The sequence below is a fragment of the Salvelinus alpinus genome, chromosome 14, assembly GCF_045679555.1.
Source record: "Salvelinus alpinus chromosome 14, SLU_Salpinus.1, whole genome shotgun sequence".
In the NCBI taxonomy this organism is placed as follows: Eukaryota; Metazoa; Chordata; class Actinopteri; order Salmoniformes; family Salmonidae; genus Salvelinus; species Salvelinus alpinus.
The window spans coordinates 11,966,242-12,254,599 of record NC_092099.1 but is presented as its reverse complement, the minus strand read 5'-3'; the positions used below and the strand labels follow the sequence as shown (position 1 = coordinate 12,254,599).

Sequence of the window (288,358 nt, the reverse complement as noted above, 5' to 3'; positions counted from 1 at the left end):
TGATTAGGGCTCTTTGCAGCAAAATCTATAGAGCTGAGATTGTTGTATGCCCCATATATATCATTCTGTTGGTTACAATAATTTTGAATAACAATTTTTAAAAACTCGAAGTGTTGAATCAAGTGTTGTTTTTTATATCCGTTCGTATACCAGATCAAATCAAATCAAATGTTATTTTTCACATACACATGGTTAGCAGATGTTAATGCGAGTGTAGCGAAATGCTTGTACTTCTAGTTCCGACAATGCAGTAATAACCAACGAGTAATCTAACCTAACAATTTCACAACAGCTACCTTATACACACAAGTGTAAAGGGATGAAGAATATGTACATAAAAATATATGAATGAGTGATGGTACAGAACAGCATAGGCAAGATGCAGTAGATGGTATCGAGTACAGTATATACATATGAGATGAGTAATGTAGGGTATGTAAACATTATATAAGTGGCATTGTTTAAAGTGGCTAGTGATACATTTTTACATACATTTTTCCATTATTAAAGTGTCTGGAGTTGAGTCAGTATGTTGGCAGCAGCCACTCAATGTTAGTGGTGGCTGTTTAACAGTCTGATGGCCTTGAGATAGAAGCTGTTTTTCAGTCTCTCGGTCCCTGCTTTGATGCACCTGTACTGACCTCGCCTTCTGGATGATAGCGGGGTGATCAGGCAGTGGTTCGGGTGGTTGTTGTCCTTGATGATCTTTATGGCCTTCCTGTGACATCGGGTGGTGTAGGTGTCCTGGAGGGCAGGTAGTTTGCCCCCGGTGATGCGTTGTGCAGACCTCACTACCCTCTGGAGAGCCTTCCGGTTGTGGGCGGAGCAGTTGCCGTACCAGGCGGTGATACAGCCCGACAGGATGCTCTCGATTGTGCATCTGTAAAAGTTTGTGAGTGCTTTTGGTGACAAGCCGGATTTCTTCAGCCTCCTGAGGTTGAAGAGGCGCTGCTGCGCCTTCTTCACCACACTGTCTGTGTGGGTGGACCAATTCAGTTTGTCCGTGATGTGTACGCCGAGGAACTTAAAACTTACTACCCTCTCCACTACTGTCCCGTCGATGTGGATAGGGGGGTGCTCCCTCTGCTGTTTCCTGAAGTCCACGATCATCTCCTTTGTTTTGTTAACGTTGAGTGTGAGGTTATTTTCCTGACACCACACTCCGAGGGCCCTCACCTCCTCCCTGTAGGCCGTCTCGTCGTTGTTGGTAATCAAGCCTACCACTGTAGTGTCGTCTGCAAACTTGATGATTGAGTTGGAGGCGTGCATGGCCACGCAGTCGTGGGTGAACAGGGAGTACAGGAGAGGGCTCAGAAAGCACCCTTGTGGGGCCCCAGTGTTGAGGATCAGCGGAGTGGAGATGTTGTTACCTACCCTCAACACCTGGGGGTGGCCCGTCAGGAAGTCCAGTACCCAGTTGCACAGGGCGGGGTCGAGACCCAGGTCTCGAGCTTGATGACGAGTTTGGAGGGTACTATGGTGTTAAATGCTGAGCTGTAGTCGATGAACAGCATTCTCACATAGGTTTTCCTCTTGTCCAGATGGGTTAGGGCAGTGTGCAGTGTGGTTGCGATTGCGTCGTCTGTGGACCTATTGGGGAGGTAAGCAAATTGGAGTGGGTCTAGGGTGTCAGGTAGGGTGGAGGTGATATGGTCCTTGACTAGTCTCTCAAAGCACTTCATGATGACGGAAGTGAGTGCTACGGGGCGGTAGTCGTTTAGCTCAGTTACCTTAGCTTTCTTGGGAACAGGAACAATGGTGGCCCTCTTGAAGCATGTGGGAACAGCAGACTGGGATAAGGATTGATTGAATATGTCCGTAAACACACCAGCCAGCTGTTCTGCGTATGCTCTGAGGATGCGGCTGGGGATGCCGTCTGGGCCTGCAGCCTTGCGAGGGTTAACACATTTAAATGTTTTACTCACGTCGGCTGCAGTGAAGGAGAGTCCACAGGTTTTGGTAGCGGGCCATGTCAGTATTTTGTCCTCAATTCGAGCAAAGAAGTTGTTTAGTCTGTCTGGCAGCAAGACATCCTGGTCCGCGACGGGGCTGGTTTTCTTTTTGTAATACGTGATTGACAGTAGACCCTGCCACATACCTCTTGTGTCTGAGCCGTTGAATTGCGACTCTACTTTGTCTCTATACTGACGCTTAGCTTGTTTGATTGCCTTGCGGAGGGAATAGCTACACTGTTTGTATTCGGTCATGTTTCCGGTCACCTTGCCCTGGTTAAAAGCAGTGGTTCGCGCAAATACTGCCATCAATTCACAGTTTCTGGTTTGGGAATGTTTTAATAGTTGCTGTGGGTACGACATCGCCGATGCACTTGCTAATAAACTCGCTCACCGAATCAGCGTATTCGTCAATGTTGTTGTTTGACGCAGTGCGGAACATATCCCAATCCACGTGATCGAAGCAATCTTGAAGCGTGGAATCAGATTGGTCGGACCAGTGTTGAACAGACCTGAGAGCGGGAGCTACCTGTTTTAGTCTCTGTCTATAGGCTGGGAGCAACAAAATGGAGTCCATGTGCCAAGGAATCAGTACATTGAAAATCTCTTCCCAATTCATTTTTCAACCTGTATGGCACAGCTGTCAACATTTTTCTCCTCAAATGAAACTAGTATATTTTTCTATTTATGCCAATCCTTTTCAGCTAATTTGTATCTTTTATATATGGCAGACAAAGAAGTTCTCTACTTTCTCCCTCTTCCACTTGTCTCCTCCATTTTTGCAGTAATACTGCACTCAGTTGGTTGTAAGTTTGGATTGAATAGACATTCCCATATATTTTCAATAGCTGCATATGTGACATAACTCCCCCATTTCTAATCATAATATCATTCATAAATATATATATTTTTTAATCAGAAATAAAGTTTTTTTATTCATCAGTATATTTGAGTTTAACCATAATATTTGTTGTAATATTTGTTCTCTCTTTTCTGGAGAATAACGTTTTAATTGTGACCAGCTTTGTATGGCTTGTTTAAGAAAGTGCGATATTTTAAACAAAGTTTCATTTTCAATCAGTTGGAAATGAGAAGGTGTAATCTGTATAAAGGCAAAAAGGCCATTTTTGAACAAAGGATGAGCCTTTCTTAATAACCTACTGAGAAGCAGTTTGGATTTAAGTATAACTTACTGTGTGTATGAGTGAAGCTTTTAGTGAGGTGTTTCATGCATTAATATTTAATCATTTTAGCTCCCAAACTCATATTCCTTATATAAATAGGCACGTTTAATTTTGTCTGGCTTAGCGTTCCAAATAAAGTGAAATAGGCAGTGCCATTAGTAAGAGTAGGCAGCACCATTAGTAAGTAAGTAAACTGTGATAGGACCAAAGAATTCCTCCATGTGATTTTTCCATAAATAGACAAGAACTTACCTCTCCATGGTTGCAGAATCTTATCTATTTTTGCAAACTTTCTATTGAAATTGGTTGTGATAAGTTAATACGTATTTTTTTTAGATATGAATACCAAGTACACTACCGGTCAGAAGTTTTTTTTTTTTACTATTTTCTACATTGTATAATAATAGTGAAGACATCAAAACGATGAAATAACACATATGGAATCATGTAGTAACCAAAAAAGTGTTAAACAAATCAAAATATATTTTATATTTGACATTCTTCAAATAGCCACGCTTTGCATTGATGACAGCGTCGCACTCTCTTGCATTCTCTCAACCAGCTTCACCTGGAATGCTTTTCCCACAGTCTTGAATGAGTTTCCACATATGCTGAGCCCTTGTTGGCTGCTTTTCCTTACAATACATCCTTACAGTTAACATCATTCAGTGGAAATGGAGGAAACTGAAAAGAAAACATGCTTAAAATATTATTCTTCCTTATTCAAAATATAATTTGGTGAATCATGGATGACTTCGTCATTAGTAACGAGTTCCTGTAAATCATTGTAGTAGTATTCCTCGTGTTATTACTTTTCTATTATTTTGTTTCCGAAGCATGTGACAAATAACATTTAATTTTGATTTGAAATCCCCAGCCTAAATGCTGTAAGCCGTGCCCCATTAGAATGGTCTGAAGGAAATGTAGATTATCATTATTAGACCTAGTACTCAGTCCTCATATTCTATTTCTTTACATGTAATTGCTCTGCCCCTCTGCTCAATGAGCTCCGAACACTTTGAGTGTACCGCAGTCTCAAACAGCCACAGCACACATTTCAGCAAATAATCACCTGTTCCCACTAATTGAAGTTTTAGGGTAATACAGTGCCTTAGCTACATATTGTCCTCGGAACTGTATTCCAATAACATCATATAACAATACATGACTCTGCGGAATGATTGTCCTCTAACCAAACTTGTTGACATTGGTACAGGGAGGAAAGGCATCACAGTGCAGTGCTCGGGATTTGCCTCACACCGGATCACATTCACACTACTTTCCCCAAATTAGTAATGGTGTCCTGGGACGGGCCAGAATACATACAGGGATGTGATTACTATATCAATATGCAGTATGGGACCTGAGATATGGCTATATAGTGGAAGATAGGAAACATTCATACAAATATGAAAATCAATACTGTTACCCTATTCCCTCTGTAAGCAGTCCTCTGTAGGGGAAGATATGGCTGGCGTTCTCCATTCTGCAGATATAGGGAGCGCAGCGGCATTAAGAAATCACCCTGAATGTGCCCGGGGAAGATAACTACACATGTTGGGTGTCTACAGGAGATTATTTACACAAAACAGGGAGCAGATAGGGTATATTTAATTGACTAGGGACAGTTTTCAGGGGTTTGGATGGCGCTCTCGGAAGTTATCTGGATGAGGTGCTTACGGCAGACTACAAAGGGACCAGCGGAGTGGCTCGCAGAGCTCGCAGAGCTACATATTGATGCTGACGTCTCTGCCACACCAATTACAGCCCGCTGCTTCATTGGGGAGGAATCCCCACCATTATCTCTTTTGGCGACCTAGCACAAACTCGGTGTGTCAGAGGTCAGCCAGGGGAGGAGAGGCTCTGGCTGGGACCTCCCAGTGGGGGCCACTCCTACAAACCTGGTGCTTCAGGCTCCCCCGTGGAGTGAGGTGCAACAGAGAGGTCCACAGCACAGCCCTGTCACTCAGTGGGCTCTCCAAGCTCTGCACAATAGGAAGAAGGATCAGTCCAGAGACTATAGTTAGAACACTGGCATTTTCCCTCCTCGTTCTCTACTGCTCAGCCACATCTCAAAATCTCTCTCCTCGACACTCCTTCGACACTTTTGTGCTGCAGCTTTTAAAACGATAATGCATCCTTAGTACAAATGTCAGGTTGCAACAAAGAGATTGTACAGTAGTGTATTTAGCCTTATGCTGCAACGATGATCCTCTCCAGAAGATGCTATTGATGCTCTCATAACAATGAGATCTTCCGGGGATTATTTTAAAGTATCATAACCTCCTCATATCCCATACTACTGTGTAGTGCCTTCGCACCTAATGCAAAGAACAGTGCAGTACAAAATCATTGCAACAGTACAGGCTATTTCCTACACATCAGACAATTATTATTTTTAAACTTTATTTAACTAGGCAAGTCAGTTAAGAAGAAATTCTTATTTACAATGACGACCTACCAGGGAACAGTGGGTTAACAGCCTTGTTCAGGGCAGAACGACAGATTTTTACCTTGTCAGCTCAGGGATTCAATCCAGCAACCTTTCAGTTACTAGCCCAACACTCTAACCACTAGGCTACCTGCCGACAATGCAGTAGTTCCAGAATATTTCCAGTTCTCAACTAACATGTCCACATGGTCGTGGCGTGCAGTTGGAGCGCCGGGAGCCACGAGGCCGGAGCGGCAGGAAGCCATCACATTGAGTTATCAGCTACATCCCTGCGTCCGGGAAGGCAGTGTCCAGCCAAGCACCAGTCAAAGCCCCTCATAGCCCCCACCGCAACACACACAGATCCCCGTCCCAAACGGTTGGGGGGCCGACAGGATTCATTAGAGATCCAGGTCCTCTGATACCACAAACAAACAACACCTCCACCTACAGCCAGGGTCCCCACAAAGCAGAGCTCTTTGACCATGCAGCCAACAGCCACACGCCTCACACCACTGTCTGTGTCAGTACTTGATATAATTACTAACAGATACAGTACATTTTTCTTTTTACGTCAGTGTTAGGGATTAGGTTCAAATTGTTGAAAGTGTAGTTTTCCAGTATGTTGTCTGATACGGAATGATAATAAAAAGCATGAAGGTGCTATTTAAAAAAAAAAAATCATTACAGTGATAGATCCACTGTGCACTGGCTCACAGTATTCAAAGGCTTGTTGCTTGTTCATCCTACCATGATCTGGGTAAGAGACGAAGCACAGCGAGCCGGCTCCAAGACAAACAGTCTCCTAACGGCACAACTCAACATAAAGCAACGCTGCACAGGTACAGTCGTATCATAAGCCTATTAACTTTAATTAGATAAAATGTGATGCTCACCTTTCTACCGCGACAATAAATTAATGACTACCCAAAGAGAATAAAAAGAGTGGTAAGTGAAATGGGTTCTCGCCCATATTTCAAGGCATTTATAATGGCTCCTGAGCACACCTAAAAGCTCCTGGGAGTTTAGATCAAACCCCTCCTGTGCGGAGCGGAGGGAGACCAGCCATAAATTGCTAATAGACTAAATGGAACGAGGTAGGAGGCTCCTGCAATGCAGCAATTACCCCTCAGATGTGGCCATTCATATCCCTGCATGTCTCATTTCATTAAGAGATTGCCAGCACTTTGTCAGGCCCTGGCATCACAGCTCGGTGAGTTAGGCAGGCAGGGGGAAGCTCTAGATCTGGGGAAACATTTGAAACAACAAAGTCAGGTTTGACTGCCCGGCCGACAGTCCACAGGAGCACCGGTGTGCCTCCTCTTCCTGGCTTTGATGTGTTCCAAGGATTTATTGAATCAATTATTAATCAAAGTTGCGTTTTGAAACTCAAAGACACTTCTACCACTCTTAAGTATTTTTTTTAAAGGATATGTTGCCACGTTTCATATGACTTCATTTGCGATGCTGTTATGTTGTTCTAATGGGGCACTTTCAGGTACAAGAACTCACAAGGTACACCTCTCTTTGTTATTTTAAGCCATACTTGACAAAGGACATGCATTATTACCGTGGATTACTACCGCGTAAATGAGTCAATCACAATCCCCTACATCCACAGTGAGTAGAGCAGGACTCTAGAGAGAATCAAAGCCTCGGAGAATCTACTGCCTAGGGAACTAAGCACTGGCCAGACACTTCTGCTCACTAACTAAATCATACTTGTTGTGTGCGAAATGAAAGATGGATAGAAATGTTAAAGATAAATCTATCAAAATATATTTAACATCATAAATATATACTGTACTTTATGGGTATTCAATGTCATGGTTTTGATATCATGGAATACATATGTATAGGAAAAGGCATAAAATAGGCCCCCAAACAATTGTAACTATTGGTATCAGCTGTGGAATAGAAATAGCAGCCACTTGAATGCAAGATATTGTCATCTCTCGCCTCACGGACATATGAGGTGGCCAAGGACCAGTCACTGTTCAACGGAATCTCTCAATTCAATTTATAAATAAAAATAGTGCCATACACTTGCAACTCAATTCACGCATTCAATAAAAAATTCATACATTCTATGGATGAAAATCCCACTACTCTGTCCCCTTTTATTGTTAGACAAATTGAAGTGTGCACTCGGTAGGGAGGCCAACGGTAAACAGAATCCATTTACCCATTCCATGGTGTGGTTGAGAGGAGGACCCCAGCGTTGAAAGGCAGGAGCCACAATGTGAGTGACATCAGGTCATCCTGCTTCCTCACAGTCACCTGCCTGATAGAATTGTTCTCTGTCCAGATAAGAGGCTCTCTGAAGCAGCAGCTTTTTTTGTCATTGCCGTATCTTATGATTGATGGCCTCATAGCCACAGCGAATCTGCCCTTTTTAAATAATTTATATTGCCATCGCTATGGACAACTAGCTTATAACCGGGTTGTTATTTTTCCATTGACTGGGTGGGATCAATACTTTAAAGACTTGAGATACCCACTAATGAACTACTTAACTGGATCTCTGGGGTGCAAAACAATTGCACTATTTACTCAAAGCCAAGAAAAAGGTGACAATATAAAGTGCTTCTTTTCGGGATTTTGCCAAGAATTGGAAGGAGGAAAACAGAGTAGGAAGTCAAGGGAGTTCAATCGTTAGGTGAACGTGGTCCAACAACAGAAACATACGTTTATAATGTTAGTCAATGCACGACAAGTGTTCAAAGTCTACTCTCTCTGCCCATGTGCCGTGAGTTTGCTTACTCATCTTTATCGTCGCTTATAATGTGTATAGTGAACTACACAAGGTCTCCAAAACAGCATTGTAGTTCTTGTAGTGAGTTGTAAGTCAAAAGCCCCTCGATTCATTCCTGCTCCAACAAAGTGACAAATTAGCCAAACAACTTCCTATTAAAGTTGATTAATTCATATCATTAGTTAATCACACAACAGCTCATAAAATATAGTACATGAATTTCTTTAGTGTGATTAATTTGCAAAACACTTGAATCAACATCAATAAATCAATTTGTGAATCAATTACATTATCATTTTTAAATACAGAACTAATAGTATACATTAACTATTGAGCCAGAAGTGATCATCTATCACTTCACGTTACGAGGAGGAAGAGCACGAGAGCAATCAGAAATGATCAATGATCAAAGGGATCTGACACTGCTCTTAATAGGTCCCAACACATTTGCATGACTTTAGTGCTGCTGCTGATTGAGAGAATATTTTCGACCACAAGAGTTCACTAAAAGTCATATTTCCTCTGATCCCAGAATTATGGGCCTGGTTATCAAGAGATAAATTCATATTACACCAAACATAAGGGCTAGGAATTGCCAGAGACCTAACAATAGGATGTTATCACGATACTCAGGTGCCGATACGATATGTATTGCAATTATATTTGTATCACGATTGATAACAATTCTATATGTATTGCGATTCAATTCTGAGATTTTAATACAATTCGATGTTCCAAACATATTGCTCACAATATGTCTGCTTCAGAAAGACACGAGAGAGAGCCACGAGAAAAAGAGTTTTGATCAGATATGGAAACAAAAGTGCAGAAAACTAAAAATAATTTTGAGGCCAAGCTATAAAAGGATAAATACCGGAGTTTTGGCACAGGTACAGCCGACTGGCGCTAGCTAACATTAACTACCTAGCAAAATAAAAAATTCATACTTGGAGTCATAGAATCGACATAATATTGTCCAAAATACTTAAATAAAAATACTTTAAAGTACTACTTAAGTAGTTTTTGGGGGTGGCTGTACTTTACTTTACTATTTATATTTTTGCCAACTTTGACTTCACTACATTCCTAAAGAAAATAATGTACTTTTTATTCCATACATTTTCCCTGACACCCAAAAATACTTTTTTTACATTTTGACATGAAAATTGCCAAATTCACAAGTTTATCAAGAGAATGTTCCTGGTCATCCTTACTGCCTCTGATCTGGCGGACTCACTAAACCCAAATGATTCATTTGTAAATGATGTCTGAGTGTTGGAGTGTGCCTCTGCCTATCCATCAATAAAAAAATGTAAATGATGCCGTTTGGTTTGCTTAATATAAGGAATTTTAAATGGTTTATACTTTTACTTTTGATACTTAAGTACATTTGAGCAATTCCATTTACTTTTGATACTTAAGTATATTTAAAGCCAAATACTTTTAGATTTTTACTCAAGTAGTATTTTACTGGGTGACTTTCACTTTTACTTGAGTCATTTTCTATTATCTTTACTTTTACTCAAGTATGACAATTGAGTACTTTTTCTACCAATGTTCCTTCATCTCTCCTGCATATAGCAGCAGCGAGGACACATCATGCGATTTTGTACTTGGAAATGTGCTTGTATAGATGACTGGCTCCTACTTCAGTATGAAACGTGTGTCAAGGCTTTCTTCCTGGTTGTTAGGAAGTGCTACAGTAGTCATCAGTCCTTTACAGCGCTGCGGCTGAGGGGAAGTACTGTGGAAGAGGTCCACTCAACCAGCGTTGAGTAGATAAGCCAACACTGTTAATGTGACATAGTGTGTAGAGAATTACACAGCCACTACAATGAGCTTTGGGCCTATGGTCTCGTTAATAATCCTGCTCCTTGTAACAGCTGTCTGATCGCTCAAATGGAAGTACAGCGGCAAAAAGAGGGAAGAAAGGAAGAGGAAATGTCATCTGACGAGTAAAGAAATGTACCTCCAATTTTGTTTAAGGTTCAGGTAAGTCTGATTGAGCCTGATAGGTCTTGGTGTTTGTGTCAATTCTTGTTACACTGTATAGGTCTAAGAACTGACTGCTGAATTCATGATCATGTGCACAAGACTGATTCCGCAACCTGGTCTCAGAGCAAAACGTATTATATTGTACAAAAACATCTGGGCCAATCCATTTAGTATGATATTGTTACTTTACGTTAGGTTACATTAGATTGACCTACCAACATAAAAGCGGGCGTACAATATAATACAAATTGTATCCTACGTCTTGATCGTTTAATATGATATATTACGTTCAACTGCTTTAGCATGATATGCTACTGTATGTTCGACTGCTTTATATTTTTATTTATTTATTTTATTTTATTTTACCGTTATTTTACCACGTAAGTTGACTGAGAACACGTTCTCATTTGCAGCAACGACCTGGGGAATAGTTACAGGGGAGAGGAGGGGGATGAATGAGCCAATTGTAAACTGGGGATTATTAGGTGACCGTGATGGTTGAGGGCCAGATTGGGAATTTAGCCAGGACACCAGGGTTAACACCCCTACTCTTACGATAAGTGCCATGGGATCTTTTAATGACCTCAGAGAGTCAGGACACCCGTTTAACGTCCCATCCGAAAGACGGCACCCTACACAGAGCAGTGTCCCCAATCACTGCCCTGGGGCATTGGGATCTTTGTTTAGACCAGAGGAAAGAGTGCCTCCTACTGGCCCTCCAACACCACTTCCAGCGGCACCTGGTCTCCCATCCAGGGACTGACCAGGACCAACCCTGCTTAGCTTCAGAAGCAAGTCAGCAGTGGTATGCAGGGTGGTATGCTGCTGGCCCTGCATGCTATATGCTACATTAGGTTAGGAGTTAAGGTTATGAGTTAGGTTAACAAGTCAAGGTTTCCTGGATGGGTTAGCAACATGCTAAGTAGTTGCAAAGTAGCTAAAATGCTGAAGTTGTCCATTATGATATTTGAACATACAACTTTTGCGTTGCTAGATGTTAGAGTTATACGTCTACCCATCCACCCCAACCAACCACCTTCCTATCACTTTTGCCTTGAGTAACCTACTCTCATACCAAACGTAACATATCACACTAATTTCAGTGTCCTGAATTTACTTAGGCCAATGTAATGTAACCTAACTAAAGTAACATCTCACGCTAAATGGGGAGCACAGATTTTAGTAAAATATAATACGTTTTGCTCTGAGACCAGGCTGGATTCCTTGAAGTGTCAGCACATACTCAACTTGCATACCTGAAATTACATGTAATGTATTCTTTTTTACGGCAAAAGCTTCCAATACATTGCCCTGAAATCTAATCCCAACTAAATCCATTCTCACCCTACCGTAAGTAAAAGTAAGTAAAAATCCGGACAGACCAACACATTTGACCTTGTGGTTTTCAATCTTGAAAGATTGTGGTTAGAGGCCACTATCTTAGTGACACCATAACTTTTTCTAGTGGCCTGTATATGACAGGGGTTAACTCATTATGAACTTGTATCATTCTGTCCAGATATTCCAACTTGGATGTATATAGTTTACATAATATTCTGTGACAATGATACACGGTTTCAGAATTTCACTAAATTGTGACAGTGGGGTCTAAAAGCAGCCTGGTAGATTTTTTTCAGCCTAGTCTCACAGACTAGACCTAACATAGTAAATGCATATCCGGGACACTCAAATTAGTATGATTTGTTACATTTGGTATGGTTACATAAAACATAAGGTTTCTTAAGGCAAAAACAAAAGTATGGAGGTTGGTCGGGTGGATGGGTAGACAGACATAAAACACAAACATCCAGTTGTGTGTTCGAATCTCATTGCGGAATCTCCGAATCTCATCTCATTTAGCTAATTAGAAACTTTGCAACGATTTACTACTTTTTAGCTACTCTGCAACTACTGAGCATGTTAGCTAACCCTTCACCAACCCCAACCTTAACCCTTTAACCTAACTCCTAACCCTAACCCTAACCTTTACCCTAACCTTAAGCCTAACCTTAACCAACGTTAGCCACCTAGCTAACGATAGAGACAACACATTGGAATTCGTAACATATCATGTTTTGCAAATTCATAACATATTGTATGAATTACAATTCGTAATATATCATACGAAATGGATGATGGACATCCACAAATTAATACATAACATACAAAACATAACATATCATACTAATTGGAGTGTCCTGGATTTATGTTTACTATGTCCAGGTTTCATTTGATTTATTTAACCAGGAAGTCCCATTAAGGTCAGAAGACCTTTTTTACTAGGGAGACCTGAAAACAAGTATTGTCCTCTTACAATACACAAGTGAAATAGTCTTCAGTTTAGGTGTCCCTTGACAACAGCCCTATTGTGTTATGCTGCACCCTGCCAATTCAAATGCCACAACCACTAACCCAAAGTCCTCTCTTTAACCCAGTTTAGATGTAACAACAAGCGGATGTTGAACATACACACTGATTTACTTTATCACATTCTAAAGGACATACTTACAAATGCATTACAGGATTCAAACGCTTACCAACTTGAAACAATCCATTATTATCAACAGTTTGAATTCATTCCTTTCACCAACAATCGCATGACGCTTCAGAAGATTATTTGCCATGTAATTCTTTTCAGTCCCAGAGAAGGCAGCATACAGTACTACATAGTACTGTTTTATTCAACCCTCATAACAACCATTAATTCATCAAGAGTAAATAAAATGTTTAGTTGAGAGGGGACATTAATTATCACGTTCATCTGGCTGTTTCTAAAATGGGAATAATTAAATGAGCTGTAACAAGAGATTGCTCTCGGGGAGCCCGGCCTTTTATGAATCGCTAGAGGTGCAGGCAAGCCGCCTTCCCCCTCGAGAGATAGAATTTATGCTGAACACCCCGCTGATTGTTGAGAAGGTAAAGAACCAATAGCAGCATGTTCAGAGGTTTAATTTAAAGTGTGTTTCTCACTAGGCTGCTCACAACACTTAATTAAACTCCGCTGTTTTGGCAATGACAAATGTTGTGGTGTATGAGAAAGCTGGGCTGCTGTGACTGAGAGGCTTTTGTAATTTCTTTCATGTGCAGTGACGGCGTGATCCAGGTCAGAAAGTGGAGAATTAAAGAACTCAACAAGATTTAGGCACAGGGAGAGTTTGGTTCCAGAGAGTTCTTTCACATGAATACACTGTCCCTCTCTTTTTTTGTATTCTCACTCATTCACAGTTTTTTTTGTAATAGATTTATGGGGGTTGAGATGATGTTCCACTTTCACTGAACTGTCTTCGCTTCATTGTATTTACACTTTTGTTTCCCATTTACAATATGGAATTTCCACGAAAAAATGTGTTTGCTGCTAAACAAAGTGTGTGCGCGTGTGTGTACGTGTGTGTGTGTGCGCTTGTCCATATACGATGCACACAATAAGAGGTAGCATTGATTAACATGTCAATCCCTTAACATGATTCTTGGTACACAAATGTGACATTGACTGGTATGCAAGCACAGTACAGAGGGAGGGAACTTCAGTAGCACACATAAGAAATGCCTCCAACTCTGAGCAGTCAACAAACAGAGTGTGACTAATGGCTTGCTCCGAGTGGAAATCCATTTCAGACCGAACAAAATCGTATTTTGTTTCAGTAATAGTATGACTGTATTATTGTGCATTTCATAAGATCCACTTTCAAAGGTGGAGTCAGCCTAGCACAGCACATACCCACTCAGACGCCGTGCCTGCTGCTACAGAGAAATGAAGTCACATTGCTCCAGCAATACTACTAGGAAATAAACACAAAGATGCCTGCGAGGCAGAAATATGAGCTGGAGCATTTCATTCAATAATGTAATCCAGACTTTTAAGTAACAGGCCTCAATACTTGTGTCCTTTTTATTACTTGAGTGAATGATACCGGGTAAAGACATTATTCCTATCTGACATGGCAATCTTTTCACTGGGAACTCTATCAAAACAGTATAAATAAGTAGTGTTTTTACTTGATATGGCACCAGGTAAACAGAAATAACAATGGAAAAACATGGGGGGAAAAAAACTTCCTTAGATTAGAAGACTACAACAACAAAAAGCTTATCTGGTACAGTATTTCGCCATATCCACTGGAGCAATTCCAAGATCTACATTTAATCTAATCTAATAAAGGTTGCTATCATACCTCCAATTTTCAACATTGCCAGTTGTCACAGGGAAGAGATCATAACTATCACACCATTATTATTGGAATAACAAATCTGAAAGCACCACCAGTCATATAATTGTGATAATCATCATTTAATTAAGGTGCCACAGCTTGTGAATTGCACTAAAGCAGAATAGTGGGATTTGATCAATGCTACTGCATTAACATATTGTACATAAAGATACTGCTATATCTGCTTCATTGCCATGTGAAAAATACCATATGTAAGTCAATTCATTTAGACATTTAGCATAAATGTCTCCACATGAAAAGATCTGTTTCAGCCAACATTAGTCAGCAAAATTTGTGGGAAAAAAATAGAGGGGGGGGGGGGGAGATAATACTTGTCGCAGACTGATAATGACAAAAATATATATACAAATGTATTTAAATATAGAAAGGAAAAAACAGCCCACGTGAATTTGTTTTTTTTGTAAATGCCAGTGAGATGCAGCAGCATCTGTTAGAGTTAACGGTGCAGCACTTTTGTGTTCACTAGCACAAATCATTAATCATGAGCCCGGCCATATTCTTGTAGTGCCTGTGCTTTCATTACTGGGCCTAATTAAACAGTTCTGTGAACTGGAATCTGAGATTCCTCTGTTACAGATTATCATTAATTATGGTGAAAGTGCTCAGAGATGTTGGACTCAATTATATTCTGCTCAACCCTGGCAGAGGGTGATTCATTGCACCGAGCACTCCACAGACGTACTGTCTCTGCTTATCACGAACCTCCACTTTTGTAAATTGGGCTCTGCCAGCCAACAAACTAAGAATTATGTGCTGCTTTTTTCATTACAAACATGTTGGAGGAGCACAGACCAATTAAGGCTGGGGGTATTTTGTGTGGAGTGATGAGGCACTGCCTGGTGCAGGGGGGGAGGCCAGGGGAATGAGCTCACCATGCACACGTTGTGGCTTTATTACCCTGTGTGGTGCAGACAGCCTACAACCCTGGTGAGGATGGGGATAGTAGTGACTGATCATGCACATAGGTTTTTGATTTTTTTCCTTTCCAATATTATGGCCTACATTATTATTTTGACAGAAATTTGGAGCAAATGATATGAAATTGACATTCACGTATGGTACACAGATTTTCAATGTATTGGAAGGTGTTTAACTTTCGATATGTATTCTATTGTGTCAGCTGTAAGCGTGCATGGCTCAGAGGAAACCACCAACTTTTCATAATGTATTTTGTATACCATGAAACTTTTGGTGCGGTTGAACAATGTCAATATCATTCCTCTGGTCTTCTGCAGGGTACCTGAGGGTCTTCGGTTGAATCACTGAGTGAATAAGATTATTGGCCGTCTTATTTGAGGGTCACAGAACCTAGAAGGGAATGGGAATCAAAGAAGAGCAGGAGTTCTAACAGTAAGCCCATGCCTTAGCAGTTTGCACAATTTCATATGCCGCAGTAGGTGGTGATTTTAATATATATGAAAATCAGCCTTTATGTGCATACTGTGTATACCTATGTGTCTCCCTATGACAACACCAGGAGATATTCTACTGTAGCTCGGAAACAAAAATGTTTGTTTTTCCAGGCACAATGCTTATATCAATCTTGATAAAATATTTGCTCGTGGGTTGTCTCGTCTCAAATTATTTAACATTGGAAAACCACCAGGGTAAGTTATAAGTGACGATAAAATAATTGTTCAAAAACGAAGGCGATACACAATTCCATTACATTATTCGATTTTTGATGTGAACTAATGTATGATTAATCACATAATTCCATTAGCTAGACAAAGAGGGGGAGGATTAGAAAAAGCAGGAAGTGAGTGGGGATCTTGGCTACCAGTGGCAGAGATACAGCTCATTGAAAATGTAATACACTGCTGCCCAAGTACAGGTCAGCTGGCAATCAGAATTTTAAAAGGAATATGAATAATATTCTGTTTTATTTTAAAAATGAACTGTGTGCCCTCCATCATGAATCCAATATATGTCTTAATCTTCTGGGCTCTTGAAGCTGCCGGCTCCAGGAGGCCTTTGACTCCTGAACCTAATAAGGAAATCACTTGTTTTCACATCCTTCTTCTCATTTTTATAGGGGCTGACACAAAAAAGTCCTTATTTTGAAAATAATTCACAAAGCATGAAAATGTGTGTTATATAATTTTGTTTTTTCTAGCTATATCAAGGTTTTCCCCATTTTCCACTTATGATTATGATGTTGCATTGAACTGGTACAATAGGAAAAATAAACAGAAATCACAAAATCCATCCTTCCTGTTCTTAACCATGCGACATCAAAAAGACAATCTGATTTGAGAAATTCTGATATTGCAAATATATTCAATTAATTATATCATGTTAATGAGAATGGGGCGGCAGGTAGTCTAATGGTTAGAGCATTGGACTAGTAACCAAAAGGTTGCAAGATCAAATCCCTGAGCTGACAAGGTCAAAATCTGTTGTTCTGCCCCTGAACAAGGCAATTAACCCACTGTTCCTAGGCCGTCATTGAATATAAGAATATGTTATCAACTGACTTGCCTAGTTAAATAAATGAAGAAATGTTTTTGGCGTAATCCAAGGCATTTGTAACTAAAAGAGGCTCAAATGACTTCAGTGTCATAGTGCTAAAAAAGACTACTGTAGAGATAACTTAACACTGGTCTGTGACCACCACTATGGCACCCATTATATAGTACAGCTCAACTGTAGAGCATCTATTGTCTTTCAGTTGTAACACGGTCGTGTGCAGCATGGCCTAGATACTGGCATTGTAGCTACGTGCTAATTTTACACTAACCTTTTCAAAATGGATATTTAGACATGCTGCTTCATAAGACACTTAATGCTGAGGAAATGAAAACATCCAACAGAAATCAGCATCTTCCCACATTAGCATAGCCTTCTAAAGTCCATTGGTGAAAACATGGCATTGGAATCCACTCCTATTTATCTTAAAACAGCCACTTAGCTTTGACTGACACTAATTTTTACTACATGAAACTGTAGAAACCCCTTCATTTCCCCCTTCTGTCTCTGTCAGAAAATTACACAAGACAGAGTTTGTGATGTCCCCAGCGCCAGATCCTTTATTCTGTCAGATTACAACATTTGATATGGCGTAGCTGTGCTGCCCTGGCCTCACATGCCAGCCAGAGGAAAGGGGGACCTGTCAGCGCCAGTGGAGAACACCGAGGATCATCACTTTGACTGATCCACAGGCCCCCAGACTGTCATTTCCTCCGACTGCACAAGTCAACACAAATAAAAGTGAGGAGGCAAAAGCCATAAGGAAGGGGAGAGATCCAGGCTCATTGTGGCTATTACTTTTATTCAAACCTTACAGATGACATGATGTGAAAAATGAGCCTGTGTCTAGTCGGGTGCCCATTAGTGAGTGAGCACATTATCTCTCCTTTTTCACATTGAATCTCCTCCATACACGCAGTGGCAGATGCTCCTGTGGAGTCACTCACTTTTATAGGCTTTTGACTGCCGTACTCTTTTAAATACAGGGGCCTGCACCATGCAAAAAAATGACGTATGGCTGTCAGTGCTCTTTACCCCACAGACAGATGCCTTCAGTGGATTTCAGTGGAAACCGTCTGTTTGATTTTAAGGGGGACCGTTAACCCCTTCCCTCACAGACCAGACAGGCATGTAAAAACGGAATTAGAGAACACTCCAAAGATATTGTGGAGGTATAGCCGTACTCTATCTAGACCCTTTGCTGTCATACTGAATTGGTTTGTTTTGAGATTACATTATATTTCACATTGAGTTTTCTGTGTGCATATCAAAATATGGAAATAATATATACTGAACAAAAATGCAAAATGCAAACATGCAACAATTTCAAAGATTTTACTTAGTTACAGATCATAGATGGAAATCAGTAAATTGAAATAAATAAATTAGGCCCTAATTTATGGATTTCACATGACTGGCCAGGGGCACTGCCATGGGTGGGCATGGGAGGGAAATGGCCCACCCACTGGGGAGCCAGGCCCAGCCAATCTGAATGAGTTTTCTCCCACAAAAGGACTTCATTACAGACAGAAATAGTCCTCTTTGTACACTATAGTTCAGCAACAAATTTCACCTTGCATTTGTTATTTTTTCTGCAGCTTTTATATTCATCAAAAATTTAAGCCAGGCCATTTTTCTCACACTCTTAATGGTTGATAAAGCACTCATTGCATCTGATGAAGATAAATCAATTAGTTTCTCAAATCACCATGTTAGTGTCACATTGCTTTGGCTGGCATTGACACAATGAATGGACAAGTGTTTATTTTGGACTGTGTCTTCCTCTAGCCAGACTGACACACGTTAGCGTCTTCAAATCAACTGGAGAGAAAACACTTTTCACACTGTCTCACTTTCTCCAACACTTTCTCACGTACAGTGCCTTCAGAAAGTATTCACACCCCTTGGACTTTTCCACATTTTGTTGTTACAGCCTGAATTCAAAATGGATTCAATTTAGATTGTTTTGTCACTGGCCTACACACAATACCCCATAATGTCAGAGTGGAATTACGTTTTTCATTTTCTTTCTGAAATTAATTAGAAATGAAAATCTGAAAAGTCTTGAATTAGTATTCAACCCCTTTGTTATGGCAAGCCTAAATAAGTTCAGAAGTAGACATTTGCTAAACAAGTCACATAATAAGTTGCATGGACTCACTCTGTGTGCAATAATAGTTTATATGATTTTTGAATGACTACCTCATCTTTGTACCCCACACATACAATTATTTGTAAGGTCCCTCAATCGAGCAGTAGATTTCAAACACAGACTCAACCATAAAGACCAGGGAGGTTTTCCAATGCCTCGCAAAGAAGGGCACCTATTGGTAGATGGGTAAAAAAGCAGATATTGAAAATCCCTTTGAGCATGGTGAAGTTATTAATTACACTTTGGATGGTGTATACACTCAGTCCCTACAAAGATACAGGCGTCTTTCCTTTCCTAACTCAGTTGCCAGAGAAGAAGGAAACCGCTCAGGGATTTCACCACGAGGCCAATAGTTACTTTAAATAAAATATTTCTGTATTTCATTTTTTTGACATTTGGAAAAACTTCTAAAAACATGTTTTCACTTCGTCTTTATGGGGTATTGTGTGTAGATGGGTGAGAGAGAAAAAAGATACAGGCATCTTTCCTTTCCTAACTCAGTTGCCAGAGAAGAAGGAAACCGCTCAGGGATTTCACCACGAGGCCAATAGTTACTTTAAAACGGTTACAGAGTTTAATGGCTGTGATAGGAGAAAACTGATGATGGATCAACAACATTGTAGTTACTCCACAATACTAACCTAATTGACAGAGTGAAAAGAAGGAAGCCTGTACAGAATTTAAAAAAATCCTAAACATGAATCCTGTTTGTAACAAGGCACGAAAATAATACTGCAAAAAAATGTGGCAAAGCAATTAACTTTTGTCCTGAATATAAAGTGTTATGTTTGGGGCAAAATCAATACAACACATTACTGGGTACCACTCCGCATTTTCAAGCATAGTGGTGGCTGCATCATATTATGGGTATGCTTGTAATCGTTAAGGGCTGCGGAGTTTTTCAGGATAAAAAATAAATGGAATGGAGCTAAGCACAAGCAAATTCCTAGAGGAAAACTTGGTTCAGTCTGCTTTCCACCAGACACTGGTAGATGAATTCACCTTTCAACAGGACAATAACCTAAAACACAAGGCCAAATCTACACTGGAGTTGCTTACCAAGAAGACAGTGAAAGTTCCTAAGTGGCCGAGTTATAGTTTTGACTTAAGTCTTCTTGAAAATCAATGGCAAGACCTGAAAATGCTTGTCTAGCAATGATCAACAACCAATTTGATAGAGCTTGAAGAGTTTTGAATAGAATAATGGGCAAATCCAGGTGTGGAAAGCTCTTAGGGACTTAATCAGAAAGACTCACAGCTGTAATCGCTGCCAAAGGTGCTTCTATAAAATATTGCTTCAGGGACGTGAATACTTATGTAAATAAAATATTTCTGTATTTCATTTTTTTGACATTTGCAAAAACTTCTTAAAACATGTTTTCACTTCGTCTTTATGGGGTATTGTGTGTAGATGGGTGAGAGAAAAAAAAATGTAATCCATTTTTTATTCAGGCTGTAAAACAAGAAAATGTGGAGTAAGTCAAGGGGTATGAACATTTTCTGAAGGCACTGTAAATGAGGGACGTCTAATTTGAAACCCCTTCATTTTCCAAGCTGTCATCACCATTTAATGAAATGTAAAGTCCCATGTTTTGGGTTCTGGTACCGGTTCCGACATTTTCCCTTAAAGATCAATATGTGGACAACATTTTTTGCATTGAGCTGTAGTCCTGATTGGACATACTCGTCTTGGACACAGGAGTATGTGTCTTCTGCCTGTGCCAAGCAGGATGTGAATCTGACACCCCTTGAAGATGGGATGTCCTTCCTATCGTTTCATTCACTCTTCAGACTAGAGAGACTTGTTTCGTCGCTGTAGCACATTCAGAGATCGATCTATAGACAGTAATCTAAAATAATTAATAGATTTTAAACACAGTACGCTTTCTGTTTGTCATATATACCGACAATATTAATATGAGATGCAAGGCGAGTACTTAACGAGCTCAGGAAGCCAAGCTAGAGCTCTGTGAGAAATTCACAGCGATGGGGGCAGACGTTTTGATCAAGAGAGACCTTTACAAAATATGCATATTTTCTCTAACACTAAATATAGAAATACGTATTTTACAGTTATAAGAAAGATGAAATCTAGGTGAAGTTCGTCGTTTTTTTATATATATTATTCATACAGTTTTGTTGAATAGGAAATGCATAATATAAAATATTTCATATTTTCATATTTTTATCATATTTGTACTGTGTTCTCTAAAGTGACTACACCTCAGCAAAGTATAAAACATTTTTTACCAAAAAGGTGAGATTGAAACCTTTCCTGGAGTATGCAGCATTACTAGTTATTGTTTATGGCCCTCTCATGATAAATAGCTACTTTTGGGGATCATGTAGATTACATTTTTGATTACGTTTAGTTGCATTTAAGAGGTTCTTAATAAACACCTCTGGTGAAGTATACTGTGCAACCATCTGGAAACTATGACAGAGCTTCGACTGTAGCCTGTGTGTTTCACATCAGTTTATAATTGTTATTTTCATGAACGAATCAAAAGAGTTTTTCAAGGTCTCCACACGTGTTAAAACGTGTGAGCTACTCTTACCCTATATACATTGGCCAAAGTCAAATGAACAGTCCTCTGTCTACCCTGGGACAATGTGCTCGCTCTGTGCAGTATATGTTTTTAATGACTGGTGCCAGGGGAAGATAATCACAGATGCCCACTATGCAGAAATCAGTGCACTTGGTGGACCAATTAACTGCAGCAGAGGAAACCCTGGTGGATGGTTAAAAAAATACATTTCAGATGATTGTGAAGGCTAACTGTTTGCACCCATTCCAATTAGGTTGATGTGTTTTTAACATAATAAAATCGATCATTTAAGTCATGGTCAACCATGATCAATTCTGTGCGGAATCTCCCAGCACAAATTAAAAGTAACTGTCTTAGAAACTCTGGTCAGTGATAGAGTACAACACAACCTTCCCCCCGTACAGGCATCTCTGTATGAACCAGAACCCCTCGGTTCAATCTAATCTCTGACATGAAACAACAAGCCTTAGGGACACCATCCCAGTCCACATCTCAGCAGCACAACATCACAAGAAGCACAACATAGGGGGGGTTTGATCAAGCTGTCAGGGGAGAGGTATGTTTCCATTTTACAACTTCACTGGTGGACTAGTCCTTATGAATGCTCCACCACTCCCTCTCTCTCTCTCTTCTCTGAGTTCCACTTGTGTCAATTTTCCTTCAGTGCAGGTCCCCCCATGGGCTCTGTCCCATTACCGTCCTATGACTTGCAGCCCCGCAATCCCACATGATCCCCCAAACAATCCCACCAGTGTGGAGGAAATGCTAGAATAAGGGGCCTACAGGAGAACAGTCAGAGTGGTTCCTATGACCTACGTCAGCCATACCTTCCCCAACTCACTGTCATCTCCTCTGCGGTGGAACAGACCTTGACAAAATATGAGGGCTGTATATTGTCAATATTTGCCCATTTAAAACACTGTTCCCTAAATCTCATGAAGGATCCCTTATAAACTGGTATAACAACCACATTAGCTGCTATGCTTGATTCCCCCACGATGCGGAACTGTTGTTCCTGTTCATTCTTGAGCAAATGAAGTGCAGCTTTTGCAATATGTTTGCTTTGAGTCGTCCGAAAAGTAAGGCATGTGTCAACAAGGAATGAACGCTGCGGCAAGATGCCACCAGCTGTACATGGCAGGTATCAGTGAGAGTTGAATTAATGGTTTATTTACAAGGGGGTCTATCAGAAGCCCTTCATGGAGTGTTTTCACAGGGGTTTCAGTTTTTTCCCCTTTCTATATCGTCTAACTTTTAACATGCATGGTCTGTCTGTCTGTCTGTCTGTCTGTCTGTCTGTCTGTCTGTCTGTCTGTCTGTCTGTCTGTCTGTCTGTCTGTCTGTCTGTCTGTCTGTCTGTCTGTCTGTCTGTCTGTCTGTCTGTCTGTCTGTCTGTCTGTCTGTCTGTCTGTCTGTCTGTCTGTCTGTCTGTCTGTCTGTCTGTCTGTCTGTCTGTCTGTCTGTCTGTCTGTCTGTCTGTCTGTTCTGTCTACATGGAAGCATTAATAAAAAACTGACATGCCAGGACTGAAAGATTAATGGTGCTTGTCCAAGCGTTCTGAACTGCTTGGCTTTAATCTTATTGCATATGAATAGCTGCACATTTGCTGCTGCGAGAGACATGAATTGACCCAACGACTGCCCAAGACATAGCCAACTAATGAAATGGGATCCAAATAATAACAATAGGACTAAACATCTGCGCTGCCAACCCTACACTATTTGTGCATCACTTAGATACACATCCCCCGCTCCACCACAATGCTGTGTGTGCTTCCTGGCTGCAAAACAAACAGCAGCAGGCCCAGCTGCAGGGTCAATAAGAGCCAAAATACCTTTTTATTTCCCTAGCCGCCCATGTGGTTAGATCCAGCAGTTTGTCCAGAAAACTTACTGATGCCTTCAATAGCCCTTTTGGTCCTTCATTGTTTTCCTTTTGGATGTGTGGGACCATGTCGGGGATGTGCCCGATTTAATTTAATGACGTTCGCTGATAGAAAAGACAATAGAGAACTTTTTCAAAGGTCTTTAGTCAAATAGATTTTATAATGATTTTACAGCCAAAGTGGTTCATTATCATAGCTAATAACGAGGATTGCTATCAAAATGCTTAATTATCAGTTTGTGTACATATTTGCCAGCTGTGACTAACATGCCAGATGTTGTATGGAAGGAAACATACAAATCGTTCTATAAACAGCAATAAAGGGATACATGTACTATGGTATACATAGGAATAAATCAATGTTGAGCTGCTCAAAACTTATAACTGATATACAAAAGAGTTAAGTTACATTTTCTGTAGCTAGTGTATACTAAAGCATTATATTGCAAGAAACCTCTATCTGGGCTCCTACATAACTAAGAGGACACTCCAGACAAGCTCAACCAGAGGATCCTCCATCTTCCAGATATTAGCTACCTGGGTCAGCTCTGTAATGTCATTCTTCCCCTCACACCCAGGGAGGCAAAGAAACCTCACTAAGGTTGCACAATTCAGGTAACTTTTCCCAAAATCCTAGGTTTTTCAGAAATCCCAGTTGGAAGATTTCTGGAAAACCTGGGAATTTTGGGAAAGTTTGCAGAATTTTGGTACCCTCAACCTCATCTAACCACGCCATATATACAGAACTGCCAAAGCCCTAAGTTCAACTGGAACATGCCATTACGATATACTGAAAACAAAACTCCTTGAGGAAGCTTGCCTGAGACCTAATGCCTAGGCTTTAGCTCAGCGGGCTAGCTTGGACGACCTAGGTTTGATACCTGGTCAGAAACATAAGCATGAGGGTCATTTCCATTTGGAAGAGTGTACTATAACAGGGGTTGCCTGAGGGGGTTGTTATTTTTTTTATTGTACCGCGACTGAATAAATCTGAATGAAGGGTGAATAGATCAGTTACAAACTCAGTCACACTCATAAAGTACGTTACAACCAAATTATTTCCTACACAGCTTGTACACAATATGCGATTCAAAGAAGCCTGGCAATATTCAACTGATATACAATGGTGTTTAGTTTTAATAGAAGCCCTCAGCTGAAATACGAGCTGACAAACATGGCAAGACAAACATGGTCTCTCTCCGGCAAGGAAATATACACTCTCAAATAGACCTGTACCTCTTTGAATCCTCTGTGTGGGTGAAACCAAAGCGCAGAACAAACAGCGTTCTGATATGGCTTTGAACGTGATAACAGCCTCTGACAGGGAGGAGGGGAGGATTGGGCTCGCTGCGAAAACACAGGCCGTGATTGACACAATTCCCTGGCCTTGGAGAAGTTTACCTTTTATTAGGAGCTCAGAGAGAGAGCGTCTCGACGACGACGACCTGGCCCAGGTTTCCACCGACAGACAGGAGGGGACGGCTGGGGAGGAGTGTGTGTGTCTGAGGCGGCGGTGTCCACTTGTAGCAGATTTCAATCAAGGACTGCAGCCATTCCCCGAATATCCCCTTCTCTTTTTCGGAGTCGAGCTGGATGGCTGCTTGAAGAAAATGAGTGAATTCAGGATCAAGAGCCTTTCCAGAGGAATTTAAGTCTGTTTGAGGATTATGACTTCTTCATCCAGTACAAAGCCAGCAGAGAAAGTGTTGTAATGCTGGCCCTTGGAAGCATGGCTTAGCCATGCTTTCCAGATGATGATATAGCACTGATAAAAACTCTGTCAAGTAACTACACTTATGGAGACACATCTTCAAAACATTAATAAAGTTGAAGAAAGTTGGAACACTCAAGCTCTAATTCAAAAGTCAGAGAAAAGAAATGTGCAAGCCCCACACGGAAAATCCCGGTCACCTGCAGCAACTCTTTAAACTCAATTTTAATTTTGTCACTCTGACACTACATTCATAATTCTCCCTCCTGTTATTCACACATTATATCCTATTTGCGTGCATGTTTGACTATCAGAAAGTAAGAGCCTTTGCTAATCATCCCCAGCCCCATTTGTGCACACCCTCTTCAGCTAACATACTGCATAACTGCTGGTCTGCTTATTAGTGTATCAGGTCCTTTCTGCTCTCCCTCTCAGCCTCCTATCGCTGCCACCACTCATATTCACAGTGCTGGCTAACGGCTGTATAAACTGCTACACCTAAACTCGTCTACTTCATAAACAGTTAGCACAGTTAGTACACCTACACACCTCTCCTGTCAGCACTCATCACCATTCACTTCAACGCATTTCCTCTGTGCTTCACTAGCAGTGTGCTGCCTGGTTTCTATTTCTGAGATGATGCGTACTGCAACTTTGTCCAGGAAAAAAACACTGAGGAGGCTATAATCATTTCCCAAGCGCTCGCTAGCTTCTGATGCATACAGCTGCTATGCATACAGTATCGGGAAAGTGTAGAGTTTGAAGGCTTAAATCTAAACATATGTCTCCGTGTGGACTCCGACTCAAATCTGTAATTATTTACCCTGTTTACAGCATAACTTGAAAACAAAACAAGTAATCAATACGGAATGGGGACAGATTACTGTATGTGCCAATATTTCAGACAGCTTTGATAAAGGGCTCTGGGCTTCTAATAGATTCTTTAGGGAATACACTCCATTTACCTTCAACTTGAAGAGGGGGATGTTTGCCAATTGCAAATAGGACCATTAATTAGCTCTTAATTAAACAATTTAGTCTCCTAAAAACCCAACTTTTAAAGGTACATGGATGTTGACCATAATATAACTCTCCCAAAGCGTATTTCTATGTCTATCCTATTGTATTGAAGGAAAGTAAAAGTGTGTCCCATGTCAACAATTGCGAAAGCCACTTTGTAAACCCTGCAATCCATAAATAATCTACATGGGTTTAGAACCACTTGTTGGAAAGCAAGAAGGACTGGACCATATCTGCAGCCCACCACACAGCACGTCATGGGCATTTACCCTTTATTACCAAAGCCTTGCATTGTCTGATCATTTTTTTTTCACTAAAATAACTCCACCTGCTTTTAGCTGAATATTTGACAATACTACTTTCAGAATAATACATTCTTAGCCCACTAGTATCCAGTGGATAGTCAGGGGCTAACACATGCAATGGCCAACCAAACCACCAATCCAGAACAGACAAGAGAGAAGAGAGGAAACTCCAGCTTTAGACAGCCTCTAACAGTAAGAAGTATCACGAGTCTGTGACAGAGCTTTGAGGAAACTGAAGGCTCTCTTTGACCCCAGAGCAGAGGTCTGTTAGCCACAGTGAGGTTCTACTTTACACTTTTAAAGTGTTTATTTTATCCCGTGTTAAACACACCCTCACACATTAAAAAAAGAGGACGGTTAGACGAACACAGTGAGCCAAGCCTCTTGAGCAATGGGAGTCTTGAGCGAGGAGGAGAGGGACGAAGGTACTCCTACAGACAGCCGCAGCGGGGGGGGGGGGGACCATAGGCACATCAATGACTAACACTCACAGCAAGGCCACCTCCCCTCACTTTGAAAATAAAATAAATTAAACAACAGAGGGACACTGACATTCACTGCTGCCTTTTACTTTGTTGCTCCAACTAACAGCTTGTACCATGACCATCACATGCGTATGCAATAGGTACTGTATTTCCGAGCTTTATACACAAAAGGTATATTGTTGTTTGAGACTACCTATCAAAACAACTATGATAGTTTCAAACATTGATAAATAGATGAGACAAACAAAAAAGTTACCTGATGCTCTGGCCTGGCCATCCAACGGGAGTGAGGAAAACCCCATATCTCCATGCTTCTTCCTGCGATGCATTACACACACAATCAATAATGGAAAAATATACACTGCGAAAGGCCTTAGCCGCCGACGAGAGGCATTGATAAATGATTTCCTGCCAGTTATAACAGCAAGGTGCGCCCAGTGAAGTGAGTGGAAGGCCTTTTTAATAGTACAAGGAGAGAATGAAAATCAACCCCAAGAGGGCCTCCGCTGGAAAGAGGGGATGGTGCATCTCTCAGCTCTAAATCACAACTCTACTTCAGACCCATGCCTTCGTTTTCCCCATTTTTCGACATCATCCAAGGAAACTTGTCTCTGCCTGCTGTTGAGAAGGTTTCCAGGTTATGATTTATCAAAGAGAAGAACCTCTATCAACACCTGTGCGAAAATATATACACAACAATCCCTGCATTTTAGGCACAGACAGAAGTTGTCCACTGCTTTGCTGCTATGAAAAGTGTTCAATATGATTCTGATGTTACTGAATCATGTCATGTTGAAAAACAAATGTTGAATTTCGTCACAAACAAAGTCCTTGTGAAAAATCATAACTATAGTTTAAAATTGTGGCCTGTTACAATGGCCAGTAGAAATGGTACGTGCATTACATAAGTCAGCAATGTAAAATACTGTAATGGGCAATACATTGCTAGCGTGCCTTTATTATCTCCAAGGTAGAAAAAAAAAAGAATGCTTAAAAGGAGTGAAAAGTTTTCAAAGGTCAAGAATGAATCAAACTCATTACCTGTGGAAAAGAGGGATTATTGCCGGGTTCCTGCTAAGTGCTTTTGCCCAGTTTTAACCTGTTTTCCTTTCAAAGCGCCACAGATTCCCAAAGGGGCAGGTGTCCACAAATACTACTTTAAAATGGGAAAAGTGAATTATAAGGGTCCTTCTGGGCCTGTAGGAAACAGATTAGAATATTTTCTAAAAAGCAGGTGAAATACAAACAGAAATAAACAGATAGTATGTAGCAGACATTTGGTCTTGATACTGGAATAAACAATTTTGCCTGTTTATTAATTGTTGGGGTTGCTGTGTTCAGTAAAGCCTGATGACAACCCAATTCTTTGTCATGCACTAGAAACAGTCAAAGCCATGCTAGCTGGGGAGAGAAAATCCTGCTTACTGGCCATGAGGGCCAGTAGCTACCACTTGATCCGGTAAATACTGCAGATGAAAGAGGGAGAGAAAGGGAGTGAGGGAGAGGGGTGTGGGAGTGATGGTTTATAGGCCCATGAACCCAGTGTGATGGGCACTCCGGTCCACTTTCCTCTCTCAGCGCTCAGATTCCAGAAGTTTCCGAGAGCTTCAAGCACTTATCATAGAGGGTTTAAATCTACAGCAGGCAGCTCACAGACAGAGCAGAAGCAGACAGACAAGACAAGCCTGAATGGACACAGACCTTTTACTTATTGGAAAAATATTAGCCAGTCGTTACAGCAAATGTCTTTCTAAATAATTTGGATGTCAATGCAAAACAACAGGGGGATAGTTAAATGTTTCTGAACGGATATGGATGTTGTGAAATAATAGCAAAGCCGATGTATATTAATGCTACATCCATATCCTCTCTGAGGAGTAAACAAACCTCTGTTTAGAGATGCAAGACGTAGGACCTAATGTCGTATAGCCTACCTACTGGTATAAGACATTACATGCTTTGTATTCTTTTCTTGATGCAGTGAACTGGTTGAAATGGCAATATTAACATATAGCATATTTTCAACATTCATTTTGTTCATATGAAATCTTTTTTTACCTCATATTTTTCTGACATATGTTAATGTTTGCCATTTTGATAGCACATTGTCTAAAATGGACAATTTGCTGTCTTATCCTTAGATAATGAATCTGAGTGTGCACAAAATGGTGTTGCATAATGCCCTTGAATAAATACATGATTATGTTGTTGCAGCCAGAAACAACACTGCGTTAAGGCAAAAAGGGGATTAAGATATCCGTTCTTTTTTCATACGCAACTAACTATGAGCCTAATTCAGGCTAATTATGTTGTAGCCCTACATAAAGAAACAATGCACTGTGCTCTATTTCCTGCCGTGTGGCCAGTGCCAGGCTTTAAAGCACTATTGTGCTCATATGAAAACATGCAGATTGGTACAGCCTCCTCTTGGCAACACTGGGCACTGTAATTTCAAACTCCAGACCGCAAATAGAATTCGTTTGATCAAATATCTATTTTTTAAATGCATGAATTATTCCCAAATATACATTCCCAATGAGTACAGTCATCATTCATATCATCAGGCTGTTATCTAGTATGGGACATATGACCACATTTAGGTTCATTCATTGTTGAAAGGGTCATGATGAATGAAAACTGCACTTCATGGCTAAACCCAAGTACAATCTTCAATCTTCTCTTTCGTGTGTTCTCCTTATTGTTTTATCTAATTTTATGGTTATAAAGCTCTCACACACATGGAATTTAAAAAAAGAAATATTAAACGCTCTAAGGGAAGTCCGGCTTGTAAATGTGCACAATATTCCACATTATATAGCCTACATGTCATTTCGGAGTACGGTCAGAGTGACACAGTGTCAAATCTGTGTGACAGATTTAGGTGAAAGCTGGTGAGGGGAGCATGCATGGTGAGATCGGCTTAGGGCTGAATAAGACACTCTCTAGCAGAAAGGAGCCCTACTCACCACTGAGCTCAGCCTGGGCCACTACGGCCCACCAGCACACACAAACAAGCCCCTGACACCATTGCCATCTCCTGACCATGTCAACACACCACACGGCTTCCTTCTCAGCTTTTGTTTCGGGGGCCTCTCTTTAAGTTAAGACAACGTCCGTTTTGAAACAGGAGATCGATTAAGCCTGACTTGAAAACGTAAAAACAAGGCATCGAGAGGCAAACGCGCAGGATACATGTCCTGTTAACTTCAACAGGGATGTACGAAGCACAATAATACATTTGAGAACGAATCTAGTGAAATACTCCTTGGAGCGTTCCCAAGTGTACAAATGACTGTAATAGGACCATAGAGAGTTGGTGAACTATGGTAAGAACCACAGGGGAGTTTCTTCTTTAGGCCATATTCTTTATGTAATGTCTCCCTCTTTTGGCTATATTGGGAAATTGAATAGATGTGTTTCCAAATAGGCACACGTGCCAAAACGACACATTGTCATTGTATCCAACAATAGAACAATATGCTATGTGCAGTGTTGGGGAGTAGTGAACCACTGTATACGTAGATTGACTAATTCAATTACATTTCGCAGTAGCTTGGTGGTAGTTGAACTAAATTCAAATCTTGCAGGTGTTTTCACTATGTAATCATTACTGTTTTGAACATTTTAGAAACTACTACACTGTTGGAGCTAGGAACACAAGCATTTGGCTCCACCCGCAATAACATCTGCTAAATATGTGTGTGTGACCAATAACATCTGCTAAATATGTGTGTGTGACCAATAACATCTGCAAAATATGTGTGTGTGACCAATAACATCTGCTAAATATGTGTGTGTGACCAATAACATCTGCTAAATATGTGTGTGTGACCAATAACATCTGCTAAATATGTGTGTGTGACCAATAACATCTGCTAAATATGTGTGTGTGACCAATAACATCTGCTAAATATGTGTATGTGACCAATAACGTTTGATTTGATTTTGATTTGATTTAGATATTAGAATTTTTCACGAAGTAGTTTGGAAGTAACTTTAGTTAAGTAAACTCTATTTTCTTATTAAGAATAGCTATAGTGTAGCTTAACTTTGTCCAGGGTGAAGTAACTGGCAGCTTGGTAAACTACATTTTCAGAGTAGCTTCCCTAACACTGGCATTGTGTAAAGCACGTGGAAGTGTAGCTAGCTAGCTAGGCTATGCTGTTACAAGTGGAAATATATTTATTTTAAAAATTGGTATTTAAATGGTAGCCTGCATAGGATGGATTTTAAAATAACGCTATTAATGAAAAATGACTAATAATAGACCTTCCTTCTTATGATGTTTTGATCTTGGTAGTGACTGATAACAATCTGCATGTCACAAAACAACTATTAACACTGGTCTTATGGGGCAGGGTAGCTTTTAATCAACCAAACTGAGGACAGCCTGACATCTAGTGGACAAAGAATAAACTGCTTCTAATCAAAAATCGAATAAAATCTAATTTTATTGGTCACATACCCGTGTTAAGCAGATGTTATTGCGGGTGTAGCGAAATGCTTGTGTTTCTAGCTCCAACAGTGCAGTAATATCTAACAATTTCACAACAATACAAACAATACACACACATCTAAAGTAAAGGAATGGAATTAAGAATATATAAGTATTTGGACGAGCAATGTCTTGGATATACTTGGATATTGGTTAGATCTTTACATTTACATTTGAGTAATTTAGCAGACACTGTTCTCCAGAGTGACTTACAGTCAGTCGATTCAACTAAGGTATAAGAGAAGCACATATCCCAGTAATTGCAAGTAAAAAGATTTCCTCAATAAAACAGCTATCAACAAAGTCAGTGTCAGTAAGAAAAGACAGTAACACTTTATTTTAAGGTGCACATATTAGCCACTACTTTGTAGTTTATAAGTGTGTATACTAGTAGCTAATAAGGCCTTTATGTCTTATTAGCCATAATTGCTGCCCTTGCTGTCTCTGCCAGGCCGGTTCCCCTCTCTCCACTGGGATTCTCTGCCTCTAACCCTGTTACAGGGGCTGAGTCACTGGCTTGCTGGTGCTCTTTCATGCCGTCCCTAGGAGGGGTGCGTCACTTGAGTGGGTTGAGTTACTGACGTGATCTTCCTGTCTGGGTTGGCGCCCCCCCTTGGTTTGTGCTGTGGTGGAGACCTTTGTGGGTTATACTCGGCCTTGTCTCAGGATTGTAATGTTGGTGGTTGAGGATTTCCCTCTAGTGGTGCGGGGGCTGTGCTTTGGCAAAGTGGGTGGGGTTATATCCTTCCTGTTTGGCCCTGTCCGGGGGTTTCTTCGGATGGGGCCACAGTGTCTCCTGACCGCTCCTGTCTCAGCCTCCAGTATTTATGCTGCAGTAGTTTATGTGTCGGGGGGCTAGGGTCAGTTGGTTACCTGGAGTACTTCTCCTGTCTTATCCAGTGTCCTGTGTGAATTTAAGTATGCTCTCTCTAATTCTCTCGTTCTCTCTTTCTCTCTGAGAACCTGAGCCCTAGGACCATACGTCAGGACTACCGGGCATGATGACACCTTGCTGTCCCCAGTCCGCCTGGCCTTGCTGCTATTCCAGTTTCAACTGTTCTGCCTGCGGTTACGGAACCCCTACCTGTCCCAGACCTGCTGTTTTCAACTCTTAATGATCGGCTATGAAAAGCCAACTGAGATTTATTCCTGATTATTATTTGACCATGCTTGTCATTTATGAACATTTTGAAAATCTTGGCGCTCTCTAATTTTCTCCTTCTCTCTTTCTTTCTCTCGGAGGACCTGAGCCCTAGGACCATACGTCGGGACTACCGGCCGTGGTGACTCCTTGCTGTCCCCAGTCCGCCTGGCCTTGCTGCTATTCCAGTTTCAACTGTTCTGCCTGCGGTTATGGAACCCCTACCTGTCCCAGACCTGCTGTTTTCAACTCTTAATGATCGGCTATGAAAAGCCAACTGAGATTTATTCCTGATTATTATTTGACCATGCTTGTCATTTATGAACATTTTGAAAATCTTGGCTCTCTCTAATTTTCTCCTTCTCTCTTTCTTTCTCTTGGAGGTGTCACGATCGTGTGGCGGATTGACGGACCAAAACGCAGCAGTAGGAAAATAAGCCATCTCCTTTATTTGATGAAGAAGGCAAAACGAAACAAACACACTTACGAACTAATCAAACCAATAAACGATCGTGAAGCTACAAACGTTGTGCACAAACATACAGGCTACTAACGTTCTTACATAGACAATTACCCACAACCAATGAGAGCCTATGGCTACCCTAAATAAGGCTCCCAATCAGAGACAACCGAAATCAGCTGTCTCTAATTGGGAACTCATTCAGGTAACCATAGACTCTCCTAGACAACTAAACATACATAGACAACGCTAGACATCTACACTCAACACAAACCCATATACTACACCCCATAACCCCTTTACCATATAAACACCCAAAACTAACAAAACATAAACATTCCCCATGTCACACCCTGACCTAACTAAAATAATAAAGAAAACAAAGAATACTAAGGCCAGGGCGTGACATAACCCCCCCCTTGAGGCGCGAACTCCGGGCGCACCATACACAGTCTAGGGGAGGGTCTGGGTGGGCTTCCATCCACGGTGGCGGCTCCGGCTCTGGTCGCGGTCCCCACGTCACCACAGTACCTAAACACCTCCTAGGCTTCCTCCAAACGACCCCCCTCCACCTTAACCCCATTGCATTCAGGGGCAGTTCCGGACTAAGGGGCAGTACCAGGGTAAGAGGCAGTACCAGGGTCAGGGGCAGTACTAGGGTCAGGGACAGTACCAGGGTCAGGGGCAGTACCAGGGTAAGGGGCAGCACCAGGGTAAGGGGCAGCACCAGGGTAAGGGGCAGCTCCGGACTGAAGAATGGCAGCTCCGGACTGAGGGACTGCAGCTCCGGACTGAAGGACTGCAGCTCCGGACTGAGGGATGGCCCATGGCTGGCTGACGGATCTGGCTGCTCATGGCTAGCTGACGGATCTGGCTGCTCATGGCTAGCTGACGGATCTGGCTGCTCATGGCTAGCTGACGGATCTGGCTGCTCATGGCTAGCTGACGGATCTGGCTGCTCATGGCTAGCTGACGGATCTGGCTGCTCATGGCTAGCTGACGGATCTGGCTGCTCATGGCTGGCTGACGGATCTGGCTGCTCATGGCTAGCTGACGGATCTGGCTGCTCATGGCTAGCTGACGGATCTGGCTGCTCCTGTCTGGTTGGCGGCTCTGGCAGATCCTGTCTGGTTGGCGGCTCTGGCAGATCCTGTCTGGTTGGCGGCTCTGGCAGATCCTGTCTGACGGACGGCTCTAGCGGCTCCTGTCTGGCTGGCGGCTCTAGCGGCTCCTGTCTGGCGGACGGCTCAGTGGGCTCATGGCAGACGGGCGGCTTTGCAGGCTCATGGCAGACGGGCGGCTTTGCAGGCTCATTGCAGACGGATGGCTCAGATGGCGCTGGGGAGACGGATGGCTCAGATGGCGCTGGGGAGACGGATGGCTCAGATGGCGCTGGGGAGACGAGCAGTTCAGTCATCGCTGTGCAGACGGCAGACTCCTGCCGGCTGAGGCGCACTGTAGGCCTGGTGCGTGGTGCCGGGACTGGTGGCACCGGGCTGGGGACACGCATCTCAGGGCTAGTGCGGGGAGCAGGAACAGGGCATACTGGACCCTGGGGACGCACATTAGGCCTAGTGCGTGGGGCCGGAACTGGTGGTACCGGACTGGGGACACGCATCTCAGGGCTAATGCGGGGAGCAGCAACAGGATGCACAGGACTCTGGAGACGCACAAAAGGCTTAGTGCGTGGTGCCGGAATTGGTGATACCGGGCTGGAGACACGCACCATAGGACGAGTGCGTGGAGGAGGAACAGGGCTCTGGAGACACACTGGAAGCCTGTTACGTGGTGTAGGCACTGGTGGCACTGAACTGGGGCGGGGAGGTGGCGCCGGAAATACCGGACCGTGCAGGCGTATTGGCTCCCTTGAGCATTGAGCCTGACCAACCTTACCTGGTTGAATGCTCCCCGTTGCCCGACCAGTGCGGGGAGGTGGAATAACCCGCACCGGGCTATGTAGGCGAACCGGGGACACCATGCGTAAGGCTGGTGCCATGTAAACCGGCCCGAGGAGACGCACTGGTGGCCAGATATGTAGGGCCGGCTTCATGACATCCGGCTCAATACTCAATCTAGCCCTGCCAGTGCGGGGAGGTGGAATAACCCGCACCGGGCTATGCACACGTACAGGAGACACCGTGCGCTCTACTGCGTAACACGGTGTCTGCCCGTACTCTCGCTCTCCACGGTAATTACAGGGAGTAGGCGCAGGTTTCCTACCTGACCTCGCCACTCTCCCTTTAAGCCCCCCCTTGAGAAATTTTTTGGGTTTTCCCACAGGCTTCCTACCGCTTCGTCGTGCTGCCTCCATTCGCCGGTATCCCTCCTCGCACTGCGCCAGAGAATCCCAGGCGGGCTCCGGCACTCTCCCTGGGTTGATCGCCCACCTGTCGATCTCCTCCCACGTAGTGTAACCCAGATCCTTTGTAGGTTCTTTTTCCTGCCTCCGAGCTAGCTCCTCATATCGCCGCCTCTCTGCTTTCGCTGCCTCCAGCTCAGCTTTGGGGCGGTTATATTCTCCTGGTACCTCCCGGTCTAAAATTTCCTCCCATGTCCATAAATCCTTGTATTGCTCCTGTTGCCGCTGGTCATGCTGCTTGGTCCTATGGTGGGTAATTCTGTCACGATCGTGTGGCGGATTGACGGACCAAAACGCAGCAGTAGGAAAATAAGCCATCTCCTTTATTTGATGAAGAAGGCAAAACGAAACAAACACACTTACGAACTAATCAAACCAATAAACGATCGTGAAGCTACAAACGTTGTGCACAAACATACAGGCTACTAACGTTCTTACATAGACAATTACCCACAACCAATGAGAGCCTATGGCTACCCTAAATAAGGCTCCCAATCAGAGACAACCGAAATCAGCTGTCTCTAATTGGGAACTCATTCAGGTAACCATAGACTCTCCTAGACAACTAAACATACATAGACAACGCTAGACATCTACACTCAACACAAACCCATATACTACACCCCATAACCCCTTTACCATATAAACACCCAAAACTAACAAAACATAAACATTCCCCATGTCACACCCTGACCTAACTAAAATAATAAAGAAAACAAAGAATACTAAGGCCAGGGCGTGACAGGAGGACCTGGGCCCTAGGACCATGCGTCGGGACTGCCGCCCGTGGTGACTCCTTGCTGTCCCCAGTCCGCCTGGCCTTGCTGCTATTCCAGTTTCAGCTGTTCTGCCTGCGGTTATGGAACCGCCACCTGTCCCAGACCTGTTGTTTTTCAACTCTTGATGATCGGCTATGAAAAGCCAACTGAAAATTATTCATGATTATTATTTGACCATGCTTGTCACTTATGAACATTTTTGAACATCTTGGCATAGTTCTGTTATAATCTCCACCCGGCACAGCCAGAAGAGGACTGGCCACCCCTCATAGCCTGGTTCCTCTCTAGGTTTCTTCCTAGGTTTTGGCCTTTCTAGGGAGTTTTTCCTAGCCACCGTGCTTCTACACCTGCATTACTAGCTGTTTGGGGTTTTAGGCTGGGTGTCTGTACAGCACTTCGAGATATTAGCTGATGTACGAAGGGCTATATAAAATAAAATTGATTGATTGATTGATTAGCCATAATTAGGCTTTAATTAAGTGTTATCTTATTCAAAGATACAAGTCATGTATTACTGGACAATCCTTAATAACCTTATTGTTAGTCAAAGTAGTATGGTTACACTTAAGTGATAATGCCCGGGAAGCCGATGTTTGGAGGATATATTGGCACGGGTGTTGTCGGCAAACTGTGCCAATAGTTCCTCTAAACACCGGCTTCGAGGGCATTATCATTTAACAACATATTCAAATTATGATTTTTTATTTTGATTCATTTATTCATACTACTTCATCCTTCCACAAGATATAGTCCCGACATAAATCTAGGGTTGCTACCCAAGCCTGCTGTTTGTTCGTTTTATTGGTTCGGTTGCCAGAGACGCAACTCAGTCGTTCATTTTTTTTGCTCTGTATCTATGGATGTGACCCAGTCATCGTTATAAATGTTCCATTGCCATAATGGTAACGTTCTTATCCCTTGCTTGCTTGCTAGCCAACTACGGCTAACTTACAGTCTCGTCAAACAGTGCAGACAGAATAACAGCAAAGTAGCTGCATTTGCGTTTGTTTAAGCTGTTTTCTAGTGACATTTATTTGGAAACATCCATAACAATGGTGCATCTGAAGATGCACGATTTTGCCTGGCGTAGAAAATGTGCTCTCTCATCAGGACACTTGTTCAGAGGAGCTAGCCAACAACACAGCTAACAACACAGCCAACAACACAGCCAACACAATCACTTCAAACTGAAGCTGGAAAGACAGCAAACAAGCTGCACTTTGTTTCGTTTGTTCTATTTTCCATTGATAGTTCTTTGTATATAACCATAAACATTATGCTGATTCATGATTTCGACTGACTGAGAAAAGCTGCTTGTCTGTATGTCTCATCCCGACTCCCGACATGTTCATTACTATGGGACAGCTGGAGATTTAATTTGTATTTTGAAACAATGTTGCAAATGTCAGAGAGACAGACAGCAAGGTTTATACAAATCTCCACTGTAAAAAAACAAAATGTTAGTCTGAAAGGAATGTGAGATAATGTCTAGATGCTTTTTATAGTGGATATTTTATACATTTCCTGGCTGGGCTGATGAGAGTGGATTGCCCAGTCAGATGGAACAGAGTAAATAGGCATTTTAACATCATAGGTTTAGCCGGTGGTAACTTGTGGAATAGACACCATCTGGAATGCCCTTCTAACCAATCAGCATTCAAGATTAAACCAATCCGTTGTATAATTTAGAATAGGGAACACATTTGAAGGTACTATGTCCTTATTAGTCCCACATTGAGGCAACTTACTGTGAGCAAAAGCATATAATGTTAGCCTGAAACAAAGGAATTTTGTAGTTTCATGAGATATTAACTTCCATTGTTTATCTTTAAATTAGAATAACCATTGTGTATTAGGACTTGCTGAAAGTATATAGTGTTCTCTAGATTTGCTTTTGATTAGCCTGTGATTCAGTGAGGGACAGTTTCCTCTTGTAGATTTTGATGAGTTGTTTGTGTTTGTACAGGGGGTAATTTCATACAGCTAGCACTTTCATGAATCTGGTCTTCTGTAGCCCAAATGGATTTTGTAGTTCTGACAATATGGCTGTGAGTTCTTTTTAAGAGGGCCCACGGACCTGCACAGACCTTTGGATGGTCAGGTGCTGTAAGTCAAAAAGAGCCCCCCTGCCCTCTCAAAAAAAACAACAACAAACAAACATCAACTTCCCCTTAAATTCCTTATATTTTCCCACACAATGTAATTGCAATATAAAACAGCTTGTGACTGGAGTTTCCCACTAGGGTAGAGTTTTTCCTGGTCAGTTAATGATGTTTGTTTCTTATCAACTCTTAAATCTGATGTTTACACTGTGTGACCCTGTACAGTCCAGTGGGCTGTTAAATCAGGAAACTGTAAACTGTAGGAAAACATTTAATGAAAAAAATCTGTTCCCTTCCGAAGTTCTGTTTTGGCCAAGAGAAGAGAGTTTTTCATTTATTAAATGCTACAATTACTGTACATCTTTGAAACTGCTACAGCCGTCACATGTTTATAATGCCACCAGACACTCGAATATGGAAAATATTTCCTCCAACCAACAAACTACATTCTGTTCCAGTCTCTCCTGTTTTATTCATGATCAGCAGGCAGGCGAACTTACAGGAAATATGAGGTAACTACATCCTTACTGAACCAGATCCCAGAGCCCATATCATATGTTTTTCTTCTTAAAACCTTTACTTAATACCCATCCCGGATCCGGGAGCATCCTCATCAAAAAAGCTGACTAGCATAGCCTAGCCTAACGGGACAGGGATATCATATAATATAATTTTCATGAAATCACAAGTCCAATACAGCAAATGAAAGATAAACATCTTGTGAATCCAGCAATCATTTCCGATTTTTAAAATGTTTTACCACGAAAACACAATATGTATTTATATTAGCTAACCACAATAGCCAAACACACAACGGCATTTTTTCACCATGTTTCCACCGCATAGGTAGCTTTCACAAAACCCACAAATAGAGATAAAATTAATCACTAACCTTGAACAACTTCATCAGATGACAGTCTTATAACATCATGTTATACAATACATTTATGTTTTGTTCGAAAATGTGCATATTTATAGCTACAAATCCTGGTTTTACATTGCAGCCACCATCACAAATTGCACCAAAGCAGCCAGAATAATTACAGAGAGCAACGTGAAATACATAAATTCTCATCATAAAACATTTATGAAAAATACATGGTGTACAGCAAATGAAAGATAAACATCTTGTGAATCCAGCCAATATTTCCAATTTTTTAAGTGTTTTACAGCGAAAACACAATATATATTTATATTAGCTCACTACAATAGCCAAACACACAATGCCATTTACTCCCCGCCAAAATAGCTTTCACAAAACCGACAAAATAGAGATAAAATTAATCACTAACCTTGAACAACTTCATCAGATGACAGTCTTATAACATCATGTTATACAATACATTTATGTTTTGTTCGAAAATGTGCATATTTAGAGCTGCAAATCGTGGTTATACATTGTGAATACGTAGCAACAATTCACCAAAATCCCCGGAGATATTTTGGACAGTCACCTAATCTAATCAAAGAACTCATCATAAACTTTACTAAAAAATACATGTTGTACAGCAAATGAAAGATACACTGGTTCTTAATGCAACCGCTGTGTTAGATTTTTTAAAATAACTTTACTACAACATACAAAATGCATTATTGTGAGACAGCGCTCACCTATTCTCCGCCGAGTTGGAGTCAACATATTACACAGAATTACGAAACAATCATAAATTGTGTCTTACTTTTGCTGAGCTTCCATCAGAATGTTGTGCAAGGAGTCCTATTTCCAGAATAAATCGTTGTTTGGTTTTAGAATGTCCATTTCTTCTGTCGAATTAGCAACTTTGGCTAGCATTGTGGCGCGAACATGCCCATCATCTCTTGGCGCAAAGAACGGAAAATTCCAAAAGTCCCAATAAACGTTGAATAAACTGATCAAACTCGGTTGAAAAATCCTACTTTATGATGTTTTTCTCATATGTATCAAATAAAATCAGAGCCGGAGCAATTCGCCGTGTATACCGAACGCTTTTCAGAAGACAATGTCGAGGTCCCCCGCGCGCCGTCGAAGACAAACAAAATACCGGACCTGCCACTCCAAAAGCTCTTATTCGGCCTCAGATCAAGCTAGACACCCCATTCAACCTTCCACTGCCTGTTGACATCTAGTGGAAGGCGTATGAAGTGCATACATATCGATAAATAAAAGCCAGTTGAATAGGCATGCCCTGAAACAGAGCCTCGTTTTCAGATTTTTCACTTCCTGTATGGAAGTTTGCTGCCAAATGAGTTCTGTTTTACTCACAGATATAATTCAAACAGTTTTAGAAACTTCAGAGTGTTTTCTATCCAATAGTAATAATAATATGCATATTGTATGATCTAGAACAGAGTACGAGGCCGTTTAATTTGGGCACGATTTTTCCAAAGTGAAAACAGCGCCCCCCTATTCACAAGAAATTAAGTTCCTCTCATCATATAAGCACAGACAATGATGATGATGATGATGATGATGGTGATGATTATTAAGATGATTACATGCATGGGTTGCATAGGGAAAAGGGAAGGTGAGTTTAAATGAATAGCCCTGCTCTCTCCAGAGCTTCATTTACATTTGGCACAAGTTGTCTCTCATAGTCCCAGACCCTCTTGTCTTCATGCAGCTCTTCCTTGGTCAGTCCTCCTCGTAGGGGAACTCTGACATGGATATTATGACACAACTTAGGAGGAACCTTCACTGTCTGCATGAAGTTACGCAGTGCAGAATGGTCCGAGGTCTGCTCCACTGCTCTAAGGTCAGAGACACAGAGGAGTTAGACAGAGGTTCTATTCTATTCTAACCTGGGTCATACTATCATTTTATAGGGGTGGTAGATTCTAATCTGGGCCGTACTATCATCTTGGAGGGGTGGTAGATTCTAACCTGGGCCGTACTATCATCTTAGAGGGATGGTAGATGCGATAGTCTGGCTCCTCTCTGTAAATGCGCTCCATGATGTTGATCCCTGGTATATCCCTCCAGCGGGGCCGTTTAACCCTTCCACTGGGCTCAAACTGGGATTTATGGAAGATGTGGTTCTCTATGAGGAACACTTCGGGCCTGGGGAGATGGAGGAAGAGAGGGAGAGAGGGACAGAGAAGTCGAGAGAGAGAGAGAGAGAGAGAGAGAGAGAAAGATGGACAGAGAAGGCAAGAGAGAGAGACAGAGAGAGAGAGATAATTACTTTTCTAGGGTTGGATACACAGCTATCCTAAGAATTATTTTCAAATTAATATCCAATCTTTTTTTCTGTCTGTCCACACTTTTATTACAATTTTTGTATATGTGACACATCAGATTTTCACATTCATACTTATGTCGCCTATGAAATAGCATGCCGATGCAATGCTCATTAATTTCCTGCACACTAACCAGGTTCATCCAACCTTTTTATGCGGGTAAAGTACATTGGATGAAATAATTTCACAACAGGCCTGATGGAAACAGCAAATTTGTCAGTAAACTTTCCATATGCCAACAAAACAAAATACGCTAGACAAGGTGGAATCTTTTTGTGTCGGGTAAATTTATTATGCGAGAAATGGCATTGGAAATGCCTTTATGCTCAAATATTGACATGAAACCATAATTTTGAAGTAAACTTGGAGTCAAGTGATGATCTGTTGTGTGGTCCTCTCACTACAACACGGGAAAGCATGCAGTTTATTAGGCTACAGATTAAAAGTCATGATGAACTTCACATGGTGGTGAAAGTGTATGGCCTGATTTTTTTACCCATTTTTCTCCCCAATTTTGTGATATCAAATTGGTAGTTACAGTCTTGTCCCATCGCTGCAACTCCTGTACGGACTCGGGAGTGGTGAAGGTCGAGAGCCATGCGTCCTCCGAAATACAAACCTGCCAAGCCACACTGCTTCTTGACACAATGCTCGCTTAACCCGGAAGCCAGCCGCACCAATGTGTAGGAGGAAACACCGTACAACTGTTGAGTGTGTCAGCGTGCATGCGCCCGGCCCACCACAGGAGTCGCTAGAGCGCGATGGGACAAGGAAATCCCGACCGGCCAAACCCTCCCCTAACCCGGACAACGCTGGGTCAATTGTGTGTTGCCTCATGGGTATCCCGGTCACGGCCGGCTGCGATACAGCCCGGGATTGAACCCGGATCTGTAGTGAAACCTCAAGCACTGCAGTGTCTTAGACCTCTGCGCCACTCGGGAGGCCGGCTGCCGTTCGACAAATAAATATTATCTTGCTATTTTGTCCATAATAATCTCATAATATTGGCTAGAGCGTACGTGCATAGACCGGAGTTGACACGCCCTGATCTGTTTCACCTGTCTTTGTGATTGTCTCCACCCACCTCCAGGTGTCTCCTGTTTCCCCATTAGTCCCTGGTGTATTTATCCCTGTATTTCCTGTCTCTCTGTGCCAGTTTGTCTTGTTTTGCCAAGTCAACCAGCGTTTCTCCTAGCTCCTATTTTTCCCAGTCTCTGTTTTTTCCTAGCCCTCCTGGTTTTGACCCTTGCCTGGATGACTTTCTTTCTGCAACCAGAAATCACATCAGTGTGACACGTCAGTGGAACGCAAGAGAAGTGACACAATTTCCCTAATTATAAGAAATTCATGTTAGCAGGCAATATTAACTAAATATGCAGGTTTAAAAATATATACTTGTGTATTGATTTTAAAGAAAGGCATTGATGTTTATGGTTAGGTACATTGGTGTAACGACCGTGCTTTTTTCGCAAATGCGCTTGTTAAATCATCACCGTTTGTCGAAGAAATTAACAGGCACCGCATCAATTATATGCAATGCAGGACACGCTAGATAAACTATTAATATCATCAACCATGAGTAGTTAACTAGTGATTATGTTAAGATTGATTGTTTTTTATAAGATAAGTTTAATGCTAGCTAGCAACTTACCTTGGCTTCTTGCTGCCCTCGCGTAACAGGTAGTCAGCCTGCCACGCAGGCTCCTCGTGGAGTGCAATGTAAGGCAGATGGTTAGAGCGTTGGTCTAGTAACTGGAAGATTGCAAAAAACGAATCCCCGAGCTGACAAGGTAAAAATCTGTCCTGAACAAGGCAGTTAACCCACCGTTCCTAGGCCGTCATTTCTTTTATAAAAAAAAAACTGAAAATCGGTGTCCAAAAATACAGATTACCGATTGTTATGAAAACTTGAAATCGGCCCTAATTAATCAGCCATTCCGATTAATCGGTCGACCTCTATTATAAACTCTCCTTCTGAACTACAGTATATCGTGTTATAAACTCTCCTTCTGAACTACAGTATATAGTGTTAAACTCTCCTTCTCAACTACATTATATAGTGTTATAAACTCTCCTTCTGAACTACAGTATATAGTGTTATAAACTCTCCTTCTCAACTACACTATATAGTGTTATAATCTCTCCTTCTGAACTACAGTATATAGTGTTATACATTTTCTTTCTCAACTGCAGTATATAGTGTTATAAACTCTCCTTCTGAACTACAGTATATAGTTTTATAACCTCTCCTTCTAAACTACAGTATATAGTGGACATCAGAACAGCGATTACTCACCTCAAATTGGACAGAGATTTTTTCTTTAATGAGTCCGACAAAAAGGATACACTGCTTTTGTAACGGCTTTCTTCCTGGGGTGAAGGAGAGGACCAAAGTGCAGCGCGGCTAGTGTTCAACATGTTTAATTAAAGAACAAGTGAAACACTACAAACAACATACAAAATAACAAATGTGAAAAAACCGAGACAGACCTATCTGGTGCAGACAAAACACAGAGACAGGAAACAACCCCCCACAAAATCCCAAAACAAAACAAGCCTCCTATATATGATTCTCAATCAGGGACAACGATTACCAGCTGCCTCTGATTGAGAACCATATTAGTCTGGCCACAGAAACAGACAAACTAGACACACAACATAGAATTCCCACCCAGCTCACGTCCTGACCAACACTAAACACATAATAACTCTGGTCAGGACGTTACAGCTTTGTCAAGACAAGGCCCAAATCTCTGTCATCAGCGTGAAAGAAAAGACAGAGAAAAAGGGGGAGGAGGGCAGGTTGCCTTGTAAGAATTCGCAGACTAGTAGGTAAACCACCACTACCCTCCAACGTGCAAACTGGACGATCTACGATTAAGACTATCCTACCAACGAGACATTAAAAACTGTAATATCTTATGTTTCACCGAGACGTGGCTGAACGTTAGCTAGCAAGATAACAGTACACTTTAACATGAAATTAAAACGACTTTCTGTAAAAATTAGAAATTTATCATATCTGAAAATGTAGCCAGCTAGACTATCTTACCCGTGCTCTGAAATCAGAGTAGATAGCCAGATCGAATTTACCAGCTACGTCTATCAACAGTTGTCACAGTGATATTCTATTGAAATGGATACTTGCATAGTGGAGTCTTTTGTTAAGACATGCAGCTAGCTAGCTAAACAATGAACCATAATCCCACGTTACTACAATGCATGAATCTTGCAGTAGCTAACCAATCAGGTTCAATGTTAGCTAGCTAACATTAGGCTATAACTAGACAAGCAAATGGCTCTGAGATAAGATCATAATAAGATCATACAGGTAACATTAGCTAGAGAGCCAGCTAACGTTAGCTAGCTAACAGTACACTTTAACTTGAAATCAAAATGACTTTGTCAAAATTTGAAATGTGTAATATCTGAAAATGTAGGTAGCTAGACTATCTACCCGTATACATCATGGTTGGATGCTTCTCCCTGTCACGCATGCCACGGTTGCCCTTAGTTTGAGGATGTAATCCGGAGACAGGTGTTATCTCCATCTCCTTAGCTATCATACTCTAATTCCACTGATTTCAAAACCTGGTCCTCCAGAAAGTGGAGAGCAACACTTATGCAGTTCTACTAAGCAATATATATATATTTTTAAATGCGTTAGACAGGATTATGTACACATACTAACCAGCTCAAATAGACAGAAGTGGCAGACCAATCCAAACTCATCTCTCGGCATGTCCAGTCCACTCATTATCTCAGCCAAACATGGCTAGCGGGAAGGTTGCTGTCGTTTTCTGTGGCTAAACCAACTAGACTCGTAATTTAACAATTTTATTTGTATTTACAGATGGCATACAAGTTTGTTATTAAGGCGCATGAAAGTTCACATGTTCCAGAAGGCATTTCTGCCAAAAACGCATTTTGATTGAAAAAAAAAAAGATTACGTTCAAATCGCTCGTGTGACATAGTGACCCGCGACATAGTTTCCTGAAACGGGACATGAATTGAGGTCAGGTGCATCCTGTTTCAATTGATTGGACATGATTCGGAAAGGCACACACGCGAGGGTCCCACACCTAAGAGTGCAGTTTGGCTGTCCGGCCAAACTGAGCAATCGGGGGAGAAGGGCCCTGGTCAGGGAGGTGACCAAGAACCAATGGACACTCTGACAGAGCTCCAGAGTTCCTCTGTGGAGATGGGAGAACCTTCCAGAAGGACAACCATCTCTGCAGCACTCTGACAATCAGGCCTTTATGGTAGAGTGTCCAGATGGAAGACACTCCTCAGTAAAAGGCTCATGACAGCCCGCTTGGAATTTGCCAAAAGACACCAAAAAGGCACCTCTCAGACCATGAAAAACCAAGTTTGAACTCTTTGCCCTGAATGCCAAGCATCACCTCTGAAGAAAACCTGGCACCATCCCTACGTTGAAGCATGGTGGTGGCAGCATCGTGCTGTGGGAGATGTTTTTCAGTGCCAGGGACTGGGAGACTAGTCAGGATTGAGGGAAAGATGAACGGAGCAAAGTACAGAGAGATCCTTAATGAAAATCTGCTCCAGAGTGCTCAGGACTTCAGACTGGGTACGAAGGTTCACCTTCCAACAGGACAACGACCCAAAGCATACATCCAAGAAAACGCAGAGTGGCTTCGGGACAAGTCTCTGAATATCCTTCAGTTGCCCTGCCAGAGCCCAGACTCTAACCCGATCTAAAATATCTTGACAGACCTGAAAATAGCTGTGCAACGACGCTCCCCATCCAACCTGACAGAGCTTGAGAGGATTTGCAGAGAAGATAAGTACCTCTGCTGCAGAAGATAAGTTCATTTGAATTACCAGCCTTAGAAATTGCAGCCCAAATAAATAAATGCAGGTGTGTCAGGGCAGGGCTAAAACCAAATACCAAATAGAAAATAGCAGGTATCAAAGTGGTCTAAATGCATCTGGACCTCAGCCTTCATTCCATTTGCCCAGTGAGTCCCACAGTAGAACACACAGTACAGAGGCTTGACAGAGTCTTGTTTGAAGATACTGATGATGCGTACGGAGCATCCCTTCACACGATGTTCGTTGTAGGCCCCCACCATGAAGTGTTTGGTGTCGTTGACAGGCGTGATGGATTGGTCAGATGTGGCGCAGATAGAGGTGAAGGTGGTGCTGGTGCTTGTCTGGCTGTGACCTAAGGAATCATGGCCAGATGTTGTGTATCTACAGCAGAATTGTGTGTCCAATAAAATTATTTTATTAAAGGTCAAAAGCAGGCATTTTTATCTCCATATCAAATCATTTCTGGGTAACAAAACTAGCTCCTTAGCAAAGAGGAATTTCTCAAGCAAGAATTTTGCTAGGACTGTCTGGGAGTGGTCTGAGTGTTGAGGGGAAAACTGAAAACTAGCTGAGATTTGGAACTCTTCCTTATTGGTCTATTAACTAATTTGTGATGTCACCAGGCCAAAACTCCATTCCACCAAAACAGGCTTAAATTTCAGCCGGTATATTCAAACAGCTCTAACACTAAAAGGGCATTATCATAATTTTCACAATATTATTCCAACCTCATAGTGTGGAAATATGAATAAAACACAGGCATATCAAGATTTTGACTGCCCTGGACCTTTACGTTTATTGACTGTTCAACATGGTCTCAGAGCATTTTGTATTATTCTGTACGTAAATCCGAGACAGTCCATTTAGTACGATATGTTATATTTTGTATGGTATGTCTTATTTGAGGATGTCCATCATTTATTTGGTATGATACAGTATGTTACAAATTGCTATTCGTAACATATCAATACGTGGCTAATGCTAACGTTAGCTAGACTAGGGGCTAGGGGTTAATGTTAAGGTTAAGGTTAGGTTTGGGAGTTAGGTTAAAGGGTTAGGGTAAGGGTTAGCATAAAGGGTTAAGGTTAGGGTTAGGGGAAGGGTTAGCTAGCATGCTAAGTAGTTGCAAAGTAGCAGAAAATGAGTAAGTCCTTGAAACATTGCTAATTAGCTAAAATGGTCCGTGATGAGATTTGAACACGCAACCTTAGGATTGTTAGACGTTCGCGTTATATGACCAACCAACCACCCTACTTTAGTTTTAAGTACCCTTCTATCTTATGTAACCACACTAAAGGTAACATATCATACTAATTTGAGTGTCCCGGATTTACATTTGGATCATACGGTAGAGGTTTCACGACACCTGGGCAACGTGATGATCTTGTAGACCACGAATGCCAGAGCTGAAGCTATCAGTAGTAGAAACGCCCTTCTAAACATACACCTCTTCTCAATCATGAGTCAGACTTGGGAAGATAGTTTAGGGAAGATAAAGAGTGAGGTGACCTTTCAAGAGAAGAGAAAGAAAATAATGTAGTCGCACTTGCTGAGTGGTTCTTAGAGTGAGATGGAGACATGTACAACATGCAGATATGTAATGAAACTGGGAAACTACCTTGAGGGGAAATGACAGGTGTATGCAGTTGTTGATTATATCCTTCTCCCCCATGTGGGCTCCGTTCGAGACTATCCTATCAACGGGACATTAAGAACTGCAATATACTATGCTTCATGGCTGAACAAGGACATGGATAACATACAGTTAGCTGGGGTTTGTGAGCATTGGCAGAACAGAATAGCAGCGTCCAGTAAACTCAGGGGGGAGGGGTATGCATTTTTGTTAACAACAGGATGTTCTAATATTCAGGAAGTCTCAAGGTTCTGTTTGTCTGAGTTAGAATACCTCATGAGCTGTAGACGATAATATTCACCAAGAGAGTTTTCATCTGTATTTTTTGAAGCTGTTTATTTACCACCGCAAACCGATGCTGGCACTAAGACCGCACTCAACAAATTATATAGGGCCATAAGAAAACAAGAAAATGCTAATCTAGAGGCGTTAGCCACCGAGTGGCCGGGGATTTGAATGCAAGAAAACAAAAATCAGTTTTACCTCATTTCTACCTGCATGTCACCTGTGCAACTAGAGGGAAAAAACTATAGATCACCTTTACTTCAGAGACGCATACAAAGCTCTCCCCCGCCCTCCATTTGGGAAATCTGACCATAACTCAATCCTCCTGATTCCTGCTTACAAGCAAAAACTCAAACAGGATGTACCAGTAACGTGCTAAATATGGAAGTGGTCTGATGAAACGGATGCTAAGCCACAGGACTGTTTCGCTAGCACAGACTGGAATATGATCTGAGATTCATCCAGTGGCATTGAGGAGTTTACCACATTAGTCACCGGTTTCATTAATAAGTGCATTGACGACGTCATCCCATAAGTGACCATAAGTACATATCCCAACCAGAAGCCATGGATTACAGGCAACATCTGCATTGAGCTAAAGGCTAGAGCTGCCGCTTTCAAGGAGCGGGACACCAATCCAGGCGCTTATGTACAGTATCTGACATGAGTCAGGCATGGTTGCTCATGGTCACGTGATGAGGTAGCCCTGCCTGCAAACTTCAAAAACCAATGTCTGGCCTCAGACCAAGGGGGAATTACCTCTTGGTCTAATGGTCTAAGACGTTGGTTGCTCCTGTGGGAGTTTATATCCTGCATGTTACATTGATGTCCAACGTGGGCCAGTCTCTCATGGGTGAGGAGGTTAAAAGGTGGGTGAATGGCATGGTTGATCATGGTCATGTGATGAGGTAGCACTGCCTGCGAACTTCAAAAACCACTGTGCCCTCAGACCAAGGGAGAAATTCCTCTTGGTTTAAGATGTTAGGTGTGCCAGTGGGAGACCCGGGTTCATATCCCGCGTGTTACACTTATAAGAAATCCCGCTACAAATGCCAACAAACCATCAAACAGGTAAAGCGTACTACACTGGCTCTGACACTTGTCGGATGTGGCAGGGCTTGCAAACTATCACTGATTACAAAGGAAAACAAGCTATGATGCCTACCAGACAAGCTATGCTCGCTTCAAGGCAAACAACACTGAACCATGCGTGAGAACACCAGCTGTTCCAGATGACTGTGTGATTACGCTCTCCGTAGTCGATGTGAGTAAGACCTTTAACTTCTTGCGGATCAGTGGGACGCTACCGTTCCACCTGGCCAACATCCGGTGAAATTGCAGAGCGCCAATTTCAAATTAAATTACTATAAACATTAAACTTTCATGAAATCACAAGTACAATACATCAAAATAAAGCTTAACTTGTTGTTAATCCAGCCGCCGTGTCAGATTTCAAAAAAGCTTTACGGCGAAAGCAAACCATGCAATTATCTGATGACAGCGCCCAGCACACAAATGCATTACAAATCATTTTCAACCACGGAGTTGCGACACGAAAGTCAGAAACAGCGATGTAATATATGCCTTACCTTTGAAGATCTTCTTCTGTTGGCACTCCAAAAGGTCCCAGTTGCATTACAAATGGTCCTTTTGTTCGATAAACTCCTTCTTTATATCCATAAAAACTCCATAAAAATTAGCTGGCGCGCTTCAGTCAATAATCCACTCATTTTCCCTCCTTCAAAATGTATACAAAATGATTCCCAAACGTTACCAATAAACTTATCCAAACAAGTCAATCAACGTTTATAATCAAACCTTAGGTACCTTAATACAAAAATAAACTATCAAATTTAAGACGGAGAATCGTTATTGTCTTTACCGGAGAAAAATACCAAAGAACGAGTTCTCATTCACGCGCTTGGAAACACTACAGCCAAAATGGGAGCCACTTAGAAAAACTACAATTTCTGGCTAATTCTTTCCAAAAACCAGCCTGAAACTCTTTCCAAAGACTGTTGACATCTAGTGGAAGCCCTAGGAACTGCAATTGGGCACGATTTCACCCTATTATAATAGTGCCAGCCATTAAAATCAGTGGTAGGATGAAATGTTTTTTTGGGGGGATGGTTTGTCCTCGGTGTTTGGCCTGCCATATCAGTTCTTATGTTAACAGTTTTAGAAACTTTAGAGTGTTTTCTATCCAAATTATATGCATATCCTAGCTTCTGGGCCTGAGTAGCAGGCAGTTTACTTTGGGCACGCTTTTCATCCGGACGTCAAAATACCGCCCCCTATCCCATAGAAGTTTTAAACAGGTTCAAATTCATAGGGCTGCTGGGTCAGATGGATGACCAGGATGTGTACTCAGAGCATGAGCTGACCAGCTGGCAAGTGTCTTCACTGACATTTTCAACCTTTCCCTGATCCAGTGTGTAATACCTACATGTTTCAAGAATGCCAAGGTAACCTGTCTGAATGACTACCGCCCTGTAGCACTCACATCTGCAGCCAATGCTTTGAAATGCTGTTCATGGCTCACATCAACACCATCATCCCATACACCCTGGACCTATTCCAATTTGCATACCACCCCAACAGATCCACAGATGACACAATCTCTATTGCACTCCACACTGCCCTTTCCCACCTGCACAAAAGGAACACCTACATGAGAATAATGTTCATTGACTACAGTTGAGCGTTCAACACAATAGTGCCCTCCAAGCTCATCACTAAGCTAAGGACCCTGGGTCTGAACACCTCCCTCTGCAACTGGCTCATGGACTTCCGGATGGGCTGCATGCTTAGTCCCCTCCTGTACTCGACACTACAAATAGTAGGCCTGATCACCAACGATAATGAGACAGCCTATAGGAAGGTCCGAGACCTGGTAATGTGGTGCTAGGACAACAACCTCTCCCTCAACGTGAGCAAGACAAAGGAGCTGACCGTGGACACACAGGAAACAGAGTTCTTAGTGGACAGGCCAGAACTGGAGTTCCAGAGCCTCAATGAGGAAAGCAAGAGCTCTGAAACACCTTCTCATTCCTGACAAGATAAACAACATGGTCAATTTCTAACAGACAATTGAGTACACACAGATATACACACAAAAAGACAAGACAAACCAGCCTACAAATAAACAAGTAGGTGGAACTATAACAAAAATAATGTGGTATTGCATTACAATCTTCCTTTGTACCAGAAAACTGTTACCGCAAATGCATCCAACAAGTTTGTAGAGTCACACGCTTGATATAGTCATTGTGTGCAAGGAATATTGTCAAAATAAAATACTTATGATTTCTCCAAATTCTGGGGTGACAAGATATATAAAGTGCTTTCATTTCTAAATGGTAAAACAGATACTGTACGTGTCACATCTACTCCCGTTCCCCCTCTCTGGTGTTCAACGTCACCGGTTTACTAATCACTAGCTCTCACAACCATCATTACACACACCTGGCACCATCATTACGCGCACCTGCCCCTCATGAGACACACCTAGACTCCATCATTTCACTGAATACCTCCCCTATATCTGTCACTCCCTTAGCGCCATTCCCCAAGCAGTATTGACTATGTGTTTCATGTCCCGATGCTATGCTTGTCTTGTTCCACGTTCATTATATTATTCAACTCACCGCCTGCTTCTCGACTCCCAGCGTCTCCGTTAGTATGAAAGTACCCTCAAATAAAAGCTGACATTCCTACAGTCTCCTAATATAAAACATATCTCAAATAATTTCAAAGGTTAACTTCCCTGTCCAAATACATATGGATGGGAGTGTATATCCCTCTCAAATAGTCAGGTCCAAAATTATGTGCACCCTTGATAAAGATTAGCAAAACATACTATAGGGAATACCGAGCTATATCGTATGATAATAAATTATATTATTTTATACTAGTACAATTGCTCAGACAGATTTTGTTTAACAAGTAATAAATAAATAAAATACTCAACAGATTATTGTCACCCCTCTGTTTTCAATACTCTTGCGAGGAGGACAAAATCTTCATTGGATTTTAATGGCACTGAGCCTTTTTTTCAAATGTTTTGAGCATGGAGAACACATTGGGAGGGATTTTAGACTAGTCCATACAAAATCTTTCTAGATCCTTGATATCCTTCGTCTGTGCTTGGTGACCCGAAGATTCAACCAAGTTCTGCAATTCTCCAACTTTGGCCCTTGGATTTTCCTTTGCCTCCGGAACTGGGGGCAAGTACACGTCCATTTCCAGGCATGTTTAATACTGTTTCAGTGGTTTTAATTGTTGCTCTAACAGTGGTATGTGGTATATTTAGAAGGAAAAAAATGTTGGTACCCATTGTCTGATTTAAGATCAACAACCATTTGTCTCTTTTCGTTTGAACTCTTTGCCTTTTCCCATGGTGATGGATGGCAAAGGGATTTTACATGCGTGTTACTTAATTTTTTATAACCCAGTGAAACAGGAAACCATGGAAGGCCACAATACAGTTCCTTAAAATGAGATTAACTTTAAAAGTAGAACGTTAATGCAGATTATGTTTTGTTTGATTTTATTTATAATAATCTTTAGGGGTGCCAATAATTTTGACACCTATCCTTTAGAGAAAAAAACATGACTTATCAAACAAAATCTCTTTCTCTCAGCAATTGTAAAATAATATATAATAGTTCAATTTTTTTAGCATACAATAAGCTCAGTATTTTAATTTTTTTTTTTATACAGTCTTTTTTGCTCATTTTTATCAAGGGTGCCAATAATTTAGGACCTGACTGTACAAAATCTCAACCAAACCATTCTCTTCAGGATACTGATACAATTCTGTTCTGCATCATTTTGTGATGCATTTATGCTGTGTTTCATATTGACCTACTGTGCTTTTACCATGTTGTACAGCACTTTGAGAAATGATCCTGCAAGCGCACATAAGAAATACAAAATTACATCAGATACAAGGAATAATTCATGTTTGCAAAAATGAAGACTGTATCCTCCAAAATGTTTGAGAAAAGTGCATTTTCATACGGCAAGTACAACCATCTTGTCATCACAGGCTACAGTAGGTGACATTTCAAAAGGCAGAACACATAAGAGTAGGCCTAAGTAGAATAGCCTTTCTTTGTTTTTTACTAATTTCAAGCAAGGGGCTAAATATAGCCAGCTACCTGCATGTAGTCTGATTAAACAGGTTGTAATACACAATTAATTTATATATACAGCCTGAGACATGTGTGTGCAAAATCATGTAAATGTTCCTTACAGCCAGAATGTTGAATAAAATTGCACTTACTCTACTGATTGTGCGGTTTGTCCTTCAGCGCTGCTTGAAATATGAGACGTGGTGAGATGTGTCGATCCTTTGGAATGTGATGATATGAGCGCTTATTTCAAAGAGCGCTCCGTGAGCCACGCCACAGTGGGCAGAGCTAAGCATGTTGCACTGGGAAACGTTATAACACAAAGAAAAGCCTCATTGTATGGGTCTGCCGTGGTTTTGTGTAGCCTAGTTATGCTATTAAATTTGAGACCAGTGTATTGCAGTTCATTTCGTTTTAGACGTAATAAGTAAAATATATTTGAGTAGTAAACAGGAAACAACAAAGAGTCCCACACATTTTGCAATAGAACATACCAGTCTATTGGTCTACCTAAATTATTGGGATTCGTCTGGTTACCCGTTTACCACCAGTGTTTGGAATACATTGAGCTCGTCGACAAAGCAGCAGTGGTGGATAAAGTACTCAATTGTCATACTTGAGTAAAAGTTTAAATACTTCAATAGAAAATTATTCAAGTAAAAGTGAAAGTCATCCAGTAAAATACTACTTGAGTATAAGTCTAAAAGTATTTGGTTTTAAATATCAAAAGTAAATGGAATTGCTAAAAAAAAATATATACAGAATATTTTTTTTCCCACATTTTTTTAACCAGGTAGGCCAGTTGAGAACAAGTTCTCATTTATAACTGCGACCTGGCCAAGATAAAGCAAAGCAGTGTGTCATAAACAACAACACTGAGTTACACATGGAATAAACAAACGTACAGTCAATAACACAACAGAAAAGTCTATATAGAGTGTGTGCAAATGAGGTAAGATTAGGGAGGTAAGGCAATAAATAGGCCATAGTGGCAAAATAATTACAATTTAGCAATTAAACACTGGAGTGATAGATGTGCAGAAGATGAATGTGCAAGTAGATTTAATTTTGGATTGGAGATGCTTAATGTGAGTCTGGAAGGAGAGTTTACAGTCTAACCACCTAGGTATTTGTAGTTGTCCACATATTCTAAGTCAGAACCGTCCAGAGTAGTGATGCTAGACGGGCGGGCAGGTGCGGGCAGCGATCGGTTGAAGAGCATGCATTTAGTTTTACTTGCTTTTAAGAGCAGTTGGAGGCCACGGAAGGAGAGTTGTAATGGCATTGAAGCTCGTCTGGAGGTTAGTTAACACAGTGTCCAAAGAAGGGCCAGAAGTATACAGAATGGTGTCGTCTGCGTAGAGATGGATCAAAGAATCACCAGCAGCAAGAGCGACATCATTGACGTTTACAGAGAAAGAATTTACTTATAAACCATTTCAAATTCCTTATATTAAGCGGATAGCCAGGGGCAACACTCAGACATAATTTACAAACAAAGCATTTTTTGTTTAGTGAGTCCGAAAGATCAGATTCAGTAGGGATAACCAGGGATGTTCTCTTGATAAGTGTGTGAATTTGGCAATTTTCCTGTCAAAATGTAACATGTACTTTTGGGTGTCAGGGAAAATGTATGGAGCAAAAAGTATATTCTTTTCTTTAGGAATGTAGTGGAGTAAAAGAAAAAGTTGGCAAAAATATAAATAGTAAAGTAAAGTACAGCCACCCCCAAAAACTACTTAATTCAAGTATTTTTCCTTAAGTACTTTACTCCACTACAAAGCAGACGGTGGGATGACTTTTCACACGAAGGTCCGCAGTGGGTCGGTGTAAATTATGCGATTATGTTGGTTTATAGCAGTGAAAGGTTTATAGCAGTGAATGTCATCTATTCATTTACTGTTATAGTACAGAATTTCTAAGTAGGAGCCATATCAGACAGGGAAACTAATTGTTATCACTTTATGATAGAACATTCCGATTTTTATGCCTGACTGCAGCGCTCTTTACCTGAATTATTAGGATTTTCTTATGATCACAATAAAACGACTTTGCTCAAATATAGAGAGAATTAAATTGTGTTTTCTTTGAAAAGATGACCCTGGCTGAGAATAGAACATTCCGTTTTCTGCCTGAGAGTGGAGCTGTTAACCTCAATTGTCTGGATTATCTTGTGACCAGAACAAAACAATTTATTTTACTCAACTAGAGATTCTTTAGAAAGATGGGCCTGGATGACATGGACTGTTTCCTCACCTTATTCTCCTTGTGGTTATCCATGGTAGTTGGTTATTTACCAGGTAACAAGAAGTAAAAACTATACAAAGACTGAAGCAATAGACTAATTACTTGACTCAACTAGAGATTGAAAAGATGGGCCTGGCTGACATGAAACATACATTAAGGGGAATGGATCCTCAGCCACAGAGGCTGATTATCGTTTTGTGCATCTCTTTATTTACAATGCTGGCTGCCATGGTTAACACAAACACAGGACATTGAATGCTACCTGAATTGACTCAGAATGAGTAGGCCTACAGTATCACAGCCAGGTCAAACAGGTGTGTCTGTGTGTGTTGGTCAGATTATCCCGTGTCCACAGAAACTATGGTCTTAGCCATGCTCTCAATAACCCTCATATTGTCTCTTTCTGTTTCTCTGTCACCCCTTCCAGAGGGCCTGAGGTTCTTGGACCGCGACTGAGGACACCCTGGCCTGACACCTGGACGTGCCTGGGTGACAGAGTCAGAGAAAAGATGAGGGAGAGCTTGGCTAAGTACACAACATGCACTGGGGGTAGAGAATAATCAATAGTGTTGCTGTGGACTCTGGATAATCTGACTAACACACACACACACACACACACGCACACACACACACACACACACACACACACACACACACACACACACACACACACACACACACACACACACACACACACACACACACACACACACACACACACACACACACACACACACACACACACACACACACACACACACACACACACACACACACACACACACACACACACACACACACACACACCTGTTTGACCTGGCTGTGATACTATAGGAGTAATTATGTTACTTTACTCTGTCAATTCAGGTAGCATTCAATGTCCTGTGTTTCTGTTAACCATGGCAGTTAGCATTTGCAAGCATTTCGCTACACCCACAATAACATCTGCTTATCATGTGTATGCGACCAATACAATTTGATTAGATTTTTGATTTGTAATTAAGAGATATGCAGAAATATAATCAGCCTCTGTGTCTGTGGATCCTTTTCCCTTAATGTATTTTTCATGCATTTTTTCAATCGCAGTACCCCCACCCCCCAAACTACTTCCCGGGGCTATGAATACACTGGTCTTAAATATATTAGCATACAGTAACTAGGCTACACAGAACCACGTATTGTAGGCTTTTATATGTTTAAAAACATGTCCCAGCGCAACATGCCTAGCTATGCCCACTGGGGCGCTCTTTGAAATAAGCGCTCACATAGCTGTATTCCAACGGATCGCATTATCTCACCACACCTGTGGGCAGGGGCTCAACTTTCACTGGGTACGGGTGGGGACATGTACCCCTCACATTCTGAAATGGCATTTTTGTCCCCCACAGTTTTATCGTTGGAATGTGATACAAAATGAGGCAACAGTGTGTTTTAGGACCGTGCAGATGCCTCCGAGCGGTCGGGTAAGCTGTTTTGAGTGTTTATCCGACAAAAAAAGTATTATTATTTTGTCCCCCCCACTTCTAAAACCAAAGTTGCGCCCCTGCCTGTGGGTATATAGTTCGGGTAAAGTTAGTTTTATATTGGATATTTGTTTTTCTCTCGTCAACAGCTATTGAACTAAGCATGCCGTGGTATGTTATTAATCAGGGGAGGATGGGAATTGTGTATTTAAAAAAATGTATTGTTCGGATTTCAATCTTGAAAAATAATCAACAATTCAAAAACATTAAGGTGTGGATTGTTCTTCATCCTTAAGTTCATTCTCGGCTCAAATGCATACATTTTTAACCTTTGTAGGCTATTTATTTTGTTCGGTCCCACCAAACTCTCTCCAGTGGACGTGCCTGGTCTGGTTCTCATATGAGGGAGCGCGGGAAGTTCTCGGCTTTTAGGCAAAGGTTGCGGGTGCCTGTCATCACCTTTTGCTTCAAGACACATTCAATGGGAGTTACGGGACAGTCAGGTGGTACGATCTTTTAATATAGATGGTAGCATCTTATTATAACAGTTTACTCTGTCATCACATTTTGCTTCTGAGAGACACCTGAAAGAGGACAGGTGGTAGCATTTCCCCCAAATGAAACCCTTTCAGTCAGAAAACATATGCTAAACTGTCCTTCTCATGAGGAGAGCTTCAAACAGACATAAGCCGTTCGAAATCCATGTCATTTAAAAAACAAACAATGTTCAAAACTATTTAGGCTTGCTGTTGGGAATCAGATTAAAGTCGTCACTTGTATATGCTTTAAAGGGGCAATCAACAGTTCCTATATCCAGTTTTGGACTTAAATAAATAATACATTAATTAATGAAATGTACCCATTGATTCTTGAAGAATATACGTTATAAATAATGTCTCATGAACTTAGTTCAACTGTTGTACCCCATCAGAACCGAAAATAGAATCTTGTTTTACTCCAATGTTTGTAAACAGCGTAAATGTAAACAAACACTATATAGCTTCAAAACATGGGTAGAACTATAATGTTGATATCTGTCTATGAATTTGAGAGAGGTTACATTTCTCCAGCCCCATCCCTCAGTTTCTCACCAAAACAGGGTCTGGAGAAATGCATTGTTATTGTTTCTACTGCTGATCGCCAATTTAAGCAGGGGGAACTAATCCAAATTGTTGCCTGGCACACATTGCATGTCAAGCCTTTTCACCGAGAGCCTCTTTATATAATTGCCTCTTGTTTGAAATACGAAGAAATACTGTATCTACGACATTTCCTGCTTTGAGCAGCAGAGGGCATAATATGCCTTGTAGTGTGATTTAGTCTATGTTGTGGCTCCAACTCAACCAGGATGCTATCTAGTTTAAGGGAGGATGGATGACACCAAGATGAATAACCCGTTAATAAAATATGGTTCCATATGTGGAATCGGAGCCAGAGGGTTTATCCTCCCCTTCTCCATCTAAAATGCCTCACAACATATATGTGAGTAATGTAGATAGTTGTTTAATGAACGGCAGATGATTTCCATGGTGGAGAGATTGATTGTCTGTGATTACTGTGCTGATGGATGCGTGAGCGGAGAATCCTCCTTGTCTTCGCTTTTCAATCTCCTAAAAAGGAATCATTAAGTCTGCTTAAAAAGTGGAAGTGTTGAAATACACAACAGCAACCACGTTCACTTTACATTAACCACGAGAAGTATAGGTAATCAGTGATGATTGATTACTCAAAGAAATATAATGCTTCCTCGTGTATGTCTTATGTACTGTAGGCCTTCCTATTTAAATGCCTAACATTGCTTGTTCTAAATGGAGTCATTGCAATATACTTTAACGTCGGACCCGTGGTCATTTGATGGGAGAGTCTTCTAGAAAGCCCTTTGATCTCACTTGTTTTAAAGCATCCTCCCTCCCAAGACAGGTGGTTTTGCATCAGTCACGTCCAGTTCATCATTTAGCACGTAACGGGACCTCCATTTTCAATTGGGGAAGACGGATGGTGTTAACAGGCTTATATCCTGCATGCACTTGATCATCCTTCACGGGGGAGGCAGAATTATCTTCCTTTTCACAGTTTACAGGCTCCACCAGCCTCTCACCGGCCTCCCTGTGGCATAGAAAGTAACTAAACAAACAGGGTCCTTACTGGGAGTGATATGAGCTCTACATTCAGAAGACCGGTTGGAATGATCTTAATTGCTCGATAATGTAAGTCAATGAAACGGTCAGAAGCACAAGGACTGTCGTACTGAGTCGGACAGACAGAAGAAAGACCATTATACAGGAAGTCATCATAAGCGTTGACACAGCGAGCGATAGGAGGCCAAATTGGACCCACATGCCTTCCTTTCCACACAGACACGCACATGCATGAACACACATATATGCACGCACACACACACGCACGCACGCACACACACCACTTTTGGCAGCCATAGCAACCAAGGCAATTAATGTGCTTAAACTCCTATGTGCTCCCTCAAGACATATTCCGAATGATATTAGTGCCTTTGCCTAATCCACACATCCCACTTCAAGCCCACCAGCAATTACAGTGGACACCTCAACATCTTCTAATACTGTATCACCTGGAAAGCCTTGAATGTGCAGGTGAGGTATTTACAGTTGAAGTCGGAGGTTTACATATACCTTAGCCAACCAAATACATTTGAACTCAGTTTTTCACAATTCCTGACATTTAATCCTAGTAAAAATTCCCTGTTTTAGGTCAGTTAGGATCACCACTTTATTTTAATAATGTGAAATGTCAGAATAATAGTAGAGAGAATAATCTATTTCAGCTTTTATTTCTTTCATCACATTCCCAGTGGGTCAGAAGTTTACAAACACTCAATTAGTATTTGGTAGCATTGTCTTTAAATTGTTTAACTTGAGTCAAACGTTACGGGAAGCCTTCCACAAGCTTCCCACAATAAGTTGGGTGAATTTTGGCCCATTCCTCCTGACAGAGCTGGTGTGAGTCAGGTTTGTAGGCCTCCTTGCTTGCACACGCATTTTCAGTTCTGCCCTCAAATATTCTATGGGATTGAGGTCAGGGCTTTGTGATGGCCACTCCAATACCTTGACTTCGTTGTCCTTAAGCCATTTTGCCACAACTTTGGAAGTATGCTTGGGGTCATTGTCCATTTGGAAGACCCATTTGCGACCAAGCTTTAACTTCCTGACTGATGTCTTGAGATCTTGCTTCAATATATCCACATAATTTCACTTCCTCGTGATGCCATCTATTAGGTGAAGTGCATCAGTCCTGCAGCAAAGCACCCCCACAACATGATGCTGCCACCCCCATGCTTCACGGCTGGGATGGTGTTCTTCGGCTTGCAAGCCTCCACCTTTAACCTCCGAACATAGCAATGGTCATTATGGCCAAACAGTTCTATTTTTGTTTCATCAGACCAGAGGACATTTCTCCAAAAAGTACGATCTTTGTCCCCATGTGCAGTTGCAAACCGTAGTCTGGAGTTTTTTATGGTGGTTTGGAGCAGTGGCTTCTTCCTTGCTGAGTGGCCTTTCAGGTTATGTTGTTGTAGGACTTGTTTTACTGTGGATATAGATACTTTTATACCTGTTTCCTCCAGCATCTTCACAAGGTCCTTTGCTGTTGTTCTGGGATTGATTTGTACTTTTTGCACCGAAGTATGTTAATCTCTAGGAGACAGAACGCATCTCCTTCCTGAGCGGTATGACGGCTGCGTGGTCCCATGGTGTTTATACTTGCGTACTATTGTTTGTACAGATGAACGTGGTACCTTCAGACATTTGGAAATTGCTCCCAGGGATAAACCAGACTTGTGGAGGTCTACAATAAAAAAAATTACTGAGGTCTTGGCTGATTTCTTTTGATTTTCACATGATGTCAATCATAGAGGCACTGAGTTTGTAGGCCTTGAAATACATCCACAGGTACACCTCCAATTGACTCAAATTATGTCAATTAGCCTATCAGAAGCTTCTAAAGCCATGACATAATTTTCTGGAATTTTCCAAGCTGTTTAAAGGCACAGTCAACTTAGTGTATGTAAACTTCTGACCCACTGGAATTGTGATACAGTGAATTAAAAGTGAAATAATCTGTCTGTAAACAATTGTTGGAAAAATTACATGTGTCATGCACAAAGTAGATGTCCTAATCGACTTGCCAAAACTATAGTTTGTTAACAAGAAATTTGTGGAGTGGTTGAAAAACAAGTTTTAATGACTCCAACCTAACATGCGGACCATACTGGACACCTCGCGTGCGCGAGCGTGCGCACCAACGAGCATCTGTGATGCCAAGGGCTAAAATAGAAGTCATTCATATTTCCTGCCTCTCCCATGTCCTGCCTCTCCCATCTCCTCATTGGTTTATAGAAGCAGGTACCCATGTGCCATCTCCTCATTGGTTATACCCACGTGGGTAATTGAAAGATTAAATGTTTTGCCGGTCGTCATGGTAATACTATGAAAGTGTAGATGCCAATCACCATATAAGTTCAAAGATGAAAAAGCCTGGAAGGAGGAGAGATGACTAGAAACGATTCAGTTGGCCGTTTTATGTGTGGATTAATTGTCGGAGTAGAGGACCTTGTGCATTCCAGGTAAAATAACAACTCAATGTTTATATCCCAGGACAAATTAGCTAGCAACAGCAAGCTAGCTAAATAGGACAAATTAGCTAGCAAGTGCAAGCTAACTAGCTAAATTGCCATGCATGTTTAATGCTTTTCGACCTGACCCCAAATTAATGTCATTGGTTCAGAGTTTGTTTTGATATTTTAACCTGCGTGTCGTGATCGTGTTTGGTGTAGGAGGACAATCACATTTATGAACGATAGCGCACGATGGCGCACGCGCGCGGCTGGTTTGGGTTCCATGTAAGTGTTTGTAAACTTACGAGTTCAACTGTACATACTGTATGTAGTAGCAGCGAGATGGTATGTTTACAGTGGGAGTGGATGAAGATTAATTAGTCATGCTACTCTGCCTATTCTCCTCTCCGACTCGATAAGTGTTCTGTTAGTATGCATCCCAATGCCCACTCTGCGGGAAGCCATTGATTAGTAAATAATGTTTCAGTCTGTATCTGAGAATAGGCTTGACGTATTTAAAGTCAGGCTCTCTTCACAGAGAGGATAGGTGTTACTGTTTCTTGTCTTTTCATGGTTACTAGTTGTCTGCACCACAAAATACAGCATATTAAAAACAATTAAAGCATCTGGGTTGTTCATATGGATTCACAAAACTGTCTTAAATGTGAGCTGTCATGATGATGTGTGCAGTAACAGAAATATGTTCAAGTTGAGACGTTCAGTCTCTGAATGCCAGCGTGTGGTGGAGGCCTTCTTGTGGTTGACAGGGAGGGGGAGTGGGAGGGGGGTGACCCCCTACAGAGAGAGGTGGAATATCTAGGTGGGGTATCATGTGCACCTGTCACATAGAGGAGGAACAGTTTCTCATTAAATGTGCCTCATTATCTGCTGTGTGTGTGTGTGTGTGTGTGTGTGTGTGTGTGTGTGTGTGTGTGTGTGTGTGTGTGTGTGTGTGTGTGTGTGTGTGTGTGTGTGTGTGTGTGTGTGTGTGTGTGTGTGTGTGTGTGTGTGTGTGTGTGTGTGTGTGTGTGTGTGTGTGTGTGTGTGTGTGTGTGTGTGTGTGTGTGCGTGTGTGTGCCTGTGTTTGTGCGTGAAATCAAGAAATACATTCTTTTAAGTGATTTTCCATTCTGAACAGACCAAACATTTGTAAAAACTCCAACATATAACATATGCACATTATGGTCTAGAGGAGAAAAGATACTGAGGCAAAATGTGGCTATCACATGATATGAATAAATCCTTCAATAACTGCTGTAATACTGCAACTATTCTGCATGTGATATGCATGTTTACGCCAACAAATCCTCTGCAAAACGTATACAAAACTCTGTCTGCAGCCCACAGCAGTTTCCTACCTAGGTACTGTACATAACTGCCACAGCTTGAGTCAGTATAATTATTTGGTGGAGTGATCATCTCTCTGATTAAAATAAAATGGAAGCTGTGGGTCTGTTGAAGAGCAGTGAGGATTATATGAATTAGCATATTTGCAATGACCATGTGGACTGAGATTATTGTGTGGCTGCTTGGCTGTCTGTGTTCCATTGTAGCCTCTGAGAGCCAGTGGATTGCTCATTGTTGTCCGGCAAACGGTACCGGAGCATCGGCTCTCGGACCAACAGGCTCCGACACAGCTTCTACCACCAAGCCATAAGACTGCTAAAAAGTTCATCAAATGGTTACCCAGGCTATCTCCATTGACCCTATCTTGCACTGACTACTGCTCACTCACAAGACTATGTACATACATACTCACTCTCACACACTATACTGACACTCTCATACAAAACCCACACTTATTCACATACACTACACCAATGTGGCTTATTTGGTAACTCAGTGCTGGTTAAATAGTGGACAGAACAAAAGCTGGGTATTTTGATCTGCCAGTTGGGTCGCGTGAATAACAGAACATGTTGGGTTGTTGGGATTAGCCAAAGATGGGTTAATTTAAACATCGGTTGTTGTTTTTTTAACCATCCATCTGGTTGACACAGCATATGGTTATTTTGTTATGTAATCCATAGGTTATTTTCAGGAGGCATAGCCAATTAGGGGATTGGCTTTCGCATAGTTGTTTGGCCACCCATGAGAGTAAATGGTATTGCTGTTCATAATCTTAAATGTGTACACTGCAAATTTCAATTTTCCATTAATATTTTGCACACTACATATTGTAGTATACAATTCAGAACATTATTATTTACATATCCCAACATCGAGATACAATGTTGGGATATATAACATTTGCGTATCCTAACATTGGGATGTGTATGGGCTCTTGAACCCCAACACTTGTGTACGCCTTTTTAAAGCTACAGAAGTGTCAGTGTCCTTAACATGGGGCAACAATACAACAGAACAGATGAACCGGAATGACATTTACTCTCATGGGTGGCCAAAAATAACTATATGTAAACAACATCCCTACTAAGCCACGCCTCCACGGTCATGCAAACAATCCAGCCTTTTTTAGAGTGTACACACATAACGCACACACACATAACACTCAAACACATACCGACACAACACATACACACGCACACACACATGCACTTTCACAGTTATCATATGTTGCTGCTACTCTGATCTTTATTTTTACTGTTATTATTACCTGATGCCTAGTCACTTTACTCTGCTTTCATGTACATACATTTGAAGTTGGAAGTATATATACACTCATGTTGGAGTCACTAAAACTCGTTTTTCAACCACTCCACACATTTCTTGTTAACAAACGTGTGCAAGCACAATACACAATCCTGTGTATTTTATTACTCTGCATCGTTGCGAAGTGCTCATAAGCAAGCATCTCACGTTAAAAACTACACCTGTTATATTCGGTGCATGTGACAAATAAAATTTGATTTGACTCACCCAGCAGTTGTGTCTCCTAGCAACACCTCTTGAATTTACTGTATTTCCACATCTCATTGGCGCCTTTAATAATCTGAATGTCTATTTCCATGTAATCTTTGTTAAGATATTCATAACTGCATTTCTGAATGCTGTTCTTTCACAATGGTTGCAGATGATAATGTTTATATACTCATACGAAGGGTATTCCCGTGTCCAGCAGAGAAATAAACCAAAATATGTTGTGAGAATTTAGGAAGTGCTGCTTCAAGGCTGCATTGTATGAATGCAAGGCTACAGGCTCAATTTAATCCGTATCGCTGAAGTTCAGCGCTATAACCTGATTTAAATTTAAAGGTCATTGCCGATTGAGCCGAGAATACAGCGTTTACCGTGAACATGGGAACGTTGCCTTTTAACTTCAATCGAGCTATAACTTCGATCTTCGGCGATACTTTGGCGATACGGACTGAGCCTAGCTCTAGGTCCCAATTATCTATTTTTACTTCGAAAGTAAACTTTCAGTTTGAATAGTGTTAAAACTGTAATATGTAACTTTTTGGGAGACCTGACAAAATTCATATAGAAATGTGAGTTATAGATACTGTATGTCATTGTCATTGAAACCAGGTCTAAGAAGCGGTAGATCTGTTATATGTGCGCTATTTCTACGCTTCCCATTCTTAAGTTATGTTTTTGCATCTTTACTTTCTGTTTTGTACACCAGCTTCAAACAGCTGAAAATACAATAATTTTGGTTTTATATATATATATATATATATATATATATATATATATATATATATATATATATATATACAGTATATATATACAGTGGGGAGAACAAGTATTTGATACACTGCCGATTTTGCAGGTTTTCCTACTTACAAAGCATGTAGAGGTCTGTCATTTTTATCATAGGTACACTTCAACTGTGAGAGACGGAATCTAAAACAAAAATCCAGAAAATCACATTGTATGATTTTTAAGTAATTAATTTGCATTTTATTGCATGACATAAGTATTTGATCACCTACCAACCAGTAAGAATTCCGGCTCTCACAGACCTGTTAGTTTTTCTTTAAGAAGCCCTCCTGTTCTCCACTCATTACCTGTATTAACTGCACCTGTTTGAACTCGTTACCTGTATAAAAGACACCTGTCCACACACTCAATCAAACAGACTCCAACCTCTCCACAATGGCCAAGACCAGAGAGCTGTGTAAGGACATCAGGGATAAATTGTAGACCTGTACAAGGCTGGGATGGGCTACAGGACAATAGCCAAGCAGCTTGGTGAGAAGGCAACAACTGTTGGCACAATTATTAGAAAATGGAAGAAGTTCAAGATGACGGTCAATCACCCTCGGTCTGGGGCTCCATGCAAGATCTCACCTCGTGGGGCATCAATGATCATGAGGAATGTGAGGGATCAGCCCAGAACTACACGGCAGGACCTGGTCAATGACCTGAAGAGAGCTGGGACCACAGTCTCAAAGAAAACCATTAGTAACACACTACGCCGTCATGGATTAAAATCCTGCAGCGCACGCAAGGTCCCCCTGCTCAAGCCAGCGCATGTCCAGGCCCGTCTGAAGTTTGCCAATGACCATCTGGATGATCCAGAGGAGGAATGGGAGAAGGTCATGTGGTCTGATGAGACAAAAATAGAGCTTTTTGCTCTAAACTCCACTCGCCGTGTTTGGAGGAATAGAAGGATGAGTACAACCCCAAGAACACCATCCCAACCGTGAAGCATGGAGGTGGAAACATCATTCTTTGGGGATGCTTTTCTGCAAAGGGGACAGGACGACTGCACCGTATTGAGGGGAGGATGGATGGGGCCATGTATCGCGAGATCTTGACCAACAACCTCCTTCCCTCAGTAAGAGCATTGAAGATGGGTCGTGGCTGGGTCTTCCAGCATGACAACGACCCGAAACACACAGCCAGGGCAACTAAGGAGTGGCTCCGTAAGAAGCATCTCAAGGTCCTGGAGTGGCCTAGCCAGTCTCCAGACCTGAACCCAATAGAAAATCTTTGGAGGGAGCCGAAAGTCCGTATTGCCCAGCGACAGCCCCGAAACCTGAAGGATCTGGAGAAGGTCTGTATGGAGGAGTGGGCCAAAATCCCTGCTGCAGTGTGTGCAAACCTGGTCAAGAACTACAGGAAACGTATGATCTCTGTAATTGCAAACTAAGGTTTCTGTACCAAATATTCAGTTCTGCTTTTCTGATGTATCAAATACTTATGTCATGCAATAAAATGCAAATTAATTACTTAAAAATCATACAATGTGATTTTCTGGATTTTTGTTTTAGATTCCGTCTCTCACAGTTGAAGTGTACCTATGATAAAAATTACAGACCTCTACATGCTTTGTAAGTAGGAAAACCTGCAAAATTGTCAGTGTATCAAATACTTGTTCTCCCCACTGTATATATATATAGAAATCTAGTGTAGTGTACAGAATCATTGTACCATCTATATATATTTCACAGCGGTTTAGATGGTACCATGATTCTGTACACTACACTCGATTTATTTTGTCACATGAACTGAAATTAGTCTAACTATTCGAATTTTTGCAACCAGGAAATGATGGAGCGATTTCTGCGTAGTGCACCTTTAAGACATGTGTCTGACCATGTGTGATAACAATGTACATTTGATGAATGGCTTTGACCATGGTGATTTCATTAGTAGTGGCATGCTCCAGGAGGACAGGTTGAATAAGTGCAGATAAATGCACGGATGTCCTTCTGGAACCTGACTGCCTCCGTGATACTTTGATCCATGGCCTACAGTACCATGACATCACACTCCCAAGGCAGCTAGCGCTGTCTTCACCTCAGCTGTGGATGTGATACTGATAGAAAACATATCAAATGATAGCATTAACAAATCAAATGATTCATGAAACAATCCTAAATTATAGTTTGGCTCTCTGGTCGTTCCACCTCAAAAAGCACAAGAGGATTTTGAGGATTGGTGTCGGGGTTATGGGAGTAGATTGTGATCATTTTATTGGATTCCTGATGTCTTATTCATTGTTAGGAAGATTTATGGTCCAAATCGGATGTTCGGCACTATATTTATTGAAGACTATGTGAATCATATATATTAAAAAGGCAAATTTGAGCTCAATCAATTTGTTTAATTTCAATAATCCAAATGAAATGTCAACAAAATAATGTTGCAGGAACGCTAATCTCATCGGTTTCTAATTACAGAAACGATTTCAGAACCGTCTGTGATTGTGGTTGTCATGGCTTTCTGAAATGACAAGGAATGACTCTCTCGAGTCAGTCTACACAGGAAACAGGCTGCATTCAGTTTGCATTCAGCTCATATTTACAAGGGGGTAAATTAAACAGCGATGTGTTGGTAGCAATAAGGAGTGAGAAAGGATGTCTGTGCGTAGGTGATGAATTCTGCTGTTGTGACATGTATTGTTGTTGCCAATGTCAAGGTGGGAAATGTATTGAGGATATAAAGCCTCCTCATCATGTTCCTGACAGACAATATACATTTTCCCTAGCAGGGCAGCATGACTGCTGCTGTTCTGGTACATTGCCTCTGAGATTTTTTAATCATCAGCCGTCAACTATTGTTTTTATGTGGATTTGTATTAATTCTTCATGGTGTAGGAGGAGATTTCATTGACTTATCCAGAGCAGTAAAATATGTCTGTTTTCTGTGTATATTTAATTCCCCTCCCTGTATAAGACTTTTGAAATTTCAGTGTTAATCAAGATCCTCAGCCTATCTGAGCCTGCACTGAGGTTGACTGATACGAATACCCCAGTGTTTTCCTCGGCATCTAAATCCCGTACAGTATCTGACTCAAACAAAAACAAACATGAGGGGAGCTGCTTACAAACCCACAGCATGCAGGCTACTCGGGATACTAAACATATTTCCCAACAACATCCTGCTCAGCTCCTTGACTCGACCACCTTTATGTCGCATATTGTTTTATTTATGCCTCATATCGAACTTCCTGTCTATTCCCCTCCTCTTTCAGGGAGCTAGCAGATGATAGCCGGATGCAGTGTCAAACTCCTAAATGTCTAGCCCACTTTATGCTTTTTACAATTCTGCCTCTTTTCACTCCTGCCCAGGTTCTTTTCCCTTGAGGTGAGAGAGATGTTGTCTCCCATCTGGCAAACTCCACGGCAGACAGTCTGTTTGCAACTCTCTTGTGACCTGCTGCTCTGTTGCCTACTCTCTTGTTCTTCCTACTACCAGAAGCTCACTCTGAATTAATTCATGACCATTTTACGTGATTTGATATTGCTTACTTAAATCCAAAGAACTGCAATTGTTTTCCTCATTGTATGAATTGATGTACAACAGTAAGCTACTGTGGATTTGTGATAATATGCTAATTCTATTCTAGGATAATACTGTAATGATCACCAACCACTGTTCGACAGAGAATTCATAATACTGTATGTAACAGAAAGCATAACAACAAAGGTAATTATGTGTGGAAGCTGTTTTGTTTTGCTTCTAGGGTAGTACACGGACAGGACTGACATTTTACATTTACATTTAAGTCATTTAGCAGACGCTCTTATCCAGAGCGACTTACAAATTGGTGCATTCACCTAATGACATCCAGTGGAACAGCCACTTTACAATAGTGCATCTAAATCTTTTAAGGGGGGGGGGGGGGGGGCAGAAGGATTGCTTTATCCTAGGTATTCCTTGAAGAGGTGGGGTTTCAGGTGTCTCCGGAAGGTGGTGATTGACTCCGCTGTCCTGGCGTCGTGAGGGAGTTTGTTCCACCATTGGGGTGCCAGAGCAGCGAACAGTTTTGACTGGGCTGAGCGGGAACTGTACTTCCTCAGTGGTAGGGAGGCGAGCAGGCCAGAGGTGGATGAACTGACTATACAGTATGGAAATTATTCAGGTTTGCTGTGTGGGAGAGAGCCATCCCAAATGCATAATCGCTCCTTAACGTCAAACTGCCGAAGGGGGAAATCTGACACTGAAACCACCCCACTGAGATAAGATTCTGTTTAGATCTGGGAACTATATTTAAATCTGTTGACCCTCTTCTTCCACAGCACAGTCCCTCTTCCCAGTTTCATGAAGGCCTCCGGATGATGGTGTTGGAGTCGTGCATGGCCACTCAGTCGTCGGTTAACAGGGAGTACAGGAGGGAACTAAGCATACACCCGTATTGAAGATCAGCGTAGCGGAGGGGATGTTGCCTAACCTCACCCCCTCGGGTCAGCCCATCAGGAAGTCCAGGATCCAGTTGCAGAGGGAGGTGTTCAGTCACAGGGTCCTAAGGTTGGTGATGAGCTTGGAGGGGGAAATGGTGTTGAACATTGAGCTATAGTCAATTAACAGAATTCTCACATATGTATTCCTCTTGTCTAGGTGGGTGAAGGCCATGTGGAGTGCAATTCAGATTGCATCATCTATGGATCTGTTGGGGCGGTATGCAAATTGGAGTGGGTATAGGTTGTCTGGGATGATGGAGTTGATGTGTGCCATAACCAGCCTCTCAAAGCACTTGATGATAACAGATGTGAGTGATACAGGGCAGTAGTCGTTGTGGCATGAAGGTGGTCATCTTAAAATGTGGGGATTACAGACTGGGACAAGGAGAGGTTCAAAATGACCATTAATATGCCTGCCAGCTGTTCTGCACATACTCTGAGAACGCACACTGGAATACAGTTGGGCTCCGCGACCTTGCAGGTGTTGACCTGATTAAAGACCTTACTCACGTCGTCCTCAGAGACCGAGATCACCCAGTCCTTTGGGTCGGTGACGGCCCTCACACCTGGCACAAAGTTGTTATTGTCAAAGCGTGCATCAAATGCATTGAGTTGGTCTGGTAGAGAGGCATCGTGGGGGAGATCAAGGCTGGGTCTTCCTTTGTAATCCGTAATGGTCACACGCGACAGGCGTAGGAGCCGGTGTAATATGATTCCACCTTATTCCTATATTGTCCTTTTGCTCATTTGATGACTCTGCGGCGGTCATAGCAGGACTTATTGTTCTTGTTCCTGTCCTCAGCTATAGCCTCAGAGTTGTCAGCGATAGCCCTGTGTGTGGTAGCCCTGTCCTTTAGTTTAGCACCAACCTCTGTGTTAATCCAGGGCTTTTGATTGGGAAAGCAGCAAACCTTCACTGTGGGGACAACGTCGCTGATGCACTTCCTAATGAAGGTGTTTTTATAAATAATTTATAATTGTTAGATGATTCTTACCCAGACACACTTGTCTAAATTGATGGGTCATGTGAAAGAAATGCCGTAATCACCCCCAGACACACCTGGCTAACTTGATGGGTCATGTAATCATCTGGCGAAGTGGAGTCTTCTGATTAGACATGTAGCTAGCTAGCTAGTTAGCTAAACAATTAACCATAATCGCAACCCATACAGTACAAACGGATTGTCATAGCTAGCCACCATGAAATGCGGTAGTATGAATCTCCAGGTAGCTAAAGCTAACCAACTAGGTTCAACGTTAGCTAGCCAGATAACATTAGGCTATAACTAGCAATGCAAATGGATTTCTGAGATATGAATAACATTACTACACGTAACATTAGCTAGCGAGACAGCAAGCTAACTTTCGCTAGCTGGCTAATAGTACGCTTTAACATGCAACGAAAATGACTTTCTGCCAAGATTAGAAACATATAATATCTGAAAGTGTATCTACACTTTTACCCGTATACATGGATGAACATTTCACGGTGGACTGGAACCATGTTAACTAAGTAAGACGTCTTGTGTCGTTTCCGTTATGTTTGAAGCTACAGCTTGTTTGGCCCATTGTATAAAGTCACTCCAGTTCACACTGTCCGTGTGCAGAAAGTAGTCCATCACAACTTTTTCCCACTGATCTTTGTCAATAGTGCCTGCTAAATGCAGGGCAGCAATGTTGTTGAGACAAGTAGCAACACTTTGCAGTTCTCCATGGCTAAAGTTATGTCTTTCAAAAAAAATATTTTTCTTTCAAAAGCTTATTTTATAGACAGAAGCACGCTACATGGCAGACCAATCCAAACTCATCTCTTGGCATGTCCAGCCCAGTCATCATATCAGTCAATTGTGGCTAGTGGGAAGGTTCCTGTCTTTTTCCGTGGATAAACCAACTAGGCTCGTAATTTAAATGTTTTATTCGTATTTCCAGATGGCATACAAGTTTGTTATTAAGGCACATGTTCACATGTTCCAGAAGGCATTTTGATCAAAAATAAAAAAAAATAACATTGAAATTCCTCTCCTGTGAAGTAGGGAAGTGTGACATATGCCTAGCTTTGTGAAACTGGTCACATTTTAGAAAAAAGGCTCCATGCTGTTATCCTCGGAAGGTGAGTTGTTGAAAGGTATTGAAAACAGGGGTGCAAACAATTTTGACCCCAATCTTTTTGAGAAAGAAAAACATTTTATTAAACAAATACATTTCTCTGAGTATTAGTTTCAAATAATAGAATTGTATAAAAAAAAATTGAGCATACAATATAACTCAGAAGTTGAATTCTTTATTTTATAGTCTTTTTTGCACATCTTTATCAAAGGACAAGGTTGCCAATATTTTTGGACCTGACTGTATATATTCAAATATGTTTTGATGAGAGTACAGATGTAGGTTCTTAATTTGATCCAGTTTGCTACAGCAGGAAAATAATCCTGTAACAACAGGAAATGTGAATTATTATGTGGGTTGTAATTAATGAACATATTTTGTAAGGGTTGATACATTTTTCATTAGGTCAAATCATGTCTGACATTTTAAAGTGTAAATTACAAACAATAGAAGTCTTTTTAAACCTTGAATAAACTACAAGTTGCATTTCCTGCTGTGCAGGAAAATTCTCAGCAACAAAAGAGTGATCAGATTAAGATCCTATAACTGTAGCAATCATTAGAAGATAAATTAAAAAGATTAGTTTGGCTCAGATTACTGGATTCATTTGAGTTTCAACATGCAGAGGGGTACCACTGAAATGAGGTGCGTGCAATTATATACAGACTATTGCTGTAGCTATTACAAACAATACTGTTGGGAGCGTATATTTCGCAATGTTTTATAATGAAATTATAGTGAGGATCTCCACTACTTGAGTTAGAACAGTGTGCTTCAATGTTACTGGAACTGCAGCAGTAGCTGTTCCAGCAATTTGAGTGTTTGCCAGTGTCGCAACTGGCACCCTATTCCCTTTATAGTGTACTGCTTTCGACTACCCACTACGTTGTCGGCTTACATTGAACTTTTGTATTGACCTCAAGCACTTTGCCAGGTGCGTAAATGTGATTTGGGCCCCTTATTCATTTCTTCCCCATGCAATTTCCACCTCTCTGTTTGGTGATGCCTATCTCCTGCTTCTAGTTTATAACTGATCACAGACAAAGATAACTCAGCTGTTCTTATATATGACGCAACGAGGAGTGCCTGGACACAGCCCTTGATATACTGGCCATATATCACAAACCCCTGAGGCGCCTTATTGCTATTATAAACTGGTTACCAATGTAATTAGAGCAGTAAAAATAAATGTTTTGTGATACCCCTGCTATACGGTCTGATATACCACAGCTGTCAACCAATCAGCATTCAGGGCTCAAACCACCCAGTTTATAATTAGTAACATGTCACTTACTCTGTTTCTGTGGGTGCCAGAGGCAGAATGTTGTTGAAACACAGCCTACTGTAAAAGTCCATCAGGATAATTTGGTCTGTGGCTGATTCATTCAAGTAGAGGTCTGTATGTGTGAGGGTGTACGTGCGTATTACATATTCCACTTCCATATGTTCTCCTCTCATTTGAATCCACTTTCCTCAGGGGAATAATCATATCAGAGTGAGTCACACTTGACTTCCCATACAGAAGATTTAAATGGAAAATAAATACTCCACTAATACAGTCAAATCATTGATGTGTGCTATGTACTGTATGCTTACTCAGTGTCATAGAGTGTCATGGTGACAATTATAGAGGAGGACACATTGAACAAATTAAGACAAAATTACCAAGGGACAATATTACACGTGTAGGATCTTAATTTGATCACTCTTTTGTTCCTGTACCGCAATAAATGCAGATGAGCTTCATGATTTACATACATTCACTGAAAACCTTCAGTAACAAACAGTTATATTAACAGCATTGCACATTTCATGTATTCTAATTTTGGCCAGCTAATAGCCTATCTCCAGATCAAGCAACATTATGGACTAAAAGTTTAGGAATATTTTGCCTGCGACAATACTGGTCAAATTAAGATCCTCTACATGTAGGAAATAATAGAAAATGTAGGAGTGAAATAATTATTCTGCTTTGCTAAACATGCAGACATCTATAAAAGAGCATCTAACAGGGCTAGGGAAGGAGGGGTCACCTCCATTGCCTTCACTGTTTGCCTGGTTTGCAGGGAGGCTTTTGTGTATGCTGATGATGTAATTAGCGCAGATAAATTAAACATGAGCTAAGGATTGGAGCACTGGATTAAAAGGGAACAGATGGTTAGCATATTTGGAGCAAAGTCAGACTGAATAATTTCAGCCTACAGAGGATACTGCTAAAATGGCCCCTACCACCACTTTTAATTGCTCATCACCACCAATGTTTGTCCGGCAGAGATGCAGTTGATGTTTTCAAGTCATCGTGATTTGGTTCTGGACTTCTGTCCCTTTGTCCAAATCTGTGTTGATGCTGTCTGTCTACCTCTATCAGCCGACGTGATATGATGGCAGCAGGATCAAATGCTAGGCTGAGATAACTGTGCTGCTCTTTTGTCCTTGAGGGGTTAGTTGTCCAAAGCCATATCTGTCATGTCAGGAAAGAAGAGAATAGATGATGCCCATTGTTGAATTGAAATCTTTCCTTTGTGCATTGATGGGTTTATTTATTTGGTTTATATCGTTGGCATCCATATTGGCAACAACAACCCAGACAAATTCATTTGAATCTCATGGGTACGAACTCTAATAGTGTTAAACTGTTTTCACACCGACAAGACTAGACTATACCTGAAAAATGTTGACCCGTGTGTTGATTCAGATGGCGAGTCAAGCTGCAGCCCTAAGGAGTTCATCATTCCTGTTACCGTAGAAAGTCAGGCTCACTGGAAGGCTCCTAGCTATCCGGTCTCCAACAGGCACCACCATTGCAGGTGTCCGGCCAGACATCGATATAGCCCACCGATCAATTAGATAATGTATGCAGTCAAATATCTGTGATTTTCTCAGTGACAGTCCCCTCTAGGTTTATCGTTAGCCACACCGTATTCAGATAATAATGGATGTTTGTAAATGCAAGGTGAAGATCTCTTTCAGGAACGTACCTTACTTTCTTTTCTTTTTGACAAATCAATCCATCAAAAGTCCGACTGTGCTGTTTTGTCTTATTCGTGATGGTAAAATAGAAAGTTAAACAAACCAAATCTAAATCTAAATGATTAGGACCAAAAAGAAATGGCATGGTATACATTTTCTTTTGGCTCGACGGTGTTGTACATTACAGATACAGAGTGATTCATTCCGTCTGACAAGTAGCCCCATAATTTAATGTAGCCGCCATTTGCCGTGATGAGAAGGCTGTCAGAGTCACCCACGTTCTAGTTCTCTTTCCGCCCTGTAAGCCAACCCCTGAACGCGCCAAGTTCCTACCCTAATTAAGATTATTTCACCATTCCACCACTTCCTTGCTTAAAAATAAAATCCAGGCAAGAAAAATAGGTCAGAGAGAGAAACCAAAAGAATGGTCCATTTTCAATTAAGCAGATTTACTGTGCAACACGACCACACTGCCCATCACAGGGTTTGTATAAACAGAAATAAAAAGACTCTTTCAGTCATTTTGTCAGCTAGGAGACAAACAAGTTCTACTTTTCTGATGGTTGATGAATCCAGGGGGTGTATATATTGAGCGCCTCAGAGTAGAAGTGCTGATCAAGGAACAGGTCTCCCCTGTCCATATACTTGTATTCATTATGATCTGAGGGGCAAAACTGATCCTAGATTGGACCAGCACTCCTACTCTGAGACGCTTTGTGAATACAGGCCCAGATGTTTGATTCATATATCGAGAATTGTTGGTACAGCATCATGATTGTCACATCTATTTTCTCAATATTTACATTCTCGTTTGACCTATAAGACCTTCCAGTTATAAGTACACCCACAAATGATTAAAATGTGACAGTGAAATATCTAAGAGACATCATTTTGTAATTAAGATTATGACCTACTGTACATCACAATACAAGTCACTGCAATTCATAGCTGATGTGTAGGCTACAGACAGAGCACAGGGTCAATAACAGTATCTTCTTAAAGTTCCCCATTTCTCAAAACAGCCAAAACAATATTGAGGGCTTCCCCTCATCAAAATATATGTATCTATATTGTCCAAGGTCCATTCATTTATTGACTCACTCCTAATCTTCTCCAGTGGATAGCCATTGCCCAAACAGAATAGTGATGAACAACGGTCAGTATTACTTTCCACAGTAGTAGAAAGCTACAATAACAGTAGGGTTTGTCCTTCTATTCTAAAACATTTATCTGCGTTCTAAACCGAACCCTATTTACTTTATAGTGTACTTCTTTTGACCAATGCCCTATATTTATTGAATTAGCTCCCTGTGGATAAAAGGTTAGAGAGGTTTAGGCTCCAGCAGTTAACCAAAGTGGACGCTGTGTGAATGCTGCTTCTTCTTTTTCATTTTATAGCGTAAAAAAAATGAATGTAGGTGAGGTGAATGAAGGTTTCTACACACGCAGTGCTAAGTCTATTTTAGAAGAGCTTTAGCCCAGAAGTGAAAGAAGCTACCCACTGCGCAAAAACTGGTTGAATCAACATTGTTTCCATGTTATTTCAAACAAAACATGTCATGTGATGATGTTGAATCAACGTGGAATCAACATGAATAAAGTCATCAACATAAGGAAATTTCATCTTTTAACCTAAATCCAGTGATATGGTGAATAGGGTTTTTTTTTCACGTTGAATTCATGTTAGTTGACAACTCTACCACATGTAAATCACAACTAGACGTCGAACTGACGTCCGTGCCCAGTGGATACCCCATCCTTCCATACCAGTATAGAACTGGACTAAACCATCAGTCATCTATTATTTATGAGGTACTTGTGTTGCGTGAACATCTTTTTGAGAGACAGAGGGCCTCAGGAGTCTGACTAGTCATGGCAAGGTGAACTCTATATGACAACAGTGCATGGACTGTCTGAAACCAACCGGGTTTAAACCAGGGTCTTCTCCTGGGCCTCAAGACTGTGTTAGCCCGCTGAGCTAAAGCCTAGGTACATTACTCACTGATTTTAACAAGAAGATCTGGTATTTTCTTGCACTGCATTATGTCTTAAGATGTAAATATATGCAATACTTGAAAGACAGTAGCAGATTGGGGAGTGACGGAGAGAGAGAGAGAGACATAGAAGAGACAGAGACAGAGCGAAATGTGCGATAACAGTATTAGTGAAAAGTGAAGAGCCCAGGAAAAATGTACTAAGCTGTGTGCAGTAGATGAGCAGTAGACTATTACAAGCATTTCGCTACACCCGCAATAATGTCTGCCAAACACGTGTATGTGACAAATAAAATTTGATTTGATGTAGAGCACATTACACCTTACAACCAGGGGATCTAATCAAGCACAATACAGAACAGGGACTCTTTAAATATGTATTATACATTAACAGCACAAGGGCAAAAACAGACCAAAAATGCCTCAACAGCATTTTACAGCAATGTCAGGCCATTTCATCCAGAGACAGAGAAAAGCGGGGAGAAATAGCAACAGATATCTTATTAAATGACTCTGTTCTACATGTAAATAGATCAATAAGAGTTCTATATGTAATTATATGGATATACCATCCTGCTTTAACATTCACCGGCTGAGATCAAGAGCACAATCAGGTAAACTCATAAAATATGTAAGTCAACATAATCATATTTCATGACAGGCAAAGTCAGTGTTTGCTCATATGAAATTAATAGCCATGTGCAGAGCCTGGGCTGCCCTACAGTGGTACTTGAATAAAGTGAATCGCTGTAGCAAGGAAAATGCCTAAGCTAAATGGAAATTAATATTTCTGTTCTTAAAACATTTACAATAACTGTTGAATTCAAATTGAGGCCTATAATTACAAGTCCTTGCATTACTTTGAGAACATAATTTAATTCAGATGCCGTTTGCAGTTGCTAGGTAGCAAGTATAGGAGGAAAATCCACATCGTGAAGTGTTTAGAATGCATCATTAATTATTCATTCTCAAACAAAACATTGAGCATTCCTCATCAATATTATATTCTGTAGGAAAGTAGTTGAACTTGTTTGCCTTAATTTCATCACATACATACATACGTGAAACATCCATGTTTCAAAAGAAATAGGATTGTTATTGTTACCGTATATATAATTTGCTTACAGTATGTAATTCTTCCTTGGATCATTGTATATTCCTGTGTATGTACAGTATGTGTAAATTACAATATATATGCATGTGCATGGAACATTAAAGAATATGACACATGCAACTAGGGACTGGCTTATGAAACCATGGTGCTTCCATAGCAGCAGAACAGAGAGCAGCCGAAGATGCAGTGGACTGAGTCCCACCCCCGTATGAAAAGGCGTATTTTTAGCAAGGATGGGTTATCTGAGAGCACTTGTTTTATTTCAGTCCTAGTGGCTCTGCTTCAAGCACCACAATTATTAGGATACTCTCAGTATGCACAAACTCAATTTCCCTCCCTTCAGTATCTTTCCAACAGATGGGTGGCTAAAGACTGATGTAATAAAATGGCGCCGGAGAAGAAGGCAGACGTTTTACGTGCCCCAAACCGATTGTGTTTTTTGTTTGTTTATTTGTGTTGTTTTTAACTTGTTTTTTAACTTATTTTGTACATAATGTTGCCGCTACCGTCTCTTATGACCAAAAATAACTTCTGGACATCAGGACTGCGATTACTCCCCACGGACTGACAGAATCCTTTTTTTTCTATAACGAGTTTGACGAGCCCGACGCGAACGATATACTGCTTTCTCGGGAACAGGCCCAGATCCACATGATTTGCGTGAAGAGGAGGCGGAGAAAAAGGGGACGGAGGGCGGGCTGCTTTCTAAGAATTCAAATAACCCCCCACTTCCTTCCATTCTGCTAGCAAACGTGCAATCTTTGGACAATAAAATAGATGACCCACGCGGAAGATTGAACTACCAACGGTACATTCAAAACTGTAATATCTTATGCTTCACGGAGTCTTGGCTGAACGATGACACTATCAACATACAGCTGGCTGGTTATACGCTGCACCGGCAGGCTAGAACAGCGGATTCTGGTAAGACAAGGGGCGGTGGACTATGTATTTTTGTAAATAACAGCTGGTGCATGATATCTAAGGAAGTCTTGAGCCATTGCTCGCTTGAGGTAGAGTATCTCATGATAAGCTATTTTTCGTAGCTGTTTACATACCACCACAGTCAGAGGCTGGCACTAAGACAGCATTGAATGAGCTGTATTCTGCCATAAGCAAACAAAAAAACACTCACCCAGAGGTGGCGCTTCTAGTAGCAGGGACTTTAATGCATGGAAACTTAAATACGTTTTACCAAATTTCTATCAGCATGTTAAATGTGCACCCAGAGTAAAAACAAAACTTTGGACCACCTTTACTCCACACACAAAGACGCATACAAAGCTCTCCCTTGCCCTCCATTTGGCAAATCTGACCATAATTCTATCATCCTGATTCCTGCTTACAAGCAAAAATTAAAGCAGGAAGCACCAGTGACTAGATCAACAAAAAAGTGATCGGATGAAGCAGATGCTAAGCTACAGGACTGTTTTGCTAACACAGACTGGAATATGTTCCGGGAATCCTCCGATGGCATTGAGGAGTACACCACATCAGTCACTGGCTTCATCAATAAGTGCATGGATGACATCGTCCCCACAGTGACCGTACGTTTATACCCCAACCAGAAGCAATGGATTACAGGCAACATCCACGCTGAGCTAAAGGCTAGAGCTGCCGCTTTCAAGGAGCGGGACTCTAACCCGGAAGGTTATAAGAAATCCCGCTATGTCCTCCCACAAACCATCAAACAGGCAAAGCGTCAATACAGGACTAAGATCGAATCGTACTACACCGGCTCTGATGCTCGTCGAATGTGGCAGGGCTTGCAAGCCATTACAGACTACAAAGGGAAGCACAGCCGAGAGCTGCCCAGTGACATGAGCCTACCAGACGAGCTAAACTACTTCTATGCTCGCTTTGAGGCAAATAACACTGAAACATGCATGAGAGCACCAGCTGTTCCGGAAGACTGTGTGATCACGCTCTCCGCAGCCGATGTGAGTAAGACCTTTAAACAGGTCAACATTCACAAGGCCGCAGGGCCAGACGGATTACCAGGACGTGTCCTGCGGGCATGCGCTGACCAACTGGCAAGTGTCTTCACTGACATTTTCAACCTCTCCCTGTCCGAGTCTGTAATACCAACATGTTTCAAGCAGACCACCATAGTGCCTGTGCCCAAGAACACTAAGGTAACCTGCCTAAATGACTAACGACCCGTAGCACTCACATTTGCAGCCATGAAGTGCTTTGAAAGGCTGGTCATGGCTCACATCAACACCATTATCCCAGAAACCCTAGACCCACTCCAATTTGCATACCGCCCCAACAGATCCACAGATTATGCAATCTCTATTGCACTCCACACTGCCCTTTCCCACCTGGACAAAAGGAACACTTATGTGAGAATGCTATTCATTGACTACAGCTCAGCGTTCAACACCATAGTGCACTCAAAGCTCATCGATAAGCTAAGGACCCTGGGATGAAACACCTCCCTCTGCAACTGGATCGTGGACTTCCTGACGGGCCCCTCCCCAGGTGGTAAGGGTAGGTAACAACACATCCGCCACGCTGATCCTCAACACAGGGGCCCCTCAGGGGTGTGTGCTCAGTCCCCTCCTCTACTTCCTGTTCACTCATGACTGCACGGCCAGGAACGACTCCAACACCATCATTAAGTTTGCCGATGACACAGCAGTGGTAGGCCTGATCACCGACAACAATACAGCCTATAGGGAGGAGGTCAGAGACCTGGCCGTGTGGTGCCAGGACAACAACCTCTCCCTCAATGTGATCAAGACAAAGGAGATGATTGTGGACTACAGGAAAAAGAGGACCGAGCACGTCCCCATTCTCACCGACGGGGCTGCAGTGGAGCAGGTTGAGAGCTTCAAGTTCCTTGGTGTCCACATCACCAGCAAACTAACATGGTCCAAGCACACCATGACAGTCGTGAAGAGGGCACAACAAAACCTATTCCCGCTCAGGAGACTGAAAAGATTTGGCATGGGTCCTCAGATCCTCAAAAGGTTCTACAGCTGCACCATTGAGAGCATCCTGACTGGTTGCATCACTGCCTGGTATGACAACTGCTCGGCCTCCGACCACCCAGTACATCACTGGGGCCAAGCTCCTGCCATCCAGGACCTCTATACCAGGCGGTGTAAGAGGAAGGCCCTAAAAATTGTCAAAGACTCCCGCCACCCTAGTCATAGACTGTTCTCTCTGCTACCCCATGGCAAGTGGTAGTGGAGCGCCAAGTCTAGGTCCAAGAGGCTTCTAAACAGCTTCTACCCTCAAGCCATAAGATTCCTGAACACCTAATCAAATGGCTACCCAGACTATTTTCCTTGCCCCCTCCCACTCTTTTACACCGTTGCTACTCTGTTGTTATCATCTCTGCATAGTCACTTTAATAACTCTACCTACATGTACATATTACCTCAACTAACCGGTGCCCCCTCACATTGACTCTGTACCGGTACCCCCCTGTATATAGTCTCGCTATTGTTATTTTACTGCTGCCCTTTAATTACTTGTTACTTTTATTTCTTATTCTTATCCGTATTTTTTTAAACTGCATTGTTGGTTAGGGGATCGTAAGTAAACATTTCACTGTAAGGTCTACACCTGTTGTATTCGGCGCATGTGACTAATAACATTTGATTTGATTTGATTGATTTGATGTATTGTTGCTCAAGCAGCCTGCAGAAGAAGATTCCTCATGGCGATGTATTTGTAAAGCATGTCCTGATTTAGCTTATTCTGAAAAAATCTCATCAGTGGCTTCTGTAATGGAAGGTAGTATGAGATTCCTTGGAAATGCAGCCCCAATTCGTAGAATTATTTTATAAAATTCAATTTCATTCAATTTATTCAATATACTCGTCCTTATGCTATTTCGTGACAGTATGAAGCTGCAGGAACACGAAGTAATAGTTAAAGCATCATCACAATACTACAGCCAAACGGTCAATCATTTTTAAATGTCTACAGTACATTCTTCAGTGGTAAATACTGTATGGCATGCAAGGGTTTCTGATGTTATTTATTTCCTTATTTTCCATCATCAGCTGTCATCGTCATCAGGTCTGCTGAGTGGAAATTTCTTGAATAGAACAACGATGATAAACAACTGTTTAGATCATCATCATCACCCATTTTTTATTAATGTACTCTATTATGATGTATTACTTTCAAGAACAAGTGTCTGTACCATTGGCGTAACGCAGTTTCTCTGGACCTCCGCAAGGTCAGAGTTCTCCCCCCTCCCTACATTTCAAAAAATATGTCAGCCAGACAGCAACTCACAAAGCATAGACTACCAATGTGTTGCTGAAATTGCGACATGTCTATGTGGCTGCAATCCTATCGAATCTATGATAGGCTCTCTGTGGTGTTAGGGCATGTAGAGCTTTGCTTTAACTATGGATACATGTTTATTGATAGGCCTATTTGGTCGTCATTTTTGGTCGTCTTGTTAAGCCTAACATTTCACGAAGCTATAAATGGTGTCGCAACGCTGACATTTTCAGACTGCTGGCTGGTGGCAATAATGTAATTACTTGTTCAGTAATTAAAGTTGGAAATTCAAACATTGCAGGTTGTAAAATAAATGTTAGATGCAACGTCATACTAATCAGCTACCAATAGATTTTTTGCGAATATGCAACTGTCGTGTATAAGCTACCTGAACATAACGTCCTCTGCTCTCTTTCAGCCTATTCATTTCAAATCATACAGTCAGTCCACCCTCAAAACACTAGCTTAATAGGGAATGTTTTATTATGCAGTGTAGTATCTATAGCTAGGATATACCGTATTTAGCTGCTATTTACCTGCTATTTATTTTTTTTAAGTATAAAAATGACATCAATTAGCCTAACAATGAGGAAAAAAGTAGTCGGCTTGAGGATAAATTCAGACAATATTTATTGTTGAACTTAGCGGGTTTTGTCTGGCTAATAGCCTATACAAACGTGCAAATATTCAAGGTACATTTAATCAAACTTGAGAGACTCCCCTGGTGTTCTTTTTTGTGTGCAAATGTTTTCACCACAGCCTGTAGGTCCAGGTTGCAGGTTCGACTGTTTTCTACACTGAGTAGACTATTGCCAACCCAGACAGTCTCCCCACTGGACACAGACGTCAATTCAACGTCTATCCCACGTTGGTTGTACGAAAGTTCATTGAAATGATGTGGAAACAACGTTGATTCAACAAGTGTGTGGCCAGTGGGTTTCCTGGGATGTTGTGCGTTATATGTCCACTATACACAACTCAAATGCCAAAATGGCAAACCGCTTTTTTTGTTCAAGCCTAAGAACTGTTGTCCGCTAAAGATGATAACCTGTTTGCATCTGCCAATTTATTGGCTGTCCAGTATCTAGGCGACCTGCCCCCAGAGATTTCTATACAGTTAATTTATTTCCGTAACGTGTTGAGGCCGGCAATTAATGAGAATGAGAGGCTCAATTAAATATGTTGATGTATTTGAAGCACCACTCCCTTCTGCCCAGTTTCCCTGATGTTTCTATGGCAATCAAGCTGTTTTTACCATCCTGTAACTGTCGCTTCTGTGGAGAGATCGTTTTTTAAACTAAAACTCATCAATCTACCTAAGCAGCATTAGGCTCTCGGCCTGATATGCACATTTAAATTCCTAAATTCCACTCATTTCACTGACGCTGTCGCAGCCTTGACCACAGCATGTGTTCACCCATATCCCCTTAAAGGCGCTACATGGTCTATCCGCCATCTGCATTGGCCGTGGAGCATTTACGGTGATACGGCCTCTGCATCAGTCAGGGCATTCATACTTCTTGCGCCTAGAGCAGCGCAGAGCTGTTGTGAAGGAAGTTGTCAAGGAAGTGAGTTTGTGTTTATACAGGACCCTCACCTACCGTCAACCAATCATGTCAATATATATGGAGCCCTCTGCATTGTTCCAAAATGTGAGATACACATGCTCAATTTGGCCTCCCAGTGGTGCCCTCGACAGCATATCTGCAGTGATGAGATTCTTCCCTGGCACATGGACCATGTGGTAATGCATGCTAGCTAAGTGGGGAGGAAGCCCAGCAGCATCATGGGTCTATAAGCTTACTGTGTCTTGGTTGCTAGGCAACGCCGGGCCCTCAAGAATAAGGAGACGGGACACCATAGCGTTAGCTTTGGGAACATGTTTAGTAAGATACAACTGGATATAGTTACAGAGCATTATAAGTACTGTAGTACACCATGCTACAGAGGAGGGCAATAGTTCTTACAGCAAACATGTAATGATGGGGGGAGAGAAAATAATGACAGCATCAATGGAGCAGTGAGACACAGGCTGTGTCCGAAATGACACCCTATTATATGCCATTTGCAGACAAAGTATTCCAGAGAGAGTGGGCTTGGTGTAATTCTCTTCTCTGCTCTTTTTCACCGCATTTGCTGCTGGCGACTCGAGCCGAGATGGATTCTGACTCAGGTGCAAAGCTGTTTTGCAGACGCCTACGCCAGAGTTTTCTTACAAATACAATACACCAGAGACGAGGCATCTGTTAGGCTGCATGTACATGCGTGCACATATGCGTGTGTGTGTGTGGAGGGAGTTCGGGGCACATGTTTGAGAGGTAGAGATTTTTTTTAAGATATGGAGAAAGAGTACAACTTGGGTGTGTGAGTGAGAGGTGAGGGGGGTAGGGATTAGTCTCTCTTATATTGATCCTCTGACCTGTGTGTCTAATTGTCTGCGTCTTTCACAAGGGTACATGAGATTTGTCTTACAATTGAGCCTATTTCCCCAGTCTCTGGCACAGCACCAAATGGCTCTCACACAGAGGTGGAAAAAATACTAAATTGTCATACTTGAGTAAAAGTAAAGATACCTTAATATAAAATGACTCAAGTAAAAGTGAAAGTAACCCAGTAAAATACTACTTGAGTAAAAGTCTAAAAGTATCATATTTTAAATGTACGTTAGTACAGTGGTGGAAAAAGTACTGAATTGTCGTACTTGAGTAAAAGTACAAAGTAAAAGTAAATGCTATACATCAAATTCCGTATATTTAGCAAACCAGATGGCACAATTTCCTTTTTTATAAAAAATAAATAAAATTACAGCTAGGGCCAACTACAACACAGCCATAATTTACAAAGGAAGCATTTATGTTTAGTGTGTCCACCAGATCAGAGGCAGTAGGGATGACAAGGGACATTCTCTTGATAAGTGTGTGAATTTTACCCTTTTCCTGTACCGCTAAGCATTCAAATTGTAACTAGTACTTTTTGGTGTCAGAGAAAATGTATGGAGTAAAAAGTACATAATTTTGTAGTGAAGTAAAAGTAGTCAAAAATATAAATAGTAACGTAAAATACAGATACCCCCAAAAAACTACTTAAATAGTACTTTAAAGTATTTTTCTTAAGTACTTTACACCACTAATCTTACAGTAGGTCTTAAAGGTCCAGTGCAGTCAAAAATCTGATTCCCCTGTGTTTTACAGTGCCTTCTGAAAATGTTAGCAAATCTATATAATATAAAAAACAGAAATACCTTATTTACATAAGTATTCAGACCCTTTGCTATGACACTAGAAATTGAGCTCAGGTGCATCCTGTTTCCATTGATCATCCTTGAGATGTATCTACAACTTGATTGGAGTCCACCTGTGGTAAACTCAATTGATTGGACATGATTTGGAAAGGCACACACCTGTCTATATAAGGTACCACAGTTTACAGTGCATGTCAGAGCAAAAACCCAGCCATGAGGTCAAAGGAATTGTCCGTAGAGCTCAGAGACAAGATTATGTCAAGGCACAGATCTTGGGAAGGGTACCAAAACATTTCTGCAGCATTGAAGGTCCCCAAGAACACAGTGGCCACCATCATTCTAAAATGGAAGAAGTTTGGAACCACCAAGACTCTTCCTAGAGCTTGAGCGATCGGGGGAGAAGGGCCTTGGTCAGGGAGGGGACCAAGGACCCAATGGTCACGCTTGTAATATTTGTGTTGTGGAGAAATGACCAGGCAGGAGACGGGAGTACAGTTAGTTTTCGTTTAGTCAAAACCTCTCCTGCTCTACAGTTTCCCGGGCACACTCGTGCGCATGTGCATTTCCTATTAGGTGTAGTAACGTACACTGTCGTAATACATCACTGCTTAGTAACAGCATAGTAACTAATATAAACAGATGTAGATCCCAGATACTACAACGCTGACAAAGCTCTAGAGTTCCTCTGTGGAGATGAGAGAACCTTCCAGAAGGACAATCATCTCCGTAGCACTCTACCAATCAGGCCTTTATGGTAGAGTGGCCAGACGGAAGCCACTCCTCAGTAAAAGGCACATGACAGCCCACTTGGAGTTTGCCAAAAGGCACCTAAAGGACTCTCAGACCATGAGAAACAAGATTCTCTGATCTGATTAAACCAAGATTTAACTCTTTGGCCTGAATGCCAAGCTTCATGTCTGGAGGAAACCTGGCACCATCCCTACAGTGAAGCATGGGGGTGGCAGCATTATGCTGTGGGGATGTTTTTCAGCAGCAAGGACTGGGAGACTAGTCAGGATTGAGGGAAAGATGAACGGAGCAAAGTACAGAGAGATCCTTGATTAAAACCTGCTCCAGAGCGCTCAGGAACTCAGACTGGAGTATTTGGTTGCGTTGACAAGCAAACACAATTCAATATCACTTTTGAAATACATTAAATAGCCTATTAACTTAACTACAAGTTAATTAACAAATGATATTTTTGATTCACATCTCCAATTCAACCCAAAATAAAAATGAAGGTATGGGATTAAGCCATAGTTTACATGGAACTATCCAAGCAGTAGATACATCTCCTTTAATAAATGTTGATATTTGTATGCATTGTCAACCAAGCACAATTCAAAATTACTTTGTAATACTGTAATAAGCCTAAAGTTAAGACTATCTTACAAACTAATGTAACATCCAACCTTAAAATGAGTAACACGTCCATGGTTCACATTTTGAGATTACTGTAACCATATAGTTCTTCTTATGTAATCATATCAAGTGTGCATGTTCAAGGTAGCATGCATAGGTTGTTTATCACGTCTCAGGATATGACGCAGATGCAGACACAGGAGGCAGATGGTTTGGTGCTCAGAATATTAATTATAGTAAAAGGGCAGGTCGAGGGCAGGTAGAGGTTCGTAGTCCAAGGCAGAGTCAAAAAGGGACAGAACGGCAGGCAAGCTCAGGGTCAGGGCAGGCAGAAAGGACAGAACCGGGAAGACTAGAAAACAAGAACTAGAGAAACAGGAAACACAGCAGGTATAAAAATACACAGGGGATAATGGGGAAAATAGGAGACACCTGGTGGGGGTGGAGACAAGCACAAGACAGGTGAAACAGATCAGGGTGTGACATCGTTGCAGGTCTGTGGAGATCTTCACAATTGCTGTAATAATCTGCACAGAATCTTGAACAGCATTGATCACTATGTACATTGATCTAGTACATTGATCACTATGTACTTTTAATGTAATCTCAACTGCAATCCAGGTCATTTGGTTCTGCTATGAGATGAAGCACAGTGATAACACATTAATTGTATAAATAAACAAAAGTATTCCCATTTGAACTTTTCTTAAATGGTTGAAAGCAGTGATAGACATTTGGGTGACAACTTAACCAAATATCAGACATTATTTTTCCATTGGAATTTTGTCGTGCTTTTAGATGGTTGAAAGCATAGTGATAAAACCATGGAATTTCAATAAACTTTTGGCTGTCTTTTTGAGTGGGTGAATATAGGTTGTAATCTCATTGATCAATGTCTCAACCAAATATTACCCAATCATCCATGATGAAATGACGTGGTTTCCCAGTAGAAACCTGTCTGCCAACAATAGCTCATTTTCGGTATTTGCCTCCTTACTCAAACCACTCCCAGACAGTCCTAGCAACAATTTTTTTTTTTTTTTAAATCACAGAATTGATTTGATATTGAATTAGAAATGGCTGCATTGGAACTTTAAGGTTTTGTTCATCAATAAACTTAAAATAGCAATTCAGCCTCGATGGCTTTGTTTGTGTTATGGGAATTTGGAGAAGTGTGAATCTGTGAAACAAGTCTTGACAGAATCAGACAAGAAGACAGGAAAGTCTCTCTCTCTCTCTCTCTTTCTCTCTCACAAAGGTAAAAAGAAATGTATCAGCTATGTACAGTGTTTTAGCAATGTGCAAATAGTTGTAGTACGAATACTAGGGGAAGATAAATAAACAGATAAATATTGGTGGTATTTAAAATGTGGTCATACATTTGTCAGGAGGATAGGAAGTGCAGCTCAGTTTCCACCTCATTTTGTGGGCAGTGTGCGCATAGCCTGTCTTCTCTCGGGAGCCAGGTCTGACTATGGCCGCCTGTCTCAATAGCAAGGCTATGCTCACTGATTTGGGGTCAGTAACAGTGGTTAGGTATTCTGCCGCTATGAACTCTATGTTTAGGGCCAGATGGCATTCCAATTTGCTCTGTTTTTTGGTTGATTCTTTCCAGTGGGTCAAATAGTTATCTTTTTTGCTTTCTCATAATTTGTTAGGGTCTAATTGTAGTGTTGTCCTGGGGCTCTGTGGGGTCTGTTTGTGTTTGTGAACAGAGCCCCAGAACCAGCTGGCTGAGGGTACTCTTCTCTAGGTTAATCTCTCTGTAGGTGAGGCCTTTGTGGTGGAATGTGTGGGCATCGCTTCCTTTTAGGAGGTTGTAGAATTGAACAGTTATTTTCTGGATATGGATATCTAGCGGGTATAGTCCTATTTCTGCTCTGCTTGCATTGTTTGGGCATTTGCATTGTATAGAAAGTATATTTTTGTGGAATTCTGCAGGCAGAATCTCTATTGGGTGTTTGTCACATTTTGTAAATTCTTGGGCAATGGGTTCTATAACTGATTGAAGTATTTTTTAGCCAGATCCTAGTTGGGATGTCGAGTTTTATGTTCATTTTGATGGCGTAGAAGGCCCTTCTTGCCTTGTCTCTTAAATTGTTTGCACCCTTATGGAGTTACCTGTGATGTTGATGTTTAGGCCGAGGTAGGTATAGTTTTTTGTGTCCTCTAGGGCAATGGTGTCTAGATAGAATTTCTATTTGTTGTCCTGTGTCACGAATATCACCGAAGGTGGCTCCCCTTCCCGTTTGGGTGGCGCTCGGCGGTCGTCGTTGCCGGTCTACTAGCTGCCACCGATCCCTCTTTTCCCTTTTCGTTTGGTTTTGTCTAATTGTTTTCACCTGTTCCTTGTTGGGGTTTTTGGGTTGGGGTTATTTAAGTTCGGTTAGCCCGCTTGTGTTTGTGCAGGCTTGTTACTGTTTGTGTTAGAGGTGTACTCTGATTATTGTTGGGTTTTCGCTGTCCGGATTTACCAGTTGCACTTGGGTTTGGTATGTTACGCCTGTGTTCAGCGTCACCCATTGTACGTGTTCCTGTTTTGGACATAAAAATAAAAAATCCCAGATACTTCTGCTCTCTGCGCCTGACTCCACACCCATCCTCTTCGAGCGTTACATCCTGGCTACTGGACCTTTTTTGGAACACCATTATTTTTGTCCTACTGAGATTCACTGTCAGGGCCAAAGTCTGAAAGAATCTGTGCAGAAGATCTAGGTGCTGCTGTAGGCCCTCCTTGGTGTCACGATCGTCTTGATAAGAGAGAGAGAGGACCAAGGCGCAGCGCGTGAAAAATACATCTTCTTTTAATGAAGGAAAAAACAAACACTTACAACATGAACAAAACAACAAACGATCGTGAAGCTAATGACGTAAGTGCACACACAAGCAACAAATGTTCAACATAGACAATTACCCACAAACGCATGATGCCTATGGCTGCCTTAAATATGGCTCCCAATCAGAGACAAATGAAAGACATCTGTCTCTGATTGAGAACCACTCAGGCAACCATAGACATACCTAGAAACATTCACTCAACACAAACCCATACACTAAACCCAACACCCCCTTTACCATATAACCACCCAAAACGAGACAAAACACAAACATTCCCCATGTCACACCCTGACCTAACTAAAATAATAAAGAAAACAAAGAATACTAAGGCCAGGGCGTGACACTTGGTTAGGGACAGAAGCACCAGATCCTCTGCAAACAGTAGACATTTGATTTGCGAGTCCAGCAGGGTGTACAGTGATTTTATAATGTCATATATTTTTCCCCCAACACCGCTTTCCATCAATTTGTATAGCAGACCCTGATGCCAAATTGAGTCAAAAGCTTTTTTTGAATCAACAAACCCTGAGAAGACTTTGCTTTTGTTCTGTTTTGTTTGTGTGTCAATAAAGGTGTGCAGGGTGTATACGTGGTCTGTCATACGATATTTTGGTAAGAAGACAATTTGATATTTGCTCAGGACATTGTTTTCACTGAGGAAATGTTGGAGTCGTGTGTGTGCCCCCCCCCCCTCCCTCTGTCTTTCTTCTCACACCCTCCAACCATTGTAATCTTTCCCTCACAATTATACCCTGCATTGCTAACTCCATTTGTATCACTTTGATCACTGACATTGCAAATTTACTGGATTATAGGGATTGTGACAAAAACATTATTCATCCTACACAACCGTTTATTCCTCGGCTTCCGCTGTCTGTAATGAAATTATTGTATCTCTCCTGTCGGTCTTGGCTTTTGTTGAATGAAGTCATATGGATTTAGAAGTGCAAGTCTGAGTTCAATCCAGAGGCAAGAAAACATCTATTTCAATTATGTAATTAAGACTTGATTGTCGTGACTGTCATGTTCCAGCAGCAGAATAAAATGGATGAAATTTGAATAAAATTGAAATCAAATTTTAGTTGTCACATGCGCCGAATACAACAAGGGTAGACTTTACCGTGAAATGCTTATTTACTCACACTAGCATTGCAGCAGATCAACATTGTTTTAGGTGTAGATGTACAATAGCATGAACCTGTATGCTATTCGGTGATGCCTTGATCACACCCACATGCTAGCTTTGTTGGCCCAACTACCACCTTTGTCTTCACATTCAGATATGATGAGTTAAGAGTCTAAATGCAGAGGTACTGCATAAATGTCAAAATGAATGGAAAAGTCCAGTAATATGTCCCTGGATAGAAGCAGGTCATGACCGTACATAGTGTGTGAATTATTCCAACTTCCAACTTCCCCTATTAGCCATACCATGTTGGTAAAGGTCGGTTTTGAGTTCTATGGCACCTCAGACTTACTTATTACAGATGTAACATAAATACAAGTATAGTACTACAATAGAATGTTTTCCTACAATAGTGGAACCCCATTAAATTATCGATCAGTGAATCGGAGAGTATCGTTCCAATAACATGACTGGCATTTCCATTCTGACCTCAAAGCATTCCATTACATGGGTCATGTATAAAAATGCTGGGCAGGCCATTATTTTGTCCATTATTTTGGATACCGTGGCTATGCCCCTATAGGATGACAATGCCTCCGTCCACAAAGCACGAGTGGCCACTGAATGGTTTATTAGCATGAAAATGATGTATTGTAAACCATATGCCATGGCTGCCTTAGTCACCAGATCTTAACCAAATTGAACACTTATGCGAAATTCTGGAGAGGCCCCTCAGACGGCGTTATCCACCACCATAAAAATAGAATTTATTGTGGAAGAATGGTGTCACATCCCTCCAATAGAGTTCCAGACACTTGTAGAATCTATGCCAAGGTGCATCGAAGCTGTTCTGGCTCGTGGTGGCCCATCGCCCGATTAAGACACTTTACAGTATGTTGGTGTTTCCTTTATTTTGGCAGTTACCTGTATGTACAGTGGGTTTAGAAATGATTGACACCATTGATGAAGATGAATGCTGAGCTATACTGTATACTCAAAAACATGGGGAAATTATTGTGCTGCCATCCTGTTAGAAGGTAACAGATCATTTTATTACAATGGTTAAAATGTATTTTCATTGTGTTCCACGGTGTTATTCGCCCCCTAGTGGAGCTTTCTAGTACTTAGAAAGACTGTATGCAAACAGGAAGTAGAGAATTTGTTCTGCACGCATAGAAGCAGCTAAAAACAACGCTACGGTGCAGTTCTTTCAGTGTAGTTATTTCTTGTCACGCTTCAGCCTCGGAAAATATTTGTTTGTAAGTTCGATTCAAGCATTTAGCTAGTGATGATAATCTTGTTATTGATAGAGTTGCTTACATATCAATGTTGGTTGGTTGCATTTGCTCACACAAATTGTCTTGCCTTTCATGTATGCAGTCAGCTGTATTACTTTGCTCGTGCGTCATGCAAACGAATTGTAAAATATACAATACTGTAGTTTTGTTACTGTTTTGTAGTGTAATATGCTTTGATATTCTACAGAGATGGTTGTACATTATTAGAGTAATGAAAGGAGTTAGCCAATTACCAAATGAGTAACAATTAGCTAAATGGTTTGCCATCATGCCAGATGCATGGTACCTTGGCACGTGCTTTGTATTTTCATGCCACTTCAACTTGAAAGGTATAATGTACAGCTACAATGTGTCGATTTGAATTGAATACAAAAAAATCAGCTGTTCGGGCACACAATAATTTTTCTAGAGGCAAACCTAAGCTCTGAGCCGCAGTCCAAGCCCCTTGTTGCTGATTGCTCAACAGTAGGGATTCTTCAATAAAGTCTTTGATGTCATTCAGCAAGGGACGACTCGTATTCATGCACATTTCTTCATTGCGAAATACTGTACCAAACATCTTAGTTAGAAGTAAAATTGTGTGACTAAGCTGTCTTCAGCAAAAATGTCAAAATTGATGAAAGATTTCTTGAGTTATCTTAGATCAGTGGTTCCCAAACCTTTTACAGTCTCGAACCCCTTCAAACATTCAACCTTCAGCTGCGTACCCCGTGGGAAGTGACAAAGAGCTCTTATAGGACCAGGGCACAAATAATAATATAATAATAATCAATAATTTTTCTCTTTATTTAGCCATCTTACATATAAAACCTTATTTGTTCATAAAAAATGGTGAATAACTGACCACAGGTTAATGAGAAGGGTGTGCTTGAAAGGATGCACATAACTCTGCAATGTTGGGTTGTATTGGAGAGAGTCTCAGTCTTAATAAATAATTTCCCACACACAGTCTGTGCCTGTATTTAGTTTTCATGCTAGTGAGGGCCGAGAATCCACTCTCACATAGGTAAGTGGTTGCAAAGGGCATCAGTGTCTTAACAGCGCGATTTGCCAAGGCAGGATACTCTGAGCTCAGTCCAATCCAGAAATCTGGCAGTAGCTTCTGATTAAATAACATTTTCACATAACCGCTTGTTTCAATTTTGATGAGGCTCTCTTGTTCAGATATCGGTAAGTGGACTGGAGGCAGGGCATGAAAGGGATAACGAATCCAGTTGTTTGTGTCATCCGTTTCGGGAAAGTACCTGCGTAATTGCGCACCCAACTCATTCAGGTGCTTCGCTATATCACATTTGACATTGTCCGTAAGCTTGAGTTCATTTGCACACAAAAAATCATACAATGATGGAAAGACCTGTGTGTTGTCCATGTTAATGCAGACAGAGAAGAGCTCCAACTTCTTAATCATAGTCTGAATTTTATCCTGCACGTTGAATATAGTTGCGGAGAGTCCCTGTAATCCTAGATTCGGATCATTCAGGTGAGAAAAAACATCACGCAGATAGGCCAGTCATGTGAGAAACTCGCCATCATGCAAGTGGTCAGACAAGTGAAAATTATGGTCAATAAAGAAAACTTTAAGCTTGTCTCTCAATTCAAAAAAACGTGTCAATACTTTGCCCCTTGATAACCAGCGCACTTCTGTATGTTGTAAAAGCGTTACATGGTCACTGCCTATATCATTGCATAATGCAGAAAATACACAAGAGTTCAGGGGCCTTGCTTTAACAAAGTTAACAATTTTCACTGTAGTGTCCAAAACACCTTTCAAGCTGTCAGGCATTCCCTTGGCAGCAAGAGCCTCTCGGTGGATGCTGCAGAGTACCCAAGTGGCGTCGGGAGCAACTGCTTGCACACGCGTTACCACTCCACTATGTCTCCCTGTCATGGCTTTTGCGTCATCAGTACAGATACCAACAATTCTTGACCACCAAAGTCCATTTGATGTTACAAAGCTGTCCAGTACTTAAAAAATATCCTCTCCTGTTGTCCTGGTTTCCAGTGGTTTGCAGAAGAGGATGTCTTCCTTAATTGACCCCCCATAAACGTAACAGACATATACCAGGAGCTGTGCCAGGCCCAACACGTCTGTTGACTCATCCAACTATAACGCATAGAATTCACTGGCTTGTATGTGAAGCAGTAATTGTTTCAAAACATCTCCTGCCATGTCACTTATGCGTCGTGAAACAGTGTTGATTGATGAAGGCATTGTCTGTATAGTTTTTTGGGCCTTTTCCCCCAGCATTGTCCCAGCCATATCCACGGCAGCAGGAAGAATAAAGTCCTCCACAATAGTATGGGGCTTGCCTGTCCTAGCCACTCGGTAGCTCACCATATAAGACGCTTCTAGCCCCTTCTTATTAATGGTATTTGTTCCTTTAATGCATGTCTTATTACTCGAAAGTTGTCTTAATTCTCACTCAAAAAACTCCTGTGGCTTATTTTTCAAATCGGCATGTTTTGTTTCTAAATGTCTGCTTAAGAGTGGAGGTTTCATCGAGTTGTGAGTACTTTTGCACATATAACACACTGTGGCTGAGGAAAGGCACTACTCCCAATATAAGTGAACCCCAAATCAATGTAGTTCTCATCATATTTGTGCCTCTTCGATGGTCCAACGTTCCTGTCTGTTGTTCGGTGCTTTCCCGGGTAAGGGGGCAGTATCTTTTCGGCTGCATCAGATTCACAACTGTCAGTGTCCATGCTAGCAACAACAAATGTAGAATGACTGACGCTAGCATTGGATGTGCTCATGGAAGCAGAACAACTTGTGTCGTCGACAGGTGCAGGTGTAGTACTGCTGGTAGTAGTGTGTCTCTATGGACGCAAGCCTTACTTTTTTTAACCATTAATCAATTTTCGAGCAAACAGAATGAGCAGCAGCTACGTTTGGCTACATACGGACCATTAGTGGGATTCCCCCGAGAGAATAACGGTTAATGTGATTGGATGTTAATTATTTGACTAGGCTACCTGTATTTGACATTGTGTTGTTATTTCGTTGAACACTAGATGGTTTAATTACATGTTTTGTCAGTGAAACGAGGCTACTCGGGCGAGAGAAAAAACTCACCCAAATGTATAGCCCCGTTGGAAAATCTAAATGGACTGTTTGAAAATGTGAAGAAAATAATTTCTTTATTTATATTTTTAAATGTGAACCACATTGTTTTGGAGCGTACCCCCGATGGCATTGCACGTCCCCCTGTCTTAGATTAATTCAGACTCTTTTGAGGAAGTGTCTCAAAATGGCAAAACTGTTGTCGCTTTTCTCGTTTTTCAAGGGATGGTCTTTTAAGGGAGTATGCAAGCACACTCGTTCGGTTCGCCTAGCCGACTTCAGCTAGCCACTAGTCGAACTGAAGCATGCTGACGCCTTAATACAGTGACAACTAAAAGACTACAACTAAAAGATTCCAAAAACAATTTAGTCCAATCAATGTATCATGTGGCTGTCCATGGTATTGATTTCTGTGTGTGTGTGTGTGTGTGTGTGTGTGTGTGTGTGTGTGTGTGTGTGTGTGTGTGTGTGTGTGTGTGTGTGTGTGTGTGTGTGTGTGTGTGTGTGTGTGTGTGTGTGTGTGTGTGTGTGTGTGTGTGTGTGTGTGTGTGTGTGCGTGTGTGTGTAAGTAGAAAAAACATGTTGACTCACCCAACTCACCCAATGCCATCCTCCTCTTTTTCATGTTGCCGAAACGATCTATGGCTCTGTCATACAGTACACGCTTTTAGATTTTGTTGTACTAGGCTACCAGGCTAAAATGCTTGCTCGATAGCCTAACTTCCTTTCATGGGCAACAACTAGCGGCTAGTTAACGTTAGCCTACTACGTCTAGCTACATATTGAACTTCCATTCTCTCAGTCCAGAGGCACAATGTATGAATTTATGGTTGAATCAGAATCGCCATTATAATCATTGGCCAGAACGGAGATTTAAGTAAATCTCTATCTCCATCCACGGCTAATTTATGGAAGGGACAGCTAGCCAGCCACCGGAGGACAACACAACAAGATGCAACAATTCCATTTTTTCTGTCAATGATGTTTGGCTTCATGTTATGTGATTGGTCTGAAGCCAAATCCAAACTGTCTTCCGTTGACACTTTTTTTGGTGCTCCGGGACCATTCACAGTTGAGCTAACTCAGTTTAGCTCAATGCTGATTGGCTATAATTGTAAAATAAAATATCAAGGGAGGCCAAATGCTCGCTGGCTTCCCTTGCATTCAATGCTACGGGCGGCAACGATATATCATAGTCTTTTTGACCAGACAGCATCAGTTAGCTGGGCTAAATACACAGAGACAGATGGGTGCTGTTTCGCTAACTCGGATGCTTTCTCCGGTGAGATACATTCAGCCTCTTGCAAATTGAAGGACAATTATTAAACACAGAAAGATGAAAGATATATTATTTTATATGTTTTTTATTTATCATTTTTTGGGGGAAGCATAGCTTCCCTTTGCCTCCATGAATACACGCCACTGGGAATAACATAACTATAGGGAAGCTGATTTACAGTACCAGTCAACAGCTTGGACACACCAACTCATTCAAGGGATTTTCTTTATTTTTACAATTTTCTACATTATAGAATAATAGTGAAGACCTCAAAACTATTAAATAACACATACATTTTAAGTCAGAAGTATACATACACCTTAGCCAAATACATTTAAACTCAGTCTTTCACAATTCCTGACAATTAATCAGAGTAAAAATTCCCTGTCTTAGGTCAGCTAGGATCACCACTTTATTTTAAGAATGTGAAATGTCAGAATAATAGTAGAGAGAATTATTTATTTCAGCTTTTATTTCTTTCATCACGTTCCCAGTGAGTCAGAAGTTTACATACACTCAATTAGTATTTGGTAGCATTGCCTTTAAATTGTTTAACTTGGGTCAAACGTTTGGGATAGGCTTCCAAAAACTTATTGTGGGTGAATTTTGGCCCATTCCTCCTGACAGAGCTGGTCAGGTTTGTAGACCTTCTTGCTCGCACACGCTTTTTCAGTTCTGCCCACAAATTTTCTATAGGATATAGGTCAGGGCTTTGTGATGGCCACTCCAATATCTTGACTTTGTTGTTCTTAAGCCATTTTGCCATAACTTTGGAAGTATGGTCATTGTCCACTTGGAAGACCCATTTACGATCAAGCTTTAACTTCCTGACTGATGTCTTGAGATGTTGCTTCAATATATCCACATAATTTTCCTGCCTCATGATGCCATCTATTTTGTGAAGTGCACCGGTCCCTCCTGCAGCAGAGCACCCCCACAACATGATGCTGCCACCCCTGTGCTTCACGGTTGGGATGGTGTTCTTCGGCTTGCAAGCCTCCCCCTTTTTCCTCCAAACATAACGATGGTCATTATGGCCAAACAGTTCTATTTTTATTTCATCAGACCAGAGGACATTTCTCCAAAAAGTACGATCTTTGTCCCCATGTGCAGTTGCAAACCGTAGTCTGGCTTTTTTATGGCGGTTTTGGAGCAGTGGCTTCTTCCTTGCTGAGCGGCCTTTCAGGATATGTCGATATAGGACTAGTTTTTCTGTGAATATAGATACTTTTGTACCTGTTTCCTCCAGCATCTTCACAAGGTCGTTTGCTGTTGTTCTGGGATTGTATTGCACTTTTCGCACCAAAGTACGTTCATCTCTAGAAGACAGAACGCATCTCCTTCCTGAGTAGTATGACGGCTGCGTGGTCCCATGGTGTTTATACTTGTGTACTATTGTTTGTATTGTTTGAACAAGGTACCTTCAGGCGTTTGGAAATTGCTCCCAAGGATGAACCAGACTTGTGGAGGTCTACATTTTTTTTTCTGAGGTTTTGGCTGATTTCTTTTGATTTCCCATGATGTCAAGCAAAGAGGCACTGAGTTTGAAGGTAGGCCTTGAAATACATCCACAGGTACACCTCCAATTGACTCAAATGATGTCAATTAGCCTATCTGAAGCTTCTAAAGCCATGACATCATTTTCTGGAATTTTCCAACCTGTTTAAAGGAACAGTCAACTTAGTGTATGTAAACTTCTGAATTGTGATACAGTAAATTATAAGTGAAATAATCTGTCTGTAAACAATTGTTGGAAAAATTACTTGGGTCATGCACAAAGTAGATGTCTTAACCGACTTGCCAAAACTATAGTTTGTTAACAAGAAATTTGTGGAGTGGTTGAAAAACGAGTTTTAATGACTCCAACTTATGTGTATGTAAACTTCTGTCTTCAACTTTATGGAATCAAGTAGTGAGAGTTCATTAGAGTTACCAGCCTCAGAAATTGCAGGCCAAATAAATTCTTCACAGAGTTCAAGTAATAGATATCAACTGTTCAGAGGAGACTGCGTGAATCAGGCCTTTATGGTCAAATTGCTGCAAAGAAACCACTACTAAAGGACACCAATAAGAAGAAGAGACTTGATTGGGCCAAGACACACGAGCAATGGACATTAGACCGGTGGAAATCTGTCCTTTGGTCTTGTCATGATGTCCTGTGAGGATCCAAATAGGTCAGATCAGGTTTGCAATGAATAACTTCAACCAGACCCCCTCTCACCCGTAGAAGGGGGGAGGAAAAAACTTGGAGGGATTAACAACTCAAGTACTGTTGTAAATCAAACGGAGAAGATTATGTTCTCCCTCTCCAAATTCACCAACGGAATGTGCTTTGTTTCAAGATACTTTTTCCCGCCGAAACTCTAACACGTTCAAAAGCGAATACTGGAACAATATTTCTAGCTCAGAACATGGGGAATAGTCAGAGGCGATCTATAGAACACTAATGTCATATTGTTTGTTATTTTGTGATGTCATAAAAATATTAGAAAGGAAATACTGTAACTTCAGAGAAGAACAACAGTAGAAGGCTTGTTGGAACCATTTTGGGACATTCAGAGCCTTACAAGCTTGCCGCGAAAAGGCCCAACCCCCTTTCCAAGGCCCTGTCCACCAAGAGAGATTTGGCATTTCACGTAAATACATTCATGATTTCTTACTCAAAGACGGCGGCGGTTCGTGTGCAAAGTATATGATTACTGTATGTGAGTAACAGCCATATTGTTGTCATTCCGCTAGGGACCTGTTTTTAACATAGTGTGTATGTTTATTCTGTGTTACCATTTAATTAGCTAGTAAATAAATAATTAAACCAATTTGTATAGTACTGAATCATAAGTATGGCTCGGGTTCCCACCATGAAGTATGGAGGAGGTGTGATGGTGTGGGGGTGCTTTGCTGGAGACACTGTCAGTGATTTATTTAGAATTCAAGGCACACTTAACCAGCATGGCTACCACAGCATTCTGCAGCGATACGCCATCCCATCTGGTTTGCGTTTAGTGGGACTATCATTTGTTTTTCAACAGGACAATGACCCAACACACCTCCAGGCTGTGTATGGGCTATCTGACCAAGAAGGAGAGTGATGGAGTGCTGCATCAGATGACCTGGCCTCCACAATCACCCGACCTCAACCCAATTGAGATGGTTTGGGATGAGTTGGACCGCAGAAGGAAGGAAAAGCAGCCAACAAGTGCTCAGCATATGTGGGAACTCCTTCAAGACTGTTGGAAAAGCGTTTCAAGTGAAGCTGGTTGAGAGAATGTCAAGAGTGTGCAATGCTGTCATCAAGGCAAAGGGTGGCTACTTTGAAGAATCTCAAATTTAAAATATATTTGTTTTACATTTTTTGGTTACTACATGATTCCATATGTGTTATTTCATAGTTCTGATGTCTTCACAATTATTCTACAATGTAGAAAATAGTAAAATATAGAAAAACCCTTGAATTAGTAGGTGTGTCCAAACTTTTGACTGGTACTGTATATTTAAAATTCATAAAGTGTCTGTTTGGCTGTCACTCACGAGAGAGAAAGAGAGTGAGAGAGAGAGCGAGAGAGAGAGAGAGAGAGAGAGAGAGCTGTGCAAGCAGTCAGTCGTCATAAGTCAACAGACTATATTTAGCATGGAATATTCAACTCAGTGCCACTGTTGTTGTTGTTGTGGTATGAAAACAAAGTGGGATTTTAATTGCAAATGGCTGAATGCAAGAACATTTATGTTATTTAGCAAACAAATAGATGGAGAAAGGGTGTTTATTTTAGTTCCGTTTGGATTCTATGGAACCGCTGATGGATGCAACTGGAGAATTTAGTCATTTTAAGTGCATTACCAGCCAGTTCTACATTTATTTTATTTGGATAATCAGCTGCTAATAACGGCAATGTCCTTGCAATAGGCAGCCTCACTTTACAGGATATAGTATGAGAAAGCATTTCCATAACGCCTTCACATGTTTAACTCTTCAGATATCAACAAGCATTTTGCATTTTATTGTAGTACCCTCTTTACATTTAGTACCAACAGATACAGGCAATGTCAATGAAACATGGAGACACATCAGCAGAGCCATTCAATTCATATTGCTCTGCTAATTCTAATTCCACCAACACATCTGAGCAGAATTATAAGTCAGAGTTTCTGCTATTACCTCCCTCTCCTACAGTAGGAAAAGAGAACATATGACAAAGATGTACGTCTTTAAAGTTCACATACAGTAAGTCAAGGAATATAGTATGGGTGCAGTTTTTCTGGGTGCAGTTATGAAACCTTTAATGGATAGAGATCTCAGCGACACTGGCGTTCTGAGGGCAGATGATAAAGGCAAATGGCACCTGGTGCAAAGATTTCCTTGGTGATAAAGGGAAATTGGCTCAGCTGAGGTAAGTGATTTAAGGTGCATTATGAGGATTTAGTCTATACTTCAGGAGCACTGAGGATAATGGCACCAGGAGCTCTGATACTATGATCCATGTCATATAGGCTTATTTAAGATTCTGAACTAAAGCTTATCTCTGGATAGAGAACAGACTTAAATCCAATGGCAAGCTTGATATGATACTGCATTGACTTACTGTATATAATAAACCATTTTAGGTAACTTTATAAAATAAAGCCAGTCGTGCTTATCCATACATTCAATACATACCTTTAGATATTATTACAGTGCATCCGAAAAGTATTCAGACCCCTTGACTTTTTCAAATTGTTGATACATTACAGCCTTATTCCAGTATTGATTAAATTGGAGTTCAATCTTTGTTTCATCAGACCTGAGAATCTTGTTTCTCATGGTCTGAAAGTCCTTTTGGTGCCTTTTGGAAAACTCCAAGCGGGCTGTCATGTGCCTTTTACTGAGGAGTGGCTTCTGTCTGGCCACTCTACCATAAAGGCCTGATTGGTGGAGTGCTGCAGAGATGGTTGTTCTTCTGGAAGGTTCTCCCATCTCCACAAAGGAAGTTTGGAGCTCTGTCAGAGTGACCATTGGTTTCTTGGTCACCTCCCTGACCAGGGCCCTTCTCCCCCGATTGCTCAGTTTGGCCGGGCGGCCAGCTCTAGGAAGGGTCTTAGTGGTTACAAACTTCTTCCATTTAAGAATGATGGAGGCCACTGTGTTCTTGGGGACCTTCAATCCTGCAGACATTCCTGTGTCGAGGCACAGATTCCTTCAACCTAATGGCTTGGCTTTTGCTCTGACATGCACTGTCAACTGTGGGACCTTATATAGACAGGTGTGTGCCTTTCCAAATCATCTCCAATCAATTGAATTTACCACAGGTGGACTCCAATCGAGTTGTAGAAACATCTCAAGGATGATCGATGGAAACAGGATGCACCTGAGCTCAATTTCGAGACTCATAGCAAAGGGTCTGAATACTTATGTAAATAAAGTATTTCTGTTTCTAAATTTACCCCCAAAATGTTTTATCTGTTTTCACTTTGTCATTATGGGGTATTGTGTCTAGACGAGGGGAACAAATGTATTTAATCAATTTTAGATTAAGGCTGTAACGTAACAAAATGTGGAAAAAGTTACGGGTTCTGAATACTTTCCGAATGCACCATATGTAATATCCATAACAAGCCTTTTTATTTCTTTGATAGTGTCCACAAAAAGCTAGCTACCCGTGTCCCATTAAGTCAACATGTCAAGAATTGATCTTAGATCTTTATTCCTGAAGAGTTTGAGGATCATACAATATCATTGGTGCTTTTAGTTGAACCAGATTCCATGGAGTCAGTAAATATAATGGTTATTGGGCTGCTGCAGACCCTGTGGCTATATAAAGATTATAGTCATTATAACATTATTGCTTTAGTTAAACAGGGAGCATATGGACTCTTAAGACAAAGGTGGTGACTTTTTCCTAAATATGCTGTACGTCCACCTCTAAATCTATATTTCTGCAGTAACACTTAAGTTGAAATTTTGGTGCACATGTATCGTTAAATTAAATGTAGAATGAATAATAATTTGAACTTCCAAACTACAGTACTGTTCAATAAGGCATGCGTGACCATGGATTTAGTTGTTTTCCTTCCATGTAAAAGAGTAATTTACAGTACTGTTCAGGACATGTATGTCGAAAAGCCATAAATGCTTACTGCCATAATGAGTGTCATAAACAGTGTTCTGTGTTGTGCTTATAAGGCTGTAGTTTCTGTACAGCACTTTGTGACATCAGCTGATGTAAGAAGGGCTTTATAAATACATTTGATTGAATTTGATTGATAGTGCTGGCCCTTTCAACATAAGTGTTACCTTGAAAAGTGAGTTCAGGTTGCTTAATAAGTTTGTGCCCAGTTCCAATATAACATATGATATGGATCATGCATTTTCAAATATAGATTGCATCATCCAGCAACATACAGTATGCTTGCTGAACTAAGAAGTTCTTAAAATTGCACATGGTAAAATATCATCCTATACATGAAAATGCCAAAAATACAGCTGTGAACAATCGTGGAAATGGAAACAAGGTAATATAGTTAAGGCTAAACATCTGTGTCTATTACCTTTGTATAGCTAAGTCAATAAAAGTAGCATGCATTTAACAGAACATTGCCACACAATTTTACATTAAACAACAAAAGCAGCCAACTCAAATCGAATGTATGTACCCTTCTTCACCGCAAATTAGTCCCATGTTGTGTAGGTTTTCCATTTTGTAAACCATATGGCTTTGTGCAACTGTTCAGATCCATTGGAAGTAACATCCCTGCTCAAATCATCTCTGTAAAATAATATATCTATAAATGTCATGCCAGAAATGAAAGAAACTATGTTTAACATGCACTGAGTGTATCGTACGTGCCAGATTGTGCTTATCATACATTGTCTTTCATCATAGCATGTATACTTATATCCAGGAACAAATCTGCGGTATTCTATCAAGGTATACTTTATCTGTACGTATTTATATACTACATTTTCTTGAATATAAGAATCATGTCCTTTAATAAATTATAAATAATAAAGGGTTGGGGTGTAATAAGTTAAAACTGGTCGCCCATTCTACGTGAAGCGGTCGGAATTCATCTTTCTGAGTTTCGGGGGCAGGTGTCCGTCCATTCGGCCCCCTACTCCCCCTCCCCCCTGCATCCTTAGCAGCTTGGGGGGCAAGTCTGCCACGGATTGGCTGATGTGATCGGAGCTGATCTTGGAGGCCATCTTGTTCACCTGTTTCTCATCGGAGACGCCGGGGACGGAGCTGATGCGCTGCAGCTTCATGGGCAGCTCCCCCATGCTCCCGGGGTAGATCATCTCCGATGTGGTGGAGCTCATCCTCAGCAGCTTCCTAGGCATGGGCAGCCCGTCCCGGCCACAGCCGCCCCCTTGCATCTTCTGCAGCTTGGACGGCAGCTTGGTGGTGGTGCTCTCCTTGTCCTCCAGGGTCTCCAGGCAGTCCATGGAGCTGTTCCTCCCCCCCTCGCCGCTGTTGCACAGGGATGGGGCCATGAGAGGAGAGGATATGAGCAGGTTTTCCTCCTGCTCCTTCACGCTGTACGGGGGAGTGTTGACCTCAAACGTGGCGTGGAACTGGGAGTAGTCCACCTTGAAGAACCCCTCCTCCAGAGAGATGACTGGGAAGAAACGATGTCCCCATAGAACCTCGTCCTCAGTGTAAGAAGTCCTCGCTTGGCAAGTCATCCCTGTCGAACACAGACAAAACAACGAAAACAAATAAAGATCATGTATGATTGGCTTGATTGTCTCCATGTCTTTAGTTCAGGAAATTTACTTGACGACTTTGACTCTATGCAGGGAATTATACACAATTATCTGTGGACAAGGCAGACAAGGCTAATGCTATGGAGATTAATGCTATGCTAGTCAAATATATAAACAAACACTTCAGAATCAAAGAGCAACCCTGGTTCAATTACATGGCTGACGCAGTGCCCTCAGCTCAGTCACAAGAGTGAAGTGTTCCTCAAAGATTATTTTCATTCAACAAACAATATCACTCACAAACTGGCATGATGAATAAGTACATAGAACACAGAAAGTTGCCTCAAAAAACACTTAATTGATTTTCAGATTCCATACAACACTAATGAGCAAGTTCCTCAGTAATTTGAGAAAGACGCAGAGGATAGCTGAGTGAGTGAAGGAGTCCATACAGCAATTACTTTTAAGATGAAAAGCACTACAATGTAAACACTGTTTGCTTTCAGAGATCTTATCCTGTATAGATTTGTCTGATGAGAAAATAACTCAACCATTTTCTCTCCCAAGCAACTGTAACAAAATGAAAAAGCACACAATGTTTTACCTCTGTTATTGGTAAAACATTCACTATGTCAGTGCTCAAAATAGTCAACTACTAAAGGTGCCACTTTTATGCACATTCTGCAACAGGTAGCAATCCAGCTCCTTGTTCTCATCAATGTATGAGCAACAATACCGGGAGCATGAAAATAAGAAACTACAAGCATTTATCTAATATAAAATGCATACAGTACAGTGCACACGAGTGAGATTCTTTGGCGGAGTACAACATAAACAAATGCCTCGACATCTTTATTCCTAAAATACTGTTTTCATTTTGTATTGCATTGACAGGGAAACAATTGCTATTTCAGAGGCACTGCATCATGTTAAGACACTTTAAAAACAATTTCCTAAATAAGTAGATGTCTTTTATCTAAGCCACCCGGGGTCTTTAGCTACTTGGCAATTTAGTCCACATCGTAACCTTGGTTAGGAACTACAAAAGAGCAGATTAAGATAATCAAATTACTTAAGTGACGGACCACAGGAGGCTTAGCAAAGATAAGGGTGCAATGGGTCCAATGGGCTTTCCTGACAACGCATATATTTTTGAGAAACAAATATTCATCACCATGTATGGGACTTCCAATTCAAAGCCTGTTATATAACATGTTTGGTCTCAAAATGTTAATGTGCCTATGACAAGTGGTTAATTAGGTCATCATAGTGCTGCCTGAAGAATTTTTGCCTGACCAAAGCAGATTTCATGCATTATTTATTTTTTCCTTCAAAAGTTGCTTTTAAGAAAAGAAGATACGATAACAAAGATAAGATAGAGTTAAAATAAGAGAGCTTTGTGGGATACTCTTTTAGTAAGGTCAGTGTGATCAGCCATATTGCCCGTCAAGGTCTGTGAAGGAAAGTTCAAAGTTCATAAGGTTTGTTTCCATAGATTAAACAAGATACACACTTTTTTTTGTTACTGGAGACGTTGAATTAAATGAATGCTTAACAAACACTCCACCCGTATCCCCATAAACAAATTAATACAATTAGTCAAATGATGAGGATTGAATTAATGAGCAACAACATTAATTTGTTTTACATAAAGTTACAGGTTCATCTTCAGTGATAACCCTCTCGTCACTGTTATTCGGCAGATGCTATCGTAATTACTATTACATGATCTGAATACTTGCATTGTATCAATTCACCCTGCGCGGAGCTCCATGCAAACCTTTTGTTCTTTGGAATGTCTAGGAAAACATGGCTGCTGAAAGCAGTATTTTGCACTGCCGTCCCACAATTCATCAATCAATAGAAATAAATTCTAACAGAGATGAGATGCACAGCTTATCATCTGCCAGTCCAGAACATTGAACTGAGCCACATCTTCCTATTCCTTTTAACTAAGTATCCAAGCTGTTACAAAGCTGGAGGCACTCGTGTTCTTGAAGGTCTGTTGAAGTCCATTAAAAGCTGAGTGGTTGCCCTGATATAAATACCACATATACTAGTTGCTAGCGTAATAATGCCCTGGCAGCAATAAATGAATCAGAAGCATAAGCATTCAAAGAGACGAAAGATCATGGTACACTAGGTATTGCTGATCTTAATTGAAGCTGTGATCATCTTTGTTTCTGCCACAGTTTCCAAGGTCCATGCAATAATGCACTGATAACAGTTTTTAACAGTCACAGTCAAGTCACAGCCAGAGTTATTAACATTGAGTACGATCAGGGTTTCTGGGCATTATGTCTGCCCTATCGCTCTGAGCTTCTGAGTGCTCTCGGCATATGGAAATATGCTTCAATGACTGGGGTCCACAGTAATAATAGGGACTTGAGGTTGAGAAGCCAATTGAGGCTAAGTGCAGGGAATCTTGTAGTCATTTGTATCATGTACTTGTCACACTGCAATAATCTTCCAAAGCATAGTCACACGACATGTTGACCAACAGGCATATACTGTAAGCTCAAAGGTCTAGTATTGGTGTACACATGCAAAAGCACACTTCTTCTACACTGGTATTTTGCTTAAACCCTCAGTAATTCTTGTTTCATTTTACCACCAATAACAGCGTGCCTGTTGTCGTAGCTGTATACATACCACCACAGACCGATGCTGGCACTAAAACTGCACTAAATGAGCTGTATATACCGCCATAAGCAAACAGGAAAACGCTCATCCAGAGGCGGCGCTCCTAGTGGCCGGGGACTTTAATGCAGGGAAACTTAAATAAGTTTTACCTAATTTCTATCAGCATGTTAAACCAGAGGGCAAAAAATTCTACACCACCTTCACTCCACACACAAAGACGCGTACAAAGCTCTCCCTCGCCCTCCATTTGGCAAATCTGACCATAATTCTATCCTCCTGATTCCTGCTTACAAGCAAAACTTAAAGCAGGAAGCACCATTGACTCGGTCTATAAAAAAGTGGTCAGATGAAGCAGATGCTAAACTACAGGACTGTTTTGCTATCACAGACTGGAGTATGTTCCGGGATTCCTCCGATGGCATTGAGGAGTACACCACATGGCTTTACTGGCTTTATCAATAAGTGCATCGAGGACATCGTCCCCACAGTGACTGTACGTACATACCCAAACCAGAAGCCATGGATTACAGGCAACATCCGCACTGGGCTAAAGGCTAGAGCTGCCGCTTTCAAGGAGCGGGACTCTAGCCCGGAAGCTCATAAGAAATTCCGCTATGCCCTCGGACGAACCATCAAAAAGGCAAAGCATCAATACAGGACTAAGCTGGAATGGTACTACACCCGCTCCGACACTCATCGGATGTGGCAGGGCTTGCAAACCATTACAGACTACAAAGGGAGGCACAGCCAAGAGCTGCCCAGTGACACGAGCCTACCAGACAAGCTAAATAAATTCTATGCTCGCTTCGAGGCAAATAACACTGAAACATGCATGAGAGCATCAGCTGTTCCGGATGACTGTGTGATCACGCTCTCCGCAGCCGATGTGAGTAAGACCTTTAAACAGGTCAACGTTCACAAGGCCGCAGGGCCAGACGGATTACCAAGGACGTGTACTCCGAGCATGCGCTGACCAACTGGCAAGTGTCTTCACTGACATTTTCAACCTCTCCCTGTCTGAGTCTTTAATACCAACATGTTTCAAGCAGACCACCATAGTTCCTGTGCCCAAGAACACTAAGGCAACCTGCCTAAATGACTACCGACCCGTAGCACTCACGTCTGTAGCCATGAAATGCTTTGAAAGGCTGGTCATGGCTCACATCAACACCATTATCCCAGAAACCCTAAACCCACTCCAATTTGCATACCGCACCAACAGATCCAAAGATGATGCAATCTATATTGCACTCCACACTGCCCTTCACACCTGGACAAAAGGAACACTTATGTGAGAATGCTATTCATTGACTACAACTCAGCGTTCAACACCATAGTGCCCTCAAATCTCATCAATAAACTAAGGACCCTGGGACTAAACACCTCCCTCTGCAACTGGATCGTGGACTTCCTGACGGGCCGCCCCCAGGTGGTAAGGGTAGGAAACAACACATCCGCCACGCTGATCCTCAACACGGGGGCCGCTCAGGGGTCCGTCCTCAGTCCCCTCCTCTACTCCCTGTTCACTCATGACTGCACGGCCAGGAACGACTCCAACACCATCATTAAGTTTGCTGATGACACAACTGTGGTAGGCCTGATCACCAACAACAACGAGACAGCCTATAGAGAGGAGGTCAGAGACCTGACCGTATGGTGCAAGGACAACAACCTCTCCCTCAACGTGATCAGACAAAGGAGATTACTACAGGAAAAGAAGGACTGAGCACGCGCCCATTCTCATCACCTGTGGTGGAGCAGGTTGAGAGTTTCAAGTTCCTTGGCGTCCACATCACCAACAAACTAACATGGTACAACCACACCAAGAGAGTCGTGAAGAGGGCACGACAAGACCTATTCACCCTCAGGAGACGATTTGGCATGGGTCCTCAGATCCTCAAAAGGTTTTACATCTGCACCATTGAGAGCATCCTGACGTGTTGCATCACTGCCTGGTATGGTAACTGCTTGGCCTCCAACCGCAAGGCACTACAGAGGGTAGTGCATACGGCCCAGTACATCACTGGGGCCAAGCTTCCTGCCATCCAGGACCTCTATACCAGGCGGTGTAAGAAGAAGGCCCTAAAAATTGTCAAAGACTCCAGCCACCCTAGTCATAGACTGTTCTCTCTGCTACCGCACGGCAAGTGGTACTGGAGCGCCATGTCTAGGTCCAAGAACTTTCTAAACAGCTTCTACTCCCAAGCCATAAGACTCCTGAACATCTAATCAAATGGCAACCCGGCAATGCAACTATTTGCATTGCCCCCCCCCCCCCCTTTTTTTTACTCTGTTGCTACTCTCTGTTATTATCTATGCATAGTCACACATAACTCTGCCTATACGTACATATTACCTCAATTACCTCGACACTGGTGCCCCCGCACATTGACTCTGTACTGGTATCCCCTGTATATAGCCCCGCTCTTGCTATTTACTGCTGCTTTTTAATTATTTGTTATTCTTATCTCTTACCTTTTTTTTGTTGGTATTTTCTTAAAACTGCATTGTTGGTTAAGGGCTTGTAAGTAAGCATTTCACAGTAAGGTCTACACCTGTTGTATTCGGCGCATGTGACGAATGAAATGTGATTTGATTTGATATGATCTAGATATGGTACTTTTCCCCAATATAAAAACTATATTATATGGCATTTAGCAGACGCCGTTAACCAAAGCGAAATACAGCAGTGAGTACATACATTTTCGTATGGGTGGTAGCAGGAATCGACTCCACATCCCTGGTGTAGGAAGCGCCATGCTCTACCAACTGAGCCTCTCTGCTATTTTAGTGAGCAGTGGGCTAAGAGTCACATCCCAAAGACTGCCAGAGACACACAGAACATATTAAAAGTCAATATCACACACCACTCAATGGAAAATAATCAGTAGAGGATATTCAAATATTGTGACAAAGTTCAACAGAACTGGCCCGGAGCATGACAGGAGATTATTAAAGCAAAGAAACAGACATTTCCTCCATTAATTCTAGCACAAATGAACACAAATAGAATTAATGGAGGAAGATTCTACCACAAATTTACAAAAAATATAACTTTCCTCCATTAACTCTGCAACATAATCATATTCAGTGATCTATAGAAATTGGCACACATAAGGATAATCGCACAGTTCATCTGAAATCAGATAATCAACTTCTGATTCCCTGTTGGGTAACTCTCTATTTTCTGATCTGCATCCTATTGAGCGGCCTCGTATTGGAGGAAAGCCCAGCAATTTTGTAATAGCACCATCGACAGCATGGCAGAAAGGTAAAGTGGTGACTTGTAAGTGGGTACATTCCTGCATCCATACACTAATGGCCATCAACAGTCTCACTGAAGAGGCTGCTCTGTGCTTTCCTTTTCACCCATAGGGACAAGCCACAATTACAGACAAATTGCTATCATAACCATTTGGAAACTTGGAGGTGATATGACTACAACTAAACACAGACAAACAGCGTTGCTGTGCATTTTAGATGAGTATAATAAGCTGCACTATATACTGTACAGTGCATTCGGAAAGTATTCAGACCCTTTCCCCTTTTCCCTTTTACATTACAGCCTTATTCGAACATTTATTAAATACATGTTTTTCCTCATCAATCTACACGCAATACCCCACAAAGACAAAGCGAAAACAGGTTTTTAGAAATGTTTGCAAATTCATTATAAATTAAAAACCGAAATATCTTATTTACATAAGTATTCAGACCCTTTGCTATGAGACACGAAATTGAGCTCAGGTGCATACTGTTTCCATTGATCGTCCTTGAGATGTTTCTACAACTTGATTGGAGTCCACCTGTGGTACATTCAATTGATTGGACATGATTTGGAAAGGCACACACAAGTCTATATAAGGTCCCACAGTTGACAGTGCATGTCAGGGCAAAAACCAAGCCATGAGGTTGAAGAAATTGTCCATAAAGCTAAGAAACAGGATTGTGTCGATGCACAGATCTGGGTAGGCTACCAAAAAATGTCTGCAGAATTGAAGGTCCCCAAGAACACAGTGGCCTCCATCATTCTTAAATGGAAGAAGTTTGGAACCACCAAGACTCTTCCTAGAGCTGGCCACGCTCCAGAGTTCCTCTGTGGAGATGGGTGAACCTTCAAGAAGGACGACCATCTCTGCAGCACTCCCAACAATCAGGCTTTTATGTTAGAGTGGCCAGACGGAAGCCACTCCACAGTAAAAGGCACATGACAGCCCACTTGGAGTTTCCCAAAAGGCACCAAAAGAACTCTCAGACCATGAGAAACAAGATTCTCTGGTCTGATGAAACCAAGATTGAAGTCTTTGGCCTGAATTCCTGAAACCATCCCTACAGTGAAGCATCGTGGTGGCAGCATCATGTTGTGGGGATGTTTTTAGCGGCAGGGACTGGAAAACTAGTCAGGAATGAGGGAAAGATGAACGGAGCAAAGTACAGAGAGACCCTTGATGAAAACCTCCTCCAGAGCGCTCAGGATCTCAGGACATAGTGAGGTAAAGGTTCACCTTCCAGAAGAAAAAGAAACGCACACCTATTTAGGCGAGGTGCTGGCTAGCGGAGTAGAAAACTTGAAAATAAAAGAGAGCCGCACACTCTAGGAGCTCAGATGCAAAAATATTTAATTTACCAACGTTTCGACAGGCAAGCTGTCTTCATCAGGGTACAATCACAGACACTGCGGGATGACTCGTTTATATATAGTGTCAAGACACACAGGTGTCTGTAATCATGGCCAAGAGTGGCCTAATATCATTGGTTAATTTCTCATATTAAAATGGCATAGAAAGAGCAACATACAATAAATACAAATGGATAGCATACGATCATAGACTCACTAAAGACCACACAAGCCTACAAACAACCACAATGGCAAAGTCACAACAATCACAAGAATGGCTTCAGATCAAAGTCCACGTTAAGACCGAAGGGAGCAAGGGTCTTTAAATTAAATATCCAAGCAGCCTCTCGTCTTAACAATAAATTATCAAGGTCACCCCCTTTCCTAGGGAGGGTGACATGTTCGATGCCAATATAACGCAAAGATGAAATCGAGTGGCCTGCCTCCAAAAAGTGGGCCGCAACTGGGTAGGTCAAGTTTTTGCACCTAATGGTGCTACGATGCTCTGAGATACGTACTTTTAATTCACGCTTTGTTTTACCCACATAATTTTTACCACAAGGACAAGTTATAAGATAAATAACTGCCTTAGTGGAGCACGTAATAACACCTTTGATTGGGATCGATTTCCCTGTTTGTGGATGTTTGAAGGATCTGCATTTATAAGTGCCATTGCACTTGTAATTTCCATCCAGTAGGGGCGCAAATAGAGGTTGTTCAGGAATATCTTGGGGGGTTAAATCAGAGTGTACCAATTGGTCTCTGAGATTTCTGCCCCGCGAAAATACGACCAAGGGAAGGTCCGAAAACACATTACCGAGACTATCATCGGATTTTAGAATATGCCAATGTTTGTGAACGATTCCCTTAATTTGTTCAGAGCGCTTTGAATAGCGGGTAGTTAGAATGCAAGAATGCGTCTTTTTGTGAGACTGCCCTTGAAAAAGGTCATGTCTCGTTTTGTTTTGAATTTTTTCAATGGCATTATTAATCTGATCATTTTTGTACCCCCTCTCCTTGAACTTTCTTTGCGTCTCAGCCATATTTCTGTCGAAATCTGATTGTTTTTTGCAAATTGTTTTGATTCGACAGAATTGGCTGTAGGGCAAACTATTTTTCAAGGGAAGTGGGTGACAACTGTCAGCCCTCAACAAACTGTTACGATCAGTAGGTTTCCTGTAAAGATCAGTGTATAGAACATTATCTTCACACAAGATCAGAAGATCAAGAAAACTGATTTGACGTGTATCAGATTGCATAGTAAATCTCAAATGTTCAGAACAGGAGTTAAGAAAATCATGGAACGCCTGGAGCTGTTTTGCATCACCCCTCCATAGAACAAAAATATCATCAATATACCGTTTCCAAATAATGATGTTAGGCAAGAAAACATTTTTGAGAGGATTGAAAATAGACATTTTCTCCATGTAACCCACATACAAATTAGCATAGTTAGGAGCCATAGGGGATCCCATAGCAGTACCCTTCGTCTGAATAAAGAAATCATTTAGAAACATGAAATAGTTTGATCTGAAGCCATTCTTGTGATTGTTGTGATTGTTGTGACTTTGCCATTGTGGTTGTTTGTAGGCTTGTGTGGTCTTTAGTGAGTCTATGATCGTATGCTATCCATTTGTATTTATTGTATGTTGCTCTTTCTATGCCATTTTAATATGAGAAATTAACCAATGATATTAGGCCACTCTTGGCCATGATTACAGACACCTGTGTGTCTTGACACTATATATAAACGAGTCATCCCGCAGTGTCTGTGATTGTACCCTGATGAAGACAGCTTGCCTGTCGAAACGTTGGTAAATTAAATATTTTTGCATCTGAGCTCCTAGAGTGTGCGGCTCTCTTTTATTTTCAAAGGTTCACCTTCCAACAGGACAAAGACCCTAAGCACACAGCCAAGACAACGCAGGAGTGGCTTCGGGACAAGTCTCAATGTCCTTGAGTGGCCCAGACAGAGCCAGACTTGAACCTGATCGAACATCTCTGAAAATAACTAAAAGTAGCTGTGCAGCGACGCTCCTCATCCAACATGACAGAGTTTCAGAGGATCTGCAGAGAAAAATGGGAGAAAATCCTCAAATACAGGTGTGCCAAGCTTGTAGCGTTATACACAAGAAGACTCGAGGCTGTAATCCCTGCCAAAGGTGCTTCAACAAAGTACTGAGTAAAGGTCTGAATACTTATGTAAATGTGATATTTCATATTTTTCTTTTATATACATTTGTCATTATGGCTTATTGTGTGTGGATTTATGAGAAGAAGAAAAAACTATTTAATCAATTTTAGAATAAGGCTATAATGTAACAAAAAGTGGAAAAGTAAAGGGGTCTGAATATTTTCCTAATGCACTGTATACAAAAGTATGTGGACACCCCTTCAAATTAGTTGCTGATAGGTGTATAAAATCGAGCACACAGCCATGCAATCTCCATAGACAGACATTGGCAGTAGAATGGCCTTACTGAAGAGCTCAGTGACTTTCAATGTGGCACGGTCATAGGACGCCACCTTTCCAACAAGTCAGTTCCTCAAATTTCTGCCCTGCTAGAGCTGCCTCAGTCAACTGTAAGTGGTGTTATTATGAAGTGGAAACGTCTAGGAGCAACAACGGCTCAGCAGCGAAGTGGTAGGCCACACAAGCTCACAGAACGGGACCGCCGAGTGCTGAAACACTCACTATCGAGTTCCAAACTGCCTCTGGAAGCACGTCAGCACAATAACTGTTCGTCGGGAGCTTCATGAAATGGGTTTCCAAGGCCGAGCAGCCGCACACAAGACTAAGATCACCATGTTCAATGCCATGCATTGGCTGGAGTGATGTAAAGCTCGCCGCCATTGGACTCTGGAGCAGTGGAAACGCGTTCTCTGGAGTGATGAATCACACTTATCTGGCAGTCCAACGGACGAATCTGGGTTTGGCGGATGCCAGGAGAACGCTACCTGCACGAAGGCATAATGCCAACTGTAAAGTTCGGTGGAGGTGGAATAACGGTCTTGGGCTGTTTTTCATGGTTTTGGGCTAGGCCCCTTAGTTTCAGTGAAGGGAAATCTTAACGCTACAGCATATAATGACATTCTAGGTGATCCTATGCTTCCAACTTTGTGGCAACAGTTTGGGCACAAAGCGAGGTCCATACAGAAATGGTTTGTCGAGATCAGTGTGGAAGAACTTGACTGGCCTGCACAGAGCCCTGACTTCAACCCCATCTAACAACTTTGGGATGAATTGGACCGCCGACTGCGAGCCAGGCCTAATCACCCAACATCAGTGCCCGACCTCACTGTTGCTCTTGTGGCTGGATGGAAGCGAGTCCCTAGTGGAAATCCTTCCCAGAAGAGTGGAGGCTGTTAAGGCAGGAAAGGGGGGACCAACCCCATAATAATACCCATGATTTTGGAATGAGATGTTCGACGAGTAGGTGTCCACATACTTTTGGTCACGTAGTGTACCAACAGGCATAAAACATCGCGTAATCGCCATACCTGCCTGGAATGGTGTGTTCCTATGGAAACCAAATCAACCAATGGTACGTGAGCATAAACACACCATATGAAGTCTATTTGGATTGTCACCTTTGAGTGCAACTCGAGGCAAATGTGGCGGACTTACAGTAAACACAAAAGGACATTTCTTGTCTTTGACCATCCCAATCGAAACAACCATCCATAACCCCACTTGTTTTATCACTCAATACTGGATGATACATTATACCCCTAGTTCCTGACCACAGTAAACTGGTTTGAATGCCTGTATGCCCCTGACCTTTTCCAACACATCACTGCTCCTCCAAGTGTATTTGTTTTGATCGAATCCTATGTCGTACCTAATCATTAACGTGAGGTCATATTACAAATACCATATTTAATAAGCACAGTGAAAGGTACCTTTATTACCGTCTGTCTGGCTCTTTCATCCTCCTGGACACAGACTGTGCTTTGTGTACAGACCTCTCTTTGATGTTCTAATGTATACCCTGTAGTGTGTACTGCGTGATGAGCACGGTCTATCCCAGACAGAGGAGGCTGCTGAGGAGAGGACGGCTCATAATAATGGCTGGAACGGAGCGAATAGAATGGAACCAAACAAATAGAAACTTGTGTTTGATGTATTTGATACCATTCCACCAATTCCGCTCCAGCCTTTCCCTTGAGCTTGTCTTCCCCAATTAAGGTGCCACCAACTTCCGGTGATACCAGATCCAAACAAGTCTTAGAGAAAGAAACAACACTTATAGTGGTGTCAGTTTGTTTTAGAGACATCTCAGGGGATTGGTAACATTATTTTATATCATGCCTTCTCTGTATAAATTGGATGTTGCGCCATAAATTGGATGTTGCGGAATATTTAACTTGAATTAGATGGTGAAATCAGACAGACAGGGACTGCTTTAATCATAGACGGGATTTGAAGCGTGAAAGCCCTGCAAAACACAAATACTATTTTCAAATATCAAATTATTAGTAAAGAAAACTGAGCTGCAAACAAAAGACTCAATTTCCCTTCTTTTTACAACTGGTAAATCTACAATATACCAAAGGGATTTTGCTCTTCAAATTGAATATACACTATATTTCTCATGCAATAACGTGTTGCCATTGAGAGAGTATTAAGGGCAAAGGACATTGATCTCTCTGAGGTTGAAGTTTGGGAGTCTATCAAATCTAGTACTTTGTGAGTGAATGAAGCTAGCTAGTACTGCAGGATAACACTGAGCTAGCTTTTGTGGTTCAAATAACAAAGTCAAGACGCAGCCAAGTCACTAAGGTGACAGGGAGATAAAATTGATTCTTTGGGTGGTGAGAATGGAACATAAACTAGGGGGAAGCTTGCCAATAGTTTCTGCTTTTTGTTTTATTTATTTTATTTCACCTTGATTTAACCAGGTGAGCTAGACGAGAACAAGTTCTCATTTACAACTGCGACCTGGCCAAGATAAAGCAAAGCACTGCGACAGAAACAACAATGGTGGCTCACTAAACTTACTGGCATTCATGGAGCAGAGAGTCTCTAACATAAGCTTATCCAGGATATAGAAGCCACAGGAGCAGAGGATTATATCTGTTTGCTGCATGGCTCAGTCGTATACTGGAGATCAGGCACAACTCCACTGTCTCCACACCTCAAGGACCAGAGTCCTGCATCCTGGCTTTAGATAGACACCTGATTTATTCAATCCAGATCTTACATATCAACAAATCCATACACATCATTTGACTTCAGAAAACAGTTTATTTTACAAAACACTCACAACCACCTGCACTCTTTGGAAAATAGAGCAATGCACATTGAGCAACGCATTTACATATTTATGCAAATGATTGATTGCCCGTTATTCAGATTAACCTTTCTCTGCACTTCCGACTCCCACAGTCCAAGTCACTGGGAGAAAGGTGGGCGTAAAGAGTCCTCCCCGACCTCTCAATTCTCTCACAGACAAGGATCTGCAGATGTAAGACATCCTCTCACAAACACTCACACACACATGCAAGCACGCAAGTGTAGCACATGGGGGTGTGTGAAACTTACTCCTCAGCCTGAAGTTTCCCCACTTGTGTCAGCAAATGGCTAGCTTTTCTCGTGGCGCCAACTGGTAAGACGCAGGAGGGCGGTCAGGTGTTCCAGCAAGGCAGAGGTCCTGGGTTCGCGCCTCGGTGTTTAGCCGAATCAGGAGGAAATGGTACTCGCTAAAAGCAGCATACCGTCCTTTACGCATACAACAAACACTCATCCATGCAACCTCACTCACCAGAATATGGCTATCAACACAGTATACAGGCTTTAGAAGCAACTGAGGCATTATCTGTGAAGAAAACAGTGGCGGAAGCAAGACTGTGAATCTGCGCTCTGGACAGTGAATCATGAGTCGACCCCCTAATGCTTGCACCGTTAAGATTATTTTCTGTGATAAATCACATTAACATATGAATGGTTTAATTATTTACCAAACGGTGAGCAGCAACAGCTAAATAACAATGCATCATGTGGAAGGTTGTTGCTGAAAAGCAGAAGAATACATCCCTGCTTGACTGCTTTTTGGCCCAGTGGTATCAAATATTAAAGAGACGCACTGAGCTCGAGCAGCATGGAGGACAACTGACAAAAGAGAGAGGGAATAAGCATCCAAGAGATGTCCTCTTTAATGGAGAAGGAACATTTGAATTCACAGGACATACAGTACAGCAATAATACTGTGCTGAGTACAGTACTTTGGGTTCCTAACAACTGAATATACACGTTTTTCCATGAAACGCCTGAAAGGACACAACAAATTGTGTCTATTAGAGGATATGAGAAATGTTTAGCTCATTTTGATACAGATACATCTGTTATGGGCACAAGTCCTCTCTAAGACAGATAATCTGTTGCTATGGTGACCACCATCAAACGGTACACTGAGAAGAAGCCCAGTATTCTTTTAGAGGCCTGCTTTTTCCTCTTTGATTCGTCGTAGATGAATACAAAATCTCTCAGCTGTAATACTAAGTATTCAATCAATTTGTTACGGTTGCATCCCGAGCTTATTGCATCCCGAGTTTATTCCACATTATACGACATGCGGTAGGCAAAATGTGTGCAAAAAAAAACACAGAGAAGGAAATATACTGGTGGAGAAAAAATGGTGTAGAAATGTACTGCTATGGGGGATGGGTGTTGAGGGAGACAGAATACTCGGGCAATAACATCAGTGTGGAGGTAGACAGAGTAGAGCAGAGAGGAGAGGAGCAGAGGCTGTGTGTGTGAGAGAGAGGAGAGTGTCATTGCCTGCCAAGCCTCTACACAGGGTGAGGTGACAGACCAGGCACAGGAACATACGGCTCTACACAACAGCAAGACCATTAACAAGCAGCAGGGGAAAAAAACAGACATTATGAAGGAAAGAGGGTGTTGGTGGTGATGGAGGGGGAGGAGGAGGGGCAAACGATCGATAGCCTTGAAGCCAAACACCAACTAATGGTGGGCAGACAAATCACACTCGGAGTGTGGCCATTTAAAAAGGGATATCGCATGTTCAGTTAAGCTTGTGTTTTCTCACTATGGTTTGAGTGAGGTCCAATACCCCACAGCATGTCAATGGGACTGAAATAGAAAGCACGCATCTCCCTAAGGATTGTCTCACTAGAAGCGCATCCAAAAGACAAAATGTCAATGTGGCTGTGTCTGTTTAGACCTAGATCGATTAACGTGCACTTCAGGGACACTCAGACACTAACAATCAATACTGCACAGTGACCAAAACACTGAGAGCTAGGCTAGCAATTAGAGCATTGGGCCAGTAACAGAAAGGTCGCTGGTTCGAATACCCAAGCTGACAAGGCGGAAATCTGCCGAGGTGCTCTTGAGCAAGGCACTTAAACATAATTTACTCCAGGGGTGCCGTACTACTATGGCTGACCCTGTAAAACAATGCATTTCACTACACCTATCCAGCGTATGATACAAAAATGATATATATATATATTTTAAAGCAGAGCACAACCTTTATCACTTAACGATAACATATGGTTATTGAGGGGCCACCATCTTTAATCAGTTTTGACGAAGCTCTAGCCTACCCATTATTTGTGAGTCTTTCATATAACCAAGATCTTTGGCAACATGATACCATGATCAACAATTTAACTGACCCTTTATACACTCTTAGAAATAAAAGGTACTATCTAGATTCTAAAATGGTTATTGGGCTGTCCCATAGGGTAACCCTTTAAATAACAATTTTTTGGGTTCCCTTTCCAGAGAGGATTCTACCTGGAACCAAAAAGGGTTACCCTACGGGGACAGCCAAATATCCCTTTTGGAACCTTTTTTTCTTGGGGGGTAGGCACTAAACAGTATCATTGGCAATATTACTATACACAATACATTATTATTAGACGTGCATGTTAATTCCAAAACACATGCAAGTCCTTGGAGAGAAAGAGACAATCATTTCCAACTCTTAAGTAGAGTGACGGATCTCCACATCATGGCCTGATTGTTACCTTGGATCTAGTAGCGTCACCAAATGTGTTCAGCCCATGTCTGCCACGCCACACCCCTTCCTCCCTCCCTGGATTTATTACAGTCCAACAGAGACCGGAGAAATCCCCAAAGACACAATGTAACCTTGTTTCCCCTTGGGAAAGGGGATAAAGAATCCTCCATGTCATAGCTGGTTCAACCCAATGCCCATTACGTGGAGTCCATTCCTGGTGCAATTACTATATCTTCAGGAACAGTAAAGCTCTCCAGTGTGTTGTCTGAATCGACACTTTCTCTCACAGTGGGACAAATATAAACAAAAGTAGGCTGTCACTAAGTGGATATCTCTTAATGCAAACTGGTCATGTGCAATTCAACACAATATACATTTAGTCTATTACAGAAGGTACAGTACCTCAACTGCGTTAGAAAAAACAATTCCAGCATGAGACGTACAGTACTATACTATAAACTGAGAAAAAAATGACATTCCAAAAAGATTCTCGCACTAAATTTGGTCGCTGATCACAATTAACATTTGCGTTGGAAAAACATGAAGCTTCAACGCGGCTTCTTAATGCAATGAAATGCGTGAGAGGGGTTATTAAAAAAAACTAGTTAAATGAAACAAATTAATAAAAAACACTGTAACCCACTGGAGAACAGAAAGCTATTAAATAAGCGTCTTATCTGCGCACCCGTGGGGAGGGCCGTGACTCTGCCGTGCTCTGACCCTGGGCACATTAGATTTAATCGGAGACTCCTGCTCTCACCTGCTCAGAAGGCCGACTTCCCCCGGCTGAACCCACATTAACCCTTGAACCGCAGAGTGCTTGAGTGCGGAGCGGAATGGAGAGCGGGGATCATCACGGACATGCTCTGAGTGTGATCAGTCGGAATGAATTATGGTCACTTACTCCAGGGGCCCGTCTATCCTTTCACAGTGATGTGTAATCACAAGCTCCATTCTGACGCTATTTACCTCAGACCAACGCATGCCTCTGACTTCTCAGCAAATCTGCTACACGAGATGTATCCATTTCTCTGAATTCATTATTCTGCTGCTACTCTTTGTGCACGACAAACTCCTCTTTGCTTGGTTTACTTTCAAGATTATAACGGAAAAGTTTATTCATAATGCAGTATGTGGATACTATTAATACAACAATGAAAATGTAAAAAAAGAGACACACAACTTTGTTTGCTTTTAGGCCATGCCCTCGCTAAACTTGCATAGCCCCGGTTCTCTGATATTATGAGTGCGATATCTCACATGTGGCGGATTCGCTAAGGATCGCCAACTCTCGGAAGGACCTATCAAAAGCTTCTGTTGGGGACAGACTGGTAGAGTGGCGAATGAGGTGAGACCCTCACCTCCCTTAAAAGGAGCCACTCTCCGGCCCTCTGGTTATTCTCAAGCATGCTTATTTTCCTCACGCTCTTGTGAGCAGGGGAACGTGTGAGACATCTCACTCATAATATCAGAGAAGCGGGGTTACGCAAGTAACCATAAGTTCTCTTTCAATTACTAATTTCGATATCTCAAATGTGTAGATATGGCCAACTCCCATGACGCAAAACATGCCCTCCGAAACCAGAGTATTCTCAAAATTTGCAACCCACAGAAGTCCCGAAACTAAGGGAGTATGCACCACAAAAGGTGCAGAGACAACCACTCGGGAAAAAAAACTAATTACAAAGTGAGGGGAAGCCCAATACAAAGCGCATACAATCTTAGTTTAATAAGACATGTCCCCAAAACAATGCCCAAGAGGTAAACTCCTATGTGGGAGAAGGTTGTCACCCTCGCCATTATAAATCAATATAATAGTCCCCATGATCCGGCAGGATATCGTCGGATATCTTCTGAAGGTGGTTGCCCAATGAGCGAAGAGCATGACACTCTTGCCCGAGCTCTCCTACATTCCAGGTAGACGCCCACCGCGCATACTGGACAACGACGGAGACGCCCTTCTAGGGAAGGTGACAGGTGAAAAGCCATAGGCACATTAACCTGAAAAAAAACTGGGCAGGCTGAGGGCGCGGACAGTGGCTAGTAGAGCAAGGTCCTGCAAGGAGCATAGGACCATGGAAAAACAGATTCACACCACTTCTCCACGAAAAGACACGCCAACTGTAAAAGAGAGAGCATGCATAAGGGGTTGGCACTGTTTTTCAAGAGTCGCAGGCCTGGCTCTTTCCTTTTGATTCTATGCATCCGGGTGAGGATAGAAAATTGCTTTGTTCGGTGGGGTATAAGCCCTGCATGACGATAGCTGCCAGGACTGGTCGTAAGCAGGTTTGTAACTGCCGTTTGGAAAATCACTTGTCATCGAGGGGCTCGAAGATGATGAGGGAAAGCATATGGCATCTCCCAATTTTTCCTGGGTATGTTAGCTCTTCCACCTTAAATGGCGTGGTCACCGTGTTTTGGGATGAGGTCTCCCTGGGCCCTCATAGAACTGGTCATCGCTTCTACCAGACTGCAGCAAGTCAGTCTGGATAGATCGGGGAAGCGACATGACGTAAGACGTCATGCAATATGCCCACTCTGTCTTAGTTATGCATTACACATATAATATAATTCAAGAGGCTCATAAATCATGATGTACATTGAAACATGATAATAACATAATTCCCAAGGTTTCCATATCCAATGCATTATACTAGTGAAGTGATTCAACTGGCAAAATATTTGGTACAGGATAAGCCAAACTGAGACTACGTGTAACTCTAAAAACACTTTCTTTATCCAATACTAGAATTTCCACAGACAAACATACTGTATTTATATGCTCGCAGATACATATGAATAAACATCAAATGCACTTTAAATCAATTCAAGTCCACAACAGTCTCATGCCACCCACACGTCTTAGCATGAACAAATAGCAGAAAAACAATAACAAGGGAGATTCTATTTTTCTCCAATACCAGTGAATCGTGAAAAAGGCTCAGGCTGTCATGGAGGGGGCAGAGAGGAAGCCAAGACAACAAGCCACGTCAATGCACAGCTAACTAGTTATGGACTTTGTCCCAAATTGCACCCTATTCCCTATGTAGTGCACTACTTTTGACCAAGGCAATATGGGGATTGCTCTTTTCAAATAGTCTAACAAAATGTTCCACTGTGGCTTTCGGCTGGAGTTGTTCGGAAAATATTTGTAAACGCCTTGTTAGCGTCATGTAAATGCCACAGCATGTTCCCAATAGCCCATCAATCATTAGCATTTGCATGCTAGTCACATCGCAGTCTTCTCACAGAGTTCATTTTCTGCTGATGTGCCAGCCACTGTGTTTCTAAACATAATTGATGAGTGAACACGAAACTTAAATTAAGTGCTCCAAAAAAGTATTTTTTTGCTGAACTGTGAAGCGTCTTGTTAATAAAGAACGACACAACTTTTCAGGGAGAAACGTGTTGGTGACAGCATTCTTCCTCTAGTCAATCACACATTCAAAGTCAGCCTGCCATGAAATTAAAATCCCAGCCTGTTTGTCATGTAACTGAGCTGATCAAAGATAGAGAATGGAACTAAAGTACAAAATTGCATGTTAGATGTACTGTGTATAATTGGCATACCATTTGAACAGACGAGTGGTAAAGCAATTGCAGTCTGAGCAATTTGACTTCTGCATATCACAAAGAAAATGTTATTGCAACTCAGTGATTCAGTATAGTGTTCGCAGGAATGTTTTTTTTTTTTTACATTTATAGAAGGAACAGTTAACTAAACCTTAACAATTTGGATTAAACAATCCTAACTGTTATGTCAATTTCAAATATTTAAATGACAATGTTATAACACTTGAATCAGTACTCCCTAATGAAGGATATGTAGAAATGTATGTTTAAAAAAAAAAAAATGTTCTACTGAACATGCCATCATAACAAAGGTATTTAAATAATATGAAAAGTGTATTTCTTTTTTCTTTATCTAGTTCTTTATATGACTATATTTTAATACTCTCATATAATACTTTCATGCATGCAGTGACTATGTTCAAATCTCTGATAACATAACAGACGGGAAGCCATGTGGAGCTGACTTTGAGTTTATGATATCATGAGCGGTTGTGATGATGATGTCATTTGATAAGCTCATTGTGTGAATATGAAGAGAGCTGATTTTCTATGAACATGTCAACAACAAAAAATGCTGATGTTAGCTAACACCAGTAAATGCCAAGTCTCTGAATTAATATTTTATAAACATTCTATCTGGCTCAGACTTGATTCACTTGTTCTGGCACCCATTAAGCCCTGTAACACCTCACGGTAGCTCTCACGAGTCCACCTCCTAGTTTGATCTCAGGAAAGTAGTTATCTTAATATCAGATTATTTTGTCAGTAGACCTCTTTTGTTTTGTGTACGGTTACCACATGTTCACTGGTGTATTACTGAAAATTGCATTGCATTACAGTTTTCCCCATACCATAGGCATAAAATCTAAGTTCAGGTGCAGTGCTGAAATCCGGAACGCTCAAAGAGAGGTTGCCATGGAAACAGAGTTACATTGGACCGAAATGAAAGTGTCTGAGGATTAGACTTCCACTGTACATACATTTTTAACCACATATTGTTTTCACATTGACATCTCTCGTCTTGCTTTTTAACCTAACCCGACCACATATGTTCGCATTGACACGGTCGAGATTACACTACTACTGTATCTAGAATTAATCTTGACATTGAGAAAATATCTAAAATATGTTAAATTACAATTACAAAATGTGTTTGCTGTCTAATTTTGTTGTTGTGCCCAATGCATATGATACATGTGAACCTTTACCTCCAAAGTGTATGTTTTGAAATTCTTATCCGCATTCTAGAATTTTCTGTGTGGACGACTGACCAATTAATCAAAACTTTGGGAAAAGATGATGACATAACTAGTTGTAAGGATATATTCTACAAGGCAGCACCATTATATCATACAGTCATTTCTCTGCACCTTTTTTTTCTATATCACATCAATATGTAACCCCTCATAAATAAAATAGTCCAATTAAATGTTTATATACTATATGAGTTGTGTCAGTAAGTTGCATGTCAGTTGCTACTGATTTTTCATCTACACTATATTTTTCATCAACACAAATCTACATTGAAAACAGGGATTTTTAAGAACTCTGAGGACCGAAAAGATTTCAGATTTGAGATACAACTTTTTTTGTGGATATATAATGACATGACGTGAACCATATGCCACTGCCACATAGGTACAGTACAGGACCAACTTTTTCATGATCAACATAACTGTTTTCTGCAGTGGTCTGTATGGCATCAGGCAGGACTGGTATGTCATTCCACAATCTTAAAGGACTCCCTGCAGCCCTGTATTAACTGTCTCAAATGAAACAGTTGAATTTGAAATATGATCACAGCAACCAAAATGTTTCTCAAGTGTCATTACTGTTTTTATTGAATTGAAGTTTCAATTTCAAAAAGCAATTGGGAAAGCAAAGTATAACCCCAGAAGAGTATGAAGTTGTATTGTAAAACAGCAAAACTGTTCCCTAGACAGCAACTATTTTAGGAGATCTCATAAAATAAATTGAAAATGATTTATACAAATCTATCAAGGGACTGGCTCTTTAGATAAACTAAACATGCCATGTTGATGTACTTACTGCATTAAACACAGGCCAACCAAATTCAAAAGAGATTGAGCATATCCAACTGCAATTTGTTTTTTTGCCATTTCCACTGCTAACATAAAATCAATCAGAACATATATGATTTATAAACCTATCCAGTTGTGCAACAGAACATCAATAGCATGCAATCAATGACATCCACTAACATCCAGGGGTCAATGGAGAGGCCCATCTGGGTCAACTTACAGTATACACCTGCAACTTCACGTTATACTGATTCACATCATTATAACACTCATACTGGTGCATTTATTTTGATGTCATATACCTTAGCCAGAGCCAAACATTCTCCACTAGTTTATCTCAGGGCATAGATATATCGGCCTATTGTTTTTAATAATATGCAAGAAAGAAAAACAAGGTATTTGTGATAACTTACCAGTAGTTTCCACTATTCCTTCCAATATGACCACAATTTCAAACTGCTCTGTTTGCATGGATCTCTGGGAGAGTTCGTAGAATGGACTTTTAGTGTCAATCACATGGCAGATTGTGAGTGGTGAGACCAGGAAGAGCTGATCCGCCCCGGTACTGAAGCCCACGTCCAATTCCAACTGATCCAGTGGAAGAAACTCCCCTTCGGGCGTCTGACGAGACTATGGAAGTATACAGAGAGAGAGGGAGAGAGGGAGAGAGAGAGGCGGGGGGGGACAAACAGTTTAACTACTGCAACCCAGTGAGCCATACTGAAAGCTATCCACATTTTGTGAACAATTAAAGAAACCAATCATCAGTAAATATACAGAGTTAGTAAATCAATGTCTATAGCCAGAGCCATATATATAGCTCTGGCTATAGCTAATCAGACACATCATGCCACATCAAAGGCACATCTTAAGATGTTAATAATGACCCAGTGACTCTCGTCTACTTCAGGGGGCCTGTATAATGGTAAAATGTGTATTTCTATATGAATAGCATTGTCACTAAACTTCCCTGGAATCAATTGCTTTATGTGTTAATTCACATTGGCAGGCCTATTTGCAAAGAAAGTGAAAAAACGACTATTCATAAAAGTAGGCTCTAGAAATCCATTAATCTATGTTTAATTAGGCCTACATTCATATCAGTAGAAATGTCTCTAAAGCGATAAAAGAGCAATACTGGTATTGAAATGTCATATCAGCAGAGAATAATAAACTTAATAATAATCCCCTAAGTATTTTATGTATAATTATGGCGTAATTAAACAATTAGAAAACGAATAACTTACACGCACATGACAGAAGTAAATGGGGTACTGTCGTTTAGATACACAAATATTGTTGTGCATAGGGCCGTAGAAGTGCCACTTACTTTCAGCAATTTGCAGCGGATCTGTGCGGAGACCATATGGCTATTACGCAGGTTGCCGACTCTGAACATGAGAGTTAGTTTTCCATCTCGCATCGAAATAGCTGCATGTTCACTAAACATCAAGGTCTCTGCCCTTTTTTTGGGCTGGGACATCTTAATGAACATGCAGCCAATCAAAAAAGCATCAACGATTGATCCCAGGATTGACTGGAAAAGAAAGAGAATGATCCCCTCGGGACATTTGTCCGTGATATACCTATAGCCATATCCTATTGTGGCTTCCGTTTCTATGAAGAATAAAAACGCGGAGGGAAAGTTGTAGACATTGGCAACGCATGGCGTATACTTGTCATCGTGGGTTCGATGGAGGTCTCCTCTGATGTAGGCTATGATCCACCACATGAATGCCATGAAGAGCCATGCCACCGTGTATGTTAGGATGAAGATAAATAAATTCCAGCGCCATTTCAAATCGACCAGTGTGGTGAATAAATCGGAAAGATATCTACTGGTTTCACCACCCAGGTTTCCATGCTGGACGTTACATCGCCCCTTCTTGTCCACAAAGCGTTGCCTCTTCTTCTTCTTCTCTGGTGCCGGCTGGTTGAATCCAGACCCGCTGGATGAGGTGGTCACTACCTGATAATCGTCCCCAAATTTCTTTCGAAGTGCAGACATACTACGATGACAGCCGCGAGAGAAATAATCTGAAGGGTTCAATATAAAGTCTATTTCTGTACAGGACTTCGTTGTAGTTGCAGTAATTGGCCTAATGTTGTGGGCAATATCTCGGAATTGGAAATAAGGCGTGGAAAGTACGTTCTGTAACGAACTAATCATGCACTGTCCCCTCTCGCCACATACTGTTACTACTACTGCACTTCAAATCCATGTAAATAGAGAGGAATAATGTCACTTCAATCACTACAAACAGATCTTCATCCGAAAAGCAGTCTGCTAAAAAACAATTACGCACAGGATCATCTTCTAACCAAACGCGTCCGTCGCAGTTCAGGTTTTGAACAGTTTATTATTTGGTGCGTCGCTGCTGATCATCGCCCTCCCAGGCTAGAGCAATCAATGCAGGTTGGCTCAACACTGTCCTCATCTGTGAAGTCCACACCTTGGGTTAAAAGTTTAAATTGTTTCCACGCCCCATCAAGCAATTAAGATGTTGTAGGTAATTATTAATGAATCGTTGGTTACTGTGATTATAAGCCGTGGTCAAGATGAAACCGCTCCATACATACTGCACATCCGATGTCAGTGTTGGTGTTGGACACAATTTGGTTCCCAAACCTCCGCTTTGTGCTCCTGCGTGCGCACATAGGATCTGCATTCAGATCTATGACAGTGGAATATGATGGGAAATAATGGATTCGTGGAACAATTACTGTCCGGTCATACTTATGTGGTTCCCTCTTAACGATGATGCCTGCAAGCTGTCTTTCCTGTCCCCCTTTTCCTCTTCTGGTGGAATTTTACTGGTGTTCTTATGGACGCATGCAATAAGAATCCGACAGCGGCTGCTTCGTTCTTTCCCCTCGATTTTCCCCTTCACCGCTCCTGCGCACTGCACGTTCCGTATGCTATGATACATTCACTATTGCCTACCGGTACTACATAGACATACCGTTTGGAAGAAGAGGGGGGGAAGAGGTATGCAGTTAATTTACTTTAACACAATTTGCTAAGATATAATGTAATTAATTCAAATCAGCCTACCATTTATTAATGCGTTTTAGAGCAGGCTACAGTGCCATTGATTTTTTTTAACCAGTTCTGAATATTCTTTAGTGGTACATTGATGGTGAGATAGACAATTATGTAAGGGATAATCAAGGAGGGGCTATGCGTTCTATGAAAAATAATGAACGACGTGAAAGATGTGTTCCATGACGCACTTGCGGGGTGGTGGAACCCTCCACAAAGTTGCATTATTTTCCAGAGAACACATAGAGCTATTAGAGCCTGATAGTGGAGATGATAGTAGTGGAGATGATTATCCCTTTTATACAAGAGCTATGCATTTACAAATGTGTGCCTAGAAATGTTTTCAAATGTGTTCAAATCACTTTTGCTTTCATAAGCAATAGCCATTGAATTATATCATGCTGATATACCGTGCCTTATAGGGAAATAATGCACTCTAGAATCCCCTTCAAGCCAATCAGAAACGAGTGTTCAACAATGACATTTTAAGCACAGACAGAAGGGGTAACCCAGACATATCACAGGGGCTATAAAGCTGAAGCATCCATTGAAAACGTTTTCTCACCACCAAATATGGTAGTGAGAGGAAGTCCAGTAGTGGGAGAGGATGGAACTAGGTGAAACTGGGCCGATATTCTTCTATTTTTCTCATTGATGAAACATCTGATCTCAATTCATTTTTCTGTTCGAAAAACTAGAATCTGTTACGAACACAGTTCACCAAAGCAGGCAATTTATGCATTGACCGTGAGACACACGCATTTGACCCTCTTCTCTCATGGCAAACCTCCTATATGTCACACATTGAAAAGTACTGTTTTTATTTTTCTAATTTGTCCATTTTATAGTCAGCGCGTTAACTTTTCAACTGTGTTCCAAATCGTTTTGAAATCGGAGCATATGCGCCTGCAATTTAACATCACGAGCAGAACCTCTATCATTGTCCTGTCTTGCCACAGCACTGAGAACCGCGACCAATTGAAGCATATGATTGGTCTAGATATGTAAGGGATCAAGAAGATTGGATGCATGTTTTAAAGAAACGCCCCTTAAGATTAGCTTTGGGTTGAATGGAGAGAGAACGTTCTCTGCTGAGTGTATAAAACTGTACAAAGAGCAGCACGTTAGCGCTGTTTCATGTACAATGTTGTCAACACAATTAGGTTGCTATTACTCTCATCCCTATTGTAGAATGCAGCCTATTGACTGCATGTACTAAAGTCGATTTAATCCACACTTGCATTAGTCCCCTCGTTTGGTGATTGGCATGTAGGCTGTGACAACGAAAAGGCAGCAGACAGACCTACAGAATGTTTTAGCAGGAGACGTTTGGTACAGTAGGGTGACCTGATTTGAAACTCTGAATTTTTTTTGTCAAACAGATTGTGAACCCAAAAGTGTAAGTTTGTTTCTAAAGGGGGGACAATACATAGACAAAGTATTTGGTTAGGGTGTAGGGGCAAATGTATGTCATCTTGTCTTCAGGAGATTGTATTACCTATTTACTTTATTTAGTCTGATCTGGGGAACAATTCTCATTCTTAACAGTGGGCTAAAATATAGGGTAATTACCGTGCTTGTCAGGAAGAACACTACTGTTATTCCTCAAACTTATTTTATTATTCCACTTCTTCACAATTTTGCCAATGTAATCACATACAGTGCCTTCGGAAAGTATTCAGACCCCTTGACTTTTTCCAAATGTTGTTATGTTACAGCCTTATTCCAAAATGGATGCAATAAAAATGTTTACTTATCAATCCACACACAATACCCCGTAATGACAAAGCAAAAACACGTTTTTAGAAATCTTTGTTTCTGTAATGAACACTCAGGGAGAAAAATGTGTAGATTCACACGCGCAGTGCGCAGCAGATGTTTAGTAAGCCTTCGCACAAGGCAGGAATCGTGGTCACAGGCAGGCAATGGTCAAACACAGGTAGGCAGTCAAAAACAAACAATACCTCACAACCATACAAACAGAAAGAAAGAACTGAACTAAATAGGGAGCTGATGAGACCAGGTGAGAAACCAACACAGGTGAAATCAATGAACAAAAATGAAAGACAGGGCTACGTTCCAGAACACAAAGAAAAAGAACAAAAGGTTGACTAAGAAAAGAAAAGCAGAACCTTACAGTTTCATCAGACCAGAGAATCTTGTTTCTCATGGTCTGAGAGTCCTTTAAGTGCCTTTTGGCAAACTCCAAACGGGCTGTCATGTGCCTTTTACTAAGGAGTGGCTTTCGTCTGCACACTCCATCATAAAGGCCTGATTGGTGGAGTGTTGCATAGATGGTTGTCCTTCTGGAAGGTTCTCCCATCGGCACAGAGGAACTCTGGAGCTCAGTCAGATTGAACATTGGGTTCTTGGTCACCTCCCTGACCAAGTCCCTTCTCCCCTGATTGCTCAGTTTGGCCGGGCTTCCCCAGATCTGTGCCTCGACACAATCCTGTCTCGAAGCTCTACGGACAATTCCTTCGACCTCGTGGCTTGGATTTTGCTCTGACATGCACTGTCAACTGTGGGACCTTATATAGACAGGTGTGTGCCTTTCCAAATCATCTCCAATCAATTGAATTTACCACAGGTGGACTCGAATCAAGTTGTAGAAACCTCTCAAGGATGATCAATGGAAGCAGGATGCACTTGAGCTCAATTTAGAGTCTCATAGCAAAGGGTCTGAATACTTATGTAATTAAGGTATTTCTGGTTTTTATTTGTAATAAATTTGCTAAAATGTTAAATAAAAAAATAAAAAACCTGTTTTCACTTTGTCATTATGGGGTATCATGTGTTGTTAGGAGTGTGTATTGGAGGCGAAGTCAGGTGCAGGAGAGCAGAGTGTAGTGAACAGGCACACTTTTTATTCCGGTCCAAAATTACAGCACAAAGTAACATAAAATGTGGCCAAACACGGAACATAGACAAAAAGTAATGCGCGTAACAATATCCACAATTCCAAAATACACGTAACACAAACAATCTTACACAAAGACATGATGGGGAAGAGAGGAATAAATACATATGGATTGATTGGGGAATGAAAACCAGATGTGCAGGGAACAAGACAAAACAAATGGATACATGAAAAATGGAGTGGTGATGGCTAGAAAGCCGGTGACGTCGACCGCCGAACGCCGCCCGAACAAGGAGAGGAGCCGACTTCGGCGGAAGTCGTGACATGTGTAGATTGATGAGGGAAATGTTTTTATTTAACAATTTTAGAATAAGACTGTAACGTAACAAAATGTGGAAACGTGGAAGGGGTCTGAATACTTCCCGAATGCACTGTATTTGAAATCTGATACTTGTGCCTTTGAAAATGTATTAGATGACGCTTTGCAGCCATTCATGTATTTGCAGCCATTCATGGACAGTTTTGTATAAGTCCTACAAATAGGCATTGAATATTAAATGCTCCAGGAATCAAATATATTTTTTCTGATATTTTAGGGGGACTCACAACGCATCATATTTTGTCTATGTAGAGTAAGATGATGACAAGGATCTTCAACTAGTAGTCATAAACCACCTGAATATTGATAATCATTATATTTTTGAGAAATTAATTGTTATAACAAGAACATTTTCAAACACTCAGCACTTGGGAAACATAGATTAGGGGTGGCCAACCCTCAAGGAGAACAAGCTGAATTTCTTCCATCCCTATTTTTAAAGACATAGTTCACCCAAATTACAAAATACAAAATGTTTGTGACCTTACCTTGAAAGCAGTCTATGGACAAGGATATATAATTTGGTTACCAACTGCCATTAGCCATTAATATTAAAATGTCCTGTGCAGAGCCTTGGTGTAGTTTTAATTTTAAAATGTTCCACCCTGGTCATGGGCCTAAGCCATGTCAACAGTAGAATTGCAGGAAATGAGTTTTAAAAAAGTAAAATATGTGTCTAGGGGTAGTGCCAGGGGGCAATGAAATTCACATAGCAAATCTCACTCCAAGCTTTCTTCAAAAGTTGGCAGGCCTGGTGCACTAAGTTTATAGACTTGCCTTGTTCAGAAGGAGAGCAAGGTCGAATTGAGTTTGTGCATACTTGCACTTCACAGAGGATGTGTTCCCTAATGGGATATGCAAATACATGCTACAATGTGCCAATAGGATCTTACAAGCTCGTTCTTGGCTTTGCCCTTCTCCTTGCGTGTTCTGTCCACTATGCTTCATTTGCTAACACTGTAAATGACACAGATGAACTATCTTGGGTTAGTTATGAAAATATTTTGCATAAGTAATGAATAATGAATGAGGGGCTATGCAAAATGTGTTCATTTGCCGGTAGAAATGTGTTCAACATCCACTGAAGTAGCTACCAAGTTTACAAGATAGTTACAGTAGTTGCTGTGGTAACCAAACAAACATATTTGTCAGTTTAGCTAACCAAACCATCTGTCCTAGCTTGCTATTATGACAATCGAATTCAACAATGACAATAATGTTTTCAATTCGACTTTTGTTTTCAAAAGCAGCTCAAACATATAACATGTAGAATGAACTATAGCCATTGAAATCTACCATGCGTTTTAAGGAAATAACGCATGCTCTAGAATTCCCTTCAAGCCAATCAGAAACAAGTATTCAACAACGCCATGGTATAAGTCACTACACATTAAGCTAAATATATCACTGATGTTTTTTTCTGGTTTGACCACAAATCGTTTTTCATCTGCTCCACGTTTTGTAATGATCGTGATAGATATTTACAAGCTATACCTCCACCATCAGTCTCATCCATTCCATTGTCTTACGTCAGATCACCTCACTCCCACGCAATGCTCATCCCTCAACAAAATATTATCCATTAAATTTACTAGTGGCCGCTCTAACAATGAAAATAAACGTCTTCAAAAATGGAAGACAGTCGGGAGGAGGACCATTCTAGCCAATAAGAGGGCAGATACGCGTGTGAACAACAGTCATAACGTTTCCACTAGTTACCACAGCCACAAAGTCAAAACAGTATATCATAAAAATTCATGAAAACTAAAATGTGCTTTTAAATCTTCGTTTAAGGTCAGGGTTAGACATAAGGTTAGCAGTGTGGAGACATTTTAACAGGAGACATTGTAGAAATAGGCAGGGTTTATAACTTTGTGGCTGTGGTAACTAGTGACGACAACCCAGCTAGCACAGTGGGTCTGGGCGGATTCGGTCGGAGAGTCGGGGCACTCCGCTGAGAGTCAGACTCGGCGGACGACATGTGGCCTGAGTCTGGGTCGTGTTCGGCAGTATTACTTATGGCTAGGATGCGGGGATTGAGCTTAGGCCGATTCCGGTGTGAGTTATCTGGCCCAAATGTATTACTTGGGGCTCGGACCGATTCTAGTGAGAATTATCTGGCCCAAATGTAATACTTGGGGCTCGGGACGATTGGGGCTGCTTTATATAATTAACATTTCATTATTTATTTATTTTTCCATATTTTCTCATTGTGATCAAAAAATACAATTAACATTTACATTCAATTCTTTAAGATTCCTGTTTAAGTAGTATATTAGAATTTTGATACTTTGTGCAAGGCAATTGATAAGCATTAAAAACTTTGTGGTTGGAGCCTCTGTAACAGTATAACTTTAGTACGTCCCCTCGCCCCGACACGGGCGCGAACCAGGGACCCTCTGCACACATCAACAACTGACACCCACGAAGCGTCGTTACCCATCGCTCCACAAAAGCTGCGGCCCTTGCAGAGCAAGGGGAAACCCTACTTAAGTCTCAGAGCAAGTGACGTAACTGATTGAAATGCTAGTAGCGCGTACCCGCTAACTAGCTAGCCATTTCACATCCGTTACACTCACCCCCCTTTCAACCTCCTCCTTTTCCGCAGCAACCAGTGATCCGGGTCAACAGCATCAATGTAACAGTATAACTTTAAACCGTCCCCTCGCCCCGACACGGGCGCGAACCAGGGACCTTCTGCACACATCAACAACTGACACCCACGAAGCGTCGTTACCCATCGCTCCACAAAAGCCGCGGCCCTTGCAGAGCAAGGGGAAACCCTACTTAAGTCTCAGAGCAAGTGACGTAACTGATTGAAATGCTAGTAGCGCGTACCCGCTAACTAGCTAGCCATTTCACATCCGTTACACCTCCTAAGTGGTGCAATGGTCTAAGACCCTGCATCGCAGTGCAAACTGCGTTACTACAGATGCTGGTTCGAGACCCATGAGGCGACGCCCAATTGGCCCCACGTCATCCGATTTAGGGGAAGGTTTGGCTGGCCGGGATGTCCTTGTCCCATCGAGCTGTAGTGACTCCTGTGGCGGGCCAGGCACATGCACGCTGACATGGTCACCAGGTGTATGGTGTTTCCTCCAACAGAAATATTTTTTTGTAGATGGGTATACTGTGTATGTATAAAATGTATAATAGTAATATTTAAAATGACTAAATCGGGTAATTTTGCATTCATTAATAAAAATTTGCATCAGGCCGCTTCTGGGGGGATTCTGGTAAGATGCCAGCAAAGTTGGCTGAATTCCGTTAGATGGACACGTCCCGATGTACTTGGGCCGATTCTGGGCAGTCATTCATTTTGATTCTGGGCCAAGTCCGACACCCGAATCCTCATTGCTAGCTGGGAAGGTTCAACTCCGATATAAAGTTGTATTTTTTCTCAAAGTTGCTGGGATGGCACGTGTCCTACTTATATCAGTACACTGTTAACAACCTAAATGTTACGAAACTTATGTTCAATCAAAAAAGCCACATGTAGCAAATAAGCCATTACATTTTTATTTACCAAATTCAACACTCTCTCACTGACTTCCAATAAAAAACTTCTTGCTTGGTGAGCATTATTTTATTTTTACACCACCTGTTGGAAATGTGTATATATTTTTTTAAGGCACCTGCTGGAAAAGACCGATTTTGGGCCCAGTTATCCCTCTCACTTCGCTGCTTCCTCTCTGATTGAACTATGTTGAATTTGCACAAAAGTACGTAGAGCTATGAGGAGCGCTATGCAAACGAAGCGCCGTCAGACTTATTACGGAAACCTTGTGTAGGCTGTGTGAAGCCCTTTAGCCAACTTGTTCTAGCTAGCTAGCTTACTAAAATATAGGGTGTCCAATCAAAAATCTTTTGACGAATTGGTAAAATAATGTTAATTGTGTAGATAATCCTCTAAGAAAACCATTAGTTAAACTCTGTCTCTATCATAATCCACTCAATGTAGGCAAGAGAAAAAAAGTGGTCTAAATCAGGAAAATTGCATTGTGTCAGCAAGGCTGGATTCTGTGCAAGAATTAAGGCTACAGTCTACTTGACAGGCTCACTTTCCCATTGAACTCATGGTCTTTCTTCTCGAATCCGCAAGACATAAAACAATATAGAGGTAAGATAGATATCGATTTTGAGATGTAGTATTTTCATATTTTAGTATACGCTTTTCATATTCATTTGAAATTCCTGTTATTATTTTTCGAAGAGTTCTCACAAAAACAAGCGTATATCTGTGAACTGTCAATGGAGCACTGAGCTTATACCAAGCTTTTCATTTTCAAAGCCTTTTACATTTATTTTAGCTCGTGTCATGCTAACTTAGTTTTCTGTGACCCGGGGAAGCAACTTTGAAGACGACGACCACAAAATGTAAAATCCTCAAAAGTTGTTACGAGAAACCTGCATCGCTATGTCAATAGACCTCTGTGCTTACTATTGAATGCATTAGACAACAAAACATATTATGGTAATGATGTGTTACAGAAAGACTCCACTAAACAATTCAGAGCATTAATAATGTTTGTCTTGATTGTGCATTTTCACCAACTCTGTGCAGAGTGGGTGGACACCCTATAACATAGCTAGCTAGCTCTACCTTTACTGAAAAATAAACCGCTTGCTTACAGTAGCTTGACCTGAAGTTGTAGACATGTTACCCCAAAATTAAGAGGGACAGTTATCAGAAATCAGTCCATAGATCAGCATGTTTCTCCGTGATCGTTGCTAACGTAGGGGTCAAATAAGCGCGTAAGCACAGCAGCAGCTAAGGGCAGCAGCAGCTGAGCTGAGAGGAGACTACTGACCGACTGTATACATGACTCGCGGCACAACAGGCAGGGCTAGCTCTTCTTCAAAACTCATTCATTGTGATAAAATAATGTTACTAAAACAGTGTACTAGCTAGCTAGCTTATGGAGGAAGCAGTTGGTGTTCAGCATAGGTGCACTAGGTTAGCTTCCTATTAATTTCATACAAAGTGACTAGTTTAGAGCTACATTAGCAAGCTAATGGACAAATTTAAGCTAGTTGTCATGCTCATTGTCAAACTCCAGAAATACTGCTCCGTCAAGCACCAAACTTCTTAGCTAGATGTAAAATTGAACGACTACGACTTCCTGAACAACAACAAAAATCACAATCAATTATGGATCTATTGTTTTATCTTATATTAATTTGGATGATTTGAGGATGAAATTTGGTTCATAAGGCAATGTCAAATGTTATGGCTGCCCATTGTAGCCGGACTACTTTCGAGCTATCTCATTACCTTTTGCGAGATACGAGACAGATCAGTGCAGGCGGAATTTATGTGCTATCTGATGTAAGAAAATGGATCCATTCCTCAATTGTGTTATAGAATACATACGATACACTGAATGCATTTACATTTTAAATTCAAGCAAACCCTCTGTAATGTCTGGGATTTAACAAGGATACATTAGGATATGAAAAAACTCTGTGGAATGTCTCTTTCTCTCCAGTCACACTGTAGCTATTAGCTAACTGGAAAGCAGCCCTGGGAGTGTATTCAGCGACTAAGAACCTTTTAGATCATAATGGACAGGGAGGACCTGATCCTAGATCAGCACTATACTCTGAGGCGCTTGACAAATACAGGCCCTGATCTCTACATGTACTTGGTCTTGGGGGACAATGATTGATATCTCTTCCACTCTCTATTACTCTCGGTCACCTCCACTAACATGCCAGTGCCTCACCCCCCTCAACCCCATCCCTTCCACTTTTATTCCCAGATTGCTTTTCTTCCTCGCAAGAGCTGCGGATATCTTTCATAATCTGAAAAGAGTAACAGGTTATGCAGACAACACCACCTGCTGAAACTCATTGCAAACTGTTGTTCCCCAGAGGCGGAGAACTTAGAGGGAACACAAGTCACTATGCAAAACTGATGCACTGCTCATATCACCCCCCGTTACACACACCACACACGCACATAGGTATGCAGGCATGCACACACGGACTAGTGCACGCAAACACAGACACGCACAGGCACACACACATGCACACACATGCACACACGCAAACTGGCACCACCACACACAGAGCCAAACTGCCATATATACTGTACAACCCTTTGGAAAAGAAAAGCTATTCAGAAAAAGAGACACCATGTTAAAGTGGAATGGAATGTTCATATATAGCTGGAATGGAATGTTCATATCCTGTATATTTGACTGTGACATGTGTCTCAGCTAGCTATCTTAAGATGAATGCACTTACGGTAAGTTGCTCTGTATAAGAGCATCTTCTTGACTAAAATGTGAAATGTAAATGTTTTACATACAGATCTGATATTGATGTACTGAGGAATAAAAATACAAATGTTTTTTATATTGATGTCACAAATGTATCATCTGTAAATTTCTTTATTAATACTGTAGTTATTTGTTTCATTATACTGTGTAAAACCTAGCAGTATACTTATTTCTCTGAGAGTTTGCAAAAAAAATTTGATTATTTGAGTTAATAATGCCGAATACAAACATGGTCTCTTTTTTGTTTTCTTGAGTCAGGCAGCTCCAAAATGCAGGTGTTTCAGCCTAGTTCAGTACTTTCTGTGGTGGTGGGGCAAGCCAGCAGAAAATATGGAGCGTTGCGCTGGGATTGGGTCTGTGTTCTGTCACTCATGGGGACACTACGTCACCGCCAAGTCTAAGGGTAGAGCTCTAAAATTCTAGCCCCTTGAGTGCTGCCATAGAGTTACATTAGAAGTGCCCATCCAAGAAGGATCAAGGTCATTGGACACAGATAAAATGACATCAAATCACGTTATATCTACAGTAGCTTTGATTGGACATACTTTCAAATTCTTAACTAGCAGTCATCATCATGAATCAAGTCGACAATCTACTGGCGAATGCTTTTAATCCTTGTCATAATATGAATAGAAATAATGAAGAGAAATTACAGATAAAACGTATCGGTGCTCATCAGCCATTGGACAATAACATTACACAACAAGTTGGAAATCTCAAATTCAACAATGAGTGGTTTGGAAGGAATCAGTGGCTAACTGCAAGCATTGCAAAGCAATCACTAGCCTGCTATTTAGTGGAGTGGCTGTGTGGTCCCAAGTCTAAGATTAAGGGTCTCTTTTCCAAGTTTAAAATTATAAACATTCAACATTGGCCATGCTGTCAATGAAGCATGATTTGTGCCGCGCTCAAAACAACTGTTAACTCGGAACTGCAAAATCAGACTTTAGTGAGTTCAAGACAACTGGGTACTCTGGAAAAACAAGCTACGACTGGGAAAATACCTTTTGATCTTTCATCCAACTCGGAATTGTAAATCGGGAACTCGGGCCTCTTTCTTGAGCTACAACCTGAAGATTACTGACGTCATCATGATTCAACCTTTTTTTACCCCGAGTTCCCAGTTGTCTTGAAAGCACCATAAATCCAGAGAATGCCAGACTTTGATGACAAAGTATGATGACAAAATTTTCAGACGAAAAACCGCCGCCGCCACCTTCCTGTTCAAGTGAGCACAGCACAAACATGTCTTGTATGCTGCTGCATAAATTATGTAATATGCCAAGAAGATATGTATACTGTAGCTAAGAAAGTAATACTAAGTGTATGTTGTGTAGTAAGCTGTTAGTAGCCCATGTGCCTCACCCTAATAATTTGGTCTATTTTCAACTATTCATTTTACCTGCTGTTCTAACTTGGTGGTGCCTATAACCTATTTTAGAGAAATGTAATCATCGAATATCGTAAGAGTTTTCATTGTCTGTTCATATAGCCCCTTTATTTATCCTACGGTTCTGACTTCTGTCGCTGTACATTTCAAAAGTGCAGAACAAATAGTTATATTGACTACGTCCGTCGTCGCTCGCTCATTGTCTTAATCAAAATTACGGATTCCCTCTTATCCGCTTGTCGTTATAGTGCAATTAATGTGTTAATGTGTTGATATCGATAATCCATTTTTATATAAAAAATACTATTATTGGTATAAAACATTCTATGAATGTACAGTATGTTAACACGGCTTTCCATACACCTCTTTATAGTACAAATGAGCACATTCTAAAAACAGCACAGAGCCTGGGGCTGCCTAACACCAACATACAGTTTCTTGCAAAAGTATTCATCCCCCTTAGTGTTGTTCCTATTTTGTTGCATTACAACCTGTAATTTAAATGGATTTTTATTTGGATTTCATGTAATGGACATGTTATGTGTTGCATGAATATCTATTCACCCCCTTTGCTATGAAGCCCCCAAATAAGATCTGGTGCAACCAATTACCTTCAGAAGTCACATAATTATTTAAATAAAGCTCCCCTGTGTGCAATCTAAGTGTCACGTGATCTGTTACATGATCTCAGTATACATACACCTGTTCTGAAAGGCCCCAGAGTCTGCAACACAACGAAGCAAGGGGCACCACCAAGCAAGCGGCACCATGAAGACCAAGGAGCTCTCCAAACAGGTCAGGGACAAAGTTGTGGAGAAGTACAGATCAGGGTTGGGTTATAAAAAACTTTGAACATCCCACGGAGCACCATTAAATCCATTATTAAAAAATGGAAAGAATATGGCACCACAACAAACCTGCCAAGAGAGGGCCGCCCACCAAAACTCATGGACCAGGCAAAGAGGGCATTAATCAGAGGCAACAAAGAGACCAAAGATAACCCTGAAGGAGCTGCAAAACTCCACAGCGGAGATTGGAGTATCTGTCCATAGGACCACTTTAAGCCGTACACTCCACAGAGGTGGGCTTTACAGAACAATGGCCAGAAAAAAAGCCATTGCTTAAAGAAAAATATGGCATGTGGGAGACTCCCCAAACATATGGAAGAAGGTACTCTGATCAGATGAGACTAAAATTGAGCTTTTGGGCCATCAAGGGAAACGCTATGTCTGGCGCAAACCCAACACCTCTCATCACCCCGAGAACAACATCCCCACAGGGAAGCATGGTAGATGGCGCTAAATACAGGGAAATTCTTGAGGGAAACCTGTTTCAGTCTTCCAGAGATTTGAAACTGGGGCGGAGGTTCACCTTCCAGCAGGACAATGAACCTAAGCATACTGCTAAAGCAACACTCGAGTGGTTTAAGGGAAAACATTTAAATGTCTTGGAATGGCCTAGTCAAAGCCCAGACTTCAATCCAGTTGAGAATCTGTGGTATGACTTAAAGATTGCTGTACACCAGTGGAACCCATCCAACTTGAAGGAGCTGGAGCAGTTTTGCCTTGAAGAATGGGCAAAAATCCCAGTGGCTAGATGTGCCAAGCTTATAGAGACATACCCCAAGAGACTTGCAGCTGTAATTGCTGGAAAAGGTGGCTCTACAAAGTATTGACTTTGGGGGGGTGAATAGTTATGCACGCTCAAGGTTTCAGTTTTTTTTGTCTTATTTCTTGTTTGTTTCACAATCAAAAATATTTTGCATCTTCATAGTGGTAGGCATGTTGTGTAAATCAAATGATACAAACCCCCCAAAAAATATATTTAAATTCCAGGTTGCAAGGCAACAAAATAGGAAAAATGCTAAGTGGGGTGAATACTTTCGCAACCACTGTAACACTTGTAACAGCTAACACTGGGCCGGACCTGTATGTCAGTGCACTTTTAATGTGCCTACAATAGCAGCATGTGTCTCAAGCAATAGTTCAAGCCTCTGGATGCTAGACAGCAGCCACCAATATCTTCATTATACCAAGGTAGAAGAAGAAGATGAAGAAGATTATTTATGTGGCCTCCCGGGTGGCGCAGTGGTCTAGAGCACTGCATCGCAGTGCTATGCTGCGCCACCAGAGTCTGGGTTCGCGCCCAGGCTCTGTCGCAGCCGGCTGCGACCGGGAGGTCCGTGGGGCGATGCACAATTGGCTTAGCGTCGTCCGGGTTAGGGAGGGTTTGGCCGGTAGGGATATCCTTGTCTCATCGCGCTCCAGCGACTCCTGTGGCGGGCCGGGCGCAGTGCGTGCTAACCGAGGGGGGCGGGTGCACGGTGTTTCCTCCGACACATTGGTGCGGCTGGCTTCCGGGTTGGAGGCGCGCTGTGTTAAGAAGCAGTGCGGCTTGGTTGGGTTGTGCTTCGGAGGACGCATGACTTTCGACCTTCGTCTCTCCCGAGCCCGTACGGGAGTTGTAGCGATGAGACAAGATAGTAATTACTAGCGATTGGATACCACGAAAATTGGGGAGAAAAGGGGATAAAATTTTAAAAAAAGAAAAAAAAAAAAGAAGATTATTTATCTTATGTTTGTTGTGCAGTAAATATTTCAGCTTTTATTTTCATTGCTTTTTATTCGTGTTTTTTCCCCCTGTAAACCACATTGTGTTGCATTCCGTGTCTGAAATATGCTGTATAAATAAAGCTTGATTTGATTTGAATTGTTTTGATTTGAAGAAGAAGAAGAAGAAGAAGAAGAAGAAGAAGAAGAAAAGCAAACTGCAGCATTCAGTCGTATAATGACTATGGGGTGACATATTCTTCCCCTCATTATGAGGAATAGGCTACTTAGATACTTTTCTGTGAAAAGACCAAAGCGTTAGCTTTGGCTGGAAAACGTCTGCTCTGTGCTGTGAGCTAGAGATATTTAATTGCTATATTTTCAGACACAGCTAAAATTAGGCCAGACATCCTTACACGGTCTTGACTAAGTCTGTACTTTTAGTAGAGAACATGCTACACAGGCCTAACAGGATACATTTGTGTCCTTGTTTATTGAGTCACTATATTACCCTATTGTGTTCTTATTACTGTGTAACTGTTGTTGTACAGTGGCGCAACAGTGATCATGATATTTGTTACACTGTGGAAGACTAGATACACAGTAAGATGTTCATTAGCAGGAATAAGAAGACTGTAAAGTGTTACCCTCGTCTGTCCTATTGTTCCTGTCCAATTCAGACTGTGTTAGGATAAAACATCTGCTTGTGGATGGGGATTTACTCTAACCACACAGACATCAGAATCAAAGCAAGTCAATTACACAGCTAGCATTGGCTTTGTGGTGCAAGGGAGTCTGCTATTGCATTGGCTATTTATGGCCCCGGCTAGATCAGTGACAAGGAACAATTTGAAAAAGCCGTCTGAATAATCCTTTTAATTGTGAGCAATCCCTTGAACCCTCACACTCACACACACGATTAGTTTTCAATTTTAAGTTTCATATTGCATGTCACTCAAAAGTACTTAGAACATGTGGGTTAGAGGTTGATCGGAGTCTTTTCACAGAACACACTGAAAGGCTGTTGAGCTGTGCAACATTGTGCACTTAACTGGAAGATGTGCAGATTTGTTCTCGTCTCAAGATGATCCTAGATGGGTGATGGGTTGAGAGTAATGCACATTGCAAGAAGGACAGAGAAAAACATTCGCTAGCTGTGATCGCACATATAAAAGGATGATTGATATCAGGGTTGGTATTTCAGATTCACATCATTGAGAAATCCTGTGAGGATATGTTATTCTTGCTACTGAAGATACTTCGATTTTTTTTGCCAATATACCGTCTCCCATCAGAGTTTGATTGAAGAGAGTTTGATGTTCTTGTGTAACCCATTTAACAAAAATAGCCTGGGCAAGGCCTGATAGGAGGGCTGGGATTGATTTAATAATCTAATCAGAGAGATGTAGGGGAGATGCACTTATCGTGCACTTTATATCAGCAGAGATGGCACTTGAGGTCATTCGCTGGGAAGAACAGCCAATCACTTCACAAGACATTCTCTAATTTCCCATCTCACCCCATAATCTCTCCGATCAGGGATACTGCATGGGCCGTGTTGCTGGTTTAATATTTGATGGTTGATGGATTTGGAGCCCTATTTCTCACCAATGCTGTTTACCTCTATTTGAAATACTATACAACCTTATTGATTTCCTAATGGAGCTCAAGGTTGATCAAAAATCCTCTATCCATGAAAGAAATGGGTTGTGATTTTCTCAGCGAAGATGGCGTTTTAACTTTATCTAGGACACAATCTCCATCCCGAGTGTCACGCTATTCCCTAGCGCACTACTTTTGACCAGAGCCCTGTGGACCCGGGTCAAAAGTAGTTCACTACCTAGGGCTAGGGTGCCAATTAGGATGCAGCCATGGCCACTCCATATGGATGCAATAATAGGCCATCGCACATTCTTCTGTCATGTAACATGAGAGCATGTGGTGGATACCATAGTATCCCTGAGTGATTCCATGGAGCATCACAACTGGGTCAAATAGATAGAGCAACTGAGACAGACAAGAAACTGTCAACATATTGTGGTTATCAAATAACATCTGTCCAAGAGCTGGGATGATTTTGTTATATAGAACATCCATCCTTCATTAACATAACATAATCCATAATATGCTATATATAGTATGCATTGTTGAATACAGTGAATAATTCCTGTACTGCAAAAAAAGGGATATCTAAGCAAGACTACATATCTTATACTGAGTGATAATTAGCTTAACATTTGAGTTTCTTGTGTGTTTTTTCTCACCAAAGCTAAATTATCTAGCATCATTTGCAGACAATTTTTTTTTACAAGTCATTTATTTTATTTCAATAACTTTCAATATATTTTATCTTAATGTGACGATTAAGGTAAAATATCTTGAAAAATATCTTGAAATAAGATACATTTTACATTTCAAATAATTTCATATATCAGTTTTCATACAAAGATACTGTATTAAGATATAAAAAACCCTGGATGATACTAAAGGAAATCATACTTTAGTAAACAGTCATTTTGCAGGGATGTCTTATATGGAACAGCTAGTCATATATGGAACAGCTAGTCGTATATGGAACAGCTAGTCGTATATGGAACAGCTAGTCATATATGGAACAGCTAGTCGTATATGGAACAGCTAGTCGTATATGGAACAGCTAGTCGTATATGGAACAGCTAGTCGTATATGGATTTTGTCATTCTCTACAATATCAGCACAGGGCTTGTTGCTAATGCAGCAGTCTCTGGGCCCAGTTTTATAGTTATCTGATCGGTTTTCAGCAATCAGATAGGATTAAATGCATAGAAATAAAATGAATACACCTTGGCATCATTCTCTTGAATGGGGACTCTGGTTCTTTTCATTTTATTTCTATGACTTTAATCGTATCCGAATGCCAAAATCTGATCAGATAACTTTTGAAAAACTGGGCACTGTTGATTGAAGATTGAATACCACACAATAACTGTAGTTAGAAGCATAACTTCTCTGCCTAATCATTGTTTTACTGTTTAAATGCTATTATCACAAGGCTCCTCCTCCTAATCACTGTTTTACTGTTTAAATGGCTATTATCATACGGTTTTACTGTTTAAATGGCTATTATCATATGGTTTTACTGTTTAAATGGCTATTATCATACTGTTTTACTGTTTAAATGGCTATTATCATACGGTTTTACTGTTTAAATGGCTATTATCATACTGTTTTACTGTTTAAATGGCTATTATCACAAGGTTATTCCTAATCACTGTTTTACTGTTTAAATGGCTATTATCACAAGGTTATTCCTAATCACTGTTTTACTGTTTAAATGGCTATTATCACAAGGTTATTCCTCATCACTGATTTACTGTTTAAATGGCTATTATCACAAGGCTCCTCGTTATGATCACTTCCCTTCAACATGCCAATATCCAGATTGCACCAAGGATTGCAAAACCACGTAAATTGCAGGTTATCTAGCAGCTGTGTCCCAAATGGCAACCCTATTCCCCTATATAGCGTGCTACTTTTGACCAGGGCCCACTGCACTAGGCCTATAGGCCATTTGAATTGGGACGCAGCCAAGTGCTGTACATTTGAATTGATGTACTACTACAGAGAGACACCTCTCCTGTGGCAATGGATCAGTCTCCCCAGTCTCCCACAGAGTCTAGCCTCACCATCTCTAATTAAAGCTACTTTTCATTCCGGGCACAGTGGAAGCGCAGGTCCCCATAACAATTAAGGGCAGGCGTCCTCCTCTGGTCCTCTGTGAGAAGAAAGGGGCCATCCAGAGCACTGATTATCCCTCCACTCTCCCCATTAATGGATTCACTTCTCTGACTGAATAGAATCCCATATATCGAGCACCAGCAGGGAGAGAGAGGCTGGCAGACCCACACACAATCAAGCATATATCAGACACAAGGAGATAGAGAGGACAAACACATACAGTGTCTCGCAAAAGTATTCATCCCCCTTGGTGTTTTAACTATTTTGTTGCATTACAACCTGTAATTTAAATGCATTTTTATTTGAATTTCATTTCACCTTCCAGCAGGACAATGAACCTAAGCATACTGCTAAAGCAACACTCGAGTGGTTTAAGGGAAAACATTTAAATGTCTTAGAATGGCCTAGTCAAAGCCCAGACCTCAATCCAATTGAGAATTTGTGGTGTGACTTAAAGATTGCTGTACACCAGTGGAACCCATCCAACTTGAAGGAGCTGGAGCAGTTTTGCCTTGAAGAATGGGCAAAAATCCCAGCGGCTAGATGTGCCAAGCTTATAGAGACATACCCCAAGAGACTTGCAGCTGTAATTGCTACAAAAGGTGGCTCTACAAAGTATTGACTTGGGTGGGGGGGGGGGGGGGGTTGAATAGTTATGCACGCTCAAGTTTTCTTTTTTGGGGGTCTTATTTCTTGTTTGTTCCACAATAAAACATATTTTGCATCTTCAAAGTGTTAGGCATGTTGTGTAAATCAAATGATACAAACCCCCCCGCAAAAAAATATATTTTAATTCCAGGTTGTAAGGAAAAAAAATAGGAAAAATGCCAAGGGTGGTGAATACTTTCACAAGCCACTGTATAGGACCGTGGCCTTCCTCCCGTGCATTAAATCGTGAGGATGTTTTCGTCTTGCCATACAGTAGTCATTACACCCACTTGATATTTGGAAGAAAAGAAAATGAATCATGTGAATAGCGGCACGTGTTATAAAAAGAAGCAAGCATCTAGTTATTTCTATGTGGGAAAGAGGATGGTGAATGTAGTAGTCGAGTGTCACGTTCTGACCTTAGTTCCTATGTTATGTCTGTATTTTAGTTTGGTCAGGGCGTGAGTTGGGGTGGGCATTCTATGTTGGTTTTTCAATGTTTTGTTCTTGATAAGAGAATTACGATCTCCTGTACATTAACCAATTCAATTTGTTTACTCAGTCTGCGCTATCAGGATTTGTAAGATACTGATAGAAATAAAACAGACCGAGGCCCAGTCTACAAAAGTTAAACGTTTATTCACGGAACGTTCTGACGTGCACAGTACAAAGACCTTCAATTTATAGTGACACACATACTTCCACACAAACCATAAAATCCGCCCGCCAATAGAGTTTAGGGGTGAGAATAGCGTCTTCCTGAACCCCCCTAAGATAGGGAGAGACCTGGGACTGGGAAGTTCTCAGTGTCCCAGCCAAGGTCGCCCCGAATCTGGCTCAGACAGACAGTCTGTTATCAAAATACTAGACACATTGTCCCCAAAACATTGATTCTGACTAAGAACTATACTCCCGGATATATTATTATTCCCCTGACTAAAACCATCACACAGTATTATAATAATTGAATGATTCTAACACTTACATAAATGCATTATAATAATCTAATGATTCAAATCAATTTCATACAATCATATGGCTAGTCAATTTCATACAATCACATGGTTTCAGACTTATGGTTTCAGGAGTGTAACATTGTAATCATTTATTAAGACACATTTCCTTATCAATCCACCCTAAATGACTAAATAATACACACTGAAACCTAATATACTACATGGAAACATAACTAGTATTCAAGATTAATACAAACCAATACATGTATGTAAATGTGATATTCATCCATGACTGTTATAGGCCTATATCCAATTGTAACACTTCCGTTACAAGCTTCATAAAAATACAGTCTTTAACCATCAAATACAGTTTCATCCAGCCTAGGCTCCTCGTAGTTGAAAGAAACGGAGCCATCTGTTAGACCTTGAGACCCGTACTCGTCATCACACAGGCCAGAGCTCGAAATCGGTCCGTACCTCACCATCTGTTGCGTCAAGGACCTCTCCAGAGTCCTGATAAGCAAAACTTTCACACAAGGGACCAAACAACACCCACACAGAACCAAAACACTCATACGGGTGAAGGTTGCCCACAACACAGTGATTATGACATTTTTCCATTTCCCAAACACACTATCAAACCAATTTGTTAGAGAATTATCTACCCCAGAGTTCTCGGCCAATTCTTGAGCTAAGGTGGTTAACCCAGCCAGGGCCTTGGTCACTGATCCGTCTGGAGCTGTGTTATTGGGGATAAATGTACAACATTCCGCTCCGAATATGACGCACACGCCACCCTTTTCAGCCAATAACATATCCAATGCAATCCTGTTCTGCCACACCATCAAACTCGTGGCGGCGGTTTGTTCCGCCAAACCTTTGATTGCATCCCTAGTGTAGTTGATGAAACGCTGTTGATTATAGTAGATATAATTAACTTCTCTAGGATAGGGGGCAGCATTTTCACTTTTGGATAAATAGCGTGCCCAATTTCAACTTCCTTCTACTCATCCCCAGAATATAAGATATGCATATTATTAGTATATTTGGATAGAAAACACTCTGAAGTTTCTAAAACTGTTTGAATCATGTCTGTGAGTATCACAGAACTTATGTAGCAGGCAAAACCCCAAGGACTAACCATTCAGATTTTTTTTTTTGAGGTCACCGTCTGTTCAATGAGTTTTCATTGGGATACTAGATTTCTAATCAACCTGTTTGCAGTTCCTACCGCTTCCACTGGATGTCACCAGTCTTTGGAAATAGGTTGAGGTTATCCCTTTGTGCAATGAAGAAGAACGGCCATCTGGAATTAGTGTAACGTTATGTGTACTGTTTGAGAGTTGCACAAAACTAGAAAAGTATCGTTAGTTTTTTGTCCTCCTGTATTGAAAACAGATAGACCCGTCTTCAATTTGATCGATTATTAACGTTTACAAATACCTTCAGTTGTATTACAAAAGTAGTTTGAAATGTTTTGGCAAAGTTTAGAGGTAATTCTTTAGATATTTTGTAGTGACGTTGCGCAAATTGGAAGCTGTTTTTTTCTGGATCAAACGCGCCAAATAAATGGACATTTTGGACATATATGGACGAAATTAATCGAACAAAAGGACAATTTGTGATGTTTATGGGACATATTGGAATGCCAACAAAAGAAATTTGTCAAAGGTAAGGCATGATTTATATTTTATTTCTGTGTTTTGTGTTGCGCCTGCAGGGTTGAAATATGCTACACTCTCTTTGTTTACTGTTGTGCTATCATCAGATAATAGCATCTTATGCTTATGCTTTATATCATTTTTTTGAATTTGGCGCTCTACATTTTCCCTGGCTTATTGGCCAAGTGGGACGCAAGCGTCCAGCCTATCCCAGAGAGGTTAATCCAATCAAAATTTTTATTGAGCGTCGACCACCAGAAGATACTTGATTCCAATCCAGCCCATATCTGATTCCTAGCTTTGAACTCATCAGGCACCCCCCTTGGAACTCCAATGCTATCAATGTAAACTCTACTGTCAAAAGATCCTGACGGAGCACTCCGTCTTACTCTTCCACCTGGCACTAGGTGTTTGTGTAGGATAAGGGTGAAGGGCATGACTAACTGCACCAGTGTACATACACCGGTCCAATTTGTTGGCAGGTTAGGCCACAGCTTCATCCCTCCACATAACCACCAGACATCCGCTCTGGGCCTTTTTATCTTACTAAAATCCTCGGAAGTCAACCACCCAGTCATGTCCCTCATTGTATTGTCAGCTGTAACGTCCTCTGTCCTATTACATGTCCCTACTTCCCCTACGTCCCAAGACGTTTGTGATGCGTCGGGCCATACAATAATAGTGTCCTCCTGCAACTGTGAAAGGGGGAAGTCTGGAGGTGATGGGCACATGGGGATAAAGGTAATGCAGATCAATGCAACTGTCATTATCTGGCTTCCCTGCCTTCATGAACAGCTTTACCATACAGGCCATTCCCCTGGGTGTATCAATTCCATCAAATGGAAAGGGGATGGTGGTCAGCTGTGGTTTGGCTGTAGCACAGGCATAACATTCTTCTTTCGCTACTGATCTGGCTGTATACTGAATCCATTCCAACCAAAGGTTAGAATCCCCATAACCAGTTTCCACCTCAATCACTTCCTTCAGGTCTTTCGTCTTCACTATCCTCACCGGCCCTTGGCTCTGGACTATTCTGCTGTCAGTGTCTGTTGTGTCAGGTGCTCTGCTTGTATCCTGGCTGAAGATATAGCTATCACCTGCCCTAACCTCCTCTACCCGGAACCGTACTAGGGTATCGACCGAAAACTGGTCGAATCCAACATACCATAACCCTAGATCCTCTTTCCTTACCTTTTTAAGGGTAAGGCGTATCTTTATGCAATACATCTCTCTCTCCGGATTGCAGTCAAAATCCCTCACCTTCACTATACTCCACCTCCTCCCATACTGAGTGTATGGATTTATGTAGCCCTCTCTCTCCGTGTGGGCTATGACCTGTGTCCACGAACTACACGGGGACCTACATAGATATATTCCATAATGGCTCATAGTCCTAGACTGCCAAGGAGTCAGAGACCCCATTTGGTCTACATAAAACTCCATTGAGACATCCTTCCCAATCTCCACTCTAACTTCCTGTCTATTCAGATCAAGGGATCTCTTATGCTTGGTTAATACAAAATTCTCATCATCGAAACCATGGGTCAAGTTACCACCTTCTGCATACTCAGGTGGGGCGTGGTGTATTAGGAATATGGCTCCCACAATAAGACAGCTCAGACCAACCAGCACCCCTGTAAAGCCCCACCCTTTCCCGGAAAACATATCAGCAGTCAGAGGCCAGACCATACTTCCACTTCTATGAACGTACACAGTGATGGGAGGACGGGGTCAGGGAAATCTTCGTTAGAGAGTTAACCCCTGAGCCCTATTAGTTACGGTTCTTCTCCTTAACTCTGTGATGGTTCGGCAGTGTCAGTGTGTCTTACCCTCTTGCAATGTGTGATATGAATCCAGGTAGTTCTCTCAGCTATTCTCACGGCGAAAGCTGTCACCAGGAGTACTTGGTATGGTCCCTCCCACCGTGGCTGCTTCCAGTCCTTTTTCTTTAGTGATTGGACCCAGACCCCGTCTCCTGGCCCAATCCCGTGGGTAATCTCCTTCTGTAGTTCCCTTGTAGGACATAAAACCTTTGACATACGGGTTTGGTTAATAAATAGTCTTCTAATGTGTTCTACTAGAACCTCTGTCATTCTATTTGTTCTATCTGATTAGCTAGAATGCCATCCATTATTATCCTAGTAACCCAACTCTAGGAATAACATCTTGACCTAATATTTCAGTTACCATACTCGTGTCCGCCAAGTAAGTTGGGAACGCTATATATATAAAAAAACATTTTTTTAAATTATTATTATCTAATAGGCCACAAAGTGTCCTATGCCATCCCCCCTTTGATACATGGCTCCGCACTTGTATCAATACTGGCGCAAATCTAACAATTCTCTGTCAAGTGTCTTATCTACTTTAAGAGTTATCTGTGCTGCTTTGTATGGTCTCCTTTTTTATTGTGCCGAATAATTTCTGGCAATGCTTCCGTGGTTAACACCTTATTTCCAGAAGCCAACTCTCTCAAACCTTCAAGGTCTAAGCGGGGAGGGCCCCTCTGTCTGCCCTTTCCCCTATCTGTCTGTAGCTCTGTCTCATAACAGTCCGTAACAACTATGTGTTGTTTCCAAACATTAACTAAGTGTCTCACTGTTTGGCTTTATCTGAACTCCTGGATTAAAAAAACATGTCTATGGTGGCAATTTCTAAAGTCCTTACATAGGTTAAATAAGGTTATCTCGATCCTATCAATAATCCTGAATCACCACAGATGTCATATATCCCCGTCCACTTTATACTATGTAAATAAAAATCTTCTAATGATCAAATGAGGCCAAAATTATATGCTAACCATATCATATGCTTTCTGTACTAATGAAATCTCTCCTTCAGGAGTCCACTGTATTTTATCTAACAATAACATGGGTTAGCCTTAAAATCAGTCTCATCAATTATTTAATATATGTTGCATAGTGTGGGTTACATTATCTACAGTAATTTACCATCCCTAAGAACTGCAACTTATTTCTTTTCATAAATAATCTTAATGCTTATAAAATCACTATTTTTCTATCTCAATGTATTTTCCTGCCCTATTGGCTTAAAATATGTCCTGTCCTGTCCAAACCTCAAAGGACCATATCTTCCCCTATCTATTTTCGATTATTAGAATTTTACAATAATTATTTGTATGAATCCTGATACATTATTTAGATCTCACACTTTATACAACTATAAGTTCTACTTATTCTTAGTTTCTCCTTATGACTTTTGACTGAAAAATATATCTATCTCACACGCAAATAATGATCTTCTTATTCAATGTGTGTGCTTAAAACTCTGATCTCTTATGTCACTATTGACTGAAAAATATATCTCTCACACGCAAATAATTATCTTCTTATTCTATGTGTGTGCTTCCTTTAGTTTATATGGGTAGTGTAGTGTCCACTGATAGTCTTGGTGTCACTGATACCTCGAGTCATTTACGGACCTTGTAATATATTCTCTAATATTCTTTAGTTTAGATTGGTACTACAGATACCTGGTGTCAGTCACGGACCCCCTTATACTGTTGCCTAGGCGGCTCTACACCCAATTCCTACCTTCCATTTGCATAGAATACTTTTTTGCCTTTAAAACTTTTCTCTACACAAAATTCTAAAGATAGGTCACCGGGTAAGAATGCCCTACGGGAATTTAAAATCAACACCTCAACTTCACCAAAAACAATCAAATATATGTCTGAATGTAGCCCAAGCGTCAAATCCCCAAATGCGTGAATATAGATTTACTGACCTTCGTCTCGTAGACTGGGTAAAGCAATGTTGGTTAGATTCCGTCACCGTCTCTGATGACCTTAGATACATATACCGGCCTGTTCTAGAGCCCCAATGTCAGGGGACAGGTCTTTATCTTACGGGTCAATGACCCGCCCGTGCACGGTTTTCGGTGTGGTACCTTCGGACGGCAGTGACAGATGTTGGAATCCGGCTCGAAGGACCAATTGATAAGAGAATTATGTTCTCCTGTTCATTAACCAATTCAATTTGTTTACTCAGTCTGCGCTATCAGGATTTGTAAGATACTGATAGAAATAAAACAGACCGAGGCCCAGTCTACAAAAGTTAAACGTTTATTCACGGAACGTTCTGACGTGCACAGTACAAAGACCTTCAATTTATAGTGACACACATACTTCCACACAAACCATCAAATCCGCCCGCCAATAGAGTTTAGGGGTGAGAATAGCGTCTTCCTGCCCTCCCCTAAGATAGGGAGAGACCTGGGACTGGGAAGTTCTCAGTGTCCCAGCCAAGGTCGCCCCGAATCTGGCGCAGACAGACAGTCTGTTATCAAAATACTAGACACATTGTCCCCAAAACATTGATTCTGACTAAGAACCATACTCCCGGATATATTATTATTCCCCTGACTAAAACCATCACACAGTATTATAATAATCGAATGATTCTAACACTTACATAAATGCATTATAATAATCTAATGATTCAAATCAATTTCATACAATCATATGGCTAGTCAATTTCATACAATCACATGGTTTCAGACTTATGGTTTCAGGAGTGTAACATTCTAATCATTTATTAAGACACATTTCCTTATCAGTTCTATTGTTCATTTTCTATGTGTTTGGCCTAGTATGGTTCTCAATCAGAGGCAGGTGTCAGTCGTTGTCTCTGATTGGGAGCCATATTTAGGTAGCCTGTTTTTCATTGTGTTTTGTGGGTGATTATTTTCGTGTAGTGGATGTCACCTTACAGAACTGTTGCGTTTCGTTCTCCTTTGTTATTTTGTTTAGTGTTCTTTGTTTAATAAATATAATGATGAACACTTATCACGCTGCGCTTTGGTCCTCACCTCCAACGACGAGCGTTACATCGAGTGCTGTAGTAGCTAATACACTGCCCGTTCTTCGTACCCCTGCACATTGACTCGGTACTGGTACATACTTCCTGTACTGTATATACCCATGTTATTTTTAATCATTATTTTTATTCGTTATTCAATGTGTATTTATTCCTTGTGTCACTTTCTTTTTTCTTTATCTCTGCATTGTTGGAAAAGGACCCGTAAGTAAGCATTTCATAGTTCGTCTACACCTGTTGTTTATGAAGCATTTGACAAATAACGTTTGATTTTATTTTGATATGATTCGGGACAATGGATGTGAAATGTCTCTATAATCACAACCACGGAAGCTGGTGTATAACGGTCCATGAATCGTGTGAGTATTGAGGCTTTTCCAAAGCAGGCATGTCTATTAAAGGAATTTTATTTCCTATGTTTATCAACCAATTCAATTAAAACACTCTGCCCATACATAAGAATTTGTAATAATTCAGCATTAAATGGACAGAAACCAGTCTTAAAATCAATCAATCAATAGCGTTTATTCTCGAGAGTACTGATCATAATACATTTTACATCAGGTTATATAATAAAGATGATGTCATAGGTTTTAATGTCCATCCTCCTCTCGGATACAATGGCAGTATAGTTAGAGTTCTCATTACTGTCTGCCACCTGTTAAACTATCTGCAACCAACCCAAGGTCTTTCCCCTCCCTGGGTAGAGACATCATTCTAGCCTGTCTGAAGATAAACCCATTCTTTCTAACAAGGAACACATAACATTCAACATTATGATTATAATAAGATTCATTCTTACAGTAATATAGTAGTATTCTGTTTAGTTATAATTCTAAGTCAAATGTATACATATTTTAGTAATTAAACACAAAAATCCCGTAACAATGTCAGAATTGCAATCCTTTCTGTGTTACAGTGTGTCCCTGATGGTACAGGAGACAAACGAAAAAAAAGCATTAAACCCATGGCTGTCTCCATGGTGAGGGGCACTGATCATGCAGTGGCTCCCGAGTGGCGCAGCGGTCTAAGGCACTGCATCTCAGTGCTAGAGGCATCACTACAGACCCTGGTTTGATCCTGGGCTGTATCATAACTGGCTGTGATCGGGAGTCCCATAGGGTGGTGCACAATTGGTCCGGGTTAGGCCGGGGTAGGACGTCATTGTAAAATAAGAATTTGTTCTTAACTGACTTGCCTAGTTAAATAAAGGTTAAATGAAAAATGCTCTACCTCTTAGAGCCACAGCAAGCCCAGTCAGATAACGTCTCCATTAGGCCATTATTTTAAACCATCTCACCCTGTAATGGCAGCCCTGGTCCCTGTGTGGCTATCTTATCCCCATATGTCCAGATCTGTCTGTCCAGGCCCTGTAGCTGCCCAAAGGTGTGAGCCTGGCTGATTGCTGCTGGCTTAGTGTGCCTGCCTCGGAGTGCCTTGCTGCCTACCGCTGTGCAGAGGTGCTGAAGTGTTGCTCAGCCTAACTCAGATTGGGCCCCATGAGGAGTTGTTAATTACACTGGAGTGGTTGCCTTGGGGAGGTTAACAAATGTTCATTAAAAAAAAAAACTCCCCTTCTCTGACGTGGGCGGGGAAAATAGAAATATACAGTAAAGCAATTAAGTTGTGGCATCGAAATGTTACATACAAATTATGCAAATAGCCTTTGAGACAGTTATACAGCCATGTACGGCCTCTATAAACCAAATTAGTGTGAAATCGTTTGTTGTCAAGAGATTTGTTGTCCCGGCCCCAGTCTTATCTGGACTTCGTCCATAGCCTAACCCCTAGCCCTGACCTAACACCTACAGTATAATGAGCCTATTATTGAGCCATGGTTAAAAGCGCTGCCAGCTTCCTAGTAGCAGATATTAGCGTTAAGTCCCAAATGGCACCCTATTCCCTATATAGTGCACTACTTTTGACCAGGACCTAGATTCCTATGGGCCCTGGTCAAATGTGGTGCACTATATAGGGAATAGGGTCCCATTTTGGATGCATCCCAGTAGATTAGAGATAAGAAGGAAGACACACTGGGGCCTTAAAAGTTTCAACAGAAAGGTTTAATCAACAACAAATGTATTGTTGTTCACAGTTTTATTTGTACGTATCATCACCAGTAACAAAATGCGTGATTCCATCTAGCCTTTTTTAAAACATTTTTTATTGCTTCTTTTTTTTTTTACAAAAATGTACAAACAGGTAACATACATCACTTTAGACCAATAAATGTACAGTGTAACAGTTCAAAGTTGAAACAATCTATAGTACATTCCTATTGTAGTACCATGCACATAAATATAACCTACAGTAGGTCAAAATATAAACAATAAATATATATGAAGTTCATTCAATTCGAGTCTGAATGCCAAACAAACAATAGGCATAGATATGACAGTGTTCAAGCATTGATATAGTTTCAACATAAAAACAAATGAAACAGAGTAATATCTCTCTCATGTACAGTAATGTCCATTAGGTCATTTGTGGGTTTGTGTTGATGGTAGAGCTGATGAACCTCATAAACCCCAAGAAAGCAATAACAGTGTTTCATTGATATTTCTGAACAGCGCACAGCAATGCCTTAAAATACATAACCATGCCACGTTTTACATTTCAATGGGGCTTTGAAGTTTTACAGCATCTTAGAAAAATAATTGGTTCTGTATGTACAGTTACTATGATGATTGACAGCGTTAGTTATTTACACTACACATGTCAGCTGCTCCAGTTCGACAGTCCATTGAAGAACAAATAGTTGTTCCACTTTCTTAAAGGAGCTAACATGTTGACCATATCAAGCCATTTTGTATGCGTCCCAAATGGCACCCTATTACCTATTTAGTGCACTACTATGAGACCTGGCCAATAGTAGTGTGATATATAGGGAATAGGGTACGATTTAGGATACCTGTTTGACTGATGATCAAAATGGTACAGTAAAGTGGTTAAATAATATGAGGAGTTTATATACCATTATACTGTTGACATCGTTCACATCGATTTATTCACTAATGCTCGATGTTTCGGAGATCTTTAGACTAAATATGACTCATTTTCACAATAGCTTAATTCAATCAACTAGAAACTTGATATTCAGTCAACATTCTAAAAGAATTCACTACCTTTATATGTCTACGGATCATTTCTGCTTTATGTTTAGATCGGGCAAAAAATTGGTCATAAAGTATCGTGCTAATGATGAGTAAACTATGATAATACAAGTGATGAACATGATGTATACGTTTAAGGAAACCTTAAAACAGACAAATGTATCCCAAATAAAATAGAACAAATAAACAATCCAACGTTTTGGGGAGCTAACAATGATACAGTGCAGTAGAAATATTTAGGGGAAAAATGATTTCTATGTAAAAAATGGTCAAAAACAAATAACTGCATTCTGTGATAAATACTCTGCTTGACTTTCTGAGGCAAAGCACACTGATTTTCTTGGCAGCTACGTGCATCCATACAGGAGTTCTGTATCACCTCCAATGTTTTGAGTTTTTTCATCCTCTTAATGCACCCATCACCAACAACAAGGCATGTGCACAGATAGGGGTCTACCTATGGCAGACCCCCTGGGACTTTGCCGTTCCACTCAATATTGGGTGGTCACTCATTCTTTTTTTGTATAAAGTTCTTGTAGTTGTTGTTCTGAACCCACTGCCCCCAAGTCGTCAAGTTTCGCCACCCCCCACCCATCCGTTGGTCTGCCCTGTACGGAGCTCATGTGCACCTGGTTGTGCATTTTACCCAGTCAACCCTGTACGGATATTGCGCACGCCCGGTATCCAAACATGCATGGCTTGTGATACGGGTCACCAGTCGAGTGTGTGTAACAAGCTATCTAGTTTAAATGTCAACAGTACTGACAAACCATAGAAGCATAACATTTGATTAACACTTGATATCACTTGATTTACATCATCATCAATATTCGGTCTGGTTGGCTGATATGCAGCAGCACTTCATCATTCATTTCCTTATAGAATCATAGCCACAGGAAGGGAGCTGGAGGTGCTGCAGGAAACCTGATCAATTGAAATACATTTGGCAAAGTTACAGAATTACTGCTGTCTGTTCAGAAATAAATTAAATCATTCAGAATAGCCTACTGCACCAAGAGTAGGCCTATAATTTAGCCACAAAGGATCAATAGCTAATTTTAAAAAATTGCTTAGCTGTGGATTGTGTGGAGCCCAATCACAAGGCATAGTCTACAGTCAGGAACGCGGTCTGTGAACAGCATATACAATTGCGGGAAACACAGGCTGGAAAGCAAATGGCTCCTGCTGAAAAGAGAAGACTCGAATCTGTCTGCTGTAGGCTACCACAACATTTTATTAACTTGCAAATAGGCCATTTCAGCGAACATTATTTACAAGAGAGAGATCAGCTTTTGCCACGAGTGCATCAGCCATTGCCGGTGAGTGAGCGGCGCATCATTGGGTGAGTCAATGAAACCGGAAAGCTTTTTTAGGACTATAATGTCCTCCTCATATTGTAAATATGTGTGTCTCCACACACCTAGGCCCAGGCTATTGATGGATTCAAGACAAAGTTGCTTTTATTGAGCTCAGATTCTGTTTGTCAGTGTCAAAGTAGCCTGCCATTTTGGTCATTTGTGCGGTATTAAAAAAGATTCTGCCAAAGCTCCAGTCATGTAAATTTACGTAGAGTTGCATGACATGCATTTATAAAAAGGCCCAATTGTTTTCGGACCCTACGTTACTAAAAATGTTCTCCATGTGTGCAGCTTCTGTAAGCACCTCTACTCTACTGCTCTATGCCACTAGGGAAATGTCCAGAGAGGACATATGAATAAAAAAACTATTCCCTCGTTATGTCGAGATCACAACTTATTTATCTCATGATCACTATATAACAAAAGTCGTTTTTTCGAGGTCACAAGATCATTTTCTCATGATCACGTCATAAATAAAAGTTGTTTTGTCGAGATCACGAGATAAACTTTATAAATAGGAGTGGACGTATTGATGATAGATTGACAGTATGGCTGAGGCGTCAGAGCACACGGTGGATCAGCGCATATGTTTTTATTGATTGCTACACTAAGGGATGGTACATTTCATGTTAACATCATGCTTTCATTTGTGTTTGGAGCTCATTATCAGTTTATAAGTTGGAATGCTAGTAAGCTCAATGTCCCTTACCTTGAGCTAAGCCCTTGTGAGGCATTTAAGCCCTGAATGATGCCTGACAGGCAGCCCAGACCACTGCCAATCGCATGCAAGCAACAACGCTAATCTTGTGAGCGAGCGAGCTAGCTAGGTAGTGTTGTTAACTATGCTGGTTGTGAGTTGCATAATTGATATGTGTATATTTGTAAGGGACACTTATGGATAATATAGAAATGTACAGAGTGGATGAGCTCCATTCCTGACAGGCAATCAGATTCAATAGCAGCCTCAGAGGCCGATAAATCAGCATGCTGTCTTGTAGGCTGTTTCATCTGTAAAGCTCCTTGCAGGCAGATTAACAGTCAGTCCGTTATATATATGATCAAGAGCTTTGACAGCTAATCTGCCTGCACAGAGGCTTAACTATAAAACAGCCTACAAGGCAGCATCCTGATTTACCAGCCTCTGAAACTGAATTATCTGGTCAGCCTGTCAGGAATGGAGCTCACCCACTGTCAATTGTAAAATTATCCACAAAACATGAAGTGACCCTTATAATTATATACATATCAGTTATGCAAGCTAACAACCAGCATAGATAACAAGCAAGCTTGCTAGCCAACAAGACTAGCTAGCTAGCTCACAATTACTAGCCACGTTAGCTGCGTTGTTCCTTGCATGCGATTGGCTGTGGCACACAGCCTAGGAGACAGTGCTGCCTGTCAGGCATCGTTCAGGGCTTAAATGCGATCAATGCAGCCATAGGGCTCCTTGGTGAGTTGGTTATTGTTTACAGTGGCACTGCCAAGGGGTGGCCAGGGGGGACCGCGGCCACACTGATACAATTGCTGGCCTCAAAACTTGTCCCCCCTCGCGAGTCGCATATGCATAATATGCTTCCGAGTATGCATAATATGCTTCTATCTGATATTTTACATTAGGTACAATTCATATAAATCAATAATGTATATTTTTCATAATAGTTAATGTGAAAGAAAATAAATGCATAGCCAGCCAGCCGCTTTTGACCGTCCGTCACTGCGTCACACTTCGACCCCTGTCCCCCCTCCCCCGGCCTGCTGCTGCACAGTGCACTGCCAGAAGACAGTCTGCCTCATGGACAGCAGCTTCGGAGCTCAGCCTCGTGTCTCTGGTGGCATCATCAGAAGCTAGCCTAGCTGGCAGCTGCCTGCAGAATTGAGTTGAGACCACCAGACTGCTAACGGGTAAGTAAGTCATACAATACTACTTATAGTAAAAAAAAAAAAAATTATTCAGTAAACTGTTAGTTTTTTGACAGTGTTGAATTACCTAGCTAGCTTACATTAGTTAGCTAAATTAGGTATTGGGGGGGCTTAGCTAGCTAGTTTATACATTAAGGTTACTCTGCAGCATATAGTTAGAGTTATCGTAACTTTCTAGAATGATTTTCAAACCACTTGATGAACTTAGGACTGCCAGAGCATCTAGCTAGCTGACGTTATGGGCTGGTATAGCGTTAGCTACAGTAACTAATCGTAGCTAGTAAGCTATGTAAATTTGCAAACAATGATAAAGTCCACAGATCTCTCTTCTTTCTTTAAGAAGAAGAGTAGTACAGGGGAGACTCAGCCAACAGGGGAGCAGCAGCAGAGGGTTAACGTTAGTGAGGATGCAGTCGAAGATGATGATAACATCATTGAGCAAGCCAATGAACAGGCAGAGGCAGCAAGAGAGCATGACAGAACAGAGGCAGAACATGACAGCGACGAACAGACACAGGCAGCATCAGTGACAGACCACAGTGAAGAACAACAGATAGCAGCATGGCACGAAAGTGCAGAACAGGCAGCAACAACAGTCACAGAGGTTGACAACCAAGCGAGGCAGGACTCAGCTAGAGCTATTCACAACCCATTCCTGGACCAACAGGTGAAGTTATGACGGTGTGACAGTGCCCCTGATTCTGAAATGGATGGCTAGAGAGAGTAACGTTATCTGGATAAATGTATGGTTATAGCGTTTCTACATTGAGTTATGAGTCATGACATAATCACATAAAGCCTTCTGATTCATGTTTATTGGTAGTTGAGTTTGAATAACCTGAATAGAATTGTCTATTGGCCGATATTACAAATGTAATCGGTAATTACTATGGAGAGGGGCTAGCTACTCATGTTATTATTATTATTATTATTTTTAAATCAGAATAATTGATTTTGCCTCTTGTTTCATCCTAGATATATCCCAGTCAAGAGCAGAGGGGCCCAAACAGCCACATCTGAAGATTTTCCCTCGAACCCTTCAGGGGGATAGAAGATGGGGCTTCATGAAAGAGTGGTACAGAACGCATATAGTGCCTTGAGAAAGTATTCACCACCCTTGGCATTTTTCCTATTTTGTTGCCTTACAACCTGTAATTTAAATGGATTTTTGGGGGGTTTGTATCATTTGATTTACACAACATGTAAACACAACACTTTGAAGAGGCAAAATATTTTTCATTTTGAAACAAGCAAGAAATAAGACAAAAAACTGAAAAATTGAGTGTGCATAACTATTCACCCCCCCTCCCCCAAGTCAATACTTTGTAGAGCCACCATTTGCAGCAATTACAGCTGCAAGTCTCTTGGGGTATGTCTCTATACGCTTGGCACATCTAGCCGCTGGGATTTTTGCCCATTCTTCAAGGCAAAACTACTCCAGCTCAAGTAGGATGGGTTCTGCTGGTGTACAGCAATCTTTAAGTCATACCACAGATTCTCAATTTGATTGAGGTCTGGGCTTTAACTAGGCCATTCCAAGACATTTAAATGTTTTCCCTTTAAAACACTCAAGTGTTGCTTTAGCAGTATGCTTAGGGTCATTGTCCTGCTAGAAGGTGAACCTCCGTCCCAGTCTCAAATTTCTGGAAGACTGAAACAGGTTTCCCTATAGTTAGCGCCATCCATCATTCCTTCAATTCTGACCAGTTTCCCAGTCCCTGGCGATGAAAAACAGCATAATGCTGCCACCACCATGCTTCACTGTGGGGATGGTGTTCTCGGGGTGATGAGAAGTGTTGGGTTTGCAACAGACATAGCGTTTCCCTTTACTCTCATCTGACCAGAGTACCTTCTTACATATGTTTGGGTAGTCTCCCACACGCCTTTTGGCGAACACCAAACGTGTTTGCTTATCGTTTTCTTTAAGCAATGGCTTTTTTTCTGGCCACTCTTCTGTAAAGCCCACTTCTGTGGAGTGTACTGATTAAAGTGGTCCTATGGACAGATACTCCAATGTCCGCTGTGGAGCTTTGCAGCTCCTTCAGGGTTATCTTTGGTCTCTTTGTTGCCTCTCTGATTAATGCCCTCCTTGCCTGGTCCATGAGTTTTGGTGGGTGGCCCTCTATTGGCAGGTTTGTTGTGGTGCCATATTCTTTCCATTTTTTAATAATGGATTTAATTGTGCTCTGTGGGATGTTCAAAGTTTCAGATATTTTTTATAACCCAACCCTGATCTGTACTTCTCCACAACTTTGTCCCTGACCTGTTTGGAGAGCTCCTTGGTCTTCATGGTTCCCCTTGCTTAGTGCCCTTGCTTAGTGGTGTTACAGACTCTGGGGCCTTTCAGAACAGGTGTATATATACTGAGATCATGTGACACATCACGTGACACTTAGATTGCACACAGGTGGACTTTATTTAACTAACATTGTGACTTCTGAAGGTAAATTGGGTGCACCAGATCTTATTTAGGGGTGAATACATATGCACGCACCACTTTTCCGTTTTATATTTTGAATTCTTTGAAACAAGTAATTTTTTACATTTCACTTCACCAATTTGGACTATTTTATGTATGTCCATTACATGAAATCCTAATAAAAATCAATTTAAATTACAGGTTGTAATGCAACAAAATAGTTAAAACGCCAAGGGGGATGAATACTTTTGCAAGGCACTGTAAATGGCTGAAATACTCTCAGAGTAAAGACTGTCTACTGCTATGCCTGCCGGCACTTCAGTCTCCCCTCCTCAGGTGATTCAGTGTTTACATCTGAAGAGGGGTTAAGAAATTTGAAAAAAGCAACTTACAAAGATGAGGGATTTGTAGGCCATGCCAAATCAGAATCACATACTAATGCTATGTTAGCATGGGCAGAATATGAAAAGTCAACTGCAAGCAAATGCTCTCTCTCAGCCTCCTTAAATGCAGAATATAATACATTAGTGAGGGAAAATAGAGAGTACATAAAAACTGTTGGAGAAACCCTGCTCCTCACAGCTACGCAAAATTTACCCAGAGAGCACAAAGAAACGGAAGGTCAAAATGAAGGACATCCCCTCTCTATTATGGAACTGCTAGCCAAGCATGATCACACAGTCAAAAGAAAAATGAAAAGTCAAAGAAATGCAACATACGTTGGGCATAGTACACAAAACAAAATAATTGATTGCCTGGCTGAAATGGTCCGCACCTCGATAATTAGTGAAGTTGCACAAAGTGAGGCTTTCAGCATTATGGTCGACGAGACCAAAGACATAAGCAAGAAGGAACAGATGTCCTTTGTAATTCGATACTAGTACAATGGGTCAATATGTGAAAGTTTCCTCACCTTTGAAGCAGCAGAGCGCCTGGATGCCGCAGCACTTTCACAGACAATTGTACAAATACTGCAGAATTATGGCCTTGACTACAGAAACCACCTAGTAGGGCAAGTATATGATGGTGCCTCTGTCATGAGCGGAAAGAACACAATTGTGCCAGAGGCCCCATTAAATCAGAGTCCCCTTTAGCTTTTTATGTTCAATGCAATGCACATTGCTTAACTGTAGTATTAGTTGACAGTGTGAAATGCATCCCTGAAGCATATTGTTTATTTTCTCTTTTGCAGAAACTGTATGTCTTTGGGTCAGGGTCATATGTGCACCAAAGGTGGCTAGAGGTACAGAGGGAAATGTTTCAGGGGGCCCCGAGAGAGTTACAAAGGCTGATAGAGACACGGTGGGCATGTAGGTACAATGCTTGCAAGACAGTGAGGGACAGACTGCCAGCCATCATACGTCTACTGAAAGAAATATCTGAAGAGAGAAATGGTGACAGAGCTGTAGAGGCAAGAACAGACCCCAAGAGGTCTATTAGCCCAAATAGATCTAGTTTGTTGGCCTCCTTGTAACATTCACCAATGTTTTTGGTGAGATATTTTACAGTCCCCACAACTCAATTTGGGCACGGCTGTTACCCTTGTTGATTCTCTTGTTGACACATTGAACATTGATACAACATCGGATGTTGCACCTCCAGGGCGTCAGGTCACACCAAGCTCTAGGCTTGAAGGGTATTACATTTCCACTCCAATAGTTCAAAGACAGGTCAACACAGATAAAGAGTCATTTCGGGCAGGTTCATTCATTCCAATTGTTGATGTGCTTCTCTCTGAGGTGATGGGAAGATTTTCTAAAGAAAATTGTGACATAATGCAAGGGATACAAGCCTTGAAATCCCTGCAGTCCTACATTTTGTGAGAAAAATGTAGTGTTTCCATTTGCCTCACAATACAACTGCAGCACTGAGGATCTAGAATATGAGATCCCTCAGCTTAAGCGAATTCTTGATAGGAAGCAAACTAGTGGCATGGAAACACCAACCAGTTTAATAAGAGCTCACAGTCTTCCTTGAGCCATATAGGGAGGTGTTCCACGAGATGTTTAAACGTTGTAAAATTACACTTGCATTACCTGTGAGCACTGTAGCACGTGAGCACAGTTTTTCAAGACTGTCTTGAGAAATACAATGAGTGACGAGCGATTGAGCAATTTGGGGGTGTTAAGTGTGGAGTCAAGAAGGGCTAGGGCCATAAATCTTGAGGATTTTGTGGATGTGTTTTCCAAAAGACACAGCAACAGGCGAATAAATCTGTATTGAAAATTATGTGTCCTCATAAAGCAGGGATATAAATAGGTTGTGAGTAGGCTAGAGTAAAATATACATTGTTGTCCATGATTATGCTGTTTTGTTTTTGATTTTTGGACATATATAATATAATATTTTTGTTTATAACAAGACACAGCAACAGCCAAATAGAACTGTATTGAAAATAATTGTAGGCGTCTGTATGGTGTTTTTAAACTTGAGTAGGCTTGTTCCCAGTAAATGTTTTGTTCCTTACAATCAATGTACTAATTCAAATTAAAGCTGTATATTTGTCTTTTTAAGGAAAAGGACAACTAGCCTATTTGAAGAACAATGAATCGCCTAACACATGTATATACAGATACATAACACATTAAAACAGGATTGTTGTGGAACTCAAAATGTTAACTGTACCGGTATTAGTCTATGCACATCAGATAATTAGTAACATTAACTGTAAAATAAGAAACCAAAGTATATCAGTATGTGATTCCTTAACTCTCATATTGACATAGTTTTCAACTAGCCTATATACTACAACAGCATAATAGAATTCCTGAAATTCAGTTATGGCTTTTGGTGTGCCACCCCAAGATTGTCAGTGGCCCCATCCGGCCACCCCTATGAACAATTTCTGGGGGCGCCACTGATTGTGCATCTGAACAAATGAATGAGTGATGCTTGGTACTTCTGATTATCTCGTGATCTCGACAAATCAACTTTTGTTATATAGTGATCGTGAGATAAATAAGTTGTGATCGCGACATAACGAGGGAATTCTTTATTTTTATTAATATGTCCTCTCTTGACTTCCGTAATGCAATGCTTTATTATAAAGGTGATTTTTTTTCTCATGAGTTCTGGTACATCAGAGCTCCACTGTTCACCCCTCTCTCTCGCACTCACTTTTTGCTCCGGCACCTCCAGATTTACAAATGAAGCACTGAACACAGGTAGTATAGAATCTGGCTAACCACCATACACTAAAATATCCACACAAACCACCAGCTAGCCAGCCATACACTGAGTGTAGAAAATATTAGGAACACCTGCTCTTTCCATGACATAGACTGACTAGGTGAATCCAGATGAAAGCTATGATCCCTTATCGAGGTCACTTGTTAAATCCACCATCAGTGTAGATGAAGGGAATGAGACAAGTTAAAGACGGATTTTTAAGCCTAGAGACAATTGAGACATGGATTGTGTATGTGTGCCATTCAGAGGGTGAATGGGCAAGACAAAATATTTAAGTGCCTTTGAACAGGGTATGGTAGTAGGTGCCAGGCGCACCGGTTTGAGTGTGTCAAGAACTGCAACGCTGCTGTTTTTTTCACGCTTAACAGTTTCCGTGTGTATCAAGAATGGTCCACCACCCAAAGGACATCCAGCCAACTTGGCACAACTGTGGAAGCATTGGAGTCAAAACGGGCCAGCATCCGTGTGGAACGCTTTCGGCACCATGTAGAGTCCATGCCCTGATGAATTGAGGCAAAAGGGGTGCAACTCAATATTAGTAAGGTGTTCCTAATATTTTGTACACTCAGTGTATATCATGAGTTAGATTATAAATATTATATTATGAAGTTATTATTTAAGAGCATGGAAGATAAATCACAATCAGTAAAAAAAAATATTGAGGTAGCTAACTAGCAGATTTACAACAATCATCAACATCCCTCTTTTCCCGATGTCAATCATGTCTTTAGGAGGCACTGTAGCTAACTAGCTTGCTTACAATTTGTGATGAGTGAGTGTGTTGCTGAAATAAATAGGCCTATGCTCAAAAATGTATGTTATGAATTTCAAGATCTGAATTATGAAAGTCTTATTTTTGGGGTGAGAGGGGGTCGGGGGGGGGCAGTGGGTGCCCTTTTTTCATTTTTAGCACCCGCTCCCTGAAACGACTGTCCCTGGCCCTGACAACAACCCTTACCCTTAGACCCTTCATCCTCAGATTTACAGGTGGTTCCGACATAGATATGAATTGGGGGTGTACAATATCATAGAACAGAATAATCAACCTTGCAGGGTTGCACTTTAAACAAAACACTTATGTACAGAGCCAGAGTAGATCGTCTATGAGGCCCCACAGACGCATACTACAACGCTCTGTCTAGGAAATGCTATCCTGCTATTGGTGCTTCTGCTGTACTAAAGTCTGAACTCTGACCTCACACATGACGACCCTGAGAGCCATCAGACATATACAGTATCACTGATTCCAGCTTCCTCCATGTGTAAAAGTGTTAGTCACCGTCACTACAGACCCGCCCAGATGATTCAACCATACAGAGAGCTCTGGCTGAGAGTGTGCCGGTCAACCTCTAGGCAACCACTTTGTGTAATATTGACTGAATGGGAGGAGCAGATATCTCAGATAAAGACCTTGCAGAGCCTCCGAAGCCCCATAGTAAAATACTACAGGCTGCTGCCTGCCTGCTTCTTCCCCACCCGCGAGTGCTGAAGGAGGCAGGAACACGTGCATGACAAAAGACACCTGGTGGAGCGAGGTGAGGTAGTGGCCAGTTTAGGTGGTGGCGAGGCTGGCCGGTGTGGTGGTGAGTGAATGTGGAGGTCCTACTCCTGGGTCAGATCAGAGCGTCAGTGTCATGTTGCGGAGGAGCCACTGCTGGGAGCGGCTGCCTGTGCAGTCTCTCAGGGTGGGCACCATCTTGTCCTCCTCAGTAGGCATGTCCAGACATTGGTTACTGTTGACATGCAGCAAGGTCAGCCGCTGGGGAGAGAGGCGCAGGCAGACAGGCAGAAACAGGCACACACACACACAGACACGCACACACACACACGGGTGAATGAGCATTACGCACTAAACACATGGGCACTGCAAAATGTGAGCCGAGATTCTGGCCTCTGCTCCACCTGCAGCCAGAGAGATGGTTTCTGGGTAGATTAGATTTACAGATGAGCACCACTTCAACATATTTTAAAATTGATGTTTTCCACCCACTCATACAGATTTTGCAGTATCTTCCCCAGCAGCTTGTATGTGGATTACATTTAATTTACAGAAACGTCATCATTGGGTATTGAAATGATGCTGACTTATGTTCGGCTAAATAAGTGTCAAACCTTTCAAAATAAATGTTGTGATAAAAAACGAATGCTCCTGAATGTACCCGAGGACTTCACCTCAGGAGGATTAGTTTGGTAGAAATCAATCTGAGTGCCGTCACAACGATGGCTGAATTTCCCATGTCGATACCTAAGCCCCAAAACGAATGGCAAGGAGAGGAGACATAAAAGCTCTTAATTAACCACTTATGGCCACTCTCTCTCAGAGGTAATGTACTTAGCCAGTTTATACCTCCGTTGGCGGTCGTTACTCTTGTCATAATGACCATACAGAGTGCAGATGGCAGAATCCAATTCTTACCGTTATGGCCGTGTTTCACTTCTTAAGGAAGGAAAATGCAATTCTCTTTCAAAGAGCCATGACATATATTGTTAAACGACATCAAAAAAGTATGTAGGTCTGTAGGGAGCAACAGCCCAACCAGTAGTGTAACCCGTCAGAACAGATTTCTCCATCATGAATCTCCAGCTCATTGTGTGTTGTGTTTTCTTCTTGTTATCACCATTTCAATTCAATCCAGGTCAATTTCTCTCATGAGATGACCTATTGGTAACAGAGAGGGATTCCCCCCATTTACACCTTGTGTTCTGGCCTGTAAGCCTGTGGCATATGAGGCTGATTCTTTTGTTCTTCTCACATACTCAATTTCACATGGACAGATTCTGTGAAAAGGGCTATTGATTAGAAAATCAATAGGTAGGCTACTGAGAGGAGATGGGAGGAAATGGTTGGGAATCAGACCGACTTGAATGGTGTCAGGTGCTGCAGGTGTGTGTGTGTTAATGTGATACAGCTCTGTGTGCGTTGGGACACCAGTCATCATGCAGAGCCATTGTAGAAGTACAGTAGAATAGCTGCAATCTGCAATCTGTCCCTCCTTGTGTACCGTACAGTTGAATAGCAATCAGATGAGCTCGCAACTTTAAGGTAATAGAGTGTTTGGCATGAATAGCTAAACTTTTAATATATATTATATAAATTGCAGAGGAAGACAGACTGTTATATGTTCTTTTGGCACATCCTTCACACATCCCAGAGGAGTTTTCCAAAACAATGTGTGACTGGTACACACTAAATCCAAGTGACACCTCAGACCAATGAGGATTGACTTTGTATTATAGGTTGACAGAATGCTAGAATCGTTATTCCCCATTCCTATTGCTTAAGGGTTTGATTAAATGCAATGAGTTTCCTTCTAGGCAGTTTTTCCTGGCCATTGTGCTCTCACCTCTGCTGTGCTCTTTGGGGTCTAGGCTGGGTTAGCACTGTGTGACAACTTCTGATGTAAAAAGGGCTTCATAAAATCTATTTAATTAATGAAGGAATACATTTTCCTGCAGTGTAACTGAGAGACATAAGCATTGTTACCGTCAAGTTAAATGAAAAATCATTAGTAATATGAGGTTTTAGTAATAATCAATAAATGAATACAGCACATGACGAAGAACACACTGATTGTCAAACCCTGACCTTAGAGAGCCTTTTATTCTCTAATTTGGTTAGGTCGGGGTGTGACTAGGGTGGGTACTCTAGTTTTTTTATTTCTATGTTGGCCTGGTATGGTTCCCAATCAGAGGCAGCTGTCTATCGTTGTCTCTGATTGGGGATCATATTTAGGCAGCCTTTTCCCACTGGGTTTTTGTGGGATCTTGTCTATGTCTAGTTGCCTGCGAGCACTACATTAGCTTCACGTTTCGTTTTGCGCTTTATTGTTTTCTGTGTGTTTCACTTCTAATAAAAGATGATGGAACCATACCACGCTGCACTTTGGTCCGACAATCATTCTAACGTTCGTGACACTGATTCAACAATAGAAAATGGTCCGTATGTAGACTTTGCAGCAGTGATTGTCTTTGACTGAGGCAGTAGCGATGCGTGGGTAAAATCACCAGGGAAGCCAATCCAGAAAAAAAGCCATATTAAAACCTGTGTGTTGTGATAACTGCGTTGTGTGCTCTATAATCTGTTAGTTCCTATAACTTAACACCGTGATATATAGGCCTAATGCCGAGACAATAAGAAGACGCAGTGGCAGAATACATTCTAATAATACACATTTGTTTCATTACAAAACCGCAGAGCAACATTTTTCCGGTGAAATCCACAAAACATATTGCATGTAACAACCAGTTACATGACCTACAGCATGGTCAAGCAAGTTAATGTTTCCGACATTTTCGGACTACTAAACAGCTATTGAGTTAGAGTTACGGCAAGTTGCAAAGAAAACAGGAGCTGCCTCCACTACTCCAGCACCATTTCAACTTCAACATTTCAACATCATCAAATCACCTCTGCTTAGTCTAATACAGTGACGACTTAAAGATACCAAAAACTATTCAGTCCAATCAACGTAAGCTAAATATGATGTGGCTGTCCATGGTACTGATTTTTGTGTGTGTGTTGTGTGTGTGCGCGTGCGTGCATGCAAGTAGAAAAAACATGTTGACTCACCCTACTTACAGAGAAACACAATGCCATCCTCCTCTTTCATGTTGCCTAAACGGTCTATGACTCTGTCATACAGTACACACTTTTAGTTTTTGTTGTCCTAAGCTACCAGGCTAAAATACTTGCTCACTAGCCTAACTTCCTTTCATGGTCAACGATACGCCAGGCCAGCTAGTTAACATTAGCCTACTACATCTAGCTATATGTTGAACTTCCATCTTCTCAGGCCAGGGGCACAATGTATGAATTTATGGTTGGATCAGAATCACCATTATAATCATAGGCAGTACGAAGAATTAAGTAAAACCACAAGTCTCTATCTCCAACGGTGGAGGAAAGGGATGATTTTAGTTAGCTAGCTAGCCAACAGAGGACAACAACACAACAAGATGCAACAATTCAATTTTTTTCTGTCAATAATGACGTTTGGCTTGTGATGTGATTGGTCTTAAACCAAATCCAAACTGGCTTCCCTTGACACTTTTTTTTGGTGCGCCAGGACCACACACAGCTGAGCTCACGTAGTTTAGCTCAATGCTGATTGGCTATTATTTTATATATTTTTATCAAGTGAGGCCAAATGCTTGCTGGCTTCCCTTGCATTCAATGGGTGGCAACAATGTCATACACTTTCTGACCAGACAGCATCAGATAGACACGCTACACATACTGAGACAGAGGGGCGCTGTTTCGTTCGATCGAATGCTTTCTCCAGTGAGATACATACAGCCTCTTGTGAATAGATTTTTTTTAATGAAAGCCCAATTCTTTTATTTTTTTATACTTTTTGCGGGGGAAGCCTGGCTTCCCTTGGCATCCATGAATACACCGCCACTGCTTTGAGGTAAGGTTGTCCTGAAGCTGTATAGGACATTTTCAGATCCATATACAGCCTTTATGTTTTGAATGGGTAGCACAAACCAAGATGGTTTGTATGTGATTGTGCATATTTGAGCTTATGCTTCCTTCAATGCAACAATACACAGAAGAGTCTCGCATTTACTCTACCTACAGTGCCTTTGGAAAGTATTCACACCCCTTAACTTTCCAACATTTTGTTGTGTTACAGACTGAATTTAAAATGGATTAAATGTCACTGGCTTACACATAATACCCCATCATGTCAAAGTGGAATTATGTTTTTAGAAATGTTTACTAAAAAGCTGAAACGTCTTGAGTCAATAAGTATTCAACCCCTTTTTTATGGCAAGCCTAAATCAGTTCAAGTGTAAAATGTGTTTAACAAGTCACATAATAAGTTGCATGGACTCACTCCGTGTGCAACAATAGCTTAACATGAGTTTTGAATGACTACCTAATTTCTGAACCTCACACATACATTTATCTGTAAGGTCCCTCAGTCGAGCAGTGAATTTCAAACACAGATTCAACCACAAAGACCAGGGAGTTTTTCCAATGCCTAGCAAAGTAGGGCACCTATTAGTAGGGTACAAAAAAGAAAAGGCAGACATTATATATCCCTTTGAGCATGGTGAAGTTATTAATTACACTTTGGAAGATGTATCAATACCCAGTCACTACAAAGATACAGGCGTCCTTCCATACTCAGTTGCCAGGGAGGAAGGAAAACGCTCAGAGATTTAACCATGAGGCCAATGGTGACTTTAAAACAGTTACACAGTTTAATGGCTGTGATAAGAGAAAACTGAGGATATATCAACAACATTGTAGTTACTCCACAATACTAACCTAAATGACAGAGTGAAAAGAAGGATGCTTGTACAGAATAAAATATTCCAAAACATGCATCCTGTTCACAATAAGGCACTAAAGTAAAACTGCAAAAAATGTGGCATAGAAATTAACTTTATGAACTAAAACCGCACTCAACGAGCTGTATACGGCCATAAGCAAACAAGAACATGCTCATCCAGAAGCAGTGCTCCTAGTGACCGGGGACTTCAATGCAAGTGTCATGACTCTCCTGGTCGAGGATCCAAGGCCTCAGATCAGCTTGGCAAATGGCTGACAGATAGCCATACTGGGCCTGTTTTATGACACCTCACGCCAATCGTAAATCTTATGCAGCAGAGAACCCTCGCCTGCTCTTCAGTATCAACCAAAGGAATGCCTTTGTCTAGAGAGACTGTTACCCGCTCAAAAAGTGAATATTGGAACAATATTTCTAAGATAGGAATGTTAGGAATGGTCAGTGGGGATCTAAAGAATAATCATGTCATATTGTCGTTCATTTTGTGATGCCATTAAAAAACTGTATAATGAAAATACTGTAACTTGAAGAGCTTTCACACTGTGTATGTCAGGTTTACATCCTTTCCGTTGTGTAGGAAATATAAAGAACAATGAAACTGTTTTTGTTAAGATAGGAATGTGATTTTAGTTTTCTAATGAGATCATAGTTTTCATGTGTCTTGCACATTAACCAAGTCACGCCCCGAATGAGGTCAGAAGAGTGTGTCAGTGTGATGGAAACGCCCTTTTCGACTAGAGTGCTTAACTTCTTGACGCTAGCAGGCAGAATTTTTATGTTTGGAAAAATAACGTTCCCAATGTAAACGGCCTATTTCTCAGGCCCAGATGCTAGAATATGCATATAATGACAGATTAGGATAGAGAACACTCTAAAGTTTCCAAAAATAATCTTTATCGAACAAAAGGAACATTTATTGTGTAACTGGGAGTCTCATGAGTGCAAACATCCGAAGATCATCAAAGGTAAGTGATTCATTTGATTGCTTTTCTGACTTTCGTGACCAATCTACATTGCTGCTAGGTGTTTGTAATGTTTTGTCTAGTGATCATTAAGTTTGCTGCGACACAACGGTGGTAGGCCTGATCACAACGGTGGTAGGCCTGAGACAGCCTATAGGGAGGAGGCCTGGCAGTGTGGTGCCCAGGACAACAATCTCTCCGTCAATGTGAGCAAGACAAAAGAGCTGATCGTGGACGACAGGAAAAGGACAACCAAAGACACCCCCATTCACATCGATAGGGTTGTAATGGAGCGGGTCGAGAGCTACAAGTAACTTGGTGTCCACATCACCGACAAACTATCATGGTTCAAACACACCAAGACAGTTGTGAAGAGGGCACAACAATGCCTACTCCCCCTCAGGAGACTGAGAAGATTTGGCATGGGTCCCCAGATCCTAAAAAAGTTATACAGCTGCACCAACGAGAGCATCATGACCAGTTGAATCACCACCTGGTATGGCAACTGCTCGGCATCCGACCATAAGGTGCTACAGAGGGTATTGCGTCTGGCCCAGTACATCACTGGGGCCAAGCTTCCTGCCATCCAGGACCTCTATACTAGGCAGTGTCAGAGGAAGGCCCACATTTTTTTTTTAAGAATCCAGCCACCCTAGTCATAGGCTGTTCTCCTTGCTACCGCACACCAAGCGGTACCGGAATGCCAAGTCTAGTTCCAAAAGGCTCCTTAACAGCTTCTACCCCTAAGTCATAAAACTGTAGAACAATTAATCAAATGGCTACCCGGACTATTTGCATTGATCCCCCCTTTAGTTTTTAGTTTTTTACACTGCTGCTACTCGCTGTTTATTATCTATGCATAGTCACTTTACCGCTACCTACATGTACATATCACCTCTATTACCTTGACTAACCTGTACCTCCTCCGCACATTGACTCGGTACTGGTACCCCCTGTATATAGCCTCGTTACTGTTATTTTATTTTTGGACTTTAGTTTATTTAACTCTTATTTTCTTCAAACTGCATTGTTGGTTAAGGGCTTGTAAGTTAGCATTTCACGGTAAGGTTTACACCTGTTGTATTCGGCACATGTGACAAATTAAATTTGATATGTCCTGAATGCAAAAGGCATTATGTTTAGGGCAAATGGTGGTGGCTGCATCATGTTATGGGTATGCTTGGCAAAATGGTGGTGGGTGCATCATGTTATGGGTGTGCTTGTCATCGGTAAGAACTAGGGAGTTTTTTGGGGGAAAAAATGTATGGAATAGAGCTAAGTACAGGCAAAATCCTAGAGGAAAACCTGGTTCAGTCTGCTTTCCAACAGACACTGGGAGACAAATTCACCTTTCAGCAGGACAATAAGATAAAACAAAAAGGCCAGAGTTTTCTGTAAAGATATCACGAAGAACTTCATAAGTGTTGCTAATGCTCTCCACTTTCTGGAGGACCGAGTTTTGACATCAGTGGAATGCTCAGTGGAAGCAGAGTATGCTAGTTAAGGAGATAGGGACAATTCTAGCATGTCATTGCAAATAATGCGGAGGGAGTCGAAAAGAGAACACACAGACGAAGGCTGTTGTATAAAACACCTCTCCGGATTAAATCTTCAAACTAAGGCCAACCATGGCATCCATGACTGAGAGGAAGAAGTGTTCATCCATGTATACGGTTAAAAGAGTCTAGCTAGCTAAATGTTCAGATATTATACGTTTCTGATTTTGTCAGAAAGTCATTTTCATTGCAAGTTAAAGCGTACTGTTAGCTGGCTAGCTAACATTAGCTGGCTGGCTCATTGCTAAAAACACATGTATGATCTTTTTAATAATATTATTCATATGTCAGAGCCATTTGCCTTGCTAGTTATAGCCTAATGTTAGATAGCTAGCCAACATTGAACCTAGCTAGTTGGTTAGCTTTAGCTACCTGCAGATTTATGCAGGGTAGTAACGTTATGAGATGGGATTATGGTAAAAAAAAAAAATCTAGCTAGCTAGCTACAGTGGGGAGAACAAGTATTTGACACACTGCCGATTTTGCAGGTTGTCCTACTTACAAAGCATGTAGAGGTCTGTAATTTTTTATCATAGGTACACTTCAACTGTGAGAGACGGAATCTAAAACAAAAATCCAGAAAATCACATTGTATGATTTTTAAGTAATTAATTTGCATTTTATTACATGACATAAGTATTTGATACATCAGAAAAGCAGAACTTAATATTTGGTACAGAAACCTTAGTTTGCAATTACAGAGATCATATGTTTCCTGTAGTTCTTGACCAGGTTTGCACACACTGCAGCAGGGATTTTGGCCCACTCCTCCATACAGACCTTCTCCAGATCCTTCAGGTTTCGGGGCTGTCGCTGGGCAATACGGACTTTCAGCTCCCTCCAAAGAATTTCTATTGGGTTCAGGTCTGGAGACTGGCTAGGCCACTCCAGGACCTTGAGATGCTTCTTACGGAGCCACTCCTTAGTTGCCCTGGCTGTGTGTTTCGGGTCGTTGTCATGCTGGAAGACCCAGCCACGACCCATCTTCAATGCTCTTACTGAGGGAAGGAGGTTGTTGGCCAAGATCTCGCGATACATGGCCCCATCCATCCTCCACTCAATATGGTGCAGTCGTCCTGTCCCCTTTGCAGAAAAGCATCCCCAAAGAATGATGTTTCCACCTCCATGCTTCACGGTTGGGATGGTGTTCTTGGGGTTGTACTCATCCTTCTTCTTCCTCCAAACACGGCGAGTGGAGTTTAGACCACCACCTTCCTCATGATCATTGATGCCCCACGAGGTGAGATCTTGCATGGAGCCCCAGACCGAGGGTGATTGACCGTCATCTTGAACTTCTTCCATTTTCTAATATTGCGCCAACAGTTGTTGCCTTCTCACCAGGCTGCTTGCCTATTGTCCTGTAGCCCATCCCAGCCTTGTGCAGGTCTACAATTTATCCCTGATGTCCTTACACAGCTCTCTGGTCTTGGCCATTGTGGAGAGGTTGGAGTCTGTTTGATTGAGTGTGTGGACAGGTGTCTTTTATACAGGTAATGAGTGGAGAACAGGATGGCTTCTTAAAGAAAAACTAACAGGTCTGTGAGAGCCGGAATTCTTACTAGTTGGTAGGTGATCAAATACTTATGTCATGCAATAAAATGCAAATTAATTACTTAAAAATCATACAATGTGATTTTCTGGATTTTTGTTTTAGATTCCGTCTCTCACAGTTGAAGTGTACCTATGATAAAAATTACAGACCTCTACATGCTTTGTAAGTAGGAAAACCTGCAAAATCAGCAGTGTGTCAAATACTTGTTCTCCCTACTATACATGTCTAAACAAAATACTCCACTATGCAAGTAACCAATTCACTGTACTGTTTACACCTTCTGTTTCCTGTGCATGTGACAAATAAACATAGATTTTATTTTATATAGTGTGTGTTTACCAGAGACGATAATGTGTAGAGATAATGTGTCACACTCCAAACGTAAGATATTTTCTGTAATTAGCTCGCCATTAAATTGTAAATAATGATCTTGTTGTGAGTTTATTTTCCTGAAATAACGAATACAAATTAACTAAAGTAAAAAGACGTTGTCAGCTATATGATATGGTCATTATTTGAACTGGCTAGCCAGCTAACAAGCTAGAAACAATCCAAAACATTGTTTAGAAAGGTTTGCTAGATTGACATATACTAAATTCATTTTTAAACGGATGGGTTTATTGATGTTAAAATACACCAGTTATGCTATTTTGGACCACCAGGCTGCTGGTGGTCGTTTTTGTGTTTATACTTTTTCAAAATAACAGCAACAAGTTTGATGTCGGACGACAATAAAAATGATCATGATGTCACTGCGACAACTGTATACAGAAATGTTGATAGATGTACTATAAACCAGCCTTTAGTCTTGAAATTTTTGGTTGTTTATTACACTACCGTACTCACTCTGTTTAGCACATGGCCTCGCATGTGAATCCTTAAAGAGATGGGTGGGGCTAAAACTTAAGAGGGTGTGAACAATGCTGAATGGGTGTAGACGGGGCGGCAGGTAGCCTAGTTGTTAGAGCGTTGGGCCAGTAACCGAAGGTTGCTAGATCAAATCCCCAAGCTGACAAGGTAAAAATCTGTCGTTCTGCCCCTGAACAAGGCAGTTAACCCACTGTTCCTAGGCTGTCATTGTAAATAAGAATTTGATCTTAACTGACTTGCCTAGTTAAATAAAGGTTAAATAAAAAAGTAGACAAAGAGGAGGTGTACCAAAATATTCAAGGGCCATTTTCTCAAAAGTGGGGTTACAAGTTTAGCAACTTTCAAAGCAGAATTACTTTCCCATAGTTCCTCAATTGTATGATATACAATTTAACAGCTCCGAGTCTCTACTTTAATCCAATGTAAAAACACATTTTTGCTACAAAAGACCGAATCGAGCCGGTCGGTCACAAATATTGTACAATCCAAAGCTCAGGGAGCAGTTGAAATGTTGTAACCCGGAGGAAAACGAGGGAGGGTCATGCTTTTTCAATTTCAGTCATGTAATTTGTAATCGATTAAATGTCATATTGCTCAGTGTTTGAGAATGAGTTACTTATTATATCTCGATGTGTGCTCGATGCTGCCCCTCATCCCTGATTCTCTGATGGGCGTGCAATATCAAGTGTGCCTAGTGTGGCCTCAATTTTTTAAACCTTTATTTAACTAGGCAAGTCAGTTAAAAACAAATTCTTATTTACAATGACGGCCTACCCAGGCGACGCCGGGCCAATTGTGCGCCGCACTATGGGACTTCCAATTCACGGCCGGATGTGATACAACGTAAAACTAGGCTATACTGCATTACACACTGCAATGGATAGGCTATCCCAATTATGATCCATGGCCTGCCCTGCTCTTGATGATGTAGGGTAGCCTAGTGGTTAGAGCGTTGGACTAGTAACCGAAAGGTTGCAAGTTCAAATCCCCGAGCTGACAAGGTACAAATCAGTCGTTCTGCCCCTGAACAGGCAGTTAACTCACTGTTCCTAGGCCGTCATTGAAAATAAGAATTTGTTCTTAACTGACTTGCCTAGTTAAATAAAGGTAAAATAAATAAATAAATAAATGTAGGCCTAAAGCCTTTTGTGCTGCCTAACCAATGGCTGTGGTGTGTACAGTGGCATTTTAGGAGGTGAGTTAAAGGCTTCTTCCTAATTTTTTTGTTGATTTGTCCAACAAATTCAATATCTGTATGTGCGGAGTAGGCCTACTGATGTCCTGTTCAGTTTGAAAGAGAGAGCGCGAAGATGAGAAGGATTTGTAGAGTTTTTTTCCTTCTTAATGCGTTTGAGCTAATCAGTTGTGTTGTGACAAGGTAGGGGGGGTATACAGAAGACAGTCCTATTTGGTAAAAGACAAAGTCCATATTATGGCAAGAACATCTCAAATAAGCAAAGAGAAACAACAGTCCATCATTACTTTAAGGCAGGAAGGTCAGTCAATGCTGAACATTTCAAGGACTTTGAAAGTTTCTTCAAGTGCAGTCACAAAAACCATCAAGCGCTATGATGAAACTGGCTCTCATGAGTACCGCCACAGGAATGGAAGACCCAGAGTTACCTCTGCTGCAGAGGATAAATTCATTAGAATTACCAGCCTCAGATATTGCAGCCCAAATAAATGCCTCAATGAGTTCAAGTAACAGACACATCTCAACATCAACTGTTCAGAGGAGACTGTGAATCAGGCCTTCATGGTCGAATTGCTGCAAAGAAACCACTACTAAAGGACACCAATAAGAAGAAGATACTTGCTTGAGCCAACAAAAATACAAGCACTGGACATAGACCGGTGGAAAGGTGTCCTTTGGTCTGGAGTCCAAATTTGAGATTTTTGGTTCCAACTGCTGTGTCTTTATGAGACGCAGTGTGGGTGAATAGATGATCTCCTCCGCATGTGTGGTTCCCACCGTAAAACACGGAGGAGGAGGTGTTATGGTGTGGGGTTGCTTTGCTGGTGACACTGTTGGTGATTTATTTAGAATTCAAGGCACACTTAACCAGCATAGCTACAGTACCACAGCATTCTGCAGCGATACAACATCCCATCTGGTTTGGGCTTAGTGGGACTGTCATTTGTTTTTCAACAGGACAATGACCCAACACACATCCAAGCTGTGTAAGGGCTATTTTACCAAGAAGGAGAGTGATGGAGTGCTGCATCAGATGACATGGCCTCCACAATCCCCCAACCTCAACCAAATTGAGATGGTTTAGGATGAGTCGGACCGCAGAGTGAAGGAAAACAAGTGCTCAGCATATGTGAGAACTCCTTCAAGACTGTTGGAAAAGCATTCCAGGTGAAGCTGGTTGAGAGAATGCCATGAGTGTGCAAAGCTGTCATCAAGGTAAAGGGTGACTATTTGAAGAATATAAAATATAAAATAAAAAATATTCATCAAATATCATCCAACTAGGAATTGTATATCGGGAACTCGGGACACTTTCTAGAGCTACAACCAGAAGATCAATGACATCATCATGATTAGACCTTGTTTTTTTCTCCCAGAGTTCCCAGTTGTCTTGAAAGCACCATAAAACCAGAGAATGCCAGACTTTGATGACAAAATTTGCCCACGAATGACCACCGTGCCACCTTCCTGTTCAAGTGAGCACATCACAACAAGGTGAGTCCAAAAATGTATTGTATGCTGCTGCATAAATTATGTAATATGCCAGGGAGATATATATACTGTAGCTAAGAAAGTAATACTAAGTGTATGTTGTGTAGTAAGCTGTTAGTAAACCATGTGACTCACCCTAATAATTTGGTCTATTTACCCCTCTTAATTTCACCTACTGTTCTGACTACTGTTCTGACTGTTCTGACTTGGTTGAGCACATGTAGCCAATAACCTGTTTTAGAAATGTAATCATCGAATTTTGTAAGAGCTTTCATTGTCTGCTTATATGCCCCCTTTATTTATCCAACGGTTCTGACTTGGTGTATAGGGAGAACACTGTAAGAAGGGTCCATGTTCTGAATTCTGTCGCTGTACATTTCAAAGGTTCTTAACAAATAGTTACATTGACTACGTACGCCGTCGCTCGCTCATTAATGTCTTAATCAACATTTCGGATGGCCTTTTATCGTCCCCTTATGCCATAGTTTGTACATCTCAATTGTCAATAGAAACCACATTTGTTTAAGCAAGTCAGCCATATCAGCTATGTTTATTTTAAAGGCAGGAAATGAGGTTGAATTAACTGTTTCACTGCCAGACAAGGCTCCACTGATAGCCAGGTGTAGCAGAGGTAAGATGTTGGAACTGCTGTTGGGACAGCTTTATGTCGGCCCTAACAGTTTATGGGCACCGTTTGTCACCGTTATAGTGTAATTAATGTATTGTTTAGTGTTGTGTAGTGGCTTTGCTGAAATGCATCACACTTTTTATCTTTTTTTTGCCCCACCAAGATTTACATGCTAAAATGTCCACTGCCTTGGAGTAAGGGTAAACGGAAGGCATTTTCTCTGCTATCCACTTTATGTTTTATATATTCTTTTGGGTATAGGGGAGGGTCACTTGTTTTTTTTCAAATGTTCAGGGAAGGTCAGTAAAAATGTATTTTACTAAAGGGAGGGCCACCTTTTTAATTTCAGAGAGGTAGGATTTTCTCCAGGTACAGTATCCCTCATTATAAATAACGTACAGTCCCTTATCCAGAAAGACTCACAGCTGTAATCACTTCCAAAGGTGATTCTAACATGTATTGACTCAGGGGTGTGAGTACTTATGTAAATGGTTACTTTTGTATTTCATTTTCAATACATTTTCAAAAATGTCTATGTTTTCACTTTGTCATTATGGGGTATTGTGTATAGATGGGTGAGAAAAAAATGTTTTAATCAATTTTGAAATCAGGCTGTAACACATTTTTTGGGGGGGGAATAAGTCAAGGGGGAATCAATACTTTTTAAAGGCATCACACAGAGCATCCCTCTCTCTCTCTCACCATTACTTCACTGGAGGGGGAGATGACCTGAGCATTACAGTAAAACCAACCACTTAGGCAGGTTTTGGTGCAAAGGTTTAAAAAAGACAATGTTCTGCTTTTAAAATGTATGAAACAAATTCATGTATTGATGTCCTCAAACCTATAACTGTCAAAATAGTACTTTATAGTACTGAACCTGTAAATAGGCCTATGAACCTCCATTACACTAAAGCTTATTTATTAATCATAAGAACATGTCTGGGGCAATAATGGAGATGCTATTTTTGCCATCCCTGAAAGATCCCACCATACTTCAGTGTAAAGATATAAGAGAGGAGGAAAACCAATCCATATTTAATGAAAATATTAGACATGTGAGGGACGTGTCCTTTCTGCTCATAATTATTTCATTGCTCCTCAGTGGCAGTAAAAAACTCCCATTACAGCTGTTGCAGTCCCAGAGAGTGGCTCATGAGCTCTGTGCCGTGTGTGTGCACAGCTGAGACCTGCTAATTAAATGAAGATGGTTTCCAAGAGCCGGCCCAGGGTGAAGAACATTTATCTGCTATGTCTCAAAGAGGAGTCGGCAACCCGACTTTCTGACAGATGCAGGATCCCTTTTAAATGTGTGTTTGTGCTGACACTAACAACGCTTAAAAACAGAGTCTGGCGTGTAACAAAAAATCTACACCGTACCAACAGATTCAATAGAAATGTATTTCTTGGCATTCTGCCATTGGAGGGAGCCACGGCGGTTAGATAGTGTGGCTGTTCAGTACTGATTGGCCAAGTGTGTATCCCAAATGGCACCCTATTGCCTTTATAGTGCTTAACTGTTGATCAGGGCCCATAGGGCTTTGGTAAAAAAGTGATGCACTATAAAGGGCTATTTGGGACACAACCACTGTCTAATTGTGGTCCCAATATGGTCTGTTCAGAGAGCGTTGTGCAGTGTTAATCTCAAGGACAGAGACCACGGTAGGAACAGAACATGGAATAAGGCCATCTGACAGCAGGCTGCTCTAGCACCGTCTTGTTTACAAAGAACAATAACCCTGCGCGCAACTCACCCAATTTAACCAACAGTAGTCCGAAAAGGATAGCACACAGCAATGAATATGTTCTTTACCAGGCAGACGTCAACTGCTTAACAGACAAATAAACTCCAATGAATTACAGAGGTACTGTAAAGAGGTAACTGGCTAAAGTTAAGGGAACGACAAATAGAATTACAGTCCATATATCGAACAGAAGCCGGTAGCTACTTGCAGCGAGCATCCAGACTAGATTTAGTAGATGTATATAGGTAAAATGGAAATGAGTGGTGATTGAAATTCAACCCTCAGACACTGAGAACGCGCTGTGTGCTGAACACAGCTGTTATGAGACCATAGGAGTGTGTTCAAAATGCAGCCCTCACTTTCCCAAGGCCAGAGCCATGAAAGCACAGCTCACAATGAGGGATCACTTCAAAAGAGCTCGTAAACAAAGGCGAGCCCATTTCAATTTGCCCATCGCATAGATAATCAGCTAAACATAAAACCACCTCGCCTCCTCAGCTCTCATCCAATGGAGGGCCTCCAGTGAATTTTCGCATCCAAATAAAATATTGATGTAGGAAAATAAATGTAAAATGAGATCTAATTTGGTGCGGAGGAAGGCTGGATACATTTCTTGCAGATAGCGTCGTGTATACAGCACCATCTAAAGCTGTCGAGGGACGTTTATTATTGCCTTGTGTGCCTCTGTGTTCCTGTCGTTATGCATCCATATCAAAAGGTCAGTGGTAATCGCTACTGAAACTTCTTTGCATGGCACACATTTACTAACGTTGGAAAAGTCCAGCATCGCAACAAGCTGAAGCTCCAAAAACATCTCAATGCGGAGGTAAAAGAAACTAACACAAATATACTGTGAGGTAAGAAGCTACTTACTAAAGCAACGTGACAGCCTATTCCACCACAGTCATACAACTCCAGCTCTACAGACTAGACACTACACACTAGACGATTACACACTAGCCAACTACACCATTGGTTGCTGGTGAGCAGCGATATAGCAGGACGGGCTAATTTTAAAGGCTGGAATTCCATTACAATAACCCCTTCCTCCGATATCTCCGACCACCAGCCACCACTGGACTACACACTAGACAACATACTACACACTAGACTACTACACACTAGAACACTACAAACTAGACGACATATACACACTAGAACACTTCACACTAGGACCTCCACAAGGTCTGGTTGTATAGTAAGTTACTGACCTGTGGTAGCCCATGCAGGAAGACAGCCCCTACAGAAAGTAATCAGTGGGGCTGTAGTACAGCTTCCTAAACACCTCCAGCCGGGTGAAGTTCCTCAGGACCCAGGCTTGCACGGGGCTATTATTACAGTACTCCACCGTGGGGCGCCAGCTGCCGTCCTCCAGCCTGCTGATGGTCAGACACGACTGTGTGATGATGTGGAGGAACGTGTGCTTCTGTGGATGGACATCCGGATGGAGGATGTAATGCATGGACATGAGGAGATGGGAGTGGTGAGTGAGAAACGCTAGGACAGAGCAAGACTCAGGCCAGACAGGCCCAACAACAAGATCACCAACAGTACCGTATACTTATATTCCAAAAAAACACAATGCCACACAATCCGATCTAAAGGGTAAATGGACTATGTTGGAGTGTTGCTCAGAATGGAAGCACCTTTGCCTACAATCAGAAAATCTTCAACCAGATTTCCTAGTTTGATAAAAGTGGATGGGACTTGGTGGGATGGTGGCATTGATATTCTATATCAGCACTGATATTCTATAGTCCTATGAAAGGATGAGCAGGGAGGGATTGAGAATAGGAGGTGAGTAGAGAGATGGCTCTGACCAGTGCTTGAATTGGACTGTTACACACAGGTACTGAATACTCGAATTTGTTACTGCTTGAGTACCAGTACCTCTTGAAGAAAATTGGCTTAAAAATATTGCAAAGTACCGGCACCTAAATATAAACGGGTACCCAAAATGACTACCGACAGCTATTTCAGTCCAGGCCCAGGCTCTGACCACCTGGAATATGGAGATGATGTAAAAGCCAGGTATTTCAGATGCTGAAAATGATGAGCATATGAAATGTTAATGGTACAGCTGGGATCAGTAGTATCGCCTGTCACACTGTTCCTAAAGATAATCAGGCCGTTGACAGTGGCATTGAAACCCCACTGCCGTATACGTCAGGGACATTTCCTAATGCATGAATTATTCATGTTTTCATATTACATATTTAACTAAAGCACAAAGTGTAATACCTGGATCTCTCCCAGGGTTTGTACAGGAATAGATGAGCCTGGGGGCTTTTCAAAGTTGACAGTGACATGAGAGATCTTAATCAATGACAGGTGACACCATACTGGAGCAGGTAGCAGGGGGCGCAATCGGCCATTTGCGTGGCTGAATTGTAGAGAACATTTTAGAGGCCCCCGTAGAGATACATATTTTTTTATGCCAATTTACTGCAATTCTACACATTTTTGCGGTTTTAAAGCAAATTCCCTGCAGTTCTACACATTTTGCCATTAAGCTGAGAGAGAATGTTCCAGTTTCAAAGACAATTTAATGCGATTCGACATATTCTGCAATGGAGCTGAGAGAAAATGTTGCAGTTTCAAAGCAAATTTTCTGCAATTCTATGCATTTTGCCATGGCTAATTGTAATGAACACGATGGGAGACAGAGAGCTGGTTTCAAGCGCAGGGCACAGCAGGTGTTTATTGCAAAGGACCACAGGAGGAGGCAGGTAGCTGGGTCCAGGGGCAGGCAGAAGGTCATACACAGGGGTCCAAAAGTGCAACAGTACAGGCAGGGAAAAGGCTAGTAACATAGTCCGGGAGATCAGGCAATAGCTAGATAACAGGAAATCCAATAGGCTAAAGTACAGGCAGGGAATAGGCAAAAGGCGTCGTTTGTGAGGCAGACAAAAACTATCATACACAGGAGGATTAAATTACGGGAAAAACAGAGCTCTGAAAGACGTGTGTCACAAAACAAACAATACCTCACAGTGATGGGGTGCACAGAACTGAACTAAATTGTGTAGGATAATGACATACAGGTGTGTGAACAGGTAATTATAATTCAGGTGATTGGGATCTGGAGAGTGAGCTGCGTTCAGGGGATCTATGTGTTTGAAAGTGTGAGCTGGAAAGTGGGCTGGAAAGTGAGCTGCGTTCAGGGGATCTATGTGTTTGAAAGTGTGAGCTGGAAAGTGGGCTGGAAAGTGAGCTGCGTTCAGGGGATCTATGTGTTTGAAAGTGTGAGCTGGAAAGTGGGCTGGAAAGTGAGCTGCATTCAGGGGATCTATGTGTTTGAGGGTGTGAGTTGGAAGCAGATGTTACACTAATGCAGTGTTATTTAGCAGTATATATTTTTTTATTATGCAAAGTTCATTGTTGTTGAATTTTAAATTCTCCCTGACTGTCTAGTATATGGTAATTGTTAGTTCTCAAAGATGATATTATTTCAAAAGATATATAGCATAATTTTTGACATTGTTTATATCTGGTTTAAGTTGTTTAATTTTACTCTGAAAGCATTTTTCCATCACAATGTTTTTGGGGAAAAACGCTTAGACGGCCCGCCCAAGGACTCAAACATATGAATAGGTCCCAGTGGAAGAAATATAACGATATGAATTGTTAATATTAAGGCTGCTTTGAGAATACACAATTGTTGTATGCTACAGTTTCCCTGTGGGAATGTATATGCTTTATTGTATGTGCTGTGATAGTATGCTGTGATAGTATGCTGTGTTAGTATGCTGTGATAGTATGCTGTGCTTGTTTCAAAGTCTGATGCACTTTAAAATGGCACTTGTACTGGCATAGATGATTTGCATGGTATAAATATTATGGAGATATCTAGAAGTGTACTCAATTCATCAAGTCCTGGATCATTGAAATGAAAACAAATCTGTTGGAATATCATGGACCATTCAGTAATGTCTAATATGCTCGCAAAATTCCAGCAACTTTCCCAAAATGTCCAAGAATTCCATTAATCTTCCACCCAGGACTCCACCCAGGACTTCTGGAAAGCCAGAGAATTTTTGGAAAGTTACTGGAATTTTGCAACTCTATGTCTGAGTCGACATATTGCACTGTGGGACACACGTCATTAGGCTCATAACTGGACAGTGGAGTCTGGTCTGGCTAACGAGTCACATTCCCCAGAGCATTAACCTAACCTCTTCTATAAACTACTAACACAATTTCACAGAGGATTTTGTAGACTACTGAGAGAAAAAACACGCAGGCCTTACAACCACTAAGAACAAGATACTACTACCTACCAAAGACAGGACTTATACACTGTCTACATCGACTAGATGACGACATTCAAGAGCACCAGGTCAGAAAGCTTACCTCAAAATCATATTCCCACTTGCCAACATACTACATGAGAGAAGAACATTTTAATAAATGGGGAATATTATGGGCTGCAATGTGCATTGAGCTACAGAATGATGGCTACTGTACAGGATTTGACAGGAAGCCTGACTCCTGATATGTAGCACCATCTGGTGGCTTAAAACAATCCTACCATTTTTGAAGATTTATAGATGTATTTGTACAGGTGTGTCATTATACACATGAAATATCTTCCTATGTAATAGTGCAGAAATGACTCTGGACAATCAGTGTGTGGCAAAGGTGTGTGAGCTCCCGAGTGGCGCAGCGGTCAAAGGCACTGCATCTCCATGCAAAAGGCGTCACTGCAGTCCCTGATTCGATTCCAGGCTGTATCACATCCGGCCATGATTGGGAGTTCCATAGGGCAGCGCACAATTGGCCCAGCGTCGGCCAGGTTTGGCCGGGGTAGGCCGTCATTGTAAATAAGAATTTGTTCTTAACTGACTTGCCTAGTTAAATAAAGGTTAAATAAAATAATCTAAAAAATCATAATCACAAGTTATCACACTCCTGTCATGACTCACACAGTACAGGAGGAGTCTTGAATTTGATCTTACCTCTGCATCATACTCAAACATCTGATTCCCCTTCATTTGATGACACTTCAGCATGACCACAGGTCCATGGGGACGAGACACATCCAGACACAGGTCATCTGTCCGGATCTCCTTATCAGCTGTGTAGGAAAACACCTAGCAGAGAGAACAAGACATTTACTGTATCTACTAGTCCATAGCTCTCTCCTTGGGTTGCAACATTTTGGTAATTTTCCAAAATCCTGGCTGGAGGATTCTGGATTTCCTGCTAATTCTCTCCATTCCAACCAGGATTTCTGGAAAACCTAGGAAATACAGGAAAGGTATTTTGCAACCAAGTCCATATCTCTCTGCTCTTTCTGCTCTCTACTGCAGTCTCCTTACCTGATTCCCACCCATGCCATGGCAGTTGAAGAAGCCAACTTTCTCGTTTTCCTTTCTGCCCATGTTGTCCACACACTGGTTCGTTTCAACATTTCTGATCTAGGGGTAGAAAGGAATAAAATGAGAGATTCAACATTGGATTCATACTTAACTCATAATTACCATCCTTCAATCCAACTTGGCATATTTACAAATAACAAAAGCTACTGCTCATAGAGGTGGAAGAAATGGAGTCCCTCTCATCAAACACTGGCACATCATTTCCAGGTGACAAAATCTGTTGCCCAGATGTCAAATCTAATTCAATATTTACTATTCAATAAAACTAGCAATCTAAACTCATTACCTCACCGGTGATGTAACTCATAATGCGGGACCTTGCTTAGCAACGCAAATGGCTGCATAAATCAGACCTGTTGTGATCTATGTTCCCAACCCAAATTCTTATTTAATGATTCCATAATCCAATGAGCCATCTAATGTCTAACTAATATACTCCTAGAGGCATGCTCTATGTGCTAGGTGTTGTATAACATGCTTACTATGCAGGAATGGTACCGTTCATAATTAAATGATATAAAAGCTAATGACTGGAGCTGTTAAAAGTGGGATGTGTGCTGTGGAGTGAGTTAATCATGGAACAGACGGGAGGGCAGGAAGGGGAAGACTGAGGGTACTGCTGCAGTTCCCTGCCATAGGCAGCTTTTACTGCAGTACATTGGATGCAGGCTGTAAAATCACGGAGCCTCAGCAGAATTAAACTTGGGGATTACAACCTCCTCTCCAAACTCCCAACCCGTCACATCATTTAACATGCTCTCTATCAATCATGGCCTTCCTCTTTTATTGGCATATGTTATCAAGAACATTCCCCTCTCATGCTAACCTCTTATCTAGAATGTTGTTAACTCTAGCCTGTGCTTGGGTTTGGGTCAACAACTAAACCGATGACGCCAGTTATCATCCCTGACTTACTTTAAAAGAGAAGTAGGGCAAATGGCACCCTATTCACTATGGGCCCTTGTTAGAAGTAGTACACTATATAGGGAATAGAGTCCCATTTGGGATGCATACACGGTCATGAGAGGTACATTGGGCTGTAGAATCTGAAATACTTCATACTTCACCAAGTGAGTAGTATCGCCGGGGGATCTGAGAGTCGGGGTAGATGTTCTCCAGGTACCAGGAGAAGGGTTTGCACTGCAGAGCTTCACGCAGGGCCTTACGAGAGGACACATCTCCATAGCCCACCCGGGCCACACCTGCAAACACAAACCAAGACCACGGAGCCATGTGTATCGAGCACGTCAGACTAGTAGTGGATCAGTTTTTAAGCTAGGATCAGTTTTTACATTTGAGATTAAGATGAATGGACAGAGGAGACCTGATCCTAGATTAGCCCTTTACTTTAAGATGATTGATACATACAGCACCTGGTGCAAGTACAGGAACACATGCATTGAAATATCAGCTAAAGACAACAAGAGCCCTTACCGCTTACAAGCAACAACGTTTGGTTGGTGGGTGTGGCAGCTGTGGCTGAAACACCAATGACGTTGGTACTCTGGCATCTATTGTCTGACTGCACTGCCAAAGCTGTACACTAGAGGGACCTATCCATCGTTACATATTTAATGGCTGCCTCTAGTCTACACCACTGGAGGCTCCTCCTCAGAGGAAGGAGAGGATCATCCTCTTCAGTGAAATTTCATAAAAATAGTGAAACATTAAAAAAAGTTATACTTTTTTAGATAAAACTATACTAAATATATTGTCATCAAATAATTAATTATGTGATGATTAAAACACACTGTTTTGCAATAAAGGTCTATAGTAACTTCAACAACACTCTAGCTTCTGTCCTCCTCTTGGTACATTGACTTCAATACAAAACCTAGGAGGCTCGTAGGCCTCACCCCCTTTCCATTGACCTACATGGTAATTATGACAACTTCTGGAGGACGACCTCCAACCAATCAAAGCTTTTGCAATATGAACTGACATGTTGTCCATTCAATCATAGGATTAGGATCATAGAATGAGCCGAGTGTGTAGTTTTCTATAAATAGTTTTCTTTTCTTTCTTGGCTTTCTTTTTGTGTTCAGTTAGTGCAATTCATTTCAATTTGCCTTGCTAAATTCAGTAGCAAGTGGCAGTAGCCAGCTAGCTAACAGCGTGAGCATGCAGTTCTCGCTGCCAGAATGGTAGAATGGTAGAAGCTACCAAAAATGTTGTTGACTTTTTGTTGAAGAACCCCTGTCATTCTCTGGAGTACACGGAAAAGGTTAGAATTAAAACCAAGGGTCGACCTCTGCCTGAGATCAGTTTCATGAAGAAGGAGGAAAAGGTGAGGGCGTTCAATACCAATTGGTATCAAAAGGGTAGCTGGTTAACAGGGAGCCTTTCATCAAGCCGCCTTTATTGCTGGCTTTGCCTGCTTTTTGGAAAGTCTGAGTACAGTGACCTGAAGAACATCGATCTTTTAACTAAACAGCAAAACAAAAGCTGGGAACATATACAGTGCCTTCGGAAAGTATTCAGACCCATTGAATATTCCACCTTTTGTTACGTTCCAGCCTTATTCTAAAATGGATTAAATTAAATGTTTTCCTCATCAATCTACACACAATACCCCATAATGACAAAGTGAAAAAAGGGTTTTAGAAATTTTGCAAATGTATAAAATAACAAAACAGAAATACCTTATTTATATAAGTATTCAGACCCTTTGCTATGAGACTCGAAATTGAGCTCAGGTGCATGCTGTTTCTATTGATCATCCTTAAAGATGTATCTCCAACTTGATTGGAGTCCACCTGCGGTAAATTCAATTGATTGGACATGATTTGGAAAGGCACACACCTGTCTATATATTGACAGTGCATGTCAGAGCAAAAACCAAGCCATGAGGTCGAAGGAATTGTCCGTAGAACTCCGAGACAGGATTGTGTTGAGGCATAGATCTGGGGAAGGGTACCAAAAGATTACTGCAGCATTTAAGGTCCCCAAGAACACAGTGGCCTCCATCACTCTTAAATGGAAGAAGTATGGAACCACCAAGACTCTTCCTAGTGCTTTCCGCCCGGCCAAACTGAGCAATCGTTGGAGAAGGGCCTTGGTCAGGGAGGTGACCAAGAACCCTACAATCACTTTGACAGAGCTCCAGAGTCCCTCAATGGAGATGGGAGAACCTTCCAGAAGGACAACCATCTCCGCAGCACTCCATCAATACGGCCTTATGGTAGAATGGCCAGACGGAAGCCTCTCCTCAGTAAAAGGCACATGACAGCCTGCTTGGAGTTTGCCAAAAGGCACCTAAAAGGACTCTCAGACCATGAGAAACAATATTCTCTGGTCTGATGAAACCAAGATTGAACTCTTTGGCCTGAATGCCAAGCATCACATCTGGAGGAAACCTGGCACCATTCCTATGGTGAAGCATGGTGGGGGCAGCATCATGCTGTGGGGATGTTTTTTGGCGGCAGGGGCTGGGAGACTAGTCAGGATCGAGGGAAAGATGAACGGCACAAAGTACAGAGAGATCCTTGATGAAAACCTGCTCCAGAGCGCTCAGGACCTCAGACTGAGGGCGAAAGTTCACCTTCCAACAGGACAACGACCCTAAGCACACAGCCAAGACAATGCAGGAGTGGCTTCGGGACAAGTCTCTGAGTGGCCCAGCCAGAGCCCGTACTAACATCTCTGGAGAAACCTGAAAATACTGTGCAGTGATGCTCCCCATCCAACCTGACAGAGCTTGACAGCAAAGAAGAATGGGAGAAATTCCCCAAATACAGGTGTGCCAAGCTTGTAGCATCATACCAAAGAAGACTCGAGGCTGTAATCGCTGCCAAAGGTGCTTCAACAAAGTACTAAGTAAAGGGTCTGAATACTTATATAAATGTGTTATTTCAGTTAGTTTTTTTGCTAAATGTTCTAAAAACCTGTTTTTGCTTTGTCATTATGAGGTATTGTGTGTAGACTCATGAGGGGAGAGGGGGGGACAATTTAATCAATTTTATAATAAGGAGAGGGGGACAATTTAATCAATTTTAGAATAAGGAGGGGTAGGAACAATTTAATCCATTTTAAAATAGGGGGGGGGGCAATGTAATCTATTTTAAAATAGGGATTACATTGCCCCCCCCCCCCCATTTTAGAATAAGGCTGTAACAAAACAAGGGGTCTGAATACTTTCCCGAAAGCACGGTAAATGCCCACATCAGATTCAAGTTTCTGGGAAAAAGCTGCTTCGATAATGTAACGGACGAAGATCTGCGTCTTCAAACGAGAAAGTAAGAAAAACAGGGATGTTCTCAAGTGGTTTATCGACACCACTGCATTTTAGGGCATGCAAGACTTGGCTTTTAGAGGACACGGCAAGAGGGAAAATTCTGCTAACAAGGGTAACTACAAGGAGCTTGCAGAGGTAATTGCACATCACGATGCTTTACTTGCTGAACATATGGAACTTTCTACTGTCTTTTCTGGGATGTCGAAAACAATTCAGAATGATTTAATAGCTTCCATCGCATCATCCATTAAAAGGGAGATTACAGAGAGGTTGACGCAACACACCTTTCCAACGCGCTCAAGTAGGCTTTCTACATTCCCTCTGTATTTATTTAGCAAAGATGATAACACATAATCACTCCGGACAGACAAGCAACAACTCATTGCATACAGTTGAAGTCGGAAGTTAACATACACCTTAGCCAAATACATTTAAACTCTGTTTTCAACAATTCCTGACATTTAATCCTAGTAAAAGTGCCCTGTTTTAGGTTTTAAGAATGTGAAATGTCAGAATATGTCATATGTCAGTTGTGCAGAGGTGAGGACGGAGTCAAGCGCAGGACACAAAACTGAGTAAAATAACGTACTTTACTCTGAAAAATTAAATCAGCCAGAATAATCCACGCAGGGATAACAAACCCTAATATATCCACATAATTTTCTTCCCTCATGATGCCATCTATTTTGTGAAGTGCACCAGTCCCTTCTGCAGTAAAGCACCCCCCACAACATGATGCTGTCACCTCCGTGCCTCACGGTTGGGATGGTGTTCTTCGGCTTGCAAGCATCCCCCTTTTTCCTCCAAACATAACGATGGTCATTATGGCCAAACAGTTCTATTTTTGTTTCATCAGACCAGAGGACATTTCTCCAAAAAGTACGATCTTTGTTCCCATGTGCAGTTGCAAACCGTAGTCTGGCTTTTTTTATGGCGGTTTTGGAGCAGTGGCTTCTTCCTTGCTGAGTGGCCTTTCAGGTTATTTCAATATAGGACTCGTTTTACTGTGGATATAGATACTTTTGTACCTGTTTCCTTCAGCATCTTCACAAGGTCCTTTGCTGTTGTTCTGGGATTGATTTGCACGTACCAAAGTACGTTCATCTCTAGGAGACAGAACGCGTCTCCTTCCTGAGCGGTATGACGGCTGCGTGGTCCCATGGTGTTTATACTTGCGTACTATTGTTTGTACAGATGAACGTGGTACCTTCAGGCGTTTGGAAATTGCTCCCAAGGATGAACCAGACTTGTGGAGGGCTACAATTTTTTTTCTGAGGTCTTGGCTGATTTCTTTTGATTTTCCCATGATGTCAAGCAAAGAGGCACTGAGTTTGAAGGTAGGCATTGAAAAACATCTACAGGTACACCTCCAATTGACTCAAATTATGTCACTTAGCCTATGAGAAGCTTCAAAAGCCATGACATCATTTTCTGGAATTTTCCAAGCTGTTTAAAGGCACAGTCAACGTAGTGTATGTAAACTTCTGACCCACTGGAATTGTGATATAGTGAATTATAAGTGAAATAATCTGTCTGTAAACAATTCTTGGAAAATTGACTTGTGTCATGCACAAAGTAGATGTCCTAACCGACTTGCCAAAACTATAGTTTGTTATCAAGACATTTGTGGAGTGGTTGAAAAACGAGTTTTAATGACTCCAACCTAAGTGTATGTAAACTTCCGACTTCAACTGTAAATGTTGCAGCAGCCTAGGCTACACCTAAACATTAAAGATCAGATGAAAACGAGACGATTTTTCAGTCTGATCAACTGTAGGCTACTCATAATAGCAGCTGCAAACAGCGTATGTGCCCAGTCCATCTAGTCAGGGTAAACAAATTGGTAACGTTATGTATTTATAGTTCATTTGTGCGTCAGGAGAAAATGTGAATGTGATCAAATGTGGTTTATATTCAGACTTGGGCTGGCTAGGCTGCCCGTACCTTTTCAATCCAAAATGATTAACTGGAATGAATCAATCAACATAATAGTGACGACATAGACTGTGAGTAAATGTTTAATTAGGACTACAGTTGCATAGGCCTGCATGATGCAAACATGCATAAAGCAAGCTCAGCCCTGTGAGTTCTATTGTCTATCCATTGTTGCCTCTGTATCCGTGTAGAGGAAATCCCCCTCTTAATCTAGTCTAAATATAATTCATATGAACAAGTATAAGGTTGCTGCAGTTTGACAGGGTTTTCATCCCCCCTCGGCCAGGATTTTTTTTCCAGGATTTAAAAAAAACAACATGTGACCTGATTAGGAAAAACGGGTCCCATCATAGCCCATATAAAACCATTTTACAACTGATTAATCACTGTCATACCTTATAGGGTCCAGAGTTGTTCTGGTTAGGCTAACAGATAAGGAAAAACGCTGGGCCCCAGGGGGAAACAATTGCCCCACCACTCTGGGACCTATGGTGCTGCCAGTCTGCTTGTAGTTGTCAGTTATCATCAGGTATGTGGATGATCAGGGCTTTATTCAGGACTGTTTCTTGGGCTACTTTGATTTGTTAAGTGGGCGAGATGCACAGTCTGTGTTTGACTTTGTGAATTCTGAGATGTCGGAGTTTAACTTCAGGTTAAATATTAGCCACTATCGGGAGCCACCATCAGTTATACCCACATACAGTACATTTATAACTGTCACTTTAGTGAGTTTCTATAGTTGTTCCTGAGGGTCGCTAGCATTAGGATCATATTAGGTTAATGTTGTGCAATAATTTGGAACATGTAGTCTATTTGAATCATTATGGAACTCAGACCACGCTTAGCAGATTAAACCTGGAGCCTGGCACATGGTTCACGATGACTGGACCATTGTCATGCAGTCCCATGATTAGTGAGGATTAGGGTAGATTTATAAGACTATTGTTCAAACCTTATTGTAGTATTTTTTTCACCTTCCAATATTTCATGGATTGAATTTGACAACTTTCAAGATGAATCAAACATTTATTTTTGATTCATCAATATTTATTTGTGGTCTCTTGATGTATTCTAGTCTGTTGACTCAATTCGAATTAAAAAGGTACACCGTATTTAAAGGGATGGCTTAAGATAAATGTACAGAAAACCCTATTGAATAAGAAATACACAACAAAATATGCTGGCCAGCAAGTGGGAGGGTTTTCAGCGATTTAATTAAATGTCTTCAGCGTACGCAAGGGAATCACGCCTGCAAAGCCTGTTACGCACCTGCATGAGGTAAATCTGAATACCAACTACTGAGAAGTGCATAGGAAAGGCTTACAATTCCTCAAATGGAATCAGGCCAATAGTGCAGTACTTTTGACCAGAGCTCTGGACAAAAGTATTGTAGACCTATATATAGGGCAGAGGTGGGCAAACTACGGCCCGCAGGCTTGATCCGACCCGTAAACCCATTTAATCTGGCCTGTGGTGAGGTTTGAATAAAAAATTATAATTCTTGGGGCAAATTATTATTTTTGGTTAAAAAAAATACACCAGGCCACACTTGAACGCCTAAAACTAGAGAGAAAGTCTGTAGAAATGTATAATGGACCTACATATTTTCAAATAACTTTTTCTGATTTTGACAAACAAATCTGAGCTACCCTTGTTTGAATTTCGAAATCCCGATGTGGCCCTAGAGCCAAAAGGTTTGCCCACCCCTGATATAGGGAATAGGGTGCAATTTGGAATGCACACTAACAGTGGAGCTGCCCTGACCTTATCATCCCCTCTAATATCCTGGAGTGGCAGACTCTGAATGTATACCAGGCTACACTAGACAGGGTGGCTCATCTATCACAGCCTCAGCACTGTCTCTCTCTCTCTGCTGCCTGCCTGGCTGCAGCCTTCAGAGGATACTGCGAGCATGCTTTTCCAGGAATGACTTAGGGTACTGGGCCTGCCTCTATTCCTCAGAAGACAGACTGGAGAGCATTCTGGAAACCTAGAAAGGGTGCCTTGCCTTCCATGCAAAACACTTAAAATACAATTTTATTTATCAAATGCGCCGAATACAACAGGTGTAGACTTGATCAATGTGCAGGGGTATGAGGTATTTGAGGTAGATACAGTATGTAAATGAAGGCAGGGTAAAGTGACTAGCCATCAGGATAGATAATAATAAGAGTAAAATAAAGAAAAGTGAATGCGTTGTGTGTGTGTGTGTGTGCGCGCTTGTGCGTGCGTGTTTGTATATGAATGTGTGTGGATTTTGTGTGAGTGTCATTGTAGTGTGTGTGAGTGAGTGTGTATATACAGTAGTGTGTATATACACTGAGTGTACAAAACATTAGGAACACCTTCCTAATATTGAGTTGCACCCCCTTTTGCCTTCAGAACAGCCTCAATTTGTCAGGGCATTGAGTCTACAAGGTGTCGAAAGCGTTCCACAGTGATGCTGGCCCATGTTGACTCCAATGCTTCCCAAAGTTGTGTCAGGTTGGCTGGATGTCCTTTGGGTGGTGGATAATTCTTGATACACACAAGAAACTGTTGACTGTGAAAAACCCAGCAGCGTTGCAGTTCTTGACATACTCAAACCGGTGCGCCTGGCATCTAGTAACATACCCCATTCAAAGGAACTTAAATCTTTTGTCTTGCCCATTTACCCTCTGAATGGCACACATACACAATCCATGTCTCAATTGTCTCAAGGCTTAAAAATCCTTCTGATTGAAGTGGATTTAACAAGTGATATCAAATCAAATTTTATTTGTCACATGCGCCGAATACAACAGATGTAGACCTTACTGTGAAATTCTTACTTACAAGCACTTAACCAACAATGCAGTTCAAGAAAAAGAGTTAAGAAAATATTTACTAAATAAACTGAAGTAAAAAATGTAATAAAAAGTAACACAAGAAAATTATATAACAATAAGAAGGCTATATACAGGGGGTACCGGTACCGAGTCAATGTGTGGGGGTACAAGTTATTCGAGGTAATTTGTACATGTAGGTAGGAGTAAAGTGACTATGCATAGATAATAAACAGCGAGTAGCAGCAGTGTAAAAACAAAGGGGGGGGGGGGGGTCAATGTAAATAGTCCAGGTGGCCATTAGATTCATTGTTCAGCAGTCTTATGGCTTGGGGGTAGAAGCTGTTAAGGAGCCTTAAGGACCTAGACTTGGCGCTCCGGTACCACTTGCCGTGCGGTAGCAGAGAGAACAGCCTATGACTTGGGTGACTGGAGTCTTTGACAATTTTTGGGGCCTTCCTCTGACACGCCTAGTATAGAGGTCCTGGATGGCCTTGGCCCCAGTGCTGTACTGGGCCGTACTCACTACCCTCTGTAGTGCCTTACGGTCAGATACAGAGCAGTGGGCCATACCAGGCAGTGATACAACCGGTCAGGATGCTCTCGATGGTGCAGCTGTAGAACTTTTTGAGGATCTGGGGACCCATGCCAAATCTTTTCAGTCTCCTGAGGGGGAAAATGTGTTGTAGTGCACTCTTCACAACTGTCTTGGTGTGTTTGGACCATGATAGTTTGTTAGTGATGTGTACACCAAGGAACTTGAAACTCTCGACCCGCTCCTCTACAGCCCCGTCAATGTTAATGGGGGCCTGTTCGGCCCTCCTTTTCCTGTAGTCCACAATCAGCTCCTTTGTCTTGCTCACATTGAGGGAGAGGTTGTTGTCCTGGCACCACACTGCCAGGTCTCTGACCTATTGCCAGTTGGTCCACGCATGCTTTGAGTACACGTCCTTGTGGCTTTGTGAATGTTGACCTGTTTCCTTCCAGGGTATCCTGGAAGGATATTGATCTCATCCCATCAGTAGAGGATGCCTGGTTATTTTTTTTAAAATGCCTTCCTCACCATCTTAAATAAGCATGCCCCATTCAAGAAATTTAGAACCAGGAACAGATATAGCCCTTGGTTCTCTCCAGACCTGACTGCCTATAACCAACACAAAAACATCCTATGGCGTTCTGCATTAGCATCGAACATCCCCCGTGATATGCAACTTTTCAGGGAAGCTAGAAATCAATATACACAGGCAGTTAGAAAAGCCAAGGCTAGCTTTTTCAAGCAGAAATTTGCTTTCTGCAACACAAACTCAAAAAAGTTCTGGGACACAGTAAAGTCCATGGAGAATAAGAACACCTCCTCCCAGCTGCCCACTGCACTGAGGATAGGAAACACTGTCACCACCGATAAATCCACTATAATTGAGAATTTCAATAAGCATTTTTCTACGGCTGGCCATGCTTTCCACCTGGCTACCCCTACCCCGGTCAACAGCACTGCACCCCCCACAACAACTCGCCCAAGCCTTCCCCATTTCTCCTTCTCCCAAATCCAGTCAGCTGATGTTCTGAAAGAGCTGCAAAATCTGGACCCCTACAAATCAGCCGGGCTAGACAATCTGGACCCTTTCTTTCTAAAATTATATGCCAAAATTGTTGCAACCCCTATTACTAGCCTGTTCAACCTCTCTTTCGTGTTGTCTGAAATGCCCAAAGATTGGAAATTAGCTGTGGTCATCCCCCTCTTCAAAGGGGGGGACAATCTTGACACAAACTGCTACAGACCTATATCTATCCTACCCTGCCTTTCTAAGGTCTTCGAAAGCCAAGTCAACAAACAGATTACCGACCATTTCGAATCCCACCATACCTTCTCTGCTATGCAATCTGGTTTCAGAGCTGGTCATAGGTGCACCTCAGCCATGCTCAAGGTCCTAAACGATATCTTAACCGCCATCGATAAGAAACAATACTGTGCAGCCGTATTCATTCGACTCTGTCAATCACCACATCCTCATCGGCAGACTCGATAGCCTTGGTTTCTCAAATGATTGCCTCGCCTGGTTCACCAACTACTTCTCTGATAGAGTTCAGTGTGTCAAATCGGAGGGCCTGTTGTCTGGGCCTCTGGCAGTCTCTATGGGGGTGCCACAGGGTTCAATTCTTGGACCGAGTCTCTTCTTTGTATACATCAATGATGTCGCTCTTGCTGCTGGTGAGTCTCTGATACACCTCTACGCAGACAACACCATTCTGTATACTTCTGGCCCTTCTTTGGACACTGTGTTAACAACCCTCCAGACGAGCTTCAATGCCATAAAACTCTCCTTCCGTGGCCTCCAATTGCTCTTAAATGCATGCTCTTCAACCGAAGAATATGGCAGGATCAACCAGGTAGAGCAGGGGGGAACAGTCTCCAAAAGAGCCACGGCTAATGGGGGCCCTTCCCAGGGTGGATCACGTATGCCAATCAGTCAGAAGGAGTGAAACTGTTAGGACAGACATAGAGGGACTAAGGGGATGGATGGTCTAATGCAGGGAGTGAGAACCAGGAATGGGAGCACCACAGCCAGCCCCCAATATCTGTCTGCATCATCACTAGGTCAGGTAAAATAACTAGACCCTCCCCGGAGGGCAGAGACAGACCCAGAGGTCGCCAGAGCAATGTTCACATGCCGGGAGTGAGAAACCAGGCGTGGGAGAACGAATACATAAATATTGCACTCAGAATCACTTAAAAGTATCAAAATTGCAAGAGGATACAAATAGGTCTAATTCAGTGTTACTTCATGAAAAATAAGTCTAAAAAGGTCATTATATACAGTACCAGAAAAAAGTTGACACACCTACTCATTCAAGGGTTTTTCTTTATTTTTACTATTTTCTACATTGTAGAATAATAGTGAAAACATCAACACTATGAAATAACACATATGGAATCATGTAGTAACCAAAAAAGTGTTAAACAAATATTTTATATTTGAGATTCTTCATAGTAGCCACCCTTTATGACAGCTTTGCACACTTTTGGCGTTCTCTCAACCAGCTTCATGAGGTAGTCACCTGGAATGCATTTCAGTTAACAGGTGTGCCTTGTTAAAAGTTAATTTGTGGAATTTTTTCCTTCTTAATGCGTTTGAGCCAATCAGTTGTGTGGTGATATACAGAAGTTAGCCCTATTTGGTAAAAGACCAAGTCCATATTATGGCACGAACAGCTCAAATAAGCAAAGAGAAACGACAGTCCATCATTACTTTAAGACATGAAGGTCAGTCAATCCGAATTATTACAATAACTTTGAACATTTCTTCAAGTGCAGTCACAAAAACCATCAAGCACTCTTATGAAACGGCTCTCATGAGGACCACCACGGGAAAGGAAGACCCAGAGTTACCTATGCTGCAGAGGATAAGTTCATTAGAGTTACCAGCCTCAGAAATTGCAGCCCAAATAAATGCTTCACAGAGTTCAAGTAACAGACACATCTCAACATCAGCTGTTCAGAGTAGAGGTCGACCGATTATGATTTTTCAACGCCGATACCGATACCGATTATTGGGGGACCAAAAAAAGCCGATACCGATTAAATCGGCCGATTTTTCCAAATTTATTTGGAAATAATGACAATTACAACAATACTGAATGAACACTTATTTTAACTTAATATAATACATCAATAAAATCAATTTAGCCTCAAATAAATAATGAAACAATTTGGTTTAAATAATGCAAAAACAAAGTGTTGGAGAAGAAAGTAAAAGTGCAATATGTGCCATGTGAGAAAGCTAACGTTTAAGTTCCTTGCTCAGAACATGAGAACATATGAAAGCTGGTGGTTCCTTTTAACATGAGTCTTCAATATTCCCAGGTAAGACGTTTTAGGTTGTAGTTATTATAGGAATTATAGGACTATTTCTCTCTATACCATTTGTATTTCATATACCTTTGACTATTGGATGTTCATATAGGCACTTTAGTATTGCCAGTGTAACAGTATAGCTTCCATCCCTCTCCTCGCCGCTACATGGGCTCGAACCAGGAACACATCGACAACAGCCAACCTCGAAGCAGCGTTACCCATGCAGAGCAAGGGGAACAACTACTCCAAGTCTCAGAGCGAGTGACGTTTGAAACGCTATTAGCGCGCACCCCGCTAACCAGCTAGCCATTTCACATCGGTTACACCAGCCTAATCTCAGGAGTTGATAGGCTTGAAGTCATAAACAGCGCAATGAGAGCTGCTGGCAAAATGCACGAAAGTGCTGTTTGAATGAATGCTTACGAGCCTGCTGGTGCCTACCATCGCTTAGTCAGACTGCTCTATCAAATCATAGACTTAATTCTAACATAATAACACACAGAAATACGAGCCGTAGGTCATTAATATGGTCGAATCCGGAAACTATCATCTCGAAAACAAAACGTTTATTCTTTCAGTGAAATACGGAACCGTTACATATTTTATCTAACGGGTGGCATCCATAAGTCTAAATATTCCTGTTACATTGCACAACCTTCAATGTTATGTCATAATTACGTAAAATTCTGGCAAATTAGTTCGCAATGAGCCAGGCGGCCCAAACTGTTGCATATACCCTGACTCTGCGTTCAATGAACGCAAGACAAGTGACACAATTTCACCTGGTTAATATTGCCTGCTAACCTGGATTTCGTTTAGCTAAATATGCATACTTCTGTGTATTGATTTTAAGAAAGGCATTGATGTTTATGGTTAGGTACACGTTGGAGCAACGACAGTCCTTTTTCGCGAATGCGCACTGCATCGATTATATGCAACGCAGGACACACTAGATACAATAACCCAACACACCTCCAGGCTGTGTAATGGCTATTTGACCAAGAAGGAGAGTGATGGAGTGCTGCATCAGATGCACCTGGCCTCCACATTCACCCGACCTCAACCCAATTGAGATGGTTTGGGATGAGTTGGACCGCAGAGTGAAGGAAAAGCACCCAACAAGTGCTCAGCATATGTGGGAATTCCTTCAAGACTGTTGTAAAAGCATTTCAGGTGAAACTGGTTGAGAGAATGCAAAGAGTGTACAAAGCTGTCATCAAGGAAAGGGGTGGCTATTTTGAAGAATCTAAAATATATTTATATATTTTTGGGGTTACTACATGATACCATGTATGTTATTTCATAGATATGTCTTCACTATAATTTAATGTAGAAAATAGTAAAATATAAAGAAAAACCCTTGAATGAGTAGGTGTGTCCAAACGTTTGACTGGTACTGTATGTTTATTAATGGGTTATGTCCCCTGGAATGACAGTTATATCCTCTGGTGTGACACATCTTCATGTCACAACAAGGGAAAAGAGCTGTCACACCGTTGGAAATCTCAGGCAGTGTGGTCCAATGTGGGCCTTATGGTTAACAGTAAACCTATATGATTTCACCACAACATGTTTTCATTGCTTTTTGTACTTTATAAAAAAAATATATGGATAAACAGTGCCTTCGGAAAATATTCAGAACCCTTGACTTTTCCACATTCTGTTACGTTACAGCTTTCTTCTAAAATTGATTTAATATTATTTTTTTCTCAGCAATCTACACACAATACCGCATAATTACAAAGCGAAAAAACGATAATTATTTTTTTTTGCATATGTATTAAAATAAATCTACAGAAATACCTTATTTATATAAGTATTCAGACCCTTTGCTATGAGACTCGAAATTGAGCTCAGGTGCATCCTGTTTCCATTGATCATCCTTGAGATGTTTCTACACCTTGACTGGAATCCACCTGTGGTAAATTCAATTTATTAGACATGATTTGGAAAGGCACACACCTGTCTATACAAGGTCCCACACTTGACAGTGCATGTCAGAGCAAAAACCAAGCCATGAGGTTGAAGGAATTGTCCGTAGAGCTCCGAGATAGGATTGTGTTAAGGCAGGGGTACCAAAAATGTCTGCAGCATTGAAGGTTCCCAAGAACACAGTGGCCTCCATCATTCTTAAATGGAAGAAATTTGTAAACACAAAGACTCTTCCTAGAGCTGACCGCCTGGCCAAACTGATCATTCGGGGGAGAAGGGCCTTGGTCAGGGAGATGACCAAGAACCCGATGGTCACTTTGACAGAGCTCCAGAGTTCCTCTGTGGATATGGGAGAACATCCCAGAATGACAGCAATCTTTTCAGCACTCCACCAATCAGGCCTTTGTGGTAGAGTGGCTGGACGGAAGCCACTCCTCAGTAAAAGGCACATGACAGCCCACTTGGAGTTCGCCAAAAGGCACCTAAAGAATCTCAGACCATGAGAAACAATATTCTCTGGTCTGATGACACCAAGATTGAACTCTTTGACCTGAATGCCAGCCGTCACGCCTGGAGGAAACCTGGCACCATCCCTATGGTGAAGCATGGTGGTGGCAGCCTCATGCTGTGGGGATGCTTTTCAGCGGCAGGGACTGGGAGACTAGTCAGGATTGAGGCAAAGATGAACGGAGCAAAGTACAGAGAGATCCTTGATGAAAACCTGCTCCAGAGTGCTCAGGACTTCAAACTGGGGCGAAGGTTCTCCTTCCAACAGGACAATGACCCTAAACACACAGCCAAGACAACGCAGGAGTGGCTTCGGGACAAGTCTCTGAATGTCCTTGAGTGGCCCAGCCAGAGCCCGGACTTGAACCCGATCTAACATCTCTGGAGAGACCTGAAAATAGCTGTGCAGCAACGCTCCCCATCCAACCTGACAGAGCTTGAGAGGATATGCAGAAAGGAATGGGAGAAACTCCACAAACACAGGTTTGCCAAGCTTGTAGCGTCATACCCAAGACTCCAGGCTGTAATCTCTGCTTCAACAAAGTACTGAGTAAAGGGTCTGAATACCTATGTGAATATGATATTTCAGTTTTGCATTTTTAATACATTTGCAAAAATGTCTACAAACCTGTTTTTTCTTTGTCATTATGGGGTATTGTGTGTAGATTGATGAGGGGGGGGAAACAATTGAATCCATTTTAGAATAAGGCTGTAAAGTAACAAAATGTTGAAAATGTCAAGGGATCTGAATACTTTCCAAAGGCACTGTATACTGTATACATTCAAAAGGCATCACACCAAAGGACTAAGAAACTGACCCCATTTATGACAATGGCAGAGGTGCAATATATTGATAAAAAAATTCTGAAAACGCTTACAATCTGTTCAGGCCATGTGCTCATTTCAAGAGAACCCTCCACAGTGCCATGGTGCCCAAATGCTGGCTCGTTGTTTAATCACAGAATTATGTCACACCAAGTGGACATTGATTACATGTTGTCCCTAAAAGCAATCAGAACTATTTGTAAATATCATGAATAGACTTGGGGACTATTGTTTCTTGAAATAAACTTCTGTGTTATAACTAAAAGAGTAGGTGAATGGAATGTTGTTACTTTTTCATTAAATTACTTAAGTTCAAAGTTCCACAACCTTACCTGGGACAGTCACATACTGGACAATTGCCACGTTTGGTTCAAAATCGTAAAAAAACAAATTATACACTGCATGAATTTACTCAAAGATTTTACTATTTTATCACAATTTTTGCCAATTTAAGTGAAGTTATATTTGTGTTTGCCATCATGGACAAAAGACAGGAGCCTCACGTCAACTACCCACATGCCACTTATACCCAACATGATAGGCAGGGACTGATTCCACACTTAAAGTACATCCTTTGAACTCAGCGATTTACACTGAGGCCATAGGCATTGCCACTCCATCAGATGTGTTGAACTAATATTTTAAATCTTTTAAATCCCTTTACCGTTTGCTTTAGTCTGCATGGAGTCCCAGGTGTACCATTTCACAACAATTCTATTGGTTCCATTGCGCCAAGAAACTCCATCAAACCCAGCTTAAGTTTTTGAAATGATTTCAAATAGTATTTGAACCCAGGTCTGCATTCCCAGTCCAGTCCATATGCATTCCCACCCGCTGAGAGACAACAACAGATTAAAATGGAAGTGTGGTAGCGTACCTGGTGATATGATATAGAAGAAGTCTTTGAAGCCGTCCATCCACACCTCGGCCAATCGCCTGTTGTTCTTGTTGATGACTTGACCCGTGCCCCCAGGGAAGCTGTAAGGGGTGGCCTTTCGGAACACGTGACCCACATGGGAACAAGTGACAATCTCCAGAGAGCCGCCACACTGCCAGATCTGCACACACAACAGCAAGAGGTCACACACACACACAAACAAACATGCATGCAAGTACGCACACATGCACACACACACATGCCACTTTAATTGTCATAATAACCTAGCAGAGCTCAGCCCTCTATTATCAATCACTCACCCTGAAAGACATCTCCAAGTTCTCTCCGCCCCAAATGTCCATCCCTGGATCGTATGTGCCTATTTCTTCAAAATATGTCCGGTCAATAGAGAATAACCCTCCAGCCATAGTAGGGGTTCTGTAGGAGAAAAATGATATGTGTGGATAAAGAAACACATCTTGCAAGAGACACGTATCTTACAGTGAGAAACATGTCAGCTCGCAAATAATCAATATCTATGGCATACAGTAATATGGCATACAGTAATATTATATTCATAGAATCATTTCTGGGGGGAGGAACAATGTTTTTAAAAGACATGGATGCCATAGAACTGACAATCTCAGTGCAAAACTACTCTCATTGTTTGAACCACTCTCTGCCATTTGCATTCTGCTAAAGAAAAGCAAACAGACACAGCTAGGTCTTGGAGATAATCCTATCCTTTAATGATAATAGAAATCAGATTTATGAAGCATTGAGTGACACCATCATAGCACCATGCTGTTGCTCTGTCCAATATAATATGATTGATGGAGCACTTTGTCAATATTTTGCAGCACCAGCTCCATTTAAGTCCTTCTTTAGTATTTTCGTATTTGAAAATGAAACTAGTTGCAACATGAAACTACAAATACAACTGCTGTATCAAATAATAAAACAAAAACAAATAGACAGAAATGCAATCGATTTCTATCTCCAAATGAAAACTGCAGCTTTGATGGCTATCAGAAGAAAAGGTTTCTAAAGAAATCCACATCAATGATGTCAACTCTGCAGCTTCCCAGGCATTTCAAACAACCTATTCTCAGCTGAAATGACAACGCTAGAGCTAACATTTGTTTTGTCTGATGAGATTTTCAATAAACTGTTCTTTAATGTTACTGTCCTCTCCTTGCTGACACTGATCCACCAGCCCCTGGCTTGGCTGCACTGTGATGACAAAGTATGCATCCCAAATGGTACCCGAATCCCTATATACTGTAGTGCACTACTTTTACAAAAGTAGTGCACTATAAAATCAATAGGGTGCCATTTGGGACGTAGACAAATTATTTCAGTACAAAGAAACACATTTCAACACGGGCACAGATAAAGGTATGTATCTTGTGTGCACCTGAGAGGGAGTGTCCTGTCCCCTTTGCGCCTGTCCATCTCTCTCTGAGGCACGGGATACCAACGGAAATTCAGCTTCCAGTTAAATCCTCCATAGGTCATGTCTGAGCCTGCCATATATTCAAACGTCTCGTCGCTGATCACATCGATTATAGGACACACCACAGATCTCCTAAACAACCATGGAGACCATAAGGCTTTCATTTAACAAGAAACACAGTGAGAGACTAAACAACCATGGAGGAATCAGAAGCGTTAGTTTTACAGGAAATAGTGGAAGAAAGCCCTTTGTAGAACTCTATGCACTCTCCAAAATGTATTCCCTTTGTTCCCTTAAACCCTATTTCCGTTAATAACATTCCACATCTGATTATATGAAACTGATTGGCTGGCAGAGCCAACAGCATCCAAGCAATGAATAATACATGAATAAATTATTTACAAAGGTAGTGGTCCCATAACCGTTGTTTCTTCAGGTGAGCGCAGAGAAAAATGAAAGTAGCTAGCTAACTGCTGACTACGCATTTCTACAGCGGTGCCATTATTCCTGGCTTCATTATGAGATTATTTAAATATAAATCCATCATTGGCTGGTCCATACGCATTATAAACATATCCATTAGGTTAATAACAACAACCAGAGGTAACATATTGCATTAGTGAGAAGCTACTTATAGTCAAAGGAAATTGAAAATATCCATGTAGATTATGTTGACAATGACAATGTATGGATAACTGTCATGCCCTGATCTGTTTCACCTGTCTTTGTGATTGTCTCCACCCCCCTCCAGGTGTCGCCCATCTTCCCCATTTTCCCCTTGTTACTTATACCTGTGTTCTGTTTTGTGTGTTGCCATTTTGTCTTGTTTGTCAAGTCAACCAGCATTTTTTCTCTGCTTCTGCTTTTCCCCATTCTCTCTTTTCTGACCCTCCAAGATTTGACCCTTGCCTGTCCGGACTCTGAGCCTGCCTGCTAGACCATTCTGCCTGCCCCTGCCTGCCATCCCATATGTTGCCACTACTCTGGATTATCGACCCCTGCCTGCCTTGACCTGTCGTTTGCCTGCCCCTGTTGCTGTAATAAACATTGTTACTTCAACACAGTCTGCATTTGGGTCTTACCTGAAACGTGATAGATAACCCTAAATCTGCATCCCAAATGGCACCCTATTTCCTAGTGCACTACTTTTGACCAAGGCCAATATAAGGTGGTGTCTGTGGCCAGATCCCAAAGTATATATATACAGTATGTTTTAAACTTTGTTTACATTACATTTTTTCAATGAATATTACTAACAACAGATTAAACAAATTTTGGCCAAGGGATATGTGGTATAAGTTTAGAGGTTGTAATACAATAAAATTTTTACATAAATGCACTGTCATTTAAGCTTTAAAACTGCTAAGTTTTCTCTCTGCTTCATGGGAAAATGTGTAGAATTGCAGGATATTATCTTTAAAGCTGCAACAACAAAACATCTCTCTGCCCCATGACAAAATGTGTTGAATTGCAGGAAATAAGCTTGAAAACTGCAACATTTTCTCTCCAATGCCAATACGCAAAATGTAAAATGTTCCTTCCCAGGGCCGAGACTTGGTTCGCTCGGGCCATGCACTGCCGAAGTCATACTAAAACTCCTTGTAAGCAATTTTTATCTCATTCGAGTTGTGTTCTGATTATGAAGGGGTCCCTGATGAATTTGCTATCACAAAAGGGGTCCCCGGGCACCAAAAGTTTTGATAACCCCTGACGTAGGGAATAGGGTGCCATTTGGGAGGCTCTATGTGCTGCAGGTGATTCATTCAACACATCCCCCTCACTCAGCTTCCACTTCACTTCCTGGTCTAAATCAAATCAGTCTCTGTGCACTTTTATGCTCCTGCACATCCTTTTACACATCAATAAACGTGCAGGGGGCATAAAAGTGTAATGGCTCTATAATATAATCTCCTTGGTATTACAATATGAATTTCTGCCTGGCACCTGAGGCAAAATGGGTGAATGTCTGGCCCCAGTTCAGAGATAATGGGGGAGGGGGTGCATTCATCTTTAGTCATCACCTGCAATTTCTCCCTTTTCCGTAGAAGGAACCCTTCACCCACCGAACAAGCAAGTGCAATCCTGAAACAGGATTAGAATTACCCCACCATTACAGGATAACAATTACCACAGATACCAGATAATAGATTTCAAACCCTGCTGTCACTTAAAATAGCCATCATTAAGTTGTTCAGTGCAATCACATTCCACTGTATCTACTACGGTATAAAGACATGACAGACAGCATCGTGACAAAACAAGCTGCAACATCTCCCATTCAGCGATGGCTGCCTTTGAAAAGGCTATAAAGTCTAGCTAGCGTCTACCATTTAAGGAGAATTGTTCTATTTCTGAAGTAAATCTCGATTTTTGATGTAAATAGCATGTTATACAGTAGAAGGGTCCAGACACGTTTTTTTGTTGTAATTTGGCTTACTTTTGAGAAACATACTGTACCCCAATTTACCCCAGTCACTTTCTCATTGCTCGTTGTGCAGTATCAGGGCGTGCAAAATGCATTAACAAAATCTCCAAAAACACCCAAATACGTCCTTTTAGAAACAGAAACGCTGTCAGTATAGTGATGTAGGTCTTTAGACGTTGTACACATGAAATCTTGTCATTCCGAACGAGACGTTTCTTTCACCAGCCATGCTGCGCGGGCTGTGTCCGTGTAGGGACACGCTTGGCCTGCACAGCTGATTGGGGGAAACAGCGCTAAAAATGAAAACAATGAAATGAAAAATGGAAACAGCGACCAAAATGGATTATAACGTTGCAGATAAAGTTCTCAAAACCAAGCGAAATCACACAAAAAATGTCTGGACCCTTCTATAACATGCCGGCTTACATCAAAAATCAAACATTTATTATTTTCCCTTTAACATCAGATCAGTTTTCAGATGACACAGAAAATCGCATCCCACTGAGGCAGCAAGAGCAGAACAGAGCGGAGATGATTTGTGACAAGCATCAGCACCGCCATGTCTCTCCATTGCTGCCTGTTCCATTTACATTGAGGGGTGGTAGTGAAACTGAGCTCCTTACCGGTCCTCTTTGATCCTGGCCAGCAGAGGCTCCAGCCAGCCCATGGTGCACTCACAGTGGGCATCCAGGAAGGTGATGACCTGCCCCCGTGTGGCCGCAGCCCCCCTCAGCCTGGCCCGGATCAGCCCCGTCCGCTGCTCCATCCGCAGGACCCGCACGGGAACCTCCAGGGTCCGACCATAGTTCTCCAGCTTCTTTCCCAAGAAGTCTGACAGAAGAGGAGAGGACATGCTTCAAACTCCTGAAGAACTTCATTATTTGGTTATATTATGAACCAATGCTAAGAACTACATGAACTAATCCTAGATTGCCCCTTTAAACCCAGTAAAGCTAGTGAGTTGATGGGTTTATTTCATTTATTTAACACTTATTTAACCCTTATTTTACTAGGTAAGTTGACTGAGAACACATTCTCATTTACAGCAATGACCTGTGGAATAGTTACAGAGGAGAGGAGGGGGGATGAATGAGCCAATTGGAAGCTGGAGATGATTAGGAGGCCATAACGAGAGAAAGATTGGGAATTTAGCCAGAACACCAGGGTTAACACCCCTACTCTCACGATAAATGTCATGGGATCTTTTAGTGACCACAGAGAGTCAGGACACCCGTTTTAACGTCCCATCCGAAAGGTTTAAGTTTAGGCTGGACCCAGCTACAGTACCTCTCTCACTGGCGTCGTCCACCAGCAGGATCTCCTGCAGAAGGTGGCGTGGCGACCGGTTGATGACACTGTGGACGGTGCGGAGCAGGGTGCTCCACGCCTCGTTGTGGAACACAATCACTATACTGGTGTTGGGGAGATCGTCCGTGTACACCTTGGTCTTGCAACTGATGGACAGACAACGAGAGCTCTGGTTAGGAGATCAAATGTGCTGCTACTCCTGACACTTGTCTACAGTGGAATTCGATCAAGACTGAGCATAGTTGTGTGATATTTCTGTACATACAGTATAGCCTACTATACGCGGTTGAACATTAGAGCACCGGAACAAAACAAACCTCTTCGAAAAACAAAACCAACATTGACAAGACTTTATATGGTGTGCTCATCTGCATGCTGCTCCACACACACAGGCTATATCCCAAATGGCACCCTATCCCTTCCATAGTGCACTACTTTTGACCAGGGATCATATAGGGAACTTCAGACAACAACCTTATATTCAATAGAATAAAACTAAAATAACAGATGTCAGCATAAAAATTCCCAATAACAACAATAACGTCAACGAAATCAGCAATAACAAAAAGCTCATTTGAGTATGATCCCTCCAACATAAATAAGTTAAAAAATACAACAAATATATAGAGCCGCAACAACCTCTTTGACTACAGTGAGATAAATGACATTCCCTATATGGTGGAGCGGAAAGCAGGGTTATCCCGTTCGCCCCACTACGGGTGACAGTACAGACTGACAGAATTGGGGCACCAGGGTAGCTAGCAACTAGCCACTGAACAAACCTCTTATCTCTCCACAACTGGCTACTACACCACACGGCACTCTCTCACAGAAGTTCACATTTTTTGCAAAGCCAAGCTTTTTTTTTTTTTTTTATAATGCTCCAAGGGGCACTGCCGAGTCGTTTGAGGAAAATTTTGAGATGCCATTAGTACAATTACGCAGCATTGCACTTTTGGGGTGAAATAAAATCACTATTTAGTTCAGTATTGTTTGTTTGCTCTCCATTTTGTACAAATTCTTCAATATGGGACTCTAGTTTCATTGACGTGGAATTTGTCATTAGATATGACTAAAAGCATTATGCTCAGCCCAATCCGGGTAGATGAGTGAAATGGAGTGCATGCAGTGTTTTACATGTGTCTTTATTAACTCAATTTTAATCCAATGTAATAACCCATGGTGGACAGTCATACAATTGAGTGTCAAGGCAGTAGGCACCAATATACATTCAATATATTAACAATATAGACAATGTTTACAGCATTGGCATATGTTTATATTCTCTGCATCGTTATTTATATTGTTGTATTGAAAATGTTCCTATTTTCCTCCAACACGAGAGACCTTGGACTGCAGCGCAGAGCACTTTGTAAAGAACAGTTGATAAGAAATGTTCTGTAGAAATACATAAACATGAATCACGGCGATGTCGCCAGGAGAGACTGCCTCTAGATCAGCTGCTCAAGATGAATGTGGGTCATGTTTCACACAAATTGCTCTTTGGGTTTTCATTATCCAGCTCTAGTAGGTCTTGGGTGACAGTAAACAAAGCCCTTCTCCCATTCAGACTGTCACGGCTGATGTAAACCCCCGAAGATTGTGATGGATCCAACACGGCTAAAGAGTAAGTCTAATATTGTTCAATTAGAGCAGTGGTGGCTGGTGGCACTTTAAAATCAGAGGACGAGCTCATAGTAAATCGCTGGAACGGAACGAATGGCACGGTATAGAAAAACATCAAACACATGGTTTCCCTGAGTTAGATGCTGTTCCATTCCGGGCAAAACTATGGCCCTCGTCCCCCTCACCAGCCATCATTGAATTAGAGCATGTTACATCATGGAATGAATCCTGAGGAATCCGAGGACTTAAAAGGGATTTTTCATCAAAGTTAACAAATTGGTTAGTTCTGGACTATATCAAAATGTTCTGTTGGATCTTAGTTATTTGGTAGATAGTCTCTTATTGCTGTTAATACTCTGCTTGCGGCTGCTCCTAACGTTAAAAGGAACCCCATGCTGTTATTGTCAACATTGTGCTGTCAGCTGTGCTTTCTTGAATTCATTGAATTTAGCTGAAGTCTCTAGACTAAAACAACAACGAGTAAAAAAAGGCAGAAAGTAGATCCAAAATGGCAGCCCTTTGATAAAAGGAATATGTTGCCATGTGAAGTGGACAGAGTTGATGACTCAAGTCACATGACATGGACTCGAGTCACAAATTGGATGACCTGAGACTTGATTGAAAATAAAATAACTTCAGACTTGACTTGGACTTGGAGCCTCAAGACTCGGGACTCGACTTTGGCTTGAAACTGTTAACGGAATTATCTGGCCAGGTTCTGTCACTCATTTTGTGGCACATGCCGCGTTTACGTGCTAGTCTGAACTAGGAAACTGACATTTCTGACTTGCTAACTGGTTGTAGTTATACACATGCCACGGTCAACTAATTAGCAAGTCTGAAATTTCAGATTTTCCTAGTTCTGACTAGCACGTGAACGCGGCAACAGACTAGAGTCTCCCTGGATTACTCTCCACGCAGCCCAAGATGGTAACCTCAGCCTTGCCCTTGCAAAAAAAACGTGCAACAGATTGCTGATTTGCTGTACAGCTATAGAATCAGGTGCAGAGCAAATGTCAAATTGTAGGGAGAGAAGATTGCCATAATAAATAAATATGCAGCTCCAAACATTGTTTTGGTGATCAAGAATATTAACTGTTTACTTTGCAAGCTCACCAGCAAGGGGGCATCAAACAACAACTACTATCATGGTCTTTGCTATGTCAAAAATGTATTATTACTCTGGTGAAGACGCACCATAGGCGCCATCTTGTTGAAATGTTTGCTGTTGATTTTTATTTCACCTTTATTTAACTAGGCAAGTCAGTTAAGAAACAAATTCTTTCACTCGTTTAAATGCATATGTGGTAAATCTATTTTCCATCTTACAATAATTGGTAGCATTCCATCATTCCATCCCCATGGGGGCAGCAGGTAGCCAAGTGGTTAGAGCGTTGGGCCAGTAACCGAAAGGTTGCTGGATCGAATCCCCGGGCTGACAAGGTAAAAATCTGTCGTTCTGCCACCGAGCAAGGCAGTTAACCCACTGTTCCCCGGGCTCTGTGGATGTCGATTAAGGCAGTCCCCCGCACCTCTCTGATTCAGTTGGATTTAATGCGGAAGACACATTTCCGTTGAAGGCATTCAGTTGTACAACTGACTAGGTATCCCCCTTTCCATACTGTTTATTGCAACACTTCGAAATTTCTGTTTCATACAATACATTGTTTTATGCTCTGAGTGGTAAGTAAACCTTGCATGAGCCTTCAAAACTACTTTTCCCAGGCGAAGCTCGTTTTGTTCCGAGTTCCCAGTTGTCTTGAACGCACTGAAATCGGAAGTCTGAGATTTCAGAGTTCCCAGTTCCCAGTTGTTTTGAACGCAGCATGTGTCCTATGGTTCTATCATTTTGTTTGTGCGTAATAGGAGTGTGTGCGCCTCAGTGCACATAGAAATAGGCTACATGGCCTGCGTGCAACGCTTTCTGAGTCAGTACGTTGAATAAGAGAAAAGGATTGTTCCAAGTATGAATGCTGAGGAAATATCATTATGAATCATTAAATCTGATTAAGACGAATGTATCAATGGATGTGGAAAATGCCTTTTACATTATAGAACCAGTTTATTGGTTGTAATTGCCAATTGGGTAATGGGTAATTGTATGGTCCTTTGGAGGGGCCAAGTGCTAATACACGCATGTACCTGTTTGAGGTCCTGCTAGACAGATTTGATTTGGTTTCTCCAGCAGATGCTGTTCAGTTTTGCCCTCTACCTGTGTTCGTTCAGTTAGGACAGGTTAATCCTGATAATGAGGCTATATCCTTTGGGCTATTGCCGGTGTATATTTGGTAAATCTACTCATATTTTGTATGGTATTTCGCTTTCACCATTGGACTGCCAAGACCTGTAAATAAATCTACACTGAGCATGTCAACCTGCCTTGCCTTTTGCTGATGTCATTCCCTTACTACTACTGCAAGGTACCTATTTTACAATTACATAACCAAAATGTGTTGTAGAAAAAATTATGAAAAGGGCTGTCTGGTTGCCTCAAAAAACAGACAGAGATTAGTAGTTGAACAAGTCATTGCACGTATAGATTTTTTTGTTTTACTTATCTTGAGACTTATCTTGAAACTTGTGACTCAACTTGCTCTTAGAATACACGACTCGAGACACGACCCGTTCTACTTGGGACTCGACTTGAGACTCGGTCTCACCGGTATCAAAGCTTCTGAGAGGTAGCGGTGGAAGGTTACAGCGTTGTTAAAGTGGGTGGTGCGTGCTGTGCCGAGTAAAGAGGTCAGTAGTGCGATTCACAGTGTGTGTCTGGGAAAAGGTCAAGCTCACTCACCCGTCCAGTCTCACATCCGGCAGACTCCTGTTGAGCGCAATCATGTCGCTGGCCATCAGATTGAACTGGTTAATCTTAAAGAGCTCCTTCATTTTCTCCTGCTCGTCCTTTGCGATAACCACCGCCTTCCCCATCTCCCCTGGGCCCTCGTGGGTCCGCAATATGACCGCTGCAATACAATGGGGAGAAATGTTACTCACTATGTGATTTCACAGTTATTTCAATGGGAGCGGAAAGTCACACATACAATTCCAGCTACCGAATAAGATGAAAGAAATCTGTTAAATGCAGCTAGATCTATTTTATTGTATCTATTAATAAAGGTACAGTACTGTGGAAAGACCATGAACTTAAAATGAACCGTGAGCAAATTAACCATGGTATAGAGTGTGTCTAAGAGAGAAAGACTGGCCTCAGATCAGTGGGAGATTATGGCCACATTATCAGGCTTTGAATGATTAGGCCATTAAAATGTCCCAAACAGCAAATGAAATGCTGATCAGTCAGACACTGGCACAGCTTCCCCAAATATTCTGTATCCATTAACCATGCTACTATTCTCAGGGCCGGATTACCGAACAGGCACACAGGGCATGTGCCCCGGGACCCTCGACCTCCAGTGGGCCCACAAGCAATTACAGTTTTTAAGGTTATGGGCCCCCTGGAGGAAATTTGCTTTAAAACTGCTAAATTCTCTCTGAGCCTCATGGCAAAATGTGTAGAATAGCAGGAAATTAGCTTTAAAACTGAAAATGTTCTCGTAACCTCATAACAAAATGGGTAGAATAGCATTATAAAATTGCACTTTTTATCAACACAAAATGTGTTAGCCGTTTTACCCCAAAAATGTCAGTGCCCCGGGCCCCCAAATGCGGTAGTCCCGACCCTGACTTTTTTTTTTTTTACATAACACTTCCTACTAGCACAGACTTTGCTGATAACCCCTTAATTTAGGAAAAATGTACTTGCTATGACTCTGATATGTGGTTGTCTCACCTGAATGCACTAAGTGTAAATCGCTGAGGATAAGGTCTGCTCAAAGACTAAAATGTCAAGTAGCATCTTGGTCTGTTGGAAAATCCCATATTTGTCCAGAGATTTAGGGCTCTCTGTCATTGATGAAGGAGTGAGAGCGCATTATAACAGCTGCCCTCTGCCGTTAAGACATTTCAGCTCATATATCTGATCACTCAGCGTTACTAAGGATCCATTAGAGCTTTGAGAACAGCGGCACCATCCCGAGCTGCATCTGTTGCATACCGCTCTACACCGCTTCACAATGATCCAAAGGTAAATAACCTCTGTTGATTTATGCTCCGCTCTCCAATAATCTCAAGCAGAGTGATTTCCATGCGGGACAATTCAGAGAGAGAGAGAGAGAGAATATTCAGGTGAATGTCTTGTGATTTCTAAACGAAAACATGTACAGTATCCTCACAAGTTCAAGTGAACGGAGGGGTATACTACAAAGCAGAATTAATGAGTTAGCCAGCTTACTTTGATAAACAACCAACAATATCTACAGATTTTCAGGTTCATTAAGAAAGCTAAAATGTAATGTGGTTTTGGTTGTTGAGTCAATTTCAGAATATTTAGGCAAATTAGCTGGCTACTGTAACTTATTGATTCTGCTTTGTAGCATACCCCTCTGCTCAATAGTATCCTCGGGATTAGAAATAACAAGACTTTGGTATCTTCCCTTTCTCTGGCTCTTCAGCCCAACAAACACATCACTGACCCCGACATGGGCCACGACAACAGTAACTCTATTCTAAGGCCCATGTCTTATGCCCTAGTCCTGTCCAGTGACTTTGTCTGAAATTGTATTATAGGGTTTTCACCCTCATATATAATGGGTCTATAGAGACATGGTCAATAGTGTTGAGCTAAAACAAGAGTGCTCTATCAATCCTGTTTCCTGTGAACCATATCTTTAGTTTTGGGGGGGACATAAATAATGGAGATCAATTAGCCTAACTTTTGTGAGTTATTAAATATGCATTTTAAATTGAAAAATAAGTATGAATTAGGGGTGTGAACGTTTAAATGACGATCCTTAATGTTAAGAAATTACAAAAAGCTACCGGTATAGCCTGTATCGATTACCCTTTTCAGATATAATGCTATGTGGCCCATTGAAAGCGCCTCAGCTACGTCATGTCATTATCTGTTACATGCTGACCAGACCGGACACGTCGCGTGCGCGAGCGTCGCAAAATAAATTTTGAAATACGTGTTATTCAATTATTGCACCCACACTGCTCGCGCGCATCAACGAGTGTCTGCGACGCCATGGGCTAAAATAGAAGTCATTCTCCTATTTCTGACGCAGATCGCGCTGAAAGTCCTGCCTCTCCAGTCTCCTCATTGGGTTATAGAAGCAGGTACCCAAGTGCCATCTCCTCATTGGTTATACCCACGTGGGTGATTGAAAGGTGGGTGATTGAAAGACGGGTGATTGAAAGACTAAATGTTTTGCCAGTTGTTGTGGTAAAAGTGTAGATGCAGATCACCATATAATTTCAAAGATGAAAAAGCCTGTGTAACAGTATAACTTGACTGTTCCCTCGCCCTGACCCGGGTGCGAACCAGGGACCCTCTGCACACATCAACAACAGTCACCCACGAAGCATCGTTACCCATCGCTCCACAAAAGCAGCGGCTTTTGCAGAGCAAGGGGAACCACTACTTCAGGGTCTCAAAGCGAGTGACGTCACCGATTGAAACGCTATTAGGGCTGACGTCACCGATTGAAACGCTATTAGGGCGCAGCACCGCTAACTAACTAGCCATTTCACATCTGTTACACCTGGAAGGAGGAGAGATAACTAGAAGCCGTTTTATGTGTGGATTAATTGTTTGAGTAGAAGACCTTGTGCATTTCAGGTAAAATAACAACTCAATGTTTATATCCAAGCTAGCTAAATAGGACAAATTAGCTAGCAAGTGCAAGCTAAATAGCTAAATTGCAATACATGTTTAATGCTTTTCGACCTGTCCCCAAATTAATGTCATTGGTTCAGAGTGTGTTTTGATATTTTAACCTGCGTGTCATTATCGGGTTTGGTGTAGGGGGACAAAATACATTTATGCACGATAGCGCACGCGCGCAGCCGGTTTGGGTTCCGTGTTACCGTAGGCTACACTACGGCTTTGAAACGCTGACACGAAATCTCTGGAGACAAGAACGGCATTTTACTTGTCTGTAAAGTAATGCCGCTTCTGAATCGGGACTAACTTCCATCACTGCTAGTCGAACATTACTGCCAATTATAGCCTGCCTGCGCACAGACCACCGCTCTCCTAAAAAAAAGTACTTTGTTAAATATCGCGACTTACCATGACATTTAGTAGAACGAAAGCACATCTAACTGCCCTACCATAAACAAAACACCATAAACAACATGGCAGGACATCAATCAGCAACGTGTATTTGTTGTCAGGGAAACAATAGAACATTATATGCTGGAGCAGAATTCTGTCTGAAAAAGTACATACGCGTCTGATGCAGCACTTTTTAAAACATTGTCTGAAAAGTAATGTTACTGTAGCTGTCTTCTACGTCTGAAAAGGGTCGCGGTAGACACAACTTCATTGCCAGGCCCTAGCGGTAATTCATAGGTAGGACCATTATTCTGCATTGTGAATTGATGTACAATTTTAGGATTTTTAAAATTGTTTTAACGGAAAACTGATAAAAAAAAGTTGCTGTTTAAACGTTACGAAATGTTTTCCATTTGTCACATTCCAAGCATGAGTACAGTATTGTAATCCACAGTGATAAGAGCTTATTGCAACTGCTGCTATGTAAGTTATCATTTTAGATTTAGTTTTCCATTTCAAAATAACTGTACTCCTGGGTTTTCATTAACAGTTCCCAATGTGATTTTCAGACTCAAATTTGACCCATTGATTCTCTAAAGAAAGGCAGGAAGCCTGGTTATAAAAGAGTGAGCAAAAGCTCAATCCAAGTGGGAGATCACATTGATCTGTAGCCGGCTCTGATTATATTATCTGATTATTTTAGTTTAGTTCCCCATATCCTCAAGCCATTTCTATGCTTAATTTACTTTGCAGAAGAGAGTGGAAGGGGAGTTTGGCCTGTTCAGGGTTGGTGAGTTAGAGACTGGGAGCATCTCAAATGGCACCCTAGTCCCTATATAGTGCACTACTTTTCACCAAGGACCATAGGGCTCTGGCCAAAAGTAGTGCTCACTATAAAGGGAATAGGCTTCCATTTCGGTCCTACACTGAGTATAAAAACATGAACCCCCCAAAGAACGTCCTCATTTCTTCGGGCCATGGACTCTACAAGGTGTTGAAAGCATTCCACAGGGATGCAGGCCCATGTTGACTCCAAAGCTTCCCACAGTTGTGCCACATTGGCTTGATGTCCTTTGGGTGGTGGACCATTTTTGATACACAAAGGAAACTGTTGAGTGTGAAAAACCCAGCATCGTTGCAGTTCTTGACACAAACCGGTGCGCCTGGCACCTACCATACTCAAAGGCACTTAAATCTTTTATCTTCCCCATTCACCCTCTGAATGGCCTACATACACAATCCATGTCTCAAGGCTTTAAAATCCATCTTTAACCTGTCTCCTCCCTTTCATCTACACTGATTGAAGAGGATTTAACAAGTGACATCAATAAGGGATCATAGCTTTCACCTGGATTCACCTGGTCAGTCTATGTCATAGAAAGAGCAGGTGTTCATAATGTTTTGGACACTCAATGTAGATGCTGTGTTTTTGGGGCAGCTCCCCTCCTCCTCCTGTCCTTCCTCTCTCTCCCTTGCCTCCTGCTTCCCTGTTTGACCCAGTTGGCAGGACATGTATTCGTGCAGATCCTACTGGGCAGGGGATCACAAGAGCCCAAGCCCAAATCCACTGCATAACAGTACAACAATGCACTTCTACTGTTTGTTTCAGGGATAGCACTTACAGTGAACTCACTCTCAATTGGTGTCAAATTCAATTCCTGGAGGGCCAAGTGTCTGTGGGTTTGCAATCCTCCCTTGTACTTGATTGATGAATTAAGGTCATTGATTAGTTAGGAACTCCCCTTACTTGGTTTTTAGGTTTTAATTGGTCACAAATTGAAAGAAAAAAAAGCCAGTACACACATGGCCCTCCAGGAATTTAGTTTGACACAGCTGGCTTAGTACTTACACTGCTTACACTTTCTCAACATAGCTCATCCTACAGTTGAGGTAGGTACCACTCAGATTGCCTGCTTCTTGAGACAGCATACACCATACATACAAAACTATGTGGACACACCTTCAAATTAGTGGATTCGGCTATTTCAGCCACACCCGTTGCTGACAGGAGAATAAAATCAAGCACACAGCCATGCAATCACCATAGACAAACATTGGCAGTAAAACGGCCTTACTGAAAAGCTCAGTCCCTTTCAATGTGGCACCGTCATAGGATGCCAACTTTCCAACAAGTCAGTTTGTAAAATGTCTGCCATGCTAGAGCTGCCCTGGTCAACTGTAAGTGCTGTTATTGTGAAGTGGAAGCATCTAGGAGCAACAACGGCTCATCCGCAAAGTGGTAGGCCACGCAAGCTCACAGAACGGGACCGCCAAGTGTCCTCGGTTTCAACACTCACTGAGTTCCAAACTGCCTCTGGAAGCAACATCAGCACAATAACTGTTCATCGGGAGCTTCATGAAATGGGTTTCCATGGCCGAGCAGCCGCACACAAGCCAAAGATCACCATGGGCAATGCCAAGCGTCGGCTGGAGTGGTGTAAAGCTCGTCGCCATTGGACTCTGGAGCAGTGGATACGTGTGCTCTGGAGTGATGAATTATGCTTCACCATCTGGCAGTCCGACTGACGAATCTGGGTTTGGCGGATGCCAGGGGAACGTTACCTGCCCGAATGCATAATGCCAACTGTAAAGTTTGGTGGAGGAGGAATAATGGTCTGGGGCTGTTTTTCATGGTTCGGGCTAGGCCCCTTAGTTCCAGTAAAGTACAATGACATTCTAGATGATTCTGTGCTTCCAACTTTGTGGTAACAGTTTGGGGAAGGCCCTTTCCTGTTTCCGCGTGACAATGCCCCCGTGCACAAAGTGAGGTCCATACAGAAATGGTTTGTCGAGATCGGTGTGAAAGAACTTGACTGGCCTGCACAGAGCCTTGACCTCAACCCCATCGAACACCTTTGGGATGAATTGGAACGCCAACTGCGAGCCAGGGAATTTATTTTTAACATGGAGGTTACCCTGCCGACCTGTACATAGGTACTGGCGATAAAGCACCTTGTAACCTAGCTGGGAATGGGACAGACAGCTCTGGAAAATGGACCCCGTCTCTTTGAAATTTTATCTAATTCCTAGGAATGAAAAGTGTTGAGCTGGAGACAGACAGCTCATTTGGGTGCTCATATGAACCAGAGAGACTACATGTAGGATAATAGCGTGATGATGTCTAACCCTGCTTGTTCCCTCGACTCTGCTTCCAACAACTAATCGTCCATAACCTGTATCACATAGGGACTAGGTCCAAGGTGCTAAAGGAGCTCATCCAAGATGGCGTAGCAGTGAAGACGTGTTTTTGTTCGTCCTCTTGTGTACTTTTGTATTTTTCTTCTTTTTTGTATATATTTCAATTTTATTTTCACTCTTTTCCATTTTAATTCGATTATACCTTCCGGTAACCTGCCTCACCCAATGTGATATGGAATCGCTATTATTTAAAATTTTAGAACACATTCAAGAACCACCAGAAGCTAATTAGCTACAAGCTATTTAGTCATTGTTAGCTACTGCTAGCGGCTTTTACCTTCTGCACAGATACCAGCCCTGTTTTTTAGCCTGGATAATACTCGCCAATCTACCAGTATTGGACCATCTGTCCACTACAACGCCGGATTCCTGACGTAATCCCTGGACCACCACTTCTGATCTTCACAGCTAGCTAGTGGCTAACGCCCCTGCCACGAAGCTAGCACCAGTTAGCCGTGAGCCAGGTGCATCTCCCGACTAGCAAACTAAATTCTACAATACCTCTTTCGCCATCTGGCTTGGATCCTCTGTCGACACGACACGACTGGTCTGCCGACGAATACTCCATCCGCTGTGCCTTCAACCGGCCTCCGTCGGAGCAGACGCACCTACTAGCCCCGGGCTACTAACATTAAACGCTGTGTCGCCCGCGTGCTAGCGTAGTGGCGACTACTCCGCGGCTTCCCTGTTCCATCTACTGCTGCCCCCTGGACACTATGATCACTTGGCTACATAGCTGATGCCTGCTGGACTGTCCATTAATTCACGGTACTCCATTCTGTTTTTTTTTTTTTATCTGTCGGCCCCAGCCGCGAACTCAGGCTCTGGGTGTAGTTATTCCGACCTTCTCTGCCTAGTCATCGCCATTTTACCTGCTGTTGTTGTGTTAGCTGTTAGCTGATTAGCTGTTGCTGTCTCACCTGTCTCACCTGTTGTCTTAGCTAGCTCTCCCAATCAATACCTGCGATTACTATGCCTCGCTGTATGTCTCTCTCAAATGTCAATATGCCTTGTATACTGTTGTTCAGGTTAGTTATCATTGTTTTAGTTTATAATGGAGCCCCTAGTTCCACTCTTCATACCTCTGACACCTCCTTTGTCCCACCTCCCACACATGCGGTGACCTCACCCATTATAACCAGCATGTCCAGCGATACAATCTCTCTTATCACCCGGTGCCTGGGCTTACCTCCGCTGTACCCGCACCCCACCATACCCCTGTCTGCACATTATGCCCAGAATCTATTCTACCACGCCCTGAAATCTGCTCCTTTTATTCTTTGTCCCCAACGCTCTAGGCGACCAGTTTTGATAGCCTTTAGCCGCACCCTCATCCTACTCCTCCTCTGTTCCTCGGGTGATGTGGAGGTAAACCCAGTCCCTGCATGTCCCCAGGCACCCTCATTTGTTGACTTCTGTGATCGAAAAAGCCTTGGTTTCTTGCATGTCAACATCAGAAGCCTCCTCCCTAAGTTTGTTTGACTCTCTGCCAACCCTGATGTCCTTGCCGTGTCTGAATCCTGGTTTAGGAAGGCCACCAAAAATTCTGAGATTTCCATACCCAACTAACATTTTCCGTCAAGATAGAACTGCCAAAGGGGGAGGAGTTGAAATCTACTGCAGAGATAGCCTACAAAGTAATGTAATACTTTCCAGGTCCATACCCAAACAGTTCGAACTTCTAATTTTAAAAATTAATCTCTCCAGAAATAAGTCTCTCACTGTTGCCGCCTGCTTCCGACCCCCCCCCCCCTCCCTCAGCTCCCAGCTGTGCCCTAGATACCATTTGTGAATTGATCGCCCCCCATCTAGCTTCAAAGTTTGTTCTGTTAGGTGACCTAAACTGGGATATGCTTAACACCCCGGCAGTCCTACAATCTAAGCTAGATGCCCTCAATCTCACACAAATCATCAAGGAACCCACCAGGTACAACCCTAAATCCGTAAACATGGGCACCCTCATAGACATTATCCTGACCAACTTGCCCTCCAAATACACCTCTGCTGTCTTCAATCAGGATCTCAGCGATCACTGCCTCATTGCCTGTATCCGCTACGGGTCCGCGGTCAAACGACCACCCCTCATCACTGTCAAACGCTCCCTAAAACACTTCTGCGAGCAGGCCTTTCTAATTGACCTGGCCCGGGTATCCTGGAAGGATATTGACCTCATCCCGTCAGTTGAGGATGCCTGGTCATTCTTTCTTTTAACTTCCTCACCATCTTAGATAAGCATGCCCCGTTCAAAAAATGCAGAACTAAGAACAGATATAGCCCTTGGTTCACTCCAGACCTGACTGCCCTCGACCAGCACAAAAACATCCTGTGGCAGACTGCAATAGCATCGAATAGTCCCCGCGATATGCAACTGTTCAGGGAAGTCAGGAACCAATACACGCAGTCAGTCAGGAAAGCAAAGGCTAGCTTTTTCAAGCAGAAATTTGCATCCTGTAGCTCTAACTCCAAAAAGTTCTGGGACACTAAAGTCCATGGAGAACAAGAGCACCTCCTCCCAGCTGCCCACTGCACTGAGGCTAGGTAACACGGTCACCACCGATAAATCCATGATAATCGAAAACTTCAAGCATTTTTCAACGACTGGCCATGCCTTCCACCTGGCTACAACCTCGGCCAACAGCTCCACCCCCCCCCCCGCAGCTACTCGCCCAAGCGTCCCCAGCTTCTCCTTTACCCAAATCCAGATAGCAGATGTTCTTAAAAGAGCTGCAAAACCTGGACCCATACAAATCAGCTGGGCTTGACAATCTAGAACCTCTATTTCTGAAACTATCCGCCGCCATTGTCGCAACCCCTATTACCAGCCTGTTCAACCTCTCTTTCATATCGTCTGAGATCCCCAAGGATTGGAAAGCTGCCGGGGTCATCCCCCTCTTCAAAGGGGGAGACACCCTGGACCCAAACTGTTACAGACCTATATCCATCCTGCCCTGCCTATCTAAGGTCTTCGAAAGCCAAGTTAATAAACAGATCACTGACCATCTCGAATCCCACCGTACCTTCTCCGCTGTGCAATCCGGTTTCCGAGCCGGTCACAGGTGCACCTCAGCCACGCTCAAGGTACTTAATGATATCATAACCGCCATCGATAAAAGACAGTACTGTGCAGCTGTCTTCATCGACCTGGCCAAGGCTTTCGACTGTCAATCACCATATTCTTATCGGCAGACTCAGTAGCCTCGGTTTTTCTGATGACTGCCTTGCCTGGTTCACCAACTACTTTGCAGACAGAGTTCAGTGTATCAAATCGGAGGGCATGTTGTCCGGTCCTCTGGCAGTCTCTATGGGGGTACCACAGGGTTCAATTCTCGGGCCGACTCTTTTCTCTGTATATATCAATGATGTTGCTCTTGCTGCGGGCGATTCCGTGATCCACCTCTACGCAGATGACACCATTCTGTATACTTCTGGCCCTTCCTTGGACACTGTGCTATCTAACCTCCAAACGAGCTTCAATGCCATACAACACTCCTTCCGTGGCCTCCAACTGCTCTTAAACGCTAATAAAACCAAATGCATGCTTTTCAACCGTTCGCTGCCTGCACCCGCCCGCCCGACTAGCATCACCACCCTGGACGGTTCCGACCTAGAATATGTGGACATCTATAAATACCTAGGTGTCTGGCTAGACTGTAAACTCTCCTTCCAGACTCATATTAAACATCTCCAATCCAAAATCAAATCAAGAATCGGCTTTCTATTTCGCAACAAAGCCTCCTTCACTCGCGCCGCCAAACTTACCCTAGTAAAACTGACTATCCTACCGATCCTCGACTTTGGCGATGTCATCTACAAAATAGCTTCCAATACTCTACTCAGCAAACTAGATGCAGTTTATCATAGTCCCATCCGTTTTGTTACTAAAACACCTTATACCACCCACCACTGCGACCTGTATGCTCTAGTCGGCTGGCCCTCGCTACATATTCGTCGCCAGACCCACTGGCTCCAGGTCATCTATAAGTCCATGCTAGGTAAAGCTCCGCCTTATCTCCGTTCACTGGTCATGATAACAACAACCACCCGTAGCACGCGCTCCAGCAGGTATATCTCACTGATCATCCCAAAAGCCAACACCTCATTTGGCCGCCTTTCCTTCCAGTTCTCTGCTGCCTGTGACTGGAACGAATTGCAAAAATCGCTAAAGTTGGAGACTTATTTCCCTCACCAACTTCAAACATCTGCTATCTGAGCAGCTAACCGATCGCTGCAGCTGTACATAGTCCATCTGTAAACAGCCCACCCAATTTACCTACCTCATCCCCTTACTGTTTTTATTTATTTACTTTTCTGCTCTTTTGCACACCAGTATCTCTACTTGCACATGATCATCTGATGATTTATCACTCCAGTGTTAATCTGCTAAATTGTAATTATTCGCTCCTATGGCCTATTTATTGCCTACCTCCTCATGCCTCTTGCACACAATGTATATAGACTCATTTTTTCCCCCCTACTGTGTTATTGACTGGTTTATTGTTTACTCCATGTGTAACTCTGTGTTGTCTGTTCACACTGCTATGCTTTATCTTGGCCAGGTCGCAGTTGTAAATGAGAACTTGTTCTCAACTAGCCTACCTGGTTAAATAAAGGTGAAATAAATAAATAAAAATAAAAATAGTGAGGTAAAGGCAGGAATCCGCAATGAATCCCAGTAATGAGCCACCTATGCGGGAGGTGCACCCCCTTGTGGACAGTGACCCATCTTGTTACGCTCACCCTGGGGAGATTGATATACCCCTTGAACACTGGAACGAGGGTAACTGTATAGCCTGCATGAAGCCCCCCTCCTTTACGGACACAGGGGGCTCTGGCAATGGCTGATGTAGTACCCCGTTTAACAAACGTGGAGGCACTGTTGTCACAGTACTGTTTTTGCGGAGGGGAGCACTGGTCACTCAGACCCGTACCAAGGCCCCTCGCTCCGGGGGTTACTCCAGCCAAGTGCTCGGGGGGCTGCTTTTTCATCGAAGGTGCACGCAAACCCTGTGCACCTCGAGTAGCCTCCCGTAACTGGCGACAGAGCGCACAGGAGCCAGGCAGCCACCGCATACCCCACGCCCAGGCAGCCACCGCATACCCCACGCCCAGGCAGCCACCGCATACCCCACGCCCAGGCAGCCACCGCATACCCCACGCCCAGGCAGCCACCGCATACCCCACGCCCAGGCAGCCACCGCATACCCCACGCCCAGGCAGCCACCGCATACCCCACGCCCAGGCAGCCACCGCATACCCCACGCCCAGGCAGCCACCGCATACCCCACGCCCAGGCAGCCACCGCATACCCCACGCCCAGGCAGCCACCGCATACCCCACGCCCAGGCAGCCACCGCATACCCCACGCCCAGGCAGCCACCGCATACCCCACGCCAAGGCAGCCACCGCAAACCCCACACCAAGGCAGCCACCGCATACCCCACGCCCAGGCAGCCACCGCATACCCCATGCCCAGGCAGACAAGGCATTTGCTCCGACCATCCAATCCATCTCTGCTTCCTGCACATCGGTCCCAGCTGAGGTACCGGCATCCAGGAAAGGAAATACATTTTTAGTGTCCTCTGTGTCACTGCAAATGCGTGACTACATATACCGTATTGTTTCATGTTATTGTGTTAGGATGTTCTGTGACTGCTCTCAGGGATGGGACTGATAGAAGAACAGAAAGAAGGGAACACATTGTTACTTTGACCCAACGCCTAGAAACTGTGTGCAAGGTCATGATCAGCTTATTGCACCCTGAGAGCAAAGATGCCTAGTTTGTGCATGAGTATAAAGAGTGCTGAAGGGAGAGCATCCCTTCAAAGCTTCTGACAGACTTGTAGTTTGAGTATTAAGTTTATTGTAACCTCTCTGACCGTGATAATAAAGATCTGTTTATTTAACTTTGACTTGGAGTCCTTAGTGGTAATTTCCACGACAACCGATGACTGGGGGCATGATTTCGACCCCGAACCCGGCTTAGCCATCGTCGTCTTGGTCGTTTTCTTAGACATTTTACTCATTGCAACAGCAAATTGAAGAATAATTAATTGTTTGTGATTAGAAAATGTATGAGAACAAGTACAACCTTTAGCACAACGTCCAGAGGGTGAGCACGCTCTACCACTATGGGACAGTTTAGTTGGCACAACCTAAGACAGTCTCCTTTTCCAATTGTTTGTTTTAGTAGCGTGAATCATTCCTGTTCACACTGAGGGGAAGAGCGGAATAATTAAAGGAATTAATCGGAGCCTCGCGCTTATCAACTGTGGAAGGCGGGGCTTCCAGCGAGGTGTGGATTTGTCAGGCATGACAAGGCATGTAGATCTTTCAACCAAAGTCGCGAGAGTGCGACTCCCAATAGTATTTTGTACTAAAGTTGACTGACTGAAAGGGAACATCTTTTGTTGTGTCATGATCATAAAGTAATTATCTTGTGATAACGACAAAGCAACTTTTGTTATGTCGTGATCATGAGATAAATAAGTTGTGATCTCAACATAACGAGGAAATATCAAATATACAATACTACACAGAAACTGTAGTATTTCAATCTACTAGTCATAAATGTACTGGGTTAAAGGGATTCAATCAAATTACAAAATTACATATTGGTGAACTATTCCTTTAAGAATGGCAAAAAAGGCCTAAGCTAAATAAAATTAACATTGTGATAAAAAGATCAAAGACCATTAGCCAATCAAATCAACTTGATGATGTTCATTGGAGACTCTTAAAGCAACAGTGAATCAGAGAATGGGTGACAGACTGCCAAAGCACTAAGCCATCCATTCCCCCAAAAGCTTACACTGATATATTTAGTCTGAAAAGAACTCAAGGCCGAGCACATGTATCAAATCGGCTAACACCATTTAAATTAAACTAAGAGCATAAGTAAATCGTATGTAACGTCAGGCACTGTTGTGATGGAAATTAGTCTGGAATCCAGAAGGCCACATAGATTTTTAGCTTCTTTCTGGAGTTTCTCTCTAGAACTTGCTTACTGGAAAGGGCATGTAAGGAAATGCTGGGCCAAAGAAGGAAAGAACACTCCTGTGGATAAGTTTGATTAACTAGGGCAGTGCTGTTTCTAGGCACAAGTGACATAAACATACACTTAGGAAACCGCTGCCACTAGGGACCCCCAACCAGGAAGTAAGGGCCTTAACGTACTGTTAGTGAGGATAGTAGAATACACAACGAGCAATTTCAAAATTTGGTAGTGCATCATCAGTTTTCCTCTTGTTATGTCAGGTACTGACAGTCACTCAATTAGTCCATGTCAGCTAACATTTTATAAGTTAGTCTACCCAGCTATCTAAACCTTGTAATAATCATGGCCGAATTACATGCAAGGCACCTGCCCAAGGGCCCTGACCTCCAGGGGGCCCATAATGATTTTGTTAGTTACTCTCACTCAGATATCATATGAACATAACATAAGTCATGGCAAAATGTGTAGAATGGCAGAACATTTACTTTAGAACTGAAAAAATTCCACTCCATCCCATGTCAAAATGTGTTGAACTGCAGGAAATTAGCTAAAAAAAATGCTAGAAACAGCCCTGAACCATGGATCTGAGTCTTAACCATGGTTTATACTCTCAAGGGAAAAAATTTATCTTAATTGTGCACTCAGTCTGAGATTTAACATTGTAACTCCATTGCTTTTCTTTGAAGTTTACTGTGGTATTTGTTCTCCAAACTTTCCCCCAAAGTAATAGCAATGTAATAACACAATAATAGTGTTCATTTGTATTGGACTACTGTGTGGAGTTGGCAAATCTGTCATGGTGACTGCTTCGCAGGGCCACCAACCCATATCTACAGAGGAAAGTCTATTCTATTGAATCCATTGGCTTCTATAGAAGTTATGAGTTGTGCTTGTTTCACCAGCCATCAGTGCTCTGTCTGTGTGTGTCTGAAGTATGCATTATTGTGTCTTGCTGGTGACAAATCCAATTTCCCCCTGTGGGATTAATAAAGTTTATTCAATTCAGGGCTCACCTCTCAGAGCAGGCAGCATTGAGCGATCCTTCCTGTCGTCACATTTGTTACATTCACTGAAGTAGAGCAACAGGAAGACATCCACCAGCACCCAGACCAGCGAAGTGGTCAGCACCACCTTACAGTAGACAAACCGCCGCATCGCCCTCTACGTGACGTGGTGTCGGGGAGGAATCAGCAGGCGGGCCCCTGACAGAGAGCAGGAACTCAAACCAGCGGAGGGGAGATTGAGCGTGGTTCACACAGGGACATCATCCCGCTACATAGAGATGAGAGCAAAACCAAAAAAACATGGTTAGATGGAGAACTTTAACAACCGTACAAAAGTAAACTTCACTTATGGAATGTTAAGATTGAACATTGGGACAATGGCACTGAAGAGAACAAGACTTGTTGAATTTAGTGATTCCACCATACAGCTTCCACCGCTTACTTCCTTTGAACATGTACAGGTAACTGCCAAAATAAAGGAAACACCAACAAAGTGTTTTAATAGGGTGTTGAGCCAGAACAGCTTCAGTGCACATTGGCATATATTCTACAAGTGGCTGGAACTCTATTGGAGGGATGTGGCACCATTCTTCCAGAGAAATTCCATCATTTGGTGTTTTGTTGATGGTTGTAGAAAATGCTGTCTCAGGCACCGCTCCAGAATCTACCATAAATGTTCAGTTGGGCTGAGATCTGGTGACTGAGACAGCCAGGGCATATGGTTTACATCATTTGCTCATCAAACCATTCAGTGACCACTCGTGCCCTGGGGATGGGGGCATTGTTATCCTATGGGGGCATAGCCATGGTAGCCAAAATAATGACCTGTCCAGCATTTTTATACATGACCCTAAGCCTGATGGGATGTTAATTGCTTAATTAACTCAGGAGCCACACCTGTGTGGAAGTGTAATGAGTGCGCTGGGTAGCAAGTTCAGGGAGTGCATAATTTAATGAACAAAACAAGAAACGCAGACAGGAAACAGAAACAATAATGCCTGGGGAAGGTACCAAAGGGAGTGACATATATAGGGAAGGTAATCAGGGAGGTGATGGAGTCCAGGTGAGTCTGAGGCGCAGGTGTGCGCCATAATGAGCAGCCTGGGTGCCTTAGAGGGAGAAGGAGCAGACGTGACAGGAAGCAACTGCTTTCAATATACTTTGTATCCCTCATTTACTCAAGTGTTTCCATTATTTGTGCAGTTACCTGAACATTTTGTATGGAACATAGCTGTTGATGATGACTTGCTATTTTTCCAGTTCAGAGGAAAGCAGCAAGCTAATTCCTCCCTCAGAGTCTGCATATCCTCTCTGGTGTTATTGGCTGCTTTGCCTGGACCAGGCAGATAGATTTCAGTCCAATGAGAATGTTTGTGGGAACAGAAATCTCAATGGAATTAAATGAATGCCTCACTAGTATTCAACATGAAAAACACAATTTCCTCTGGAATATGACTTTCTCTGACTGGAATTATAGGCTTACAGTCAGAGGCAACAAGCTGCATTCAATTCAGCCTGTATGAAACCGTGTGCATGTCAAATGACAAAGGAGCTTCCAGACAAGACAGTTCTATAAGAAGCAGCTGTCAGTCAGAAGACAACAAAATGGAGACATTACTCGTAATATGAACCATTACATAGCTACCTGACAACAACTCCGGCAAGATAGTGATTGATTAGATCACAACTCAAATAGAGCATGCTATATTTTCCTTCTAAAAATGTCAATCTCCAATTTAATGATGTACAGTAAGGCTTGTGTGACTGAAACATTTGCATTATTGTAAAGAAATAATATCTATGATGCCAAAGTCTTACATTTTTATTTTGGTGATGCAAGGAGGCCATAATGACATAGACTATCAAATATTTTGTGTCTTACACACAAAATCTAGTATTACACTGTTCTGTGGTGCATTAAGTTTCTAGAAACTCGATCATCTAACCACGCAAAAATAATACATGTAAACAGAAACCCCCTGTGTGTGTGTGTGTGTGTGTGTGTGTGCGTGTGTGAGAGCATGCGCATGTTTGTGTGTTTTTGCATGTGTATTTGTGCGTGCGTGCATGTCATTGCGTTTTTGTTTACCCGCATTCTCCAATATGCTCAAGGCCACGTGCCAATGGGTGATTCTTGTAACACCCTTCTAGGCTCCTCCCCACGACACCTGACTGATCTCATGTCCGTATCATTCTCCTGCAGCATAGGGCAGTGTAGTAGTGTTGTCTTTGTACTACCAGCATCATCTCTGCTCTCTGTCCATCACAGTAGATGACTAGCCTGCCCTGGGCTAACTGTTGCCTCATTCAAAAACAAGCCATGGTGTCCATACCTACATTATAAAAAAATTTATATTTTTGTTTTTACAGGAACTTACTGGCAGCAGGTTACCTGTAAGTTACCGTAAACAAAAACAAAAGTACAGTATGTTACCGAAAATGTCAAAGTAACTTTTGGTTGAACTGTCATAAGTAGGCCTACAAAGCTTAACCAGATGTGTAGGTTATCTAAGGTTGGACACTACCCCCAAAAGGCTTCGAGAATGACAGTCCAATAAAAGAAAGACTCCCTTGTGTGCAATGTTGTCATCAGTCGCAAAGGACTTTCTCAAACCATACAAATGTATACCCATGTATAGATTTTGGTGATAAGGTATTCAGATCTAAATCTAATCATGTATTTCAAAAACTCCATGACTCTGCTTGATATCCAAGACACCAACACCTAGTAACACTGGGCATGGAACCTTACTTACACTACCTTCACCATATTTAATTTGATGGTAATTTCTGCTAACAAAAAATCTGATCATGTCTGCTGCGTCTCTGCTCGACCATCTGCTTGGTACTGTCGAGTGCTATGTTTGGGTCTGGTGCCACCAACTAGGCTGGAGGTGACACTAGCGGTCCCCTCTGAAGCGGCTGGGTTATTAGTCCAACCATCTGCACAGATTCATATTTCCTGTCTGTTGAGCAGTGCACTGCAACAAGGTCTCTCCTTCATTACTCTCCTTCATCTCCTTTCATTTTTGAAGTGTTCTACTCCGCTAGCCAGCACCTCGCCTAAATAAGTGTGTTTCTTCCCCTCTAGACTCTCCCTTCATTACAGCACACAATTCAGCTGAAACACTTGTCTAAACAACATCAAACATTATTGACCTCACCAGAGCTTTGGTGCTTTACCCACGGGGCCAACAGTGTTACATCAGTTGACAGCTCAGGCACTGTGACAGTTACAGTATCCATAGGCTTCTACTCATCAAGCAAGGCTGCTCAAACAATGGCAATTGACCCTTCGCTAAGCCTTGCCAAAGAATTTTGGGCAACCAATCACAGATCTTGAATGGATAGCAACTGTCATCAAGTCCAAAACCTCTGGCAAGTTTACGTTTGAATCACATCAAATCACTGAGGCATTACAAAATCAAAGAGTTTTCATCCAAAAACTAGTTGTTTAAATGACTAAATAATTGAACAGTGCAACAGGGGTACTTGCTACTGTGATTCCTGAAATGCAGAGCCTGTTGATTTAGTATTTTTAGAATCCAAAAGTATACTTTTGTTACATTGTTTGCTAGCTCAGCTAGTTAGCTAGCTAGTTCTCAGTCTTATTGACCACCCAACATTGCTAACGCTAGCTAGCCAGTTAATATAACTTGTTTTTTCTAAATGTATGTTAGAATGTTATGACAACAACAATCTGCTGTCGACATCAGGATATGATTTAAGAGCACTACTTAGCTCCAAAAGTGGTTAGTAACTTTGGCTGCATGCTGACAGTGCATTCAGAGCCATCCAGTGGCTAGCCACACTACAACCTTCATTTTACCAGGTTCCTGTGTAGCAACTGTAATGACAGTCCACCACAACATACCAGGGGTAGTCTGTGTTTAATTTCATTGTGTATTAAAAACACAGTTTGAGATCATTGTAAGGGGACTTCGCCAGTGGTTAGAAGGGGGAATTGGGCTTCCTGGGAAAATGTTGTCCGAGGTTGCAACAGTAACCAAGGGGGGCGGGGCTTAGCGAAGGGTCAATTAAGGTCTAATGTTCTCTACCATTTCTGACTGGTTTATTCTTAGATCACAAACACAGTTATCTGAAGTACTTGAGTACAATCCAGAAGCCAACTGAACTTCTCTCGTGTACAGGGACCTGATGTCAGCAATTATGACAGAGAGCACTTTGAGTCCAATCATTCTAAATTTTCAGAATATGAGAAATCAGCACAAATCATCCAGCGTTGGGCCTTCAGGATACAGGAAATGATTATCTGGATGGACTATAGGGCTGACACTCTTAAATCTGTCCATTGCTCCAATCCAATGGGTTGCTGTGCTACTAAAGTACATGAGGGAACACTTTAGTGTCATATCTATTGGAAACACTTCTTTAGTGTATGCAGGGCTGCCAAAACCTCATCCTGGAGATCTACTGTCCTGTAGGTTCAGTCAAACCCTAACCCAACATACCTGATTCAACTAGTTAAAGCTGAGATCGGCAAAAGGTGAAACAGCGCCACTGGTCGCCTCAGGTGCATTTGTAATTGTTTTTGTTTTGTTGACTAAACGGAGGTGAGCAGTGTGGTAAAAAATAATTGCAGTATATTTTGCTGTTCTATTGCACGTCTGCATCCTGATCTGGTGAGCATATATATATATATATATATATACACTGAACAAAAATATAAATGCAACATGTGAAGTGTTGGTCCCATGTTTCATGAGCTGAAACAAAATATCCCCGAAATTGTATATACTCACAAAAAGCTTATTTCTCTCAAATTTTGTGCATACATTTGTTTACATCCCTGTTAAGTGAGCATTCCTTCTTTGCCAAGATAATCCATCCACCTGACAGGTGTGCATATCAAGAAGCTAATTAAACATAATGATCATTACAAAGGTGCACCTTGTGCTGGGGTTAATAAAATGTGCAGTTTTGTTACATAACACAATACCATAGATGTCTCAAGTTTTGAGGGAGCATACAATTGGCATGCTGACTGCAGGAATGTCCACCATAGCTGTTGCCAGATAATTTATTGATAATTTCTCTACCATAAGCCGCCTCCAACGTCATTTTAGAGAATTTTGCATTAAGTCCATGTGTAACCACGCCACGTGTAACCATGTCACGTGTAACCACGCCAGCCCAGGACTTCACATCCGGCTTCATCACTTGCGGGACCAGCCACCTGGACAGATGATGAAACTGAGGATTATTTCTGTCTGTAATAAAGCCCTTTTGTGGGGAAAAACTAATTCTGATTCGCTGGGCCTGGTTCCCCAGTGGGTGGGCCTATGCTCTCCCAGGCCCACCCATGGCTGCGCCTCCTGCCCAGTCATGTGAAATCCATAGATTAGGGCCTAATTAATTAATTTCAATTGACTGATTTCCTTATACGAACTGTAACTCAGTAAAACAGTTGAAATTGTAGCGAAAGACATTTATGTAATCTCGCGAGATCAGCATGGTCATACAAGGCTATGCTTTATTAGAGTTGGACTTAAAACCTACAGGACGGTAAACCTCTAGGAAGAGGGTTGGTCAACCCTGGTGTAATGTAAATATAGTACCACTCTATTGATTAAGACCATTATAAAGTGAGAGACAACCCACAGGGTGTGATGTGGTGGAAAGCCAAGGACACACTCCTTTCACTCAGCAACTAACAGATAGAGGCTAGAGGGAACATATTGAGTCTCATCTGTTGTTTTATACATCTGAACTGATCTAAAGACACCATGTCCATAACAAATAGGCTAAGTGAGACGTAACTTGTTGACCTATTTTAGAACCAACCCACTGTAGGCTACTACTCCTTAGGGCTGGCGTTATGGGTGGGCATTAGGAGGCCTGGCCCACCCTACTGTACCTCCTTGCCTGCCCAAATAAAATACGGAAATATTGATAATTTATTTGACAGAGACGGGCGCCGACAGAAAGACGCGTCAATCTCAGATAAAGCATCGGAGCGAGCGAAACAGCGCCCCTCTGTCTCAGTATTTGTAGACCATGTATCTGATGCTGTCTGGACAAAAAGAGTATGGCATGTCATACTTTTTCTGTCCAGACAGCATCAGATACATGGGTTACAGAATATATTATAGTAAGACAGAGGGGCGCTGTTTTGTAAAATCTGTCCAGACTGAGCCCAATGCGTTTCTATGGGCATAAGATGTATGTACACCAGTGGAGGCTGCTGAGGGGAGAATGGCTCATAATAATGGACGGAACGCAGAAAATGGAATGGCATTATATAGGCCTACAGATCTCTGGTTTCAGGCAAAATTATATAATTACTCCTGTCTAAATAAAATAATTAAAAATACTTCACCAGAGAGCATGACTTAGCCATGGAGGATCATTAGCTTCTTATATAGCTGTGGGGCCTCCCGAGTGGCACAGCGGTCTAAGGCACTCGGGAGTCCCATAGGGAGGCACACGATCCGCCCAGCATCGTCTGGGTAAGGGGAGGGTTTGGCCGGGTGGGCTTTACTTGGCTCATTGCGCTCTAGCGACTCCTTGTGGTGGGCTGGGCACCTGCAGGCTGACCTCAGTCGTCAGGTGAATGGTGTTTCCGCAGACAGATTGGTGCGGCTGGCTTCCGGGCTAAGCGGGCGGGTGTTAAGAAGCGCGGTTTGGCAGGTCATGTTTCAGAGAACGCATGACTTGACCTTCACCTATTGGGGAGTTACAAGAGTTCCAGCGATGAGGCAAGTTACAGCGATGAAGCAAGATCAAAATTGGGGAGACATTTTTTTTTAAATACAAATAGATTTTTTTGCTATCTATTGTTTCAAACCACAAGTGCATAGGTCTATACCTATTTGGGAAGCCTTCAATTTGGGCAGTGTGCGTGGCAATATGGCTAGCTGATTATTGAGTTGTCAGTGAAAAACATCTCTAATGTGTGAAGACAATGTGTCTTGAGTTTAATTTTAAATGTTGAGACAAGAAGGAGGGGAGGGTTATGTGGTGAAGATATGGCCTGTCTCTCTCCAGATTGCATGCACTCAGCTCTCCAGAATTGGCTCAGCTGTCTCCTACCAATTCTTGAGCATTCATTGTGTGAATTGTTTGCCCCTTGATTGTTTATTTTTGATCAATTCCCCATTACATATGTCACCAGTAGGCTTACTAAATGTACCATTAATCTCCATCATTTGGTTACACTAATTTATGTTAATACATGTATTAATGACAGTCATTTAATGTTACCATTCTCATTCTCGGAGTGGAAATGTTGTTTGAAGGGTTTATTCATAACCATAATTTACGAGTTTTGATTTGGTTTCTGATTGTCTTAATTAACTCACCACGTCCATAACTAATAAGCTTTGCTTCTCATGAATGTTTTCTTCAACTCACACAGTAAGTCAATGAAGTCTCTTTATATTCATCGTAAAAAAAACAGCTGTCTGTCCCGAGCTCACTGGCGCGGGAAACTCTGAGGGACAAAATATAGGCTGGTTGATACAATGTAGCACTTCACATAGCGATAGCTCAAGAAAAGAGACAGAAAGGGAGGCACACAGGCTGAGTATAGAGATTAATGCGATTGAAAGAACCTTAATTTTCATCCGGATATTTTCTACTGTTTTTATTTGTCTGCTTTAGGCCTGTGTATTTTACTTAGTTACTGCTGTATTGGCCTGGGCTATAGGCTATCTCTGAGTTCCATGCGCTCATTTATTTTGGCGCCAATGGACCAGTGTGTATCAATATGGTAGAGGCTGGTGCTCTTGCATTAGTTGAATTTTAACCTTCAGATTTGTATCATTTTAATTCATATTTTTATGATTAACCACGTGACAATGATTTTGAGAAAGGAAAATGTTATTAATGAAATGAAACTGTTCCACAAAAATGCGCATAACTGGCATGCAGATAGGTATCAATGGTAGGATAAATTGTAAGCTTCCCCAAACTTGAAACTCAAGAACTGCTTTGAGTCTTTACTATAACACCCCCCCACACATAAGAGGTCACTTGAAAAATACATGCCTGCCTATAGAAATCAAATGTCCATCCAACTGATTCGTTCTGGCGCCTGCCCTGCAACTCATTTACTGTTACCAATGCCTCACTGAAGGGTTTGGTTCAATTTTAACACAAGGCAGTCTATTCAGGAAGTAAACTGAAATTCCAATTAAATAATTGAAGGCCATCTACTTTCAAATACTGTTCAATAAGCTCAAAAAGATAAGCGCTGTATGTTCAAGATTTTTCCATTTTCGGGTTTTAAAATTCAAATCACTTATTGAATTGCCTGACTTCGAATTGACCCCAACCCTAAATCACACCTATATCTCTAGAGGTAAATTACTACCAAATTGTATGACTACATTTTATCCATGATATCTGACCTCCACGATAATCCAGTCATTATGATGGATGAGTAGGCTATTGACTTCAAAAAGCTGCAGAAGTAAAGGTGTAGCCTATATCCAGGCTACAACTTTGGCCTGCTTTCTACAGCCAAGACTAAGATATTCTAATTGGAATCCTAGTAACAATGTTACATCAAATGTTGCAAATATGTATTAGTATTCAATCAAACAAGAATACCCACATGTCTTGTAATATCTAATTGACAGTCTAGACTTAATATATAAATGGATCACTGGGCTGTATTCCAAACGAACATTTCTTCTGTAGCCGCCTTATGACATTGTCTGAATGCTGAAAGATGAAAACACGTCATTCATAAAATGTAATTTTGTAGGCTACAGTAAAAATAACAAAACTTCAATACTTACAGAAAATACGTATTCTGTGAATCAATAAATGCAACGATGAAGTCTCTACTGCCAACAACATGTTGCATTGGGTTAACAACACTAATAGCCTAATTCACATAATGTTTGATTGCTTGAAATGGTAGACCTACGATATTATTCTATTTAAATCAAAGAATCAATCCAAAGGTCCCGCAGACAGGAAACCTATATATGAATGAAGAGCATAATTTCACGTCCCTATGATGTTGCTGGTTGGCAACCGTTATTGCGTGATACCTATTAACGTTACTCCTTGTCCCTCTTCAGAATGCACTGCAGTGGTCACGACCCGACCCGTACCGATACATTGTAAACGAGTTCCCTTGCATTCTATTTGATATGCAGCGCAAATGATGTCTTTGGATCCACCTATTCTCTGAAAGAATCATATATAGCCGGGTAACCGCAGACGATCAAGCGATACGTTCTGGTACAATCTAACATGAAAGCAGTACTGGCAAATGTAATTTTTCTCATCCGTGGTTGGCTGTAAGTCTTGTCGATCATAAAGCCCTGATCATAGCACCAAGGGCGTCTGGTAAATGTATTTCTCTCCGTGTCCATCACATGGGAAATAGCCTACGCACAATACTCAAATACTGTACATACACCTTCCTAATTTTGAGTTTAATATGAATGATATGTTGGCTATATGAGAATGTAAGTACTGTAGTTTTTACACAGTTAATTATTTGTAAAAATGTAGGCTGTGTAAATCATGAATAAATAGTTATAACTCGTTGGTTGAAATTGTCTGACTGTAGTTTGGTGCTTCCTGAGTAATGGGTCAATATAGCCTATATGAATAATAATAATAATAATTATATGCCAGTTAAACCTAGATAAATATAACACATTTTGTACATTACAAACCAATATTACCCAGAATAATTAATAATTTCTCATTCTGGCCTTGATTATGATCACAACCAAACTGAATTGATACACAGATAATGTGTTGAGTATGCCAGCTTTGCAACCTAGACTTTCTTGGCACAGCTCTGTTCACAAACAGTGGTGTCACTTTTCTACATCAAATAGTATAAAACACTGCCATCTGCTGATGATTTATCGGTAGTTGCGAACCAGGGATGGCCAGAGGTGTAGCCGTAAAAAATGCCTAATATTGTTCATGTCTATTATCCCAATAATGGAACATTTTGTAATCTTTCAGCTTCTGAAACGCATTACATTTATAAGTATTTTCAAAGTTAGGCATTCATATCAATACAGCAAATGTACAGTAGGCTAGGTCTTAGAGCTATAGTTCTGTCCAAACATTGGGCATAATAATAATTTAAAAGATATGCATAGTTCAGACCAGAATTGTCCCTTTGCCCAAGAACACCAAGGTAACCTGCCTAAATGGCTGCCGACCCGTAGCACTCACGTCTGTAGCCACCATTGTCCCAGAAACCCTAGACCCACTCCAATTTGCATACCGCCCCAACAGATTCACAGATGACACAATCTTTATTGCACTCCACACTGCACTTTCCCACCTGGACAAAAGGAACACCTACTTGAGAATTCTATTCATTGACTACAGCTCAGCGTTCAACACCATAGTGCCGTCAAAGCTCATCACTAAGCTATGGACCCTGGGACTAAACACCTCCCTCTGCAACTGGATCCTGGACTTCCTGACGGACCGCCCCCCAGGTGGTAAGGGTAGGTAACAACACATCTGCTACACTGATCCTCAACACGGGGTCCCCTCAGGGGTGCGTGCTCAGTCCCCTCCTGTACTCCCTGTTCACACATGACTGCATGGCCACGCACGACTCCAACACCATCATTAAGTTTGCTGATGACACAACTGTGGTAGGCCTGATCACCAACAACAATGAGACAGCCTACAGGGAGGAGGTCAGAGACCTGGCAGTGTGGTGCCAGGATAATAACCTCTCCCTCAACGTGATCAAGACAAATGAGATGATCGTGGACTACAGGAAAAGGAGGGCAGAGCGCGCCCCCATTCTCATCGACGGGGCTGTAGTGGGGCAGGTTGAGAGCTTCAAGTTCCTTGGTGTCCACATCACCAGCGAACTATCATGGTCCAAACACACCAAGACAGTCATGAAGAGGGCACGACAAAGCCTATTCCCCCTCAGGAGACTGAAAGGATTTGGCATGGGTCCTCAGAACCTCAAAAAGTTCCACAGCTGCACCATCGTGAGCATCCTGACTGGTTGCATCACCGCCTGCTATGGCAACTGCTCGGCCTCCGGCCACAAGGCACTACAGATGGTAGTACGTACAGCCCAGTACATCACTGGGGCCAAGCTTCCTGCCCTCCAGGACCTCTATACCAGGCGATGTCAGAAGAAGGCCCTAAAAATTGCCAAAGACTCCAGCCACCCTAGACATAGACAGTTCTCTCTGCTACTGCATGGCAAGTGGTACTGGAGCGCCAAGTCTAGGTCCAAAAGGCTTCTTAACAGCTTCTGCCCCCCGTAGGACTCCTGAACAGCTGGTCAGGTGGCTGCCCGGACTATCTGCCCCCCCCCCATTTTTACACTGCTTCTACTCTTTTTATTTTCTATGCGTAGTAACTTTACCTACATGTACGTGTTGCCTCAACTGCCTCGACTGGTCTGTGCCCCCGCACATTGACTCTGTGCCAGTGCCCCCTGTATATGGCCTCTTTACTGTTATTTTATTGTTGCTCTTTAATTATTTGTTATTTTTCTATTTGCTTCTTTTTATTTATTTTTTTACATCAGTTTATTTTAGTAAATACTTTCTTAACACTTATTTTTCTTAAACTGCATTGTTGGTTAAGGGGTTGTAAGTAAGAATTTCACTGCAAGGTCTATACCCCGCTACACCTGTTGTATTCGGTGCATGTGACAAATAACATTTGATCATATGATCGGCTATGAAAAGCCAACTGACATTTACTCCTGAGGTGCTGACTTGCTGCACCCTCGACAACTACTGTGATTATTATTATTTGATCATGCTGGTCATTTATGAACATTTGAACATCTTGGCCATGTTCTGTTATAATCTCCACCTGGCACAGCCAGAAGAGGACTGGCCACCCCTCATAGCCTGGTTCCTCTCTAGGTTTCTTCCTAGGTTCTGGCCTTTCTCGGGAGTTTTTCCTAGCCACCGTGCTTCTACACCTGCATTGCTTGCTGTTTGGGGTTTTAGGCTGGGTTTCTGTACAGCACTTTGAGATATCAGCAGATGTAAGAAGGGGTATATAAATACATTTGATTTGATTGATTTGATTTTGAATTGATGCGTTTGGATGTAATTGGAAAACGAAAATGTAATCCTTAAATGATTTATAAATAAATGATTTACATTTAATTCATTAATGTTAGATATCCTACATGACATCCACTAGATGTCAATAAAAGTATTGATTATAATGTGCACTTGATTTAGCTTGCCAGAAGTGCAGGGACGACAGAGTTTGGCCTTCACGTCCATTAGGACCAATGGAATGATTCCGAAATAAAAGCAACAACCCTGACTACCCGACGCGTCATGCGAACTAGTTTAAGCACATTGTACCCACATCTGAAATTAGAGTTTAAGAATGCGGGTTCGACAGTGGTAAAGACTGTGATAGTAGGCTACAATAAATATTTGCTCAACTACATTATACAAAATCATAGCGCTATTGGAAATGTAATCCAATGTTTCACGTTTTCACCGAATTGCATGTCTTTTTCCCATTAATGGAATGGATGGAATGGGCAGTCGCATGGGCTCCCGAGTGCCGCAGTGGTGTAAGGCACTGCATCTCAGTGGTGTCACTACAGTCCCTGGTTCGAATCCAGGCTGTATCACATCCAGCCGTGATTGTGCGGCCCACAATTGGCCCAGCGTCGTCCGGGATAGGCCCTCATTGTAAATAAGAATTTGTTCTTAACTGACTTGCCTAGTTAATTTTTTTTTTTTAATAAATGGTTTTCAGTCATACAATTACGCATGATTCATGCTCATGGCGGCGCTATTGCTGTATGCTCTTGGAAAACAGCAGTCTCCTGTGCTTTCTGAAATGGTTTCACCCAACCAGGTATAATAACCACGGGTTGCTGTAAGTAACATCATAAATGCACTGAGGCTGTGAAGAGGGAACTTGGAAACGTCTAGTAATGCGACGCCAAAGCAGACTGATAGACACCAGAACAAATATAGTCCTACCTAATTTAAAGGTGTTTACTCACTAAGCATCCTTTTCTGCAGTTGTGGGGAATTTCTCTGGATTTTTTTTATCAAGTGCTCTTTTGGCTCTTTTTTGTTGTGCCAACTGAACATTGAAAAGTGGAGATGAATTCTACCGCTTTCAATCAAACGGACAGTGCAGGACTTTTCAATAAGACTGAAGATATATTTTGTTGTAACTTTTCATCGGTGGTGACTGATAATGGCTTCGTGGCGGCGACTCCGGATGAGAGAAGTCTCTTTCTCATGAGAGTTGTCCAGATAGCAGTTATGTGCGTGTTATCGCTCACGGTGGTTTTCGGTATATTCTTTTTGGGCTGCAATCTTCTCATCAAGTCAGAGGGAATGATCAACTTTTTGGTGACGGACAGAAGACCATCCAAAGAGGTAGAAGCAGTCATTGTTGGTGCATATTAGTAGCCTAAAGGGCTCTTTGGGAGACTTTGTCAAAATGACTTGTCCTACCACTGATTCCCAGATGATGAATCCACTTTTCACCAACAGCAGAGACAGAGATACATGAATGGTCAAGTATCCACATAAGAACCAGTTTCTATTGTTCTGTTCTCGACAGTTGGCGAAAATGTAGGACAGAACAGGCCTATACTTAGACACTGTAGACACGCACATCTCCAATAATTAGCCGAAATTAGCTCTCACTTTTTGACAAACCCTCATGTAATTTAATATCTATACGCTCTCTAATTGTTATAGCCTTTTTGTCAGTGACAATCGTGTTTTACTTCAAATACTGTCTCATATTGCTAAAGCAATGGGGATGAATGAATGTTTGAAAAATGCATATTGTATGTTTTTTTTTTGCATACATGCAAGACAGTATAATGATTTAGTCTATGTGCCTAACGCGTTTCCTATTGAAGAATTGTAGATAATGAGAGGTTAAATGCATGAACGTTGGAGATATAACAATACAACAACAACTAGCTTTGTTTATTGGAATAAATTAATCCCCTAATTATGTACAAGATTTTTTCCTTTTGATTGAGCATTTCCATCAATCTGTTCTCAGTGTTAATTTGAGAAAATCATGGCTACAGTAGGTCTAGTTGGTAGAGCGTGGCGCTTGTAATGCTAAGGTAGTGGGTTCGGTTCCCGGGACCACCTATTCGTAAAATGTATGCATGCATGGCAAAGTTGGATAAAAGCATCTGCCAAATTCTATTGAGGTCATTCTTATTACAAAGCCTTTCAAAATATAACAATTCTTCAACACCAATATATAAAAAAAATATTTATTATTATCATATCGCAAACTAAACATTTTTATATATTCTATTCAAATTGTGCAAATGGCATTCATTTGACAGGGCACATTGAAAGAGAATGTGTGACATTTGCACCTTGTTGTCTTGCAGCCTAATGGTGGACCACTGAAACCAATGTGATGATAAGGGTTGGTTTTTCCACAATTGATGTGTGACGTCCTGGTCCCATTGATCATTCTGGGTTTTAATGGAAACCTGCCTGATTGTGTTTGTTCCATATCAGATGCTCAGGAAATATGTACACTCTAAATGCTGGGTTAAAAAGCAACCCAACTATTCATAGGGTGTAGGATATGCATTATGACCAAAATTAGAATTTAGACCACCATTTGTCTGGGGACCTTAAACATGATCAATTGACAAATGTATGGCGTTAATCCGCTAGGACTTATCATGCTTTGGTCAATTCATTCTCTCTGAAGTGATGGACTGATGTTTTTTTATTACAGTCTTACTGTCTTAGACATAGGCATATATGCACATTATTTACATTCATTATATAAACATACATTTTTTTGTGTGGTTTAGATGGTTTAAAATACATGTAATTTTACGCACACTATTATTTATTGCACTGCAGTGACTGACATTTTCTCATTTTCTGTCTGCATTATAAAGTTGTTCCTGTATAGACCATTGTGCGGCTTCTCTCCCCTCAGTGAAAGCATCTGTTGTTCTGCTCCTGGCTCACCTCATCTGGGCATCAGCACCACCCCCAGCTCCCCAGGGGGAACCAAACAGCACCTCCACAAAATGATTTGTCTTGTCAACCCAGACCAAGGAGGACGAAGCCACAGCACAATCTGCTGCATTCTGATAGGCCACCTGTGTCCCTGTGCTCCATGGACAGAGTTAAAACTAAAAAGCGACTACAGTTGTTTTACTTCCTCCAAAATCATGCTTGCTGCCTGCCTGGTGGTTGAGGACAAATCAATCTGGCGACCCATCAGAGTTAACTGAATTGCATTTGACATGGCCCATTATGATGTGTTATGATTGATGGACGGCAGCATAGCCTACGGGGTGCGTCTCCGGCCAAAGTCCCCAGCCACTATCTCACATATTAATTACAAATAGGACATTTTGTTTGTTAAATGGTCTTTAAAACTAATAATATGTCATTAAGCATTTTATGGGCAGTCATTACAGAGAAATTCATGATATTGCCATTTTCCCTAGATAAAATCCTCTAAGCACAAAAATGTTAAAGGTATCTCATACATAAGTGTCAATTTGGTTGAATGTGAGTATACATTCAACACTATACTCTGAGTAACTCAATGAAGTTAACTCAATGAAGTGTTACCCATTAGTTGAAATGGTCAGACAGTAGTCATATAGAGATGGATGATTAGATTACCGTGAATAATTTTGTGGTAGACTATGAGTTGTGAAAACTGACCTAACCTAAACTATGTTTAGCATCATCCAGTTATTAAAGCAGATTTAAGATTGTATAATTTTTGTTACTTTCATCGAAGCATCTTCTCTCTTCCTGTATTTAATTGTATTCTATTCTATTCTACTATTCTATTATTGTATTCTAATCATTTATTGCATTATTAAACATTTATTTCATTTATTTGAATGATTGCAATACTTGGTAATTTCCTTTATAAATTGGGGCGTATGCATCTGTAACTTGTAGGGCTGAGAATAGGTAAGGTACTGGCTCAACAGACAGGGTTGATTAAAGAAAAGGCAGCTGTAGTACGCCACACCTATTTATAACTGCCTTTGAAAGTGTGTGTGTGTGTGTGTGTGTGTGTGTGTAAAGCTCCCACTGAATAACTAATTGGTGAGGAGCCACATTCAAATTGTAGATCATGAGTCATGAGAAAAATATAATTAAATGGGAAAACGGCAATTACCGGGTGCCGGTTTCGATTGAATAGTGCCCCTGCTATACTTGACTTTCCACTAAAGAAACTAAAAGCACACCTAGATGTTTACTTACTTGCTTAAGGTAGTCCATTGCTTTTGATAATACGTTCCACTTCTGCCTATTGACGAGTCTTAGTGTGGCTTTATAGTCCAATCCTTGAATTAACCGCATCTCACACGGGCATGCATGCACACTCTCTCTGACACACACACACACACATACAGTCTTGTATAACTAACATTGTGGGGACACACAATTCAGTCCCATTCAAATCCTATTTTCCCTAACCCTAAGCCTAACCCTAACCCTAAGCCTAGCTCCTAACCCTAAAACTAACCCTAAACCTAATTCTAACCTTAACCTTAAACCCCCTAGAAAATAGCATTTGACCTTGTGGGGACTAACAAAATGTCCCCAGTTGATCACATTTGTTTGTTTACTATAATAGTATAGTTAAACACATCCACACACACACACGTGCGCACACACACACACACCATTTTAGAGGAGCCTCATTCCTCCAACAAAAAACATAATCATGCAGCGACTTTGTTGAGATGTCTAATTTAGATCACAATAGTAGGCTGTATGTTTTTCTGGACATAATACTGAACCTCCCCTTCAGCGCAGTGTGATTGTTTCATTAACGAGTTGCTGTGAATCGCTCGCAGGAGAATGTTGTGGAGCTGTTTAATATCCAGCAGAGAACAATTGTCAGTCTGCTGAAGCACCACTGTAATGATGTCGCTGAGCTAGTGGGGGGATCTCACACTGTGATGCAGACGGTCTGTAGTACTAGACTTTTGCCGACGCGTTTGATGATTTCATTCACAAGGACTGATTCAGGCTAGAAATGCAACTCATAATTGTAATGTGTTTGGTGACAATTCAGAATTATAGGGTGGTGGTGATCATCATTAACAGGAGGATAGTAGCTACAGATAATCGTACTGAGTATTGGTTGTCTTGTAGATCACAGTTTGATGAAATGACATGTTGAATTGTTACAGCTATACTCTGGAGTACAGCAATACTCTGGAGCATGGCATGAGAGCATCCCATCTCATCCTGAATCTCTGACCGTTTTCTGTTTCAAGATAGTGGTTTATGGAGGATCTGATGGTATACACAGAGCAAAAATGTAGAATCCGTGCACATTAAGGATTCTTGCTTCACGGCCTGGCTGTCTGTCAAAAAAACATTGCCACGAGGAATTGCAGCGATATGAATCAATGACTGACGCCTTTACACCCAGAAACAGTGAATCCCCAGTCTGGTTTCAGAGAGCTATTTATAGCCCATGATGTTGTACATCAAATCACCAAAGTGCCCCTCCCAGGCCCTAATGTGCAGCTGCTGCTGCTGTATGTGTCCCAAATGGCACCATATTCCCTACTGTACATACTGGGCCCTGTACAGTATACAGTATAGGGCAGGGGTATTCAACTCTTAACCTACGATGTCTGGAGCCAGCTGTAATCTCTGTTCTACCCGATAATTAATTGCACCCAACTGGTGTCCCACGTCTAAACCAGTCCCCGATGAGAGGTGAACAATGAAAAAAGCAGTGGAACTGGCTTCGAGGTTCAGAGTTAAATTTGAGGGGAATAGGGAGCCGTTTGGGACGCAGCCAATGACTAGTGTTGAGGGACAGGGCATCTCCAGGGTGTTGATTATGGCTAAAAAAAGGCCTCAGGTCTGAGCCTGCAATAGACCTGCTGATTGGTGCAGAGCTCTGATGATTGGTGGAGGTAGTCAATGATCTCGATCGCCACTGACAGCTCCAAATTGCGGCAAGACAGACACAATCATCACCCCTGTTCACTCCCTCCACCTAATTGGCACTGCATCCCCTTCTCCCACTACTCCAAAAGGCCATATCATGAGTCTGAGTCAAAGAGAGAAACACACAGAGACTCCTGTCACACGGAGACAAGGTAGTGAGTCTAAAATAAGCACTGGGTAATGTCTCCTTGCCTCCTTGCGTAATGATTCACCAACATCAGTAATTGTGGGATTCAAGCGACGGTGACAAATCCCTTTGGACTGGTTTTGGGGCAATCCCATTATATCTCATCTCAGCTGGGTGCCAGCGATGGGAGGATTGTTTCACACTGAAATATCAAAGGGATTTAGTGTGTGTAACTTCTTGGTCTTAGGTGTCACAAAATTAGAAAAATGAAATTGACTAGTGTAGAATATTGAAAATAATGCATTTCACCCATGGAAGCATTCAAAGGAAAAATACTGTAGCCTACTGAAGTTTATAGATACGTGATTGCACTTCATGTAGATTTTTGCTGAGCTATACAGACACCCTTTTCAAGTCAGTTTCACAGACACAGATCAAGCCTAGTCCTCAGACTCAAAATAATTTCCAATGGACTTGATCTGTGTCTGGGAAACCGCCCTCAAGCATAGCCACGGGAAGTAAGGGTGCCAAGGGTGCTGCAGCACCCCCTGAAAAATCAGCACCCTCCAAAACATTCTCAGCACCCACCCTCCCCCCAATTTACAGTGAGTACTATGCAGTACACCACCCATTCCTCACTATATCACACACAGCAATCAGTGCATGTTGCTTTAAAAGTCTGTTCTATTATGTCAATGTGATATTGATCTTGAAATCCATTTCAATTCTAGAGTAAGAGTGTTTGTGGGTGTATCGATCTCATGATGATCATCCAACTCTGTGCCAGTTAGTGTTCACTTTTATCATAAACTCATCACAGAGAATGAACTATTGTTAGATTATACTACTCTTGCTTTGAGATAAACACTTCTACATAGTAATTCCTTTTCCGGACATAACTTTGAGCACAGCTGGCAGTATGAGAGGACCTACAGCCTCTTCGCTTGCTGATCTTCAGCTAAACTTTCAAAACCCCTTTTTGAACGCTACATCGAGGTCACCCAGTTGATTGAATGCATAGCAGTGTTTATTCTGTCTAAACACTAATGTGTTTATAGTTTATAGTTTTTAGGGAACACCGGAGCACTGTTTACGCATAGTCTACTTCTACAGATTTTCCATGACGTTCATAATACTTCTATAAAATCCTCCAGTCCTCCCCATTTTAAAGTGACACACCTTAACCTACACAAAACGTCCTCTCTCGTGATTACATCAACTCGCATTCATAGTAACATGTATACTGTGGTGGCTATTATAAAAATAAAAATAAATTAATAATAATTTTACAGATCTAGAGTTACACAACAGAACAATGATTGAACAGAAAAGCTTCGGTTTGCAATCCCTTTTGGGGTTTTGCCAACAGTAGCGGCGGCATCAATAATAAATAGTGTGACTGAGGGAATCCTCATCAAACAACAAGGTGTTTAATAGAAATGTGCATTATTTATCCATGGCTTGTTTCAGTGCACATGATCATCGTCTTTCTACTGTTTATACATTCGCTCATTTATATTTGATCACTTGTGTTGTCCAACACCTAAGAAGCGTAGTGGGTCCAACATTATTGGCGCCCTTGATAAAGATAAGTAAAAAATCATGTATAAAATTAATAATACAAATACTGAGCAATGTTTTTATTTTGTTATTTTTTAAGGAGTAAATCAGCTTTAATATTGTAGATAGATTGTAGCTTCCATCAATGTAATTGTCTGCATAACTTCCAATCCCCATATTTTTTTTGCAAATCTATATATATATTTGCAAAAATATATATATTTTTCAGTCAATACGGAACATTTCCATAACTTTGAAAGTTTCTTAAAGTGCATTCGCTAAAACCATCAAGCGCTATGATGAAACTGGCTCTCATGAGGACTGCCACAGGAATGGAAGTCCCAGAGTTACCTCTTCTGCAGAGGGTAAGTTCATTAGAGTTACCAGCCTCAGAATTTGCAGCCCAAACAAATGCTTCACAAAGCTCAAGTAACAGACACATCTCAACATCAACCGTTTAGAAGAGAATGTTTGAATCAGGCCTTCATGGTTGAATTACTGCAAAGAAACCACTACTAAAGGACACCAATAATAAGAAGAGACTTGCTTGTGCCAAGAAACACGAGCAATGGACATTAGACCGGTGGAAATGTGTCCTTTGGTCTGGAGTCCAAATTGGAGATTTTTGGTTCCAACCGCTGTGTCTTTGTGAGACGCGGTGTGGGTGAACGGATGATCTCTGCATGTGTATTTCCCACCGTAAGCATGTAGGAGGAGGTGTTATGGTGTGGGGGTGCTTTGCTGGTGACACTGTCTGTGATTTATTTAGAATTCAAGGCACGCTTAACCAGCATGGCTACCCCAGCATTCTGCAGTGATACGCCATACCATCTGGTTTGGGCTTAATGGAACTATCATTTGTTTTTAAACAGGACAATGACCCAACACACCTCCAGGCTGTGTAACGGCTATTTAACCAAGAAGGAGAGTGATGGAGTGCTGCATCAGATGACCAGCCACAATCCATCGACCTCAATCAAATTGAGATGGTTTGGGATGAGTCGGACCGCAGAGTGAAGGGAAAGCAGCCAATAAGTGCTCCACATATGTGGGAACTCCTTGGAAAAGCATTCCTGGTGAAGCTGGTTGAGAGAATGCCAAGAGTGTGCAAAGCTGTCCTCAAGGCAAAGGGTGGCTATTTAAAGAATCTACATTTTTTGGTTACTACATGATTCCATGTGTTATTTAATAGTTTTTTTGATGTCTTCACTATTAGTCTACAATGTAGAAAATAGTAAAAATAAAGAAAAACCCTTGATTGAGTAGGTGTTCTAAAGCTTTTGACTGGTAGGGTACAAATATATATATATATATACACACACACACACTGCTACAAAAAAATAAAGGGAACACTAAAATAACACATCCTAGATCTGAATGAATGAAATATTCTTATTAAATACTTTTTTCTTTACATAGTTGAATGTGCTGACAACAAAATCACACAAAAATTATCAATGGAAATCAAATTTATCAACCCATGGAGGTCTGGATTTGGAGTCACACTCAAAATAAAGTGGAAAAACACACTACAGGCTGATCCAACTTTGATGTAATGTCCTTAAAACAAGTCAAAATGAGGCTCAGTAGTGTGTGTGGCCTCCACGTGCCTGTATGACCTCCCTACAACGCCTGGGCATGCTCCTGATGAGGTGGCGGATGGTCTCCTGAGGGATCTCCTCCCAGACCTGGACTAAAGCATCCGCCAACTCCTGGACAGTCTGTGGTGCAACGTGGCGTTGGTGGATGGAGCGAGACATGATGTCCCAGATGTGCTCAATTGGATTCAGGTCTGGGGAACGGGCGGGCCAGTCCATAGCATCAATGCCTTCCTCTTGCAGGAACTGCTGACACACTCCAGCCACATGAGGTCTAGCATTGTCTTGCATTAGGAGGAACCCAGGGCCAACCGCACCAGCATATGGTCTCACAAGGGGTCTGAGGATCTCATCTCGGTACCTAATGGCAGTCAGGCTACCTCTGGCGAGCACATGGAGGGCTGTGCGGCCCCCCAAAGAAATGCCACCCAACACCATGACTGACCCACCGCCAAACCGGTCATGCTGGAGGATGTTGCAGGCAGCAGAACGTTCTCCATGGCGTCTCCAGACTCTGTCACGTCTGTCACATGTGCGTGTGAACCTGCTTTCATCTGTGAAGAGCACAGGGCGCCAGTGGCGAATTTGCCAATCTTGGTGTTCTCTGGCAAATGCCAAACGTCCTGCACGGTGTTGGGCTGTAAGCACATGCAGACACATGCACATGTGTTTTGCAGGGCTCTGGCAGTGCTCCTCCTTGCACAAAGGCGGAGGTAGCGGTCCTGCTGCTGGGTTGTTGCCCTCCTACGGCCTCCTCCACGTCTCCTGATGTACTGGCCTGTCTCCTGGTAGCGCCTCCATGCTCTGGACACTACGCTGACAGACACAGCAAACCTTCTTGCCACAGCTCGCATTGATGTGCCATCCTGGATGAGCTGCACTACCTGAGCCACTTGTGTGGGTTGTAGACTCCGTCTCATGCTACCACTAGAGTGAAAGCACCGCCAGCATTCAAAAGTGACCAAAACATCAGCCAGGAAGCATAGGAACTGAAAAGTGGTCTGTGGTCACCACCTGCAGAACCACTCCTTTATTGGGGGTGTCTTGCTAATTGCCTATAATTTCCACCTTTTGTCTATTCCATTTGCACAACAGCATGTGAAATTTATTGTCAATCAGTGTTGCTTCCTAAGTGGACAGTTTGATTTCACAGAAGTGTGATTGACTTGGAGTTACATTGTGTTGTTTAAGTGTTCCCTTTATTTTTTTGAGCAGTGTATATATTTTCCTTTATTACTTTCTAACCCTACCACCCCTTCCCTAATTGGAGTAAACTAGTGAACCACAACGCTAAGGCTTCTACTTCCAGCATATAAAGTTGAAGTTGGAAGTTTACATACACTTAGGTTGGAGTCATTAAAACTCGTTTTTCAACCACTCCACAAATTTCTTGTTAACAAACTATAGTTTGGCAAGTCGGTTAGGACATCTACTTTGTGCATGACACAAGTGATTTTTACAACAATTGTTTACAGACAGATTATTTCACTTATAATTCACTGTATCACAATTCCAGTGGGTTAGAAGTTTACATACACTAAGTTGACTGTGCCTTTAAACAGCTTGGAAAATTCCTGAAAATGATGTCATGGCTTTAGAAGCTTCTGATAGGCTAATTGACATAACTTAAGTCCATTGGAGGTGTACCTGTGGATGTATTTCAAGGCCTACCTTGAAACTCAGTGCCTCTTTGCTTGACATCTTGGGAAAATCAAAAGAAATCAGCCAAGACCTCAGGATAAAATTGTAGACCTCCACAAGTCTGGTTCATCCTTGGGAGCAATTTCCAAACACCTGAAGGTACCACGTTCATCTGTACAAACAATAGTACGCAAGTATAAACACCATGGGACCACGCAGCCGTCATACCGCTCAGGAAGGAGACGCGTTCTGTCTCCTAGAGATGAACGTACTTTGGTGCGAAAAGTGCAAATCAATCCCAGAACAACAGCAAAGGAGTTTGTGAAGATGCTGGAGGAAACAGGTACAAAAGTATCTATATCCACAGTAAAACAAGTTCTAAATCGACCTAACCTGAAAAGCCGCTGAGCAAGGAAGAAGCCACTGCTCCAAAACTGCCATAAAAAAGCCAGACTACGGTTTGCAACTGCACATGGGGACAAAGATCGTACTTTTTGGAGAAATGTCCACTGGTCTGATGAAACAAAAATAGAACTGTTTGGCCATAATGACCATCGTTATGTTAGGAAGAAAAAGGGTGAGGCTTGCAAGCCGAAGAACACCATCCCAACCGTGAAGCACGGGGGTGGCAGCATCATGCTGTGGGGGTGCTTTGCTGCAGAAGGGACTGGTGCACTTCACAAAATAGATGGCATTATGAGGTGGGAAAATTTTGTCGATATATTGAAGCAACATCTCAAGACATCAGTCAGGAAGTTAAAGCTTGGTCGCAAATGGGTCTTCCAAATGGACAATGACCCTAAGCATACTTCCAAATGTGTGGCAAAATGGCTTAAGGACAACAAAGTCAAGGTATTGGAGTGGCCATCACAAAGCTCTGACCTCAATCCTAGAGAAAATTTGTGGGCAGAACTGAAAAAGCATGTGTGAGCAAGGAGGCCTACAAACCTGAGTCAGTTACACCAGCTCTGTCAGGAGGAATGGGCCAAAATTCGGCAAACTTATTGTGGGAAGCTTGTGGAAGGCTACCCGAAACGTTTGACCCAAGTTAAACAATTTAAAAGGCAATGCTACCAAATACTAATTCAGTGTATGTAAACTTCTGATGCACTGGGAATGTGATGAAAGAAATAAAAGTTGAAATAAATCATTCTACTATTATTCTGACATTTCACATTCTTAAAATGAAGTGGTGATCCTAACTGACCTAAGACAGGGAATTTTTACTAGGATTAAATGTCAGGAATTGTGAAACTGAGAAGGTATTTGGCTAAGGTGTATGTAAACTTCCGACTTCAACTATAAATAACATTCTATTGGTTGCAAGAATTTTGTATAATAAGTTTTGAATCCATGGTCATTTTGCGTATCAGTTCATAAACAATGTGCCATGGAATCAGTACTGTATTTCAAAAATCTCTTCCCAACAATTTTTTTTTTGCTATATTGTACGCAACATTTTTTGGGACAAATATATTCTTTTTTACTAATACATTTGCTCAGAGAAGGGGGGAGGGGGTGGGGCGCTGTTGGAAAAATACTTTTTTGAAAAAAGTTGAACTAAATGTGTTTATATTTGAGTGTAAGCTATAGAAACAAAGAAAGTCGCACACTCCATATATTTAACCTCCCAATAACTTATTTGGTAAAAAAACAAACGTTTCAGCATCACTGTGTCTTCTTCAGGGTAATGTCATGAATGTTGAACCAGGTTATGTAGACAAACTGTGCAATTAACTAATTTATTATTATTAATTATTAATACTATTAATTAATGTTGTGTTTTATTCTTTGGTTTAGTTTTAAGCAATTCCTCTGTTGGTTTTTGAGATATTTTCATCATCGCAGCATCAAGAGTTTTGTCCTTGTATCCTCTCATTTTGAATTTATCTGTCATTTTCTTAGCATTTGTCAAAATCTGACTGGTGGCCACAGATTTGTTTAACCCTGCATAACTGGCTATATGGTAGACCATTCTTGAGGGGAAGGGGATGAATACTATGCTCATGTAGCAGGGTATTGCAGTCTGTGGGCTTTGTGTATAAGTCTGTATGTAATGCGTCATTCTCTTTGATAATCCATAAATCCATTTATTTCTCTCATCAGTCTGCATGGTGAATTTGAGACATTCAGAGCTCTCCTTTAGTAGAGTTTGGAATTCATTTCGTTCCTGCTGACTTCCTTCCCAGAGCACATAGACATCATCTATGTACATTTATTAGGCTGTTATTGTAAATAAGAATGTGTTCTTAACTGACTTGCCTAGTTAAATAAATAAATTGGTCTGCTAATAAAAGTCCAGTGCACTACATTTGTGAAAAAATGTAATTCCCCCCCCAAAAAGTTTATATTAATATTTGTGTTTTATTACGATTTTTCAGGGGGTGCTGCAGTATACTTGGCACCCGTACTTCCCGCAGCTATGGAGGCAACCAGGTTTTTAGCTAAAATGCCCTGGTACTGGGTAAAGTTTATGATGCTTTTAATCTTAATAAGGGCCCCAGGAGGCATTGAAAGGTATTGAAAACAAGGGTGCCAATAAGTTTGACCCCTATCTTTTTGAGAAGTACTATTATTACTTGTTAAACAACATTTCTTTCTCCGAGCAATTGTATTAGGATAAAATCATAGAATTGTGCATTTTCTTTTTTAAATACAATATAGCTCAGAATTTTTTTCATGCAGACTTTTTTGCTCATCTTTATCAAGGGTGGCAATAATTTTGGACCTGACAGTATAATTAACCTGTTGTGTTGGTGGGGGTACTCTACAGACCCAGTAGTAGAACTTCAGGCATTCTATTCTCTCTCAGGAGAGGGATTCCATGGAAAGCAATCCCTTCTCTGACCCAATCCTGTGCTAGCACGTACTCCAGCACATTCCGGTGCATAAACTTTACAACTGGGAGCTGTTAAAATACATTTTGTTCCAATACAGTAGTTATTTTTTTTACAAACTATGGTCAGGCCGAGATGACTGTTACTTGTGCAGCCTGAAGTCCCTCTTTCTTTCTATCCTTGCCTCCCCGTCTCTCTCTCTCTCAATCTCTCTCGCTCATCGACTTCCGAGCTGTCACCATGACGCAAGTGTGTTGGGAACATGGATTTTTTTTAGCAAACGGTTCAAAAGGTTCTGCTCTGAGATGGGACTGGTACTGCCTGGAGCTCACTCTGTGCCGAGCGCAGTGGTGCTCTGACAGGCCATCTCAGTCTGGGTAGCAGTGATGAGGCCCCTCCAGGAGACCTTCATTCTTCTACAGGTGCATCGTAGCATCAGAAATGCAGAACTCACTCACGCACCACATGTCATCCATCCAGCCCCTGTCTAGACAGAAGGAAAACGTTTTTCTAGCAAAAGATACTCAGATCAGTTCAGCGTAAGGTGAAACGTTACTAAAGATGCTGCAGGTCCTAGAATACATTAGTCCTTTCACAGAAGCATCTCTTTCAGGTAAAATACATACTGTGCCTAGACATTATATTACCTATAAGGTATTGTAGATTACCATTGTTATTCCATGCTGTCCATCTAATATTCTAAATGTTGTTTTGATTCTTGCCCATGGATATGTTATATTTGTAACTGAAAGAACAATGTACAAAGGATAGCGCTATGAGCCAGCTGTGTGTAATAATGTATAAGGTCTTCTGTATAGCGCATAGTATAATGCAAAGCGCATTACTGTATAAATCTCTCAGCACAGTGTAACAGTCCATGGCATATAACAACCTGCACAGTATAAATCCATTGTCTGTGATGCATTTATTATGAACTACAAACAGATGGTTCACAAGCGTGGCTAAACACAGAACTCAGACAGGAGTCAAACCAGGACAAAACAAACAAGTCAACAGAAACAGAAACAAAGTTGAATAAACATTAGTAACAGCTTGATCCAAAAACACTAAATGTCATATTTCCACACATTCCACACACAATGAACTCAAGGATGAACAATGTTACAATAACGAATTGTGTTCTGCTCAGACCTCGCCTTGGAAATCTCTAGTGACAGATCGGACCTGGCTGAAAACCAATGGTGTCCTGGCTGGCTCTTCAGTGCACTCCAGTGGTCCCCAGCTGTCAGCTGCACTCAGCACACTGTACAAGTAATATGCAACCTTTGGCAAAAACCAAACCTCCTAAGAGGACAACAGTTGGACCCCGAACCTTTAAAAACATGTCAGACTCACTGCTTTCAGTACCCTATATTTGGTGAGCAGTTTATTTATTTTTAACATTTTTAAATTTCACCTTTATTTAACCAGGTAGGCCAGTTGAGAACAAGTTAGGTCAATTTGGCAAAAAGCTAGACTCTGTCGAAGATAACGACTGGATAGGTTTACAGTTCAGATTCAGTCAGGAGATTGTAGTCTCAATTGACATGGTTGGTGTCATGCTGCACCCAAATAATAACTATTTCCATGTTAGTTTAAGGGAGAAAATAATTGCAAAAGATGATACGTAGTCATAAAGTACATTGTAAAGAATTATACATATGTACTTCATATGAAATAATTACCCATAATAATTATAGGGCTCCAGTAGGGTGTGGCTACAGGCAGCAGCTAAACAGGGGCAAAAATAAGAAATTGTCAACGTACAGTGCCTTCGGAAAGTATTCAGACCCGTTGACTTTTCCCACATTTTGTTAGGTTACAGCTGTATTCTTAAAATTGATGAAATAGTTTTTTCCCTCATCAATCTATACACAATTACCCCATAATGAGATTTTTTTTTAATTGTTGCCAATTTATTATAAATAAAAACGGAAATATCACATTTACATAAGTATTCAGACTACTTTGTTGAAGCACCTTTGGCAGCGATTACAGACTCAAGTTTTCTTGGGTATGACGCTACAAGCTTGGCACACCTGTATTTGGAGAGTTTCTCACATTCTTTTCTGCAGATCCTCTCAAGCTCTGTCAGGTTGGATGGGGAGCGTTGCTGCACAGCTATTTTCAGGTCTCACCAGAGATGTTCGATCGGGTTCAAGTCCGGGCTCTGGCTTGACTTGTCCCGAAGCCACTGCTGCATTGTCTTGGCTGTGTGCTTAGGGTCATTGTCCTGTTGGAAGGTGAACCTTCGCCCCAGTCTAAGGTTCTGAACGGTTTGGAGCAGGTTTTCATCAAGGATCTCTCTGTACTTTGCTCCATTCATATTTGTCTCGATCCTGCCGCTGAAAAACAGCCCCACAGCGTGATGCTGCCACCATCATGCTCACCGTAGGGATGGTGCCAGGTTTCTACCAGACGTTACGCTTGGCATTCAGGCCAAGAGTTCAACCTTGGTTTTATCAGACAAGATAATGGCCTGAGAGTCTTTAGCTGCCTTTTGGCAAACTCCAAGTGTGCTGTTATGTGCCTTTTACTGAGGAGTGGCTTCCGTTTGGCCACTCTACCATAAAGGCCTGATTGGTGGAGTGCTGCAGAGATGGATGTCCTTTTGGAAGATTCTCCCATCTCCTCAGAGGAACTCTAAAGCTCTGTCAGAGTGACCATTGGGTTCTTGGTCACCTCCCTGACCAAGGCCCTTCTCCCCCGATTGCTCAGTTTGGCCGGGCGGCCAGCTCTAGGAAGGGTCTTGGTGGTTCCAAACTTCTTCCATTTAAGAATGATGGAGGCAACTGTGTTCTTTGGGACCTTCAGTGCTGCAGAAATGTTTTGGTACCCTTCCCCAGATCTGTGCCTCGACACAATCCTGTCTCGGAGCTCTACAGACAATTCCTTCGACCTCATGGCTTGGTTTTTGCTCTGACATGCACTGTCAACTGTGGGACCTTATATAGACAGGTGTGTGCCTTTCCAAATCATGCCAATCAATTGAATTTACCACAGGTGGACTCCAATCAAGTTGTAGAAACATCTCAAGGACGATCAACGGAAACAGGACGCACCTGAGCTCAATTTCGAGTCTCATAGCAAAGGGTCTGAATACTTATGTAAATACAATATTCCTGGTTTTTGTTTTTAATACATTTGCAAACATTTCTAAAAACCTGCTTTCAATTTGTCATCATGGGGGATTGTGTGTAGATTGCTGGGGAAATTGTTTTATTTAATCCCTTTTAGAATAAGGCTGTAACGTAACAAAATGTGGGAAAAGTCAAGGGGTCTGAATACTTTCCGAAGGCACTGCACGCCATGCCAACAGTACAAAGGCTATAGCATAGACACTTTGATTTGCCAATTGAGCAAAGTGTCTTGTGTTTAAGAGCTCCAGGGTAGCGCTCCTATTTTGGGAATTCCATGCTTAAATGGGCCACTGCCTAGATCTGCTTTATGATAAAACATCTACAGGTAATGACTTATTGAACTTCCTCAAATTGCTTCTCACTGTGCGGAAGCAGTCCCCATTGTGCGCTGGCCTAGGATCCATTATCGCCTGGGTCTGGAGGAGCACCACCATCACAACATCAATGTCTGCTTCCATTAAAGCAGCTGCTTACATCCAGAAGAGGTTATTAAGGCAGCAAGGCTGCTGGTCCATGATAAACCCGCATCATACTAGATGAAACAAGCAGGTGCAGGGCAAAGATAGGGGTTGCAAAATTCAAATTCCCAGGTTTTCCAGAAATCCTGTTTAGATGATGAAGTAGGATTTCTGAAAAACCTGGGAATTTTGGGAAAGTAGGCAGAATATGCAACCCTAGAGCAGACACAGAGATGCTGGATGTGGTAATAAAGAGGGTAAACAGAACAGGAAGATAATATATTTAGCTCAAAAAGGACATGACGACAAATACACTGCATTCGGAAAGTATTCAGACCCGTTGACTTTTTTCCACATTTTGTTAAGTTACAGCCTTATTCTAAAAAGTATTAAATTGTTTTTTTCCCCCCTTATCAGGGGTCTGAACACTTTCCAAAATGCACAGAATATGCTCCTTTGGAGAGAAACCATCAGGTTTTGGGATATGGAGACAATGTATCAATACACAATAGAGTCCATTAAAAGCCAATAGAGGAGATCATGAGAAGAATGAGAACAATGTCATGCCACATGTTGGCATGACATTGATTGTGGATCGGAATATGATGAAGTGTGTCAACCCTATTTTGAAAGGTGTATATGACAACAATTGAGAAACAGTCTATTTAATGTACAGGTACATTTAGTTCACCTTCGAAGGAAGATGCCTTCATGGGACAAACCACCGTGTAGGAGGAGAACAGAAAGTTATCCCGGCGGATGACATTTATCAGCAAGCCGTTTGAGAAAGGAAGGAAGAGGGAGGGATGAATCTGCTGGCCTTTGCAAATGATATAATCTGAGGAGACAGAAACAGGCTCAATCACTCACAGACTGAGTCACAGTCACAATCAGCCTCTTCACAAGCTGCATGTGGGCTAGTTAACATGACAAACAGCAAGCTCAGAAACCACTGGAAAAACAAGATAAACTACTGAAAGTCTTGTCTATGTCAATACAGCCAATACACTTTTTGTCCTGAAAATGGTGTGTTTTTCAAAATATTTAAATAAACCTTACACTAAATGGGTTATATTAGTTTTTATATTAGTTTGATCCGTGGCCGTTGCCGGGTTCGTTGCCGTGTCCACAGACGGGTGCCCACAGTGAGTAAGAGGCAGGGAGTGTGAAGCGACAGGCAGCCGCAGCACTGCCACACCTTCAAACGTGCACCAGCTGCCACAAAAGATCAGCGTCCGCTGCACAGAGGGAGCCGCTCTCCAAAAGAACACCGTTGTTCTGTTGTCCTGTACGTTTATCGTTACAAATGAAAGGTCACCACGCAATAGAATGCTGCTAGACTCTCCCTCCCTCTGACAGTTTAAAATAGTCTCTACACAGGTATTGTTGTGGCCAAATAAGCATTATTCACATTATTCATATTCGATACAGAAATATTCAAAATAAATGTTTGTCTATCCCTTTTAAAACCGCCTAACATTGTATTATCTGTTGTCAACAGAGCAGCCATCTGGGCGGGTATACAGATCAAAGCTGTATTCTGGGAGAGTTGCACCTGGCTGGGGTCAATTTGAGTCTTTGATCTGTATTCCAGTTGTTTCCTCCCTTTGTAACCATTATAGTAACCAGTATACTCCTCTCCCAGTGAAAGGGCCAAAGATTCAATTGATCAGTACTTAAAAAGGGATGTCACAGCCGAGCAGACGGTAGTCGGAAACAGCTTTCTTCCAGTGTTGCTCGAGCACTGAGGTGACGAGGGGGCAAAGTGGTTGTGACAGAGCAGTTGGGTGTTTAAGGTGCTGACAGGTAAGTCTGGAGGACACAGCGCTGTGCCACTGCCTCAGCCATTAATCTCAGCTCGCAGTCGGATTCCAACGTGTCTGCAGCTGGAGCCACAGCTCGGGTCTTAGTGGTGTGACTTCTCCGATGACCTATGTCTGGCTCTGCTCATGGAGACGGTCATCTCGTCGCTATAGGCAACAGGGAAACATCTGACCAGAGCACTTCTTACTGCTGTACACTCTCCTGTCAGTGTTACCCTGGTCTTTTACATGATAGCTCACCTCCTGGAGATGGCCATTTGATACGTCAGAATACTGAGACTGAAACCAGTCCTGCTGAGACTGAGGTTGTCCTAATATGGACACCATACAAAATATCAAATAACTTACGTACGGTATACTTTTTGGATAGAGATGGATAAGAGACGCAACAAAATGTAACATTGTGCAAATGCAATGCTGCGTGCATACAGGACACAGTGCTCTGGACACATGAAAAACCATATGCTTCCACCTCAAAGATGATATATTAGCCAATGTCAGACCCGCTGCTCAAATCAACTGGACCTCATACACTCCAGTGCCATCCCAGCCTTGGTTTGCCTGCTAAACAGCTGATAGCTTTTGACTTCAAATTCCCTAGAAAGTTGTAATAATTTGTATCTAATAAAGTCAATATCTGCCAATACTGGTGACTGCCAATATCAGCCACCAGTATTCATCCCTGTGGGTTTCAATTCCGAAATAATGTGTTTGAGGAACAATTTCTTTCAACTCGGAAGGTAAAATGACAATGTGTACTGATGAAACAGATGTCTAACTTGTCTTTGAGGGAAACTTTGTGACAGAGAGAGAGAGGATGTGGGGGACATTAGTCAGGGGAGAATGTGAACAGACTGTCATGACCAGTTCGGCATCAACTTTGTCAGCTGACAGCCAATAAGGAGCAGCGTAGCAGCGAGCTGGGCCCTGTGAGAGAGCCCCAAGGGCGGAGGAAAACAGCACCACTCTATAGCACTCCCTACTTCCATCTCCTGCCTGCCACCATCGTCACGCAACCCCACAACGAACATCTGAACAGCCCAATACTGGCAGCCACGGCAGGGGGCTCCTCTCACATGGCAGCCAGGGACATTATGTTGTCTGGGCATTTGAGAGATTATCGGAGAACTAAATTGCTTTCCAAAGGTTTCCCAAAATAGCTCGCTCAATAGTATTCTATCCGTGTAGCCTGGGGTTTCGGAGCTTTAATGCGCTTTCAGATTGTCATTAGCCAACCTATTAGATTAGTTTGTTATAAAACAGAATAGCAATAACCCTTTACATTGCGCAAGGTAGCCTGTCTTAAAGAACAGAGACGCCACATCAATCAATTCGGCTCTCCGAGGGTTTGAGAAACCCTCCCTTGTTCCCAGGCTAGGATCTTACACATTCCTGTAGGACTAATGTCCTCTGACAGCTAAGTGACAGCTGTGACTCTTATAGCCCTGAGCATCGTGTGCATTAAGGGTAGTGATGTGGGCGACACTTCTTCCCCACACAATGAAGACGGTACAGGGATAGGGGAGGCTTTGACAGGACTCCTGGTGGACTGGTACTGTGACAATCTGTCACTGTTGCACAATGCCTTTCTGCCCCCCCGCCATCACAGGAGGTTGGTTGCACCTTAATTGGGGAGGACGGGCTCGTGGTAATGGCTGTATCAAATACATCAAACACATGGTTTCCATGGTTTCCAGGTGTTTGATGCCATTCCATCCACTCCATTCCAGCCATTATTATGAGCCATCCTCCCCTCAGCAGCCTTCACTGCCCTCCGTATACCATAAAATAAGGCAGGTTTGCTGGTAGGTTGCTGCTGCCCACTGATTGGACCTCGGCACATGCCGGGATATGTCAGAGAGCGTTTCTCAGGCTTTTAGGAGCAAGAGCGAGCACACAATTACAGGTGACATTTAGAAAATTGCTAGAAGGGGAACATTTAACATGAAATGGCAACAATCTTTTTGTTATTTTTCTAGGTGTGAAAATACCTTACCCACTATCCAAACGCAAGCCTGATTTTTGTAGCAGTGAGGTTGGAAAAGTTCTCTCCCTCATCTAAAAAGGCACAGAAAGCCCGAAAACAAACTCACAAATAATAATGTCACCAAGACGGTAGCAGACCTACTATCTTATTCCGTATTTCAAATTGTGGCGTTATATCGAAAAGTTGCAGTACATTCCATAGAAAAGTTTTATTATGAATGCTTTGTACTTGTTCCTTTGTTTCTCATGTACATATTAAATATTGCTTGGGGAAGATAGAACTCTGAAAACAAGTCTGAAAAGTATGCATCCTCATTGTGACTGGCAGAGCCATAGAGATCCTATAAGCTATAGCTATTACCCCAGCAGATGCATTCACCTCAGTCGATCTAAAAACACGTAACACCTATTAGCTATGCAATTAGCCGCTACACATTAACTCAGCACCGGGATTAAAAACGATACATACAGAGTGTTCTGTTAGCAGAAAAAGTATTTTATTAACAAAAGGTAAACAAATACGCTTTCTTTACAGAGTTTTTCATTGTTGTACAGTTTTACAGCTAATTTGCTTAAATTCTACACATTTTGCCATGACTTATGCCATGTTAATATGATATCTGAGAGTGACTAACAAAAACCAATGGGGGCCCCCTGGAGGTCAGGGCCCCTGGGCACATGCCGGTCAGTAATTGGGCAATGATTACTACAAGTTTAGATAGCTGGCCAAAACATTGCAACTGACATGGGACAATAGAGGGACTGTCATTGACTGACATACCAATAGTAAAACTGCTGATGTATAACCAAGTTTTGAAATTGCACCTTACCTATTCTACTATTCTAACTCTGAACAGTAAGTTGAAACCACGACTAAGTCCCCCCCCAATTAAAAAAAAAAAAGTATTTTAATTTTTGTATGATTGTTAAAAATTGTTGTCTTCATACGCAGAACAAAGCAGCTGGGAAACCATAGCATGAAATAAACCTTCCCTTCAATGCCTTTGTGTGATTCCATCTGAAGTCCAGCTTCCCTGAAAAGCAGAATCTCTCTCTCTCTCTCTCTGGTCTTCAATGTCCCCTCTGCTTGCTTTCAGCCTGCATTTGGTTACAGTTTGCTGTCACAGTGCATCAGCTGCATCTAGACTACAGCAGGGTTCCTCTGCCCTCTCTCGGGTCTTTAAATACCAATTTCACACAGACCAGGGCCACAGTCGCCGTGTACGTCCCAAATGGCATCCTATTCCTTACAAAGTACACTACTTTTGAACATAGCCCTAGGGGCTGGGTCAAACGTAGTGCACTAAATAGGGAATAGGGTGCAATTTAGGGCACACATATCCTCACCCTTTTACTATATCACAGCAGCCAGATTCAGTTCCACTTACTGTTACCAATGGCCTTATGACTCCCTCCTGATCGGAACATTAATAATACCCATTTATGTGATAATGTATTTACTCAAGAATGATAGGACTGTACACTAAGACAGAGACTGGCCATTCACTTAGCAATGTACAGTACACAGCAACAAGACTTGCTCGAGAAAACGCAAAACAGAACAACAAAATTAATGGTGTGTTTTATTCTGTTAAGCATTCAAAAGCACAACATCAAAAGTGATCATTAGTCACTAGTCAGTTTACCCCTATCTATATGTACAAATTACCTCGACTAACCTGTACCCAAGCACATTGACTCGGTACCGGTACCACCTGTATATAGCCTCGTTATTGTTCTTTTATTGTGTTACTTTTTATTATTGTTTACTTTAGTTTATTTGATAAATATTTTCTTAACTCTTTATTGAACTGCATTGTTGGTTTAGCGCTTGTAAGTAAGCTGTAAGGTCTACACCTGTCGTATTCGGCGCATGTGACAAATAAAGTTTGATTTGATTTAGGAAGAGCTGACTTTTATCAATACATGTGCCTGTATTTACCTCCCAAAAGGAAACTACAAATTCCATGATGATCTGGACAAGACTGCCGAATCGAGGCAAAGGTAAGAATCTCTGGATTAACTATCGAATGTTAGCTAAATGTAGTAATGAATAAATTGGCAAAATGAGGTGCACGAGTGGTGCATGACTTCATAGTTCAGCATGAGGGAAATATCAGGGTCCAGAGATCATACCCAAGTTTCCTAGTAGTAATTACGAGTTGGAGGGGCATTTAAGTACATTTTTCCCAGTAGGAAGGCCGTATTTACAAGTTCCCGACATGACGTGAACACAGCATTACCCCCGGGGATAAGCCAGTCCCACCACAGGGCTGTCACAGCTTCCAGGTTTCCTCCATGGTCCCCCGAGAAGACCATTCCATAATGAGTCCTTGGTGGGGCCTGAGGTGCTGATAGGGCTAGTGGGGATTTGCAGGAAAAACAGGCGCCTGTCCAAATATAGACACCATACGCCTGAGAGAGAAGCAGCTAAGGGACATGTGTCTCTGCAAAATATGTTAATGAGCCCAAATACAGAGAATAACGAATCCCAACTTTATAAAAAAAAAGCATTGCGGGGGTGACTGTAGGAAAATGACCTACATTAGCCTCCCACTCTGAGCGAAAGAGCAGCTGTGTTGTGGAAGTTGAATCCAATTGAAACTAATGACTAAACCCACAGTAATAGGCAGTCCCCAGATTGTTTTAGCAAGGCGTTAGAGGTGCAGTGGCGACCCGTAATTTAGCTGTTTTGAGCACCACCTGTTTAGCATAAAAAATAAAAAATGATTTTGTTGTTGCCTGTTTTGCATGTTATTTTTGAATTAATACATGTCACATATCAGTTTGCAAACAATGTGAAAAAAAACGTTTCTGAAGACGCATACAAACATGGTCTCTTTTTTGCTTTCTTGAGTAAGGCAGCTCCAAAAGGAAGGTGTTTCAGCCTAGATTAGAGCTTTCTGTGGTGGTGGTGGTGGGGCAGCCAGCGGAAAATAATGTACGTAGGGATTGGTAATCTTCTCTAGTTGTGCCATGATTGGCTCAGTGTTCTGTCACTCATGGGGACACTGCTTCACCGCAAAATCTACAGGGAGAGCTAGAAAGTTCAAGGCCCCTTGGGTACTGCCATAGATTTACATTAGAAGTGCCTTTCCAAGAAAGCTCAAGCTCATTGGCCACAGATAAAATTGTCAAATTAAGTTACATCTACCGTAGATTTGACTGGACTGATTCTGTCAAAATCATACTTTCAAAATCTTAGCTAGCAAGCTAGACAAGCAATCATCATCCTGAATCAAGCCGACAATCTACTGGCAAATCCTTTTCAATCCTTGTCATATGAAGATAAAATTATAGATAAAAACTTATAAGGTGCTCATCAGCCATTGGACATAAACATTACACAACAAGTTGGAGATCGCAAATTCAACAATGAGTGGTTTGGAAGGAATCCATGGCTAACTGCAAGCGTTGCAGAGCAATCCCGATTTTTGCTTCCCCTGCTATTCGGTGGAGAGGGTTTGTGGTCGAAGTCCGGGTTTAAAACCTCTACGGGATCGGTGTCCCTAAACCGGGATGGTTGTTGCTCAATATGCAATAATGTGACTACAATGCATTGTATACAACAGCCAACTTTCCGAGTCACAGACATGTCTTATATGGGCAGAAAGCTTAAATTCTTGTTCATCTAACTACAGTGTCCAATTTGCAGTAGCTAATTACAGAAAAAAAAAAAAAAACACAACTGGTTTGATACATTCACCTCTGAAGGTAAATCATGTACTTACATTCAGTAATCTTGCTCTGATTTGTCATCCTGAGGGTCCCAGAGATAAAATGTAGTGTAGTTTTGTTTCAAAAAATAAATGTTCATATTCAAATGTAGGAACTGGGTTCTACAGTTTGACCCAAATGCTGGCTCCCCCCCCTCCCCCGGCCATCTAGATGTGTGAAGGTTAGTGTATTTGATGTAGGGAAGCTAATGATCCATGATGTATGACATTCCTGGGAGTGTGTAAACATAAATGTTGTATTGTTCTCTATAGTTATGTACTTGAAAATGTATAAATTGTGGCAAACTCCGGCAGACTTCAAAATAGGCAAAATATTGTGTAGTGAGGTAATTCTTCACTGGATTCGTCTGAAACTTTGCACACACACTGCTGTCATCTTGTGGACAAAATCTAATTTATACCTAGGATCATATCTTGATGTATGGCCTTTCTCTTGCATTTCAAAGAGATGATCGAACAAACCAAAAAAATCTATGTTTTTTCATTTGTATTATATTTTACCAGATCTAATTTGTTAAATTCTCCTTCATTAATTTCACATTTCCACAAACTTTAAAGTGTTTCCTTTCAAATGGTACCAAGAATATGCATATCCTTGCTTCGGGTCCTGAGCTACAGGCAGTTAGATTAGGGTATGTCATTTTAGGCGAAAATTGGGGGAAAAAAGGGTCCGATCCGTAAGAGGTTTGCAAGTCTGCCATATCAGCTATGTTTTTTTTTTAAAGGCAGTAAACGAGGCTGAATGAACTGTTTCGCTGCCAGACAAGGCTCCGCTGATAACCAGGTGTAGCAGTGGTAAGGATTCACTCCATGGTGTTGAAAAGAAAGCTCTGCTGTTGAGAGAGCTTTATGTAGGCCCTAACAGTTTGTGGGCACCATTTCTCACCGTTATAGTACAATTAATGTATTGTTTAGTGTTGTGTAGTGGCTTTTCTGGTATACATAAAAAAAAAGAATGTTGAGTTTGCCCCACCAAGATTTCCATGTTAAAACCGCCACTGTAGAGGTGTATTAGATATAATCAACAAAGTATGCCACCACATACTTCTTTTTTCTTTTTAAAGAATGCTGGAAATAGCTTTGAATAGTGCTGTATTTGGCTAGATGAATATGGACAGGACGAGCCACAGCATGGGTGAGACGACTGTCACATGACGTTACACTCCAGTAGCTGGTTCGGATTACTGGCAGGTTGGGCAGATTTGACAGAAGGCGACTGACACTAAAATCCCTTTTGGAGTAGGACACCGCAATGGAATCTGAGGGGAATTGATTAAATATTAATTTGCCCTCACTCTCATCTTGTTTGTGATGTGGTTTAACCCACACATGCAGAGACAACATATGTCTTATTCATCTATTGAAATATGAAGGAATAAAATTGTCTGTTTTCACACAATTACCATTTTTGCATATAAAATATGACATATGGAGCCGTATCAAATTTGAGGCAAAGTGTCTTGGATATTTAGGCAGCTCTAGCTCCTGTTATCTGGTTAGGTTTAGATGAGATAGACATGCACTTCATATACTGTACAGGATCTAAATAGCAGAGTACGGTATATGCCGCCAGCATATGACTTGAGATGCCAAACAGCGTTATAATGTATATTTATTCAATTATAATATGAAGCAACTATAACTGGAGTCTCCCATGGGTTGTCAGAAGATGTAATAAGTCATTCTAATAAGGAACTGCTGCCACTCATGACTGAAGCAATAAATGAGTGTCACACTGCATGACTGACTGTGTCCCAAATGGCACTATATATATATATATATATATATATACCATATTCCCTATAGATATATAAAAAGGTGCTATCTAAAACCTAAAAGGGTTATTCCACTGTCCCCATAGGAGAACCCTTTGAAGAAGCCTTTTTGGTTCCAGGTAGAACCATTTTGGTTCTAGGTAGAATTGTTTTGGGTTTCATGTAGAACCCTTTCCACTGAGGCTTCTACCTGGAACCAAAAAAGGGTTATTCTATAGGGACAGCCAAAGAACCCTTTTTCCCAAGAGTGTAGTACTGTACACTACTTTTGACCAGAGCCCTAAAGGGTGCCATTTTGGACACAACCCAGCTCTATCAGATCTTATGTGGGGTATGAAATACACCATAGTAAAATATTAAGACTAATAAATGGCAATCAATACACGGTAAAAACAAATAACTACAGTATATCACCAAAACTGGAAATTACTTTATTTGATTAGATTTCAGATTCTTATCCATAATATTTGTCTTCACAACCAGGAAGCAAGCTTAGTGATTCATAACAAAACCAGGTATGTATCGTGTCATTCACCACAGTGGACTTTATGACATGTATTTCTGACTGTCTGTTTGTTTCCTACCTACCACCTGTCTCTGTACTTTTATTTGGCTCTAATGGATTTGAGTCGATGGCATAGCACAGCTAGTATTAAATTATTATGTCTGACAGTCCTAGGAACCACTGCTGTGCTGATGAAGTGCTGAAATAGACCCAGATTTTATATGGAAATGGTTCGAAAAGGGGAACAGTGCAGCTGCATCCAAGATATGATGCAGCATAGGGTCAATAGAGAAACTGATAAATCAATCTTGGGTTGCAAACAGAGTTGATACATCATACCAAGATAGCCTTTTTTTGATGGATGTTCATTGGAAATTGTCAATTAAATTTTGAAGAGGTGAAGTGAAAATAATTTATACAAACTTATTTTATATCCCAAATGGCACCCTATATTCCTTATGGACTCTGGTCAAACATAGTGCACTATATAGAGATGTGGATGCCATTTGGTACTCAGACTTAGAGTATACAGTAAGTTGCATTTTGTACAGTGTTTTGTTCTCCACGATCCAGAAGCCAAAGCATTGAAAGGCACATGAATATAAATGGTATTGTCTGTCGGCTGTAAACATGTGCAATTGTGTTTATTTCTTGCTGCTGTTTGAACGCAAATTAATACTGACAGACTGTCATCAGCAATTAAACTACAGATCTTTGAGAAACTGCAGGAGGACCCTGCATGCCCGAAGAAAAAGGAGGGAGATATCAAACCAGTGATGAATCCAAGTTGACAAGAAAAAAATTGTCCCTGTATAAAAATTGATAGGCCTTCAAAATTTGTTTCTGACATCTGAGACGAGGTTTAGTGTTTGTTTGTTTGCTCAGCACACACATTTATTCTAGGGGAAGAGAGTGCATCACCTGTTGAGTGAGAGTTATTTTATCTAAATGGGATTGTACTGAAGCAGAGACATCATTCCATTCATTACTAACTGTCTTTCAAGATAAGACGCACAGATGTCTCGTGTTGTCGAAAATAATGCATGTTAGGCTGGTTTGAGGCAGGCTGCAAATAATGAATGTAATCTCCTCCTATTCAATCAGATCACTGTCTGCCTGGCACCCAGCCACTGCAGAACTGCAGAAAAAAGCTCTAAATCAATCATCCAAATGAGCAAAGTATATGAAATCCATGTGCAGTATGATTACTGTCAACATAGAATAGTATGAAATATGAATATGTACAAGTCACTGTGCTGCATAAAGGACCACCCTATTTTACCTCCAATTACTTTGTTTGCCTGTATTCATGTTCACCTGACATTTATTATTAAACATTTGATTTTTAAAAAAATATGTCACCTCAAATACCCCTTACCCAATCAAAGGGGTCGTGCTGCAGCTTAAATCTCAGACAGTGGAAAACAACTCAGCGACAGCCTGCTAATTATAGTCTATTTCAAGTCTGACTAGGCAGACCTGCAATATTGGAGCCTTGGAGAAATAGCACAAAAGGATGTCTCCATGTGTGAAGTCAGTGGGACTGTTCCAGCCTAAATGAGAGCCGGCAGCGAGCTGGCGGTCGACCAACTGTTTCCTGGAGATAAGAGAACGGCGCAGTTGGTATGGGACTAATTTAATAAGTCCAGGAGATAGCATGCTAACTGTCACTATCTAATTAACAATCGGGTATCACAATACTCATGCATTTTCTAAAGTTTGCGAATGGATAAAAGAGTGAATATCGAAATCCCAACGTCAATAGTAATTTTTTGCAGGCTTACAAAGATTTCCAATGACGGTTTACGCTGCAGCTTTACTGATGAAGCTTGAATATGTTGTATAGTCACAGTCTTGTTTTAATCCCTCTATGTCTATGAGAGAGAAATTACTGTGTAGTTTGCTCTATGCATTAAAGGGGCAATCTGGGATTGCCTGTATTTAAATGGCTATACATCATTAATATAAAAAGTATGTACCAATCCCAGGTGGCCCATGTAACCTAGGAGAAAGTAATGGGGGAATAAACAGAAAAACAGGTGACACAGTACTGTAGATATGGTCTCTATAAGAGGCGTCAATCCCTGCTGTCACTCACAGCCAGCCTTTTCAGTATATCTTCAATATAACATAATGCCCGGTGCAATTTATTGTTTGTGGTATTTCATCCAGGTATTGAAGCCTGCATAATCAGATTTCCAACTATGAAAAATGCCTCTTTACTCAAGTTTGTCATCCGGGGATGTGGTGTTATCACGAAATAATGACCTTTTATTTAATCTTGAGGAATTACCTGGCAGGTTACGAGTACATTCTAAAAAAAAAAAGAAGCCTAGCAGAGTCTTGTCAGTGCCTTGTGGGAAATGGATTCATCATAGATTGAATGATTCTGCAGGCGAGAAACTGAAGCTGGGCTTTAATGAACTTTCAAAGGCGTATGCTTGTTAAAGTGGATGGGGAATTTAAATGGAGGCTCTTCACCTGGTCTTCGCCGAGAGGTTATTATTTTTTACTTGTAGAGGAAGCGATCCCATCAGGTTTTCATACTTTTGGGCCATGAGAGTCAAACTCCCCACGCTCATTAAAGTTTGCGAGTGAAGTTATGAGTGAATATCATAATGCGATATCAGTCAGCAACTAGGTAGCCTACCCTGAAGCACACCAGGTCTACTTTAAATAATGGGTCTCTCATAAGGATAGAAATCAGAGCACAGGAGGCTGGTGAGGGGAGGACAGCCCATAATAATGGCTGAAACGGAGCGAATGAAATGGCATCAAACACATGGAAACCATGTGTTTGATGTATTTGATACAATTCCACTCATTCAGCTCCAGCCACTACCATGAGCCCGTCCTCCCCAATTAAGATGCCACCAACTTCCTGTGAATCAGAGGATAAATTCCCCTCAAATAACCTCTAAATTCAAAGTAAAAATATGAGAACATAAAACACAAGATTAACTTTCTTATCACATTCACAACTCAATGCTTATTAACCCTGTGCATCTAGCCCCAAATGAACATCCGTACGGTAGTAATAATGAAAATACTTGTCAATCTTGATTCATAATTGCAATCTCATGGTGCAAATCACTCATGAGCACTTCACTTTTTGAACAGCCAATGAACTAAGAGAATAAATATTGTTTCCTGTTTTAAAACCTGTGGTTATGGCTCCTTGCCTGTGAGATGGATCATTTCAGATGTTACTATGACAGATTTAGCTAATGGTTTTGCTTGTGTAACAGATGGTCAAAGGCCACGCTCATTGCGCACTGTGGTGAGTGGTCTCTCAGCTGCATTTAGGACCCAGTAAGGGGCAATGAACCTGCTGATCCAGCCCCAATTTACAGTGGTTCTGTGTCCAAAATGGCACACTATTCCCTTTATAGTGCACAACCTTTTACGAGAGCCCTAAAGAGAAAAGGGTGCCATTTGGGATGCATCCTGGGTTCTTCAAGGCACACTCCATCTGGGAGAAGAGTCCCATTCAGCACCGGATCTCAACCTCTCCCAAAATAAGGATATTTTCCAGGAATGGTTTACACATCTAAATGTGCATCTTTGAATAATTTTTATTGTCATTATTTGAAAAATATTTGTTAACACTTTCTATAAAGCATTATACATACTGTATGTACTTCCTAGAAAGGGATATAAAAGGGTTCGTTCATGTCAGTGTAGTAGCTGGCAGGGTCCATTTGTCTAAATAACGGTGTTGTTGTGAGCCATCTGCTCCATATGCCAGCGTATACAGATTGATATTGTTTGATTGACAATCAGGTCATTGCACAGGAACAAATGGACAATTTGATACTTAATTGACTGTTCATTCATGTGCTGAACACAATGTTCTGGGAGCAGTAGGAACTGCATAAACATGGGACACATTTGGCAGTGGAAGTCAATATGGTTATTGATTTAGTCTGTTTGGGCTTTCCTATGGATGGGGAAGATTGTCCATATTATAAAGTTATTACCGACTGTTTCATCAAAGCAGTTCATATTTCAAACGGACTTATAACACTGAATTGAAAACAGACACTTTTTAATTCAAAACTGATGAGTAGATATCACCACATAATCCATTCCCACAACGTTCTGTCAAGATGCACCGATTATACTCACTGTAGAGAAATAACCCACTTGCTGCATATTAACTTTGGTAGACAAACTCCACTCTCTCTTGGTAGACCATCATAATGTGCGCTAAGTGGCCGATTCAGACTTAGGACATGTATGCCTTTTTTAAGCGTTTTGATTTAAGCACTTATCAGTGGTTGGTATTCAGACTTACCTTATGCTTGTGTGTAAATTACTTTCAAGGTGTGGCTCTCTTGGCAGTGAATATATTTAATTCAACTACTGAAAACCCTCCCACTTGCTGGCCAACAGATTGTCTCATGGAGTTTTCATTCAAGGAACGTGGAAAGAAAGTGATCCATACTGTTCTGGAACAGAACCCTTATTTTAAAAGCATGTGTTCCAGACATTTTTTTCTAGTCCCAGAAAAAACCCCGCAACAAAGCGCCTATTCAAACCCTCACTCTGTCACTTAGAAACGTATTCCAGTGTCTGCCTGCAAGAGGAAATCTTTGGCAGTGGGTGCGTTTTGGCTACCTGCTCCTTCAAAGCATAGGCTACTGTACTGACGTTACACACCAGGCCGCTACAAGCATGGTTCAGAAGATAGGGAGAGGGATTTTTAATTAGCTAGAGAATAATGGATTTACTTTTTCAATGATAGTTAAGGATACTATAGACCTAGTTATCATGTTTCACGTTGGATCTATTAACTACAAAAATGTAAGACATGTTTTTAATTCTGGTGCCGCTCTGCACACTCAAGCTTGTTAGCTAGCTAGCTCAAAGGACATTCAAAGTTCCTTCATAGACGCCGACCCTCCTATGTATAATTCTGTGGGCCTAATTCAGATAGGCCTAATGCATGTCATAACAAGATGCCCAGCATTTCAAGCCTCCTCCTCAATCTTCTCTTGCTCTCTCCTCACCCGCAAAATTTCAGTCGCATCTTGAGCCATAGGCTACACTTGTCTGTCTATCGCGTATGTAAACAACTAGCTTGCCTGCTCTATCAGCACTGATTGGTGAAGTAATTTAATGAGCTAAATGTTTTTTTTTAAACTGTTGAATTCACAGGTTAAAAACGGAACAGAAAGGAACCATATAAACCAGTACTTCTTCTGGGTTTGAACCGGTTCAGAACTTTCTTTTGCTCGTCAGAACAGTGGAATGGAAAAAAAAAATAGTGGTTCTGTTCAGAACGAAGCGATTGGAAATAATTTTGGTTACAACACTTGGTTATCAGTACATTTATCTAAAGCCATCCCTTTAAATACGGGGTACATTTAATTTGAAATTTCTCAGACTCACTAAAATATAGAGAGAACCTGTTCTGAAAGCCATCTAAATACACACATTAATTTCCTTCTCTGCACCAAATTGGTAAATTTAAAAATACTCTGATCTTGTAGGTTAGGAAAATATTTATGAATCATGAAAAGACTGGTTCGGAGAGCCTTTACACACAAAATATATTTGTGAATCAAAAATACAGTGGTTTGATTCATACTGAAAGTTGCGATATTCAAATGTTCAAGCTAGAGGTCGATCGATTAATCCGGGCCAATTTCAAGTTTTCATAACAATCGGAAATCGGTATTTTGGGCGCCGATTTGCTGATTTTTTCAAATTATTTTTTTTAGACCTTTATTTAATCTTTATTTAACTAGGCAAGTCAGTTAAGAACACATTCTTATTTTCAATGACGGCCTAGGAACATTCTGCCTCGTTCAAGGGCAGAACAACAGATTTTTTACCTTGTCAGCTCGGGGGATCCAATCTTGCAACCTTACAGTTAACTAGTCCAATGCTCTAACACCTGATTACATTGCACTCCACGAGGAGCCTGCCTGTTACGCGAATGCAGTAAGCTAAGGTAAATTGCTAGCTAGCATTAAACTTATCTTATAAAAAACAATCAATCAATGACTGTCATTGCTCCCATGTGTACTTAACCATAAACATCAATGCCTTTCTTAAAATCAATACACAAGTATATATTTTTAAACCTGCATATTTAGCTAAAAGAAATCCAGGTTAGCAGGCAATATTAACCAGGTGAAATTGTGTCATTTCTCTTGCGTTCATTGCACACAGTCAGGGTATTTGCAACAGTTTGGGCCGCCTGGCTCTTTGCGAACTAATTTGCCAGAATTATTACATTTACATTTAAGTCATTTAGCAGACGCTCTTATCCAGAGCGACTTACAAATTGGTGCATTCACCTTATGATATCCAGTGGAACAACCACTTTACAATAGTGCATCTAACTCTTTTAAGGGGGGGGGGGGGGTTAGAAGGATTACTTTATCCTATCCTAGGTATTCCTTAAAGAGGTGAGGTTTCAGGTGTCTCCGGAAGGTGGTGATTGACTCCGCTGACCTGGCGTCGTGAGGGAGTTTGTTCCACCATTGGGGTGCCAGAGCAGCGAACAGTTTTGACTGGGCTGAGCGGGAACTGTACTTCCTCAGAGGTAGGGAGGCGAGCAGGCCAGAGGTGGATGAACGCAGTGCCCTTGTTTGGGTGTAGGGCCTGATCAGAGCCTGAAGGTACGGAGGTGCCGTTCCCCTCACAGCTCCGTAGGCAAGCACCATGGTTTTGTAGCGGATGCGAGCTTCAACTGGAAGCCAGTGGAGAGAGCGGAGGAGCGGGGTGACGTGAGAGAACTTGGGAAAGTTGAACACCAGACGGGCTGCGGCGTTCTGGATGAGTTGTAGGGGTTTAATGGCACAGGCAGGGAGCCCAGCCAACAGCGAGTTGCAGTAATCCAGACGGGAGATGACAAGTGCCTGGATTAGGACCTGCGCCGCTTCCTGCGTGAGGCAGGGTCGTACTCTGCGAATGTTGTAGAGCATGAACCTACAGGAACGGGTCACCGCCTTGATGTTAGTTGAGAACGACAGGGTGTTGTCCAGGATCACGCCAAGGTTCTTAGCACTCTGGGAGGAGGACACAATGGAGTTGTCAACCGTGATGGCGAGATCATGGAACGGGCAGTCCTTCCCCGGGAGGAAGAGCAGCTCCGTCTTGCCGAGGTTCAGTTATGACATAACATTGAAGGTTGTGCAATGTAACAGGAATATTTAGACTCATGGATGCCACCCGTTAGATAAAATACGGAACGGAAAAATCGTTTTGTTTGAGGTGATAGTTTCCGGATTAGTCAAAGGTATATGGTTTAGAGAGAAAAAGTCGACGCGTTATAATTCCTGTAATAACTTGTGGCTGAACTTGAAAGGGGTTCCTTCATTATTTTACCGTTCATGTCTTCCATAGAGAATGTCTTGATCTACTTCAAATAAGGTCTGTGTTTCGTGCAGGCTTAAACCGCCTCGACGTTTTGATACCCGTATAAATCTCACTAGGATAAGGTAACGTTTGTCAACATATTTTCATAAATCTACTCTACAATTTTTTTTTTTATCTTCGCTTATATTTAGCCAATATTGATCAGAGTTACCTTGTCCTATGGATATCTACACAGTTATAAAATTGGCAAGGTGGTCCCAAATTATCGTACGACTTGTAATTTGATCCTCTATTGCTAGCGATCCCCAGCAACCGCTATACAGACGTGACAGAGGAATGAAACTAATGATGTAATGGAATGAAATATAAGCTACAAATTGAAGGAAACTAACACTAAAGTGAAATGTGTGTGAGTATTACTCAGGGTGGCTACTGATAGTGGCCAATATTAAACATGATACTTTTTTTATATATATATATAAAAAGAGAAAGTTCGGGGCATAATAAAAACATTCTAGAGTGCACAAAACAACTGGGTCGGTTCTGCTCTACTGTCATTGTTTAAGGCTTTCCATATAGGCTACAGTAGCACATTTAGCTTGTCTCCAAATTCTATCCTTGCAAATTATGAGGCCATACAATTATAATTCTGAATAACGGCACAGCTATTTTAGCCTACTTCACTGTGGAAAAGAGGCTGAAATACCTGTCATGTTAATATAATTTTCAGATTGTTTCCATATGACTGGTTTCACATTCATCTCCAGCGATCACAAGGAAAAATGATCTAAAGCAATCGCTATGCTTTCTCAGTACTTGTATTTATCATCCACTTCTCCAAACTGATTAGACCTAATCATTTAACTTTAATAGCTCTTAATAAATTATAAATTAAAGTGCATGGGTAATGGTAATTTTTATAGGAGGAAATCACAAGAGGTGTTCTACTTGCTACAGACATGCCCAGCGCTTTGTGGTTTCCTCGCGTGTAAAGGTGGCAGTATTATTAGGGAATTAGACCAAGGTCATAATACACTATCCGTAGACACACCTCTACCACGCCTCCGTTTCTGAGATCTCCACACAAACGTATAGCTGGCTGGCCCATGCGTTTCCCCATGCTTAAGTTCAAAGTCAAAATATGCGTAGAGAGAAAAGTGCATAAAAAGGGATACGTTCTCGGGTCTGAATCCCCCCCCAATGGATAAAATTCAAAAGGTCGTAGACTAAAACATGGCTGTGTGCCGACAGAATGAGTAAGAGTAATGCACATGCCCAGTAATCCCCAGAGAACATTATGAGAAGACTGAATACATTTTGAGGTGTGGCAAAACATTTTCATGCCATTTGTTTAGCAATACAAGAGAGCTTTACCCCATTATAACCAATTATGGTGGAATCCATAATGAGCCATTAAATGGTCTGGGTTTGCTAAAGCACAACATTGACATCAGAGTTTGAAATGTTTTGATTTCTCAAAAGCTATTATGATTGTTGATCAAAGCCAAAAACGTGACAATCAATTCTCCAAAGTCATTTGTCCCACCCATAGGTGAAACATACCAATATTTTTGTTTCGTAAAGCTATTTCAGCTATTATGACTGTGTTTTGAAAGAAAAACAGGGATGTTCAATGACTCCTCTTATCTGAAACAGCCCAGGCACATGACACGCAAGACTATTTTAGAGCTATAATTGTATACATACCTTCAGAAACCTCTTCTGAGCAATCTACAGGTAAACGGCGGTCACAATAGAATGAAAGCATACCTGAACACCTTCAGCCCAGCTTGAACAAAAAAAAAGAAACACAATCTCTGAAGAAAAAAAATCTATAATTTGAGAAGAATGAAACAAAGCATAACGGGACAGTCAAAAAGATAAGTATAAATCCCTCGGGATCATTTGCATATGCAAATAGTCATTTCCCTGGCTTTTTCTCGACGCAAAACCTTACACTTGTGTGTATGGCCAAAGAGCTCTATTTTCATGCAGTCTGACCATAGCATCAGTTCCAATCCATTATCAAAGCCGTTTAACAAACTCCAGGCATTTACATTTGCTGGATGACATGAAAATAGAGCTCTTTGGCCACGGAAACCAGTGGTGGGTTTTAAATCAAAAAAAAAAGAAGATGCATATGTAGAAAAGAACCCCATACCTACTGTAAAATATGGTGGTGAATCTTTGATGTTATGGGGGTATTTTGCTTCCACTGGTCCTGGGGCCCTTGTTAAGGTCAACGGCATCATGAACTTTACCCAGTACCAGGACATTTGAACCAAAAACCTGGTTGCTGCAACTTGGCCGCAAGTGGATCTTCCAGCAAGACAATAACCCCAAGCACACATCAAAATCCACAATGAAAGGGTTAATTGACTACAAAATCAACATTTTGCACTGGGTCATCTCAGTCTCTGGACTTTAACGGCATTGAAAATCTGTGGTTTTAATTGAAGAGGGCAGTCCATTAGCGCAGACAAAGGATATCCTAGGTTTTTGTTTCTACATCTGCATTGCTGGCTGTTTGGGATTTTATGCTGGGTTTCTGTATAAGCACTTTGTGACATCTGCTGAAGTTAAAAGGGCTTTATAAATAAATTGGATTGATTGATCAAGGATCTAGAAAGATTCTGTATGGAAGAATGGTCTAATATCACTCCCAGTGTGTTCTCCAATCTCAGAAAACATTTATGAAAAAGGCTCAATGCTATTATCCTTGCAAGGTGTGGCATTATAAAAGGTATTGAAAAAGGGGTCCAAATTATTGCCGTCCAATAATTTTTTGAAAAAAATATTACTTGTTTAACTAAGTCTCTTTCTCTGAGCAATTGTGTTAGTATAAAAAATAATATAATTTCCCAATTTTTGGGGGATAGAATATAGCTCAGTATTTGTATTATTTATTCTATACAGTCTTTTTTTGTCTCTATATAAAGGTTGGCAATAATTTTGGACCTGATTGTATCTCTTCACCCCATTGTGTACATTCATCAACAAAGAAATATAATTACTAGAGAATCACAATTCATGTGAATAATATGATCTCTATGACCATAGTTTAGAAGAAGTGTGTCATTTTTTCCAGGTTCTCCTTTCTTGCTACCCATTCATGGTGCTGTACCCGGGTTGTGTCGGCAGCCTCTACTTATCATGCCCCTTTGAGCATCCCCATCTAATCTACACCAGTGACCTTCTGTCCACTGTCTGATCCTAGCCTGTCTCTTTTCCATGTAATCTGCCCTGTACAACAACCATGGCCATGGTCCTTTATTACACACAAGCTGGTGAATCTTGAACAGAATTCACCGGGTGGCCCAAAAACACAACAAAGCAAGCTTGAAATATCAAGATAAATAAAATAGTTCCTTGCGGTTGGCATACATCATTATTTAAATTGCATAATTAAATAAATACATGTGACAAGTTCTTCATTGATTGAAAGTCTAAACTAGTGGTATTCAAAGTCAGGGTCACGACGGGGGAACTGCAGTGGGGTCGCCAAAATAAAAAATAAATATTCTTTTTTTTTTTTGGGGGGGGGGGGGGGGGGAAATATAGTACATATTATTGTATGGGACCATATACCATTTTTTGGAGAAAGATCATTTGAAGAAAAAAAAACATTGAGTAAATAGATTTATTGGTTTCTTTTCATTTTGATAAGAAACGAAAATGTAATGAATTGAAGGTTGTGTCATTAGATTTTGGGTGGGATGGGGTCGAACGGGGTCCCCAGAAATTCTGTGGGGGAAAAAAGGGGTCCCCGCTGAAAGACCCCACTGGTCTAAATCAACTTCATATCTCACACCATTGAAGAGCACACAACAGGCCTATGGTGTGTGACAGACCTGTAGAAAGCAACCATTTTGTAGTTATCCCTGGAGGCATGAATCTGAGTTGTTGCCCTGGTTTCAGAGAGTCCCTCAGACTTGACAGCATGTGACACATCTCAATTTATTGACTGATAAACTGTCCAAAGAAGCTGTCAGTCACGTTGACTGTGACAGTGGTTACGACACATCCATTCTCCTCACACATACTGCTCCTCTTTTGGAAGAGCACAAGGAATATGTACCAACAGGGATAATCCTGTCGGTCACGTACATGAAATGAGATGGCAATCGTGCCCTGATGACAATACTGTACAATCAGGTTTAACTGAATACAGCTGCAGAGGAGGGAGGGGTGTTTACGCTCAAGTGTAAGACGTCACTATAATATTCAGATGACATGGACAATGTGACAGTAATTCCTTTTGACAGAGACTGTCAGCAATGTGTACGTATCTGCCAACAGAAGAGAATCCAGTATGGGTCTTATTTCAGAAGCAAAAGAAAGATGTGGTTTGCAACAAGGATTTGTTTCACTTGCAACAAGGATTTGTTTCACTTGCAACATGCATTTCAGGGGGATGTCTTTGGTACAATCTTTTTTTTAATGCTCTTTAAGACCTACATTTACATGGAAAGGCTTGTGTAATTTATACCAATGCGAGAGTTAAGTCTAGATGAATCAGTTGTGTGTGTGTCAGGTTGTGTGGGGGGACGTGGCTCGACGACTCATTGCGAGCTCACAGAACAGGGCTCCGGGCAGCCGAGCGGAAATGGAGGAAAACTCGCCTCCCTGCGGACCTGGCATCCTTTCACTCCCTCCTCTCTACATTCTCCTCTTCTGTCTCTGCTGCTAAAGCCAATTTCTACCACTCTAAATTCCAAGCATCTGCCTCTAACCCTAGGAAGCTCTTTGCCACCTTCTCCTCCCTCCTGAATCCTCCTCCCCCTCCTCCCTCTCTGCTGATGACTTCGTCAACCATTTTGAAAAGAAGGTCGACGACATCCGATCCTCGTTTGCTAAGTCAAACGACACCGCTGGTTCTGCTCACACTGCCCTACCCTGTGCTTTGACCTCTTTCTCCCCTCTCTCTCCAGATGAAATCTCGCGTCTTGTGACGGCCGGCCGCCCAACAACCTGCCCGCTTGACCCTATCCCCTCCTCTCTTCTCCAGACCATTTCCGGAGACCTTCTCCCTTACCTCACCTCGCTCATCAACTCATCCTTGACCGCTGGCTACGTCCCTTCCGTCTTCAAGAGAGCGAGAGTTGCACCCCTTCTGAAAAAACCTACACTCGATCCCTCCGATGTCAACAACTACAGACCAGTATCCCTTCTTTCTTTTCTCTCCAAAACTCTTGAACGTGCCGTCCTTGGCCAGCTCTCCTGCTATCTCTCTCAGAATGACCTTCTTGATCCAAATCAGTCAGGTTTCAAGACTAGTCATTCAACTGAGACTGCTCTTCTCTGTGTCACGGAGGCGCTCCGCACTGCTAAAGCTAACTCTCTCTCCTCTGCTCTCATCCTTCTAGACCTATCGGCTGCCTTCGATACTGTGAACCATCAGATCCTCCTCTCCACCCTCTCCGAGTTGGGCATCTCCGGCGCGGCCCACGCTTGGATTGCGTCCTACCTGACAGGTCGCTCCTACCAGGTGGCGTGGCGAGAATCTGTCTCCGCACCACGTGCTCTCACCACTGGTGTCCCCCAGGGCTCTGTTCTAGGCCCTCTCCTATTCTCGCTATACACCAAGTCACTTGGCTCTGTCATATCCTCACATGGTCTCTCCTATCATTGCTATGCAGACGACACACAATTAATCTTCTCCTTTCCCCCCTCTGATAACCAGGTGGTGAATCGCATCTCTGCATGTCTGGCAGACATATCAGTGTGGATGACGGATCACCACCTCAAGCTGAACCTCGGCAAGACGGAGCTGCTCTTCCTCCCGGGGAAGTACTGCCCGTTCCATGATCTCGCCATCACGGTTGACAACTCCATTGTGTCCTCCTCCCAGAGTGCTAAGAACCTTGGCGTGATCCTGGACAACACCCTGTCGTTCTCAACTAACATCAAGGCGGTGACCCGTTCCTGTAGGTTCATGCTCTACAACATTCGCAGAGTACGACCCTGCCTCACGCAGGAAGCGGCGCAGGTCCTAATCCAGGCACTTGTCATCTCCCGTCTGGATTACTGCAACTCGCTGTTGGCTGGGCTCCCTGCCTGTGCCATTAAACCCCTACAACTCATCCAGAACGCCGCAGCCCGTCTGGTGTTCAACTTTCCCAAGTTCTCTCACGTCACCCCGCTCCTCCGCTCTCTCCACTGGCTTCCAGTTGAAGCTCGCATCCGCTACAAGACCATGGTGCTTGCCTACGGAGCTGTGAGGGGAACGGCACCTCCGTACCTTCAGGCTCTGATCAGGCCCTACACCCAAACAAGGGCACTGCGTTCATCCACCTCTGGCCTGCTCGCCTCCCTACCTCTGAGGAAGTACAGTTCCCGCTCAGCCCAGTCAAAACTGTTCGCTGCTCTGGCACCCCAATGGTGGAACAAACTCCCTCACGACGCCAGGTCAGCGGAGTCAATCACCACCTTCCGGAGACACCTGAAACCCCACCTCTTTAAGGAATACCTAGGATAGGATAAAGTAATCCTTCTAACCCCCCCCCCCCCCTTAAAAGAGTTAGATGCACTATTGTAAAGTGGTTGTTCCACTGGATATCATAAGGTGAATGCACCAATTTGTAAGTCGCTCTGGATAAGAGCGTCTGCTAAATGACTTAAATGTAAATGGGACGTTCGTGATTGATATTCATGAAATCAGGCATACTTTCAGAAGAGACTCAAAAGTGGTTGTTACTATTCAGTAATCGGATTCTTTGCGTGAGCTCGGAATTGCAAGCCGTAAAAAAAAAAAAAGAATGAAACTAAATAATAACTTCCCTAGATATGTGTCAAAGGTTTCCCATGCACATACAATGCTCTTTGAAAGACTGTTAACACAATTTTAGGTAAAAACCCAACATATCATCTCACAGAGTAAATCTCAAGTCTTTTCTCTCAGATGAATGTTATAGTGGTTTCTACACTATGTAGAAAATGTATAGCATGTATTCAAGCATATAGGCAGACGTTCACGTTATCAACATAGAGGCCATGGTTTTGGTGGGTCGATGGAGCCGTATCTTGCACAGGTCAATATCTCCCCACAGGTCAAATACCCTTTTAGATGGACACACCAATTTTAAAGCAACATCTCCATGGCAGCAGCGGGACTATTATTAGGTTATTCCTCCCACTGTAGAGTGAACCAGAAATGTATAAGCCCTGCCCTTAAGTAATACTTTTTCAAACTTTGGAGCAAGTGTTGGAACGGTTTAAGGATTCCCCATGTTATGAGGTCCTACTTAGTCCTGTAGGAAGAATCAACAGTAAAAAACAGCATTCAGTGTCGTTGACAAGATCTAAGTCACACCAACTGGGACATCACCATCAAAGACAAACCAGCTTGTATATTAGAATGCTGTGAGAGTTCTTGAAATGGCAAATGTGACATTGGAATCCATTAAGTTAAGCTAGTTAGATGAGAGAGAGAGAGGTGCCTGCGAGGCAGGTCAGAGAGGGCATGGGAAACTCAAAGCTGATTGAGTCAAAAAGGCCAATGGCAGCCATTGACCAGCTGACTGTATTGTGAATCAATCCAATATTCAGCAGTGAGGTGCACATGAACTGTGCTGGAATTCATTCATGAATAAGGGAGTCTTTTATGAATACATTGTGCAAAGCTTTGTACGTAATTGGACATGGCAAAGTAGCTTTGTTTCATATAGAAAACAAATCTATTACCAGTTTATTACTGAAGAAGAAATACGTTCCAAAAAGTGATGTTAAACGATGACAAACTGTACCCTGGGTATGACAAGAAATGAAATACAAACTGTACCCTGGGTATGACAAGAAATGAAATACAAACTGTACCCTGGGTATGACAAGAAATGAAATACAAACTGTACCCTGGGTATGACAAGAAATGAAATACAAACTGTACCCTGGGTATGACAAGAAATGAAATACAAACTGTACCCTGGGTATGACAAGAAATGAAATACAAACTGTACCCTGGGTATGACAAGAAATGAAATACAAACTGTACCCTGGGTATGACAAGAAATGAAATACAAACTGTACCCTGGGTATGACAAGAAATGAAATACAAACTGTACCCTGGGTATGACAAGAAATGAAATACAAACTGTACCCTGGGTATGACAAGAAATGAAATACAAACTGTACCCTGGGTATGACAAGAAATGAAATACAAACTGTACCCTGGGTATGACAAGAAATGAAATACAAACTGTACCCTGGGTATGACAAGAAATGAAATACAAACTGTACCCTGGGTATGACAAGAAATGAAATACAAACCCACTCCAAAAGCTTGCATCAGATTGATGTGCTCCAACGAGGCATCCTGTGGCAACAATGCACTCACACTCTAAAAGTCCCTATGGACTTGTGACAACTAAAAGGTAACTGAATGCTGGAAACCAAGCAATGAAATGTGCAATTGTATACACTTGTATGGTACATGCTTTTCTTCCCAAATGTGTCCTTTATTTCAGAATTAATAAGTATAAAGTCTCTCATATCCTGTATACTGTCTACCAGTGGTGTCATGCCCATTAAAAAAATGAAGTTTAATCATTCATTTAAATTCAGAAATATATATTTTTTTTAAAACTGGACAAATCTGAGGGGGAACGTGCCTTCGTGACGCCACTGCACAGCATTTGATTTGATTTTAGCTGCCAGTGATGGACAGGAGGTATGTTTTGAAATTAATTTGATCAATCTATGTAGCCTATTGATTCCTTCTTGATGAATAAGTAAAACAGAGATATTTTGTTGTTTCTCTGTAATACTAGCCCCCTAGCAATTGTATGAAGTTGGCTTTCGCTAGCAAGCCAGAGGTTCCCAATAACCTCATAACTAGCTACCAAGCCATTTCAGGCTATCAATCAAGATAGTGTAGCTTGTCTACCTATCTTAAAAAAGCAAGCAATTACTCAATGTACTGAATAAGACTCACATTTCTTTAAATATTTTACCCAGATTTTAGCAGAGATGCAGAAGCATATTTACTTTCTTTAAAAACAGAACCACAAGTAGGGAGGATACAGACAGCTCAAGAGGCGTGGTTAGATACTCTGAAAAATACTTACATTTAATCTGGCACCTTATGATAATATCATGATATTTGTGCTTTAATTATGCATTGATTATGATGCTCTAGATTGCATTTCAGGTGTTAGAAAAATGCTAAATTCTCCAATCAGCTCCCCTCCATTGTCACGTATTTCGTGCCTCCTCTAAAATAATGGTTGCATGATGACCCTGGACCACTACTCTGCTCTGAGCTTGATAAGCTAATGGATATCAAGTGTTGCAGAGCCACTTGTCATTGAACGGATCAGTCTATTGTCATCTCCCTCACTTGTGGGCACATTGGTTTCAGAACAATCCTGTTGCATGCTTTAGTTACACACCATTAGCATCCAAGAACATAAACACCATTTTCATTAAGTCCTAGTCACAGACATCTGTTACGCACAGCCTTATTATTGACATCATTTTGGAATGTCTGTGCAGGGTATGTTTCTTTATTTGAAAAGCCATGGATTTCCTTTCAAGACAGTTGGTACCCACCAAATGAAAAAAATATTTATTTGTTCTCAGAAATCCATGCTTTTATCGGGTCATTTAACTAATTTTCTGTCTGAACAACAAATTGCACATGGGTGAGCTGCTTGACCTTGTTTTGTGTGAAAAACTCTCCTGTGTATTGCCGACATTTCAGGATACAGGATAAATACAGCAGTTGCATCTGAAAATATGGTCAGTTTGTTATATAAAAGTGAGCTGCTAAATGACCATATTATGCTATTTTAAAAAGTTAGTGGCGACAATCCATTACAAAGGAGGTTTGATTACATACATCTGCATGTGCATAATTGTAACGCTTGTCGTCGGTGGAAGGAAGAGTGGACCAAAGCACAGCATGGAAAGTGTTCATGATATTTAATTACAAGAAACACTCAAACAAAAATAACAGTTCCAAAAACGAAAGCAAACAGTTCCGCCAGGCACAGACACTAAACAGAAAATAACACCCCACAAAACGGAAAATCACAACTTATATATGATCCCCAATCAGAGACAACTATAGACAGCTGCTTCTGATTGGGAACCACACTCGGGAAAAACAACAAAGAAATTTTAAAAAACATAGATTTTCCCACCCGAGTCACACCCTGACCTAACATAGAGAATAAATAAGGATCTCTAAGGTCAGGGCGTGACAATAATGCCATTGCTCAAGAGACATTTTATAATGTAATTCCTATGTCAATATGACATAGATGGTTCACTGTGCTTTCAACACTATTGCATACAGAATAAGTGCAAGAGAGTTGGGACCAACAACATATAAAGGGATAGATAGCCTTGTATTAGACAATTTCCCATGCCCTTTGAAACCAACTCTGCCCTGACACTAGGATTATAGGTGTAGGATGGAAGCCAATTATAGGAATATTTCTCCGTGCTCTTCAAATCATCACGTCTTGCTGCAGGTAATGCTGATGTGTCTGAACCACTGAGGTAGATCTGAACTGGAGACGGCGTCCAAGATGGCCGGCCATTGTTTTCAACATAATCCACTCACGTTCGCATACGCCGTTTCATGGTAGCTGCCATCTGCTTTACAAAGCCGATAACGCCTACGCACTAGCACTCAGTGCGCACTGGAGCAAGCGCGAGCAGCGACAACGTCATCACGTCATCCAGAAGCATGGCAGACATTGGATGAATATAACATTTTAATACCTTCGGCTGTGAGTGATGGGAAAAAGATTGTCCTAGCAGAAAGTTTATTTCTGGCACAAAGGTGATAACTAGGCCTTCTGAGGGGCGCAGCGGTTTAAGGCACTGCATCACAGTTCTAGAGGCATCACTACAGACCTGGGTTCGATCCCGGGCTGTATCACAACCGGCCATGATTGGGAGTCCCATAGGGCGGCGCACAATTGGCTCAGTGTCGTCCGGGTTAGGGGAGGGTTTGGCCGGGGGGGCTTTACTTGGCTCATCGCGCTCTAGCGACTCATAGTGGTGGGCTGGGCACCTGCAGGCTGACCTCGATCGTCAGGTGAACAGTGTTTCCTCCAACACTTTGGTGCGGCTGGCTTCCGGGCTAAGCGGGCAGGTGTTAAGAAGCGCAGTTTGGCAGGTCATGTTTCGGAGGTCGCATGACTCGACCTTCGCCTCCTGAGCCCGTTGGGGAGTTGCAGCGATGAGACAAGATCAAAATTGGGGTGAAAAATGGGGTAAAATACAAAAAATGTAATGTTTTAAATAAAGTGAAAACTAAAGTTAATTTTTAGTAATTTTACAATTTCACTTCTCTATGGCACCGTCGATGGGAATTGTCCCTTTGGGCTCGACTTCAGCTAAACTGCAGTACCGAAAGTGATCACAGTGGAAAGCGTGCTTCCAGACCGGAACCCTGGCCCCCTGGTCTGAACATCAACCACAATGTCATGCTTTATTTCCAGACATGGGTAGCAGTTAAAAGATATATTTTTTTAAACGTTGCTGAATAACTCACACTGAAAACATATCGGTGGCTATGTGCCAAATAACATAATGTGGTTGTGTATGTAAGAGGTTACATTGGGCAGAGTCATTTAAGTCTTAATTGGTGGAAAGCACACATTCATGACACTCACCCACTTTTCTGTGCCTGTCCTCGTGTGCACTGTTGTTTTAGTTACTCACAGTTTGTTTTAGTTGTGAGGTTTTCCAATGTTTTCTCTCAGTGTCCGTCTGGGGCCTTGGGCATCCACCTGCCATCTTCAATTCAAGCAAATAGAAGTATCTCAAATAGTTTCAGACAGTGTTATATAGGGATTCATGATAATATTAATATCAAAAGAGTCTGAAAGACTTAAAGTGGCTGGCTGTCAACACACCTACCAGTCACATGCTATTCACTACACTTACAATTAACAGATAGGATAGAAGATTAGACAACAGTGAATGTTTCACAGGCTAGGTCTGGTGTAGCTATACATTAAAACGGCGATAGGTGAATTCTTCCATAGAATCGAGAATGAAGAAAGTAGCGGCAAGTGCAGGTTAGTTGAAAAATTGCTTCTGACCCTTTCTAGTAGCTACTATGGAAGAATTCACGTATTGGCGTATTATAGCTAGGTCTGATGTGGGACAGTGATAGGAACACTGGCGCTACCTCGCTCTCCAACCAAGGTGCATGAAGTGAGGAAAAAACTGAAGTGAAGAAGCAACTCGTGAGGGCAGTGGTACTTGATAAAACGCTATTTAATTGACAAAACGAATGTGTTTAGTGGGAAAGGAGCCCGAATTTTTAAGGAAACAGGGGTGTATTCATTACGTCTTGCAACGGAAACCGTTTACCAAACGGAAGCAAACTGAGCAAATGGAACAAAACGGGGAGGGACCTAGCAGAGTTTTCATTGCAAAACGTTTTCCGTTTGGAGTTAACGGTTGTTACAAAACCTGTCGCAACAGAATCGGCGTAATGTATACACCCCAGGTGGAAGTGCATTCGAACCTGCAACCAATCAGAGCAAACATATGATTAATTAAAACGGACCAATCGATCAGCACACAGGTCACAATCACGGCTACCATAATTCACTGTATAGAGGCAACTCCACTATATGCGCCACGTTGCTTTGCCATCAGCGTCGCGTCAATGTGACGTTCTACCTGCTACACAGAGCTTGTAGTTTTGAGAGCAGAGCAGAGGGGAACAGCAACTTTATTCTATGTTCCCCTACTGTACAGTATACCCTGATGAAGACAGCTTGTCTGTCGAAACATTGGATATTAGGTTTTTAAATTATTGCATCGAGAGTGTGCGGCTTTCCTTTATTCTTTCATGTCCCCTATTGTACAGTACCATATTTATCGGTTATGTGTAAGTACAATAGCTGTGGTCCAGTAGTTCAGAAGTACTCATTAGTACTCCTTAGTTGCTTGTGAACTAGCTAGCTAAAGTTTCTGCTAGATAGTAGCCATATAACCAGTGGTGATAGTAGCCATATAACCATTACCATATAACCAGTGGTGTATAGTTGAGGCCATATGCAACCGAAATCAACTTTATGTCTCATTATTTTAATTCACAAGATAGAATGAACACGTGCGTCAGCCATCGAGCATTGCACCATGGCGATTCTTGGACGTTTCCATTGGACGTGACGCAACACGAACGCAACATGGGCAGTATAGCAGCTTTCATTGATTTCAAAGGAAGCATTTCCTCAATGGCTGATAGCAATGCCAGACGCCCAATGGCTATAGTGTAGCAGGGCTGTAGCATGTACAGCAGGGCTCTCCAACCCTGTTCCTGGAGAGCTACCCTCCTGTAGGTTTTCAATCCAACCCCAGTTGTAACTAATCTGATTCAGCTAATCAACCAGCTAATTATTAGAATCAGGTGCGCTAGATTAGGGTTGGAGCGAAAACCTACAGGACGGTAGCTCTCCAGGAACAGTATCGCAATGTTGCATCTCTGGGTTTCGAAACTCTGTGCATATAAAGTATATCGTCTATGGAGAAAATGTACGTCAAAGGATGTTGAACAACATTGCGCATTGTTTTGGGGAAACGTGTTGTTCAGTACAAACTGTCACGCAATGTAGCAAACGTTGAACAAAGATAGCACCAACGAACGGAGAAGGCCGACATCTTACGATTTCCAACCCAACTTTGCTATTTAGTGACTTTTTTGTGTT

General features: G+C 41.7%; 3 protein-coding genes across 4 annotated transcripts; 1 reads left to right on the top strand and 2 right to left on the bottom strand.

Moving 5' to 3' along the window:
- Positions 1-100,553: 100,553 nt before the first annotated feature.
- LOC139538425 (G protein-activated inward rectifier potassium channel 1-like) lies at positions 100,554-128,077 on the bottom strand. Its single transcript, XM_071340431.1, has 3 exons — positions 126,468-128,077; positions 125,551-125,767; positions 100,554-104,251 (listed from the first exon to the last, which is right to left on the bottom strand). The coding sequence occupies exons 1-3, from the start codon at positions 127,305-127,307 to the stop codon at positions 103,614-103,616; spliced, it is 1,695 nt and encodes a 564-aa protein (XP_071196532.1). The 5' UTR covers positions 127,308-128,077; the 3' UTR covers positions 100,554-103,613.
- Positions 128,078-155,604: 27,527 nt separating this feature from the next.
- Positions 155,605-237,471, bottom strand: LOC139538424 (polypeptide N-acetylgalactosaminyltransferase 13-like). 2 transcript variants are annotated; one of them, XM_071340429.1, is made up of 13 exons: positions 237,002-237,471; positions 228,246-228,504; positions 213,717-213,885; positions 209,276-209,442; positions 208,612-208,819; positions 205,525-205,695; positions 204,428-204,545; positions 204,108-204,288; positions 188,203-188,342; positions 187,081-187,179; positions 186,718-186,852; positions 182,971-183,185; positions 167,135-167,220 (listed from the first exon to the last, which is right to left on the bottom strand). In XM_071340429.1, exons 2-12 carry the CDS (start codon positions 228,385-228,387, stop codon positions 183,000-183,002), a joined length of 1,716 nt encoding a protein of 571 aa, XP_071196530.1. In that variant the 5' UTR covers positions 228,388-228,504; positions 237,002-237,471; the 3' UTR covers positions 167,135-167,220; positions 182,971-182,999. The 2 variants fall into 2 exon arrangements, with proteins under 2 accessions (XP_071196531.1, XP_071196530.1); XM_071340430.1 differs by lacking the exon at positions 182,971-183,185 and having other exon boundaries at positions 155,605-167,220.
- A 3,727-nt stretch (positions 237,472-241,198) lies between these two features.
- rprma (reprimo, TP53 dependent G2 arrest mediator candidate a) lies at positions 241,199-241,740 on the top strand. Its single transcript, XM_071340428.1, has one exon. It carries the CDS (start codon positions 241,313-241,315, stop codon positions 241,622-241,624), a length of 312 nt encoding a protein of 103 aa, XP_071196529.1. The 5' UTR covers positions 241,199-241,312; the 3' UTR covers positions 241,625-241,740.
- The last annotated feature ends 46,618 nt before the right edge of the window (positions 241,741-288,358 follow it).

Coding starts and splice junctions, on each gene's coding strand:
- LOC139538424 (XM_071340429.1), bottom strand. CDS start 228,387: ATGCGGCGGTTTGTCTACTGTAAGGTGGTGCTGACCACTTCGCTGGTC. Junction 186,853..187,080: donor ATGGCATGGGTGGGAATCAG/GTAAGGAGACTG, acceptor TCTCTCTGCTAG/GTGTTTTCCTACACAGCTGA. Junction 183,186..186,717: donor TGTTTGAGTATGATGCAGAG/GTAAGATCAAAT, acceptor GTCCATCCACAG/AAGCACACGTTCCTCCACAT.
- LOC139538425 (XM_071340431.1), bottom strand. CDS start 127,307: ATGATTAGTTCGTTACAGAACGTACTTTCCACGCCTTATTTCCAATTC. Junction 125,768..126,467: donor TCCGCTGCAAATTGCTGAAA/GTAAGTGGCACT, acceptor ATACTTCCATAG/TCTCGTCAGACGCCCGAAGG. Junction 104,252..125,550: donor AGGAATAGTGGAAACTACTG/GTAAGTTATCAC, acceptor TGTGTTCGACAG/GGATGACTTGCCAAGCGAGG.
- rprma (XM_071340428.1), top strand. CDS start 241,313: ATGAATTCTACCGCTTTCAATCAAACGGACAGTGCAGGACTTTTCAAT.